The sequence below is a fragment of the Molothrus aeneus genome, chromosome 14 (genome assembly GCF_037042795.1).
Source record: "Molothrus aeneus isolate 106 chromosome 14, BPBGC_Maene_1.0, whole genome shotgun sequence".
In the NCBI taxonomy this organism is placed as follows: Eukaryota; Metazoa; Chordata; class Aves; order Passeriformes; family Icteridae; genus Molothrus; species Molothrus aeneus.
This window is the reverse complement of record NC_089659.1, coordinates 538893-747406: the sequence shown is the minus strand read 5'-3', so window position 1 is coordinate 747406 and position 208514 is coordinate 538893. Positions and strand designations below refer to the sequence as shown.

Below are 208514 nucleotides of genomic sequence, written 5' to 3'. Positions count from 1 at the left end.
CCAGCTCTCCCAGCCTGGCTCCAGAGGGGCTCTGGGCCTCAGAGCAGCTCCGTGGCCTCCCCTGGGCTCTCTCCAGGTCCCTCCTGTGCTGGGCCCAGGGCTGGGGCAGCTCTGCAGCCAGGGTCTCACTGAGGGGCAGAGGGGCTGAATCCCCCCCTGCCCATGCTCTGGGGCTAAAGCCACGTTGGCCGGGCCCTGCTGAGCTTTTCACCCACCCACAGCCCCAAATCTGTCAGCAGAGCCATGGAAATGCTCCCTCCTGCTTTAGGGGGCACAGACGGAGCTGTGGGACCCCCGAGCACAGCCCCCCCCCCCACCCCCCCCTTCCCGCGGGCCCCTGCCGGGAACCTGCGCTGAGAGCCGAGAAAAGCCGCAAGTCCCTTCCCGACCTTCCCCTAAAAGCTTTTCTCCGGGATTAAGGCGCGCCCGAGCCTGGAGTCGCCTTCGCGTCTTAAATCAGGCGCCAGGAAAAGCTTCCCAAAGCCAGGAGTGGCTCCATGAGGGGGGGGACAGGGGGGCCCGCCCGCCTCCCCCCGCGGCCCAGTTCGGCCAAACCTGCCCAGAACGGCCGGGGCAGAGCCGGGCACCCGGACGGGACCGACCCGTCCCGGCCACCCCGGCCCCGGGGCTGACACTCGCCTGTGACCCCCGGGGCGGCCGCGGCGCTGCCGGGGGCGAGCAGGAGGGGGAGGAGGAAGGGGACGGGGAACATCTGCGGGGCCGCCGGGCGACAGCTCCGCCACCAGCCTGGGGCAGCTCCTCTGGGCGGGACCGCGTGGGGCCTGCCCTCCGCCCCCTGCTCCTCTCCTCCTCCTGCTCCTCTTCTCTTTCCCTCTCCTCCCCTCCCCTTCCCTCCTCTCCCTCCCTTTCTTTCCTTCCCCTCCTCACCTACTCGTCTCTCTTCTACTCCACCTCTGCTTCTTCTATTTTCCTCCCGCCTTTCTCCTCCTCTCCGTTCCCCTCTCCTTCCCTTCCCCTCCACTCCTTTCCCTCTCCCGCCTCTCCTCTCCTTTGCTCCCCTCTTCCTCTCTTCCTCCTTCCCCTCCGTCCCTCTTCCCTTTACAGGACTTCCAAACCCAACACACAGAACCCCCCAAGGTGCTGCCTCCTCCCGTCCCTCCTCTACCTGCCACGGTGTAAAACCCCCAAATCCCAGCTCGGAGGCACCGGGGGAATGGCCTCACCCTGTTCCCTCTCCTCAGGATCCCACCTCAGCCACAAAACCCGGGGCTTTAACCATTTCCTGGAGCAGCCCTTCCAGCTCCCGGCAGGGCTGTGGGAAGGACGGAACACGGCTGGGGCGCTGCTCCTTCAGGAGATTCAACTCGGAATCTCCAGGCGGGATCGGGACAATGTTTTTCTCCTTCCCCAGGAGGTTGGGCAGCTTGGGAAGTGCGGGGGGCTTTGTCGCAGGGGAAAAAAAAATCCCGTGGGGATGTTCTCCGGGAGGACATCAAGAGGAGGAACGGGGACACAGGTGTGGGCAGGCAAGGCAGGAACCCACGCAGCCATCCCAATCCCACTAGAGGGAGCGAGGAGATCAGCTGTGCCAGGAGCCGCTGGGACCGGGGAGCCCAGCCCAGGGAAGGAGCTGCAGCAGAATTTGCCTCTCATTGCCTGTCATTGTGTCTGTCATTGTCTGTCCTGTCATTGCCTGTCATCCATCGCCGGAGTGCGGGGACGCTCCTGGCCGGGGCGTGGATGTCTCGGGAGCTGCTGTCCTGCCTTGGGATGTTACAGAGGCTGCTGCTCCTCACCCCTCCAGGGAAAGCTCGCATGTCCAGGGTTTTACGGGGCTCCTCCATCCATCCTGTCCCTGCCGAACTCCCACCAGCAGCGCAGGGAGCGCCCCTGGGTCCCCACAGAGCCCTTCTGCTCCTCTTTTCCCTCTCTCCCTATGCCTTGGCTCCCAACCTCCACCAGCCAGAGGCCAGGAAGGGCTGTGAGGATCAGCTTGTGCCCGTCCAAGCCAATGTCCTGTCCCACTTGGGTGACCACCCATCCCTCCATCCCTCCAGCTGGCACGTGTGAGCCTGGAGCAGCTCTGGAGCAGCTCCGATGCCACCAGGCAGGGAATGTCTCCACCTCCTCTGTGATAACAGGGACAAACAAACGCTGGCCCCAGCCCGCGGGCAGGAGACAGCCAGGGAAGGGCTGGGGTGCTCCCAAGGTTGGAGGGAGGAGGTTGGACGCCTGAGCCTCCCGCTGGAAGTGCGGTGTGATGAGGAAGAGGTTTTTCCCAAAAAACAGCACAGGAACTGATGGGTTCTAATCGAAAGACAAACATCTGAGGGCACATTCCAGGGAGGTTACAGCAGCTCCTGAGCCGCACGCAATGACTTCACATCGCAGGGGCTGCCATTTCCTAAGGGAGGACCGTGTGGTCAGCCCTGTTCGGAGTCATCAGCTGCCGAACCAGCGCCGGGCTGGGCTGAAAGGAGCCAGCCCTGGGACCTCCCCGGGAGTAGCATCCTGCACTGACCCAGCTCAGGGGGTCTGCCTTGGCCATCCCAGGAAACATGGAGAACAACTAAAATTGCACGTTCCACCATCCTGCCTGAAGCAAACTGAAGCGAATCCAAGGGACAGGCTGGGAAATCCCAGACACAGCTCCACGTCCATGTCGGCATCTCCTGCCTAGTTTCTCCCATCCCAGACTCACTGAGAGCACCAGGAAACCCCAACAAACCCCTCTCCTGTTCCCCTGCACTTGCTCTGCACCACGGGCCACTGAGGAAACAGATTTCCAGGCTCTGCCTGACCCGGCTCTCCCAGTGCACAGACCAGGAAACATTAGAAGTGAAAAACAACTCCTCAGCCAGGATTGAGGCATGCTTTTCCCCCTGGCCCCCACCCAATTTTCTCTGCACAGCTTCAGTTCTGGTCTGCCCTGACTCACAGACCAACCTTCTCTCTCCAAGAGAGCAGCCCCAGGCTCCAGTGTTCTGATTGCTCCTGGTTTCCCTCTGCCCCTCAGCAGAGCTCAGCCATGCCCCTGTCCCATCCCATGGAGCAGCACAGAGAGCAGTGGTCCCAGGTTCCTTCAGCACAAACATCTGTGTCCCAAATGGCAAATCATAGAATTGTGGAATGGTTTGGTTTGGAAGAGATCTGAAACCCATCCCATTCCACATTCCACCCCCTGCCATGGACAGCGACACCTTCCACTAGACCAGGCTGGCAGCTGTTCCCCAGATGTCCCCTTTGCAGCTCTTCCCCCCTCACCTGGCTCAGCAGGTCCTGAGCCCTTTTCCTGAGAACAACCAGGAGGGTTGAGTTGTCAGGGGATTTTTTTAGACACCATTAGTCACCTCTTTTCCTCCCAGATCAGCCCCCTTCCCAGACTCCATGGAAGACATCTCGCCCGGGGAAAGATCTCCATGCCAGGGCAGGGATGGGGCGCTGGCACTGGGTAGACACTGAGCTGGCAGAGAGGCAGGGAAATCAGTCCCGAGCCTGGCAGATGCTTTGGGGTGGGAGATCCCCTGCTCTGAGTTCCTGGGGCTCAGAAGAGCCCTGGCTTCATGGTGCTTCTGGGGACACTGCAGGGTCAGACATCCTGGGGAGGGGACAGTCCATGGGGCAGCCACCTCCATGATGGTCTGGGGGCTGCTGAGCTGGCTGGGGTCTGGGCTGAGGCCACCCACCCTCCCCAGGGCCCAGCAGGACAGGAGGGAGCGGTTCTGCAGGGATATCAGTGCTCCTGTGCTTTCTCAGGTCTCACTTTCATTTCACAGGTAACAGCACCTGGAGCCACAGACTCACCTGAGCACGGAGCCGCCACGGCAGCACCAGGGAACAGCAGCTTGTCCCATCTTTCTGCTTTCCAACCTGCTCCACGTTTCTATTGTGGAGCAATGGGAATGTGACCCAGCAGCAGGACAGAGCCTGGGGCTCAGCAGGGATGGGCAGCCCTGTGCCCAGTCCAGGAGGGCAGAGTGGGCACGGCCCCCCCAGGAAGGCCTCCAGGAGATGCTCAGCAGCTCTTGCCCCCCGTCCTACAAACCTGGACCTCTCTGAGCCTTTGCTGGTGGCCAGAGCTGATGTGAGGCTCATCACCAAAACCTGGCTCGGGTCGTGTCATCCAGCCCTAAGACCCTCTGTTCTCAGCCCTGGGGTCTTCTCACCTGGGGTCACCCCAGCAGCTCCCACACTATCCTGTGATGGTGGCATGAAGCATATTCATAAATCATGGAATGGCTTGGGTGGGAAGGGACTCTAAAGCTCACCCAGTGCCACCCCTGCCATGGCAGGGACACCTCCCACTGTCCCAGGCTGCTCCAAGCCCCAACGTCCAACCTGGCCTTGGGCACTGCCAGGGATCCAGGGGCAGCCACAGCTGCTCTGGGCACCTGTGCCAGGCCTGCCCCCCTCCCAGAGGAGAATATGTTCCCAATATCCCATCCATCCCTGCCCTCTGGCAGAGTGAAGCCATTCCCTGTGTCCTGTCTCTGTGTACCCGTGAAGGGGCTCTCTGGGGACACGCACCGTCCCCGCGGCCCCGCTGCCTCTCGAGCCGCAGCGCTGCGGCCACCACGGCCCCCGCTGTCCCCTCGGTGGCCACGGGAGACCCCTCCCCTTCTGCCACAGGCCCCGCCCCCCGCCCCGCCCCCCGCCCCGCCCCGCCGTCCGTCCGTCCGTCCCGCCGCGCTCGAGCCCGGGGCAGCGGGACCGGGACCGGGCCGGGCCATGGCCCCGCACCCGCCCGGCGCCGGGCAGTACCTGCGCTCCGACAGCGGCGGCTCCGACACGCCCATGCTGGCCGAGGGTGCCGCTGCCGGGCCCGCTCCCGGCCACTGTCCCGGTGCCGGTCCGGATGGCGGCCCCGGTGCGGCGCGGGGGCAGCGGCGGCGGCGGTGCGGGCCGCTGTGGGGCAGCGTGGCCGTCATGGCTATCCTGGCGCTGCAGATCGCCTCCACCACCGGCCTCTTCGTCTACTTCACCATGGCCATCTCCAAGGTGAGCTTTGTCCCGGGACCGGAGCGGGGCTGCGGCCCCGGGAGTCCCGGCGGCTGCGGGAGGGCTCTGCCCGCTCCCGGACCTCTCCTCTGCCCGCCGCTGGTCCAGGTGCGGGCTGCGGGGTGGGCACTGCCCCAGCGCCCCAGGGAACCGCGGGTCCAGATGTGGATTGGGGGGGTGGGCACTGCCCCAGCTCCCCAGGGAGCCGCGGGTCCAGATGTGGATTGGGGGTGGACGTTGCCCGAGCTCCGCCCGGAGCTGCAGATCCAGCTGTGCAGGCGTGGGCGGAGGGGTGGACACTGTCGCCGATGCAGATGTGGAGAGACGGCGCCTTTGTCCTGGGCCCTGCCTGGAGCTGAGGCTTGCACTGCGAGAGGGGGGCTCTGCCCTGCGATCCCATCGCAGTCTCCAGCCGCAGATGGGGGTGCGGGGGGACTCCCCTGGGCTTCAGGCCCCACTGACCCCTCGTTCTGGCTTCATCTCTCCCTCCCCCCATTCCCATCTCCTCTATACTCCAGGACCCCCAAATCCTCCTCACCCCCTTTGTGAGATGCTGGGACCCCCATTCCAGCAGCTCTTTGCTTGCTCCAGTGCAACCCCACCAGCTGTGCTGGGATCCCGCCATTCCCTACTCCCACGGGGTCAGTCGGGCAAAACCACTCCCAAACTTGGCCGTGACGGTCTGATCCTTTCAACAGCCTCGCCAGCCCCTCCCTTCAGCTGCTGATTCCGACCCACAACAACCCTTCAGCAGAGGGAGGGAAACGCCAGTCAGGAGATCCATGAGTAGAGGGAAATTCGGGGCTGGCAGCAGCTCCGTGGAAGCCGCCCTCATCCCTGAGGGTGCGGCAAGAAAAAAAAAAGGGTCCTGCAGTGCCAGACATTCCACAAAACACACCAGAGACAGGGAAGAAGGATAAGCTCTGCCACGGATGCAGGGCGAATAAACAGCCTGTCTGGATCCAGCGGAGCATCCTTCGGAGTGGGCTCCAGCCCTCCTTCGGGCTTTGTCTCCATCCCTGGGTCACATGAGGTCCCGCTGTGAGGGATTTACATGAAAGGCGGGGAGAGGAGGGGAATGGGGAGACACAGCCCCAAGGAAGAGGCGGAGGGAGGAGAAAACCGCTGAAGTGGAACAATTTGGGCTAATTTCAGCGGCCGGTCACTGGATCTGTGCTGGCAGTAGGGAGTCAGTCCTGGAGCCCCTTCAGGCCCTGGAAGGGGCTCTGAGCTCTCCCTGGAGCCTTCTCCAGGTGAACACCCCCAGCTCTCCCAGCCTGGCTCCAGGGCAGAGGGGCTCCCGCCCTCGGAACAGCTCCGTGGTTTTCTCTGGAGCCGCTCCAGCAGCTTCCCGTGCCGGGCTGGTCCCGGTGCCGCGGGCGGGCACACGCCGCAGCCAGCCCGGGGGAGCTGCGGGGGCGGCCCTGCCCGGACACGCACCCGCCGCGGGCACCCCAAGGGAACAGCCCCATCCCGGGGGAATGCGCTGCCACCTGGGCGGGCAGCTGTGTGCAGGAACAGCCTGCGAGCCCTCCCGCAGCCCTCCCGCGGGGAATGGCCCGGGGCAGGGCCGGCCGGGGGACCAGGAGGGCAGAGATGAACCCAGATCTGACCTCACAGCGCTGTGCTGTGGATACAGAGGCTGAACTGATCCCAATATCCTGGTTGTTCTCTGAGCGCCCGGGTGCTGGAGGAGCCGGGCTGAAGGAAGCTGCCCCCTGCTCACACCCCAGCAGGATCCCAGCTGCTCCCTCGCTCTGTCCCAGTTTGCCATCACGCTCTCTTTCCGTCCCAGCTGAAGTCCCAGGCTCCGGGCAGCGCAGAGGAGCTGCGGTGTCTGCAGGTGCTCAATCAGCAGCCCGAGGGCTCCAGCCTGGAGAAGCTGAGCAGCAGCCAGGGCTGCCTCAAGCTGGCCAGCACCATCAAAGCATATGTGGCCACGGTGAGCCTGGGACCAGGGGCGGATGGGAGAGCTCCTGGTTGTCCCTGTGCCTCAGTTTCTCCATCTACCTCACCAGAGCAGTGGGAGGGGGGAATAGCCAGGATGGTTCAAGGTGGGAGTGGGACTCAAGCCCTTCATGGGGAGGAGATGGCAGGGCCCAAAGACAGCGTGACAGGGAAGGTGATGGAGGCTTGGAGTAGGAGCTCAGGCATGGGGAACCCCCGTGTCACCTTTAACCAGGGAACTTTCTCTTCCCTGTGGCACAGGTGACCGAGAACATCATCCGCAGGAGCGCTGTGAAGGGTGAGTCCCTCCTGGGCCAGAGCCTGATCCTTGGGAGCTGTGATCCATGGAAACTGTGACCCAGGGAGCTGTGACCCAGGGGAGCTGTGATCTATGGGAGCTGGGATCCCAGGAGGCCAGCAGGGGGTGGCAGGGGCAGCCACTCCTGGGGCAAACTGGTGCTGTAAGCTGGGGCAGGAGAGGGGAGAGCCAGGATTGTCACTTGCCATGACAGGCACACGTTCCAGGAACGGGCTGGGGGATAGCCATGTTCATTTGTCCAGAGGCTGGGGAAGCAGGGCCGTGGCACTCACAGATGTGTTGGTTGATGATTGACAAGACTTTTCCATCCCTCAATAACCTTTTGCTCTGGTGGGTCACTGGGGCATTCCCTGCCCTGCTGGCATGGGTCCGGGTGGCCCCACACTTCTTACAGAATCTGTCCCTTTCCTGCAGAGGCCTGGCGGAACTACTTCAACACCTCGGAGGGGCAACTTCCTCCCAAAACAGCTGGGAAACCCTCAGCACATCTCACCCTCCGCCCACAGAGCCTGGCTCAGGATGGTGAGTTGGGGAACCCCTCTGGGCACTGCTGGGTCTCCAAGATGGGAACGGGAGAGATCAAAGGGCAGGGGACCAGAACAGTTTGACGGCTGATGGGGAGAGGTGTCTCCTGTTCACTGCAAGACCACCAAGCTCCAGCCCTCCAAAGCTGGATAAGGGGGAAGGAGTCAGAGCCACCCCCTCCCCTCGTGTGACCGTGTCAGGTCGCTCCCTTCAGCGACTCTCCCTTCCTGCAGGACGCTCCCAGCGCTCCGGGAATCTCTCCCAGTCCTGTCGCCACGCCATCACGCACTGGGGGCACGGCAGCCTGGTGTCCCACGTGCAGAACATGACGTACCGGGCGGGGCGGCTGCGCGTGGAGCAGCCGGGCAAGTACTACGTGTACGCGCAGATCTACTTCCGCTACCGCGGCGCCGGCCGCGACTCAGGCCCGCAGCTGGTGCAGTGCATCCAGTGGCAGCCGGCCCACAGCCCGCCCGTGCTGCTGCTCAAGGGCGTGGGCACCAAGTGCTGGGCGCCCGAGGCTGACTACGGGCTCCACGCGCTCTACCAGGGGGGACTCTTCGAGCTCAAGGCCGGTGACGAGCTCTTCGTCTCCGTCTCCTCCCTGGCCATCGACTCCAGTGACGCAGCTGCCAGTTACTTTGGGGCCTTCCGGCTCGACCTGTGACACCCCCTCCTCTCCCACCTGCCCCTGGACAGCGGCCAATGGCCCGGGTGGCCTAGGGTTCTTATGGCTGATTTGTCCCTTGTGGTGAGGGATGAGCCAAGAAGGACACAGGGGTGGCTGCCTGCAGGGCCCTGCTGTGCTCGGTGCCACCCTCCAGCCGTCAACCAGGAAGGGTCTCCAAGGGCCTACAGGGGACATGCACAAGGAGGGACATCCTAGCCCTGGTGGCACAGCACCTACCAACAGCTCCCTGCAGCAGGAAAGGCACCAGGGCCACATCTGCCACTGCAAGACAAAGTGTCCCCATGGCAGGGTGACACCCATGAGTCTGATGCTACCTTGGGCAGGGGTGTGGGTGCCAGGACCTCGGGCTGGAAGCACCCCGGGACACAGGGCTGGCACCCCTGGGGCACACCTTGTGGGGATGGGGCAGGTCCAGTATCGGCCTCTGAAAGGGAACGAAGGAGTTTCAGTTTGGGAGAGGAAAGCCTGGGGCGACAGCAGCGATGGCTGCAGGGAGGGCAAAGGGCAGGACCGTGACACCGCAGCAGTCGCCAGCCCTGGCACCACACCTGGCACGTGGCACTGGCGCACGTGGTGACCAAGCCAGGCTGCACAGGACCAGGAGCTCAGCACAGCTGCTGACCAAGCACCTCTTCCCGTGTGGATTTTGTCCTCTCCAGCCCTCATGGACAGCACAGTCCCCACTTCCTCACACCTCCAGCCCTGGCAATCCCTGCAGGATTCCAGCTCTGGGTGAGCCCAGTGGTCACAGCAAGACCTTGGAGGGACCAAACCAGCCCTGGGGTGATGGACACCAGCCCAGAGGCCAAAGGTGGGTTCAGACAGGGCAGAGCAGGGCCCAGCTGGCTCAGCCCATGGACACTGAGTGGGCACAGCCCCCTTCTCCAGCTCCCCCTGTACTCTCTGTATCCTACTAAGACTGGGGGGATTTTACACAGTGGCAGTGTGGGCTGCCACAGGCATGGGGCTCCCAGGGACGACAGAATAAAGCCTTGTACTCCAGCACAGGTCTGACCCCTTTGCACCCAGGACACAGCCCGGACAGGGTGAACCCAGAGCCAGGTTGGAGCAGGGCTGGGGCACTGCCAGAGCTCCAAACAGAGCCCAGCAGAGTCTCCTGCTCATCCTGCACCCACAGCACCTCCAGGGGCTCTGCAGCTGACAGCCCCCATGGACATCCGAGGCAGTCCCAAGGGGATGTGTTCTTGCTTCTCAATCCAGAGCCTTCATTCCCACTGGACTCAGCTCCTACAGAGATCCCATGAAATCTGAGCCCATCCCAGCTCCTCCCCTGCACCCATCAGCTCCCAGGGGGTCCCAGTGCTCCTCCTCTTTGAGTCTGGGATTGCCGAGTCCAGCCCAGGATGCAGCCAGGCCCCGGGGTTACCGATGGGCTGTTCCTGGGCTGTTCCTGGGCAGCTCCTGCTGTCCCTCCTGCAGCTTCCCAGGCCTGACTCCCAGCCCTCCACATCGTTGGCCGGGGCTGGGGGCTGAGCCAGGCAGTTCCCACATGCCCCCACCCCCAGCTGCTGGACATTCCCACTCTCCAGCCCCCATCTCCTGCAGGCTCCTGCCCCAGGGGGGTTGATACAACCCCCACAGCACGGTGCCACCCTGGCACCTGCACACAAGCACCTGGACCGGCCCCAGTGCAAGGGAAGGTTCCCCAGCTCATCCAGAACCGCCAAAAGCTCATCCAAAGCCAGAGAGCACCAAGAGCAGCCTCCAAAGGGGTGACAGGGCTGATCCCCTCTTGGCAGAGCCCCATTTTCCCAGTCCCCTTGGAGGGATGGAGGGAGCTGAGCTGAGCCTTGGCTCTGCAGCACTTGGCCCTGGAGCACACTGAGCTCTTGCCCAAAGCAAAAAAAGCACTCCAAACCCCTCCATTCTAAAACCATCCCCTCGCCTCCAGCTCTCATCCCCCCTCCTGCTGTCCCAGCCACCTCGGTGACCCACAGCAGGGCTCTTGACATCCTGAGGTCTCAAACACCCCCGGGAGCACCGAGCTTATCCTGCCTCTGGCAGCAGCCATGGGAGAGCAGAGCTGAAGCAGGGAGCAGGGGCTACAGGAAATGCAGCAGGTGGTTCCAAGATTTCCTTTGAAAGGGAGTTTAACACAGCCCAAGGGAGCCAGCAGAGGCCGTGTTTGCCGTGGAGGAAGAAGGGAAAGCAGTGAGTGGGGAGAGCTGGGCTTGGTGCCAGCGGGCAATGGCCCACCCTGCTTTCCTGGAAAGGAGAGGGCTCGTGGGTGGGTGGATGAGAGAAGGAGAACTCCAGCAGCATCAGGGCAAAGAGCAGCCTCAGCCTGTCTGGGGAGAGCCCTGCTGGAATTCCTCACTGTGAGGAACTGGCACAGGTTACCCCCAGAGCCTCAGCCCCTGTGGCCCCTCTGCCTCCCCCACTGCCCTCCCTGTCCTGGTGCTTCCAGCAGAAGGACTGGACACCCCCAGCCTGGCCAGGGCCAGGCTCCCACCTGGACAAGGGGATCGGCCACCAGCAGGAGAACCCAGCAGCATGAAAACCTGGCCTCCACAAAAACTGCCTGAGGCACCTGTGCCAACAGTACCTGTCCCAGGACGTGCTCCAGCACAGAAAGAACAAAGTGTGGAAAGACCTGGATGAGGACACACCACTGTTCTCTAAGGAAACAAAATCTGCTGTGCAAATGGAGTAAAGTACTGAAGATTTCTCATACAACTTTTCTGTTATTGTTAAAATTGTTTATTAGAAATTACAACTCACTATTTTAACGTGTGTATTGCTGACAAGTTCACTGTAACTCCTGCTCAAAAGCGAAGTCAATGGTCCCTAAACCAACTCTGCAGCCTCCTCTGCCAGCACCTCCCTCAGGCTGGGGAGAGCCACAAGAATAAACAACTCCCCATTATCCCTTCTGACCCCGTCCCCCAAAACCGAGCGCTCCAGCTCCCCAGGCAGCAGCACATCCCTGCAGTGTCAGAGCCTCAGAGCCTCCTGGCCCTTCCTTAACACCTCAAGCTGAAGGAGGACAGGGTCAGAAGGATAGTGGGGAGAAATTCCCTGTGAGAGAGGTGAGGCCCTGGCACAGGGTGCCCAGAGCAGCTGTGGCTGCCCCTGGATCCCTGGCAGTGCCCAAGGCCAGGCTGGATGGGGCTGGGCAGCCCAAGGCCCCATCCCAGTGCCCAAGGCCAGGCTGGAGCAGCCTGGGATAGTGGAAAGGTGTCTCTGCTATGGCAGGGGATGAAGCCAGACGAGCTTCATGGCTCTTCCAACCCAAACCATTCCAGAATTCTGCGATTCCCTCCTGCTCTAACCCAGCCTAGGAGGTGGGGGGTGATCACAGCACTGATAAAATCTGCACACTGACCTGATTTCCCATGGCCTCGCCCTGTGGATTCAATCCAGACACAAAGTGCTTCCTGCAGTTGCTGCCAAAGGACCCTCTTATCTCCACTGCCGAGGAGCTGCTTTTACCTCGGCCCAGGGCGTTCATAGCCCTGAGCTGTCGTCTCTAAATAAATCCTGGGCCAAAGGCTCTTTTTTTCCTTCTTTGTTGTTATAAACCAGCTCATTGCTATTTCCAAGTCTCCATCCCTGCCCAGACACGATCTCGTTTTACTTTCAAGTCCCCAGCCTGGCTCGAGTTCACAGAAGGGAGAGGAAATCCACGCCAAAATCCACGTCACCCCAGCAGGAAATCATTCCTTGGGACACTGTAAATAAAGCACACAAAGAGAGGCAGCAGTGGGATGTGGTGCGAGCCCAGCATCGCCCCTCGCTCTGCCCCAGGGCACCTCACCAGCCACCGCTCCCCCGAGGGGAGTTCAGCCTGAAAGAAGAGGGAAACAAAACAGAAGCCTCTTTGCTACAGCACGAAGGATTCATGGAGCTCCTTAAGCCCTCAGGAAAGCATTGATGCTGGGGCGCTGTGAGCGAGCAGGGGAGGCAGGAGGCTCAGCGCATCCCTTGAGGAATCCCAGACGCTTTGGGTCGGAAGGACCTTGAAGGGCCATTTAGTGCAGTCCCATCCCAGCTGTGCTGCTGCCAGCCCCTTTCCCGCGGCCCCACTGAGACCCCAGAGGAAAGAAGGGGATTTCTCTCCTTTCCAGGAGCAGTTGTTGTTCCCGGTGCAGCCCGTGGCTCCCAGCAGCAGCGGGGCCGTTCCCCGCTTCCCTCTCGCTCTCAGCAGCCCCGGCCCCGGCTCTGCCCGCGGCGGAGGGAGCTCAGCACAAGGGAAGGAAGCGCTGAGCCAGCTCCAGCCGGGTGCGGGCCTCCCGCACCACTCACCGTGCTTTCTCCTTTTATTCCCCCATGAAACAAGCTGGAGACATCGGGAAGGAATAATTCCGCATTTAAAGAAAATTCCTCATTTTGTGTCCTGTTCAAATCCCTGCACTATTCCACAGAACCAAGAAACCAGACTGCTTTGGGTTGGGACTTAAAAGATCAGCTCAGTGGGATGCTCAGAGTCGGCTCCCTGCAGTCCCATCCTGCCCTTCCAGCATCTGACAGCCAAGTGCATCCAGCCTTTGTCCCAGAGAGGTCACCAAAGTCACGGGCCATAAATGGGATATTGCAAACCCTTCCCCTCCCCCCTCCTTCCAAGTCACTTATCCAGTGGATGCAGTGGATGGACCTCTCCTGCTGTCCTGAATCCCCGTCTGTCTGTCTGCCGAAGGGAACCACAGGGCTCCTCCTGGAGTGAAGCAATGGAAGAGCAAGAACTGGACTGGGCAAAGCCTCTCTCAAGAGCTGCAAGTTTGGCACCGTGAGGATTCCAGATCCTGCTGGCACCCAAAGGGAGCCTCCCTAAAGCCCGGCCCTACTGGGCTTTCCCTGCCCTTCCCACTCCCACCCTCCCAGACTGAACTTTCTCCAGACAGCATCCCCAGGAAACATCTCCCACTGAAAAAACCATCCATGGGACAGACACAGCAGCAGCTGAGGAGAGCCAGGAGCTGCTGGGTAGGTGTTCCCTGCCCCAGGCTCCCATCCCCATTTGGCAGAGCAGCTGCAATTCCCTCTGACAGCTGCTCCCTGCCCTCCTTCCCCAGGAGCAGCTGGAATGAGCCACCAGCCAGCTGGGATGGTCCATCTGGGATAACCCTGCACATGGGTTTCCCTTTTGGCACCTTACCTTTGCACTGGCTGCTGCAGCCTTCCCACAAGGAGAGGAATCCACTCATGGATCATGGATCTAATTGAAGCAGGACCACATTTCCCAAAGCTGGGACCCTCCTGAGGATAGTAAGGTGAGGAGAAAATAGAAAAGCTTTGTGTTTCTGGTATCCCAGGTGTGCCACAGGAAGAGAAGTACACAGGACAGGCATTCCCAGAAAGGAGCTCCCAGGGGATTGGGAGAAGGCAGCTTCTTCCCTGAACTCAGCCCCCACCCCCAGGAGCATCCACCTGCCCTCCAAACAGAAAAAAAAGGGCATTTAAAGGCAAAACTGCTGCTGGCACGGGCTGAGGCAAAACATGAAGAATTTCCACCATCTCTGGCTGCACAAAACCAACACAGACCAATCCAGGCATTTATTTCCCAAGCAGAAGGAACTGGATCCATCAGTGACATCTCTGAAGCAGCTTTGAGCTCTACAAGGATTGAGACATCAGGTGGAAGCAGCAGAGCAGGGACTGGCTGCTGGATGGCTTTGGAAGATCAAGAATCTGGCTTTTGTTCCTTGGAAAGACAAGGAATTTGTTTGTATCAGAGAGATTTTGAGAGGGACCCAGCCAAGTCAAGCCAGAAGTCCCCACTGCCCACAAACATGGAACTGAGGCCAGGATGAAGAGCATCAGTCTCCCAAGGCATCCAGAAGCCTCCCAAATTCCAGTAAATGGGCACAGTTTTATTAACAGGAGAATCATTTGGTCAGCACTGGGACAGGGACTGAGCACAGGAGGCTGTGGTGGAAAGGGTTTCTTGCATAGTTGTTGGCCAAAGGAGACCTGGGAATTCCCTGCTGGGAATCCTGGAATCCTCCAGCTGAGATCCAGGGACAGGAGCAGGGAACAGCATCTGTGCCCCAGGCACTGGGCTCTCCAGCGGGACAGGGTGAGGAGGAGGCCACCTGTGCCACATCCAACACCACCGGGGTTTGGGGAAGGGCAGGAATTCAGGACTCAGCCTCTGGGATTTCAGTGCTCAAGGGAAATCAAAGAGAAGGAATCCTTGGGAATGGATCAGAGAAAGGCAGCAGGATAGGAAGACACCTGTGAACTCTTCCTATCTCCTCCTTGGGGTTCTTCTGACAAGGCAGTGGCAGAGTAATTAATATATTCAGTAATTAATCAAAACCAGCATCTTCCCAATCAGAAACTGGGCCCCATTTTAAGGAGATCTGATGGGGGGTAGGGGGTTGGTTTGCTGGGGCTTTTTCCTTCTTTCAGCCAAGCAGCCTTTATTTTTCTCTCCCCTATTTTGGCTTCCCAAGGTTGTGATTTTTCCCAAGGGGACAACTGGGAATACACCACCCTGAGCCCAGCCCTGTCCCTTTGCCACCACCTGAATACTGTGTGCAAAACCATCCTGCTCCTTCCACACCTCTGGAAGTGCACAAACACCTTGGCTTTTCCTCCCCACATTCATAACAGCAGTTCCAACAAAAGAAGTGGAGGAAATACAATTCTCTAACATTTTGCTTTTACTCCTTCATGGAACCTTTCCGACGCAACTTCACAAAAGCAATGTAAATAAAGTCTCTTTTTTCCTCTTCTAAAAAGAAGATCATGTTCCACAGATTCCATAGTGCAATTTGTTATCTGGTAGAAAAAAATATCTTCTTCAGCTCCATGGAGGAAAATGCTGGAAACAGTTCCATGGTCTCAATAAAAATAGGAAAGTCTACCCAGGATGGGCTAGAAAGTTCCAGGTATGTGGGACACACAATCCCTACAGTCTGCCTCTAGTTGAAGAGGATGGAATCGGGGTCCTGGTTGGCCATCTGTGCAATGTGCTTTAGTACATCCTTTTTGGTAATGATCCCCAGCAGCTTCCTGGAAAATGAAAAAACGCTTTTAATGCACCCACACTGCCAGAAGGGGCCCTGGCAGGGCCACTTGAGCCCCTTGCAGGTGCTGAAGAGTCTTTTGGGATTCAAAGTGACACCCCACAGAAAGTACTGCACCCTCTGAGGGTGGTAAAACACTGACACAGGCTCCCAGAGCAGCTGTGGCTGCCCCATCCCTGGAAGTGTCCTGGGCCAGGTTGGACAGGGCTTGGAGCTGGGCTGTCACAAGTGCCTTTGCCAGGCAAGCCCTGCTCCAGGATCCAGCCCCAGCTGGATCCCAGTCCCCTTTGTCCTGGAGCAGAGGGGGTTCTGGCCCCAGGCCCCAGGGCTCCTACCCGTTGTGAGTGACCAGGCACTGGCGCAATCCCAGCTTGCGGAAAATGTCCACCACGATCTCCATGGGCGTCTCGTCTGTCACCGTGAAGGGACTGAGGTCCAGGATGCTCCTGAGCTTCAGCACAGATGGGGAGCTCGGAGGCAGGGGGGGACAGTAGTCAGTGAAACAAATAATTGAGGTGCTCACGATCCCATCCTGCTTCTTCCGGGCATTTTCTGCAAAGAGAAATATTTGAATCAGTATCAGCACTCTTTTCCTTTTCCACACAGAAGAGCATTCCCATTCCTCAGCTCACATTTAATGGCCTTAGAAGTCCTTTCCTTCCCTTTGCCAGAGCTGTTCCCACCCAAGGACGGTGTGATGGGTTTCCAGCCTTTCTTCTAAGCGAACCATGAATCATTAAGGTTGGATAAGATCCTTAAGACCATCAAGGTTAACTTATGGTCACCATGGTCACCATTAACCCATGTCCTCAAGTGCCACACATTTTTTTGAACACTTCCAGGGATGGTGACTCCAGGGCAGCCTGTCAGGACTGGACAACCCTTTCCATGAAAATATGTTCCCCAATATCCAACCTAAACCTCACCTGGGCACAACTTCAGGTCTTGTCCTGTCACTAATTACCTGGGAGAACCTCCAAGATCTCCAAATTTCCACTGCAGGATCAGCACATCAGCTTTGCCCAAAGCCAAGGCCGTTGCATCTCATTGTACTCTGGCCAGGTAAATACAAGTTCTGGAGACCTTTTAACTTCCCAGTTTTTAGAGGAGGTAAATAAAATGCTTTGTACTTTTATGAGTCACTGATTTGGGTCCCATGCAGAGCAGTTAAAGGATTATTTTTAAGCACTCAACAACTGGCACAGGCTCTATGGACGTCATGAGGGTCAGGAATGGAAAACAAGTACTGGCCATCCCTCAGACCTTCACAGCAGTGCACATACAGGTACTGTGGGTACCTGCCACACTGCAATCTGACATCAGCCTTCCAAGGCTTCCTGGGAAGGGCCAGGTCCGGCAGCCCACACAGCAGGCTGGATATTCAGAATACTTCAGAATATTTGGAATATTTGATCATGAAAACCCAAATCCCATCCTGTGCATCACTGTGCACAGCTTGGGGACAGGACCACTCTTAATGAATCCCTAGAGATTCCAAGGAACCCAAGTGCAGAAACTCATGGTGGTACTACAGAAGGCAGGCAATGCACGTAATATCCTGATGCACTTGTTCCCCTATTTTATTCCATATTGTCCCAGGCAAGCAGTGACAGGGTAAGAGGACACAGCCTCAGGCTGTGCCAGGGGAGGTTCAGGTTGGACATTAGCAGGAATTTCTTCCCAAGAAAGCTTGCTAACATTGGAAGAGGCTGTCCAGGGAGCTTGAGTCCCTATCCCTGGAGGTGTCTAGGGAAGACCTGGATGTGGCACTCTGTGCTGTGGGCTGGTGACAAGGTGCGGATCGGACACAAGTTGGACTCAATGAACCTGGAGGGCTTTTCCAACCTAAATGATGCTGTGACCCTATGACAAGCCATCCTGTCCTTCACATCCAAGGCAAGCAGAGCCCACCCACAATGCTCAGGGATGCACCAGCTGGCCCAGTCACCAACACCAGGAGTGTGTGACCTCTCCAGGTCAGTGACAGTGGCATTAATGACAGCACCTTCACCCGGGCAGTGTCACCCCTCACCGATGGAAATGATGAGATCTCTCCTGAGGACAAACCCCACCAGGCGCTGGGATGCCCGGGACACCACCACGGGGTAGCCGCTGTAGGTGGTGCTGGTGACGATGGTCTCCACGTCCTCCACGGTCATGGTGTCCTGCGTGATGACTGTCAGGGGAGGGTCGCTCTTGCGCGGCCGCATCACGTCCATGGCCCGTGTCTTGTGCGAGAACTCCTCCTTGGCCTCCAGGAAGGGGTACCCGTTGAGGCGGATGTGGGCATCGTAGATCCCCTCGCGGCCGATGGCGTCGGCCACCCACTTGCTGGTCATGGCTGCTGCCATCAGGGGCACGATGTACTCCAGCCCCCCGGTGAGCTCGAACATGATGACCACCAGCGACACGGTCATCCGGGTCACCCCCCCTGCCAACACAGCACGGCTCAGGTCACCCTGGCATTGTGTCACACCAGCCCCCACCTCTAGAGAAGGGTGGTGCCAGCACAGCTGGACTGTCCCGTTCAGCAGCACCAAACACAATCAGAACAGCACCAAAGCCTCTGTCCTGCCACAGCACCAGGCCCTGGCACGGAGCTCAGGGTCTCTGCGGGGTTTTATCTTGGCATGGTTTAATTACACTTTTGAGATTCAAGTCCCAAAACTACTCCCAAATATTTTACAGGAGTTTTGTTCCAATATCCATTCATCCTTCAGTGCTGCCCAGCAGAAAACAGAACCATTAATGAAGTCAAAGTGTATTTATCTTCCATCACTTTCATGCAAACAATCCCACAAGGGTCTGGGTTTGAAGGAACCGTGAAGTCCGTCTCATTCCAACCCCTGTCACAGGCAAGGATACCTCCCACTAGATGGGGTTGCTCAAACAAAGTGTATCCCCTCTAAAAAGGCCAAGATGGGGTTTGGTGGCATGTTTTTAGAGGAGAGTTTCTCCTGATAAAGTAGTCCATTAGGACTCCTGTACTATTCCATGGATGAGGGGACTGGGAATTGTGAAACTGAAGTTCAGTCACATGCACCCAGTCTCTCCAAGTCAGCCAAGAGGAAGAAGTGTTACTGAAAAACAGAGCACTTAAAAGCAGAATTGCATCATGAGATTTAAGGCCAGAACAGGAAGTAAAATGAATTAAAACCCCACAGGAAAATTCAAGTCCCTGGGCAGCCTCAACTGTTCTGGCTCCCACTCAGGAGCTCCCCACTGCAGCTGCTGTGCCCAGCACCGGGCTGGAGATGGCAAAAGAACACCACCAGGGTGAGGAACACATGGCACACTCTATTACAGAGTTTCCTGGGGTTCCTGAGGTGACACCAGCTCTGATGGTCAGTCACAACCACAGCTCTTCAGCCACAGAATCACTACAGGGTGGAAGGAGATTGTGTTTAAGGTCCCTCCCAGCCCAAACCATTCTGCGGTTCAATGATTAAGGCAGGGATAACCTCTAAGATCAGGGAGTCCAACCATTCACCCACCACAGCACCTCTTCACACAGCCCACCAAGGCCCAGCCCCAGCTTACCCAGACAGGCGGCGGCGCCCACCATGGCGTAGAGGCCAGGGGTGATGCAGTCAGCCCCCGGGCTGCACCAGCCGCTGAAGATGGCCCAGTCATGGTGGTAGAAGGCCAGCTGCTCCACAGCAACCCCCAGCAGCCGGCCCGCGATGGCCCCCACGGCCATGCTGGGGATGAAGAGCCCTGAGGGCACCTGTGGGAACACGGGGCAGTGAGCAGCAGAGCCCAGGGACTGCACAGAAGAGTGGTGGAACCTCAAACCAGAGTGAGGCAGAGGCTTTGCTGGAGCTGAGCTGGAAGGGACATTTGAGAAGTCATCTAGTCCAATCCCCCTGCAATGAGCAGGGACATAAAAACTGTCCATCAGCTCACACCTGGGAACTGCACCTGCAGCTCCAGAGGCTGCACCAAACAACTTCCAAGCCCTCTGAGCAAGGAACAGCTCCAATTATGCATTAACAAATTAAGACACTGATTGCTTTGCAATTAGCTCTTTCATCTAAATCACATATTTATCAAAAAAGCTTGAGGCAGGACAATTTAGGAGCATTCTGTGTCTGGAAAATGGGATATGGAGCCCTGAGGCACCAGTTTTGTGACTGCATTTGGTGCCCACAGTCAGGCTGGAAGGCTTCTACTGCCCTCAGGGTCCAAGCAGCAGGACAAACAACTGCAGTCTGTCCCCTTCTGACAGAGCTTGGGGGAATACATGTCTGGTTAGAGAGGAAATAAAATTTTAAGGGTCCTGAAGAGCATGGGAAGAACATGAGCTCCTTTACAAGAAACCCTCACCTTCATGCCAAAGGTGAAGATTGTGATGAAGACCTTCATGATGAGGGCCAGTGCCAGCTGCCACATGGCTGTGTACACGCCAGGGCCAGCGGCGCGGTCAGGCAGATCATCCCCCTTGGTGCTGTTGAAATCGTTCACGTACTCGCAGAGCTTGGACGAGTCCAAAATCCCACAGTCATTGAAGAGCTCCGAGATCAGCTCGCTGGTGCTCATCCTGGTGTATTCGTTGGGGAAGGCCAGGATGGCTGTGATGGCCGTCACCACGATCACCTCCAGAACCGGGTACTTGCCCAGACGCGTCGTCTTGCGCCGCCTGCACCAGGCAATGTTGCTGCGGATGAAGAAAGCTCCCCAGAGCCCACCAAATATTCCCAGCAGGATGAAGGGCACCAGCTCCAGCAGATGCCATGGCATGTGGAACTCCACGTAGAAGAGCACGAGGCGGCTGTTGCCAAAGGGGTTGATGGAGCGCAGGGTGAAGGCAGCAACCAGTGCAGCGAAGAAGGAACGCCAGAGGGTCTTCAGAGGGAAGTAGTAACTCACCTGAAGAGGAAAATGAAGCACATTTGGTCACTTGAACACTTAGCATGATGCCACTGCAGGGAGTAAAGCCAGGACAGAGATCCATGAGCACTGGCTCATCCCCTGCTCTCCAGCCAAGCACCCCAGGCTTGCTCTGGAGCTTCAGTTCAGTTCAATGAGGACTTCAGTGAGTGGGATGGACCCTGGCTTGCAGCACGTGCATGTGTCCTCTGTGATCCCTGGAGCAACTCACTTGCATAATAAAACCTGTCACACATCAGCCATGAGCTGAATTGAGAGAATTCTGTGGCTCTGCAAGGTCCAAAGTACCAAAGAGCAGTGCTTGCTATCACTGTCACCAACTATTGCTCAGCTGAGCAAATCCATCCCTGCCTTCCTCTGAAATCCATTCTGGTACTCTCCTGAGCTAAACAGCAATGGTCCTTTCACATCCAGATCAACAGATTAAGGATTAGGTGGTCCTTGGGAAGAAAAGAGGATTGATAAACCAGAGAAGTTTGTTCGCAAGTGTAGGTATAGAAGAAGGGGTTACAAGTGACCTTGCCCCTGATAAATCACAGTTGTACTAATTACCAAAGAAGAACAACAGCCTTGCCCTTAATGGGTTGCAGCTGTGACTAATAAAGATAAGTGTGATAAAAGGGGTGGGTTGGCCAGTCAGGGAGAGCCTGGAGGAAGAGGACCTTGAGGGAGAAGACCTTGCAGAGGTAGAGGAGCCCTGAGGAAGAAGGAACAGGGAAGAGAACTGCTGCAAAAGATCTGCTGTGAGATCAGTCTGGGTCTGATAGACGTAGAGCCTGCTGTTGGAGCATGCAGTGATAGCAGAGCTAGGTAAAAGCCTGTGGTCAGAGGCAGCAAGGAAATAGCCAGCAGTCAGAGTCTGTGAGAGAAGCCAACAGCAGGAGTTTGCTGTAGTCACTCAGGACGGCTGAGCTGTAAATAATAATAAACTGGAACCCTTTTCACGTTGTTAAATGAGAGTCTGTGTCTTGGCTCATTTCTATCCCTAACAAAAGGTCTGCTGCAACACCCAGGTACCCTGGGACACAGCTGTCAGGAGAGTGGACAAGGGAAAATGGCCTCAGGCTGTGCCAGGGGAGGGTCAGGTGTTGGACACCAAGAGGAATTTCTCCACAGGCTGTGTTTCTAACCCACAGCATTCCAAGGTTACCTCCTCCAGGCTGAAGAGCACTCCTCCAATGGGAGCTCCAAAAGCCACAGACACACCGGCGGCAGCAGCTGCTGACAGCACCTGAGGGACAGACAGAGGCACTCAGACTCCTCAGCCCTCCCAACCACCCCCCTTTTTCTGATTTGTCTTCATTTAAATTTGTACAGTGTTTATCTACAGCACAATCAGCTAGGTCTAACCTGCTTTAAGGTAGCAGGGAAAAGGTGGAGTGAGCCAATTCCTTAAGAAGGAGCTCCAAAAAAGTCAGTTATCATGACAGGACCATTTAACCCACAACAGAACCACTTACCCTCAGCCCCAGAGCCCCAAGCCCAGCTGACCTCCCCAGGCTGGTGTCCCCACGCACCTCCCTGCGCTTGGCCTCGTTCTTGCGGTACTTGGTGAAGAGGTGGCACAGGATGTTCCCACAGCAGCAGGCCACGTGGACCAGGGGCCCCTCCTTGCCCAGGCTCAGCCCCGAGGACACGGCCAGCACTAGGGTGATGGTTTTGATGACCAGCGTCCACTTGCCCAGGTAGCCTCTAATGATGAAACCACTTAAGATAGTTTTGATCTGGAAGTCAAGCACACAAAGCTCTACAGGCTTTCATTCAAGCCCTGGTCAGAGCTCCTGCTTTACTGGACATTCCCAATCCTTTCCTACAGCTTACAAGCGTTCCCCTGAGCTATCAAAAGTGAGAGTCCATAAAAATATCTCTCAATGCAAAGGCAGGAGCAGCCATCTGAGTCCTTCCCTGAGGGCCACTATCCCTGCTGGAGGAACACCTGAGCAGTACCTCCTGCAGCAATGCCAGAACATCTGATTTTCCAAGGGACTGCACGGAGACTTTAGTATTAGACATGTTTCAAACAGCTTGGAAAAACACCTACATATGAAGCCATCACCTAAAGTGGAATCTATTATTCCATAACATGCATGTGTAAACTTTGGGTGGTGGATCCCTACCCCACCTGAAAAACAACCCACTCTCATTCTCACTCACCTCTGGGATCCCTGAGCCACAGGCATAGGGAGCAAAGCCCTTCACCAGGAGCACAGCAAGGAGGGAGAACATCAAGGCCCAGATAACATACATTAAGTAGTTGAGGATATATGCAAAGGCCCCCTGAAATACAGAGGAAATTGCCAAAATCAGATGGTTTCAACTGAAACCACATCAGACCTGGGCACTGAAGTGAGCACAGGTAATCAGCAGGACAGCATACAGAGTAATCAGCTAAAAATTGTGGGACCTGCCCTAAGTCTGAGGTTTCAAGGCCAGGTTCCATTTTCTGGGTTACCAACCATGGCATTCTCCCAGAACGTTCATGGGCAAAATACCCTCTAACAGCACATCCTGGACACAGCAGTGGCACACTGCACCTGTAAATGTGGCAGTGTTTTGCCTCCCCACATCCCCTCCAAGGACAACACCCACATAACCTGTTTATTCACACCCCTTTAGGGCCCCAACAATAAACCACTGAACCACCCAGAGCTTGGACTCCTGGCATCCACATCACCCCAGGGATGCTATACAGGCTGTGCAAACAGGCAATTCAGCACCAAAAGCAGTTCCAGGCACCCATCACCTCTCCATGGCCAAGGATCAGCTGGGACCAGCTCTTCCACTCAGGACACTTGTCCCTGTCGGTGAAGGTGGTGTTGGATTTCCAGCAGCAGTGCTCATGGTTGAACCAGAACCCTGCCAAACACACTCCTTCCTTCAGATCTGTCATCCAGTGGGCAGAGATGTCGATCAGACCTGCCAAGGAACCTGGTTTAAAGGGAAAAAAACCAAAATAATTTAATGAGCAGACTCAAACACCTGAAGGTCACAGTCTGCCCCACCAATTTTGGACTCACCTCCCAACACATAGAGCAGTGTGGTATTTCTGGCTACAACTCACTTTCATTCTATGCAGAGCTAAATGATAGGATTTGCCTAGTTTTGAATAATTTCAATATATTGAAAAGAGCAAGTCAGGAAACAGAGCGTGGCTGATGATGTTTCAAAGGATGACTTTGTGTGTCCAAATCCTGCCCTGCTTCACCAGCAATTAATTCTTCTCAATAACTGTTTGTTAAATACAGCACAGCAGCAGTGGGAGGGCAGAGAGGGATGTCCCACATTCCTGGGGACTCAGACAAAATGTGTCACCAGGATCCAGGAGCTGTACCAACAACAGCAACACTGTGACAGGAATAAATCTGAATTTGGAGAAAACATTTCCAACCCTAATTTAAAAAAAGAAAAATAAAGGAGGGGAAAGTTACAACTGTGCCAAGTAAAACAAGGCAAGCAGAGCCAGCACAGAAGAGAAGTCAGGTTTTAAGAGGAATCTTCAAGTCACTTTTGTTAATAACTCCTCCAATCTCAGAACCCCCACACCAAGGCAGAGGCCAGGGACCTCTGATCCACAGAAACAAGTGGCAGCCCAAGCTCCAGAGGCTGCAATAAACATGCAGCAAATCCCCCAGTTAATGACCAACTGGCCAGCAGCCTTTCTGGGTAAACATTAACACAAGATTTCACTCCATCCCTCGTGACAGATGCTTGCTGCTTCCTATGGGGAAGATTTGTATCCAAGTGATTTATTCCTGCTGCCCTGGGCCAAAGTTTGGATCTAAGTAATATAAGAGGTCTCAGACAGCTGAATTCTGAAAGACACCTGATTTCCAAGCAACACCTCTCCCTTTTTATATCTAAGTATAGACAGAAAAAAACCAAAAAATAAGAAACTTGCTGGCAGCCCCTGGAATTAACCTCTTCAGTACCCATGAGGAGCATTCAGCACAGACATTCCCAGTGTTTCAATCAGCTCTACTTTAATGAACGTTTTTTATTCATTTCAGAGTTCTATGCCAGCAGCAGACCCAGAGCAGTGTCCAGGACATCTCTCAGCCTCAGTTTTGTATTTTGGTTTTGCACAAATATAGGGTCAAAGCACTTAAAAATTAATTCCCTGTGAATTTACAAGGCAGCAGCAGAGTCCTTGGTGTCAGCACAAGCCCTTACTCCAAAATGCTGCTGCTCCAAGGATCTGCCAGGCCTTGGGGAGGAATGGATCCTGATGCTGCAATGCAGGAATTAGTTTTACCTGGAGTTTTGCTCTCACCTGCCAACAAACCAATAAGGAGCATCAACAGCCAGCCAGAGAAGGCATCGCTCACACTGTGCAGCAGGGCCCAGGTGGACTCTTTGCTTCTGTTGGTGATCTGGGATAGGGTTTGCAGAAAGAAACAAAAACCTGTGAGGACTCTGACCCACTGTGGTGTAAATGCTCTAAAACTACTTGGTGACACTGTGACTCTGCTTTGAGGAGGGAAAGAAAAAGCACCTGACAGTGGCTGCTCCTACAGCTGCTGCAGCTCTGGGTGTGGGCAGGAGAATGGATCAAGGATGATGGAATCCCAGAACGGGTTGGGTCGAAAGGGACCTTAAAGATCAGCCAGTACCACCCCCTGTCATGGGCAGGGACACCTTCCACTATCCCAATCTCCATCCAACCTGGCCTGGAACACGTGCAAGGATGGGGCAGCCACAGCTTCTGTGGGCACCTGTGCCGGAGTCCGAATGATACGGACAGAGATTGGGGTTGCAGATTTAATGCCAGCAGAGAGGAATGGTCCAGCTGGGAACCAGGCACTGGTGGCACTGGGAAGTGGGACTCAGCCCTGTCCCAGATGCCCAGGATGGCTGAGGCCTGTCAGTCTCACTGCTCCTGACAGGCAGACAAAGGGTGACAGAACAGCCATTGTGTGCCCAGCTGCCTCTCCCAAGGGAAACGTTCCAGCTCACCACTGTTATTCCCCGTGACAAAGCAAGGCAGGAGCAGGCTGGGGACATGGGTGTTTCAGCTAAAGCCCCCCTTGCACTCTGAGCAGATTCCTTTGATTGCAGAGTGCTGTAGTCCTGGGAAGGAATTCTGGAAGAATTGAACTCAGTCTTCTCAAAAAAAAATATTCCCATAAAAAGAGCACCATTCACCAGTGCAAATGTGAGAGCAGAAAACCAGACTGGTTCTGTTCTCCATTTGGAATAAATCAAAGCCTTCAGAAGAGAAGCAGCAACCAAAAAACCGCAACATGTTGGATTTAGTGCTCCTTTTCCTCAAACTGAACTCTCAGCTCCCATCCTAAGGGCAATCCCTCCATCCCAGGGGTCTCCAAGAAGAGCCTCCCTACCCCAGCAAGAGTCACACATGAATTGTCCTGCACTCAGAGCCAGCGAGGAGGAGGAGTTTTTACCTCCCTGTGCCTGTCTCGATCCCTGGACTTCTCTCGCACCCAGTCTATGGTGTTAAAATCCTCGTAGGTGCCCACGCCAGGAAGAGGCTCCTCCAGGAAATCCATCATGGCACTCGTGCCGTTCATCCCTCCTCCATTATACGAGGAGAAGCCTGGTGGGGGAGGAAGGGGGAAAATTGAGCATTTCGTAGTTTTTCCTCTTTTTATAAAAAACCATAAGTCATTTAGGAGGAAAACCACAGATTTCAATGGAAATAAAGAGCTACTGAGGTGTTTCCTGAGCTGAATATCACAGGCAAATGTTCCCAGATGACCTGTGCCAGGGACACCCTCCCCAGCTTCAACAGATCACCTGGAGATGGGGTTGCTCTTGGAAATGACTGTTCAGAGCAAAGTAAATCACCACCAGCATCTAGATGGTGCCTTTTCCCCAAATCCAGGACTTGCCATGAAGATATTTTGCCATTTGAGGCAAGCAGATGGGAGAGGGCGAGGACAAAAGGAATATTTAGGACTTCCAACAGAGTTGAAGGGTATCCCAGGTAGATCTGGCAAGGATGAGAGCAGGATGGGCAGGAAGGCATGATGGGAGCAGGGAAACAGGGAAAGCAAAGCATCCAATGGGGCCTGGAAAGCAGAAAGTGGTACCAAATCGGGGCTTGGGAAAACACCAAACTGGAACTTGCAGCTTCCCTCAGGTGAGAACTCAGCCAAACAACTGGGCCTCCTGTCTAACCTGTTCCAACCCATGGAAAACAATGCTTAGGTTGGGTGTACATTCCCCAAATTCTGGTTCTGGAAGACGCTGAGTGTTTGCAGTCATTCAGAGGGGAAAACAGAAGAGCAAAAACCAAAATCCAGTCAAAACTGGAAGGTGGGGGGAAGAGGAGGGTTAAAACTCCCAGACAGAAGGATAATGGTTGATACTTGAGCATATTTAGCTTGCAGATATCACAGGGGCAAAGGTGTCTCCAGATGGGAAAAATAAGGAATTCAAAGAGCTGCCCTCTGCCCCATCATTTGAAGCAGGGAGGGAAAAGAGCTGTGAAGTCTTCCCAAGCCCATCTCCCAGATTGCCACAGCTGCAGGAAAACAAGATGAGTCATGTACAGAACTGACAACCACCACAAAATAACCCACTTAAAACAGCTCCTTGCTTCACCTGGGACAAAAACAAAAAGATGGAGTTCTGCAGAGCTCTTCCAAATGCTGAGTGCACAGGCTGTGAGACCCAACTGCACTGGGAGGGAAATGAGGCACATTTTCTGTGAGGAATCCCTGGTTTTAACAGCATTTTTAGACCAGAAGCTTGGAAATGCAAAATTAGTATCAAGGCTTCCAGAGATTTCCCCACTGAAACATCCCTGCAGGAAACCCCAGATGCTGCTCTCTAAATCTGATGGATCAGAACCTCCTGGAATAAACCATCCTGACAACAACATGAGCAAGGGAAGAACATGGAACACTGAAGTGCCTGGAACTCCTCCTGCCACCTGTCTGGTGCTGCTCCAAGGACATGAGAGCTACCTGGCACAGGTATCCAGAGAACAAGCAGAGGCCCCATCCTGGTCACCTGAACAAGTCCCAGCTGCAGCCCAGAGCAGGAGCTGGGTTTGTTCCCACAGGAATGACCCCTCTCCCAGAAGCATCCCAATCATCCCTGACTCTGTGCTGCAGACAGCAGGCTCTCTCTGTCTCTGGCTATTCCCTTTTTTTTTTTTTTTTGCCTATCTACCAAATCTTTTCTAAAGATAAAAAATACAGCTGTCCTAAAGAAAAGTATTCATGAAGGAGAGCTAACCAAGCTAATAGAACACCCTGAGAAGCATTTTCCACAAGAAGATGAGATCAGGCACATTCCATGCTCACTCTCCTGGAATGACTGCCCAGACCAGTGACTTTGAACTGTCCTGGGAACACTCTCCCAGCTCAAAGCTTGCCCTGGAGCACCAGGAACCAGAACCCAAGGCACAAAGCAAGCATAGAGCTGCAATGACAGAGGGGCTGCAAGTCCTGGTACCCCCAGCAAGACTCTGATGGCACCTGCAGGAGCCCTCAGGCACAGCCCCTGTGATCCCATCCCATCCACAGCCCCACTGAGCCCATGGGCAGGTGGGATGGGCTGATCCCACTCCAGACCAAGCAGGTGCAGGTTGGAGCCTGATCCTGCTCTCCAGGATCCCTGTTCAGCCCAGCCTGCCCTCCTACAGCACCAGGATTTTTATTGCCAAAGGAGAATCCCGAGGTCTCCAGCCACAGACAATTGTTCATTTGACAGATGATACTGAGAAAACATCTTTATATTTTTTCAGGGGTAATCTAGAACTACGAAATGGCTGACAGCCATAAATATTTATAAAGATCTTATTTCCTGCCTCAGCTTGCTGCAAATCAAGGATCCTAGGATTCCCAGATAGGAATAAAGGAGGAAAATGAGCTCCGTGATGCCCAAAACACATCCACGACGATTGCACAGATCTCCCTGTTTGTAACATCCACATCTCCAAATCAGAGACAGTGAGTGAAAAGTGACCCTGTCACAGCTCATTTCAAACAGATTTCTCAGTGTTCTGATCACTCCCCAGAAGGGGTTAATTAATGCTCACTTCAGACCCTGCCGAGCTTAGGAAAACCAGGCTGCACTTGGTGAAGTTCCAGGCTGTGCCATGTGCCACCCCACAAAGCCACAGCATTTGCTGACTGTCCTGCCAGTGACAAGGAGACAGCCACGGCACCTGGAGAGCTCTGTGGCTGCTTCCCTGCTCCAGGAAATCCCAGAAATGCGGGGGGTTCACAGGGACAGTGAACAAACAACCATTACACAGCAGAAATCCCACAGCCCACCCAGCCTGCTCCACCACCCTCATCTGGCTCTGCTGCCCCACGGCGTGCACGGACACAGGGACACATTCCCCTTGGCTCACATCTCCTTTTCCTCCCTGCAAGGGTCTCCTCACCCCGGCTCAGCCACTGCCCATCCCGCAGGAGCAGCTCCGGGGGTCTGTCCGTGCCGTGGCCGAGCGCAGGGGGGCATTCCCGGGGCTTACAGCGGCACTCCGTGCATCCTCCTCCTCCTCCTCCTCCTCCTCCGGGCGATCCCGCAGCGCTGCTGGGCCCTCCCCGCCCCTGGCGTCACCGGCACCGTCACCAGGGCCAGCCCCTGCAACTGCCGGGGACACTGTCACCAGGGCCAGCCCTTGTAACTGCCGGGGACACTGTCACCAGGGCCAGCCCCTGCACCCCACCAGGGGACACTGTCACCAGGGCCAGGCCCTGCACCCCACCGGGGGACACTGTCACCAGGGCCAGGCCCTGTAACCCACCAGGGGACACTGTCACCAGGGCCAGCCCCTGCACCCCACCAGGGGACACTGTCACCAGGGCCAGGCCCTGTAACCCACCAGAGGGACACTGTCACCAGGGCCAGCCCCTGCACCCCACCGGGGGACACTGTCACCAGGGCCAGCCCCTGCACCCCACCGGGGGACACTGTCACCAGGGCCAGCCCCTGCAACTGCCGGGGACACTGTCACCAGCGCCAGCCCCTGCACCCCACCAGGGGACACTGTCACCAGGGCCAGCCCCTGTAACTGCCGGGGACACTGTCACCAGGGCCAGCCCCTGTAACCCAGCAGGGGACACTGTCACCAGGGCCAGCCCCTGCACCCCACCAGGGGACACTGTCACCAGCGCCAGCCCCTGTAACCCAGCAGGGGACACTGTCACCAGGGCCAGCCCCTGCACCCCACCAGGGGACACTGTCACCAGGGCCAGCCCCTGTAACCCAGCAGGGGACACTGTCACCAGGGCCAGCCCCTGTAACCCAGCAGGGGACACTGTCACCAGCGCCAGCCCCTGCACCCCACCAGGGGACACTGTCACCAGGGCCAGCCCCTGCACCCCACCGGGGGACACTGTCACCAGGGCCAGCCCCTGCACCCCACCAGGGGACACCGTCACCAGGGCCTGCCTCTGCACCCCACCGGGGGACACTGTCACCAGGGCCAGCCCTTGTAACCAACAAGGGGACATCTCTGGACCCACTCCCGCAGCTCCAGCTCCTCCCTGTGCTGGGCCCCAGGGCTGGGGCAGCTCTGCAGGTGGGGTCTCACCTGAGCAGGGCAGAATCCCCCCCTCCCCTGCTGCCCACACTGCATGATCAGCCCAGGGCACAGGGAGTTTCCAGCATCATGGCCAGGGCAGTTGAGCTTCTGATCCACCAAGAGCCCCAAGTCCTTCTCCTCAGAGCTGCTCTCCATCCACTCTCCCCCCCAGGCTGGATTTGCTCCTGCCATTACCCCAACCCAAGTGCCACTTTTGCTTCACCCAACAGCCCAGCCCCAAGGATCCACCAAACCCAAACCTTAACCATGGAGGGACACCCAGGCACAAGCACTCTGCTCACCACCTCCCACATGGAACACTTCCTGCTCTGCAGCCCATTCCCAAAGCTCTGCCCCAAGTCACGATGCAGCTCAGGAAAGCACATTTATCAACAGTCTCCTGACAGTGGTGGGTCAGTCACAAACCCCTTTCTTTTCCCACCCAGCTGACATTTTCCTTACTTAGTAACTCCCAGGAACGCTCTTTGCTCCCTGCCTTTCAGTAGGCAGGCACTGAATTTTCCTTTTGTCCTCTGGGCACAGTCAGACTTCAAAAGCTCTCCCAACACACAGCCGCCTTTATCTCACCTTTATTCAGTGCACACAGAGCTCAAAGGGGCTGGTGATTAAGTTCCTCGGACTCCAATTTGCTGGTGATAACTTGTCATTCAAGCATTGTCTGGGAGGCTGAAACTCTGCACACTCCCCACACTGACTTTGGTCTCCCTGATAAAAGCTCCCGGGTTCTGTGTGAGGTCAAGGAGGAAGGCGGGTGAAGAAAGCAGGGGAGATGAGCCAGCTCAAAGCTCCCACTTCAATTTTAATTTAATTTTTAATCTGAGATGCAAAATAACTCACTGCTAAATCCTGTTTGTGCTTATAAGCACCAGGGAATCACTGAGGGTAAACTGGGCACTCAGACCTCTGATTATGGAGTCACAGACAGCTTTGAGTTGGAAGGGACTTAAAGCTCATCTCATTCCACCTCTGCCAGGGGAAGAGACACCTTCCACTGTCCCAGGCTGCTCCAAACCCCAGTGTCCAACCTGGCCTTGGATACTGCCAGGGATCCAGGGGCAGCCACAGCTGCTCTGGGTACCCTGTGCCAGGGCCTGCCCACCCCTACAGGGAAGAATTTCTTCTTAAATCTAACCCCAATCTTCCCTCTCTCAGTTCAAACCAATCCCTGTCACTACCTGCCTCAATTCTTGCCTTTAAAACTCAAGGAGAAAAAACCTTTTAAAATGCCACAGAGAAAAGGAGACCTTCCACCACTGGAACACTTTAGAGTCTTCCTCTGAATGGAGGGGAGAACTTTGGTCACCCTCTCCCAGCTGGGCCCCCACAGCTTCAGGTTTCACACTGGCACCCCAACATCTGCCAGCAAACATCTGAAGTCAGCAGGGGAAGTTCACAGGGAGAACTGAAACTGGCATTTGGGCAAGAAGCTCTTCCCCCTTTAAAGTTTCCTCTTTTACTTCAGTGTCACCCTCCCCTGAGGACCTGAGTACTTGTCAACAGAGAGAGCCAGGGGAAGCACTCCTTAGAGTTCAGCATATCCATGTGGATTCACCCCTTCTCCATGAATTTCACTGCTCTGACTCCAGGAGGAGGAGCAGATCCTCTGGCCAGACAAGGGGTGGCAGGGGAAGCACCAAATCCTCTGTGCTGCCATGCAGAGAGATTCTCTCCACGACAGAAAACCTCCAAAATTACAGATAAGCAAGAAAGGAAGGGAGGGGACAGTCTGTGCTCATATCACAACCCTCAATGCTGCAATTTCATGGCACTCACATCCCTCCCTCCTGCCACTGCCAGCTCTTCTCCACAGAAGCTACTTTGGGAAACTCCAGGAAGGATTCTCCTGAAGCCAGAGGATATGCTCCATGTCACGGCCCAGGAGCCACACAGATCCAGCATGGAATCCTGCAAACTCTTCACCCTGGTGCCAGGAAACACCAGACCCATCCTGGGCAGAGGCCAGTGGCACCCCCACAGCAAATATTCCCATTAAATCCTATCCAAAGCCATCAGGAAAAACAGAAAGGGGAGAGCTCGTGGGTGTTACCTCCCATCTCCCTGTCGAGTGGCGGGTCATCGTCGGCCATGGAGAAATCCATGGATGCTCCAGCTATTTCCAGCATATCCTCATCGCTGGTGGCACTCTGGAAGCTCCCCCGACGAAAGCCCTTCTGATCCATGGCCAGAGCTTCCAGACCTGCCAGCAAAGGGAAGCTTTTTAGAGCACAAGCAGGAAAACTCATTTTCACACCCAACTGGACTGACACTTGACCCTGGAGACCCAGAGGCTGCACTGCTCTTCCCATGGGAAGGCTGGATGCAGTGATGTCACCTGAAGTTCAGGCTGGAATTCCAGTGTTAGCCAGGGCAAGAGCCACTCCACATATTATTATTATTTAATTTTTATTAAATAATCTCCACACATGCTCTCAACAGGTTTGCAATGATTTTTTTATTGGACCCCACCAATCTCAAGGAGCTGCCCATGCCACACCATGACAAGAGATCCATTGTCTCTCCTCCTCTTTTCCAGGACAGCAGAGGAACTACAAAAGCACAAGCTCTGAAAACATAATAATAAACTAAATAGGGGGGGGAAAGTCAGATGTGAGCCACAAAAACAGCTCTTGCCACATGGAAATGGGAATCTTCACATTTCCGAGAAGACAGAACCACAGAATGGTCTCAGTTGGAAAGGACCTCCAAGACCATGGAGTCCAAACTGCCAAATCCCTGCCTTGTCCCCATCCCAGAGTACTGAGTGCCACCTCCAGGCCTTCCTTGGACACCTCCAGGGATGGGGACTCCAAACTTCCTTGGGCAGCCCCTTCCAATGTTAGCAAGCTTTCCTGTGAAGAAATTCCTCCTGGTGTCCAATCTGAACCTCCCCTGGCACAGCTTGAGGCCGCCCTGGTCCTACTGACCACACTGTTATTGATCCAGGCCAGGTTGCCTGCCTGGACTCACTGCTGGCCACATGCACTTTGCTCTTGCAAACACTGATTTTCTTCCAGAGAATTAAGAGACAAACCAATCACATAGCTCAGACCTGTTCCAGGAAGGGAAACACCAGCCAGCACTTCCCAACAGGCTGAATTACACACTCTGCAGAAAACACTTCCTATTACACAGAAGAAGCCATCACAGTACACTGCACAGGGTGCTCTCTGCTGAGCCTTACACTGTGGAACACCATGTTTCTTAACTTTTACACCATGTTTTCTCACTAAACTGCCACAGAAGAGCCTGGCAAGGGGGGAGACAAGGAGAGCTGGGTGCTTGGGAAGGTACACGAGCAGCTGCACACCTTGAGAGCACACAGACAGTGTGGCCCAGAGAGCCAAGGGCAGGAGAAACCCAGGAATTCAAACTTATTTACCAGTGATAACAATTAAATGGCACTCAAGTGTTGTGATGCTCTTACAGTAAACTGCTTCCAGGGAGCACAGAAGGTCCAGCTCCCTGCCTGGGAGGCAGGAATGGCCCAGTCAGCCTGGCAGAGAATTAAGGGAACTGTGCTCGTGTGTCTCAGTGCTCATTGCAGCATAACATGGTTTTACAGATATTTTCCAATAAGATTCAGTGGGTAAAAATATGTGGGAAATGGGGCTAAAATATCTCTGTATTTGTACAATCCCAGAATGGCTGGGGTGGGAGGGATCTTGAAGTCCATCTCATTCTACCCCTTGCCATGGGCAGGGACACCTCCCATGTCCCAGGCTGCTCCAAGCCCCATCCAACCCGGCCTTGGACACTTGCAGGGATCCAGGAGCAGCCACAGCTGCTCTGGGCACCCTGTAACAGGACCTCTCCACCCTCACAGGGAAGAATTTCTCCCTAATTCCATCTAAAGCTCTCTGGTTTGCACAGAAAGCAGCAGTTCCTGCAGCACAGGCAGAGCAACAGCATCTCCTGCTTCCCTCAATCCCTCCCTGAGCTGGTTCTCATTGACAGCTTTAAAACCCAAAAGCACAGCAGCAAACACGGCACCTTCCAACCACAGCAGAGCCCAGAGAATGCTTGGCAGCACAAGAAGGACACACAGGAGGATAATTCCATGCTCACTTCTCCTGTCAGATCGAGACAAGAGGTTTAAGACACTTTTTCTTACCAAAACACTCCCTCTACAGATACTTTCCCAGGCACAAGGAATAAAATTAAATAAAAAATAGACCATTTTCATGCTTATCTGGTTGTTCATTTACCCCAGTTCTCCATCGGGCAACAGCTGCCTCTTTGCAAAGGCCCTGGTGCTGCCAGAACCCCCGGAGCACTCATACATACCCCAGGACTGCCAGTGTCCCCAACGCCCATGGGACACCATCCTCCTCCAGCTGCTGCCATCCACCTCCTCTGCCCTTCTACTCCGTCCTGGTGCTCCCCATGGCAGTCAGAGAAAGGGAAGCAGCAAAGCAGAACCCGGCAGGGTCCCCAGGCTGCCGCCTGGAAGTGACTCAGTGACAGCGCTGGCAGCAGGAAGCCGGAGCCTCGCTGCCATTTCCAATCCAAAACCCAAGCATTCCAAGGTTTTCTCCTAGCTCCAGGCTGGGTGCCACCCAGATGGGCTCCCTCAGTCTCGCTGTACCACCCATCCCAGTGGCACCATGGCAGCAGGGGATGGGACCGGCACTCCAGAGCTCCGGCACCCCACGCTCACAGCAGCCCTTCCAGCACACAGGCTTGAGGGTTTCCCAGTCACAGCATGGAAAAAGCTCCCACAGCATTTTTTCCTCCTTGTCAGAGGAGAGGCTCGATCCCAGCTCCAACAGCACCAAATGGAAATCACACCAGGAGCACCCTGCCAGGAGCAGGCAGCAGTCCCAAGCAGCCGCCTCAGGAGCCAATCCTGCTGTGGGAAGGAGTCAGGTTACCACCTAGTGGCTGTTTCCACTGGGAAACCAAAACCTGCATCACGAGACTGGGGCTTCTTTAAAGATCAGCAAATCTAAGCTGAGCTTTGACAATTCAGGGCTTTCCTTCCTTGCCAGCCCCAGGTGGTTCTCAGGCACATCCCTTCCCCCAAGTACCAGACCACTGGTGTATAAACTAGGAAAAAACTGCAGAATAAGCCAATTTTAACTGAATATAAAAAGAAAGGAGAAAAAAAATGTAGCATTTGGCTGTTGGGTCAACACTCCTGGTGCCTGGCTGGGAGCCAGCAGAGCCAGGCTTTCATAGTCCTAGAATGGCTTGGGTGGGAAGGGACCTTAAAGCTCATCCCACTTCTACCATGGGCAGGGTCACCTTCCACTATTCCAGGTTGCTCCAAGCTCCATCCAGCCTGGCCTTGGACACTTCCAGGGACAGGGAGTCCACAACGTCTCTGGGCAACATCATCACTCTACAGGCTTCCACCAACACTAAAAAATCCCCACATTTCCCATCCTAAACAGAGGAAGGGAGTCCATGAGGGTGAAACTCCACCTATGTGTGAACTGAGAGAGCTGGTTTGGATTTTTCTGTATTCCAGCCCTCGAGACATGGAACCCTCTGCAGGAGGAGCTGAACTGAGAAGCCTGGTGCACAGGTTGTGCTGCCAAATCAATACCCCAGGGAGGGGCCAGCCCTGTGTCCCCATGCTGTGACAAAAGAGCTGATGATTTGCCTCAGGCACTTCCCAAGACAATGTTATTTTTCCAAGCCATATTCTCCTCCAATTCCCTGTGCTGTATGAAGTGACCACAAACAGTCTCAGATTTGGTTGAGAGGAAACTACACCAAATTTCCAAGGGCCTGGAGTGACAGGACAAGGGGGAATGGTTTCACCCCTGCAGAGGACAAGGTTAGATACTGGGAAGGAATTCCTCCCTGTAGCAGTGGGGAGACCCTGGCACAAGCTGCCCAGAGAAGCTGTGGCAGCCCCATCCCTGGAATATTCAAGGCCAGGTTGAACAGGGCTTGGAGCACACTGGGTTTGAGGAAGGTGTCCCTGTCCATGGCAATAGATGGTCTTCAAGGTCTCTTGCAGCCCAACCCATTCCAGGATTCTGACAGCTCCATTCCCAGGGTGGCCACAGAGGACGCCGGTGCTGCCCCAGCCTCGCGCCAGGGCAGGAGCAGGATCCTGGAGAAGCTGTCCCTGCTGTCCCACGGGCACAGAGCTGACCTCTCCAGGCAGCCTCTTGCCCTCGGAGGCTGCTCCAGCACAGGCAAACACATCCTGGGAATGCTGCCTGTGTTGGCCAGGGCTGTCCAGCCACGCCAGCCCGAACAATAGGTTTGAGAGAAACTGGGAATTCTACCAACACAGGCTGAACACAAAGACTTGCATTGTTTTAGGGCTTGTTTGGGGCTCCTTTGCTGTTCTCTGACGCACACCCTCACAGGCCCTGGGAGCCAATACTGCAGGCTCTGCTCTGACATCCCTCCAGCAAGGTTACCGGGCTGTCATACATCACCAGTCACAGCAGACAGCAGCACGTGAATCCTGTGGCAGTCTGGGTTTCCCAGGCACCCGGGCTCACAGGGTGTTGTGGGATTCACTGCCATCCCGGGATGCACAGACACACAGAGCCCTCGTCCTTCCATCCGCACCAGGACCACCTCTTCTGGAACAATCCACCATTCCATAGAGCTCTGCCCCTCAGCCCAGGACACTGGAATACTCAAACAGAGGCAAACAGCAACACACTCATCCCAAAACCACTCCAGCAACTGCTCCAGCAGCAGGTACAGACCAAGGTGAGTGCACAGATGTGACCGAAGACACTGCCAGCCCTGTTCAGAACCAGCACCAGTCCTCCAAAAGCCAAAATAAACACTGTTAACACTAATCCAGCTGAGCTGGGAGCACTGGTACATCACAACTCAGAATCAGGAACACATTTTGACTACTTATTCACAGTTATCTGCCCCATCCATTAGTTTCACTACAAAACATCTTTTTTTTCCTCCTAAACTTTCCATCTTTACCATTTTAGCTCTCACTTAAAAAGCCACAATCTCTGCTCAGCCACCTCTTCCCAGGAGTTTCCTCACAACTATTGCCAGCTTCCTTTCCTTTTTGCTTAACATTTTGACTAAAAGCAGCTCAACATGAAAATGCCCAAGACCAAATTTACAGGTAGCTTGTGACCAGTTGAAGGGAGGTTGCTACTGGACTCTAAACTGCATTTTCCAGACTAAATCCAGTCGTTTACAGCAGTTTCCATACTCAAACACAATAACAGCTTCTTTGCCATTCCTAGCCTCTGGGAATCCAGGATGGTGTTACAGCTCCATGTGGGAGGATCACCCTGTTTGCCCAGCAGTGTGGGAATTTATAAAATTAAAGGGTTTTGGGACAGCTGCAAAAGGCAGGCCTCAAAGACAGCAGAATTGTGATTAGGGCTAAGCTGTAGCCATGAGATAGGTCAGCAGAAAAATTATGTAAGAAGTAGAAAAGTAAGGACAAATAGAACAATGGTCTGTGTATTAACGTTTGTCTAGAATAATTGTTTAAGTGGCAGAAAAGTATATTTAGCAAGATATTAGGAAGTTTTAAGTTTAATAATGGAGCTGTGTGTATTGTATTTTAAGGCTTACAAACAGATATTGTATTTGAAATAAGCAAGCATTGTTTTAATTAAAAGTACATGTGCTTATAGTGATTGGATAGAACTACTGTCAATATGTTTTTGTTTTGTGTGATTGGTCAAAAAACTTTTAAAGTAAGTTGTAACATTAAGTTACAACAACAAAGTTGCTGTAAACAAAGTTGTTTACAGCAGTTTCCATACTCAAACACAGTAACAGCTTCTCTGCCATTCCTAGGCTCTTTGGGAATCCAGGACATTGTCACAGCTCCGTGTGGGAGTATCACCCTGTGATAAGGCTGGTAAGGGATGAGGAGCAGGTGCCCATGGGCAGCCTGGCCCAGCACACCCTGCCCACGGCCCAGCACCGCTCACACAGCTCCAAGCGTGCCCGCACAGACCCAGAGGGGAGCAGCCCGAGCTAACGGGGCTGGTTTGCACCAGGCGGCAGCTGGGACAGGGTCCCGAGGCTACAGCCCCACAGATTCATCCCAATGCACAGCAGAGGGTGAAAACAGCCCCAGCACATCTGCCACAAAAGCAACCGGAAAATGGCCTGGGTGCAAATGAGATGTTAATAGCTAGAACCATGGAATTCCAGAATGATTGGGGTGGGAAGTGACCTGAAAGTTCATCTCCTGCCATGGGCAGGGACACCTTCCACTATCCCAGGTTGCTCCAAGCTCTGTCCAACCTGGCCTTGGACACTTCCAGGGATGGGGCAGCCACAGCTTCTCTGCAACAAATAAGAGAATACTTCCCAAATAAGTAAGTTACTGGTTTGTGCATTTGTTCTGTAGTGTTTTGTAAGCTCATTTCCACTTTCCAGTTATAAATGCCTCTGCGGAACTCACACACTCTCCATTCACCACCACAGAGGATCCACACCTTTGGATCACATGCCTTACACTTATCCCATTCTTCCCATATCTGCTATGTTTAGTTATTCTCCTGGAATTCAAAAGGAAAAAGGATCTGCTGTTAGAGATCTAACAGAGAAAGCTGATGCCCAAAACTGTGCCAGACAGAAAAAAGCCAAATAAAATACCTGATAAAATACCATCTCACCTCAAAAATCACCTCTTTTTTCCAATTTTTCTTTCTCCTTTAATTGTTTTAAGGACTACCATGGCTACAAAAGCAAGACTTCAACAGATATTTTCAATGATATTTTATAGTCCAGTTTAGTGTCACACTTGCATCGAGTCCCAGCCAGAAATCTGTCATTCCATGCTTTGTGAACCCACAGCTGGATCTCTTCCAGCAGAACACCTTCCCCTTTTGGTGTTCTTTTCAGGAGACACTTCTCAGCACACCCCAAAATCCAAACAGCACCACATGGAACCAGGTCCAGACTCATTCTGATGAGAACTAAGCTCTGCCTCTTGCTCAGCAAGGTGGAAAACCCCCACCATACTGAAATATGGGCTGCAACAGGTTTAAGAGGGGATTTTCAGGTGCACAGAGAACACAAAACACCCAGCTTGCACAAAATCCTAGGAGAGAACAGGCTGGGAAAGCCTCCCTGAGGTGAGGGAAAGGGTAAGGGAACGAGAGCCAGAGCCCAGGCTGGGGCTGCTGAGCCCCTGGGGAGCCACGTGGCTGACGTGGAGCTGCTGCCAGCTGCAGTGGGAATTACTCGGTGAGAGCTGAGCACACCAGGTACATTTCCAAGCCCTCCCTCTCCACAAAATCCATCCCAGATGCTCAGCACACAACATGGAGATGATTTTATACATTTTTATCAAACCACAGGATCTCATTCCACTCACAGGCACCTCCCTGACCTGAACTACAAACTCTCCTTCCTTGCCAATGGTTAAGAAATGAACAGAAGTTCCTGAAGAAAGAAGGAATAAAGGCAGCCCTTTGGAAGTGCTGGAACACAGCCCAGCAGCTCTGACCCCCACTGCACTGAGGCAGAACAGGCTGGCACAATAGCACAGAGCCAGCGTAGCACTGGAGCCACTCTCCAGACTCATTGAATTTCCAGGGATGGTTCCAACCTCTTCCCAAAGCAGGACACACATTCCAACCCCACCTTCCACCCAGCAACAGCACAAACTGGGACATTTTGGGCCCAAGTATTCTGGAGGAAAAGCCATGAAGAGGAAAAGGGACTATTAAGAAGAAAGTCAGGGATATGATGGAAATATCCCACCCCAAAACGCCACCAGTTGCTCTGTCAGACCAAAGTGCTCAGCTAGGCTTGCTCCTCTCCCCAAACTCCAGGGACAACCACAGCATCCTTGTTCCAACCAAAACACGTATCCATCCACAGAGAGCAAGGAATGGTGGCCTAAACTGCCAGAGGGCAGGGGGGATATGTGGGATACAGGGGAGAAATTCTTCCCTGGGAGGGTGGGCAGGCCCTGGCACAGGTGCCCAGAGCAGCTGTGGCTGCCCCTGGATCCCTGGCAGTGCCCAAGACCAGGCTGGACACTGGGGCTGGGAGCACCCTGGAGTCCCTGTCCCTGGCAGGGGGTGGGACTGGATGGACTTTAAGATCCCTTCCAACCCAAAGCATTCTATGACCTATAAAACCAGGGCTCACAGTCCCTCACAAACACCTGTTGTGAGGCTGTGCTGCAGCACCAGGAAGGGGTTGTTATCCCAGAGGAAACAATTAAAGGGCTGATGCACAGAACCATTCCCACCCATGCCGTCACCTCTGCACTCACACCCAAATCCAAGCTGCTGGACAAACCTGCTGGATGAGTCCGTGACCAGACCATGGCACGGTCAGTCAGTGCCAGCCCTCACCTGTCTGGGCAGCCTGGGGCTGCAGACATCCCAGGCAACTCCCAGAACACCCAGGGGACGAGGGGTACTGTGTGGATGAACTCTGTGTAAACATACTCCAGGTGAGAAATTTGGGGGCCAACTTGCCTTCCTTTACTAGCAGCCACATCCAGCTGGAGACACAGCTGGTGCCACCTTGCACAACAAGGAGGGAAGAAGAAAATGAGGGACTGTGACAAAGGGAAAGAAATTATCTGGAATTTTGGGGGGGGGGGGGGGTGAAGGTACATGCAAGGTACAGGAGCACAAATCTCAAAAGATATTTTGGTGCAGCCAAGTGTGAGGTCACACCCCCCAGCCCATTCCCTACCCCGTGCACAGGGTGGGGGCCATTCCCAAAGGGGCAGCTCAGCACAGCCAGAAGATGATTTGGCTGCTGCATCCCAAAGAAGTAAAAACAATGATCTATTCTACACAAGCAGCACTCATGCCACCCGTGAAAGCAATCCTGGTTTTGAGTCCTTGTGGGAATAAAGGGAGTCAGAAGAGCAGTAGTGTCCGCCAGCCATGTCCCCACAGTCTCCCAGGTGCTCCCAGTCCTGTCCCGTGGACTCCTGAGCCTGGAACAGAACCACCAACACCTGGAAAATTCCAAAGTGTGCATTCCACAAACACCTGCTCTGAACAGATGTAGTAAGTTGAATCATTCATTTCATTCTGGCTGCAAAAACCTGAGGAACACGATCCAAAATTAAGGAAGGCTGTAAAGCCTGGACAAGGCAAAGCTCACAGCACTCAGAGGCTGGGAACACAGAGTATCACAGGATTCCCAAACAGGATTGCCCGTCCCTCTCTACTCCTGGAGATTTCATCAGAGGTGAGCTCTCCATGAGCACCCAAACAGACCTAGAGGGACACCAGCTCCACCCCGTGCACTGCAGCAGGGACAGACAGGAGGGAATCCCATCCCTGTGCTGCCCCATCCCATTCTCTCCCCCCAGCACCGGCATTCCCCACAGAGCGGTCGGCAACCATTCCAGAGGGTCATTTATCCATCCAACAAGCTGTGTCGGTACCTTCTGCCAAGGATCAGCTGATCCTGCCGCCACTCTGGCACCTCCTGGAGCTGCTGGATGAGAAAGAGAGCTTCAGGCAAGGAAGCTCAGCCAGGACACAGGGCCCTCCCCAGGCTGAGCCTGCACTTGGCACAGGGGGGCTGCTGGCACCTCACACAGGGGACTCACGGAGTCACAGAAGGGCTTGGGATGGGAGGGACCTCCCAGCCCATCTCCCACCCCCTGCCATGGGCAGGGACACCTCCCAGTGTCCCAGGCTGCTCCAAGCCCCAGTGTCCAGCCTGGCCTTGGGCACTGCCAGGGATCCAGGGGCAGCCACAGCTGCTCTGGGCACCCTGTGCCAGGGTCTGCCCACCCTGCCAGGGAACAATTCCTCCCCAGTACCCCAGCCCGCCAACACTGCCCTCCGGCAGTGGGAAGTCACTGACTCCTGCCAGCTACGGGCACGTCCCTGGTCGACGCGGGGATCCGCAAGCCCCGGGTTCCGTCACGGCCCCGAGCTTCCACCACCGCCTCTGGCAAAGCTCCCAGTGCGGCGGCCGCGTTCCTCCCCACCGGGGCCCAGGACACGGCCGCACACACCGGAAGGGAAGAGGACGCGCTGTCGCCCTGCCCGGGCCCTGTTCCCGTACCTCGGCCTGGCCCGTCCCGGGCCCGGCGCCCGCGGCCCCTCCGGCGGCTCGTCCGGCGGGGCGGGCGGAAGGGGCGGGTCCAATTGTAGGCGTGGTCTGGCGAGACCACGCCTCCGCGGGCGCATTCGAAGCACGGGCCGACCGCGCCGGCGCCATCTTGGGTGAGGGCACCGCGCTCTTAAAGCGGCAGCGTCTCCTTCTGCACGGCGGGGACAGCGGGACGGCTTCTGCCCTGCCCCGCCCCGCCCCGCCCCGCCCTGCCCTACCCCGCCCCGCCCCGCCCCTGTCCCTGTCCCTGTCCCTGTCCCTGTCCCTGTCCCTGTCCTTGTCCCTGTCCCTGCCCCGCCCCTGCCCTCCCATCGCTCGCACCCAACCTCGGACCCCCGTCACTGTTCAGCCCCACCCTCGGTCCCCCAGCAGAGACTGCCCATCACTGACCCCCCCATTGCTGCTGACCCTCCATCACTGACCCTCCATCACTGACCCTCCATCACTGACCCAACACTGACCCTTCATCACTGACCCATCATTGACCTCCATCACTGACCCATCACTGACCTCCATCACTGATCCCCCCATCTTTGACCGTCCCTGGCCTCTCCAGAAGAGACCCCCACCAGTGATGCCCCCTCCTTGTCCCCCTACGGAGCCCGCCCTGTGTCCCAGTGTCCCAGCGGCACCCCCGTGTCCCCGTGCCGGGGTCACCAGAGGGCGGCAGAGGCCCGGGCAGGAGCCTCCCGGAGCTCCGTTACCCCGCGGCTGCCTCAAAAGCCGCTGGTTTCTCCTCCGGGTCTGGAAACGTGGCCGGTTCCTGCTGGGAGACTACCCAGAGGAGCACGAAGCCCTGGAGTGATCACAGATCCATGGAATTTTGGGGGTTGGAAAAACTCTCCAAGATCCCAGGACTGCCGAGGCCATCACTAGCCCATGTCCCACGTGCCACATCGCAAGGGCTGTTTAACCCCTCCGGGGATGGGCACTCCACCACTGCCCTGGGCACCACTGCCAGGGCTGGGCAGCCCTTCCCATGAAGGAATTTTCTCAATATCCAACCTAAACCTCCCTTGGCACAATTTGAGGCGTTTCCTTTTGTCCTGCCAGTTGTTACCTGGGAGAAGCAATCCCCACCTGGCTCCACCCTCCCCCCAGAGAAAGGTCTCTCCTGAGCCTCCTTTTCTGCGGGCTGAGCCCCCCCAGCTCCCTCAGCCGGCGCTGAGCTGCTCCAGGGGGGAGGAACACAGACCCCATCCCCATTTCCTGCCCATTGTTTTCTATGCTCAGGAGCACCGCCAGAAGGAAGAACAAATCCCCCTGGCTGGATGGAGCCCAGCCCCATCCCAGCAAGGCAGGGACAGCCCCAGGCTGGTCCCAGCCTGCCGGGAAGGCACTCTGTTGAGGGAAACAGGAAGCCCTGAAATAGCAGAAGCTGGAAACACGTGGCCAGGGGGAGCTGGCCAGTGTCCCCCCAGCTCCCTGCACAGGCCCTTGGTATCATTCCAGGATGAACCCACTGCCCTCTGCCTGTACTGCTATGGCAGATCCTCATCTCCCACCCACCTGATGCCAGCAGAACCCAGCCCAAAGCACTGGGTGCTCCAGGAGCCATCCCTGAATGCTCTGGGCCATCCTGGATCCAGCACCCCACTTGAAGAGGGCATCCAGGGGAGAGGTGCTGCTTTCCCTGCTGCTTCCCTGGCTGGGACAAACCAGGGCAATCCCCAGGGAGGACAAAACCAGCTCCTGGTGCAGCCCCTACTGCAAGCGCCAGGCCAGAGCTGCTGTCCCAGAGGGATCGGAGGGGTCTGAGCTGACACACCAAGAGCAGGCAGGGAGGAGGGAAGGAGGGATGATCCAGAGCATGCACAGCTGCAGGGATGAGCAGCAGGATGCTTCATCCCCCTGGCCTCTGCACAGTGGGGCTGCCAGCAATGCCCACCTAGCACCGGCCATCCAGGGCTGACAGCTGGAACGCAGCTGGAGCCAGCAGACAGCCAGGTATAATGGCTTCAAACCATTATACCTGGCAGAGGGCAGACAGAATATTGGCAAGAAATCCTTCCCTGTGAGGGTGGGGAGGCCCTGGCACAGGGTGCCCAGAGCAGCTGTGGCTGCCCCTGGATCCCCTGGCAGTGTCCAAGGCCAGGCTGGACATTGGGATTTGGAGAAACATGGGACAAGGGGTGAAGGTGGGAAGGTGTCCCTTCCCAGGGCAGGGGGTAGAACTGGATCTTTAAGTTCTTTCCCAACCCAAACTAGTCTTGGATTCTATGAACATATCCCAAAGAAAGTAAATATCACGGCCAAATGAGAAAAGAGCTGAACTTCACAATCTGAAATATTCAGCTTTACAATTTAAACATTCCCCACAGCGGTTGGACAGGCAGGACACGAGAGGGACAGGTGGGACACAGCAGTGAAGGAGCCTGGCTGGGCACTGTGCTCCCAAAACAAGAAGAATTGCATGGGAACAAGCAGATATTCCAGGTCCAAAGATCGCTGCTGGAGCAAGCTGCTGGCCTCTGGGCACAGAAACCGGGGATTATGGTGAGGAAGGTATTTGCAGGCTCAGCCCCTGCCTGAATGGAGGCTTGGAGCCAGGGAACGGTGGGTGACACGGAGCTGGATTCTCCTGGTGCTGGATTAGCCGGTTCAGTTCTGAGGTTAACGCCGCTAAACCAGCAGGGAGCCCGGCCCGGTGCAGGCCCGACCCCGCTATTCCTGAGCTCACCCCAAGCCAGCTCAGGCTCGCACCCGTCACACCCAGGGCTCTGTCTGGGATGGGAACGATGCTGGTGGCCTTAGGGCAGCTCCTGGCGGAGCAGAGGGTGGCAGGAGGAAGCTCAGGGACAGGATGACTTCTCCTTGCCCCATGCCGTGCCCCAGCCGTGCTCCAGCAGAGCAAAGCTCCAGCAGCCACCGGCTCATCCCTGCCCCTCCCGGGGGACAGGCCGGCCAGGGGAGCAGAACAATCCCGGGAAGTGACCGGACGGGGGGGACACGAGGGGACAGGATACCGTGCTGGCCACTGCCACCGGCATTGTCTCTTTGGATAGCTGCGGGATGAGGTCAGAGGCTGAGCAGGGAACAGGGCCGGAGGAAACAACACCAACCCCTGCTGACAGCGCCCGCACGCTCTGAAGCTCACCAGGCACTGCAGGGAGGCTCTCTCCTTCCATCCCTGGGGGCTGGGGTCCCTGGGAGGGGGAACTCTCCTGTCCCCTGGGCAGCTGGAGGTCACATGGAGGCTCCCCAGGGACACCAGGAGTCGATGAAGTCCCAGCACTGCAGAGGATCCTCCCAGCCCTGAGGTGCAGCAGCAACCCCTGGCAAACCCAAAAGGGCCCAAATTCTCCCTCTCCTGCAAATGGGGAAAAATCCCTCCATGCTCCAAAGGCTGGAGCCCCTCTGCTCTGGAGCCAGGCTGGGAGAGATGGGACTGCTCACTTGGAGAAAAGGAAGTTCCAGGGAGAGCTCAGAGCCCCTTTTGGAGCCCAAAGGGGCTCCAAGAGAGCCGGGGAGGGACTGGGGACAAGAATAAAGAGGGAGAGGACAATAGGGAATGGCTTCCCTCTGCCAGAGGGCAGGGATGGATGGGAAATTGGGGAAGAATTGTTCCCTGGCAGGGTGGGCAGGCCCTGGCACAGATGCCCAGAGCAGCTGTGGCTGCCCCTGGATCCCTGGCAGTGCCCAAGGCCAGGTTGGACATTGGGGCTTGGAGCAGCCTGGGACAGTGGAAGGTGTCCCTGCCATGGCAGGGGGTGGAACAAGACAGGCTTTAAATTCCCTTTTAATCACTACCGTTCTGGGACTCCAGAAAAATATGTGAGGGGGCTTTACAGGACAGAAAGCCTGCAACATCCCTGGGGTTAGCCTGTCTCCCAAAATAGTTACAGCCTCTTCCACTGTCACAGCCAGACCGTCTGAGCAGCTGGGGACTTCCCCTTCCCAGAGAGCTGAGGTTCCTCTACAAATTGCAGAGTGGCAGCAACTTCTTTAGGGGAACTCTGCCGACTCTTTCTGTCCCCTCAGTGGCTGGGGAGATCCTTCCAGGTGGGAGCAGCTTCACTGAGGAACGTCACACCTGGCCAGGGTGAGGAGCTTCTCCAGCTCCATCAGCCCCCTGGTCTGTGCATGGCGGTCCTGCCTTGAGGGACGCATCCCTCCATCCCTTTTTCCTGGGGGTTTGAGAGTGGGGGAAAGCAGGGGGATACAGGCAGCACCTGCCCTGAGGTGGTCCTTTCAGTGGTGCCCTCCATGCAGTACAGGAAGGAGGTGACTGGCTGCCAGCCAGGGCCACCTCCACAAAGCTGTCACCTCCATGTCCCAGCAGGTCCATCTGGGTCCCCAGGAAGGCAGGAGATCTGCTCCAAGCCAGAGCTGCATCCCCCAGCCCAGAAAAGGGGCTCATTGGGGACCGTGGGAGAAAGAGTGTGGGACACACACCTGCCTGCTCTGCCGGCAAACACCCCCGTGGGCTGCAGGGAGTCACAGGGAGCCGGGCTTGGGGGTGCCAGGCTTGGGGGAGCCGGGCCTGTGGGAGCCGAGCTTGGGGGAGCCGGGCCTGTGGGAGCCGGGCTTGGGGGAGCCGGGCCTGTGGGAGCCGAGCTTGGGGGTGCCAGGCTTGGGGGAGCCGGGCCTGTGGGAGCCGAGCTTGGGGGAGCCAGGCCTGTGGGAGCCGGGCTTGGGGGAGCTGGGCTTGGGGGAGCTGGGCTTGGGGGAGCTGGGTTTGTGGGAGCCGAGCTTGGGGGAGCTGGGCTTGGGGGAGCTGGGCTTGGGGGAGCTGGGTTTGTGGGAGCCGGGCTTGGGGGAGCTGGGCTTGGGGGAGCTGGGTTTGTGAGAGCCGGGCTTGGGGGAGCTGGGCTTGGGGGAGCTGGGTTTGTGAGAGCCGGGCTTGGGGGAGCTGGGCTTGGGGGAGCCGGGTTTGTGGGAGCCGAGCTTGGGGGAGCTGGGCTTGGGGGAGCCAGGCCTGTGGGAGCCGGGCTTGGGGGAGCCGGGTTTGTGGGAGCCGAGCTTGGGGGAGCTGGGCTTGGGGGAGCCGGGTTTGTGGGAGCCGAGCTTGGGGGAGCCGGGCCTGTGGGAGCAGCTGCGGGCCCGTGCAGCCGCCTCACTGGGGTTACCACTTCCCGCTGCTGCTGCTTCTGAGCAAACCCCCGGGGGCCCTTGGGTTCTGCAGCAGGGAGCAGTGACAGCCTCGCTGGTGGCTCTGTGCAGCAGCACAGCCCCACTCCAGCCTGGCCAAGGCTGCCTTGGATGCTTTTCCTGCTGTGGGGAGCAGGACCCTGGGGAGGAACTGCCTGTATTGCAGGACGTGCGTGTTCGCTCTGATTGATTTTGCAGCACCTCCAGGGCAGGTGCAGGGCCACAGAGCCTCCAGCCCAGGAACCCTCTGACCCACACACATTCCTACACACCAGACCCTCCCTCATGGACCCCCCAGCCCCTCAGGCTTGTATCCCCATGAGTGTGGGAGCAAGGTCAGGGTTCCTGCTGGGCTGCACAACAGCCCTTGGACAACTGCTCCTCCATGGGTTGGTGGATGTCACAACCTCCATCTCAGAGCCACTCTGGTGTGTCCCCAAGCTCTTGCTGGGGTTCCCAGGAAAGAAAATCCACCCCTTGTCCCTGCAGAAGAGCTCCTGTGCCCAAAGGGGGTTCTGTACATTGCTTCAGCAAGGTTCAGAAGCCACAGAATCATGGGATCATTTAAGTGGGAAAAGCCTTCCAAGACCATCGAGTCCACCTGTTCCCCCAGCACAGCAAAAGCCACCATTAATTAATCCATGTCCCCAAATGCCACATCCACATGTTTTTTGAATATTTCCAGGGGTGGGGGTTCCACCACTGCCCTGGGCAGCCCAGCACAGAGGTTTAGGATGATCTGCTGTCAGCACAGGCTGGGCAGGACAGGGCTGGCATTAGGGTCTCTGTCACCCCACGCACAGAACTGGCACTGTGGAGTGCCCAGTGTCACCCCCTGGGCCCCCAGCCCCCACCTGAGCAGATGCGGAGGTCTGTGTCACTGGGGCAGGAGAGGCTCCTGTGCTGATGGGACAGTTCAGCCATGGGACAGAGGCAGCTCCCACCTACACATCCCGAACCCAAGGGGCTGGACGAGCCCGCGGTGACACCCCAACCTGCTCCTGGCAACTCCCACAACAAACAAACCCCCAGAGCGTCACCAGCGCTGTGCTGTGGCTGCGGGGGTTATCGACCTCAGCAGATTTGGGGCTGGAAAATATTTATTTCTGTAGCTTGGCAACATTTGTCACTGCTGTGGGGGTGGAAGGGGGCGAATGGGACCTGGGGATAGTGACAGCCCGAGCATTGATGTCATCATTGCTGACCATCAGGACCGTGCTGGCTGGGAGGGGTTAAAGCCCCTTCCTGCACAGGCTGGGGAGGAGCTGGTGCAGCCCGGGGGCAGAACAGGACCAAGGCGGGAACAGACTCCAGAGTCAGAGCAAGACAGCGAGGGCAAAATGCCGACTGCAGTGACTCAGAGGGGAAAAACGCCCTCAGTGACACAGGGGTTGCTGCCATCAGCACAGTGGGACAGTCCTCACACCACCCTGGCTCCAGTGATGGGGGCTGTGTGTCCCCACAGAAGGTCACAGGCTGAGTGTCACAGGCATCTCTGGGTGTCACCACCTTGGCACACACTCACTCCCATCCCCTGGCTGCCCCTTGGGGTCCATTTGGGACAGACATCAGTGGTCACATTACACAACAGCCCAGAGCGTCCCCTTGCTGGCCCTGCCCAGGGGCTGCCACCCTCCTGCTGGAGCAGCACTACCAGGCTGGGATCCGTGTGTGCTCAGAGTCTCCTCAGCAGCACTGAGTGCTGGGGCTGGCAGAGGGGGTGTCTGACATCCTCCTGCTCAGCACCCACGCACCAGGGATGAGGGCACAAACTGAAACTGCCCATTTCCTGCTCAGACAAGCTGCAGCAGAGCCACATGTGACCCTGCTCCACATGAGAAAGGGGGACCAGCCACAGGTTCCTCTTCTGTCATCCTGGTGGCACCTCTCAGGATGGAAAACTCCAGGGGGAAAGACTGGAGGGGAATCTCAGGGGGACCCATCATCCCATCCACGGCCAAACCTCACTCAAAGCTCAGCTTGGCACAGGGCTGCAAACCCACATCCCTGGGCCTTGTTCCTGGGCTGCTGACAGGGGCAAGATCCAGGGGAAGTGGCACCAGAGCCCCTCCCTTTGGAAGCAGGAGCCCCAGAGCAGGGCCCTCCATGCCAGAGGATGACAGGCAGTGTCCATCTCCCTGGGCAGGGGAGGAAGGCACAGACTCTGTGCCCTCTGCCACCCCACACTGTCCGAGTGCCATGGGCAAGCAGGACAAGGGATTCCTGATATTCCTCTTTAGCCAGGCATGTGCTGCTGAACTTGCTTCCCTGAGGTTTCCCCCTTCTCCAATGCCAGTCCCACCAGCTGGCAGCCCCAGGCATCCCTGCTCCCACCCCTGCCAATGGGAAAAAGATGGACACAGACAGGCAGAGGTTTAAAATCCTGATCACAGAACCATATGTACAGCACAAAACATATTTTTTACAGTATTTACAGCAGCAGCTGAGGCAAAGGCACTTGGGGGGCAGAGAGGGGCCCAATTTGGGGTTCCCCATGCAAAGCAAAGGTCAGCAGTGACAGATGCCACCAAGGAACCAGGCTTCCCAGCCTGGAGGGGACACTGAGGTCACACTGATGTCCTGCAAGCTGATCTTCCCCAAAATTAGTCTGGGGGTTTCAGCAGCAGCCCAGCTCCCCCCCAGAGCCCTTGGAGCCACCAGACCCCACGCAGGGCAGGGCCAGGTCCCACCCAGGGCTGTCCTCTGGCAGGGCCTTGTCACCATCGTCCTGCGGCCGGATCTGTCCCCACTGCCCGTCCCTGTCCCCAGAGCCATCCCCACCCCAGCCAGGGGTGCAGAGGCAGCATCAGGGAGACTCAGGGCTGGGGCTGCTCCTCTCCAGACTCCACAGCACAGCTCACATCTCTGCAGGATGACACAGAATATGGTAACAGTCTGCAGGGTTAGAGAAGAAATCTGGGGCAGGGGGTCAGCTCTGGTCCCCTCCCTCCCTCCCAGCATGGCTGGGGCCTGCAAAGAAACACTTCCCACCAGCCACCTCATTTTGCACACCAGGGATGAGAACAGATAGCAGAACTGTGTGCTGTTGTCTGTGTGGGAGGAAATGTTTTTTAACCAGGTTCTCTCTGCCTCCAGCGTGTCACGCTGTGGGAGGAAATGGCCTCTGCCTTGGTTTCCCCAGCACAGCAGCCATTGGGGAGCAGCCAAACTCTCCAGAGCTGCCAGAGATGCCCAGCACAGCATCACCCCCTCTCACAGGGACACTCCCAGGCTCTTACCAGGAGGGAAACATCTGGAGAAGGAGAGCATGATCAACAGGCTCCCTGCCACCACACAGACCCACTCTCCTCCCTCCTGATGGGGTAGGTTAGGGTACACCACAAGGGAAGATCCCTTCTTTCCTCCTGCTCACCTTCCCCCTCAGGTAAAGAGCAGCCTCTGAGCAGCAGCTGGAGGGAGGCTGCAGGCAGAGGAGCACAGGCCCTCTGTGCATCTTCCCAAAGACATCAGCAGCTCTGCAAACTGTGCTGTTGGGCTTCACTGCCAGGACTAACCCAACCTTCATGTCCCCAGTCCCCTCCCCCAGGCACCAGCACTGCACCTCATCTGAGGAAACTGAGGCGCTGGCCAGGCTGTACCGAGTCAGGGGCAGGGGAGGAGCCCCAGCCCAGGTGTCCCATCCCGTGGGAAGTGCCGGGACCAAGGCTGGGCATGTACCTTCCAAGGCTTTATCCAGGTCTGCAATGAACTCCTCCAGCTCCTGCGTGTCTCCAAGCTTTGCTAGTGGGGAAAAACACGGTCAGGTCTCCCCATTCCCCTCTCACTGGGGAGAGGAGAGACCCCAACCTCTTGTTCCTAGCACAGCTGCTCCAGCTGTGTTTGTCCCAGCCAGTCCAGCCTCAACTGGGAAAATCCCAATCCAACTTCTGCCCCTTCCAGGCTCCTGCCAGGACACAAGGGCTCATTCCCACTCTGTAGGGCCCCATTGGCACCCCCCTATCCAGGGCTGGCAGTCATTGCCAAGCCCAGCTGAGCACAGAGAAGCCCTGCAAACCCCTTTGGGTGGGGCCAGGCTCACCTTTAGTGGGATAAGTGTCAGCTGGGCTGTTGAGGTGCTCCTCACTGGAGTTGAGGCTGCTTCCTGGGGACGTGCTGGCACCTGCAGAGACAGAGCATCAGTCCCTGGCCTGGGCACAGGCACCTGATGAACATTTTGCAGGAACACGGCCCGATCATGCCCATGGCACAGGGTGGCACACTCTTGGAGACCCCATCTGCTCCTCCCCTGCTTCTAGGAATGCTTGGAAAAATGGAACTGAGTTTCTTTTTCAGGTCAAAGACCACCAGAGGTTGCCTGGGCACAGTTACAAGGACGGGGTTATTACAGAGAACTAGGTTATCCCCAGCCCCTCAGGGTCCTGCAGCAGCCTGCCTGGCATAAGGAGCCCTGGCAGATGTTGACAGGTCCTGGGCCAGTATCCAGCGGCCATCCCCCCATTGCTCATCCAGCCCACCAGGGCTGAGTCAGGCAGCATCAGCAGGAAGATGTGCTCCATGGAGGAACCACAGAGCTCCCACCCTGGCAGACGCCATCCTCCCCAAGGCTCCTCACCCCCAGCCCAGACTCACTCTCCAGCTCATCGATGCCACTGTCATACACACTCTGTCCCGCTTTCCTCTTCAGCTCCTCCAGGTGCTGCTGGTACTGACTTGCAGGGCCCCGGTCAAAGTCCTCCATGACCTCGTCAAACTCCCTCAGCAGCTCACTGAGCTCCTCAGCCATCGCTGGGGGCAACATGGGGGTGTTGGGGTACCCACCTGGCAGGCAGGGCCAGCAAGAGCCTCTCGGGAGCAGCCCAGGCTGGGGACGGGGCAGAGCCAGGCTCCAGGTCCTGCGGCCAGTGCAGGCAGTGCCAGCACTGCTCCGAGCACACCCAGCTCCTCGGACAGCTCAGCCTTCCCTCCAGCTCATCCCACAGCTGGGCTGCGGGCAGCCCAGTAAGAGCTGGTCCTACGCAGGCTTGACAGAATCCCAGAAGGGTTTCAGCAGGAAGGGAGTACAAAGCCCATCCCATCCCATCCCAGCCCTGCCATGGGCAGGGACACCTTCCACTGTCCCAGGGTGCCCCAAGCCCCGATGTCCAGCCTGGCCTTGGGCACTGCCAGGGATCCAGGGGCGGGCACAGCTGCTCCGGCCAGGCTGGGGCACACGGAGGAGCGCACAATCCCCGGCCGGGGCAGTCCGGGACCCCGGCTCCATCCCGCTCCCGGGGGTGCCCGGAGGCTGCGGGGGGACACAGGAGCGGAGCCCCTCGCGGGTTCCGAGGGGGCGGCATCCCCCGGTTCGGTTCGGCACTCACCGGCTGCTCGGCTCCCTGCGCTCCGGTCCCAGCGGCAGCAGCGCCTCCCGCTCCGCTCCCGCCGCGCTTTTGGCCCCGCACCGGGGGCTGGGCGGGGGCTCCGGGAGGCTCCGCCCCCAAACGGCAGCGCGGGACGGGGGGAGTCCCGGGGTTACCCCCCCAAACACCCCGAACACCCCCGATCAAAAACCCCTGAACAAACACCTCCGAACGCCCCCGCCCGGTCTCGCTCCCTCAACACGGGGGTCGGGCTCAACTCCCGGGGAACAAGGGACAGACGGCCTCAAGCTGTGCCAGGGAGGGTCAGGTTGGATATTAGGGGAAATTCCTTCATGGACGGGGCTGTCCGGCCTGGCACAGCTGCCCGGGGCAATGGTGGAGTGCCCGTCCCTGGAGGGATTTCAAAGCCGCGTGGATGTGGCACTTGGGGACATGGGTCGGGGTGGCCTTGGCAGTGCTGGGGGATGGTTGGACTTGGTGCTCTTGCAGGGCTTTTCCAACCTCAGCGGTTCCACAGTTCTCTCCCACAGGTTTCCCAGAGAGCTGTGAAGCCCAGAGCTCTGTGTCTGGGCCCTGCCATGGATCCTGGTCAGCAGCGTGAGGGAGACACAGGGATTTAAAAAAGAGGAGCTCAGGCTCTGCTTTCCTTGCTGTTGACTCTAAAGCCACCCATGGATCCGAGCAGCCGGTCCCACTCCTGCAGATTCTCCCTGTTGTACCCTCATACAAGCCCTAGGCCTGGCTCTGCCCCACCAGTCTGAGGGACTCAAGGGGCCTTTGGTGGGGCTGGAACTAAAAACCAGCCAGAACCTCCCAACAGCAGCAACTGCCCCCAAAAACAGCAACTTCTGCCTAAACAGCAATGACACCCCCAAACAGTGATCAGCCCCAAAACAGTGACCAGCTCCTGAGAGCCACCACCCCCCAAAGCAGACTCCCCCAAACATTCACCACTGCCCCAAAAGCAACCACCCCCCCTCAAGAAGAGACCCCCAACAGCAGCAGCCCCTCCTGTGCCAGCACTGGGGATCAGGAAGGATCAAGGCAGAACCTTCCTTGTCATTTCTGAGGTGACCCCCAAGGCTTGCAGCGGCAAAGAGCCCCTGAGAACAGAACCTGGAGCAAAAGCCAGCCAGCCCCTCCAGAGCAGGTCCAGAGCAACACCAAGGCTCCATGATGAGATGTGCAGCTGGCTGGGGAGGGGGTTTATTTCATTTCGTGAGGCTGGAATGGAGCAGCTCCGGGCCAGCCCCGGGCGTTCCGGCAGAGTCTCGGTGCAGCCGCACGGGGGCCGGGCCAGGCCGGTGCCGGGCTGCCCTCAAGCGGAGTTTGCAGCAATATCGCATCAACGCTGCCAGGAATAAACACCCTACGGCGACTTGGATGGCTCTGCAGCAGCCAGAGAAAGCTGGTGCTTCCCCCCATTGAGCTCCCCGTGTCCCCCTGCCCCCGTTATGGTGCTGGGAAAGTGAAATCCAGCAGGACTTTTCCTGCAAAGAGCTGCATCCTGTGTCAGCATCCCTGTTCCATCCTAGAATCATAGAATCACAGAATGGCTTGGGTGGGAAGGGACCTTAAAGTCCATCCCTCTCCACCCCCTGCCATGGGCAAGGACACCTTTCACTATCCCAGGCTGCTCCAAGCCACATCCAACCTGGCCTTGGGCACTTCCAGGGATCCAGGGGCAGCCACAGCTGCTCTGGGCACCCTGTGCCAGTGTTTTACCACCCTAGGAAGGAATTTGAAAGGCTGGGGGCTGCTCTTGCAGCAGGTACAATCCCACCCAGAGCAGTGGCTGGATACAATGTTGATTTCACAGCTGACATTCAAGCGTTCCTGGAACCTTCCACAGCCTCATGGTGTCCCAAATTTATCTGCTCCTCCAGACACAACAGCTCTGCTGCTCTCTGGAGCTTATCAGCTCCCAGGGGGTCTCACCAGCTATCTCACAGCACAGGCTCCTCTGGGAAATGCTTCCCCACCCATCCCAACTGTTCTGATCTGCAGGGAAGGGACCTTTGCAAAATAAGAGCCCAGCCCTGAGCAGGGCACCTGAGAAGGTCTGGGTGTCTTCAGACCATGACTGGGTGCAGGCTGTGATGGAATATGGAATACTGTTTACAGAAGTACTGTTTTGTCCCCAGAAGTGCCCTGCTGTGGCTGCCCCATCCCTGGAAAAGTTCAAGGCCAGAAGGCCAGGCTGGATGGGGCTTGGAGCAGCCTGGTGCAGTGGAAGGTGTCCCTGCCTGAACCAGAGCCTCACCACCCTCACAGGGAAGAATTTCTCTGAATATCCCAGGAATATCCCAATTTCTCTCTCTGGCAGTGGGAAGCCATTCCCCTTGTCCTGTCCCTCCAGGCCCTTACAAAAACATTTGGATACATGGATAAAGTCCCTCTGAGCCATCTCCTCTCCAGGCTGAGCAGTCCCAGCTTCCTCAGCCTGTCGTCCCAAGAGTGCCCACAGGTGTAGGGATGACAATCCATTCCTGAGGTGCTGTGAGGAGGAGGTGGCAGGGGAGGGCTGTGCTGAGGATGTGGCAGTGGTTGGTCCCACAGGGAGGTGCCAGCCTGGCAGGTGACCCCCGAGTACAGCTCTGCCCCCAGGGCACAGGCACAGGGGCTGCCCCCAAAGTGAGGCAAGGGCTGGGTTTTGTGGGAAAAGCTGCCTGGTTTTGTCCAGAGAGCCTGGGCAGGGCTAGATGCCAACATGCAGGTTTAGGAAGGAGACGCTGCTGTAGAGCTCCGAGCAGACCGAGCCTCGCTCCAGGCTGCGTGTCCAGCCGGACAGCGCGGACAGAGCCAGCTCCTCCCTGGGATCCTCACGCTCTGGGCTCCTAAGGAAGCAAAAAAGAGAGAGATGCTGTTAGCAAATGCTTCTACTGCCTACTGCACTCCCAAATGGACTCAAGCAGTGATCCCAAAGACTGCCATCTCCAGACAGTCCCAAAAGGAATGTGAACACAAACCAGAAGCTGTAGCATGGATCACAGAATCCCAGGTTTGGGTTGGAAGGAACTTTGAAGAGCATCTAGTCCATGGGCACAGATACCTTCCACTAGATGGGGTTGCTCCAAGCCCCATCCAAATTGGTATGGAAGTGGCCTGTGGTCCAGGAAAACCCTTCCCACAGCACAATTCATGTTTACTGAAGAGTCACCAGGTCTACTGAAGGCTCTTGAGCATCCTCTGCTTCCCAGGATCCCCTGTTTTCAACCATTCCCTACTTCCAACCCCAGGGAGCAAACCCCCTCCTTCATTATGTGCCATGGTGGACCCAGCTCATGGGATGAGAGGTCCTTTCAGCCACCACCTTTAACCTTAGGGAAGGGCACGAGCTCTAGTTCTGAGCCTCAGTGGGAATGTCCCAACTTGTACCCAAAATGTGGATGTATGGACAGAGCTGGTAGCCCCACACAGACACCCGGGGCAGGCAAAGACTGCAGTGAAACATGGACACCAAGGACAGAGGAGGTTTGGAGAAGGCTGGTGGTGGAGCAGGAATCAGCGTGTGACACTGAGAGGCAGGAGCAGGGGAAGGGCTGGGCAGGAGCTGTGTGGACACCAGAGAGAGAGCTCTGGAGAGAGCTGGTACAGGATGAGGAGCAAACAGGGAGAGCAGGGAGCTCTGAGGCATGGGAAGGATGGAGTGTGAAGAGCTTTAGCTGAGGAGCTGTGACCAGGGCGCTGTAGGAAGGAGCAGTCTGGAGGACAGCCACTTGTCCCTGTGCCCTGAGGAGCCCTCGGGCACTTACGGCACGTCAGGGAACTTCCTGCGCAGCAGGTACTCGATGACATCGGGGTCTGTCTGGAACAGCCTCCTCAGCACGTCACACTGCATCTCTGGGGACACCTGGGGAGACACGGCCACACCACTCGTGGGGCCGCTCTCGGCAGGAAGCTGAGCAGAGGCAGCCAAGGAAGGACCCCAGGACGTGGTCACAGACCCAGCACATTGGTGTCACACCAAACACACCTCCCAGGGGCTGCAGGATCTCAGCTCCTGCTTTCCCTCCACTATCCCCAGTCCTCTGACTCCCTGCAGGCCACAAAAATTGCTATAAGGCTTTTTGGGGACCTGAAATGTCCCATTCAAATAGACCTGAGGGGATTCTTACTGCTGCCTGCGAGTGCCCTGTGGGATGGTGGAGAGAGGATGGAGCCAGAGCCTTCCCAGAGGATGGGCACAGACCAAGGGGTGCATCTCTGACAGGGACAAAATCCTTCCCCTGCTGCTCTTGGAAGAGTTGAGAGGGAAGGAGGGGCTGGAGGGGCTGCCCTGAGGAGCCCCACGTACCATGAACAGGGAGTGATGGTGCTCAATCAGCCTCTGGAGCACCAGGATTATGGCAGCACTGTCCTCAAAGTTCAGGGCACCAGCATCTTTCTCTCCAGGCTTCTCCTTCTGCAGGATGTTGGGACCAAAGACTGTAGCCAGGTTTGACACTGTCATTTTATTCCCAGGGATCTACAAGGAAGAACCAAAGAAACCTGTGGACTGTGGATGTAGTGGCATGGGATGTCCCAGGATGTCCTCACCCACCCCAGGGCAGGAACACAAGGGCGAGGTGAGGGTGAGATGTTGGTCTGGGTCCAGTTTGGTCCTCTCTGAGCTGGTGGCAGGGCCAGCACAAAGGGCTTGAGGTTCTGGAGCACACACTCATCCCATCCCCACTTTTTCCAACCACAATGATCCCAGGATTCCATGAAGGATTTGTTTTCTCCCCCAAGCTTGCAGCAGCCCCACTCAGTTGCAGCCACAGCAGCCCGAGCACCTTTCCAGGGCAGCCCCTCGGGAGCAGCAGCCTCACCTGACGGCCCTCGGGGTCCCAGGAGCTCTCGGCGTGCCGGGCCACCTCGGCCAGGAAGCGCAGGAGGCGCAGCAGGGTGTCACTGTGGCACGGGGGCAGCAGGAACAGCAGCAGCTGCAGCGTGTCCAGCTGGGCCTGCCCCTCCAGCGCTGGGGAGAGCAGTGTTAGTGAGGGTCCCAGCCCACCAGGCACTTCCAGCCCTCCTCCACATGCTTGGGAATGAGCTCTGGTGGGAGCCAGGCTGCTGTCCCACCCTTCCTCCCATGGGATGGAGAACCCAGCAAGAGCTGTGGTGTTGTTGGATATTGCACAGCCACGCAGCCAAAGAATGTCACGGACCAGAGGGATGTTTAGAGTCCAATTCAAAAGAAATCAAACAAAAGCCCCACCAAATCCACCGATTACAGTAACTGCATGTGGCAGTGCCAGGGAGCACAACACCCATCCCAGAAGCTTTGGAAAAGAAGGGTGGTGAGGAAGGATCCATTCCTGGCAGTGTCCAAAGTCAGGCTGGACAGGACTTGGAGCAACCTGACCAAGTGAGAGGTGCCCCCAACACAAATCCTCCTGCGGCTGTGCAGGCTCTGCCCCACAGGTACTCACTGGCTGTGCTGAGGAAGGCTCCATAGAGCTCTCTGGGAATCAGGGAATCAGGCATATCCCGGAGAAACTCTTTGAGCAGGGCAGCCACATCATGAACACTTTGATGCTCATCCAAGAAAACATCCAGCCCTCGGTCAAACTCCTCCCTCAGCTTGGAGATGGAAGAAATGGGAAGGATGAAAATCACAGTCAGTTCTAGTCTGTTTCAGACCTCTCCACACCAATGTCAGCTCTATCCATCCCCATCCACACGAGCCTCTATCCCCGACAAGGCACAGCCAGAGGATGCAGTGAATGCCTCCCTTTACCTGCTGGACTCTTTTCTTGGAGCTTCCAACACGGAAGATGCCAACAGTTTGGAGCCCTGGGGGACAGAGAGGTTAGTGCTGTGCATTCCCACTGCTCCCTGCCACCCTGGCTGCTCCTGGGAGCACCTCAGCACCGTGGTAGGGCTTCTCTTACATGGCTTTCCCTTCTCCAGGCAGTGAGGAAAAGGAAAGGCTGTGGAGCCATGAGATTTCCTTGGGTTGGCTGTGGGAAGGGAGGAGATCCCGTCCCTACAGTCACTGTAAGCAAGGGCTAGATGTGCAGCAGAGGTTGAGGCACCAGGAGATGGTCACTGACACACACAGTGACATTCCCTCCTCTGTAACATTCCCCTCTGGTGCTGCATCCAACCCAGAGGACTCTCCACAGGAGGCTTTTTGGAAGATGCCCTGCCCCAGGACTCACAGAAGCATTCAGGTTGGGAATGACCTCCAAGACCATCGAGTCCAACCTTCAGGTGAATCCCATGGTGCCCATTAAACCTGGCCTTCCTCCCACCTTGGGGTGGTCAGGCCAGGATGTCCTGGTGGCCACACACAGGGTTTTTCCAGCCCTTACCGTGTGTCTCAAGGTGAGTGCAGCACCTGTCCACAATCCGTGGCACCTGCCAGGTGATGGGGTTCAGGCTCAGCTGCTTCTTCTTGCCACGGCTCCTGCGAGGGTCCAGCTCATGGGGGTGTGAGAGCTGCAGGGCCTCCAGCAGCTCAGAGGCATTGTCACTCAGGTCCGTGATGGAATCCACAGACATGGCCCCCTGTGATGGAGCAGAGGGCATTTGGAGGTGGCAGGAATGACCTCACAGATCTGTCACTGCCGTGACCTCACGGGTTTCTGGGAAAGGGCAGCATCCAGTGCCACCCCTGCCATGGGCAGGGACACCTTCCACTGTCCCAGGCTGCTCCAAGCCCCAGTGTCCACCCTGATCTTGGACACTGCCAGGGATCCAGGGGCACCCACAGCTTCTCTGGGTACCCTGTGCCAGGGCCTCCCCATCCTTATGGGGAAGAATTCCTTCCCAATATCCCATCCATCCCTGCCCTCTGGACCCTTAAATGTCCCCCTGGTAACCTCATCTCCATAAGAGCTTTGCTAGTGAGGGTCCTCCCACTCCTCACAGTCCATCTCTGAGGGCGCTGGGGACATCACCATTTCCCTGAGGACAGACTGGGACCGGCCCAGCCTGGGACACAACCCACTCAGTCAGTAAGAAAAAATCCTGGAAAATCCCATTTATTGCCAAATTCAGATGCCCCCATCCCACAGCACCACCACAGCCCATTTTGGGGACCATACCCTCCGCTGGCTCCAGGAGCTCTTGTCCACAAGCACTGGGGAAAGAGGCTCCTCTGGGCAGCCCCCGTCGGGTGCCCGGATGCAGCTGGTGCCCATTCCCAGCCTCCTGTGCCTCTGGGCCCGGAACCTCGTCACCGTGGCCTCCACCTCCAGGCAGAGCCGCCGGCTCCTGCCCACGGCCTCCTGCAGCTGCCGGCAGGCGCGGTCATTGGCGATGACCTGGGCGAGCGGCACCCCGAAGGTGTGGGGAGAGCAGTCTGGGGGAACACGGCAGGGAGGGAATTGCAGTGAGGGAGCTGCAGGGATGAACCCCCGTGTCCTGCCCCCAGGAGCGCCTGGAGCGCGCGGTGCTGTCCCAGGGAGCCAGGCAATCCCCAAGGGAGCTGCTCCTCCTGGAGAGTCTGAAAGGTGTGGTGGGACCCTGGGTGCCAAAGAGCCAAGGGGGGGGGGGGGCACCCCATGGGAAATGGGGGGCTGGGGGGACAGGGAGGAGACACAGGGGCCTGCTCTGTGGGCTTGTTGGAGCCCGTCCCAGTTTTTCCAGGAGTTTCCTTCCTTTGACTGGCTACAGCCCCATGAAGATGCCATGGCATCTATGAAGCAACAACTTCATAAATCACCAAAAGATCCTTTCCAAATTCTAACTGTGAGAAATGGACTTGTAGAGAGTTCTCAGGGCCTAACAGAAGGCCCACACAGTGTACATCCGTATGCAGACTTTGAGACAAGAAATGCTAACTTAGAAATACCATAGAATAAGACAGATATTGTTGAGAGAAAAATGGAGCTAGAAAAAAATGTCAAAAGATGACCTTACAAATAAGACTAGATACTTTAGAGAAATAAAACTATGAAAAATGCATTATATCAGGACCCACGAGGGGTAGTTTTAGATGATTGGCTTTAAGACATCTACAGCATGGCGTGGCAAAAAGCTGATAGGCCAAGAAAGACTCATAGTGTATTGTAATTAGGAAATAGTTGGTTTCTGATTGTGATGGCATGAATTATAACATCTGTGCTGTCTCACCCTTCTCATGAGACTGAAAATGGAAAAAAATATTTTAAAATGCCTCTCAGCTGCCCCATCTCGAGATCAAGAAGAGAGTATTGTCCAACAAACTGGTGGCCTGTGTGGGGAGCAGATAACTAAACTGTCTGACCTGCCAGAAAGCCCCGAGGTCATTTTTGTGAAGTGTTGCTGAGACAAGCATGAATCCTGGGATCATAACTCTTGCAAGAAGAGAGAAGTTGGATTTCTGCCCTCGTCGCTGGCTCGATCAGGACAGAGATCCAACAAGGACTTGCCTGTTGCTCAACATCAGGTAAGACTCAGGGAACATGTTAGGACACAAGATGTCCAATTTGCCTGGAGATATTTATTAAACCTTAAAGATCTGGTCAAATCTAATTCCTGTAACGTTTCAAAATCTGAGTTAAAGGACTTACTATTATGCATTCAGAAGCGGTTTCCAGCTGCGGATGAAGCTTCTATGTTATCACTCCCTCTCTGGGAACTTTTGGGATTGAAACTATACAATGCTTTTACTACAGACAGAGATCAAACAGCTACTAGGTTGCTACCAGCATGTTGTACAATGATTGATATGTTTAAGCATTGTACTAAGTAAAATACGAGGCATTAATTTCAGTAGTTTCCTTGAATGGGTTTTGTACTGGTGTGGGGAAGCTCATTCCCACCTGGCTCTGCTCTAGGATTCTGTGTACCCCAGGGTTGTCACTGAGGTCCTTCAGAGGATGCTAAGATAGAACTGGAGGTAACAAGAGTGGGGCAAAATGGGCAGATAGACGCATTTATAGGTGTTCACCTTGAAAATGCATTTCACATTGCACACATTCCACACACCTTTCCGTCCTTCCAGGCTCCATCAAGCTCGTGCCATTCCAAGAACAGCAGAACAACTGTGATGAAGCATCCTACTGGATTCAGGCACCTCCCACCCCACCAAAAATCACCCATTCCCCCTGAGAGCAGGGATTCTAAAGCCCAGGTAAAAGTGAGGCTGCTCACCTTTTCTCTCCTTCGAGAAGCTCTCCAGCTTCTGCCGGATGGATTTAATGCCTTTGGAGCCATCTAGGAGGAGAAGAAAAGGGGAAGGTTCAGCACCAGCATCTTGGGGCTCAGCATAGGCTCCCTGTCCCTCTGCAGCCTCCAGCCAGGGGACACTGCAGCCATGACCCTGAGAAGATCCGGGAGTGTCCTGGGACACACAGTGGGCAGCAGCTGCCCAGGGACCAGCCCTGGAGATGGACATCACTGCTTGGAGAACATTCCCAGAGATGGGCACCATCCTCTGTGGGTGAAGGGATGGAGGGACCCCATGGCTCTAGACGAGCAGTGACACCCAGAAAGGCTTTTGGGAACGTTTTACAGAGCACAGACATAAAAAGTTGTACAAAACACCACTACAAATCCCATCCTGCTCTGTAGGAATCCCACCTCACACATCCAGCAGCAGTGAACTAAGAATTCACTCACTGCCCACCCTAAATCCTTCCAGGACACATCACCCTATTCTGGCTCATACTCTTCATTCCTGAAGAATTCTCTTCCTAGGAACAGCTTATATCTACTTGTTTGGGTTATTTTGTAGGACTTAGAGGAAAGCTCTGACAGCTGGAATGAGGAACATGAGTAGAAGCCAGCATAAATTATCCAGCAGCACACTGACCAACCAGGAAGGAAATACTGGGGTCTGGGGCTTTTTTTGGCACTGCACTGGTCCCTAGAGGAGCTGCTGCTGCAGGGTGTCACTGCAAGAGGGATTACAACAGTCCAAAATAAAACAAAATAGAAAAGGAATCAGGATGTTTGTGGTCAAAGTCCTCCAGGGCTGCAGCCCTGGAGCAACTGGGAGTTCTGGGAAGGAGAGGGGAGCTGTGCTGGATGCTGGATCTTCATGATGCCATTTCATGGCATGAAATCTTTGGGATATTAAGGTGGGAAGCCAGACTTGGGTGCCACCTCAAGCAGTTGGTGCTCAGTGTGAGGGAAATGCCCCATCCCTGGGAGAGGATCCCAGAGACCTGGAGCCTCCATCCTGCCCTGGAGTGCCAGGACTGAAAGGAGGGCTGGAGACCCCCAGGCTCCCTCTGCACCCCCAGCCCCAGACCTGGTGAGCTGGTAGCATCCCCTGCCCTGCTGGGATGCCAAAATATGGCCCAGGGCACAGGAGGCACATCAAGTGGATAAGAAGTGGATTTGGGAAGGAGTCTGGGAACCACAGCTCTCTGGATTTGCTGGTGGGGGACACAGTCAACCCCGGGAACCCTGACAGGGCCTCTGTGCTCAGTTCCTGTGGAGCTCCTAAATTTATTCACCCTTTTATGTGCCAGTGAATTATCCACTCTCCCATAAGCCCCTTTCCAGCATCAGGACTTAGTGCTGGCCATGGATCCAAACAGCAAATCCCATCCCACCCCAAGGGCACTCAGACAATCCCAGTGGAGACCTCGCCAAGTTGTCACATCTGGTTTGAGTTTGGGGGTTGGAGGGTCACATTCTCACACTGCTGCGGACACATAAACCCCTCCACAGGCTGATCAGGCCTTCAGGGCTCAGAATAAAGCAGGAATGAGAAATAGAATGGACCAAAATATGTCACAAATGTCTCTCCATAACCATCATCCTGGGTTGTGGTGCGGGGGTGAGCAGCATGAATGGCTCAGCCTCAGCCCCCCTTGGCAGGAGCCTCCTGTCCTGTCCTCTCCCATCCTGTCCCTCCTCTCCCCTCCTCTCCCCCTGTACCTCTGTCCAGACTGAGATGCCCCACAGGCAGCCTCTCCTGCAGCTGGAACAGCGCCAGCTCCTGCAGACTGGCCCTCTCCAGCTCGGACAGGCTCTGCAGGGCCACGGGCTGCATCCCAGGGCTGGGGCCTGGCACAGGGGGCGAGCCAAAGGTCCTCTGGAAAACACACCTGTGTGAAAGGAACACATGGCAGCAACACCTGCTTTAGGAGAGAAACTGCTGGGAGCACCCCAGGGAGTCTTTGCAGGAGACATTTGTCCCTCTGCCACCTCTCCAAAGAGCCAGTGGGGTTGCAGAGCCCCAGCCACATCATCTCACTTCAACCTTCCAAGCAAAGGCCTTGGAGGCATCAGGAGAAGATATTTAGATTTGATATTGGGAAGGAATTATTCCCTGTGAGGGAGGACCTGGCACAGGGTGCCCAGAAGAGCTGTGGTTGCTCTGTCCTTGGAAGTGTCCATGGCCAGGTTGGACAGGGCTTGGAGCAGCCTGCACTGGTGGAAAAGGTCTCTGCATGGAAGGAGATAAGCTTTAAGATCTCTCCCAAATTCTATCATTTATCTCTTTTAAATCACAAACAACTGCACATGACCAGAGGTGCCGAAGCCCTTTACCTCAGGCACAGGCTGGACCACAGACCATGGACACACCCTGGGCACCCCATCTCCTCTCCCAGAGCTTTGGGGAGCCCTCCCTGTTGTGTGCAGGCTCTGGGAGAGCCCACACAGGGACCTGGCTCCTCACCCCACACTGACCTGGCTGCCTCCAGCGGTGCCACCTCCTCCTGGTGCCACCTGTGCCACCACCCCAGCACCACCCAGCATGGTCCAAAGAGCAACAGCAGCCCCAGAGAGAAGAGAGGACTCAGGTCAGAGTACAGGCTCTGAAAAGAACCTCCCCAAAGAGGCCTAAGGCAAGAATGAAAAATAAATGCCTGGAAGTCTCAAGGGATGAAGTGAGACCCCCAGGAACGGGACAGGGCTCATGCGTCAGTCTCTGCCCCCCCTCTAGCCCCTGAGACTGGTTCCTTCTGGCCAGGTTTGAAATCTCAGTTTCTAAAGGTTAGAAATTAGAAATTCAGAAATTAGAATTTAGAAAATTACATAAATTAAAGAAGAAAACAAATATAAAGGAGTTGTTCAGAGTTCCCTGTAAGTGGACACTGAAAAGGGAATTCACCTACATCATAGAATCCCACACTGGTTTGGATTGGAAGAGACCTCAAAAACCATCTCATTCCACCCCTGCCATGGCAGGGACACCTTCCACTGTCCCAGGCCGCTCCAAGCCCCATCCAACCTGGCCTTGGGCACTTCCAGGGATCCAGGGGCAGCCACAGCTGCTCCGGGCACCCTGTGCCAGGGCCTGCCCACCCTAGGATGGAATTCCTTCCCAATATCCCATCTATCCCTGCCCTCTATCAAATTAAAGAGGCACAATGCAGGGATTTTTATAACTTCCATGCTGCTCCCATGGGATGGCATAGGGCAGGAAACTCCTTGGCTGTTACAGATGAGAGCATCTCCATATGCCAGGGACAGCTCCATGCCTCTGCTGCATCCGGAGGTCCCAGCAGGGCAGGAGCAGCTCTGCTGTGCATGGATGGACGGATGGATGGATGGACATACCCCCAGAGAGACACACTATAGGGAGTTACCTTTGTGCAGGTGAAGCCCCACACTCCAGCAGAGCTCACGGCCACATCCCCAGCCTGAGCAGAGTCCTGGGGGATGCAGCTGCCATGGGGTGAGGAAGAGGAGGAATCCCAGTCAGAGAGGGAGCAGCAGAGGGAAGGCAGGAAGGAGAAGGCAGGAAGGAGAAGGCTGGACAAGCTGCTGCTTATCTGCCCAACCACAGGCGCCACTTGCGGAGCCCTGTGACGTGCCACCACCACTGGTACTGCCAAAACTCATCCTCCAGCAGTTAACCCCAAACACCTGTCCTGCTTGCCAGCCCAGGTGTGGATTTATGTCCCTGGGAAGAGCTGAGATGGGGACCAGCACCTCCAAGCCAGAGGCACAAGAGCAGCGTGGGTGTCCCTGCAGGGGACAGGGATCAGTGATCCCTGTGAATCCCATGGGACAGGAGAGCTCACTCATCCTGGACAGGCACCAGGCTCCCCATAAGAAATGCTGGCCCACAGTGGGGGCAAAGGCAGAGCCCCACAAAAACCCTCCTTTGGAGGGGATGCCAGAGCAGGAATCTCACTAACTCAAAAACAGGACTGGTGCTTATTTCAGGAAATCTCATGGGGAAAGCTCAGTGCAGCTGCCCCCTCCATTCCCAAGGAGCAGCGGCTGCTCCCCCAGTCTCAGCTGCAGTTTCTCTCTTCCCAGCTGGAACAAAGGGCCCACGTTTACCTTGTCTGTGTCCTCTTGCAGCAGCACCAGCAGCTCCTGGATGTCCCAGCTCCTCCTTTGGGACAATGGCTTTCACAGCAGCATCTCCTCAAAGGCTCCAGGGGCCCTTCCAGCCCACAGACGGGAGGAGAAGTGGGGAAGTGATGGAAAGGAGCTGCCACAGCCAAGGGGAGGAGAGAGGGGATGAGAATGTGAATTTTCTGCCAAAGAAATGAGAGCCAGAAACAACGTGTGGAGAGAGAGCAGGGCTGGATGGAAGGAATTGCTCTTCCCACGCTGGACACAGAGCCTTGGCAGGGATTGCTCATTGCTCAATCCCCTCCATCCTCAGCTTTTCCTGCTCCCATCCATGGGCAACCAGGACACCCCCAAAGCATCAGCTGTGCTGCCTGGTAAAACCTAAACTGGGAACGTGTGGCCTGGGCTGGTTGGGGAGGGCCAGTGGATGATTCCCACCTCAGCACTCCATGCAGACCTTCCTGGTGCTCCACCATGGCATCTTCCCCGTGACAGTGTCTGGCAGGGTCTGGCACAGGCTGGGCACATGGATGCTCTCCACATCCAGGGTCCCTGCAGAGCTCTGCTGTTGAGGAGCTCACAGACCTCATGGGGTGGGATCTACAGCTCAGGTTGTTCCCAGAGGGTTACAGACCTTGGAGAGCCTCCCAAACCTCTACCAACACCCAAAATCAGCACTTCCTTGCCAATGAACACACTCCTTGCCTTGATCCCTTTGGGGGCCACAGCCGGGCTCCTGTCCCATGATCATGGAATGGTTTGGGTTGGAACAACAAAGAAAGCAGCAGGCCCAAGATTTGCCCATAAAAAATGTTTATTCCTTAAAAATACAGCATTCATCTGCAGGGACACAACTAGTCAGAGCATTTTTTAAAAGGGTTTTTATCTGCTCCCAGTGTGGCAAGCGCTCAGTGTTGGGAGCAAGGAGAGCAACAGCCTACGTGGGAACAGCCTGGTCCCAAGGGAAGATCTCAGTCACCCATCCCTGGGTGTCACATCAGCAGCCCATCTGCAGGATAGATTTCTCCTGGGAGAAACCTCAGCCCCTCTGGAAAGGCCCTGGGACAGGGGAAGCAGCAGGACCCTGGGGTGCTCTAGCCCTGAATCACTTCCACAGCACCAGCCATTGCCCCACAGGTCCTGGCTCCTCTCCCTTCTGCTGCCCCATGGAACAACCTGCCCGGTCTCTCCAACAGCCCCAGCCCCCTCAGACCCCCAGGAGGTGGCTCTGGCTGCCCACGGTGCCCTGGCCCCATATCCCAGCTCCCACCCTGCAGCCAACAGAGGCTGGGACCCAGCCAGTCCTTGTGCTGCGGGAGCTGCCACACTGGGGAGCCCAGCCCCGTCCCCACCGACCCCACCACCCCTTCCCTGCCTCCGGGTGCTCCAGCCACGGCTGCTCTCAGGGCTCTGCAACTGTCCTGACTCCTCAAGTTTCTTCCTTGATTTTCCCAAGGAGAGCTCTCACTGAGTACACACCACCCTGCTCTCTCTCCACCTGGCTGACCCCAAGGGACAGGTGGCACAGGTGCCACATTCCCACCTAGCACAGCAGGGGTGTCTGCTCTGTGACCACCCTGGCTCGCCCAGTGCCTGGGGAGAACTGGTGCCAGGCTCTGCCAGTGGGAACAACAACAAGGAGGATGATTCACTGGGGCTGGAGGATGAAGGTGCAGGAAGAAATGCAAGGGATCTGGAGAGACCTCAGAGCCTTGGGGTGAGTGGGAAAGGGAGCAGGAGCACAGGAAGTGCTCTCCTCTGTCCTTCCTACTGCAGGGAATGGTGAGGGGACAAACAGAGCCAGCAGGTCAATAGCTGGCTCCAAGCCTGGCTTCACCAGCGGAATTTTGGGGTTTTGGATGAGGAATTGGTCCACACACCATCAGGTCTCTGTGCCAGGTACACAGAACACACCAGAAATGTCCCTGTACTCACCTGGGCACTACCTTGGCCATGGCACAGGGTGGAGAAGCACCCAGCAGGATGACACCAGGGTTGGGGATGTGTCACACATTTGGGAAATACCTGAGAACAGGAACGTATGAACTGGGGCTTCTCCCCCAAGTTAGGTGGGATTAATAGCCCAAGTGAAGGGCACCGACACCTGGGGCATGGGGAACAAAGAGGAGGGGCTGGAACTGTGCCAGCTGCCGTGCTGGGAGCACATTGGGATGTCTAGAACAGGAACACTGCACGGGGTGACTGAGAGCTCTGCAGGTGACGCCAGGCTGGGAACGTGAGGCTGCTGTGGGCAGGAGGATCCAGAGGGCTCCAGGCAGGCTGAGCTGTGCTACCCTGCACCTCTGCACAGCTGGGCAAGAGCATGGCATGCACTAGGAACATGAAGAACAGGGCTGGGAAGGATCAGGAGCAGAGGAGTCTGTGCTGCTTGAGCTTGGTCTCCAAAGCAAAGTAGGTGAAGGAACTGAGTCGTAAAAATCACCAAAAGTCAGGCTGATGTCGCTCTTCTCCACCCACATCCCCAGAAAATTAAACACCCTTCCCATGTAGAAGATTCTGTACACTGACCCAAAGCATGAGTGGCACTGCCAGAATCCCCCTCAGCCCCAACACCTCAGCTTAACTGCTAACAAAGAGAACAGCAAAAGAAGAAACAATTCCTTGGCTCAGAGGCCCTTGACACATCTAAATCTTCTCTTTAAACATACCTTGGCTTTTACTAATAGAAATATCTAAAAAATGCCTTTTTTTCCCCTTTTGGTGATCTAGAAACCAGAAGATGCCCCTTTGTTGTTGCTTCAGGACAGTCTGTGGCTGTTCCTAGCAGAAGGAAGGTTGAGGAGGAGGAATTTGGGCACACAAGCACATACAACATTGGCAGAACACACAGTCAACACGCTGTGCTTCAAAGGGTCAGGCAGGAGCTTTTTTCCCCAAATATATTGAACAGCACTTGCCCAATAACAAATAACTGATCAAAGCAGCTACAGAACTTGGAAGTTCTTCATGTGCTGCTCTGGACTTGGTTTCACTTTTACACTTTGTACCCCGAGGCCATGGTGTGAGGGAATCATCAGGAACAGAGGAAGGAGCATCCCAGGTTTTCTCAGCATCCATATCCCACTGTTTCCAGCGTTAAGTCAAAGCTCAAGTCATTTTCAACCCATCAAAGCCACAAAACTTCCACCTCTTCTCCAGGCTGGCCCCAACCCCGCTCAGCTCCTGCCGGAACGTGTTCTGCAGTCGTGTCATGAGCACTTCCACCTCTGCCGTGCAGATCTGGGGGAACACAAGGAAAACAGCACTGAAAGGGAAGGATGGAAGCCCTGATGGCTGCTGATAATTCAGACTCAAACAGTTACATGGCTCGTCCAGGCTCTCCCTGAACTCCTGGGGATAATGCTGGGACACCAGGAGCTGTGACAAGAGCTAAGACTGGGGTTGCACCACTGCACAGAAGGAACCTGAGGTGCGCCAAAGGTCGTGCCAAGCCATGCTCAGGGCTACAGGCAAGAGCCCTTCTGAAGGGCTCTTCCATGGCTCCAAACCACCTTAGATCTTAATTTTTGTGCTCTCTGCTGATGATCTTAGTGAGAATGATGGACAGGGAACAGTGGAAAGATATTCCCCTTCCTTTCCTGTTGGCAGCTTCAAGAAATCAGGTCGTACTTCCAAGTACTCCCCCTCCTCTGCCTCACCTCAGGCCCAAAGATCTACTCAGGGTTAAAAATAACATCCCAAACTAATCTGAACTCCTGCAAGAGTCAAGGAGGAGACAGAAGAGCTCAGAAGGAACACAAAGGACAATGGAAATAGCCCTAAGTGTGAGCGAACATGAGGAGACTGATGCCACAGCACAGGTTAAATAAAGGGTGGGCTCTCCACAGGGGTTCTCCCAAGCAGAAGTTCCCAGAAGCCCTTCTCTGCACTGTGGATACCAAAGAGGAAGTCCAGAAAGCAGCTGAGTGCTATGATGGCAGTTTTATAGGAGTTCCAAACCAAAATAAAGGCAGCTGGTGGCCCCACAGACAAATTCCAAGCTAGAATGAGGAGATAAAATTATTAACTCTGTCTTTATAAGGCTGGCGTGAGCAAGCCCAGGGAGCCATGTTTTCTTAGGAAAGGGTAAACTAAACACTCATTTATATACACAAGCAGCTGGATAAGTTCCAATCCAAAGACAGAATTCCCATGACTGTGAGGCCTCCTGTCCCTGGGGCTCTTTAAGGAAGACAGCTGGAGACCAGGATAGAGGACAATGAGATGTAATTCCTTCCTAAAAGAATAAGATGTAATTCCTTCCAGAAGTCTTTGCACAGTTGCTCCCATTTACTCCAAAAAGGAGCACAAAGCCAGCAGGACATGGGACTGCTTGGGGGTGTAGTTAGTGGTGAACCCCAAAACTGGGCTGCTTTGGGCAACCTGGAATAGTGCAAGTGTCCCTGCCAGGGCATGGAACTGGATGGGCTTTGAGGTCCCTCCCAACACAAACCATCCTATCATCCTGAAATTCATGCCATCCCCCATTCTCTTCCAGCAGATTTCTGCAGGGAGTAGAGCTCAGGCCTCGCTGTCCAGCCCAGGCTGTCCCACACCCACCTTGCTGTCCAGGCGCTGCAGGTAGGAGCAGATGTATTCAATGCTGGCTCCAAAAGGATGCACGTGGAGAAATGTTGAAATTATCCCTGGGGATAATAGGAACACCACAAAGGTCATTGTCACGAGACAAAAGCCAGCTGGGACCACCAGCCCTGTGCCCCGGCAGGCAGCCAGGGGTCACGAGGCCACACCCTGACCCCAGCAAAGCTCAAGGTTTTCCTCAGTTCCAGGACTCCCACCTCCCTTGGGATAAGCAAAAGAGCCAGAGGTGGGCAGGAGGAGTGCAAGGTCACCTTGAAGCAGGTCCCTCTAGCTCAGGTCTCTGGAATCACCACCGAGGAGCCAGCAGAACTCACCAACTAAGAGAACTTCTCGTTCAGATTTCACAGGGCTGTTGCTCAAGGTCTTCTCCACTGGACATTCTTTCTCCTGGCTGCAGGCACAAACTCTGGACGTGCTGCTCTCCTGCAAAAGCCACAGGACACGTTCCAGACAACCTGGCACACCAGGGACTGGCTTGGGCAGGCTCCACAGAGCATGCAGGGGTGTTTTCCTGGTTTTCTGAGTCACTGCATCCATCACTGCTGTATCTGAAGTTTATTTTCAAAAATGCTCCCAGCAAAGCACAGCTATGTCCATGGTGCTGGGTGTCATCCATCAAGTGAGATGAAAAAGTCACAAAGTTCAGCAGATGCCACCACACACCCTGCACCAGCCCTGCTCCCTGCCATGACATCTGCTCCACAAGGGCCTTGCTTTAAACAACAAAATACAAACCAGACCATGGCCTTGCCATGACTGATTAAGCTGCAGAGGTTTATTTTCCAAATGCCCACACTGACACAAATGGGATTAATCAAGTGCCATGGGGCTGCACAGGGCTTAGGATCAGACTGTCCCTGACTTGAGTTTGTGGTACTGAATTAAAAGAGAATTGGGCATAATTTATTATCCCTGACATAAACACAACAATGCAAAGATGGTGGCTGCACTAAAAGCAGAACTTGCTTTTATTCCCTAGTTTTATGTGGAATTCCAGTGGCCTGAGAGCTGTGGACAGCTATAATTGGGAAGAGCTTCCAGTCACCAGTGAGATGGGCTGGAGGGAGGCCAGTGACCAAGATAGAACTGAACAGTCCCCTGGGTTTGCTCAAATTCTTACACCAGTGCAGTTCTCAGCTCACAGGGCTGAGGCTCTGCCCAAATGGCCTGAGCTTCCACATTTGCTTCTAGAGGAGAAAGAGCAGCTCTGCCCCTGTGGAAGCTGATCCAGGGACTGCAGCCCAGCAGCTACACTGCAAACCCACAGCCTGCCTGCTCCTGAAGATCACAGAATCATGGGATGGCTTGGGCTGGGAGGGACCTTAAAGCCCACCCTGTTCCACCCCCAGGGACACCTTCCACTATCCCAGAGCAGCAGCTCTTGGACTTACATTCCCTTGGCAGTCAGCTGCATCTCCCTCCTTGTCCTCCTCATCTGCCATGCTCTGCTATATATGGACAAAGAAAGGAAAGATTACTGATGATAATCTGTTATTTTTGTTTTGAAGATCCTGCTCTGATTATTACTGGAATACACAAAACCATTTTTAGTTAGCGGAAAGGCATTATCTTCCCTAGCTCCTGGCACAAAAAAGTGGGACTACAGATGGAAAATGAGATAAACCCAATATCTGGCTCTGTGGGCCAAGGGGGAAGTGCTGCCTCATGCTTCTTTTGTAATTGTATCTGTGCTATAGAGGAAAGAACCCAGCAAGCGTAGAGTCAAATCCACAATCAAATCAGAGGCGATCAAACCTGAGAAGCAGCACTATGGATTTCTGTTTGGAATACTGCATGGATTTTTGTTTGGAATAAACCCAGCAAGAATAAAAATATTAAAACATTCACAAAAATTTCCAGTTCCATAGTGCTTTATGGAGTGCAGATCAAAACATGCTCCTAAACCACAGTAGTAAATATCAGTGTCTGATAACTGAGACCTTTTTCCTTGTCTTTTAAAAGCTCACACTGCAGAAAACCCCGTTCCAGCTGTGATACCACTGTACACTGGTCAGAGACAGTCCTATTTTATTTATACAGTTGCTGAGATTGTCTCACAGGTACATGAAGCAAGGTCCATTCCTGCAGGTCCATTCCTGACAGACATCCTGCAATTTGACAAGTAATTTTTCCTCACTTTCTAAGGACAACTGCTCGAAACCAGGGCTGGGCATTCTCACCAGGAGTGCAGGACAGATGTCCTTCACCACAAAGGTGAGGACTGCACAAGGAGGACCTGCATGGCACATACCTGCTCCTTCAGGTTTTCTAGTAATGTTTCTATTTTAAGTTTGTCTTCTTTCACTTTTTCCAACTCAGCTTCTCTCTTTTTGTACTCCTCTTGGACTTTCAAAAGATGCTGGAAGAGAAATGATAAACTCTTAACCTGCCTTCCACCTTCTCAACCTGCCTTCCACCAATTATTGTTCAAAGACCATAAAATTTAGAAGGGCTTTTCCATGAAGACCAGACAGATCACATCCAGAACCACGACAAAATGAAATATAAAAGAGGGATCCACCTTAGAAACACCTTTGCCTATTAGCATAGAAAAAAACACAGTTGTATAAACATGGGGCAGTAATTCCATCCCCAATGGATGGGATTTCCCATTTCTTAACTCAGCTGGTTATGGACAGACTTGGTACTTTGGAAATCACAGTAAAGAGCACACAAGGAATCCTTCAACTATGGATTGCTTCCATGGGACTTATCAGCTCACACACAATCCCTGGTATCAGTATTTTCTTTGGTGTTTTTTTTTAGCAACACTGGACACAACAAAGTTGCTCCCCCTGCCAGACTGGATCCTGCTAAAATCCTGCTAAAATGTTTTTCCAAGTGTTTCTGCCACCCATCCCAGCCTCTTTCCCCTGCAGCACAGCCCCAGCTATGAAAAATTCCAGGCCCACCTTCTGCATGCCCTGCAGAGCCTGCTGGAGGAGCTTCATCTGCTGCTCCTTGGTGGTGTCCTCATCCCTGGAGGCCTTGCCCTGCTCCTGCTTGAGCAGCTCCACCTCGTTGCGATAGGCGTCCAGCTGCCAGCGCAGGCTGTCGTTCTCCTCCTTCAGCGCCTCCACCTGCGACACCAGCGCTGGGGACAGCACAGCAATGAAACCAAGGAACCCCTGGCTGCCCTCCCCACCCTGCACACGGGCTCAGCAGCTCGGGTTACAAATCCTGAGCACACAAAGGAATGGCTCCAGCTGTTTGGGATATCACAGGGCTGGAGCCCCTCTGCTCTGCAGCCAGGCTAGGAGAGCTGGAGCTGTCCAGCCTGGAGAAGAGAACGACCCAGGGAGACCTCAGAGCCCCTTCCAGGGCCTAAAGGGGCTCAAGAGAGCTGGAGAGGGACTTTGGACAAAGGATGGAGTGACAGGACAAGGGGAATGGCTTCCCACTGCCAGAAAGAAACCACTGAAGAGAAGCACATTATGAGCTCTAAAAAGGGATTTTACCTGACTCTTCTGTTTCTTTCATCTCTGATGGATCTTCTATTTCTTCATCTGACATTTCCATCTCCTCCTCTCTCCGAATGCCCATCAGCTCATCATTGTGGATGTTACGGATCTCCTGGGGTTCAGAAGGAGAGAAGGTTTCAATACAGATTTCAAGGAACAGGTTGGCTGAATGAAAAGTTCCTGATATCTAGGTCTGCAAAAAACAACTCCAGGACATGACTTAAAAACTGGCACAGATTATTAGATCAAGGGCAATATCCAGCACAAGTCACTCTGTCAGAGCTACTGGGATTACGGACCCTTCCATCTCCCTTCTGCTCTTGTGATGAGGCAGCTCAGCCTTGCTGTGCAAACCTGAGGAACTGGAGTCAGCCCTAATTCTCTGGAGCCAAAAGTCCCAACCTGAGCTGGGACAGAGCAAACCAAGCTACAACTGCACCTTTGCATGTACAGGGACCTCCTCAAGGTGACCCCAAAAGGCTGAGAGATCCTTTAGCCATCATCTGATATCTACAATGAAGTAAGAGACATTTTAAATTACACCTAAAAATGTACCATATACTAGCAGCATTTTTATAAATATATAAGTATCTGCCAAAATCTGTATTAAGAAGCTGCATCTTGTGGCTTCCACCTTCCTTTAAGAGCAGTCCCTAAGCTGGGGGAGAGCAGAAGACTGAGCCTGGCAGCTGAAGTGCTCCTGAAAGAGGCTTCACCAGTGGTCTCACAGCCTCTTCCCATTGGGAGAACTTACCTTGGAACAAAAGACAGCTCCAACTGGAGAGAGAGCTCCCACCCCAGCCACAGCCAGTGATCAGAAGGCAGGGAAGAATGGGAGCACTGGGCTCAGAGTGAATGTGAATCAGCACTTGGCTTCTCAGGTGCAAAAGAAACCTTGGCTCCTCTTTTAGCTGCTACAAAGGTTTGACTCACTGGGATCTGGAAAGTCCCATAGGTACAGTCTCACGGGAGATCACACCTGGAAACTTCCCAGGACAACATGGGCATTTAGTGCTCAAGCATGGTGCAGGATTAACCACCTGCTTGATACCACCAGGGCCCTGGATGGGCCTGATCCAGAATCTTTCCAGGCTGCAGCTTTGCAGGAAGGTGGCCTGGACACCCCAGTCCACAAGGATCACTGGCCTGGACACCCCAGTCCATAGGGATCACAGGCCAGGATACCTCCAGCCCACGGGGATCCCAGGCCTGCACATCCCTGGCCTGTGGTGATCATGGATCAGCAGCCTCTCAGCTTTGCTGAGATTCGCTCTGGATATTAAATAATCTTAAAGGTGAAAGACACCTCCTGGCTTTGCTGAGATAGACTTGCTTTCCAAGTTTGTGGTAAGGAACTCAATATCCCAGACAAATCCAGAACCACAGGAAGATTTACACTGGGGTAAGCAATGACAGCCAAAGGGAACAGGACAGGGTGGAGGAGTGGGATAAAACCTCATGAGACTCAACAAGGCCAAGTGCAAGGCCCTGCACCCCCAAGGTGGCAGCTGGCAGCATGGATCTCATCAGAGCCCCCAGGACAAACATCTCCCCACCCAACATCTTCCAATGGACACCCTTTCTTTACCTTAGCTTCCTTATTTCTGACATTCTGCCTGACTCTCTTATCTGATTTTATAAAATCTTACTAGACTAAGAACTATTCTTCCTCCTGCAGGAAGAGCAGTGGGAGTGACAAGCATTCTTCCATCAGTTCCTTTCTGATCACCATTTTTAAACCACACATTTCATCGTGTCACTTCACGGGATAAATACACAAACATGAGAACATCCTCCCTCAAGCTTTCCAGGCTTTTCATCTGCAATTATTTACACCTCAAGGTGGAAATATCACATAAAATGTGATAAAAGATTCTGACAAAACTTAAGAGTTGCTGGTTTTTTTAATCTCTCTAGAAATCCTTCTTGCTTTAATATTAAAACAAGCAGAAAAAACAACATTTATCATCAGTATTATGACTATTATTTTGCACAACTTCCATCAGCAAACAGGTCTCGATGTATTGCTACTGGTGACACAAATACCAAGAGAAAATTTATTACCTGTACCACAAGAGCCTCCTGAGTGATTCCCACCTCACACTGTGAAGGAAGGTGTTGTTATCCATGCGAGCATCGCGCAAACTGAACATCAACATCCTGACAAGCAAGAGACCGTGCTGGAGGATCTAACACAAGAAAAGATTACCAACCTCTGCTTGTTTGCACCACACGCTGATGTTCTTACGCTGAGCTTTCGTGAAATGGTCCCAAGCCTTTTGTTTGGAGGCAGAATGGTACACGGCCACTATCTGCTCGACTGGAGTGGCAAATCAGCAGCAAATCGGGCCCGAATAGCATCCAGAGAGGGCGAACAAGAGGAGTAAAGGAGTAAAAAAGTGGAATCAGGCAGGTGGTTTGGCTCCCCTTTTCTCATAACACTGCACTGTGTTGATGCTACACTCATCAGGGAGGGGGCTCAGTGTCTGGAAAGAGCCTTGTGGGCTTCACCAGGCCAGTGCCAAACGCTCACAGAGCAACGACCAACTGGGGCATGGGCTCTGCTCTCAGCTGGGAAAAAGGCAGGACATGTGGAAAAAAAAGGCAGCACAGGTGCTGAAAAATATCCAAATATGCTGTGTGAGGCTGGCTGGGAGTGTAAGTTCAGAGGGGTAGGACTCACCTCTGAAATGGGGTGATGAGCTACAACCATGAGATGGCCTTTGGACAGTGCCACAGCCTGTGTGAGCTACAGGAACACGACCAGGACCAAAGCAAAGGCACCAGCCATCAAGTGTTCTGGGATTTATTCCTCCTGCTTCTCTAGAAAATTTAGAGGATTTGGAATACACAAAGTGTTTCTCCTTGGCTGAGAGCTCACCCACAGCACAGAGCATATCCACTTGATTTTTTCTATGTTTGTGATGCAGTACCCATAATTCTCACAAAATAAACACATCTCCCTGCTCGTTAGAGTAACCTAAGAGTGGCTATCAGTCTTGGTTTTAGAGAGTGGAGATACACAGTAGTCTCTATTACTACTTACTCTGCAGTGCTCATTGTAAGTCCCTCTGGACCGTGTGCCCGTAGTTTTTACCATTAACAGAATTTGAAGGAAAATAATAATTTTAAAAAAACAAGTAACAGCTAAAATTACTAGATACAAAACCAAAAGTTAAGAATGCTCAAAAGCTAGGCAAGGGGCTCAAAGAAAATTAGTACAATTGTGGAGAAGGTACTTGTAATGAAGTAAAAATATTCAGATTTACTAAAGCAAGGATGTGTAAGAGGCAATGAATGGTCTGAGAAACGATTACAAATCACATCCTGGAATTAATACAGTCCATGCCTCTTCTTGATTTCCTGGTCTTATAAAGTACTGGGATTTGAAAGACCCAGGGTCTGCAACAGGGTGTTGGAAGCACTCTGCTGGTCCTACCTTTTGCGAACAAATCCTGCACACTTCGCTGAGGCACCAGATTCCCAGGAACTTACCTTGTTTGTGCACAGGAGGGGTTGAAAGGATGACAGAACTAATAACAAGACGATAATTAAGAGGAAACAAATTCAGAATTCATTCTCTCCTTCCCCCAGATGTGGACTCTTACTCCAGTAAAAAGTACCACAAGGGATTTTTCCCAGGTTAGTGCCATGTGATTCCAAATCAGCTGGAGCTGCACTGAAGCGATTGCCACTTCTTTTCCCAAAGCCCTTTTACTGGGGCCTCTCCAGACTCTGGAAATTAAGAGTCTTCCCTACACCACACAACCAACATCCAGCTTGGAGACACTACTCACACTGCACCAGGATCCCTGAAAGAGCCAGTTTGAACTTCTCTTTAGCTTCTTCCATCTCCTTCTCGTGAGCCGCCTTCTCATTGACCAGCCTGCGTATGTGGCTGTTGGCTGACTGGATCATGGAGTAGAAGTTGTTGGCAGTTCTCCTGTTCACTTCCCCGCGTTCTATCCAGGTCAGCAAGGTCTGGATGGCTTCCGAGAACTTGGTGTCATCTGCAGGAAGAAAGGACAACTTTACACCACAGCTCTGGGGTGGCCTGGGCAGCTGTCAGGTCCTTTCCTCAGAGCTGAACTGCTCCTTCAAAGGTCAGCATCCTTCAGGTGACTCATCACAACTCCTGGAAGCAGGGAAGGATCTAAACATGTGGCTGTACAAAGGAAGGCAAGTCCAGCACCAAGCTGATGAGCAAATCACCTGCTGAGGTGCAGCAAGAGGAGGAACAAGCACTAGAAACTTACTGGAAAACGTCACATCTACTGAGATGGAACCTTTTGTAAAAGGAGATGACCTCCAGCTCCAAAATCATCAGATCACACATGAATTTCAGGCTTCCAAGAAGGTCTTACATTAGTCCTTCCAACCAAAATTATGTGGAAGAAACTTGTACTGAACAGTTCTGATTTGCACAAGTTTCCTGCACTCAACAGGTTCGTTCAGCCTTGGGAAAATAAGATTTAAGAGAGACCTCATCACTGTGTCCTGGGGAGGGCTATGAAAATGGAAACTCCTCTTTTACAAGAGGGTTCACGTGGAAAGGATGAGGGGGAACGGGTACTCCTGGAGACAACTTTTCGGTACAGCAGCATTGTGGAAGTGCTGGACTCCCCAGTAGCCAGAGGCTTTCAAGACTGGGCTGGGCAGAGTGTTGGGCCATCTGGTCTAGACCATGCTTCTGCCAAGAAAGGTCAGGCCAGGTGAGCCTTCAGGTCCCCTCCATCCTGAGATTCCATAAATATGATTCAAGCACAGGGGTGTTCCAGATTGTAAGGCAAGATGTATTCTATTACCATCTGTATGGCAGCTGTCTTTTGTCAAGTGGGCAGTTTGCCTTATCTCTCCCTTTGAGTGACCACAATCACTCCTCCCCCGGGAGGGGACATCTGCTGATAACAGACTATTGAATGTCAGAGCATAGCTGATAAGAACTATAACACCCCATTGTGAGGTGCTCCGCCCAGAGGGAGGAGCCAAGCATTGCTACCCAGATATAATCCAGAGGTTTTGAGACACCAGCACAGCTTTCTCCACTGGATTCCCCAGAGGAACGGCAGCTGCCTCTTCTTCCACTGGATCTTCAGAGGCAGAATCCATCCTTCTCTACAGGACCCCCTGCTCCAACAGAACCACCCCGACACTGCAGGAGGGCTGCAGCCACATTTCCAATTGGACTGCTGCCAACACCCTGACCCACAGGGTGTCAGGTTCTGTTCTGACTCTGTCAGTGTTGTTCTAGTGTACTGCATTGTTTATTTTATCCTTTTATTTTTCTTCCCTATTAAAGAACTGTTATTTCCTGCTCCCATATTTTTTGCCTGAGAGCCCCTTAATTTAAAATTTATAGCAGTTCAGAGGGGTGGGGAGGGTTTACATTCTCCTTTTCAGGGGAGGCTCCTGCCTTCCTTAGCAGACTCCTGTCTTTCCAAACCAAGCCAAGGGGGTTTTTGACAAAAGAAGGAAGATGGCAGCAGAGCTGCTGTGTGCTTACCCCTGGAGAAGACAGAGCTCTGCCCATCCAGCCCCTCTCACCTTTAAGCTTCTCGGCCACCACGCTGCACTCATGGTCGGAGTAGTGGACGACGGGGGGCGGGGAGGGTGGGCGGAAGCGCTCCTCGGCCAGGCGGCGCCGGTGCCGCTCCTCGCGCGCCAGCATGCGCTGCTTGCACTCCCACTCGTACAGGTCATCCCGCGCCTGCGCAAAGTCCACGTGCAGCCGCCCCGTGTCCTTCTTGTCCGTGCTGGAGCCCAGCCGGATGCGGTAGCCTGGCAGGAGGGAGGCTGGTCAGTAGGACAGGGGACTTACCTGAGGCTCCCATGGCTAAAGGAGACCAGAGGGTTTGGCTAACAGGGGAAAAAAACCCCACTAAGACAAGCCAACCAGCCAAATAAAACCCCACTAGGACAAGCCAACCAGCCAAATACAACCCCACTAGGACAAGCCAACCAGCCAAGTAAGTCCAGCCCACCAGTCAGCAAATTAGAAGCAAACGTCCATTTTTTTAGGCACTATATACAGAATTAGCTGAATACTTATCTATGTAAGATGAAAATAGACTCTGCACCTCAGCCCAGTGTTTTGTAAACATTTTCAGGTGACAAAGTATCACTGCCTTTCCTCTCAAGAGCTGTTTTCGTATATTTAAGCAGAAATGCAATAGCAGCAGAAGGCAAACTGACACAGCATCAGAGAAAACTGCCCCAATTCTATTGTTCTGCCTATAACACACCACCACAGTTCTGTCCCAAAATTTTAAGCTTCCCTCTGAGCCAAACACACCCACCAGACAGGTAAAGTGCCTTGTCCACCATGAACTCCTCAGCAAAGCGGATGTGGCAGAAGTTCTTCTTGCTCTTGCGGATAGCTATGACCTCCCCACACTGCTCAAACACCTCCATGATGATCTGCTCTGTCCCGTTTTCTGGCAGGCCTCCAACAAACACTGTCTTGCACCCTGGGGGTCTCTCTCTAGTGGCTGGAGGGGGAAGATCTGAAGAGAGAAAGCAGAGCAGGTCAGGTTTTGGGTTGCCAGAACACGCTCCTTCCACCTGCTCGTCTCTCCTGAGAGATGACCACACCTTCCTGGCTTCCTCCCAAAACACACCTGGCTATGCCACACTCAGATTTACAGAGTGGATCCATAGCACTGCTGAGCTGCTGGATAAAAATAAGCACATTCACCAGCATGTTTGCAAAAAGAAGATCTTGGGAGTCTAGAGCCCTCCAAACACTCTCCTGAGTGCAGGAGGTTCACTAAACTGCTGTCAAAGAACACAAGCAGCACCAGGAGCTCCCAACTTCATCATGGAAGGTGGTACAAAATCAGCTTAAAAAACTGTCCTAATGTAAATAACACATAAAAAACATTCTCAGGGGATTTTGTGCTGCAACTGCACACACTCCAGACTTATGTGCTTGAGCTACACCTCACACTGCACACGAGAATCAAATCATGAGGACTTCAAACACTCAGTGACTGGAATGGCTTTTTCCCCAGACTTTATCAATCTAGCAGCTGAAAAAGCTATTTCTGAAAATGGCAAACAGTGACAAGACCAGGCTTTTCCTGTTGCTCTGTCACCCTCTTGCCAGCAGTGAGTCCCAGGAATGGCCCTTTTCTCACACACACCTGGGTTTATATAAACAAAGGGATACCCTATAGAGACAAAGCACAAGCAGACAGTTACGTGGGTTAGGTGGGAAGAGAGTGCAGCTCTTGCAGTGGATGATCTCCTTCACAGCCGGCATGTCCGGAGGGATGGGAGGTGGGACAATCCCCAGGCCTGGCATCATGGGGTTGATTGGAGGGATTCCAGTCATCATTCCAAGAGCAGGATCAAAATCTAAATGGGGGAGAGAATAAGGGAGTCAAGCGTGGGGGGTAGAGTCATACAGTGACTGTGAGCTCTGACAGCAAACGGGGAACACTCCCACGCATGCTGGTGAAAATCAGCAGCATGCCAACATCAAACTTTAGATCTATGCCCTTAAAATAATCTTTTAAAACTATTTCATTGCTCCTTGCCACAGTCAAGTAACTTTTCTCCGTTAAAATAAATTATTTCCTTCTCTCCTCTGTAGACACTGGCTCCCATCTAATGTCCAACCCTTCCCAGAGGTTTGTCCACAAAAAGACACCTGTGACATATGGAAACAGTTGAAAACCTGACCCAGTTTGGTTGTATGAAGTAGTTCAGCAGCACAGGCAGTTGTGACAAAGGCTTAAGGACATTAGGAAGAATTTGTACATGGAAAAGGTTGCCAGGCATTGGAAGGAGTGGAGTCCCCATCCCTGGAGGTATCCATGATGCGGCACTCAGTGCTCTGAGCTGTTGACAAGGTGGGGATCAGTGACAGGTTGGACTCGATGTGGAGGTCTTTTCCAATCTAAATGGTGCTGGGATTTAGGGCATCATCTCACCAAGCAGACAAGTGCAGCAATTGCAGCAGCTAAGAACCTGCCATTTCCTCAGTACTTTGAAACAGTCACAGCAAAAACACAGATCTGAGGCCAATCCTCTGCCACCAACCGGCTTTTTTTGGAGGAAGGGACAAGAAACATTCCTGTTCCAACTGTAAAACATGGATGTAGGAGAACATGGGAATTATATCCTTATCCATAGGATAGGCCTGTGTTGATTTTTCCTTCATGGAAGAATGTCAGCAGGAGAATGACACGGAAACAGCATCTCCACAGCAAAGCCAAATGTGAAACAAGGCCTTGGGGACAGGAGAGAACTCTATTACTGTGGAGAGAGTTGGGGCTGTTCAAACTGGAGGAGAAAAGGTTGTGCTGTCTGCCAACATAGACATTCCCTCCCCAGGTGAGCAGACAGGTCTTATGGCAGGGAAAACATCCTTCTTAGTGCAGCAAAGCACTGGAACAGTCAGTTCCATTCAGGACTTTGATGTCCAGCATCCTGCACTGCTGGGAAATCAGGCACAGCTCAGCTCTGTTCCTGTAGGAGCTCTTTCATCCAGTACAAGATGACTCAGCCATGCACATGTATTTCACACTACAAGGTGGTCATTTCTGGAGCAGAATTCTCCATTAATTTCTGCCATATCCATTTTGCTACCCTGTTGCTTTCCTCTTTATCTTCCTCACCAAGCACTGCAGCTCCATTTAGAGTAACATGCTCCTGGATATCACTGGTTTCCTGACCTCTGTGTGGCATCCTCCTCCTCCTGCACCACTGCAGGATACCTAAGGGTACCCCACAAAATTATTATTTGCATTAAAATACATGTATTCTCATCTCTTCTCAATTCAGGTCTCTAAACAGATCACTTGCAGCATGAATGCATTTCAAACACAGCGCAGTGTGTACATGGTGGGTGTCTACCCAGCCACAGTGCAACAGGCTGTTCCCAAAGAGCAGTGAAGGCTCAGCTCACCAGGCAGGAGGGGCTGTCCTGTCATGCCCATGGGAGCCATGCCCAGGTTGTTCATGGCGGTGGCCCAGGCAGTCGGGTCGGACATTGGCAATCCCATCAGAATGGAGTCCAGGCTCAGATTTCTGCCACCATCTGTTGAGAGGAACATAAAAGTGATTAAGGGCTTAGAGCAGATCTCAGCTCTGCCCAGTGAGGCTCTGCAGTGTCAGCACCCAAGACCAGAGCTAAACCCACTCTCAGGGAAGAGACAGTAGAAAAAAAAACACCAGTGCTGTGCTTCTGGAGCAGCTGGGACTTGGAAAACACCTTAAAGCACCTCAGTTATGGTTCACCCACTGCAATTAAGAGCTCTAAGGGACCTTGAAGGAGCACTGATTAAAGGTAAGGAGACACTGATTCCTCACAAGAGATTTAGGAACAAAGGACACAACCAGCAGGTATAAACTGTCAGATTGCACTGAACTGAAGGGAGCTGTCCCAGCAGGATCCTCCCACTGCCATTGAAGTGCTCTGTCAGCTCATCAAAACCATCCTTGAACTGTGCTGTAAAGTCCCTGATTCTCCTTCAAGGATTTTTAACTCTCCAGGGAAACAGCTGCATTTCACCCTCTCTTTCTGCAGCTGAGGGCTTTGCACATCACCTTCCTTCTGCCACAGGTGCAGCCTCATCCTTCCCTTCTGCACCTGGAACCTCCCTAGGGAAGTTCCCACCTCATTCCCACAGACTGCTCTGTCCATGCTGTAACATCCCACCTCCATAGCACAAGCACATTTCCCCAATCACACTGGTGGGATTGCAATTTTCAGCCACAATATAATCTGCAAAGGCATTATTCTGTGTTCCCTTTTTTCCCAATGCTCTGTGAGAAATCCTGAAGCTGGCATCTAGGAAGTTTTCCTTGCAAGACTCCTTGATCTGACATTACAATATCATACAGTTCTTTTAACACTTTGTTTTTATGACATTATCTTAAATGTGAATGTCTCTAGTCATTCAGCCTGAGGTGTCTTATCCTGTTTTAATTAAGGTCATGATTTTAATCTTGAGATTCTGTTCAATTAGGAAAATACATCTATTTGGACAAGTATAGAGAATCACAGAAGGGTCTGGGTTGGAAGAGACATGAAAAACCATCCCATTCCAACCCTTGCCATGGGCAGGGACACCTTCCACTGTCCCAGGCTGCTCCAAGCCTCACCCAACCTGGCCTTGGACAATGCCAGGGATGGAGCTGCCACAGCTGCCCTGTGCCAGGGCCTCCCCACCCTCACAAAGAACAATTCCCTCCCAATATCCCATCCATCCCTGCCCCCTGGCAGTGGGAGGCCATTCCCCACTCTTCTATCACTACATACTCCTTGGGAAGACCCCACAGTCTAAGCCTGGCTCAGGCACAGCGGTGGGGCTGCAGCAGCACACAGCTCCCCCTGCCCACCCTGCACAGCCACAGCCCTGGATCCAGGCCACTCTTCACAGAACCCTTGAGTCCTGCCAGCAATGGAGCTGGGAGCAGCAGTGGAGCTGGTATTGGCTCACCTGGGGGAATGCTGCTCCTCTTCCTCTTTCCCGGGCCACTTCCATCCTCGGCTGGGCTGTCCGACAGCCGCGGGCCAGCGGCGCTGCCCAGCCCCAGGGACTCGCTGCTGGCAGGGTCAAAGGACAGCTGGTTTAAACCTGAAAGAGAAAAACACACTTAGGGACTTGACTTAAACTGGTTTGTGATGCTTTTGGATCACTGTAGTGAGAGAAATGCCCAGTTCTGGGCACAAGCAGCACATCCCTCTGTCCTTTGCCTTGAAGGAATCCTGACTCCTGGCCCCAGCTCTGCCTGATCTGAATGTTACACAATAAAATATTACTCACCAGCACCAATTCTACCACCCACACAAATCAAAATGCCTGACAGTGTAAGCCAGGGGTGCATCTTCCCTGGGCTGATCAGCATTTCAAGCCTGGAAACTCAAAGGACAGAATTTTTCCCTATTTCTTCAGTCCAGAAACACACTGTTAAGAGTTATTTCAGTTTCACCAGTTGAGAATTCACCTGGAGTGATTTACTACCAAAAAACAAGGCACAACTGAGAACATCTTCAAAATGAGATGCTGTTGGAATTTTTGTCCAAGGAGTCTGCCACACAGCTGCTCTTGGTCACTGACATGGAAGGGGCTCTGGGATGCACATCCCAAAAAGGAGAGAGCTCCAGATCACCCACCCCAGCTGCACCCTCCTGTCAGGAAGCTGTGGAGAGCAAGGTCTCCCACGAGCCTCCTTTTCTCTAGGCTGAAGAGATGGGTCCAGTGCCCTGAATTGACCATTGAGTTCCTCACTCCACCTTCTGTCACAGTCAGCACTTGCAGGAATGCAAGGCCGAAGGAGCATTGAAATATCAAGTTTGATTTATCTTTGTCTCAGCAAATTCACCCTGAACAACCAATACAGTGGAAAAAAAGAAAAAAACAAATATTTTCTGTGGACCCATATAAAGTGATAAAAACAACCACATTTCTAAGGTGCTCTGTGTTCCCAGGGGAATCAGCAGAATTGAGAGCAGCAACAATGACAATTCCCATCCCAGGGTACTGATGGGCCGAGGCATTTGTACCAAACCTTCCTCCACTCCCTCTGCAGCGTTGTGATTTCTGTTCCAGAGGATTCCAAGAACTTAATAAACATGGCTGCTGGGTCTGGCTGTAAATAGCCAAGTGGGTACAGGGAGCCTGGCAGGCTCCTCTCCGAGCCACTGAAAGCTGAGAACGCAAGAAGCAGCCAAAAAAACAAGGACTATTCAGCTGGCAACAACAATAGTCACGCCCGGCCATGCAGGATGCCTACAATGCTGTGTTAAATATTCCAAAGTCAAAATATCATGGAGGTCACGAGGGCTCAGGAAAACAAATCTGAATGCAGCAGGTTAAAAATAGAGAGGTCGTGCACAGAGAAGACAGCAGGAGAAAAGAAAAGGAGCAGTTCTATGCTCACATTGGTATTATCCATGCAATAGAAAAGGCAAAATTGAACAAGAGTTTCCTTGCATTTGGCAATAGGAAAGGATGGAGAGAAGCAGTGGGACAGCCAGACACTGGTGTCACCAGCATGGACAGACACCCTGCTCTGGCTGCAGACAACACTGTGGAGACACCTGGCCCTGACCAGCACCTGAATGGACACTGCTCCAGCCACTGCTTTCCAACCCACTGGGGAGCACAGGCAGCCACTCACTCCAAGGATTTCCAGCTCCAGTTTGAGTGAGAATCTCAAATGTCCCAGCATGTCCCCAGGGCCAGTCGACAGTCAGAAGCAAAGCAGATCAGCTGGAAGGCTCTGGGTGGAGGCACCCGTGTGACCTGGAACAGGAGCCTTGTCCTCAGGGCTCACCAAAACAGGACCAGCTACCATCCACCAGAACCTAACAACAAACATCGAGCAGAAAACGCCTTGGGAAAGCTTTGCTCTCACTTCACCAGGATGGAGAAAAAGCAAATGTCCCAGTAAAGGGCAGTATGGAAAGTGGGTGATGGAAGCCGTAAGCAAGGGGCCTTGCTTGCTGCTCTCTAGCAGTAGTTTCCTCCAAAAATTATAACAAGCCAGAGAGAAGATTCCCAACACACTCTGGAGTAAGAAACCCCTCATTATGTTAGATTTGCCACCCTACACAGGATAAATGCTGTGGATAGCAGCCAACTTTCAGACCCACCTGCCTCTCTCCTACCATCTCAGCGAGCAGCCAAAGCTCAGCCACATCCCACTGGGTATAGAGGACAGGCTCAGAAGAAAGCTGAAGCTGCAGGAAATCCTCTCTTCTGGGCTCTGAGCAGGTTAAAAGCTGACAGACTCAGCCAGTACAGCCAGGAGACACAAACAGGAACATCCCTCTGTCCTTTGTTCCAACCAGAACGAGGTGTCCTTGGCCATTCCATGCTGCTCTGCTCAGGAGGGAAGGCACTAGCACAGGAGCAAACCACAGGGGTTTGCTCAGTATTCCTGTAGTAAGCCAGCCTGGAAAGGCCAAAATAAGATTTCTGCATTTGCTGGGAAATGCTACACAGAAGGTAAGGGGGGAGGAGAAAATCTGGGTTTCCAGCAAGTGTCAGAACTGGTGTCAGCACTTCTAGAGCCATATGTGGCACAGGTGTCAGTGTGCCCTTCATCTCCCTGTTCCTATCTCCAGGGATTTTCAGAAGAGTCCATTTAAAAATTGAGTGAGACATGAGGTACTGCCATAATGCAGTGACTAAACATTTAAAAATAAAAACTAGAAGATTCCTCAGCAGAAAAATGGATCAGGGAAAGAAGGGGGGGATGCTGAAAGAAAGCAGAAGGCGACTCTGAGCAAGGCCTCTCCCACAGCACAGCGGGTCCTTGTGGGTGGTTTTCCCCTCTGGAAACAGGTGCTGAGCTGTGCCTGATGGGAAGAGTCCACAGCTTCCCACTGGCCTAAGCAGCACTGACAATGCATAGCCCACTGTCCCACTGGGCTGGGATCAATCCAGGTCTGTGCTGGGGCTAAATACGGCTGCAGCTTCCACAGCACAGCTTCAGAAAGGGGCTGGGGAGAGAGGAAAGATCTCAATGTTCCAGGCATAAATCAAGGGAAGTATCCATCCTCACTGGGTCCCATGCCAGACCCGGGACAGGACTCGGTTTTCCAATCCTAACAGAGCTGGGCCATTTGCTTTAATGACCAGGGGGAAAATAAACCCCAAAAAGTCCCTGAGGCAAACTAAAAAGGCTGTTTTAAGATCACTACCATTACCAACAGAAAACACTGGAAATCACAACCAAAACACAGGATTGTGCAGCTCCTGTGAAACACTCCTGGGACCACTTACAAACAATACAGCAGCCACAGGGCTGCCACCTCAGGATTTGGGCAAATGTTCCCTGCTGGGTTCAGGAACATTCAGTTAAGTGGTGGCATGAGCTCTGCCACAAGCCTGGCACTGCTCTGGAGCAACAAGCTCCAACTGCAGCCTCACTCTGCCCAGGCACTGGAACAGCTTTCCTGCCATTCAACCAGTTAATGAACAGCAGAAACATAAACCTCTGCCCCAAAACTCAAATGACAACTATTACCAGGTATTCTGACACTGTCACACACCTAAAAGCCTTTCAATTCAACTCAAAAAGCCTGTGCAGGCTGTTGCTTGTATGGTCGTATTTTGGGATGTCCTGGAACCCTATCTGCTACACTGGGTCACACTTGGGGGTGCCCCAGGTCCCTCTCAACTCCTCAGGTGACATTTTGGGGTCCCCTGGGCTCCTCTGAACACATATTAGGCTTGTCTTACTGAGCATCAGGGGAACTTCAGAAATGGGCTGACACAGGGTTTACTATAAATACGGATTTACTTTATGCCACCATTGGCAAATTTAGGGAATAAGCACTGCTCAATCTGAGCAGGGTGCCTGTGTTTTTGGAATAAACTGGATTCTGGGATACACTGTGCCATTGATTACACAGTTCTCATTTTAAGCTCTCAAGAAATAAACTTGAGAGGACACCAAAGTACATCTGCAGCAATCGATTAGAACACAAGAGAAAAGAGACCAGCAGGGAAGGCAGAAGAGAGGGATACCAAAGCTTTGAAGTTACATTTTGATCCCAATAATTTCCTTTTGGAAACTAATTTCCAGGTTCAAAAACTACTGCTGGGCTCGTGCATGTTCCTCTACCGTACTCCTGGCTCAATTATCACTGGTAGAGCCTCCCAAACATCAGTCTGAGCCAGGAGCTGGCCAGGCACACTGATGAGAGCAGCACAATTTTGACAGTGACTTCTGTCAACTCCAGATAATCCTGCAGGGCAGCAGGAGCCATGCAGGGAATCCCAGAACCCCCCCCCATGTTACCTGCAAACTGCACGAGGAACATGGCAAGATGCTCATCGTAAGGCAGGAATTCAGACAGTTCTCCCACTGCTCCCAGCTTGGCTTTGTGTTTGAAAATCCAAGTGCCAGGCTGAGCTCCCTCACTCAGCTCCCAGCACAACAGAAAAGCTGGGACCCAGTGACAGCAGAACTGCCCTGGGGCAGGCAGAAGAGCCCAGGCGTGAGAGCCCAAGCTGGCCCGGGGCTGGCACCCAGCAGCTCCACGTGTCACCATCCATCTCCTGGACTGACACCCAGAGGCAGATTCCAGCATGCAGGGGATGGAGGCGGATGAGCAGGTGGGGAGGCAATTAACAGCCAGAGCATCTGAATTTGCCAGGGATTTCATCCATCACTGCTCTAAGCACTGGCACGCAGCTCAATAAACCCTGTTTGCATGCCTGAGATTAGTGGCCTTTGCACTGAAAGATTAATTCCTGGTAATCCTTGATGGTAAGAGGCACACTGCTCGCTTTCCTTGATTCTGGAAGCTGGTATTTGAAAGAAATATATTAATTTCAGGCAGCTAATTATTATAGCAGGGCTCTGTAAAACCAAGAGACACAAAGAGCCCCTTCCATCTTTGTGCCTGAGAATGCAGCAGTCAGCAACCCCAGTCAGGGAAACCAACCTGCAGAGTTTTCACAAAAATACAGCCACAGCAGCAAAACCAGAGGAATTTGACCAAGTCCTGTACGAGCTGTGCTCTACACTCAATGTTGTAACCCAAAACAAAGGAAAAAACTCCTTACCAGCATGTGTGTACATGTATGTGTATCACCAGCAGCAACCTAACACAGCCCTCGGTGCTTCCCAACAGTGAAACCTGTCATGCCCACGCCAAATTATTAAATACTCCATGAAATGTTTTCAGGATGCTCACAAGGCTCTGCCAAACCAGCCTCCCTCTGCACACACATCTAGGAATTCTAACCCTGGCATTTCCAGGGGGTGAGCTGCCCGTGATCCAGAGGATGCAGAGCAGGCAGCTACAGGCAGCTCAGTCCCATCCCCTTCTGTCCTTCCAGACTCCCTCAGCACTCCTGGAGAGAACATCCAGCAAGTGCCACCTCTGAACAATGCTCAACAGCTCCTGTTTTCAAAAATATCTTTTGGAAAAGCTAGGAGAAGAAAGCTGATGGGCAAAAGGATGCAGGACTAACTACACAGAGGTACTGGGAAAGAAAAAAAGGGGGAAGGAGAAAAAAAAAAGAGGAAAAAAAAAAGGGAAGACACAAAAAAAACCTCCAGTAAAGTCAGCAGTCAGGATCATCAGAAAACCCCACTGCAAAAGCTTGGACTAATGGGAAGAGAGCCTCGTGGAAAGCCAGCATCAGCGTGAGGAACTGCTGGCTGAGAGTGGAGCAGCTGGATGGAATGGACATGCTGGAACTGAAATAATGTCAGCAGAAAAGTTGGGGATTAAGGGAGAAATCTCACACCATCTTTGGAAGGTATACAGAATACCTCAGTAGCAACACCTGATCTTTGCAATGACTTGGTGATTGAACCTCATCCCTGCTACAAGCTCCAAACATATGACCTTCAACACAGAAACCTGACCTCACCCCAGCTCCCACACAGCTTTCAACAACTCAGCTCAAGGGCCTTTTTAATTAGATCCTCAAAATTCCTCAAATAAGCCTTGAAGAAACAGAGAACCCAACCCCTTGGCTTCCCCCACAGGGAGGAGTATGGCTGGAGTAAGAAGGAACACAAGTTGGGGGGATAAACTCCTACCCTGGCTCACCTCTATGCTTTCCCACAGTCTCACAGCTCTGCTGCAACTTTCTGCAGAAAAATATGGAAAAATACAATGGCTAATTAATGTAGCTACAGGGGAGGTAGGGACAGTGCAGACTAATGAGGAGCTTACCCAAGGATTAATGTTTGTGTAACAAACACGTGGCACTAAAGAACAAAAACATCTCCACGCAGCATGACATTGATGGACGTTACTGGTACCAGCACATAGCACCAAAATATGAGGAAAATAAGAGAGTAAGAAGCACATAAACCAAAGAAGCTCAATATAAATGCTCAAGGAATCAAATAGATGCATGCATGTGCATACAAGAGTTACAGTCCAGGGCTGTGGGAGAGCTGCAGACCACGGCAGCTGTGGGCACCAGCACGAGCATCCCCAAAGCTCCCTGTGCTGCCCACGGACCGTCTGCTGTGGCACCAGCAGAGGATGGGGGCGAGAGAGCAGAGCCAGGTGCATCCCACCTCGGGGGAAGCTGCTGCCACCTTCACCCCTCCACCCCTTTTGTAAACTGCTCATTCTTGGAACACCAGAGTAGTTTCTTTATATGCAGCCAATTTCTCCTTGTGCCGATTTCACAGGATCACTGGGATTGAAAGACCTTCAAGGTCACCCAGACCCACCAGCACCACCACAATAACCCCTAAAACACACCCCCAAATGCCTCAACACTTTCAGAGATGGTGCCGCCGCGCTGAGCAATTTATTCCAAGGCCTGACCGCTCTGGTAGGGAAACGATTGTTACTAATTCCTAACCTGAACCTACCTTGGCACACCTTGAGGCCTCTTTCCTCTCACCTTGAGCAAACACGACATAGCACAAGGTCCCGACCCCCCCGGCTGCTCCTCCTGTCAGGGCCTTGTGCAGAGCCAGAAGTTCCCCCCTGAGGTCGCTCCTTTTCTCCAGGCTGAGCCCCTTTCCCAGCTGCTCCGGGTGCTCCAGACTTTTCCGTAACAATCTCCATCTTTTCTGATGTAATTTTAATGTCCTTTTGGAAGTGATTTTAACTACCGCTGAACCCAAATGGTGGCACAGACATTTCCCACGTGGAATAAACTTTCCCACCTAGCCTCCCCACCACCCAGACGGACCCGGAGCCCTGCAGGTGTCCCCGCCAGTCTTCCCGAAGTCGCGACGGCTCCCACGAGGCCATTCAGGCCCTCCACAAAACTCCCCGGCTGGCTCGGCCGGGCCGGAGGTGCGGAGGAGGCCGCTCCTGCCCAGCGAGCCCCGCAGCCGGTCGGGCAGCGGCCCGGAGGGCAGCGGAGAGCAGGGCGGCCCCTCCGCACGCCCGAGCAGAGGAGCGCTCCGGCCCCGGCTGCTCCCGCTGCGGGCCAGCCCCAGCCGCAGCTCGGCCCCAGCCGCAGCTCGGCCTCTCCCGCCGGGGCGGGGCGGGGCGGGGCGGGGCAGGGTGGGGCGGGGCCGCCCCCGCTCTCCGCACTCAGGGTCCCGGGTCCGCGCCCCCCGCTCCCCGCACTCACCGCCCGGCCCAGCCCGGCCCGGTCGCTCCCACACGCGCCGCCGCTTCCGCCGCACGCCCCGCCCCGCGCGCCCCCGCTGCGCGCGCCCATTAGCGGGGCGGGCGCTGCGCGCGCACCGTGACGGGCACGTGACGGCGCCCGGCGGGGCGGGACCGCGCGGGGCGAGACCGGCCCCACCCCTCGGACCGGGACCATCCCACCGGGACCGGGACCATCCCACCGGGACAGGTCACACCCCTCCGGGACCAGGACCATCCCACCAGAACAGGCCACAACCCCCCGGGAGCGGCCACACCCCTCCGGGACCGGCCCCACCCCCCGGGACCGCGACCAATCCCACCGGGATCGTCCCGCCAGGATCGGGACCATCCTACCGAGGCCGGCCACACCCCCCGTGACCGGCCACACCGACCGTGACCATCGCACCGGGACCGGGAACATCCCAGCGGGAACATCCCAGCAGTAAACACCTCACCGGGAGAGAGCCGGCCCCGCAGCCGCGACTCCGCTGCTGTCGCCCTCCTTTCCGCCGCCCCGGTTCTGTGCTCGCCCCCCGCGCCGCTGCTGCTTCCTGGCCCCGGGCAGAGCGGCCCCCGGCTGTCCCCGGTACCGCCTCGAGCCCCCGGTAGCGGAGCAGAGACCAGCCGGGCACAAGGGCGTTTATTCAGCGCAGGGCAGCAGTGGGGCTGGCGCCCCCCATCCTTGCCGGTGCCGGTGTGGAGCAGGATGGCTCCGTCCCCCTCCCGCCATGGCCGCCCTGTGCCCCCCTGTCCAGCCGCTCCCGCGCCGTGCTCGGTGCCGCGGTCACCGCAGGCTGGAGCGGGACAGCAGCAGGGGCTCTCTGGGATGAGGGATGGGAGCAGACCTGGCCTCACAGGGAACGGCTGCCCCTCCATGTTTCCCAGTGGGATCTGGAGATGTATCCAGGGATGGAGCCCCAGCTGTGCCAGCCTGTGAGCCCCCTCCAGCCAAGGCTTGCAGAGGGAGGAAAGGGGTCAGTGCCACAGTGAGATGCCCAGAAAGGGACGCTCCACTGCAGGGGGAGTTCTGCCTCCAGCTGCACCTTGTCCCCCACCTGCACAGTGTCACCGAATCTCAGAATGGTTTGAATTAGAACTTAAAGCCCATCCCATTCCAACCCTCTGTCATGGGCACCTTCCACTATCCCAAGCTGCTCCAAGTCCCAACCTGGCCTTGGACACTTCCAGGGATCCAGGGGCAGCCACAGCTGCTCTGGGCACCTTGTGCCAGGGCCTGCCCACCCTCACAGGCCTCACAGGGAACAATTCCTGCCCAATATGCCATCCAACCCTGCCCTCTGGCAGCAGGAAGCTATTCCCCCTTGTCCCATCACTTCAGATTCTTGTTCAAGGTCCACATTCTCCATCTCTCTTGTAGGCTGCCTTCTAGTGTCCCCTGGAGGTGCGTCTGGAGGTGTCCCCTCTCCCATCCAAGGCACTGCAGTCTGTTCGTGGCACTGAGTCCCACTTGGAACGAGCTCCTGCCCAGCCTGGGCTCCTATCCTCATGCCGATTCAGACCTGCAGCCTGGCCATTCAGTGATGGACTCACGCAGCAGAGCTGGCAGTCAGGAAGCTCAGAAAGCAGCACAAGGCCCATGTCCAAAGTGTCCCTGTTCCCACTGGAACCTGCTGCAGGAAGATGTTGGAGGGAAGCAGAGGCTCAGCGACGATGAGGATGATCAAAGGCACAGCCGGCAGAGCTCAGGCATCACCAAGAACAGGCAGCAAATCCCCGGTGCAGGGAGATGATGGGCTGAGCCCAGAGCTGTGTCAGGCTGGATCCACCTACCAGATCCCTACAGCAGCCGCCAGAGCCAGCCTGCTCTGGGCAGCCCTCCACCAGGGTCAGTCCCTCCAACACAGCCAGGAACGGTGTCTGCCATGTGGCACCTGGTCCCAGGCCTTTCCCTGGCCAAGGGGGATGCCACAGAGGGCCTCTTGTTTGGAATCTTTTAAAGACGCTTTCATTTTTGCCTCTTTCTCTAGGATGGGGAAGACCTTAGCTTCATGGCAAGTTCTGGATGCAAGTGGATACAGCCATGAGCCGTGTCTGCTAGTGGGGCAAGGACAGAGGTGGGAGCAGCTGCTGTTTTGTACAGAGTACCCTCATTTTCAGCGTAGTGTACTTTTTTAGCAAATAAGCCTCTTCTAAGGGAAGTTTTCTTGCCATGTGGATGAAATGAAATTATTTTATGAGAAGCAATTAAGTACAACTTTAGCCTCTGGCAGGGGCAGCCATCTGGCCACTAGGGCAGAAGGGGGGGCTCCCATGGGCAAGAGTGGGTGTGCAGGGATCCTTCCAGTCCCAAATGCTGGGCGGACACTGCAGCTCTTCTTCGTGGGAATCTCTGAGGCAGCCAATCCTCCCTCTCCTTGTTAGCCAGTTACTCATTGACTCACTTTACAGCTTGGGTAAACAGCAACAGCAGTGCCCAGGTTGTCCCCCTGCCCTGGGTTACACCACCTCCCCACACAGGCATGGTCACTGCCAAGCCTCTCTGTCCCCATGCCCAAACTCATCCCCCCATCTCTGCTCCCTGTGGGCACAGCCCAAAGCAGGAATGGCCCTGTGTAGAATTGAGAGGTGGGTTTGGGAAGGGCGGAGGAGCACCTGTGCTCCAGGAGAGCTCAGGGCAGCCTGCCCAGTCTTTGGTGCCAGGGCCAAGGGCATAGAGCCGTCCCTGTGCCCACACCTGCCTCAGGAATGGGGGGTTTGTTGCCCATGGAGCCAGTGCCCCTGACAGAGGGGGGGGCAGAGGGTGCACACCTGGCAGGGGAAGATGGGTAGCGATGGGCAAAGGGTCTTTGCCTGCAGAGCGAGTGGGAGAGCTTGGTCCAGCAGACACGGGGCTGCTCCAGCAGAGGCTCTCCAGGGAGAGAGACCTGCAACCTGGGCTGCCTGGGGCTGGGGTGAACTGGCTGTGCTGGGGGCTGTGGGCAGGCTGGAATCCGGCCATGATGGTGCCTGGAAATTAACATCCAGACTGGTCCCACCCATCTGCGATCTCCTTCACAGCTGGCAGGCCCCGAGTTTATGGTCACAATGCAGGAGGGGAGCTGGCAAGCCAGAGACAGCCACTCCTTACCAAGTCAGTCCTGGAGCTCCAGGCAGGACACGGCAGGAGGAGCCTTGGTGTCTCTGCCCGGGAAACAGCGGCCATTGCCCAGGTGGAGCAGGACCTTCCTCTTCACACCTGCAGCCAGTTGGGAGAGCTGGAGCTGCACATCCCTCTGCCAGTAGGAATAGAGCAGTGGGTTCAGGAGGGAGTTGCCCAGCCCCAGCAGCCAGAGGAAGTTCTCAATGACTTTGTAGGGGAAGCACTCAGGGCAGGCCATTTGCACGATGCTGGCGATGAAGAAGGGCAGCCAGGAGAGGGTGAAGCACCCGACGAGCACAGCCACTGTGCGCATGGCCTTCATGTCACTGGTGGCACGGGGTGGGGGACAGCCGCCACCCAGCCCCGCCTGCTCCACCTCCTGGATATGCTGCACGTGCACCGAGGCGATTTTCAGCATGTCACAGTAGAGGTAGAGGAAGAGGAAGAGTGCAGGGAAGAAGCCGAGGCAGAACATGGTGAGCATGTAGGAAGGCTGGAAGATGTTGAAGAAGGAGCATTTCCAATGGTTGGAGATCCTCTGGAAGTGCGGGATGAAGACTGGGAGGAAGCCAACGATGGCAGCAAAGAGCCACAGCCCCACCAAGCACAGCCCGACCCGCGGGCCTGTCACCAGCTGGAAATAGTGGAAAGGCTTCCGGATGGCCAGGTGCCTGTCACATGCAACCAGGATCAGGGACAGGATGGAGGCAGCACAGGAAGAGGTCACAAAAGCCATTCTCAGGATGCAAAACTTCTGGGAAGCATGAAAGGGCTGGGAAAGCTCATCCACGGCCAGGCCCATGACTGTAAAGCCAACCATGGCATCTGCCAAGGCAAGATTGAGGACGAAACAGAGCCGCTTGGAGCCACTCTTCTGGATGTGGCAGAGCAGGACAATGGCCACCAGCATGTTGGCAGCGATGATGAGCGAGGCCAGCACAGCGAGGATGGCTCCCAGGGCCCAGCTGGCCGTGGCTGCCTCACGTGAGACACACCACAGAGATGGTGCATCCCCAACATGATTCTCAGCCATCACTCACCTGGGGCCTCTCAGCAGGTGCAACTTGGCAGCAGGCACAGCCCCTCACTCTCCAGGGAGCAGCAGGAGCCTGGGGAGCAGGGGTGTCTCTGGGGGAAGCAGAGCTCTGCCAGCAGCTGCCCGCAGAAGGAACTGCTGGACTCACTGCTGTGCCTGCGGAGGTCCCTCCCCTCCAGCCACGTTTCCAGACAACCCTGGAGCAGGGGGTGAGCAGGGAGCACCTGGGCAGGAAGCTGCCACGGTGGCACACAGGGCGGTGGCTGCCCCCCCAGGCACCAGGGGCTGGAGCAGAGCAGTGCCTGCTCAGACACAGAGGCTGGGAATGGGGACAAGCACAGAGTTCCCAAAGTCTAGGACAGCTTGTGGGGCTCCTGGGGGTCACTGCCACACCCAGGACAGCTTCTTGCTGCTGGGACCAAGGGAACACTACTGACATCCTGCTGGAACAGCAGCACTGAAGGTGACCTGGTTACAATGAGGAAAAGCACTGACAAGGGACCTGTGCTCAAACAGATGGAGAAACATCTGCCAGCCTGGGACAGCAGCATTCACAGCTGGGAACCTGCAGTGCCCCTGGCAAGCACAACAGGAAGCCCAGGGTATCCTTGGAGAGGCTGGAACCAAAGAATTGTTGGAACCTGCAGGGCAAAAAACCACCACAACCCACAGAGGGGCCTCGGATCCAGGCAGACATGGACCTCTGAGAGCTGGTGTCTTCTGCCCACTCATGGATCCATGCAGAAGTAACTGGCTGCTGCCCCAAAGAGCCTCTCTCTGTCTTGGAGCTCCCCCTGCACACCCCTTCAGATCCCCAGGCACAGCAGGCTGGCTCCAGGCTCCATGACACAGGTCATATCTGAAGGGAGACCTTGTCCATCATTCACTGACCTCACTCCTGCAGGAGTTTGATGAACTTATGAACTTTGCTGTGATACTTCCAGTGAAATCTATGTAAGTGCTACTAACAGTAAAAAATAATGATTCTATGTACACACTCACTCACTTTGCTAGTCATGAGTGTATTTACCTAATAGTAACTTGTAACGAAGAAATTTATGAAAGCAAAGCCTCTGCAATCTTGTGCTACAGAATCCCACAACACCCCTTACCCCTGACGGGGGGGGGGGGGGGGCACTGACCTTCACAGGGTCTGACAGTGACGGCTCCAGCCCCTACACAAAGTGTCACAAGCCTCTTTTGCCTCACGAGCTGGAAAGATCCAAGCTGCCAGGAAATGGGCAGGACTGAGCATGTGTCTGTCAGACAGTGAGTGACTGGGGACAAGGCAGCTGGGGCGGGAGGGGCAGGGCCGGAGGGCAGGAGCTCAGCAATGGGGGCCCTCCAAAACACCCGGGCTCTGCGCTGCGGGCGGCCACGGGAAGGGTTGTGGTAGCCTTACACATCCTCTGCTTCTGTTTGCTCAGGGAGACATTCGGGGAGCCTTTGTCCTGATGTTGGACAGAGTCCAAACCCTCGGAATGAGATCAAGGACAAGGGAGAAGTGGCAGGACAGTGAAGAGCAAGTACAGGCTGGAGCCAGTGCCCCCCCCTCCTGCTTTACTAATTAAAAGCCATTTTTAGCTTTCATGTATCAGGAGGACGTGTATTTCTACCTTAAACACCTGGGGAGGGCTGACTGGTTCCCATGGAGCCTTCCATGTTGGAGTTCCACCCCCAGCCCTTCCTGTGTGTGCAGGAGCAGGTTCCCACACAGTGCCTGGCACAGCCGGCTGAGCTGGGCCCTGCACGAAGAGCCCTGCTCAAGGCAGGATTTCAGCCCAAGCACTCAGTGGAGTCACCTTCCCTTCCCCTGCAGCTTCTACAGGCAGCTCTGACTTTGTAACACCAATTCCCTCCCATTTTTCCCAGCGGGATTTGGCTGAGCATTCCTTGTATGACTTCCACACACACTCAGCTCACAGCAGGCTCAGCCAGGACATGCTGCTGTGTCACCAGGGACCTTCATCCAAACCAAAGCCACCCCACAAAGAGGAAAAGGAGCAGGAACATAAAAAAAACATTTGCTTCCATAGTCATAAACATGAAAAAATAACCAAAAATCAGAAGAGGATGACCAAAATATTCTCCTCAGCACCAGAACCACTATTTTCAAGTGCTGAGCTCACCTTTAAAGCACAGTACCTGTCTGTACAAATGATTTAAGCAAAAATAGTGTAATAATAAGCAGGAATTTAAGAGACTGTAGTTTGGCAAAATTGAGCTGAGAGGGCAACAGGGTCATTTTCTGATACTAATAAACTTGGGTTTAGAAACATCTCTACTGAAATTAATCCTACAGACTGTTTTTACATAAATACATGGAGAATGAAGGGGTCTATAGCATGGTGAAAACCACACTTCTGTGCTCTACAAGGGCAGACACCCCTGCAAGTGAATGAGCACAGACCCAAACTCAAGCCATCCAGTCAATAAATAATTTAATGAAGTTACAAGTTCTGCAAGAAACATGATGACAATGGCACCTTCACAGGCCCTGCCCCACGGGCACGGGAGGAGACCCACACCTGCCAGCCACGAGCCACAGTGCCCCAAAGGCCACTGGAACACACAGATCTTCACAGAAGATATTCCTGCAGGCCCAGGCACACAACACCTCCGGGTGGGAAACACGTGGCTCCCACCTGTGCCAGGCAGCTCATGCTCCAGGGACCATGCATGTGGGGAGAGCCCAGCCCACAGGGACCAAACACCACGACATGGGGACAGTGGGATGAAGAGGAAGGCGGCAGCACAGCTCTGCTGCCAGCCCTGAGGATGACTCTGGAGAGATGAAGGCAGCTCTCAGAAGGGGAGGCGCTTCAACTGCTCGTATGTGATAAAAAACTGAAGGGAGTGTCAAGGAATTGGGACAGATGTGAGGCAGCTGCCTGGCAGGGTGGGTAGAGCATTCAGCTGGGCTGGACACCCATCCAGGGAGCTCCTTAAACCCACCCATGGAGCTCCCTGCCCAGGCAGCACAACCTGACCTGCCCAGGCAGAACAGAGCTGGGGCACAGGCACTGCCAAGAGTGGGGAGAATGGACCCAGAGCAAACCCAGCCTTGCCAAGACCACTGGGAGAGGGAAGTGGCTCCAAGCCCAGACTGAGAGCTCTTTACAGTGAACTCCCCACCCAGTTTCAGCAGGCAGAATGCTCTGGCTCAGCACACAGCAGCGCTGGTCCTGCACGGAGTCAGCACCTGCCTCAGCAGCAGAATGTTCCCCACGATTCCCTACAAAACAGGAGCTCATCCAGGAACCTCCTGCAGCCCAGGCCATGCAAGGTCTCAGCCAAGCCCTCAGAGGCTCTACAGGGACCATCGGCAGTGCTCATTAGGGTCCCCAGTGCACCCCATTGGGGTGTCAGCTCTGCCCTGCCCTTCCCAGCGGGGTTCTCCCCTTGTCCCACCCCACCACCTCCCAGCAGCACAGGGAAGGATACGATGATGTTCCAGGGACCCAGACGAAGCCAGTTGGGCCAGAAGCCTTTGTAGAGTGCAAAGAAGCCCTCACTCTTCCATGTCTGGGAGGAGAGAAAAATCGATGAGGAAACACACCAGGCCCATGCCCTGCCCACCTCCCTCCCCAGTGCCACGTGTGCCCCACTGGCCCTGCCCAGCTGCTGCAGGGAGCACAGGCCCCTGTGCAAGTGTGTGAAGCAGTCTCTGAACAGTCTCTGAACCCAGCTAACTGCCTCATGGCCTGAATTTTGTTCCAGGAGGCTGGGAGGATGCTCAGGCTGACAGTAGCCTCAGGGAAGTGACTCAGGGCCCTCTCCCACCTCACTGATGACAAACTGTGTCACTGCAGGATCTCACTGCTCCCATCAGAGCGGTGCTGAGACCTGGCCAGCCTCCCAGGACAGGGATGTGCCCACCTGTCCCCTCACCTTGACAAGGCCATCCAGGGTGCCCTTGTAGAGCTCGGTGCTGCCCACGATGGCGCGCTGGTTCATCATCCGCGTCCGCACCACGTCCACGGGGTTGGAGGCGATGGCTCCCGCCAGCCCGCACGTGAAGCTGGAACTGCACACACCAAATCAGGGCAGGAACAGCCCTGGACACAGCCACTCCCACTCACACAGACACAAAATACCTCCCACTGGACATTAGCAAAGGCATTTAGCAGTGGACATGAGGTGCACTACTTGCTCCTACCTTGGAAAGGGGCAGTGGCAGGGCTGCCACAGGACCCTGTGGAGCTCAGGGGAAGGAAATGCTCAGCTAAGCCAGACCCTCACCTGAGCCCACAGGTGGTTCCACAGGGCACTGGCAGCCCTGCAAGGGTCCCAGGTGCTGCCCAGGTGACACAGACCTGAAGGCACCCCCTGGGAGTGCACATCCTTCCCACCAGAACAAACATTTCTTTGGGAAGGAGAGAGGAAGAGCAACGACACCAGAAAGGACCACAGAACTGCCAGTCTCCCCTTCCACAGAGGGCCTAGTGCTCCTCACCCTCACCCCAGCTGGCAAAGACAATGGAAGCACTGCAGCATCTGCAACATGGAGGTGAAAAAGGATTCCAGTGTTCTGTGCCAGCCCTGCCCAGAGCAGCTGACAGCAGCACTGACTGCTCTGGGTCCTGCCAACTTTGTGCTTGCTCCTCTCTCAAGGCTCTTCCAGCAGGGGCTGCAAGATCACAGGGTCTGGACAAGTGAGGACTAGGGACTGGAGCAGCTTCTGAGGGACTGTTACAGGTAGCTACACACATGGATCTCCTGCCTGGCTCATACCAGGGCACAGATGTGGGGCAACATTTCTGTCATTAGCCAGCAGAAACCAAGCTGGCATTTCATGTCATCAAAGGATTTCTGCCAGGTCCTTCCCCAAGGAGGTCTCTGGGATGTGGGGATGGATTAGTGGTGGCCTTAGCAGTGCTGGGGAAACGATTGGACTCAATGGTCTTGGAGGTCTTATCCAATCTTAATGATTTCATACCTGCTGCTAACTCTGAGCTGTTCCAGCTGACAGAGCAGATCCTTTAGAAGCACTAAGCCTGCTCCAGATCCTCTGGAAGCACTAACCCTGCTCCCTGCAGATCCAGACCACTCGCTCCATGAATGGTCTCCCCCCATCCCTCACACAGCCCCCCAAGCCTGCAGCAGGTACTCACACAAAGTGGGCAAAGATGGTGTCCCCCATGAGGCCTGACAGGATCAGATGCTTCTTGGTGATGTCGTAGACTGGCAGCTCCACCCCCACCACGATGGCCGCTCGCTGGGCCGTGGGGACAACACCCTGTGCAGCACAGACACTGTCACCAACTACAGCCACATCCCCCAGCTCCTTCTCCTGACAGCCTTCCCTGTACCTCCCCTGCAAGTACACCACCTGCTTCCCAGCTTTGCTTCCAAGCCAAGGAGGATAACTCCACCCTGGCAGCGTTATTCCAGCTGGATTAACTCCACACTGCTTCCCTGCTCCCAGCACCAGCCCATGGGAACTAGGCTGTCACCCCCTCACCTTCTGCACAATTTCAACACCAGAAAAGATTCTGTCCCACATGAGCAGCAGTTTAAGGGGCCGGGAGGGGCTCCAGGTGTTCCTTGCTACAGAACAGCAGGAGAGCACCTGCTTCCCTAAGATTTTTCTTAGTTCTGCTCCTGCTGGGGGATTCTAGGAGTTGGTGCTCACTCTCCAGAGGCCTCGGGTGCCTTCCTGCTGGTAGATGTCAATGAAGCTGCCAATCATCCCGCCCTGGAACAAGCTGCCCTGAGCCTGCATTCGGATCTGAAAGAAAGGGAAGAGTCAGCAGGCAGACGTCTACACCTGTCCTGACACCAGCACTTGGCCACAGGGCAAGGACACCAGGGACAGCAGCTCCATGGAACTCCTGGGAGAAGGAAGAGAGCAGCTCAGAGCACACACTGTTCTCCACGTTCCTCTCCCTGCAAACCACACCGACAAGGATGGCAGCAGGCAGGGGCAGGGTGGGGGCACAGGAACATGAGGAACAAGGCCTTCCCCCTGAAAGCAGTCCCAGAAGGGGGATCTATAGGGATAAGAGTGGAGAAGTTCTCCAGGCTCTCTCTGCCCAGAGAAGGGCTACCCTGAGCCCAGGGCACCAGGCAGTCCCCACTGGGCTCTGCTCACTCCATGTAACAGGCAGGCCCTTGGGGCAGTGCCAGCACCATGATCCAGGGGACAGGAGCAGCTGGCTCACCTGGCCCAGGTCAGATAACACAGCTCCCACCCCTCACCAGTACAAATGTCATATTGCCCAGAGAAGCTGTGGCTGCTCCATCCCTGGAAGTGTTCCAGGCCAAGTTGGACAGGGTTTGGAGCAACCTGCTCTAGTGTGAGGTGTCCCTGCCCGTGGCAGGAGGTGGAAGAAGATTTTTCATGTCCATCCCAACCCAAACAGTTCCAGGATTCCGTGATCTTTAAGATCTGTGTTTTTAAACATCTATTAATGACCCTGGGCTTTGGTCCCCATTCATTAAAAAAACCCAAACAAGCAGAACTGGTGGCTCAGGGAGCACTGAGCTGCTCCTCCCACGGGTCACACAGCCAGCCAGAAGCAGCCCTTACCTTCAGCACATCTGTGGGATTGGCCAGTGCAGAAGAGATGACCCCCGAGACCACCCCACAGATCACATTGATGAGCAATGTTTCATCTGCAACCAAGGAAAGAAGGTCAGACCTTCACAGGAGGGGGCACAGTAGTCTGGGTAGAGCAGCTCAGTTCTCAAATCAGACAGTGAAGCTGCAGGAGCAGGGCCTGGGCAGGTGCCACAGCCCATGACAGGTCTGTCCCCACACCTGTCAGGGACAGAAGGTGGCAGCTGAAACACTCAGCAATGCACTCTCAGAGGGTCTGACTGATGAGAAGGAAAATCCTTGGACATGTGAAAATTGTGAACAATTATTTGAGATTTCTCATTGCAGGGATGAGCCAGGACAGAGGCAGACAGAGAGGGACAACCCAGTGTTTCCCCAGGCCCCCTGGATTTGCCTACACGCAGTCACTTGGAGCCAGCTGAGAATCAAGAGCAGGCAGGGAGTTAGATGTGATTAGTGCCAGGGAATAACCCCAGATTCCAGGCCCAGTGTTAGGATGATGGTTACATTGGGAAAACACACAGGCCTTTGCTGGTACTGACCACGACACTTCCCAGAGGACACCAGGCCACTGGCTGCCCCAGGCCTGTAGGGAGACAAACATTCAGGCACGGAGCTCACAGCTGAAAAGGCTGGAACAGCAAGGGGGAGTGTGGGGACTGTGTACACAGCCAGAACCAGGCAGGGAGAGGCCTTACTAAAGCAGGACAGCAGCCCTAAAAGGACCTCTAGAGTCACAGAATCTCCTGAGATGGAAAGGTTCCACAAGGATCATCCAGTCCAACTCCTGACCTGGCACAGACACCTCAACAATCCCACCCTGTGCCCGGGAGTGCTGTCCAAATGCTCCTGGAGCTCTCAAAACCTTGGGGCAGTGCCCCAGCACTCTCTTGGGAAAAAACCTTCTCCTGATACCAACCTAAAGCTCCCCTGAGACAGCTTGGTATCGTTAGTGTGCTGTATTTCCCCCGCCCATCCCACTTTCCCAGGCTGGAACGGTGTTACACCATTCCCTCATATCACAGCAGGGATGGAAATCTCACCTGCAGATCTCGGTGCTCCCTCAGGGAACATCCACCAGACTCTTGCTGCTCCACTCCCCAGGCAGGAGCTGCAGAGGGCACAGGTCAAGGGCACTGGTGGAACCTCACCTTTACAGTCAGGGCCAAAGCCAGAGAGCTGGACTGCACAATTCCTATCCAGAATGTGCCTGGCTGTGCCCCGGGAGGCTCAGGCTGGACATCAGGAGGAATCTCTTCATGGAAAGGGTGGTCAGGCATTGGCAGGGGCTGCCCAGGGAGGTCTAAAGTGGAGGTATGGACACCTCTGGAGGTGTCCAAGGAAGGACTGGATGTGGCACTCAGCACTCTTGGCTAGGGACAAGGTGGGGATCAGACACAGGCTGGATGTCTTTTCCAACCTAAAGGATTCTGTGTTTCTCCTATGATTCCATGAAAGGAAGGAACCTGGCTGGAAGGAGATGTTTGGGTAGGAGCCACAGGCAGTGCAGAGCACAGTGAGGTTCCCATCAGGATTGAATCCAATCCTTGCTCTCACTGACAAACAAAACCACAGCACCCAGTAATGGAGCTCCATTCCTGTGGGAATCTTGGGATGGAAAGGACAGAGCAAGGAATGAGCAAAACACACAGCCCAGAGTGTGAGGCAGGGGAGCTGGGAGGTGCCCAGAGTGTGAGGCAGGGGAGCTGGGAGGTGCCCAGAGTGCGAGGCAGGGGAGCTGGGAGGTGCCCAGAGTGCGAGGCAGGGGAGCTGGGAGGTGCTCGTGTTGCCCTTCCCCAATACCAACCTTCCATGCGATCCACGAAGAGCCGCTTCAGGCTCTGGTAGATGCCAATCTTGATGGTGCCATAGGATGCCTGTCTCAGCAGTGCCGGGGCGATCCTGAGGGGGAACGGACCCTGAGAATCCCTGCAGGCCAGCTCGGGCCACTCCCCACCCGCCCTCAAACTGCTGGGGCCAAGCACAACCCCGCTGGGACTCCGAAGAATGCAGCTCTGCCCGGGTTATCCGGGATTGCCCCACGCACCCCAGTGCCAGGGGATGGCACCCACGCGGCCCTAGCCTTGCTCCCCGCCTCAGGAACACCGGGGGACTCCGCTCAGGGAGACAAGGCAGGGAGGGATCCAGGGGGTCACAGCAGCGTACAGGAAATGGGGGACCGGGATGGGCAGGGAGCAAGGGAGCAGAGGGATGCCGTGACAGAAGGTGGAAGAGGGGACCCGGGCTGGGGAGGGGGTGCCGGGAAAGAGGCAGGACAGGACAGGGCCAGGGCGGGCAGAGGGGAATAACCCGGGATGGGTGGGGGAGACTCGGGGAAGGCAGGGGGAGATGCCGGGGGGTGGGAGAGGTCCCGGGGTGGGCGGAGGGAGATGCCGGGACGGAGGGGGAACCTGGGACGGGCTGGTGGGGGTGAACATGACAGACGGGGTGATGCTGCGGCCGAAGAGGGAGGCCAGCACAGGCGGTGGGGGCTCCTGAGCCAGAGGAGAAGGACCCGAGGCAGGCGCCGGGGACGCCCGGGTGGGTGCAAGGAGGCGCCGGGCCGGGTGGAGAACCCGTGGCAGATGGGTGGGTGTCCCGGTACGGATGGATGGGGCCCCGGGGGAAGCGGCACCCGCTGCCGATGGGCCCCGGCCCCGAGGGGCCCGGCCCCGGTGCTCACCCCGAGTACAGGGCCCGTCCGCCCTCCTCGCGGCAGATGCGGAAGAGCGCGTGGAACATGCCCCGGTACCGCACCTCGCGGAACCGCGCGTCGGTGCTCTGACCCTGCACCTGCAGCCGCGTCTTGGTGAGGTCCACGGGGAACGTGCCTGCGGGGATAGCGGGGACACCGGCCTCAGCGCCCGCCCGTACGTTGCCGGTCCCGCCCGTCCCGGTCCCGCCCCGCCCCTGCGCCTCACCGAACTCGGCCACGATGGAGGCGAGCCCGCCATACACGAAGGGTTTCCAGTTGAGCGCGGACATCGCATGGCGGGCGGACACCGCCGCACGCGCCGCCGCCACTGGGCCGGGACCGGAACCGGAACCGCGACCGGAACCGGGCTCTGCACCGCCGCGCCGCGCCTGCCCCCTGCCGGCACCGCGCCGGGACGGTGGGAGCCGCAGGGGCTTCCCGCACTCCAACCCCGCCGCAGCCCCCGCGGCTGCCTCGGAGCGGGCCCGGCTGCCCCGGGGAGGAAATTCCCCCTTGCGCCCAGAAGCGGCACGGACCCGGACTGGAGGGATCACTCGTTATAGGAACCAAGTCCAGTTAAAGCCCCTCCCTTCTCCGCCCTGCGAATCCCACACTCCGTCGCTCCCGGTTTTCCAGCCAAATAAGCCTAAAATCAGCGTAAGAAAAACAAATGACACCTCCTCCCTGACCCACAGACAGGAACAGTGCTCCTGGGACCAGCTTCTCCCTATCAGGAACTTTTATTAAGAAACCTTTAAACAAATCCATAATAAATCACCCCAACCACAGCGGTGCAGCCCTATGGATTCATCACGGAATCCAGAAGATGCTGGGTGGGCACAGGGCCCAAACTTGGCCCACGAGGCCAGATGGAACACCCGGCAGCCTGTGCCCCCAGTGCAAGAGGGGGACACCGCCCCAAGTAATTTAGGGAAGGGGAGCATCCTGCTGCTCCCAGCCTTTACTGCTTGACACCCTCCCCAGTCGAAGAACAGGGCCCTGTCCCAGCCAGCAGCACAGGCAGCGTGGAGAGCCCTGGGCCAGGGTGGAAGGAGAGGCAAGGGGGAAGCTCCCAGGTGAAAGGTCCAGCCATGGCATCCCAGGAGGTTGGAGCAGGCTTGGGCAGGCTCAGAGCCTCCCTCACCCCAAATGCTCACCCAGAGCTCAGCAGCGACCGGAGTCTCTGCCAGAGCCCCGCTCCCTGTGCCTGGAATGGGGCTCCCGAGATCTGCCTCCCCTGGGGGACGCGTCCTGCCGGCTGCTGTGCCCGTCGCCCCTCCTGCCAGCCTCCTCCCTCTTCTCCCGCTCCTCCCAGGAGCCGCTCTGGCCCCTCTGCTCGCGGTAGTTCTTGTCCCCCCTGCTGTCCGAGTGCCGCTGGTGCCGCCGCTGCTCCTCATCCCGCTGCGTCCTGCTCCCGGCGTTCCTGCCGGCACTCCCGCCAGCATAGCGCTCGTACCCCGGGTCCTCCTTCTCCTTCTTGATCTTGATCCTGGGATGGGGCTCCTCCATGCTCACCCGCTTCCCAGCTTGTGGGCTCGACTTTGACCGTTCTGCTCTGCTCCGCTGCTTCTCTGGAATTAGGGTTCACATTTCGGGATGGACCAAACTCCAGGAGCAGCTTGCTCCCCATGGCTCCCCTGGCACCATCCCAGCTCAGCTTCAGTTACAAGTTCTCCCCCTCCACCCAATTTCCCAGGGAAGATCCCAGTTCACTTCCAATCACAACTTTTTCTCCTCCAGCTGCAGCCACCCCACTTCTCTCTTTAACACTCACATCTTGTTCTTCCCAACAACTCTGGGCATTTCCACACCACTTGGAATGCTGAGAATTTCCAACTTCCCTTTCATTCCCCTTCCTCAGTAATAATGTGATCCACTTTGTGGAAATTACCTCTCCAGGCCTGAGGACTCTTCCCTCGTGGCTCTCCTTCTCCCTCATTTTTGAGCATCTCCTCAGCACTCTGTAGCAACATCTTATTCCCACTCTCATTTTGTGCCCATTTTTGTTTCTCCAACCTTCTCTCCACATAGACTCCAGCCCCCAAACCCTACCATGGGCACGCCCACCCGGGATCCAGCCTGCCAGGAACACTCCTTACCTTTCTGCTTTTTCACGAGCACATCCTCATCCTCAGACGGGGAGTCGGACGAGGTGTGGGGTGGTGTTTTGACCCCGCAGCCCTTGGCATGGAGGGCTCTAGTCACGTCATCCCAGTCCTCAGACTCCTTGGGGGGCCGGTAGTTGGCCACGTGGTCCACGCGGATGGTCCGTCCCTTGATCTGCGGGGCCGGGCTGTCACCGCCGGCTCCCGGCCCCCAGGACCGCTGCCGACGGGAGGGAGCACTCGGGGAGCCACGGCAGAGCCTGAGCTCCACTCACCTTAATCCCATTGAAGTTATCCACAGCCAGGATGGTGCTTCTCTGGTCCTCATAGCACAGGAAGCAGAAACCCTTGGACTTCCCGGTCTTCTTGTCCCGCACGAGGTTGATGTTGACGACCTCGCCGTACCTGTGACACACACACCGTCAGCACCGCGGCAGCGCCCGCGGCGCCGGGGCCGGGGCTGCGGCACTTACTGCGAGAACACGCAGATGACATCACCCTCGGTCAGCGCGTAGTGCAGCCCGCCTGCGGGGAGAGGGAAGGGAAGGAACGGGTCAACAGCACCGGCACCAGCACCGGCCCCCACCCCTAGCCCGGTCCGTACCCACAAAGATCCAAGCGCTGTCCTTGTACTCCGCGTGCCACGACACCGCCTCCTGCACTCCCAGCTCCGCCTCCCGCGCGTTCAGCTCATTGATCAGCTTCACCTTCGTCAGGGGGCTGCGGGCGAGGCACCATCAGCCCCGGCAACGGCGGGACAGGGCCGAACCCGGCCTGCGCCCCCACACCCCCACACCTACTTCATGGCGGCGGCAACGCGCACTGCGCCTGCGCGCGGCACTGCCCCGCCCCGAGCCGAGGCGAATGTAGCCGATAGCAGCCGAGTCGACCGATTCTAGCCGAATGGGACCGAGTCGAGCCGATTGTAATCGAATCAGGGCAATAATTACCGAGATAGCCCGAGCACGGCCGAACAGGACCGACTGCAGCCGAATCGGGCCGACTGCAGCCGAACGCTGCACGCCGAACCGGACCGATTGTAGCCGAGCCGAGCCGATCACAGACGATTACGGCCGACTGGGCTGAGGCGCAAATCAAGAGTCGGAGCACAGGGGGCTCAGAGCCTTTATTGGGGTCCGGGCGGGTCCCGCTCAGCACGGGCAGGAGCCCTTCCCGCTGGCCTCGTCCAGCCGCCGGGGGTGTGGCTGGGGCTGCGCCGGCCAGCCCTCCGCGTCTCGGCAGGGCAGCGAGCGCTGCGCCTTCAGCCGGCACACCAGGCACATGAAAATCGCGTCCACGTTCTGGCTTTCCTGTGGGTCCTTGGCCGAGGTCTCAAACAAAAGCATGTTGTGAGCGTCGGCGAACTTGAGGGCCAGGCTGGATGGCACCTGGATCAGGTCCTTCAAGTCACACTTGTTCCCCACGAGCACCCTGGGGACGAGCGGGGGCACCGCGTGCCCGTTGCACTCCTCGATCCACGTCTTGAGGTTGGTGAAGGAGCTCATCTTGGTCACGTCGTACACAAAGACCACGGCGTGCACGTTGCGGTAGTAGTGCTCCACCATGCTCTTCCGAAACCTCTCCTGGCCAGCTGTGTCCCACACTTGCACCTGGGAAGTGAAGCAGACAAGAAAAGATGCTACAGGAGTGTGGAGCATGGCCCTGGCAAGGCCATGGGGAAGGGGTTGCAGGAGGTCTTCCTGCTGTCTGGGTTTCAGAGAGTCCCAGCATGGTTTGGACTGGAAGGCAACTTAAAGATCATACAGTCTAACCCCCTGCCCTGGGCAGGGACACCTCCCACTGTCCCAGGTTGCTCCAAGCCCTGTCCAGCCTGGCCTTGGACACTTCCAGGGATCCAGGGGCAGCCACATCTGCTCTGGGCACCCTGTGCCAGGGCCTCCCTATCCTCACAGCCAAAAATTTCTTCCCAATATCCAATCTAAACCTGCCCCCCTTCAGTTTAAGGCCATTGTCCTGTCCCTTCATTGCTTGTCCCAAGTCCCTCTCTGGCTCTCTTGGAGCCCTTTCAGGCACTGGAAGGGGGTCTAACATCTCCCCCAAGGCTTCTCTTCTCCAGGCTGAAAAAGCCCTGCTCTTCCAGCCTGAATTCAGAGGGGCTGCAGCCCTCAGAGCATCTTTGCAGCCTCCTCTGGACTCATTCCAACAGATCCATGTCTATTTGTGCACCAAAGCCTACGCCATGAATGAGAACGCTGATGATTTCACAGAGGAAAAGAGAAAATGAGGAGGGAGAGCCACCCTTTGTGTAGGAGCAGAGTGGGAGGGCCAGGAGCTCTGTGGGGATGGGTGAGGAGCCAACAGAGCTCATGGGGGAGGATTAAAAAACAAAACATCACAGATGACATTGTAGAGGGTCTCTGCTATAGACCACCTGGCCAGGCAGAGCAAGCAGATGAGGTGCTCTGTGAACAGTGAGCAGCAGCCTTGTGTTTGCAGCCCCTGGTTCTCACAGAGAACTTCAGCCACCCCAACATCTCAGGGAAGAACAGCACAGCAGGGCACAGGCAATCCAGAACATTCCAGAACACCATCAATGTCACTTCCTGACCCATGTGACAGAGACGGCAGGAGGCCTCTGGGCTGGATGAGCAGGCAATGAGGTGGATTGGGAACTGGCTGAATGTCTGGGCCTAGCCGGTGCTGGTCAGGGACACCAAGTCTGGTTGAACACGGGTAACCAGCAGCATGCTCCAGGGGTCAGTCTGGGTTCTCCTGGAAATGTTTTGTAGCCCGGAAGTGGCAATTTCCAAGTTAATCCAAATTGCCCTGTACCCATGGAGACAGTACCTGCCTCGGAGTCTTTCCAATTGAAAAACGCTGAAGAGCAGAGCTGCTGCTCAGTCCTTTCAGGGCCAGTCTCTCCCAGGCAGAGCAAGAGAAGGAGGGTCTTTGTCCCACCTCTCACCTCCTCTCTAGGATACATATCCCTGGAAAAGGTCGGTTTGCTGCACTACCTCCCACTCCTTCCCACTGGAGCTAAAATAATATCCAAAGGTAGAAAACCTGGCAACATTTTCCAGATAGTGGCAGCAAACAGGCTCCATGCCAGCCTGCACCACAGCTCACACCGACACAGCTCCCTGGGGCTGGACAGAGCCGGGGAGGGTAGGGAGGATGAGCACCTCTAAAGAACAGAGGGGAAAACATTCATGGACAGCCTAGAAGCACAGCTAAAGCTCTCATCCACCAACACAAGGTCTGGTTTCATTGTGAGTTCAACTTCTCATCAGCCATCTGTCAGTACAGCAGCGATGTTTGTTCTTCCAGCACCAGCCTCAGGGGCTGTGGGTGCTGATCCCCACAGCTGTGCAGGCTAAGCTCCACCACAAACTCTGCTCCCAGGTGGTTCCTACCAGTGCCAGATTTGTTCTGACACACCAGGTAGAGCTCTTCAGGTCTGGGCTGATCATTCTTTACAGGTGTCACACCAGCCTTCATAAGAAAATTCATCTGGCTGCAATCACAGCTCCAGGTGCAGCTGGGAGCAGGTTCCTGCACTGCTGGTGCCACAGCGGCTGAGCCCGCTGCCACTGGCCCGTGTGAGCTCTCAGCCTTCCAGTGTGGCTGCGGCCAGCCCACCACCCTCTGCCCCTCCAGACCCCCTGGCTGTGGCACAGAGCCTTGTCCCCCATCCCACCGCAGCTCTACCCTTCTGCTTGTCCAGTGTCCGGAGCTGGAGCCACCCCAACGCTGCGAGGATCCAGCTGTGCCCATCGCAAGGGTGGCGGTGACTCACCCGGAGCCATCACTTCTGATCTCTGCATGCTCAAGCCAACCCCAGAAATAGTGACAAGGCAGCAGGGACTGGTCCAGGGCCATCTCTGCAACACAGGGACGAGAATTCTTCCCTGGCCCTGTTCCCTCCCTCCAAGTGGGATGAAAGGAAAAGCCCCCAGGAGGGGTTTGGCAAGAGGCAGGGACGGGGACCGGCTGCCATCGCTGCTGGGGCTGCTGCCGGCCAGATCGGGGCCGGTGCAGGGCCCACCGGGGACAGAGTGGGGCTCACGGAGGATAGAGCGGGGCCCACTGGTACCGGTGTGGGACCCACCGCGGGCTTAGCGGGTCCCTCCGGGGCTGGTGTGAGCCAGCCCGGAGCCGGTGCGGGGCCCACCTTGATGCGCTCCCCCTCGATCTCCACCGTCTTCTCGCGGAAGTCCACGCCGATGGTGGCCTCGGTCTTGCCGGGGAAGGTGCCCCCGCAGAAGCGGAAGGTCAGGCACGTCTTGCCCACGTTGGAGTCTCCGATCACGATGATTTTGAAGATGCGGGTCTGCACGTAGGGCTCCAGCGCGGGGTCGGGGCCCGGCGGTCGCCCTCCGCCGCCGCCCGCCGCCATCCCTCCCTCACCGCTGCGGCCTCACCGGCTCATAGGGGCGCGTCGCCCCGCGGACCGGCTACGGCACTGCACGGCACCGGGTCCGCCCCGCGGACCGGCACCGGCACAGCTCCGGATAGCGGCACCGGCACCGCTCGTCTCCGCCCCACACCCCGGCTCCGGCACAGCTCGTCCCCGCCCCGCGGACCGGCACCGGCACAACACGGCTCCACCCCACGCACCGGCACCGGCGCAGCCCCGCGTAGCGGCACCGGCACAGCCCCGCCCCACACACGGGCTACGGCACTGCACGGTCCCGCCCCGCGTACCGGCACCGGTACAATCCCACGTACCGGGACCGGCACCACACGGTCCCGCCCCACGCACCGGCTCCGGCACGGCCCGTCCCCGCCCCGCGTAGCGGCACCGGCACCGCGCGGCTCCGCCCTACGTTCCCGGCTCCGGCAGCGGCACTGGCCCGGCTCAGAGCTCCGGCCCCAGGCCAGCCCTGCGCCACGGACCGGGCACTGAAAGCCTTCAGCCCGGGCCGGCGCGAGCGTTCCCAGAGGAGCGGCGGGGACCGGCAGGGCTGCGGGCAGCGGGCCTGGCCCCTCCCGGAGGGAGCGAGAGACCGAGGGGCACAGGGAGGCGGTACCAGACAGCGGGAACACCAACATCCGCACGGTCCCAGTGCCAAGACGTGGCAGTGGGATCACAACCGCCGGTGCCAGAATGATGTCCAGCTGGGCAGCCACAGCCCCCGTGTGCCAGCATCAGAGACCAGGAAGGGGATGTGTCCCTCCTGCCCCAAGAAACAGGGCAGTGGGGAGTCAGCACCCACGGCACAAGGGCACGGGGCTGCAGCAGGAAGCACGCACACAAGGATTGCAGAAGTGAGGGGAGCAGGTGACAATCTGCAGGAGGAGAGGAGAGCCATGGCAGGAGGGGATGAGGGGACTCAGGTCAGCTGGACTGGGACAGCATCAGGCAATGGCACAGCAACAGTGGCATGGGGACCGATGAGAACATGGGGCACAGCTCCTGCTCACACAACCCAGGTGATCCCAAAGAACCCAAAGACCCCCAAAATGGGCCCCTGGAAGATGACTCCTCCAGTGCTAGCACTGATGGGACCTGCAGGAGCCAGAGGCTGGGAAGGATTTACCAGAGACTCCCAGTGGTCACCACCACCCCAGAGTGTCAGTGCTCATCTGCTTCCAGCAGCATGGACATAAAACAGGGTGCACTAGCCTTGCAGCAACTGGAAAAGCCTCAGAAAGCTGAGTCTGATGAAACACATGCCCCCCTTTCCCATTCTGGTCATGTCTGCAGGTCCTGCACTGCTGAATGAGACACACTGTCTGACCATGGTACCGTCCTGCCCTAGGAATGAAGAGCAGCCACACAGGATTGTCTCCATTAAGGCTCACTCAGACTAGTTTTGGCCCACAGAGGGAGCTCAGTTGAGAGACCCAACGGGCACCAGGGCCCCCCAGAACCATTTCTGACCACCCCCAGCTACTTCTGACCTGGCCAAAAGCCTGTGGACCAAAAGTGAGATGAGGACATTGCAGAGTGACTCTTCTTCCACCTCCCTGTGCAAGGACACAACACCAAGGAGGCCCAGGACCAAGCCCATCTCTCCTCAGGGCTTGCTTGATCCTCCCTGCTCAGGCCAGTTTCCCACCCCTCCACACCACCACCAGGAATAGGAGGAAAGTGCTTTTAACAATTTTTTCCAGGAATTCCTGGAAGTTTTTATTCACAGAAGCTGTTTGTCAGGGACTTGAGCTTCTTGCTTTCTCTTCTTCATAGTTTCCAACTTGCCCAGCCTGTGGAACAAGATGCCAGTGTCAGGTCCGAGCTGCCTCCCCTCAAAGGGACATGGCTTTCCATCATAGCGTGCCAGGAATGTCAGACCAGAGAGGTGTCTCTCTCCTGGCCCAACAGCCAGCCGGGACAGCAGCTTGTCTGCCATGTGTGGGACCACGGGCTGCAGGAGCGTCCCATACACGCGCAGGCACTCCAGCGTGACGTGCAGGATGGTGTCCAGCCAGAGCTGCTCCACAGCATCCCTTCGGTCAAGTTTCCAAGGCCTGTGCCTCTGGAAGAAGCCGTTAGTCTGCCTCACACACTGGGCAATGCATTCCAAAGCCTTGTAGATCTGGAAGCCTTCAAAATAACTGTCCACCTGTACAGGCAGTGAGGCCACTGCTGCCACAAGCTTGTAGTCCTCAGCACACGCCCTGCCTGTGTCTCTTGCCTCTCTGGAATCCAGGACCTTTGGGAAACAGGGCTCTGAGAAGCAGGGGTAGGTGTTGCTGGGGTTAATGCTGGGGGCTGTTGAGCGATTGAGCAGCCCCCCAAGCGCATCTGCCAGCTCTGAATTCACCAACTTCACCACCTTCTCATCATAGTAGTCACAATCCCTCTCTGGGACGCCCTGCCGCAGCAGGAAGTACCGAAACCCGTCCACGCCGTATTGCCCCATGCACACGCTGGGGTCCACCACGTTGCCCAGGCTCTTGGACATCTTCTGGCCCCGCACAGTCCAGTGGGAGTGCACCAGGATGCGCTCAGGGGGCTCCAGCCCTGCCGCCAGCAGCAGCGCCGGCCAGTACAGTGCATGGAACTTGAGGATGTCCTTGCCCACGACGTGGTGCACGGCCGGCCACCACGCGCCGTGGCTCTCAGGGTACCCCACCACGCTCAGGTAGTTCACCAGGGCATCCACCCAGACGTAGATGGTCTGTGTGGGGTCACTGGGCACGGGGATGCCCCACTGCAGCCGGTTTCGCTCACGGGACACCGACAAGTCTGGCAGGTCCTCATCCAGCCAACGGAGCACGCACTGGTAGAAAGGGTCAGGAAAAATGGCACGTGGGTTGTCCCGGAGCCAGTTCTGCAAGGGATCCCGAAATGCTGAGAGCCTGAACATGTAATTCTCCTCCTTGGTCCAGTGCACCTGGGACAGCAGGAGAGGAAAGGATTATGGCCCCAAGAACAGGCTGACAATTTGCACACACCATTCTCAGCATGGAGGCTATCACACACTGCCTGTGTCTGGGTGTTCTCCCATGCCATGGGAAGCTGTCAGCACCTTTCCGTGACTGGTAGCAACCTTCTTACCCAAGATACCGCCTCCTTGGGATCCCCAGGAACACACCTGAGGACTCAGGCACCTAGGATGGTTCAGTATCCTGCTTCTAAAAACACTTGTAACCCTGGGAAGGATTACCTGCCAGGCTGATGGGACATCAGAAAGGAGTGAGGGAGATGAGAATACACCTTCTTAACAACATAGTTTTGCAATAATACTGGAAAATCATGAAAAGACAAAATGACACTGTAAGTCCTGCCCTACTGCCACTCCTGGTGCCTGCCTTTGTTCTCCTGGGGCCATACTCTCTTTTTCCTCAATTTATGCTTTAATGCATCTAAGTCACTAACTTTGTTTGCTTACAGCACTGACAGCACTTCTCCCCCACAGTTAAATCCATTAAATGACACATTTAGCTAAACCAGTGAAAACGTGGTGGGTGGATGTGGTACGAGTGAGCTGTGTAAGGCACTCAGGGATCCGTGGCTGGGTCAGCAATCTTGCAGTGTACAAGGAAGACCTAAAGAGCATAATCAAAGACAAGCTGTACGTCCTCAGCCCCAGCCTCCACCAGATGCCAGAACCCACTCACTCACCAGAAGTCTGGGGTTTGTGGCATGTGCAAACTCCCCCTTTTCCTTCACAAAATTCCCAAGGAACAAACTGCCCAACCGCCTCTTTCAGGTTGGAAATAAACCCTCCCATCCTTGCTCACCACACTGCAAAAACTTCTCTGCTCCATGAACAATCCTATTTCCTTGGACAGTTCAACACACAGGTGAGGCCAGGAACTGTTCTCAGGGTATTCTTAACTTTGAAGTCTGCTAACTGTTTTAAGTCTAAAGAATGATTACTTTGCCTGTAAACTTATATTTTCCCCAATTATATCTTAGGTGCTTTCTCAAGAATTACTATTTGCCAATATAGCCTTTTCTGTGTGGACCAATGCTCCCACATCCCAGCCTCATACAAATAACACAGGAGCATAACCTGTGCTGAGCTCTGAGCAGGATTATCTGTAGTTGCTGGATTAAATCATGTAACCCCACACCTTCTAAGAAAACAGTGGGAGAGAGATGCTTGGGAAGATACCACACTCCTGGGCACATTCTGGCTGACCACAGGCAGGTGATGTTACAGTGCTTTAGGCAGGGCCAAAACCCGTTTAAGAGATGGGTAAGTGTCCAGAGGTCAAACTGTACTGTCTCACAAAACAGGTCTGAAGTTGGAACCCCTCAGTGAAATATACCCTTATCCTTCTGTTCAGCTTCTGTCATCACTCCTGTAGAACACCATTCCCAGGTCAACAGCCTGTGGACTCAGAAGGGGCTGAATCCTTTCCGCTGCACGTAGCTGCAATGTGCACCTGCCAGGCAGGGTCTGGCAGCTCTCTGACACTCCACTGAAATACAGGTGAGTCTCAGCGAACACGAATTAATAAAAGGCTATGGGAAGCATTAAACACTCCAAATCTGGCCGGAGCAGAGCGGCAGGTGAGCGCGCAGTGCTCCTGCAGCCCATTACCTCGTGGCCGGTCTCCAAGGACACCTTGCAGGGGCGGCCCTGGGCGTCCGTGCCCTCGGCCAGCTGGCTCTCGGGCAGGAAGCTCTCCTCGGGCGTGCAGTACCAGCCCTCGTAGGAGCCCTTGTAGAGCACCCCTCCATCGCGGAGGGCACCCCAGAAGTGCCTCACGGCTCGCTGGTGCCGGGGCTCGCTGGTGCGCGTGAAGTCGGTGTAGGCGACGCCGGCCTGGGTCAGGGCCTGGCGGAAGAGCCCCGAGACCCGCTCGCAGAGCTCCGCGGGCGACGTCCCCGCCGCGGCCGCGGCCTGCTGGATCTTCAGCCCGTGCTCGTCGGTCCCTGAAACGGAGAGAGGCCGCGGGGCCGTGGGGAGAGGCCGGAGCCCGCAGCCCCGCGGGGACACAGGGGCCCGGGGACACGGGGAAGGGGGTCAGCCCCGGCAGAAGGGGTCATCCCCGGGGAAGGGGGCTCGGACCGGGGGTCTCGCTGACCCGTGCAGAGCCGGGCCGGGCCGGCGGCGCGCAGGCGGCGGTGGCGGAGCAGCGCGTCGGCCAGCAGCGCCGAGTACAGGTGCCCGATGTGCGGCGGCCCGTTCGCGTAGAAGATGGGGGTGGAGAGCAGCAGGCGGCGGCCGGGCCCGGTGGCGGCGGCGCGGCGGAGCTGGCGCGGGAGGCGGTGGGGCGGCCGCCACATGTCGGCAGCGGCACCATCGATGCGGCGGCGCGGAGCAGCCGCCCGGAAGCGGCGGGAGGCGCGTGCGCGGCGGGGCCGGGCCGGGCCGGCGGGGCCGCGACCGAGGGACCGGCGACCGGCGACATGTTCCGCTGCCGCGCGGGCCTGGCGCGCGCCCTGCGCCCCCCGCCGCGGGGACGCGCCCACGCGGGTCAGTGCCGGGACCGGGGCCGGGGGGCACCGGGCGCCATTCTCGCCGCTGCGGCACGGGCCCGGGGCCGATGGCGGCCGGGAGCGCGGTTTGCGGTGGGCACCGGGCCGGGCGGTCATCCCGCGGGATCGGTGCGGGCACGGCCGTGCCCGGGGCGCTGCGGGAGGGGCCGCAAGCGGCGGAGGTGCGGATGCTTCGGGAACGTGTTTGGGACAGCGTGAGTGACCCGGAGCTGATTGGGACCTTGGTCTCTTTTCGGGTGCTGCCGCCTTTGCTGCGGTGTTGGTCACAAATGAGTGCCTTCAGGCAGGGGTGAGGCGGGTTTTGCTCTCACCGGGCGGGAGCAGGTGGAGGCGGGGATTGAGAGAGCCCGAACCTCTCCCGGGAGCATCGGCCGTGCTGGGAGCGGCGCTCGGAGCCGTCCCCGCCATCGCTCCATTCAGGCGTGACCTGGGCCGGCCGCTGCCTGTGATTTGGTGATGGAGAAATAAAACGCGGTGCAGCGGCTCAGCCACGGGCGCTCCTCGTCCGGCTTGCGCGGCGAGAGGTGCCTGCACCTGGATCTGCTCATTTCCACCGGGGATGCCCTTTTTGCCAGCAAATCCCCGTTCCTTGCTGGAGGTTTATCCCGGCGGAATGAGCTGTGTGAGCAGAGGGAGTTTGGTGCTGGTGTCACCATCCCTGCTGCCCTGGCCTGGCTTCTGCTTTTGCTGGAGCCAGGCGCATCCTCGGGCAGAAGAGGCCTGGAGAAGGTGTTGGAACCACCAAGACACATCTCCGTGATCGGCCAGCCCAGAGAGACTGGAGGCTCCAGCTGCAGGCAGCTGCCTAGAGATGCTCCTGCCATCAGTTAGTTCAGTTACCCCTTGATCTTACAGATAATTTGGTCTCCACAGCTGCCCAGAGCACACTGTCGTGGCGCAGGATAATGCCCTGCAGTCGCTCAGATGTGGGGCTGGGTTTTCCAAACAAGGAATTTGTTTGGGTTCGGAACTGACTTAGTCTCTAAATTTCCAGACTTACCTTTGTATTGACAGTGTTTTTGTGTTGTTTCTCCAATAAATTGTGTTCCTTAGGCACGTTGTTGCAGCGCTGGAATGTGCCCCCAGACCTGCAGCTGAGCAGACAAGTGGCTAGCACAGGCGTGCCTGGGCAAAAGGGCAGTAATTCGGTTTTTGTCCTTATTATGGGCTTGTCCGCCTTAGGAACAGGTGCCTATGTAAGTAGAAAGGTGGTCCCTGGGAAGAAGCTGCAGTCCATCTCTCCTGTCGAGCATTTGCTGTATTCCAGCTCTCTTAACTCAGCTTTTGATTTCTGTAGCTTTATCTCTGTTTTCTCCTTCAGAAAACTTAAAGGGGGAGCTAAATGGAAAGTAACTTCTTATGGTTACTTGTGGTTTAACTGTAATTTCAGTTACCTTTTAAGTTTTTTTACCTTAAAGGCACTCCTGGGTTTTTTTGTTATTACCAGACACAGCTCTGTCTGTTGTCTTGTATGAGACAAACAATTCCTTGCCAAATCTCAGTTCAGAACATTTGTTTAACTTGTGTAAGTTTACCAAACCAGCCCCCAGCTGGGGAGTATTTATGTTCTACTTAAAAAGGATAAAGATTTGCAGCCTCACTGAAAGAGTAAATGACACTCCCAGAGAGCTGAAGAGTTTCAGCATTGCCTGGGAGTGGATGGATCCCAAGTTTACACCACACAAATCTTTGTTTCCAAGCTCTTTCTCTAGGAGGATCATATTCACTAAAAGTTCCAAATTCAATTTTTCTCCAAAGGAAGCTCCTGGAAAGTGGAAAAAAAATTCAAAACAGTGCATGGAAGAAAAATATTTTATTATTTCCTTTAAATATAATAAATATAATTCTTTCCTGTGCCCTGCTGCCTTTTTTTTTTTTTTTTGCAGACAAGGTAGCTGCAATTACAAAGTGCCCTCTGCTTTTCCCAAGACCTGTTTAATCAAGAATCCTTCCTAATACTCAGCTCTTTCCCTCTTCTCTTCCATTGCCTGTCTTCCCCTGCAGTTTTGCAATGCCATCAGCTAAGATGCCCTTCTAGATCTCTGACGTCTTCAGGTGTTCCTGGCAAAGCTGGCAGCAACCTCTTGTTATACTTAATAGTGGGAGGAACAGTCACTGGGACAGGAGTTTATGTAAGATGCTTCACTAAAGGTGTTTGTGGGGTGGGAGGGTGGAGGGTGGGCACCTGTCTGTACCTCCCACCCTGTAGCCCTTCACTTCCAGCCCTCTGTGTGCTCCCTGGCCTCAGGTACTTCATTTTCAAGGGACATTGCCAAATAATTTAAGGTTACAAATTGAATATTCTCAGATGGTGCAGTTCTTAGTGGAGAAACCTGCCTTAGAATTAACCTTTCCACATTAAGTAAATCTAAACTCAAACTGGCTGTCTTTGTTTGTGACTGTGTAAGGGCACAAATTATTAATTAGTGCACTTCTCATTATATCAGTAATGTTGGCATGCAGAAACGGAAATAGTACCTGAATATAAGTGTGCTAAAGGGAAGGAAAGAAAACTTGTCCAACTTGGTGATTTCCTCATGGAAGAGCCCTGAAACGTCACCCCATGTCCTGGCAAAGTATATTTCTGCTTCTAACTAGAAAGAACTTGACATTGTCCCATTGGAAATATTTATCCTCAAGGGCTGATCTGATGTTCTGCCTGTACATAATAGTGTTTTTCCCTAAAGGATTGGATTTAATTTGCTGTATGCTGCCCTTTGGACTCGCTTAAAACCTTCCTGATTCTGCTTGTAAAAGCAGAGGTGGTTTGTAAACCTTGGCTTTTCTGTCTTTGAGCAAAAGGCTTTAAAATACCTTTATCTTCATTCTTCTAAACACTGACAAGTTCTTGTTTTCTAATATTTCCAGCACTTCTCCAGTTCCCTGGACAGGCCTTTGTCCTGTGCTCTTTTTTGTGCCTGGCATTAAATTCCTCCATTCTTGTTTAAAAGAATTTGCTATAAAACACCAACTTGTGAGGATTGGCAAATGCAATTTGATGTCATGCACATGATAGAGATTATTATGTGCAAAGGTTTTGCCTCAAAGAAAGGTTTGCTTCCCTTTAATTTTTTTACCCTTGGGGAAAAATACTGGACTCTGACCTGCTCCCAGCACTCCCATTGTCTTCAGCTCCTGTTCAGGAGAACCCAGTTTTTCTTGTAAGTTAACGTGACATAAGAGATGTTCCCTCCTTGTCTGTACCAGTAAATTGTACATGCGGGCTCTGCTTATGCTGTATCCCGAGTTTCACAGTCAAATACACAGGTCAGGATTTAGCTGGAAGAGATTCCACATCCAAGGGCCAGTGCCTGGAATAGCCCCAGTCCCGTGGCTCAAGGCCCTGCTAATGTCAGGGCTGTCCTGCCACCACCATGCCTAGACAAAACCAGTCAGGTTGTTGGCTCTGCCCAGCTGCTCTAGGCTTTGGAAGGTGGGAGATGCTTTTTCTTTGGATTTGTCTTCCCTTTCTGTAGTCTTGTGTTGTGTCATGGCCCAGCTTGCATGTCATCTTGGGGTGGTTTGGCTGCATTTCCTTCACTGGAGCGGTTCCCCTTAGAACAAGTGTGCAGCCAAACACCTGCAGGAAAGTTCATTGCTTCTGGGAAGCAACCAGACATCCAGGGCTCACCACACTTGGTAGAGCAAGTCATTTTCTGAGCACGTTCTCAATGGGCACCTTGTCCAGGGAGGTGTATTTTGCCCCACATGTTGTCACTGGCTTTTCCAGCATATGGGGTGGACAAAAGCCTTTCAGGGGCAGCAGCAGGATGGTGCCTTGGTGTTGTAAGGTGTACTAGGTCAATGTCTCCTGTGTGTCTGCAGGCGTACAAAGCAATACAGGAGAGCAAAGAGCGATACGCCAGCCGGCTCGCGACAGCAGCCAGGCAATCCCAAGACCAGGAGTCCTCTGCCTCAGGTGGGTACCCTGCCAGGTCAGGGGATGGCTCTGTTCTTCATGAGCTTGAGGCCTCCAAAACAAACAGAACAGAGCCTCTCTGGAATCACAGATGTGCCTTTGTAGGATTGCACCACTCAGTGTGTGCCATTGTTTCAAATTCCCATTCAAGGCCAGGTTGGACAGAGCTTGGAAGGAACCTGGTCAAGTGGAAGGTGTCCCTGCCCATGGCAGGGAGGTGGAACTGGATGAGCTTTAATGTCTCTCCCAGCCCAACCCATTCTGGGATTCTGTTGTTCTATGACTTCCCAGCACAGAAGACAGTGCTGGCTCCATGACCCAGAAGAGGCTGTTTTACAGACCATCCTGAGGATGAAGTAGGATGTCTCTTGGGGCTGATTTCTGTCATTTACTCCTTCTGTGGTAAAAAGAGAAAAAAGTGTGCCCTGCTTCTGGCTTTTACCTTTGCATAGTCTGGCAAGGACACTGATTCCATAGGGCCTCCTTCCCTGGCTGGTGGAGAGCCTGTTCATCCTGGAGTGAGCCCTGAACTGCAGCTCTCAAACTACAGCCTGTGCTTCACTGATGTAAGCCATGTCTTTCTTCCCTTTCAGGTGCAGGTGCTGCTCCTCAGGGCACAGCAGGTGAGTTCTGGTGCCAGTGTTTAACTGCCTGGTTTGTCCCTGCCCACGGATTAACCGCATGTTTCTCAGCAACTGGACTTGCCTGTGAGAGGAGGTGCCTTCTGCACTCAACTCAAAAGTTGTCTCCTCGAACAAAATTACCAAAAAATGTGCCTTGGCCTTTTGGGGAACTTCCCTTTCTTATAAACTACTCACTGGTTGGCCAGTGCAGACTTTTGGGCTTGCTTAGAAAAACCAGTTTGCTGAAATCTGAGTGATTCCTGCAGGGAGCAGCTTTGGGGAAGGCAGCAGCAGGGTTTTTGGGGAGGGTACTGGGGCAGAAGGAGGACAATTTCCAAAGGAAGTCTGGATGTGGAAGGCCTCTGGTGACATACTCTGTGCCCTGGGGCTGGGCCGTGTGCCTGTATTTGCAGTAAGTTGTCCCATCTGTCACCCGCAGCTCCGGGCACTCCTCCCAAGGTCCCATCCCACGTCCCTTTCCTGCTCATTGGTGGAGGAACTGCTGCTTTCGCTGCCGCCAGATCCATCCGGGCCCGCGACCCCGGCGCGCGGGTAAGAGCTGTCCTGCTCCGTCCTGTCCTGCTCTGTGTGCACTCCCATTTGCCTGCTCCCACTCTAGCTGATGTGTTTCCTGGCCAATTAAAGGTGCTGATTGTGTCTGAAGATCCTGCCCTGCCCTACATGCGTCCACCCCTTTCCAAAGAACTGTGGTTTTCCGATGATCCCAACGTGACAGAGACCTTGCGATTCAAGCAGTGGAACGGCAAGGAGAGGAGGTACATGGCACTGCAGGTGACAGGGCACAGGAAGTGATTAGTGACAAGGTGACAATGACCAAACTGTCCTTGGGAGAGAACCACCAGCCAGTGGAGCACTGAGGGCAGGGAAGGGTGTGTTGGTGCTAGCAGGGGTTCAGGAATTCTGCTTCCCACCAGAGCTCGCTCCGTACTCGATGCCTCTTGAACTTTGCTGTGATTCCCCTTAGATATGTCCCTCTATGGGCAGGAGTCCTGGGAAGTAAGTTAATAAAGGTGAAGCTCCACAGGTTAGAACAGAGGTCCAGGGACACAGGATCACACTTGATTTTTGTGACTTCTGTGATAAAGCCTTACTTGGTGGTTGGACTTTATGATCTTTTCCAACCTGACCAATTCTATGATTCCGTGATCCAAACCCTAGAACTTCAACAGTGTGAAGACCCTAATTCTTAAAAATAGATAAATAATTGTGGAGCTTGTTAAGGATGCACAGAGCTGTCTTTATCTCGTCGGAGTTGCTGAACGGCTGGATTTCTGGTATGCCAGAGCAAGGGGAACCTGTTTGGTAATGGAACTTTTCTCAGTATCTATTTCCAGCCGCCGTCTTTCTACGTGCCTGTCGAGGACCTGCCTTCTGTGGAAAATGGTGGGGTGGCAGTTCTGCCTGGCAAGAAGGTGGGTACAGCACTGGCTGTTGTTCCCACAGCTCTTCTTGAACAGAACCTGCACTCTAAGCTGGTACTGAACCACTGGAGTTGGAGGAGGAGTTGGCTGGGAAGGGGAATTTGGATAAATTTGGGGAAAATGTGATTGAGCAGAGATTATACTAATCTGAATTGAAGTTTGAAAGTGGGAGAAGCCAAGAGGAATAGCAGTGAGCTGAGGGAAGATGATGAGGAAGAGAGAAGGATACGTTTGGAGTCTGGGTATGGTACAACAATATGTAGACCTTAGAGATAGGGTGTGACAAGTGGGAACTGGGCTGTATGGGCTAGAAAGGTGAGGTGAGGAGAGCACAGAGATCAAGGTAGTGGGTGACAAGGTGAGCAGGAGCACTGTGCTGAAGCAGCAGGAAGGTGGAGAAATTTATGGTGAACCTTCTAAAATATTTATATCCTCGGTTGTTTGTATGTTGCTATGATAAATGTCAGTGATTCCTCTTCTGCTGAGATGTGCTGTGTCTGAGCCCATTTCACATTCAGACCTTGGGAAGATCAACCTGAGTTACAGGGACTCCCAAAGAAGTTGTCTCAATTCCCACTTCCAGTCCTCTCACTTCCCCACTCCTACCCCTACCCTAAACCTAAAGGTAGAACAATGTTAATTCCAAGTTTGTAACTCTGCTCAGTAGTCCATGAAGCGAAGAGCTCGAGCTCAGCTGGGTTCATCTTGCAGGTTGTGCACATGGATGTCAGAGGGAACACAGTGAAGCTTAATGATGGGACCCAGATATCCTACGACAAATGTCTCATTGCCACTGGTAAGTGCTGTGGTTTTTTCTCTTGTTCCTGGTCTTGTGCCAGGATTTTTATTTCAGTGACATTTAGCTAGAGTTAAATTCTCTAGAGTACCTCCCCTGTGGAGTCAAGCTGGGAGAGCTGGGGGAGTCCAGCCTGGAAAAGAGAAGGCTTTTGGGAGATCGTTGAGCTTAAAGGGGCTCCGAGAGATCTGGAGAGAGGATTTGGACAAGGGTCTGGAGTGACAGGACAATGGGGAATGCCAGAGGGCAGGGTTAGGTGGGATACTGGGAAGGAATTCTTCCTGGGTACAGGTTGCCCAGAAAAAATGTGGCTGCCCCTGGGAAGTGCCCAAGGCCAGGCTGGATGGGGCTTGGAGCAGCCTGGGATAGTGGAAGGTGTCCCTGCCTATGGCAAGGGGTGGAACGGGATCAGCTCTAAGGTTCCTTCCAACCCAAACCATTCCATGATTCTTTGGTTCTCTTTGAGAAGAAGTCTCTGCAGTGTCAAACATGATGTGGAGCAGTCACACAAAGGACACTTGTGCAGACAACCATGCTGCGTTTTTCACCTGCCTTGCATCGTCAGATTTTCTGGGACTTTCAGGCAGCAACAGGGATACTGAGATATTCCCATACTGGAACAGTTTGGGAAGCACAACTGAGATCCAAGACAGCTTTGCACTGTCTGGATATCCAGTGCTATGGCTGTGGTGTCACTAGTCTCCTCTCCTTGTTGTGCACAGGGGGATCCCCAAGGAACCTGCCTGCAATCGAAAGAGCAGGAAAAGATGTGCAGAAAAGGCTGACCCTGTTCCGAAAGGTAACCTCCAGGTGCTGCCATCCCCAGTGAGGCTGAATAAATCAGAGCCATTTGCCACTCTTTTCAGTTTTTAAACTCTTCTGCTTTGGGTCGGGATGGTCCTGTTTTGGCTCAGATGCTTCCCTCAGATGATGCCCTGGACTCCATTGCCTGCTTATTCTTTTTCCCAGGCAGGAAACCATGGTAGAGTCTACTCAACCACTCACCTGCTTGCCTCAGCCTGAGAGCTGTAACAGTATGTGGGATTATGGGGTTTAGGTGTTTTTTTAAATTTTACCTCCTGTGTGACTTTGCTGCACCTTCCAAAGTGAATAAAAGCCATTGAATATGACCAATGTTGCCATTCCTGTTAGGATTGGAAATGGGGGTAAATGTTCTTTCAGATCGAGGACTTCCAAAGGCTGGAGAAGATTTCCAGGGAAGTCAAGTCCATCACAATTATTGGTGGTGGTTTCCTCGGCAGTGAGCTGGCCTGCGCTCTGGGAAGGAGAGGTGAGCGTGTCCCCACCTGTGACAGGCACTGAGTGGCAGCAGCCTCACATTAGAAACTTCTTTTCAGTCCAACTGCTCAGTTTTTGCACAGACTCTTAAAGGAAACAACACACGAGTGTTTTGTTGCCTGTGTGGCCAAGGTTTTCCCAGTCTCACCCACTGACAATAGAGGTGAGAGCTCTGCAGGCCAGTGTGAGCTGCAGAGTCATTCCACCCTCTGAAAAGTTATATTTGTTCTCTGGGCTCACTGCCACCCTCAAACTATGATTTTGGGGTTAGAACTGGATGATCTTTAAGGTCCCTTTCAACCCAAAGCAGTCCATAATTCTGTGATTTCAAAGAGGTGGTGAGCAGGTGGATTCTGTCTGTGTGTGCGTAGGACCTTTATGGTAATTTTTAAAAGTTTTTGTCAAAATACCAAGCGTTTTCCCTAAAAGTCTGTTATCTAGACTTTGCAGGTATATATGAAACAGTAGTCAGTCACTTTGTGACTCCTTGGGAGTCAGAACTCCCAGATTTGGAAACTTCTGTCAAGTTCCTTGTGTAAAGTAAAGTGTATGTGTTCCAACATCTGCTGCTGCTCTTCATCTTGCTGCTCCTTCCAGCACGAACCCGAGGCCTGGAGGTGATCCAGCTGTTTCCAGAGAATGGCAACATGGGCAAAGTCCTGCCCGAATACCTGAGTAACTGGACCACGGAGAAAGTCAGAAGAGGTGAAGCTGCTTAGCGGGTTTGGGCTGGTGGCTGCCAGGCAGCTGCTCCTGGGGACATTCAGCTCCTTTCTGTCCCTGGAGCCTTGGGAGGGCTGGGCCCTGCAAAGTGGCCTGGGTGCAGCACAGGGGAAGTTGCAGTTCAGGCAGCTTGGGCAGCACAAAGCTGCCCTGAATCCTGGGCTTCTTGACAGTTCCTCTGGGGAAGCTGAGTAAGCAGGCTGGCTGATATCAGTGGGGTTTTCCCTCCCTGTGGCTGTTTCCCTGGAATGATCTCTGTGTCTATGCACACACTTGGGTCTGGTCAGGTGTTTAGCTGATAAAGTCAGTAAGATCCAAGACACCTTTTTCCATTTGCTGCATTAAGTGCAAAATAATCCTGTGCATTGGGAAGTGGAGAGGGAGAGAGGGAGAAGGAATGTCATTGAGGTGTGGATTGCAGGGCCTGATAACCCGCAGGTCTGAGTTACTTTCTTTTTTGGAAGCTGTGTTGTTGGATCCGTGGGTCTGGCTGTGGCACAGCAATAGGTAATTGAGTGTCCTTAGTTCCTGAACACTTGTTTTAGGGAATTCTTTTGGATGTGGCCTTGTCATCACATGAGATGTACTTTGGATTTGTCTTTTAAGTAGCTTTCAGACTTTTTATCTGGGTGTCTCCTCGTGCTTCCCCCGGAGCTGCACTAGCACATGCAGCAAAGCTCGAGTGGGCTCTGTCTTGGTTCATCACCTGGCATCTGTCTGCACCAACTATCTGCTGCAGGTGGGATCTGCCCAGCCCTGAGCAGGCAGTGAGGTGTCCTGTGCTCGTTTCCAGAGGGGGTCAATGTCCTGCCTAATGCCGTGGTCAAATCCGTCTCTGTCTCCGGCAACCGGCTGCTGATTAAACTGAAGGACGGCCGGAAGGTAAATGGGAAAGCAGGGAGAGGGTCACGTTTGGAGGAGCACACAGGGAATTAACATCCTAATTATGCATTCCCAAACAGGTGGAGACAGATCACATCGTGGCGGCAGTGGGGCTGGAGCCCAATGTGGAACTGGCCAAGTCAGCAGGGCTGGAGGTGGACTCAGACTTTGGGGGGTTCCGGGTGAATGCAGAGCTGCAGGCACGCTCCAACATCTGGGTGGTGAGTGTGGGCACAGCCTCCCACAACATCTGGGTGCTGAGTGTGGGCACAGCTTCCCAGTGCTGCTGCTGCTGTAGTGGGACACACGGAGTGACAGGAGGAGGTGAAGGGGGTGAACAGGAGCGAGTGAGGAGAGCAGTTGTAGCGCAGGCCCAGAGCCTGGTCAGGCACTGCAGCCACCTCGTTGCCGTGGTAACCACAGCAAGTTTGGAATATTTATGCTGTGTAAGAGGAGTTGGGGTAACCTAAAGATAGCCTGGATCACTTGCTTGCATAAGAGTCCCTTGGTGGGCGTTGATACTTTGATTCCTCTGGAAAACGTACCTCATGCTGTATTATTTTTCCAAAGATCGGGGGAAAATGCTGAGAAACTGGGAGTTGTATAGTCCAGGGAGTGGGATGAGGTAGTGGTGGTGTTTGGGGTTTGTCAGAAAAACTCAGTTCTTTGTTCCATTTGTTCTCTTCCTGATGTTTTTTGTTTGGGCACTGGTGGAAGCTTTCCCTGTCATGGTGCTCACGGGATGGTTCTCTCCAAGGCAGGGGATGCTGCCTGCTTTTATGACATCAAACTGGGCCGCAGGCGTGTGGAGCACCATGATCATGCTGTGGTGAGCGGGAGACTGGCTGGAGAAAACATGACAGGAGCTGCAAAGCCCTACTGGCACCAGTCCATGTTCTGGTAACAGTCCTTTCCTCTTTGGGGGTTCCTTGTGTGGCCACGTTGCAGGAGCTTGGACAAGATACACCTTGAGAAGTGTCTGTTTCCCAAGGAGAGTGAAACCACCTCAGCAAACACCTGGTACAGCTTCATGTTCCTAAAGCTCAGGGTGGGGGAGGTCTTTGAGCATTTCTGCTCTGCCCTCATCTCCCTCAAGTGCTTTCCCTTCCTGCAGATCCCAGTTTCTCCCAGAACGAGTCCCATTCCGCAGAGCAAGGAGCAATACAGAACAGCCCTTTCCTCAGAGCAGACTGATGTACAGGTTGAATTTAGCAGCAACTTTTCTGTTATGATTATCTGAAGTTCCCCAGCCCAGTCTGTGGGTCTTAGTGTTGCACTTTGCTGAACTGATATTTTAGTGGCAAAGCATTGCTGCATCCAGGTGTACCTGAAAAGTTGTTTTCCAGAGAGAGGTATCAGGAAAATGGGCAACTTGGCTTTATTTTCCTGATCACATTGTAATCACATTTTAAAATGTGATAAAAGTTCTTTCTAAAACAAAATGAATGAGAACAGGAAAATGAAACAAAAAAAAGCCCCCCAAAAAATTAAAATCCAAAAGGCTGTTAGTTCAGACCAATTAAAAATCCCAAATCCCGTTTATTGACAAGATTTCAAATACGGGTAAAAGAGTTTTAGTTTTTTCAGAGAAATCCCCATAGAAACAGTTATTTATGACTTGCTGTCACTTACCTGAACTCTTGGTCTGTCCTGCCTGGATCCAGGGCCCAGAGCATTTCTCACTTCACTTTTAAACAAGAAACATAGAGCCACAGAATCCTTGAGGTTGGGAAAAACTTCAGAGGTCATCAAGTGCAGCTAAGGACAGAGACAGCCATTTCCCAGGGGTGCTTTCCCCTGGGATGCTCTCAGCCATGACCAGATGCAGGTGAAGGAGGGCTGTGAGTTGCAGCCCTGTGTTTATTGGCAGGTGTCACACTATGCCAGCCCTTGAAGAGTGACACTTCCATCCCCCGTGCTGAAAAGCTGGGAAATGACAGGAATTCCTCATGCATTTTGTCAGCATGCTCAGGATCCTGATCCTCTTGGAGAGAAGGTTGTGTGGAGACCTCACAGCATCTTCCAGTGTCTGAAGGAGCTGCAGGAAAGCTGGAGAGCGACTGGAGTCCCTCCTCCAGGACAAGGGGGAGAGGCTCTGAACTCACAGAGGGGAAATTTAGGTTCAATATACAGAAGAAATCCTTCCCTCTGAGGGTGATGAGGCCCTGGCACAGGGTGCCCAGGGAAGCTGTGGCTGCCACTGGATCCCTGGAAGTGGACAGGGCTTGGAGCAATCTGGGATAATGGAAGGTGTCCCTGCCCATGGCAGAAGAGTGGAATGAAATGGGTTTTGAGGTCCCTTCCAACCCAAATCATTCCATGATCCCTCCTGAGCTCCAGATGATCACAGCTGCCATGTTACTGGTGTTCCTTGCAGTCACCCCAGTCTGTGCCGGAGGATTCTGGCCAGGGAGGTCATGTTGTACATAGATTCATGGTTTGTGATGCACCTGTTTCCTCAGCATCCTGGGAAACACTTCAGGCACCTGCTGCTTACTAGTCCCAAACCACAGCTGCTTTATCTCCTATCAGCACCCCAGTTCAGATCCGGGTGTGCTGTTCAAGAAGGTGTTAAGGCAAGGTTTCTTCCCTTTAGTATTTTCTAAATGCTCTCAAAAATATTCACTCCATGCCTGTCCATGCTGCCAAGCCTGGTGTGGATAACAGGGCTGCCAGAAGCTGGGAAGCCTCCAGCTGCCTCCCAGGGAGCAGGCCTGAAGGATTTCAAAGTTTTGGCCAGTGAGCTCGTTTTTCTCATGGCCATGGGCTTGTCATGTCTTGACTCCTTGTTCCACCTGTGTGTGCAGAGGAGAATCCGTGTCTCAGTCAGTGTGTCAGTGTCCAGCATTGCCCACAGAACGCTGGAGTAAGGAGTGGAGCACAGATGGATGGAACTGCCTTGGATTTGTCTCTGCTACTGCTACAAATTACTTCATTCCCACTTCATTCCTAGGAGTGATCTGGGCCCCAACGTGGGGTACGAAGCCATTGGCCTTGTGGACAGCAGTTTGCCCACAGTGGGAGTGTTTGCCAAGGCGACAGCGAAGGACACGCCAAAAAGCGCGACAGAACAGTCAGGTAGGGACTGGGGAGCTCCTGCACGTGCTGGTGTGGGGACCGCAGAGTCACCCCGACCTCTGAGAGCATGAGGAAACAGCAATCTGCTGTCTCATTTCTCCACCAAGCTTTAAAGGCTGGCTTTTATATTAAAATGTGATTAAAGCATTCCTCCAAGAAGGTATCAGGGAACATGTGTACTGCCAGGCAGACTTTCTCAGGGAAGTCTGATCTCCTTCTTGGCAATAAAATGATCATTTTGAGACAACAGAGACTCTGGATCCAAGCATGTTTATTTTGTATCTGCTGCCTAGAGGAAGCAGACTGTGCTCTCCTTTCCATTTGGGGGTAGAAGTTGGGGATTGTTGGTGTTATGCTCCATGCTGGGATAGTTTCGTCCTTGTGTTTATGAAACTTAACTTTTGGGGAACACAACTCAAAGGGAAACACCTCAGCCTCCTGCAGAACATGCTCTTGAGTCTGCTCCCATCATCACATGTCCTGCACTGGGTGTGTGACTCCTCCTATTTCTGCCTTAGGGACTGGAATTCGATCTGAGAGTGAAACAGAAGCAGAAGCCTCAGAAGTTGAGATCTCTCAAAGCTCTTCACCAATGCCTCAAGTCCCAAAGCAAGGAGAAGATTACGGCAAAGGTGTCATTTTCTACCTCAGGGATAAGGTCGTGGTGGGAATTGTGTTGTGGAACATCTTCAACAGGATGCCCATTGCTCGGAAGGTCAGTGCAGCGAGGATGATGGACAGGGGGGTTTGTTAGAGCGAGGCTTTTCTTGTGGAAAAATCAATCTGTCAATTCAAAGTGAGGATAAATAAAGGCAGAAGCTCTGTCTGGTGCAACATCCAATGGGAACACTGTTCTGGGTGAATTAGGGGAACTGTCCCTGTGGCTTTTTTGGATGTTTGCAATTTTTTTACACAAATAACTCGAATCGGGTGTGTGCTCCAAGCCTTGCCTTGGCATGGCTGAAATTCCAGGTCTGTAGTACAGGCTGGAGTCACAGTGATGGCACAAGAGTGAAGTGTCCCATTTTTGTGCTGCTTTGTCCCATCTCCAAGCATCTGAAAAAGTCTCTAATGTCACCATCCCAGAAACAGCCACCATGGCAGGGCTGGAGCAGCCCTGAGCAGGGGCTTGGTGTGTCCCCACCCCTGTGGCCTGGCCCAGACCTCTCAGCTCAGCTAAGCCAGACCTGGGTCAGGTTTTAACACCTCTGAAGAATTTTGGTTGTTTGAACCATGGGAGTGATCCCACACTGCCCTCGAGTGATCTGTCCCAAGACAAACTATTCATGGTGGAAGTCTGTTGATATCTAATCTGAAGATGCAATTGAAACATGTTGCTTCTGCCATCCCCTTGAGAGATCCTGCCTTCCTTCTTTCCTGCCTTCTTCCTTTCCTTCCTCCCTCCCTCCCCTTCCCTCCCTCCCTTAGCAGTTCTAAATCCATAGTGTCTTCATCTTGTCTAAAAGTTGCAGGTTCAAGCCAGGTATCCTGGCTCCAAGTCAGGGCCAGGCTCACCTTTGCAGAGCTGAGTATCTTTTTAAAACACTTGTTCCCCCTGGCTGTAAAGAGAAACCCAGACACAGGGACAGGAGGATGGTTTTCCTGCTGTTCCTGTAGGCAGGTGATGGTACATTTAAGACTCCCATGTGAATTTGGGTGTAGAATGTGCTGTTGTGTTGTGGCTGTCTCAGTCTGGTGCTTCAGAGAGGATCCAAGGAGTTCCTGCCATTGGCTGTGACAGTCCTGCAGCACTGGCTCTCTACAGGATTCGCAGGATTTAATTTGTTCTCCTCCTTCCAGATCATCAAAGATGGGGAGGAGCATGAGGACCTCAACGAAGTAGCAAAGCTCTTCAACATCCACGAAGACTGAACTCCACAGCAGGAACACCTGGAGGGAGTGGGCTGCTGGCTGTGTGCACCCCTGCACCTTGGGCAGCTTCCTGGGAGTACTTGGGAATATTCCACTCACCCAAACCCAGTGTTTGCACCAATAAAGTCAGATTGTTCTAGTCACCTGCTCCTTCCTGCACCACTGCCTGGCTGGTGAGGAAAGGGGAACATGCTGCCCCACTGGGGTCAGTTTTCCCTTGTGTGAGCCTTGGAGAAGCCTGCAGAACTCCCTCTTTCCTTGCAGGAATTCCCACTGGGGAGCAAGCAGGCCTGCAGGCTCTCTGCCTGTACTCCAGACTGTCGAAACAGACTCAACTTGGGAAAATCAATTACCAATTAAAATCAGAGCAGGATGATGAGAAGTAAAACAAATCTTAAAAACACTTTCCTCCCTCCCTTTCCTTGCTGGGCTCTCCATCCTCCCTCCCATTGTCACAAGGAGAACAGGGAATGAGGGCCATGGTCCGTTCATCACATGTTGTTTTTCTGTCCCTGCTCAGGGAGAGGGATTGTAGTCCTTCCCCTGCTCCAGTGTGGGGTCCCTCCCACAGGAGCCAGTGCTCCATGAAGTTTTCCAGTGTGAGTCCTTCCCATAGGCTGCAGTTAAATCTTTTATCCCCGAGGTGTCACCACCATCTCTGCTGGGCTCAGCCTTGGCCAGCAGTGGGTGCATCCTGGAGTCAATGGTGTTGGCTGTGTCAGACACGGGGAAAGTTGCGGCAATTTCTCACAGAAGCCGGCCCAGTAGCCCCCTTGCTGCCAAAACCTGGCCATGCAAACCCAACACACCTGACAACTGCATTGGGTGATGCAGGGCCTCATGGTGCCCTTGGGCCATTGTGACACAGCAGGGCCACATCCTCCCCATGGGGTGTTTAAGGAGCCCCTCTGGGGTACCAACTCAAGCAGAACACCTTGCTGAGGAAGTAGCAGCTTCCTAGGACACCTGTGGAAAAGGAGGCATGGAGGAGCAGAACCCCAGTCCCCAGAGCCCCAAAGAGAGGCACCAGCTGAGAGACGGAGGGAGAAGCCAACAGGAGGATGGCACCAGGTGTATCAGCACCCTCCCCAGGAAGCTGCCTCCATCCCACACCTCCTCCCGTCCACAGCTGCAGCAGCCCCGGGGCAGCCAGGGCCGGTCCCTGCACTGGCTGACATTGCCCCGCAGCTCCCAGGGCAGCCAGGGTCGGTCCCTGCACTGGCTGACATTGCCCCACAGCTCCCAGGGCACCCAGGGCCGGTCCCTAACCCGGCTGACATCGCCCCGCAGCTCCCAGGGCACCCAGGCCCGGTCCCGGCCCCGGCTGACATCGCCCTGCAGCTCCCAGGGCAGCCAGGCCCGGTCCCGGCCCCGGCTGACATCGCCCTGCAGCTCCCAGGGCAGCCAGGCCTGGTCTGTGTCCCGGCTGACATCGTCCCTCAGCACCCTGAGCTCGGCGGGTACCGAGAGCCGCCTCAGCCCGGACGCGGGGGGCCCGGAACAAGGCCCGCAGGGGTGCAAGTGCCGCCCTGGTGGCTCCTTGCAGCCGTCCATCCAGGCCAGCAGAGCCACAGCCCGTGGCCAGCTCCGACTCGTGAGGAGCCGCTGGGCCCGCAGCGGCCTGGTGGGGCCAGAAGCGGTGAGGGCCAAGCACAGAGGGCCGGACGAGGCTTTCCTTGCCCACAGCGCTGCAGGCCCAGCAGCTCCGGTGCTTCTGTCCCAGCAGCTGCTGCTGGGGGAAGCCCGGTGGCCTCTACAAATCCCCAACTCTCCTTCCAGGCCTCCACGAGGAAACCAATTCCTGTCCCATGGAGAAAGGCCTCTCACCGTGTGGATCAAGAAGCCCAGACTGAGACCTGGGCACAAGAGGTGGATTCAGCTGTTCAATATGCTGAGCAGGAGACACAGACAGATACTGTGGCAGAAGAGGAGACAAATTCAGCTGCTCCCCTCATGGTTGACCAGGAGACAGAAACTGAGGCTCCGATACAAAAGAAGAGTTCAGCTTCTTCTCAAATCACTGATGAGTGGACACAGACCAAGGCCCACAGCTCTGCCCCTTCCACAGGCACTGTGGCCCTGGCTCACCAGCAGCCGCCCTCCCTGTCCTGCAGGGCATTCTGGCGCTCCTGCACGACGGGACAGCCTCATGCTGCCAGCGCCCTGCAGGATCTCAAGGACAGCCACTGCTCCAGGCAGCCACTACAGCCTGAGCGCAGCACACCAGAGAAGTGGGGATGGACAGCACTGCCGCCCTACTCTTGGCCATGGCTCATTGAGATGAACCGGTTTTAATAAATATTTCATTTCTCTAATTGTGCCCACCTTTGCCTAGTCTATCAGGAGAAAGTCCACGGCAGGTGAGGCCTGTGCAGAGCAGGAAGCCCCTGAGCTCCTCCAGCCAAGCAGAGCCTGTGCCCTTGGCCTCCACCAGGCTTCAGGTGCTCCAGCTCCTGTGGTTGAGATCCCCGGGGTTGGTGCTGGTGGCCAGCCTCCAACTGAACCCTGTCAACTCCCTCCCACCCATCTGCTTCGAAATGAACATTTCAGATCATTCATTTGGTGAGTTTTCCCTGTGGCTGCACCACCTTAGGTTCACGAGAAACCTCCCCACTGTGGGAGCACCTCTCCCCTCTCTTTTTAAGACCTGCCTTGACTGCTCCTGTACCACTTTGGGGAGTTCCTCTTGGTGGTGTGTGGGCAAAGCTTTCCTCCTAGTCCCGTCATCATGGCATTTCTGCTGTCCTTCCTAAAGAAACAACAAAACTACAGCACTGCCCTGAGCACCCTCTGCTCCCACAGAGGTGAGAAAGCCAGCCAGGGACCAGTTGCCCTATGAACAGGCTGGGGGTGCTGGGACCAGACAGGGCTACCCCGACATCTGTGTTTGGGGATTGCTGGGCTTGGCTTCAGAGTTCCCAGCACCAGGGTCAGGCAGGAAGCTGGGAGGAGCAGTGGAGTCTCCCTGGTTTTCCAGCTGTGCAGACACATGGGCCCTGCAGGTCCCACAGGCCACTTCCCCTCTCCCTTCCCTGAGCCACAGACTCAGGCTGACATGCACAGAAATCTGCCTGGACACGAAAAAAAAGGCAGGAGCCAGGGAGCCTGATGCAGGTTTTTTCTGTACATCAGTGTTTTTGACACCACAGCCTGTTGCTGCATATAATAAAACAGAAATCAGAAAGAGCAACCAGAATACACACCCAAAGGCAAAAAAACCCTTGGCTTAAAGAAGGTGCTGCCGGGCCCTCGGAGGGAAGGCTGGCAGCGGGGCTCCAAGGGGGAAAACGCCTGCCCTGGCTGGGAAGAAACACAACACAAAGAAAAAACGAACCAACAAAAAAACTCACCCAAGGCTCCCGCTGCGTAGCGGGGAGAGCCAGAAATCCCCCGATTGTCCCGACCTCAGTCCTGTTAGCACCTGTACAATAAAACTGTACCGGCCCCGAGGCAGAGCAGCCCGCCTGCACCCGCTGCTGCACAGAAAGCCGCTCCCGGGACACCGGCGGGGCGAGGGCCAAGGGGGCGGCTCCTGCCGAGGGTACAGAGCCTGGGGCGGGGCACAAGCTGCCGAAGCGGGGGACGCGCTGGGGGCCGCGGGCTGCGCCTGCCCGGGCGGCACCGCCGGGGACAGGGAGCTGCAGCACGAATGAGATGGAGGAGGAGGCACGGGAGAGGATGGAGCAGTGGGGCTGGCTCCCGGCTGGGGCTGAGCGCTGGCAGCAGGAGCCAGTTACAAGGGCAAGGAAAGGGGCTGTGCCCTGGCTTGTTGCCAGGGAGAGACGGGAGCCCCTGGGCCTGGCTGGCCTCGGGGCACAGTGGAGAAGGGCGGGGGACGGCCTCATCCCACAGCCCGGAGCTCACCATCACAGTGATACAGACTCAGCAAAAACAAAGAAAACATTACAAATTAAATACTAATTAAATAAATACTATGGAAGACATTGGGAGGGGGAGGGCAAACGGAGAGGCGCAATTCCGTAGGGTTCGGTGGGGAGGGGCGGCGGCTCGCACCCCTTGCTGAGCCCCCTGCAGGGGGTTCCATCAGCCACCGGAGCTGGATGAGGCGGCGGCGGCGGCGGCAGCGACCGCCACTGCTCGTGGGCGGGGGACCTCGGGAATGCCTTGGAGGCGAGGGTCCTCCCTCCCCAGCTGGCGGAGACCCTGAGGAGAGGAGGAGCGGCTGCTCTAAGACTCGGGTCCCTGCTGCTGGCGCTGAGAGAGCTGCTTCCCCTTGGTCCTTATTATTGCCTCGTGATGCCGGGAGTGGCCTGTCCCCGTCAGCTGCTCCACGCCTGGTACTCCACCACCGAGCCCAGCAGCTGCAGCAGCTCGGGCTCGTAGTGCACCAGCTCCACAGTCTCTGCCGCGCCCGGCGCCAGCTCGGGGCTTGCTGGCACCTCCTCCTGCGCCAGCACCTGGCTGAGGGACACCTGGCGCTGGAACTCTGCCCGGGGCAGCGTGGCCACCTCGAAGTGCGGGAAGCGGGCCTGGAATATGCGGGAGGACAGCTTCAGCCGCTTGAGCACATCAGAGAACAGGAACCAGTTGCAGGGCCTGCGAGGACGGCAAGAGCACGGTCGGTTATAGGGGTGGAGGGGGCTGCAGGCACGGTGCCCTCCCCCCACCTCCTGCCATGCTGGCCCTCCCCTCTGGCCCTGGCACTGTTCTCCATGTGCTGCTTCCCCTCAGGAGCCCAAGGACTGGGGTTTAATCATGGCCTCACAGGTCACAGCTTTTTAAAACACTCACAGCCAGGCAGGGACAGTGATGTGAAAAATCCTGCCTTCAACAAGGTCCTGGCAGCTTCCCTGCTAGGAATAGGCCACATGGTCAGGAAATGGAGCTTCTGGTGTGGTTTATTGCTGGAGGGCATGCTGCATGTGTCCCTCTGCATGGACAAACACTGGCAGGCACAGAAATTTGTTGCAGAGAAGAGTGGTGCTTTGGTTGCTGCCTCTTCCAAGTCACCCTTCTGCCCCAGCAACAGCCACTGTGTCACAGGGGGTGCAGGTGGGAATGGTGTTCCAGTGCTGGGACTGATTTAGCCGTGATGGAAAGGAAACAATCTCAGAGCCATAAGTGTGAGCTGCTGCTGAAGGAACACGGGGCTAGAACTAGCAGGATCACAAGGATGAGAGAGGGGAGCTTCCTGACAGGCACAGCACAGGGACACTCAGGGCAGCAGTATGTGCCTGGCCGTGGAGGGTGGGGGGAACCCTGATGAGCCTTCCCTACTCCCTGAGAACATTCCAGGCTGTGCCAAGCCAGGCACTGCTTCCCCAACTTCCCCAGTGCCACAGCCACAACCTCCCTCTGCTGTCCAGAGCAGCTGTGGCTGCCCCATCCCTAGAAGTGTCCAAGGCCAGCTTGGATGTGGCTTGGAGCACCCTGGTCTGATGGCAGGTGTCCCTGCCCATGGCAGGGGGGTGGAATGGGATGAGCTGTAAGGCCCTTCCCAACCCAAACCATTCTGGGATTCTGTGATGATTCTATGAAAAAAACACCTGAGATATATAAGCAGCTATTAATCCCACTGGAAACCAAGGTGCTGCTGCCCGTGCCGGGGCTGCAGCCTTGCATGGTCCTGCTCAGGGCTCAGGGAAAGGCACTCACCCCCGGGACACGGACACTTGGAGGTTGTAGCTGGGAAGTAGCGGCTTGTCTGAGAACTCAAACATGAAGTTATCTGCTTCTTGCTCCTCTTCCTCCTGGTCTGAGCTCCCTGGAGGGTTGAGCAGCAGGTCACAGCCGATGCTGTCCTTCCCCTCTGCAACAGGACAGAGGTTGGCACTGCTCAGTCATACACCAGCCCGTGCTGGTACTCCCTGACCACTGCCACAACCCCATGGGCACCTTCCCACAACATTCCTGCAGCCATGTGAGAACTGCACCCCTCCTGCTCCCCTCCAGGCCCTCGTCCCAGAGGAACATGGAGCAAGTGCTGGCTGCTCTGCATAGAGAGATTGCTCAGTGGCGAGGTGAGGTGGGGAGAACATCCCGAGTCGTGGCAGGAAGCTCAGGTGTGCTCTGGTCCCACAGGTGGGACAGTGCACAGTCTGCACCATCAGCCACCCCACTGGTAGAACCCAGACTCTCTCCAAAATGACCTTGGCCCCTCTCCCATGCCAGGACAGATATCCTCAGCCTGGAAGAGCCTGGAAGAGCAAGGAGGGAGGTGGATGTAGAGAGGCTTCGCCTGCACAGGCCCTACCAAGGAAGGCACAGTGAGCACTCTGCTCCTCAAGAGCTTCTCCACCCAAATCCCACCCTCAGAACCTCTGGCAGGTGATCCAGGGCAGCCAGCACCCATCTCAGTGAGGACAGCAAGGCTGTGCCACCAGAGACAAATCCAACCAAGCAACAAGCATGAGGGAAAATTTAAGGTGGATATACAGAAGTTCTTCCCTGTAAGAGTGCTGAGGCCCTGGCACAGGTTGCCCAGAGCAGCTGTGGCTGCCCCTGGATCCCTGGAAGTGTCCAAGGCCAGGTTGGATGGGGCTTGGAGCAACCTGGGACAGTGGAAGGTGTCCCTGTTCATGGTAGAGGAGTGGAATAAGATGGTCTTTAAGGTTCTTCCAACTCAAACCAGTGCATGATTCTACGACTTAGAGAATTTGCCTGGGTGTTCCAGGAGGCGTCTGAGCTCCAGCAGGATCTGTGTCCAGAGGGGATGGAGAACAGCAGGCTGGATCCAAAACCATTTAAAAACAGGTAATTTTCCTGTTTACCAATCTGAAAAGCTCCTGTTGAAGAGAAGCTTGCTGCCTGGATTTTATTATGAAGAAGTGTGAATAGTCTTAAGTTTGAAGAGTGGTGTTGTCCCACTGAGATAATACAGGAAAACTCCAAAAACTTCCAGATAAGAGAGTTTAGATTCTACAGAGAGCAGCGAGACCCAATATGTCCCTAAGCAAATAAACCAATCATGCAAAAGTTCAACCCCACGCACAAGAGAAAAGGCTGAAAAGAAGAAAATCTTCTGGTGTGCCGCACGAGGAAGCTTCATACACCCAGCTGCTCACCCAGCACGAGTAGGATTCCAACTGAGGAAAACAGCAGATGACAGGGGACACTGGCTTAGGCAGGGTCTTAGGGGAAAAACAGTTATTTCCTAGTGCTGCCAAGGGAAAAAAAATCCCTAAGAAACAGGGTGCTGAAATCATCCAAACTTACTGTAGAATAGGACAAAAATAAGTGATGTGATTATTGATCCAATGTTGCTGCTGGCAAAGCTCAGATACCATCACTGAAAAACCTCAGATATCCTGAACAACTCAGAAAAAAATAATTAAATGCATTTAATGTGGCAAAAATAGGGCTCACTGTCTGTCCTGAAAGCTCACTCCTGTCCGTCTGCCCGTGCAAAAGCTGGGACAAGGACAGGAACATTCTGTACCACTGAGGGAGACAATCAGGCACAACAATGCCTGTCCCAGGTGGAGACAAACCCTGGACTGGGACTTTGTGTCTGGAGCTCCAGCAGCACCAAGCGCAGGACACTGATGACTTTTCCACACCTCAGAGATCCCACACCCTGGCTTCCTTCATTATCCTTCTGCCCCCAGAGAGTTGCAGACCTCAAGGAAAATGTGGACAGCATTCCTGCCTCGGAATAGGAACAGCTCAAGCAGGGCTTGGGATTTCTCCTGTATCCTGAGGGACATACAGTGCTTCAGCTGGTGGAGCTGATGGAAAGGGAGATTTCAAAGGACTGATCCACAGGAGGAGGAGAGTTGTTTGCTGCCTGTGATGATTGAGAGCAGGTCCCTTATTCCAGAGCAGAACCAGGTACTTCCCTGCCCTGGGCTGTACCTGTTCCAGGTGACCCGAGGTGACTGCTGAGGTACCTGAGCCAGAAAGGGACATTGCAGGACACACAGTAAACAGGCTGGAAAGAAACCAGCCCATGTCTCAGGCTTGGGCATCCCGGTTTTTCTGTGGCTCTGGCAGTGTCCAGCAGCAGTGCCTGGCACAGCACAGGTGATGAGGGGCTGGCACCTCAGCTGCTGTTGCTGTAAACTGATCCCAGGAGGATGGGGAGGAGGGTCCCTTCCTGTGCCTGCTGGAAACAGACCTGGCAGGGTAAGGGATCACTTCCCAGCTGTGTTAGCTCCTGCCTTGCCAGACAGCCTCCCAAAGGCAACACTGGGAATGCCCCATGGATGGAGCAGCAGGAAATCAGTGATGAATCAAAAGGGGTAGTATCTTTAAAAATATTGCAAAGAACAGCTATTTTTCTTTGTAAAGGCTTGTGAGAGCTTTGAGAGTGAGAAATTCTGAGGAAGGAGGCTGAGGTTTGAACTGTTCCCTTGGCAGGGCTGAGGTGCAGCAGCCTACAAACAGTGCTCTCAGGAGTGAAGAATTTCTCCTGTTCTGGAATGGAAAGACATCAGGGTCCTCCAAAGACAAGTCCTCTTCCAAGAGCACCCTCCTGAATGTATCAGATTTGTTTTTGTTTCTAGAAGGATGTTGGAAGTTACGGAGGTGAACAACTACAATCAACAAGCAGTCTCTCAGCCTGAAGCGCAAATGCTTCAAGTCCTTACGGAGGGCTTGGAAGCACTGAACTTTGAAGAGGCTGGAGGGACTCCAGTGTGCCACAGGCCCATGTCAGATCCAGAACACCTTCCATTGTAACCACGGTTTTGAAGTGACAGTAAAGGCAGCAGTCAGCCCTTCACTGGGAAAAATGCCTGGTGTTGTAAGAATAGGACCTCCCCTGGATGAACATCTCCCCTCCAAAGCAGGGGAGAGGGATGGGCAGTTCTGCGAACCTGGAAGTTCAAGACTTCTACACCTTGAAGGAATGAGTATGTCCTTCACCTTCCTTGGTGACCGGTTAGCAGAGGAGCAACAAGAACTGCTACAAGAATGACATGCTTGGTATCGACAACCAGAGACCCTCAGGAACCAGCAGCAGCACCTGCAGCAAAGTCTCGCACTTGAAGGGATGCACATATTCAGCTTCCCAAAGAAGTCCCTCCCAGGAGCAACTCCCAGCATGTATCACCACAGCAAGGTCTCTACCCAAAGCATGAGTAGAGATAGATGTGGCCAAACCCGAGGTAATGATGTGTTTTCCACAGCCTCACCTCCTGCTCTGCTGCCACTGACCCAGCCTGCACTGCACTCACCGAGGACGGAGCTGCTGTAGAAATCCCAGGCTGTCCGAGGGTCTCCGTCACTGCGGCCCTGCAGATCTGACAGGTAATCTAGAGAGAGAAAATCCAGACAGTTAATGGCTTGAAGCATCATCCTGGTGTGCACATCCACAGATCCAGGTGGAGCTGCTTCACCCCTGCTGCTTTTCCCACTTGGGCATTACGGCAAAAGCTGAACCACAGCTGCAGGAAGGGTGTTGCTGCTCAGGAGTGGGCATCACCCCAGGCCCCCAACCAGGAAATGGGAGCTGAAAACGGAAAACAGCAGACAGTGTGAAGTGGCTTGGAAAGGAGGACTTGTAGAACAGTCCTGAGCTCCAAATCACCATCCCCAAAACCTGTGTGAGTAGTTGACCCTAGAGGTGCTCACACAGCAGTGGGAAAAGAGAGTTTTGTCAACACTGGGGATTTTCTGTCTTGTCACTGTCTGGGAGCCACCTCTGGCTGTCCCTTCCTTGCTGCTGTGGAGAAGCCACAACACTCGTCTTGTGTGTACACAAATGGCACTGAACGCGACCATAGGGATCCAAACCAGCCCCTTCTGTCAGCAGCAGTATTTGGGCAGGGCTCTTTTGCCATTAAAGGCAGCATTATTTGGCAACAAAAATCTGTTCCCTTAGGTTAAGCAGTAGAACCAGGGACTGTGGAACAGCATCTCCAAGCAGAGGACTGTCTTCAGTCATGTGACCACAGCACAGCCATCTCCTTGCACACTGAAAACTGACTTTTATCTTATACAGGAAACACATACAATTCTATAATTAATGTTTGGGTGGTAAAAACATGCTTCTGTGACAGGACAGAGCTAAAGACTAAGTCATTTTCTGCTCAGGCTCTTTCACACCCCGATTTGGCCCTGTATGCTGCCAGAGGGGAAGGTCTGGAGCACTGTGACCCCAGGCCTGGTACCTACCACAGAGGAAGCTCTTCATCACATCGCTGGTGGCCAACTTCACTGCTGTCTGCCCAGAGTATGTGGCCAGAGTGGGATCAGCACCATATGAAAGGAGAAGCCACATGGTTTCCAGGTTGTCGTTTGCTACTGCGTCATGGATAGGCCTGCAAGGGCAGAAAGGGACCGGGATTTCGTAAGGAAATGCTCTGGTTTGGTTAAGATCAATTTAGTGATGACCAGCCTGAAGAACCCTCTGTGCTCCCTGCCCCACCCTGCGCTGGCTCACCTGGTTCCATCCTGGGCACTGCAGTTGACGTTGGCGCCATGCTGGAGCAGGATGTGCAGGATGTCAATCCAGCCACGCGCACAGGCCTCGTGCAGGGCCGTGTAGCCCGCGTTGTCATGGTGGTTCACGTCACTGCTCTTCTTCTGCAGGCAGTACAGCACCACGTCCTGCACAGCAAGAGCACGGCTGTGAAAACCAGCCCAGGCAGGGCAGTGGGAGCACAGGCAGGAGGGCACAGGACTCACCTTGTAGCCCAGGCGTGCTGCTCGCTGCAGGAGCGTCTCCCCTGCGTTCTTGTTCACAATCAGCCGCCGAGCTCCCGGGGGAACATTCTGGGCTGGGGGCAGCTCAGGGGAACTCCCTGGGCTGGCCCGATGGGACTTACAAAGTGTCCACAAGTCCTGGGGCTTCTTCGGAGAGCACATTTTGGGCTGGTTGCAGCAGCCTTTCCCCTGGGAAAGAAAGGAATACAACTCCTTGGCACATGTGGCCATGACTCATGGGAGTCCCCTTCTCCCCTCACATGTTCCCCTCATCTGTTCAAGCCATACCTTCCCCTCGTCACAGATCCCTGCCAGGTGTTTGGTTTTACATTTGCGTTTTCCTGATGGTTTCTCTAGCTCTTCTTGGACAGGAGAGGTGTCGGAGTGCTCCAGGAAAAAGCCATTCCGAAAGTCCGTGTGTCCTTGAGGTTTCCGGGGTGATGGGGATAGCCTGCTCCTCAGCTGCAGCTCTGTGCCTTTGCCCTTCCCGGACTCCTTCTGCTTCCGGTGCCTGCAATCTAAAGGAGAAATGTGAATGAGTGTGGAGCTTCTGTAGGTACGACACTGAAGGTCACCCAGACCTCTGGCACCAGGCAAGACAAACTGCCCATCTCTGAGAGCTGCACAGAAATCAGAGAAGTTGTGGCTGCACCATCCCTGGAAGTGTCCAAGGCCAGGCTGGACATGGCTTGGAGCACTCTGGGATAGTGGAAGGTGTCCCTGCCCATGGTAGGGGTGGAACTGGATGAGCTTTAAGGTCTCTTCCAACCCAAACCTTTCTGGGGTTCCATGATTTTAAATCCAGCCCCAGGGCAGGGACACTGCAAGAAGGAGAAGCAGAGGCAACACAGATTCTCCCATCTGGGATGAACTCAGCATGTACATGAGACACCCAAGGAAAGATGGGAGCAGGATTCATTGGGATATGTCTTAGAGGGGCAGGACAAGCAGGAGCTGTCTGTGAACACTCAGTGCTTGCTGCCTAAACATAACAGGCCTGCTTTGCCCTCTCACATCTTCCCCTGAAGTTAAGGAGCACATTTAAGTTTTCATTAACATGCATCCAGTTAAGAAGCACCAGGATTTCTCAAGGGAAATCCAGCCTTGTGCTCCCTGAATGTAGGAATCCTGCTCACCCAATCCTGCAGCACGAGACTTACAGGCAGTCCATGAAACGAGTAAGAGATCAGTTAAAAAGAGATGGAGGAAAGGACTTTGTACTGCATGGAGAGAACTTCAGGACTCTACTGCCACTGGAGGTGGCTCAAGGCCACAACTTCTGAATCCAAACTACAGCAGGCCCAGCCTCTGGAGGAAGCTGGACAGACAGACAGAGACTCATAACATGTGTGGTAAAGCCACTGGCAAACCCTCCTGAATGCGCTGGCAAACCCTCCTGAATGCCACTGCAAAGCTCCTTCGAGGGTCCCGTTCTGAAGAGGAGGCATCCCGAGAGTGCCTGAGTTGCCAAGACACTAGGAAGCCAACTCGAAACTTTGTTCCTGGTCTGACGGAGGCTCCCAGACACCACAGGATAGTGTAACGCTGTGCTGGAGCAGATACCAGCTGCTGGGAGGACAGCAGCCACCTCTGCTCCCCACAGCATCTCAGCAGCACCTGAGGAGTGCCAGTCTGAGCTCCAATGTGGCAGAAGGCAGCAGGGCCATGGCCACTTCATGCCCTCCAAGAGCACAGCCCAAGCATGCAGAAGGCTGGCACAAGTGCTGCCCATGACAGCTTTCCCCCCCTGTCACCTGTGTGATTCTGCACTACGAGCCACAGCCAAGCAGCAGCACACACCGAGCACAGCTGGACAGGTCCTACAGCCTCGACTGTCCCTGCACAGGGAGAGGGGACTGCAGAGACTGCTGCCCTCAGAGATGTGCTCATCATGGATTTAGGTTTCACGGAGGGTCTGGCAGTGGCAGGGGAAGGTGCAGGAGCAGTGGCAGAGCAGAGGTGAGCACAGGCAGGCACAGCGTGTTCCTCCTCCCACCTACAAACCACAGAGGGGGATCCCCTATCACTGTACCCTTGCTAATCCTCTCGCCCTTGTGCTCCCTGGTGCAAGTCTGCAAGTGACCCTCATAAAGCAAGACAAAGCCAAAAGAAGCCTAGTTGGATCAGGATGGCTCCACATCCCCCTGTGTTAGCACAGATAGCTGAGCATGGCTCCCAGGGACCCTGCTTGTCCAGAAATCCACTGTGCTACCTCATCCCATTCTCATTTTCCCATGCCCTCTGTCTCAAGCCAAGGGTAAGATCAGTGTCTAATTAGCCACATCAATTGCTGTTTACTGCTTTGGAATTTACTGTAAGTGTTTTTGAAAGACAAGTTGGTCAATTGAAGCAGCCCATGCTACAGCCACCAGGTCATTAAAAGTGAGAGAGTTTCATCATTACAAAAAAAATAATGAAAACCAAATCCCCCAAAAATTCCACACATAACAAAACAAAAATTTCCTCCTCTGGTCCCCAGTTTAGTACCTGAACCCCCTTCCCAGGTTGTACCTGCTTTGGATTTCCGCCTCCGGTGGGGATATCCCACTTGCTCCTCCTCCCGCTCAGTCAGGTATTCCCCTGTCTGGTATTTCCGACTTTTCTGCCGTCTCCTTTTCTTCCTTTTGATGTGGCCATCCTCCTCCTCCTCCTCCTCCTCCTCATTGGGCTCCCACACCTGCCTGGGTGATTCTGCTCTCCAGGGCAGCTCCCGGGTCCTCCTTGTGTGACAGCTGCTCCTCTCAGACACAGACCTGTCCCTGTCCCTGTCCCTGCGGCTGTGGCAGCGCGATGTCCTGTGGGATTTGCGCAGCTTGCGATGTTTCAAGGATGTCTCCTCCTCCTCCTCTTCCTCCTCCTCCTCCTCTTCTTCTTCCTGATCCTCCTCCAGCAATGGCAAAATCTCCGGACCACTCACATCACACTCTCCCGTCACACCAGCAGAAGAACCAGCAATGCTTCCTGCAAAAAAGTGGGATTTCTAGCTGACAAAAAAGACAAGAGGATCCACAAGACAAAGCCTCAAAGCAGGACAAAATGCACGGACAAGGCAACGTGAAAAGGGAATGCTCCCAGTCCAAGCAGGACTGTCACTGGGAACCTGGGCACCAACTCACCTGACTGACTGCGCGTCCGGCTGCTCAGCACCACCGGAATGAAATCCCGGAAGTTGTTCTTGGGCTTCTTCTCCAAGTAACCTGTGAGGAAAACCAAACCATGAGAAAACACATCACAGACCTGTCATGTGGGAAGGGCAGTGCAGTGTCACCATAGCAGAGGCTGCTGTGATGGCCCAAGGCCTTAAATCAACAGAGGTTGGTTTAGACTGGACATAGGGAAGTTTTTGAAAATGAGGGTCCTAAAACACTAGCGCAGGTTCTTCAGAGAGGTGGGGGATGTGCCATCCCTGGAAACATCTAAGGCCAGGCTTGGCCAAGAGCAACTTGATCTAGTGGAAGGTGCCCCTGCCCATGGCAGCAGGGTGGAAAACGATGAGCTTTAAGGTTCCTCCCTACCTCCTCCATTCTGGGAGTCTGATCATGCTGCAGCTCTATTTTGGATCCCAACCCAGCTCCAGAGCCCATTTGGCTTCAGGAGAACAGCAGTTTGGCCGCTAGGGCAGCCTGATGCCACAGGAACCCACTGCCATTCCCAAGAGTACCTTCCTCGTGGCTGTCTCCACGGTGAGCCGGAGATAGGCACTCTGTCTTCGCTGGCCTCCTACGCTTGCGCTTTACCCCAAGGCTGTTGTGATCCATGATGGAACCCGGGCCGCCTCGTCCTTCCCGGCCTGCCTGCTTGCCAAGCTCATGTGGATTGTCGTGGTGTTTTTGCCACTGTGAAAGGAGGACATGGGCTGAAGCTGGAGCTTCCCACTGGCTGAACTGAAGCAGCACAAAAAGGACAGAAGTCTATCTCCACTGATTACGCTGGCGCCCTCCAGCTTTTTTGACAATCCAGATACATTTCTGCCCTGGACAACCTGCAGCACACATACTTCCCCCACAGCCAGGCAATGCCCAGGAGCACAGGTAGAAAGCCCTGTGCCCTCAACTGTCCCCCCATGAGAGCTCCCTCCTCCCCCCCAGCCCCACCTTTGCATTGACCCAGCAGTCCCAGCCCATCCTATGCACCTTCCGGCCATGCACGCTCCGGCTTCCCGACTTGCTTGGGGACTCCTCACTGTCCTGGCCTTGGCACTTCAGTCTCTTGTGGCTCTGCCTGGTGTCCCCATCGTTCTGCCGTTTGGCCTTGCAGCGTGTGCCGCCCTCCTGCTTGATTTGCCCCGTTCCTTTGAGCTTGGCCTCAGTGAAGGCCTGGGGAGCCGCCCCAGCATGCAGGCAGGTCACCGAGGGAAAGGACACATCACACTCCACTCGTTCCTTCTTGACCCTGCACAGATCCACCTGCTGCACACACGGGAGGGGCTCCGTGGCCGGTGGCTCCCGGGAGCCCTTGCAGCCCAGTTCCTTGCGCTGGCCATCTGTGGGCACCTCTGGCACCATCCGCAGGCCCTGCTGCCCAGCCGCTGGCAGGTCATGTGACAAATACGCCGCTAACACTTGGTTTTTGGGTTTTGCATCTGACTGTTTGAGGCTACAGCTCCCCTGGGGAGCCTCAGTCTGTGCATTGCTCTCCTGACTGCAGTCAGACTCTGGCTGAGTGCACTCCTGACTCTTTGGAGTGTTGTCCAGCTTCCCCTTCCCCCCTTTCCCATCCAAAGCACTTGTATGGAAAGCTGGACCTGCCTCCAGTGGTGCTGGGTTGTTCAGCTCCTCGCAGGGCTTGGGCAAGGCCCGGCAGCTCTTGCTCTTGGCTGCAGCATCTTGTTCACCCTCTGGTAGGCTCTGGGCGGCTGCACTGGGCTCGGCGGGCTGCACGCTCGGGAATGCCGGCAGCTTGCCTGCCCCGGCTGTCTTGCAGGGGCTGCTCTGGTTCAGGGGCAGCTGTCCTGCTGTGGAGATGCCGATGGAAAGCAGTGGGCTTTGATGGTACGGAGACCAGCCCAGAGGCAGAAGTTGAGGATTGGAAGGTTTTCCATTGACGGGGCATCGTGGGTACACACTTCCCTGGACAGGATTCCAGGGGGCAATGTCCTTGGACTGACACAAAGGAACTCCTGGAGCAGCTCTACCATGAAGAAGTTTCCTGGCAGGATCCTGCTGTCCTTCCGTGCCAACCTGGTTGGCTTTCTTCCCACAGGGAACGCTGGCACTGCGGGGCTCGCCCTGGTCAATGATGGAGATGGGCTCCTGCTTGGGCAGGTGGCGTGGGTCCCTGCTGAGGCTCACGCCAACATCCTTGCTGAGCAGCAGCGAGGCCGGCACCGGGTTGGCGACACCAACATAAGTGCCGGGAATGGTGCTGATGAGCGTGGTGTTCTTCACCCAGGAGCCCTGCTCGCCGTTGCGCAGGAACTCAGGAAAGATGACCAAGGGTGGGGTGGTGCCGAGGCATGAGGTGACGCTGCTGCCCGTGGCCTGTGCTGCACGCTGGGACTTGGAGAGGACAGTGGTGAGCAGCGCTTTGCTGCTGGTGTGCACGGGGGTGAGGATGGGCATGGGAGGGGTCTTGCGCTGGCTGGGTGGAGGCAGTTTCTGGCGGTTGGACTTGGAGGAGAGATCAAGAGGCATCTCACTGCATTCCGGGGATGAGACCATCTCACGCTCTAGCTGGGGAGGGGATTTTAGAGGAGACAGGGAAGTGGCAGTCCCGGGTGCATGTGGCTCAGGAGCTGCCGGGGCTCTGGCCTGCACAGCTGTGCCAGAGGAGGGAGCAGCACTCCCCCCTGTTGCTGGTGCCGGTGCTGCCGGCAGAGCCTGGCTGGAGGGCAGGGCTAGGCCGGTGCTAGACAGGGGAGCACTCTCAGCAGTAGCCTGGACACTACTTCCACCCGAAGGTGGGGGGCAGCTGAGCTGATTCACCTCCACAGACACCACTTTGGCATCTGAAGCCAAGGGCCTGGTGACAGAGAAGGTGTAGGGGTAGGAACGCAGCTCTGGGGAAGCAATAATACCCGGTAGGCAACGCTCGTGCAGGTAGGAAGGCAGGACGGGGAAGGTGAGTGTGGAGGAGACCCCCAGAGTGGCTGGGAGTGTGGCCACGCTGAGCGGCTGCCCACAGCTGGGAGGGGGGATGTACACCAGTGACTGGCTCGGGCTCAGCACAGCCCCAGCCTGGAAGGACAGGGGCAGTTTTTGCATAGCAGGGGCCTGAGAGGGGGGAAAGCAAACCCTGTTCAATGTGAAGGTGGCGGGACTGGAGGCAGAGGTGTTGCAGCTGGAGACAACCACAGACAATGTCCCTTCTGCCAGCACGCCTGGCCCTTGTGCCACAGTGCTCGGGGGGGTTTTCTCGTTCCCAGCAGGTTCACTCTCTGGAGCCACAGAGCAGGCTGGGGCAGCATCAGCCTGCTTGTCGCTGGGAGGATCTGCTGGTGTCCAGGCAGCATCAGCACCACTGCTCTCCTGCTCCACAGCTCTGGGGGTCGCTGGCTCCTGCCTTCTGCCATCCCCCTGACCTGCCAGAGGGCCCAGGGTGTCGTCTGTCACAGTCTTTCCCACACACTCCAGGTTTGGGTTGGGATCGGGTGGCTGCTCCTCCAGTTTGGGTCCAAGCTTTTCCTCCACCTTGCCATGAGCATCCAGCCCCTGGGCACTGCTGCCACCACCGCTGACTGCTGTGAGCTCCACCTGCAGCAGGAAGGGAGAAAGTGCTCCTGGGAGCTGTGCAAGTGGCACCCAGGGAAGCAGGAAGGATCTGCCCACCCTGGACCCAGAGGCAAAAGCAGCAAACAGCTTTGACCAAAGGAGAGAACGGCTTTGCCTCACCGCATGTCTCTCAAAAAGGAGTCGATGAATCCATTAGGGAAAATGCTCCTGCTTGGCCTATTCCATCAGGGAATGGCCTTCTTGGACTCAGCTGTGCAGGCAAAGAACTCACCTCGGAAAGACTGCTGCTGACACAAAACTCTTGAGACCCCAAGTGCTGGGAGCTGCTCGTTTTTGACTCCTCATCAGAAATGGGGGCTCTCCTAAGTGAAGAAGAAGACACAGCATTACAAAACCCCAAAATACCCTCCCAGAATCCCACCCCTCCCTGTGCCCGTGTGGGACAGTGGAGCAGCTGCACACCTTCCTTACCCATGGCGACCCAACCTCATCATGGGCCAGCCCAGCCTTCCCCATTGTCACAGCCTGGTGCCACACACCTGTTCCTGTCCCCTTCATTTCCCATTCTGCCCCATCACACCTTTCCATCCTCCCTTGAGTCTCATCCGGCTTGTCTTTTCCCCAACAGGCACCTCCTCATTCCCATTCCTTCTATTTCCTCCCTGTCCTAGGACCCTCTGCCCAGCCTAGCTGCCAGTGGGGTTCTCCCTCTGGTCCCAAAGCTCTCTGGGCTCAAGAGGCCTGGAGAGGACCAGGGAGTGTACATGGCCATCCCGATGTGCCATGTCTTGCTGGCCACTGTGTCTGAACCTTTCATCTCTGGAATGTGATTCCTCAGTGGAAAGTCTGGACAGGACAAGGACTGTGACCTCTTTGGGACACTCCTTTCCCGATGGTATTCATCGGACAGCCCTTCCCCACTGTTAGTGCTGCTAACAAGCTGCTAGTGCAAGCACAAAACAGATCAAGTTTGGATTCTGTCGATGACATAATTTCAGATGGATTTGCTTCCTATGTCCTGGGTTTTCACAACAGTCACAGACACAGAGCTGTGGGCACACGATTTGTCTTTGGACTCAGTACCCCCAGTGCTGGGGCCCAGTTACATACCCTTAGCATCAGGACCTCATTCTGGGCTGCCTCAGCCCTAGGACTCCATTCCATACCCCCAGTGCCAGGAACATTCTCTGTACCCCTTGCAGCAGGACCCTGCTCTGTTCCCCCAGTGCCAGGAACCTGCTCCGTATGCTCAGCCCCAGGACGCTGCTCTGTACCCCTACTGCTGGGGACCCTGCCTGGGGCTGTTCCGTGCCATCCCCACCGACCTTCCGGTCAGTGACAGCCCGCTCGGTCCCTCCAGGGGCTCCCCGGCCCGGCCGTCAGAGGCCGCGGGCGGGGATGGCGGCCGGGGCCAAGCCGCCTCAGCCGGCGGCGGAGCTGAACGGGACGAGAGGCCGGAGGGTCTCGGGGCTGCCGGGGCCGGAGCGGGCGGGGGTCCCGGGCTCGCCGCGGTCGCCGCGGGGCCGGAGCGGGGCCGGGGCCGAGCGCGAGGGGGAGCCCGAGCGCAGCCACCCGCCCGCCCGCGGCCCCGCGGGGCCCGCCCGGGCACGGCGCTCCCGGCGCTTCCCGGTCCGAAGCTCACCCGCCGCTACCCGCAGAGTCGATGGGACCCCCCTGCCCAGCTCCCCTCGGCTGCCCCGGAGCAGTCCTGAGGGCGGTGCATGGTCTCCGCTCGACCCTGCCGGGGCTCCTCCCGGGGCAGTGCCCGATGCCGCCCACACAGACGGGGCCCAAGGAATGAGATGAGGATCGGGGACAAGAGAGCGCCCGGGCGCAGTCCCCCGGCCTGCCCAGTCATCTCAAAATTTGACGCCTATTGTAAGCTCGGAGCAGCTCCGAGAGACTCGGCGGGTATCGCCATCAGAGCCCTTATCTGCGCGACACAGAGCACCCAGCGGTGCTGCGGGCGGCAGATCGGCTCTGCCCGAGCCAGACCCGGGGTTCGTCCCTGCCCACGGCTGATGCACCGGCCTCGAGGGACGCCCACCAAAACCCTCGGCACCCGCGGCCTGCAATGACAGCCACACGCTGCCTCTGTGCACATAAAACTTCCCTGGCTTTGGCAAATGCATGGAACAGACACGATGGCCTTGAGGAAGCCACAAACTAGTCGGTTCTGAGAATAAGACCCCGAGCCATGGGAATCAACAGGCGATGCAAAGCGACAGAGCTTGGCTTGATCAATCCTACCTCCCAGACACTAACGCTCCCTAATCTCCTCTTTGGTGGCAAGTCACGACCCTCCCATCTGATCATCTGGTTGGCACAAACCCTCCTGGGTCACCAAAAGCTTTTAGTTCAAGCTCTTTCCCTTCCTTGGCCATTGAGAGCACAGGTCTAGTGAAGCCAATAGCACATGCAGACAACTTGGTCTTGTCAGCACCAAAGCTCTGGAGGTAACGTAACCACACATGGGCAAGAGATCCTCTGCCGAGACCTCCAGCACGCTCACTCCTTGCTGGAGCAGAGGATGTGGAGACCCTCCTGGAATGCCAACATATCCAATACATTCAACTCCTCCCTGTGGCTCATTTGCACTTTGGGCCATTTTAGATCCCAGTAAAAAGAGGTTGAGTCAGCACCAGCTCCCTTCCCACAGCCTCTTCAGATCCCTAAGTGGCTTCCTCGTGCCTCCTTTCCCCTGCCCGCCACCCACGCACCTCACCTCTCCTCGTTGAGGCCACACATGCGAATCCGCTCTGTGCTGGTCCAGTTGTGCACCCCGCTGTAGAGAGGTGCTGTAGAGATCATGACAGCTGCTCCTCACCCTCCAGGATCTGCTGGGGCTCTAGGGACCACTCTGCCTGCAAAAGGAAAACAGAAGGTTGGGAACTCTCCTAGGCTGATTGATTCAACTGTCCTTTGAGAAAACTCATCCCCAGCTTTGCTGCCAGGCAGATGGGGAACAACGCCCTGGGATGCCACAGGACTGGAAGAGGGCTAGGAGGAATTAGCAGTGCCTTTGGACAGAATCCACCGTCCACTCATCCTCTCATTAAACAGTGTTATTGCCACTGGCTACCACAAGAATTTCACACAAGTGTCTTCACACACTCACAATCCTTTGAAACATTTCCCCCACTTTTCTTCTCCCTCCAGAGGAACCTCCAGCACCAGGAGACGCCAAGCAGAGCTGTACAAGGTGATGGCCCTTTACAGCACTGAAACTTCAAGGCTGCACGGGACTCTCCTAAAGCAGCCCATGGCAGGTCCTAGGGGCAAAGTCTCAAACAAGGAGGGTCTCTCCACAACTGAGGGCTCCTGGAGGGAGCATACGGTTGCCAGTGGTGCTACCAAGGGTTTATCCCCTCCTTCTGTGAGAAGGGTGCTGGTTTTCTTTGGAGTTATGAGTGGAAAACCTGAGGGAATCCAGAGATTCAGGAGCATCCATGAGGCACTGTCAGCTGGGTGGAGCTTTTCAGGGGAGAGCGTTGCAGCCAATCATGCAGCACTGGGTGTTGGAGCATTGAGAAGCTCTGCTGCTTCAGGGAAAAGGCAGAGGAAGAGAGGATCTCCTGTGCTAACAAGTGGACTCGGCCAAACCAAGCAGGACTGACTGCAAAAGGGAGAGAGATGCTGTCAAGGAGGTTCAGGGAATTACAAAACCCTGAAGGTAAAGCAGGCACAGAGCCACAGCAACGCTCTCAGTGCAGCGGTGGGAGTGGGAATTAGCTGTAATCAGCACGTGATCCCCAATCTCTGCCGGTTGTCTTTTGCCTGACAAACTCCTGGCGACACCAGCTCTGCACGGGGCGAGCAGCAGTTTGTGCCATGAAAGGAGCCCCACAGGGACCTGCCGGCCAGCAGCTCAAGGGCCGAGCCGCAGGGCTGAGCGGCTCCCCGGAGCGCAGCTGCTGCCGGGTGTCCTCGCTGCAGCCTGAACGTGCCGGTGGGGATCCTCCGAGGAGGAAAAAGGGGCCAGGCACACGGCAGAAATGGGGACAAGGCAGCTGGTGTGCCAAAGAGAAACCGACGAACCCATCTGCACGTACGAGGGCACAAGTGCACAAACAGTGTACGGAAATCAGAGGTCAGGGGAAGAGGGGAAACCTGCTAAAAACACACACTGTGAGACGGGAGAAATCCTCCCGATGGGGGAGACGGGCAGACGCCAAGGCAGAGAGCAGGGTCATACCCAAAGAGACCGAGGTGGCTTGGAGCAGGAAGGGGAGGAGTCTTTCGATGCTTGGAGAGAAATGCAACATAAAGGAAATAGGGGAACAAACAATCTGCGGGGATTTCACCATCTTAGGCTAAACTGAAAGGAGGGGAGGAGGAACGTTCTGCCCCCAAGCACAGCAGCAGGACAGATGTTCCAGGAGGAATCAAAAGGGACCTTCTCTGCAACGGGAGAAGGGGATGCGTGCAGCTGCACGACGTGGAGCTGGGGACAAGCAGAGATCAGGCGTGACCCCGGAATAGGTCTGGCAAGGGAGGAGTGATAACGGGGTGCCATGAGGAGCTGGAAGAAACAGTACATTTGGAGTCCTCAAGTAAGAGCTGGTCAAAAGGGCCAGAACGACGGCCACAGGAGGGGAGCTGGGAGGACACAGTGACAGAGATCAACACTGTTTCGTGGATTCTTGGCCTCTAACCTCTACAGACGATGTGGGACACATGCCAAAGACAGGCATTTCACAGGCAATGAAGAACAGAAAAGAAAAATAATCCAGAGATGAACTCAGAGAAGGAATAAAACAGGGACCAAGCACCAGACATGGGTTCAAACACAAACCAGTGGAGCAACAGCATTCTTAAAAAGGCAGACCAGGAAGTTTATTGGGAAATGCAGGGATAAGCAGCCTCCCGATGCAACACTGAACCACAGAGAGCAACTGCAGCCTCCCTGGGTCAGAGCACTCTTAGCCGAGTCGGCACAAGGAAAGCGAGCAGATCTCCCATCTCCACTGGTGCAGTTGGAAGCAACATTAAAGGGATGTAATTAAACTCATAGGAAACCCTTGGAGAACACAACTAGGGCATGGCTTCACATGCCTGTCTTCAAGCAGAAGAAGCTGTTGAGAAACTGCTGAAGCCCTTCTCTCCCCTCACCCCTTCAGTCATGTCACTGAAGCCCTGCAGTATCCCTGTAAACCTGACCAGGGAGTTGATCTCTGTTTTAAAACACTTTTTTCTTTCTTTTTTTTTTTTTTTCCTGGCTGGACTGGTTTTAACCCATACCGGCTCCTAGATCAGCTTCACCAAGACAGAGAGAGGGCAGAGCCTGGCACAGACTCTACTTAATCCACAACATCTGCCAAAGGAAGTGTATACGAAACCACAGTCTTATTTTGATTTAGCTAAATAGGTGCTCAGCCAATTCTAATTAATGCCAAAGAAAACGAGTTTAGAATGAAGTAAGAACATCGAGGCATTCTGTGTGGGGAAGCTCATACGGTATTAAAGCTCCTTCACCTCCCGAAACAAAGCATGCCCTAAGAACTGCCAGCAAGGAAGGTGCTGAACACTCTTGCCTCCAATGGCAAACCCTCTGAGAGGTTTGCAATGAAACTACTATGGCAAATTAAAAGAAAAGGGGATTTTCTTCATTAAGGCAATACATCTCATCATTTCGCAAAAGGAAACGATGCTACTCTGCAAACCCGCCTCTTCCAGGCTCCGGGAAAAGCAAAGCAGATGTTTTCCTTGCAGTGAAAGTGTGCTGTTACTCAGGTTAGTGATGACTTGGCTACCCATGGAAGCTCCCTTGGATTAAGTCAAGAAATTACTCTTCTGAAATATTACAGTACAGTGATGGAAACAAGTTTCCAGAGATTAAGTTCTTCAGGAATGGACATTTTTTAACCATTATCTATTGACAAGTCCTCCTTGCAATGAAAACCCAACAGCGCCAAGACAACCATCATTTCAGGGCAGGCTGAGCAAAAGTTCCAGGACAGGCTCCCCCAGCATTCACCTACCAGCTCCCACTGCTGACAAGAATTAAGCCCATGCCATCTCCACGCTGACCTGTTAAACCCTGTCTGTTCCCTGGCTCTTGGGGATCCCAACTTCAGCTGCCTGAAGTGAGGCTGCCTAATTGTTTCCCACAGCCCCTCAAAGTCACACCTCCCACCCCGGCATTAATGCAGCAAAGGGGTTGCAAAGTAGATTCTGAAGCCATCCCACTGCAAGCCACCCTCTTCTCCCAGTGACAGCAATCCCTTGGCCCAATCAGGTTCCCAGCCTCAGTTTCTCAAGAGCTTGCATTGGCAAACACACAAAGCAACTTCTCAGGCTGGCACCAACCTGCCAGTCACAGATAGCCAAGGGTTTGCTTCTCACTGGGGAGTTTGGTGCTGTTGGTGTTTGCCCTCACAGATGTCACAACTATGTTGCCACCTGGTCTAACTCACTTTGATCAGATTACCCAGAGCCATGACCTCCGCCAGCATCCACCTTATGGCACCTGTAGTGGAGCCAGGCCTACCAGTGTGGGAAGGGGTCTCTTCCCTGCTCCTCCCAGAGACAGCCTGTGCCGATCACTTCTCCATAGTGCAAACACATCCCTCTGTAGGACCATGCTGCCTTGATCTCCCACAAAAGGTTTTCCATGTATTTTCCTGCTCTGTGCATTTCCAAGTACTAAAACCACTTGGATTTCAAGGCACTTACCCTTCCTCTCTGCCATGCCAGCCCCAGCACATGAGCTACACACCAAGAGATGGACAGTGTCCCACTGCACCCTGCCTAGGCAGGTGGGAGCTGACAGGTACTGAAACACCAGCAGCCCCTCCCAGCACAAGGATTCCCTCTGCCTGCTCTGGGCAGGCACATCATCCCCAACACAGGTGGGAGAGCACCAAGCAAAGACCCAACAGGCAGCAACGTGCTCCACTGCTGGCAACAGGAACTCAGACAATGGCACGAGTTCACCCAGGGAGAACATCAGCTTTGCCTTTCCCCCTGCCTGAGTGGCAGCCACAGCATGAGCTGACTCCAGAAATCCCAGCACAGGTCACTTGGTGCAGCTCAGCTGCTCCAGAGCCTTTCTGGACACAGTAAATGCTGCCCAGTCTGTAGTGCCTCTGTCCATGCTGGCATTGAGTGGGCCAGTAGCACAGAGGAAGGAAAAGGACTTCCCAGCCCTAGGGTGTGGAACAGAGAAAGGCTACCACATCCCTCGGCAGCAGGAGATGGGGAGGATGCTCTGGTTGCCCTCCCACAGCACCATGTGGCTCCCCTGGCCAGGGGACACTGCGGAAGGCTGGGAGCAATGCACTTTGACCCTGGAAACACACCCGCGGGAGATACCTTTGAAACATTCATTCCCAGAGCAGCAAAACCTGTAAGGAAGGGGGTTTTATCCCCTGGATGGCTACAAAATATAAAATTAGGTCAGCTGTGGGAAACTCGGGTGGGATTCAGTGCTCAGAGCACAGCTGGCCACTTTGGCAGGAGCGGGAGCAGCAGAATGAGGTGCAATGCGCCCTGCAGCTCTCCCCGGGGGTCAGGTGGGCCAGAAGGGAACTGTCTGCACAGACAGGCAGGTCTCCTTCCCTTGCCATAGTTTGTTCACTTTGGCAATTCTTTGTTGCCATTAGTAATGCAGGCAAGGAATTCTATGTGTTTTGCTATGGGATGGTCGGGTGTCCATCAGAGGTGCAGAGGGCCGAAGCAAGCACTCATGCCCCCGGCACCTTGGCTCTGAGCACCACTTTGGAAAAGCCGGTGGAGTAAACTGATGGCAAAAAATTAACAATGAAATCAAAAATTAAATCAAAAAACCTATGACGGCCCTATCACAGGACTCGCAGTGGGCACGATATGCAATGAGGGAAAAATTTAAACAAGAACACTAAAAAAAAAGGGAACAGACTATCTTACATTATATTATCACGCATGCAGAGGTCAGAAACTGTTGGAGAATGGATCAGGAATGACAGGAGTGGCACAAAATCCAGCAAGGAAGGGCCAGGCCACCTCTGGGGCTCTCTGGGGAGAACGGTGCCCAGCGAGGGCAGCCCCGAGCCGGGTTTGGTCCCCGCTGCCTGCACAGCCGCCCCGGCCGCTGCAGAGCTGAGCCAGGCTTTGCCTACACGCATTTGCTTAAGCTGATTTAAAGACACAGTAACACCACACGTAATTATAGATCCCCGGCACGATGAATTGGAAATAAAAAAGAAAAAATCCATCCCTATTTCAGAAAAAAATAAAAGTTTGCTGCACACTGGGCAGTGCTGCGATAATTGGTCCCAGCTGCTGGACAACTGGTGTCACCAAACCCTGGCTTGTCTGCAACAACCAGGCTGCCCCCACCAAAGCCCACAAATTTTTAAGGATTGAAAAAGAGCTATTAAGGGATGATAATATTAAAAAATGTCCCTGACAAGGTGCACATCATCCAAAACCCCAAAAGCAGAGCACAGACTCCCATACCTATGAGACAGACTAGTGCTCCAGAGCCCAGAGGTCCCAAGGGCAGCTCTGAAGGCCAAACCCCGCTGGAGCCTGGGCTCTGACACCCGGAATGCGTCTCCAGACCCAGGTGACAGCAATGCAGTCGGTGTCCTCGACTGGCGCCACGGAGCCTCCAGCCAGTGCTGGCACTGGGACCACCCAAACCCAAAGGGTGGCCAGGGCAATGGAAGCACAGCAGAAAGGGAAGGGAAGGGAAGGAAGACAAGAGAAGACAGGGAAGGGAAGGCTGCTACAGACAGGGCCAAAAAGATGCAGAAGAGCTGCAAAGGGCACGGGATGCACTGGCCCTGCCCTAGCACTCATCCCCAGACTCCAGGGGATGAGGGTGCCAGAGAGCGGATGCTCTGTGACAGGAGAAACTCACTTCGTCTCTATTTTAGCCTGATGGACCTTCTCCCGGCGCTGCTCTGAACCGGTCTCACCCAGGCTGGGATGAGGGGGCCGATGCCGCTCGCCGAGGAGCCAGGATCCCTCCCGGTACCGGCACGCTGCCGCGGGAGGGCTGGCTTCCTCCCCGGTGAGGGCGGCAGGAAGCGCCGCCTCCCTCGCCCGGTCCTGCCGCTGCCCGGCCATCACCGTGGGCACGGGCGGGGGACCGGCCGCCCCCGCCGCCCCGCCCCGGGCGTCGGGGGGCGTCGGCACGGAGCGGCACCGCCCCGGCCCCGGCCGCAGCCCGCCCCGGGTCCGGGTCCGCGCGGGTTCCCCAGCGAGCCCCCCGCCCGAGGCGCGGCACGTCCCGCTCCCGAGCCCCGCGAGGCCACGGCACGGCCCACGGCCCCGCGCCGCCGCCGGGGCCCCGCGGGGCGGGCAGCCCCCCCTGCCCGGGACACGGCGGCCTCGCGGCCGCTCCAGGGGCTTCGCCCCGCACCCCGCAGCCTTGCCGGGGGCTAGGCCCCGCCGTGCTGCCCCGCGCCCGCTCCCGCGGCCCCCGGCTCAACAGTTGCCCCCGGGGCCGCTCCCCGGCGGAGCGTCCCGCAGCCCCGGCAGGCGCGGCCGGGCCCCCGCGCTGCCGCACCGGGGCAGCCCCGGACATGGAGGTGGCGGCGGCCGCGCTGCCCCCGGGGAGGGCTCTTCCGCCACCGCCCGGCACCCGGCCGGCCGGCACCCGCAGCCGAACCGGCCCCGGGCGCAGCGGCGGCCGGGGCGGGCTCGGGCCACGCCGCCAAACTCCACGAGCGCCCGGCGCCGCCGTCCCACCGCCGCCCCGGGAGCGCCGCGCTGCGCGGCCGCCCCGCCCCGCCGCGGGACCCCCCGCACCGCCCCGGCAGCGGCAGGTGCCGCCGGTGCCGGAGCCGGAGCAGCCGTGCCGGGCAGGGCAGCGGCTCCGCCGCGCCGTCGCGGGGCGGGGAGCGGAGCCGCCGCCGCCGCCCGCTGCCCCCCGCCCGGCGCTGTCAGTGCCCGCCGCGCCCCCGCCGCTGTCCCGCCGCAGGACGTCGCCGGTCCCCCCAGCCCGTATACCCCCCCCGCGCCGCCCCACCGCCGCCCCTGGGGGTGTCCCGGGACCGTTTCCATGGAGATCCCGTCCGGACGGCCGGAGGGGGGGTCGGGCCACCCGCTCCCCTCCGCTTGCCCCCGTGTGCCGTGGGTGCGGGGCGGCGCGGGCCCGGGGTGCCCGGGCAGCGGGGGCCGGGGTCCAGCGCGGGGCGGCGCGGGGCGGTGGGTACGCACCTGCTTCCCGAGGCGGGCGGGCGGCGGGAGGCGGCGGGCCGGGGCGGGCCCCTGCCCCAGGCGGCGGGTCGGACCCCGGGCGCTGCGAGCGGCGGTTCGGCGGCAGCGGCGGCGGCGGAGGAGACACTGGCAGCGGCAGCCGGAGTGTGAGGGCGAGAGCGAGCCGCGGCCGCGCGGGCTGCCGGGAGCCGTAGTCCGTCCGCCGGGGCCGGGAGCCGCCGAGCCGCCCCGCGGACTGCGGGTCCCGGCGTGCCGCGCGCCCCGGCCCGCGCGGGGGGGCCGGTCCGGAGAGGGAACGGGCGGGCGCGGGGAGGGAACGAGGGAGGGAGCGCGGGGAGGGAGGGAGGGGGCTCCGCGCCCGGCGCGGCCCCGGGAGGGGCGGGGGTCGGGAGGCCGCCGCGCCCGGGGTTCGGCACGGCACGGAGCGGAGTGGCTCGGCACGGGGGGAGCCCAACGCACACACGCCCCGCACACACACACGCCCGCCCGACCCCGCGCCGGGGCGCCGGGGCACCGGCTCCCGCACCGGGGAGCGACGCTCGCTCCGCACCGGGGGGAGGAGAAGGATGGAGGAGGAGGCGGCAGCGGGGGCGGGCGCTCGCTCCACGCCCGGGCAGCGCCGGGCGCCCGACAGCGGGCAGAGCCGGACGGGCAGCGCACGGCGAGCGCGGCGCACGCAGCCCCGTTGCCCGCAGTCCCGATGTCCCCAGCCCTAGAATCCTCAGTCCCGGTCCCCGACGCCCCGCTGCCCCCCGCCCCGTTGCCCTCCGCCCGGTACCCCCCGCCCGGTGCCCACCGCCGGGCGCGGCCGTGGGAGGGTGGGTGTCCCCGGGCGCAGCGGGGCCGGCCGGTTGAGAGAACGCGGACCCGCCTGTCCAGCCCAGGTGGGCGTGTGGCCCCCACCCTGGCGACGCTGCCGCTGGGTGACCCCCCCGGGCCCGCTGCCCCCTCCGGCTCGATACCCCGCGGGGCGCGCAGCGCTGCGGGGCGGGGGTCGAGGAGCCTCCCCCGCGCCATGCGGGACATCGAGCGGCACGGCACGGTGCGGCGGCCGCAAGTTTGTCACCGGTCCCCGCCCGCGGCACTGGGGCCCGCAGGCCCGGAGGCCGCCGCACCCCCCGTGGTGCCCGGCCAGGCCCGCTCCGCACCGTCCCGCACCGCCCCGGTGCTGACAGCCTCGCCCGGCCCGGGGCCGCACCGCCCCCGGCACCCGCACGGGCCTCGGAGACCGGCGGCCTCGCAGCGCCCTGGCGCGGCCCCGCCGTGCGGGCACCGGCTGCCCGGCCCGGCCCGGCCCTGCCCGGCCACGCCGCCCCGGGCTGTGTCGGGCCCCGCGCAGCACCGCCCCGTGCCCGCTCCTCTCCCGCGGCCCCTCGCCCTGGCCCCGCCGCGCCCCTCCGCCCGGCCCCCGCGTACCGGCAGCTGGGGGGGCCGCGGGGGTCCCTGCTCCGGCACGACCCGGAGGGGAGGGCGGGACCCGCCCCCCCCGGCCCGCGGCGCGGGGGCTGCATGGGGACGGGCAGGAGCGGCTGGTCCCGGGGCACGGGGAGCGATGCCGCCACAGTGTCCCCCGTCCCCGTGCGGTGGCACCGCGCTCCGGCATGGAGCGGCCCCGGGGGCGGGCAGGGGCAGGGGCTCCCCGGGGCCGGGCCCCGCAGGGCTGCGGAGTGGGCTCGGAACGGGGCGGTGCTGCGGTGACCGCGGCCGCGATCCTGCGTGAGCGCCGGGGTGGGGGCCGGAGGATGTCACCGTCCCGCGCCCGTGGCGTGCTGCTCGGACCCCTGTGGGCTCCGTTGCTGATTTCCATGGGCTCCGTGCTGCCCTCACCCCTGCAGGACCCGTTTGCTCCGCCGGTTTGGTCCATCCGATGGCGAAGTCTCTTAGTTCAGCGTTGCCACGGCCGGGGCCTCCAGGAGGTGGGCATGGGCTCCAGGGTGTGGCCACCCCAGATGGCACATCTGGGTTGGCAGCCACACCCTGGTGTCACCTGCCGGGAGAGTCCTCTGCAGCCTCAGCCCCAAACCTTTTCAGTGCCTAAGGAGAGGAAAAAACATCTTACACAGAGATTGAGCTCTATTTTTTGCAGAAAAGGCCACAGCAGCCTGGGGCAGGAGACGGCCTGTCCCCCTTTTGGGGCTGTGCGGGCTTGGAGAGCAGTTTGAGGTAGGGGTCTGTGGGCAGAAGAGTGCTGAGCTTGTGGGGCATGAGATTCGGGGAGTGTAGACAGTGCTGAGAGGGGTGGCAGGGTGAAACACGGGGCTGCCAGAACCGTGGGAAGGCAGAGAGCCAGGGCTTCACGGAGGAAGGCCATGAGGGAGGAAGCTCTTCCTGCAGAAGGGAATTACTCCACTTCTCCACATTATGTTGAACCTTTTCCCACTGTTGCCTACAGCTAGACTGTGGGTAAAAGAGGTGCTCCAAGAGGCATTTCAGGCTGGGTGATGGTCAGAAAGAAGGGCACAGCCTGAGACAGGCACATGACCCCAGGTTCATAAAGACCTGCCTTATTTGCATCCTGATGCAATTAAAAACAGACAGTTTGAGTAACAGCCTCATCCTGCAGCTGCCTAACCCCATCCCTGCAGGAGTCGCACACCAAGTTGCATGGTGCTGACTGGGAGAGCTCTGCATCCCACCATCACATTCTCCAGTATGCCACTGCTCCTGCCCCATTTAATTAGAACCTTTAAAATCTTCAGGATGGGATAATTTGCACCAAAGGACTTTAAAAGGTGGTGGTGAAAAATTCTGTGGCTCTCATGTTCCAGGGAAATGGAAAAGTCTGGGGAATGAGGGGCATTCTCCATCAGGGAGTGGAGCTAATCAGGCACCAGTCATGGACTAACTTGAAGAAATGCCAATGGGAATGATCTGTCACAGCGAAAATAAGATAAAGAGCCCTCACTGGTAATTCCTCAAGGGAATCAAGCCAGGCCTCGTGCTGCAGGGGGAGCTGGGGGCTCCTTTATCTCCCCTCCATCCTGGGGACATCCTCCAGGACCCCCCAGCTGTGGGCAGCCCCAGCTGCTGCCTCACCCCAGCATTTCCTCCACAGGACCTTGCTGGGCAGCAGGACTTCTGCCGAGCTCCACAGGTCCGAGGGCACCTGTGAGCCCTGAGTGCTCAGGGCAGCCCCTGACATGTGTGTGTCCCCTGCCTGCTCTGGTACCCTGGGCCACCAGGGCCAGAGCGCTCAGCTCTGACCTGGCCTGCAGTACTGTTGCTGCTGCTTTTGTCATTACTGCTCCATCTTGTGTCCTTTTTTTATTTATTTCTCCTCTACCTGCTGTTTTTGGGACAGAATCCACATCATTGCCCCCTCCCTGACCAGAAACCAGAACATGTTGGCTAACACAACCAGCTGGGCATGGCACACTCTGGTCCTGCCAGGCTGCTGTGGGGGGACCCTGACCCTACTGGGAGTCACATTAATGCCAGCCATGGTACTAATGAGCAGCCAGGCTGGCAGGCATCTCTGGATGAGCTGGGATCATGGAGCCTTCTCCTCTAGCAGGGTGGTGGCAGCTGGTGGCAGCAAAGGTGGCTTGTAGTTCCTGGCACCAGAAGAAGAGGAATGAGGTGATGCCTCATGTGCTCCATGTCACTTCCATGTCCAGGGCTTGTTCTTCCCTGGATACTTCAGCTTCACCTGGGAAGGTGGGGCCGTGACTGCAGAGCCAGGGGATGGATGTCCCGTTGGGAGGAACAGCATGTCCATTTCTATGGGGTCTGGAGATTTCTCATTGAGTTTCTTGGGACTTTTCTGAAGAAGGAACCTCCGTGCTGCTCCCTCTGAGGTGGGCAGAGCTCACCTGGGTTTGGCTGGTGCAGTGACAATGTCGCGAGGTGTCACCTCTACCTGCAGCCCTCATCCTCCCACATTCCATCGGTTGTCCCCCTCCAACAACAAACACTGGTAGCACTGGTGGCAGTGCAGATAGAAGGTGACGGTATCAGAGTGGCTGCCTTGTCCTTCCTGCTGGCAGTCGGGGACAGGGAATGGTGGGCAGGGAGGCCAAGTGCTGTGGGGCACACGACAGGCCAGGCTGCTGCCTGCTTCCTGATGTGCAGCCCCTCTTCCCCCTGCTCCCCAGGGGACACGGCGCTCAGGAGGGACATGGGACAGAGTCCCACCTCCTGCGTGAGAAACTGGATCTGTTATGAGCTCAGAGGCTGACATTTTGAATCCAGCTGCTGGGGACAAAACAAGGCTGCTCCTGCCTCGGGAAGGGAATTTCATGGATTGAGATTTTGGGTGGCTTCCTCTTGGACCATCCAAGGGAGTTTGGGATTGGCCTCTTCCTCCTTACCCACTCCAGGCCTCTGCGCTGGCTGAAGTATGTATTGCCCATGGTGAGCAGCACAGACAGGAGTCAGCAGGCACACGCTGTCTCTGCTGCCCTCCTCCTCCTCCTCCTCCACATCCCAGAAGAAGCACTGGGCTGGGAGAGCACCACTGACGGGTGAGAATGTGGGATCACCAGGATAAGGCAGGGAGGAACCATGTTGTGCCTGGGAGCCAAGGGAATAGCTGGCAGCCAGGGCAAGGCCAAAGTGATGGAGGGGAGGAGAATAGAGTGGGTGAGCAGAGGTTGGGGTGACAGGGGAGCCCCAGAAATCAGGTGAGGAGCCCTGCAGAGCTGGCAGGGGTGAGAGGGGTGACCGCACAGAGCCCTGGCCCCACTCCAGCCCTTTTCAATACAGCACGAGGCTCTGGTGAGTAGCTGGCTGTGGGCAGAACAGGGCCTGCCCCTGCTCCCAGGCTGCCATTCCAGATTCCAGCTCCTTTAGTGTCTGTCCCTCAGCCCTGAGCTTCTCAGGTCCGGCCTCGGTAGCCACCGGGGGGGCTCCTAATTATAACAGCAGACAAAGACCTGGGCTCTGACCACAGTGCTGCATCTGACAGCCTGTGCCTGGGGATGCTGGAAGTGCGGCTGGCAGTCCTAGCAGTAGCCAGGCTGTGTGGGGGCTTGAGGCCCCCCAGGAGTTGGAGGCTGGAATGGCTAGCAGTGCCCAGCCTCAGGCATCATCCCCAGGCTCCTGGCTGCTGCTGCTCTGCCAGCTGAGAAGCCCCCATGGAGGCTCCAGATGGCCTTGGCTTGGGCAGGACAAGGGTGGCCAAGGAAGGTCCAGTTGGGAGCAGAGGTAGAGCAGGAGCATGGAGGGGGCTGAGGCAAGGAAGGACACAGGGGCTGAACCAGCCCCACATCTCCCATGGGCACCTAGTGGGCAGGAGTGTGTCCCAGCATGTCCCAGCGTGTGCCCCAGGGGCATTCCTGTGCTTCTCCCCCGTCTCTGCAGCAGGAGCTTGGGGTTTGCCAGAGCTCTGCCGTGTGCAGAATGGAAGGTGCCACCTCTGCGGCAGCTGTGCTCAAACGAAGCTGCTATTATAACACTGGCCAGGGCACACGTACACACAGCTGCCTGCCAGGAGGACATCTGCCTCTGCTCACCCTTCCACTTGGCCTCAGTCCTGCCCTTTGAGGCCCTTCATGTTCCCCCTGGGAAGTTTTTGGTGCACTGGCTGTGCTGGAACTCAGCCAGGTGTCCCCCAGCTCTGGGATGCTGCTGGTTTGTGGCTGGGAACCTCATCCCTTGGTGAAGGAGTGCAGCACGGTGCCTGCTTCCCACCTGGTGCCACTGATATCCCACCCTGACAAGTCGTTGTGGGAGCTGCAGGGTGGCAGCTGGGACAAAGTCATCAGGGGACATGGGGATTTCCCCTTTTCATCTACCCAGCTACGCAGCTGGGTACAGGCAGGGACCTGCCATCTCTTGGAGATCCTGACAGAATGTGACAATGCAGCCGAAGTGAGTGGGTTCCCACTCTGGAGGGTGACAAGACTGGCAACAGCTCCCCCAGGATGTTCACAGCTGCAGGTATTGGTGTCCCAGCGCTGTCACGGAACTGGTGTGAGGAGCGGTGGATAACACCACAGGCACCCCCAAGCCGCAGAGGGCCCCGGCTGCCCGCATCCCCGGGAATGGCCCCGCTGCGGGGCGAGGGTCCCGACTACAGCATCTCGGCAGAATCTCCGGCTCAGGTTGTGCCGTGCTGGATACGGCATCTCCATGGAAACCCCCGGCTCGGGCGGTGCGGGCTTGGGAGATGCCATCTCCACGGAAACCGCTGCGGCGCCCGGATGCGGCCGGGATGCGCCGGGCACCGGGTACCGCGGCGGGAGGAACGGGGCGTTAGCGCGCCCCTGGTGCGGGGCGATGGAGGCTGAGAGACTCGGGGAGCAGGGACCACCCCTCTCCCCAGCACGGGACGTGTTGGGGAGAGCATTTCTGAGCCTGACGTTCCAACCCCAGTCTTGCCTCCCCTGTCCTGTTTGTCCCGCACTGTGCCAGGCTGAGCCTCTCGCCTCCGTCCGGTCGGGAGGCGGTGCTCAGACCCTCTCGCACCCCGAGGAGTGGAGCTCGGGCCCATTCTGGGGAGGACCGTTTCCAGCCCCTGGGGACTGGAGGTGTTCAGGGACATGGACATTCCCTGATCCCAATGGGCAAAGGTACAGGACCCCAGGGATCCAGGGGTGCTCCATGACGGCCTCAGTGCTCGCATGCACATCCTGAGCTTGGGAAGCCAGAGGGACAAGATTTCAGCTGCAGAAACAGCCCAGACGAAATATTTTACAGGTTATTTATAGCCTGCATTTAAAAAAGATAACAAAAAAGAAACAAAAACCCCCAACCCCCCAAAAAAACAGCGACCAAAAGCCTTTTTGTTTGTTGATTTTAAATCTGCCTTTTACTCCACCCCGCTCCCACTGGCCTCCCGGGACGCCGGGTGCAGGAGCCCGGCTGCACCGGCAGCTCCCCGGCGCTGGAGCGGCCCTTGCTCTCGGGTGGGTCCCTGCCCCGAGGGACCTGGCGGTGGCGGTGCTCGTCCCCAGCCCCACGGCAGCGCCGCCGGCCCTGCCCCGCTGCCTGCCGCCGTGTGCCAGCCAGGCCGGGCGGCCCCGGGCCCGGATTAGCCCCCGCTCCCTGCTGGCACCGGGAGCGGCTCGGCCGCCCTTGCCGCGGCTCGCTGCTCCGTAAGCCCGGCTTTGACGTAGCCCGGAAAGTAGGCCAGTAAGAGCAACCGCAGCCGCTCGCGGCTCTCGGGGGACGCGGCGCTCGGGCTGCCGAGGGAGGGCTGCGTGTTCGCACCGCGGCTCCGGGGCTCCCGTGGCCCACGCGGTGGCCGGCGACAACAGGGCTTTGTCCAGGTTCTCCTCGACTCGCACCCTGTCTGGCAGCCTGCGGCCGGCCCTGCTGTCACAGGGAGAACGACGATCAGGCTGGGGAAGTCCCCGCAGGGAGCCACCCCAGCCCGCAGCCGTGCCAGGTTCCCCAGCCCGTTCCTGTCCCCTTGCAAAGGGCTCTTGCCCCCTTCCCTGCCGACCTGGGAGGCTGCAAGTGGGCATCCCTGGCATCCCCCTTTCCTGCGGCAGACTTGGAATGCGTTATTAATTGAAAAACCCCAAGCTGCTGTACCCAGTAAAATCATTTCTGCAAAGAAGTCAGAGGGCCAAGTGTTGCCTCGATGTGAGGGCTCCAGAGAAGCCTGTGCTGTAGCAGGAGCCTGGAGGGATGGGGATGACAGCACCAGTGGTCACCCCCCACCAGGGTCCCTCCTATGCAACCCAGCAGCTCATGCTAATGCTGTCCCCGTTTATTTTTGAAGCATCTCTGGATACTGGAAGCCCCAGCTCAAGCCAGTCCAGTCCGCTGCTGCCGTTCCTCACAGGATGAGGCAGCTCCAGATGTGTAGCTACAGCTGTTCCCTCCCACGCTGAGCATCACCCCCACTCAGGCTGCCAGACCCACCAGCCCTGTGTGACGCAGGGATCCATTCAGGGATCCGCACCTCAGCAGGTCTTGTTGCTGCTCCAGGTGATCCAATTTGTGACAACTGCAGCCCTGCTTGCTCCAGGTCTGAGCTGGTGTTACACCTGCCGGCCTTGGTCCTCTGCAGGATCTGCCCCTGACCACTGCCCTGGTGCCACCATCTCCCCGGCCCTGGAGGGAGCATCGCATCGGATCTGGGGAGGTCCCAGCTCAGGCTGGAGCAGGGCTAGATCTGGCGGGGCAGTGCTCCCCTCTTCAGGGACACAGGTGACACCACGCACAGCAGCAGCAGCATCCTTTGCCGTGGGGTGGGCCCAATCCGGGGCTGAAGGCACGTGGGAGGTTCCCCCTCCCTGCAGAGAGGACAGCACCCCGCAGGTCCTGCTGAGCCCGAACCAGCTCTGCTGTAACAGGCCCCCCGGACCGTTCCCAGCCCGCGTACCCTGAGCATCCCGGGGCTGGAGCCGAGGAGGTGGGCTGGGTGCTGGAACAGCCCATCTTGTCTAGCCAAACACTGTCCGGGCTGGGGAGGAGGAAGGCAGAGCCATTGGCCAGGGCAGGCGAGGGAGGGCCCCTGCAAGAGGGACAGGGATAGCGGTGCCGCGATCTCCTGGCCTCAGTGGCCGGGGACTGGGGGCGGCTCTGGGGGACTGCAGGCAGGTGGAAGCGCTGGCAGGGGACGCTGCCTCCCCCTCTTCAGGACGCTTCACCTTTTATTAAAACAAACACGACCCCCTCCGCCCTTCACGACATCTCCGAGGCAAAGGTTTCCCATGGCAGAGGGACGCAGGCTCTGCTGGGGCCACCAGCCTCGCGAGGGGCTCTCGGTGTCACGGCACGAAAATGCTCTCCGCTTCCTTTCCTTTTTGTTTTTTCCCCCCCAAGCAACACAACCGTGGCCCCATCACGGGCCAGCGCCCTGACTCCCCGGCCCCGGGTGCTGCAGGGGCCAGAGGCACTCGGGATGGGTCCCCGGCAAAGCTGTGACACATGTCCCACGCCAGCTCCCAGTCCCCTCCCAGCCTAGGAAGGGCCCTGCGGGAGTCTCGGATACCCGCAGCCAGCACGGAGTACCCCGTTTCCTCCTCTGACCCAGCTGCAGAGAAGGGTGGCCCTGGGGACAGGCCGTGCCCAGGGCGGGCTGCAGTGCCAAGGTGGGAGGAGGCGTCCTTGACACAAGGGACGGTTCCTGGGATCAGCAGCAGCTCCAGCTCCTGCGCTGGGGCTGGGAAGTTTTTCTCCAACTGGTGCTGAGCACAGGCCACGTTGTAAGTTGGGGGAGAGGCCTAGAGGGGTCCCTGCCCAGTCCGTAAGGCTCTGGCACATCCCTCCACTTGTGCTGAATGCACCAACCACCCCCTGAGAGGCACCTCACTGTCCCACTCTGAGGGGCTGGAGATGGGCAGCCGGAGTGGAGGCTGCCCGTGGACAGAGCCAGCTCCCAGCACGTGCAGAGCAGCAGAAGCACCTGATAGAGCCATTGCCAGGTGATCAGGTTTACTAGGGCTGAGCAGGTACTTTGGGAGTGCAGGTGGGATCTGAGAAACACTCCCGAGGCCAGGCTCAGCATGACAAGGTGGGGAGAAAGCCCCTTTGGCCAAGATTTAAAGATCTATATAGGTACAAAAATGGGGATATAAAAGACAAAGGACAGGATGCTGGCAGCTATTCCAATCCCTCACCATGCTCCTAGACATGCCCCACTATGAGCTCCTGACCAAACTCCCACCCTCAACTCAGCCAAAGCACCTGACCCTGCATGGACCCCAAGGAGAGGATGAAGGGCCCAACCTAGCCCTGGACACTGCCAAGGCAGCCATGCAGACAGCACAGGAAGGGCAGCCCTGGGTTTTATTGCAGAGAAAGAGGTAGAAGGAACTGGACAGAACCAGGAGCTGCTGCTGCTGGTTCCTCCACTCGCTCCAGTTTGAGCCTCCAGGCTGCAGACACAGAGCTACTGCGCTCTGCAGCGCCGGGGCTGTGCCTTCGCCCCAGGAACAGCCTTCCCCCTGGACACAGCCTTCTGCCCAGGCACAGCCTTCCCCCTGGACACAGCCTTCTTCCCGGGCCCAGCCTTCCCCCTGGACACAGCCTTCTTCCCGGGCCCAGCCTTCCTGCTGGGCATGGCCTCCCCCTCAAGCCTGGCCTCGCTGCCAGGGGCCGTATCGGGGATGTCCTCGGCCGAGATGGGCTGGATGATGTGGCCGGTGCGGGTGATGACTCGAGGGGCTGTCAGCTTCTGGAAGGCACGCTGAGTGTTCCACGTGGGGCCCACGGGCGTCCGCATGCTCTGCTCAAACTGCTGGTGCCGCTCAAAGGGGAAGGGCAGCTCGCTGACCTGTGGGGACACCACAGGGGTAATGGCCCTGAGCCACCCAGCCCAGCTTTTCCAGCCCATGCTGCTCCCAATGCTCACTGCTTCCCATTTGTCCAGGACCCACTCACACTCTGCTTCCCTTTCCGCTGCCAGCAGAGCCCAAGAGGGCTGGAACAACCACCACCACCAAGGGAGCAGCCCTGTACATCCCTCCTCCTTCAGTTCTGAGCTGTTTAAGCTGGAAGCTAAGCTTTGGGCAGGGATTTCAGGCAGGGATTGTGGATGTTTTGGGAAGGGATCACAGGAATGCCCCAGGCTTGCCCAGGTGCTGGAGCTCTTATGGAGACCAGGTGTGCCCCACCTGATGCGCTGCCGCGTGGATGTTGCGCTTCTCACTCATGATGACGTGGGGCAAGTGCTGGTCCTTCCGCCGAGGCGCCGGTGGTGGCTTGATCAGGAACCTGTGGGCAAGTCAGGGGTCAGGGCTGGCACGGGGCTGGGCGCAACCCTGAGCTCTCCCCCACTCACCTCTTGACCTTCTTAGCGCTGGGTTTCAGGCCCGTGCCGCCCCACTCGCCCCAGCCTGGCAGCACCAGGTTCACCGGCTGCGGCTTCCCTGCCTCCTCTGCCTTGCGCTTCTCCCGGCGGAAATCGGCGACCACATCATCCCCAGCAAAGGCCTCCGTGATCATCCCGCGCTGCTCGATGCCACCCTCCTGCACGAGGACAAGACTGAGTGGGTTTAATGGTTACTGGGGGAATTCGGAGAGACTGGGACAAACTGGAAGGCAAGGGTTTGTGGGTACTGGGGAGAGTGGGAAGGGGGTGAAAGTTACTGGGCATTACTGGAGGGGGTTTGGGGTGTACTGTAAGGGGGTTTAGAAGTACTGGGAGTTACTAGTTTGGGGCTTCTAATTACTGGGAGGAGGTTTAGAGTAACTGGCTTGGGGTTACTGGGAGTTACTGAAAGGAGGTTTGGGGTTACTGGAAGGGAGTTTAGAGTTACCAGGAGACGGTTTGGGGTTATTGGGACTTAAAGGTTTGGGCATTACTGGATGGGTGTTTTGGGTGCTGAGGAGCATGGGGGAGGCACGTCCCACTCACCTCCTCCTCCAGGACTACAGGCAGGCTGGGGCAGTCCATCTCCTGGGGCTTCCCATCCAGCACAGCCTCCAAGCTGATCATCTTCCTCTTGGCTGGTGCTTTCTTGGTATGTCTGTCCCCAGCTCTGCCTTCCTCCTGCTGCTGTGCTTGCTTCCCTGCTCTCAGGACTACCAGCTTCTCCTGCTCTTCCACAAGCTCGTCCTTAGCCAGATTCTCCACATCCTCCATGGTCCACACGCGGCGCAGCTGCTCCGAGAGCAGGAGCTGTTCCTGGGCCTGAGGGGGAGGCTCTAGCCCTGTGCTCACCAACTCCTCAGCACAGACTGGGGGGACTGGGCTGTCCCCCAGCTCCTCAGCACAGACTGGGGGGACTGGGCTGTCCCTGGGCTGCTCAGCACCAATCTCAGTCTCATCAGCACCTACATGTTGAGGGTAGAAATGGTCACTCCACAGGGCAGAGAGTAAGGACAGCTGTGTGAAATCAGCCAAAAACTGTCCCCAGATCCCCCTCCCTTTGTCCAGCCCCCAGCACTCCCAGCCCACCCAGCTCTGGGCCTTGAGCTCCTCACCATGGTCTCTGCCCTGCCCCTCGGGGCTCCCTGTCCGCTCCCGTCGTTTCTGCTCGAAGTCTTGCAGCAGAGCTTCTTCTTCTGACAGCTCCTCTTCCTCCTCCTCCATCTTGTCCTTGTTCTCCACAGCACCAGGCACTATGTCATCTCTTGGACCCTCCTGTGCCTCAGGCTCTGGGGCCAGGCCACTGGGCCCGCCCAGCATCCAGGGATTAGCCCCACTAGGCATGGGCAAGGCCGTGGTGTCCTCCTCAGGCACCTCACACAGCTCCTCCTCAGGGGGCTCCACCCGCACCTTCTGCATCAGCTCCTTGTTCCTGGCCAGCTGATCCTGCATGGCCTTGCGGGCCTGGGAGGCACCGAGAGGCTCTAACATAGGACAGAGAAAACATTCCCAACCTTCCCTGCCCACCCCAGCCTACCCCCCTTCCCTAAGCAATGCCGAACACCCTGTCATGGCATTCCAATATATAAATGGGATTATAAGAGATAGAGAGACTTTAAACCGTGGCTTGGAGGGACAGAATAAGGGGGAATGGCTGCACACTGACACAAGGCAGGGATAGACAGGATATTGGGAAGAAATTCTTTCCTGTGAGGGTGGCGAAGCCCAGGTAGAGATTGCCCAGAGAAGCTGTGGCTGCCCCATCCCCAGAAATGTTCAAGGGCAGGCTGGCCAGGGCTTGGAGCAACTTGGTCTAGCGGAAAGTGTCCCTACTCATGCAAGGGGGTGGAACTGGATGGGCTTTAAGGTCCTTTCTCACCAAACCATTCTGTGGCTCCATCTTACCTCAAGGTCATACTTAGCCATAATGGCCCTGGATTTGGCCCATTTTCCCTTGTTCTGGTGCTTAAGGCTCATCCGCTCCTGGGGGAAGAGAAGCATCACACAGAGCTCCTCAAGGAGCAGGGCCCTCCCGAGGGGTGAGGCAGAGGTGCCAATGCAGCACCTGCATCCTGAGCTGCTCCAGCTCCTCCAGCCGTGCCAAGGCGGCTGCAGGGTCCGATTTGTGCAGCTGCTCGAACTCTTTCAGGGCCTGGCGCCTCCGGCTCTTCTTGAGCACACGGTGGTACCTGCGGCACAGGGGCAGCTCAGGAGCCGGGCAGGCCCTGGGTGAGGCAGGGACGCCCTGCCCTCCCAGCGTGCCCAGCCCAGCTCAGGCACAGCCTCACTTCTTGCTCTTGATCCGCTTTGCTCGCCGAGCCTTGGCCTCATAGTAGGACTGAACTGCCCGGGCCTTCTGCAGCTCTGCCCGCCGGCGCCGGGCCTGCCAGGGGGAAAGGGGTGAGGGATGGGGAGCACGGGGTGAGGCATGGGGCAAAGGAAGAGTTCCCCATAGCCATGCCCCAACGGGGTGAAGCCTCACCTCCTCCAAGCTCATGGCCTGCACTGAGGCCATCTCCTCAGGTGTCAACAGCGGGTCTGTGACAGGCTGCTGTGTCTTGTGGAGCAATCCAAAGATCTCCTGCTCCAGTGGAGTTCGAGCCTGTTGGGACAGTAGACATGGCAAGAGGATGAGGAGAACTGCAAGGGCCAGTGCTCCCCTGGATGTCCCCATCCATTCTCACTGTGGAAGGCCCAGAGAAGTGTCCCCCTGCCTTGGGGGACTGAGTGGTCACAGCCCCACTCGCAGGTCCCACACCACAGCCCTTGGGCACTCTCCCAGTCACATGGCCAGATGAGAGCAGGTAGAATTCCTCTCACATTAGAAAAATGGTCTCCTAACAGCCAGGCAGCAGTGATCAGGGGGCACCACACGAGAAGCATGGAGCAGGAGTTCCAGGCCACACAATGCCATTGTCCCTCCAAAAACAGAAAGAGACTTTTGGGCAGATCAGTGTGAGTGACAGGTTTGTTGGGAGTTCAGCAGGGGCTGCCCCTCCCTCACCTGGGCATCTGACAACTCCCAGGGATAGCAGTGGATTCCTGCCAGCAGCACAACCCAACAGGAACTTGCATTCAAACCCAAACATAGCCCTCTTTTGTAAGGAGTGTTTCCAGGCTTGCAGGATTTGGCAAACCAATCCCTCTGTCTCAGCACTTGTGGCCAAGGCATACTTCCATGTGCCTGGCCCTGAGAGGCTACAAGGAGGAGAAGGGACAGAGCAGGCTCCAAACCCTCTCACTTGGCTTGTCCCAGATGGCATTTGCACACCTGTGAGACGAACACAGACTGCCCTTCTAACCTTCCCAAGCTGGCGGGCACCTGCTCAGTGTCACCGCTGGGCTGAGCCTGCCATTACTGCCCCCAGCACAGCCAGGGGACATCGACCTGCCCCAGCTGCTCCTGGAGCCACCCTGGCTGCTCCCCCAGAGCCACCCAGCCTGTAACCCGCAGTGGGCACCTTCCACGCCGAGGTGACTCTCTCCAGAGGGGTGACGGTGGCGATGTCCTGCCGCAGAGGGAACACCAGCTGCTCCGCGCGCCGGTTCTGCAGCACCACCTGCTGCCACTTCCCCACGTCCTTCGAGGTGGTCACATAGGCGGCCTCCCTCACCACCTGGGGGGAACAGGATGGGCAGAGAAAGGTGATGCCGGCATCAGGGAGGAGCACGGGAGTCCTGGGGGCTCAGCTTGGACCCCCTTGGCTCCCTGCACTCACCCTCTTGGCCTCCTCTTTGCTCAGTGGCAGCTCGACTGCCGCCTTCCGCTTCACTCTGGCCAGCTCCTTCCTCACACTGCCCAGCGTGGATTTGGGATGAATGGGCTGCAGCAGCTCTGACAGGACCAGCTTTTCCCCAGCGCCTACGCACAGGTGTGGCACTGCCAGGTGAGGGAGCTGTCCCAGCCCTCAGAGTGGCTCTCGGTGGGCAACGCCATCCCAGATCCCCGAGCTCTGCCCAGCTCCCTGCCTCACCTTTGCAGGTGACATTGAACTCAGACACCTGCCCGCTCGCCTCCGAGCGCTCTGCCAGCTTCCGCCTGCAAGAGAGAGACAGAAAACAACCCCAAAGGTTCCTCGTATTCCCCGGGTGCTCTGGAGCGTTTGAGGCCGGTGCCGAGGGCAGGAGCGGGGAACCGCCCCCCCTGCCCCCCCTTCCTGTGCAGCCTCTCGCGATGCGGCTGCTGCAGGAGCCCCCGGGCCTAAACGCGGGACGCCCGTAGCCCCAACTCACCGCTTCCGTCCGGACAAGGCGCTGATGGCCTCCAGGAGCTGCCGGTGCCGCCGCTCGCCATCCTCCTGCTACACAGCACATGCGGTCACAGACCCAACCTGGCAGAGCGCGGGGATGGCCCCAGCGCCCACTCCCACGTGCTCCTCGGGGCCCCCACGGCACCGCCCGGCCGGGCCCCGGGCCCGACATCCTCGGCCCGATATCCCCGGCCAGGCCACGCCGTCCTCCGCTGCGCCCATCCCGGCCAGAAGAGCGCCCGGAGCCCCGCAAAGTGCGGCGGAGGCCGCCCGGAGAGCCCGTCGCACTCTTTCCGGCCCCGCTCACCCCCTCCTCGCTCTCGCTGCCACTCCCCGCCGCCGCAGCTGCCGAGTCCTCCTCCGCCATGGCCCCGCACGCCGGTACTGCCGCAAAGCGCCACCGAGTGTCGCGCCGAGCCCTCGCGCCCTGCCGCAAAGCGCGCCCCTATGACGTCCAGGTTGCCATGGCAGCGGGTCCGGCGGGCGGGGTGGGAAAACCGGAGGGGACCGAGGGGGGCCCGGGAGGGAGCGGGGCACGGACAGCACCGTCCCGGCCTCGGGCGGCGCCTCCGGGACGGCTCTGGCGCTCCCGGGACGCCCCCGGTTCGCCGGGCAGCGGTAGCCGGCGGTGCCACTGCGGGCCAGAGCAGGTCTGAGGGTCTTCGCTCCGTCTGTGACCCTCGTCGGTCCCGCCGGTCCCAGGGATTGCAGGATTCGCTGTTTCCCCCTGGGACGCGCCAGTGGGCTCGGGGACGTAGCTGCCGCACCTACGCTTCCTCCCGCCCGGCCGGACCCGGCTCCTGGGAGCATTTTTGGGGTTGATGGGATCCAAAGGTTGGTTGGAGCAAATACATTGAGTTTTCAGCCACAAAGCGGTGTCAGTGTTTGTCACTGCGCCCGCAGCATCCGTCCTCCTCGTCCTCTTCGTCATTCTTCTCCTCCGTCCCGAGCTGGGCGCACAGGGCGGACAGGGCGCTCGGGGCAGGAGGGAGAGGGATAACGAGCTGTTCCCGTCTGCTCCAGTCTCCATAGCAACAACCGCGGGAAAAGTTCTGTATTTCCCCTCGGGTTTAACGCTCCGGGCCCTGCCTTTGCTGGCAGCCACGTGCCCAGCGGGAGCGCTGTGTGTGGGATTCCAGAGAGGGCTGCCGGGGGTGGGATGCCAGGGGCGGGACGCCCCGAGGTGGGATTCCGGGGATCGATGGGATGCCGGTGGCAGGATGCCGGCGATGGGATCCTGGGAGGCTCCCCGAACCTAACCCCACGGTCTGGGCGTGCAAAACCGTGGGAAAACTACTGTGCGAAATGTGGGAATGTGCGGATGGGGTGGGAGGGGCGGGGAACCCACGGCGGGAGCATCCCGTGCGCTCCTCGCGGCGCTGGGGCTGGGAAGCCCGGTGCTTGTGGGCATCCCGTGAGAGAAAACGAAAAAGAGGAACGGAGGGCGGTGCCGGTCGTGCCCCGCCGGGGGCTGCACCAGGAGGTCTGGCGGGAGACGCTGGGAGGGCCGGGGCAAGCCGAACCAAACCGGAGCGGCGGCCGCCCCCCCGCCACCGCCCGCCCCGCCCCCCCCGCCCGCCCCGCCCCCCCGCCCCGCCCCCCGCCCGCCCCGCCCCGCCCCGCCCCGCCCCCAACCCCCCAACCCCCCAACCCCGACCCGGCTCCGCCCCGCCCTCACCCTGCCCTCCCTTGTCCGCAAGGGCGGGGCCAACCACGCGGAGTGGCAGCGCATACGGCCAATGGGCCGGCGAGAAGCGGCGGGGAGGGACGAGTCCCTGCAAAGTGACAGCGCTGGTGACCAATGGAGTGGCGAGAAGCGGCGCAGTGGGAGGATCTGCCTCGGACTGACAGCGCACGCGCCCAATGGAAAGGCGGGAAGCGGCAGGGCGGGGCGGAGGGCGCGGCGGGACCAATGGCCGCGGCGGCCCCACCCCGTTCGGGCGCGAGGCGTGGCGGCCCCTCCCGGCGCGGTGGGAGCGACCGGCGCGGCCCGAGCGGCACCGGCATCTGGTGAGCGGCGGCGCGGGCCCCTCCCGTCCTCTTCCCTCCCTTGCCGTCTTCTCCCGTCTCCTCTCTAACCCTTCCCTTCCGCTCTCTCCCCGCCGGCTCCCGGCACGCTCGCAGAGCCGGGGCTGCCTTGCCCTGTGCGGCCCGGCCCTGCCGCGTCCCCTCCCGCTGCGGAGCCGCCCAGCCGAGGGTCTTCCTGCCGCGCCCCGCTCCCCCTCCCTGGTGGATTCCCACGGCAACGCCCCTCCCGGGCGCGGGATTTCCATGGCGACGGCGGCCGCCCCCCCCCGTGCCGGTGCCGCCGCCGCCCTGGTGCTGACCGAGCGCTCTCCCCGTTCCCTCTCCCGCAGCCGCCGGCCCGGCCCAGCCCAGCTCGGCCCCGCGGGGCCCCGATGATGCTGGGCGCGCGGGCGGCGGAGGAGCAGCAGCAGCGCCCGAACGTGCGGCGGCCGCTGCCGCCCCAGTGACGGCCCCGCCATGTCGGTGATGGTGGCGAGGAAGAAGGTGGTTCGGAAATGGGAGAAGCTGCCGGGCAGGAACACCTTCTGCTGCGACGGCCGTATCATGATGGCCCGGCAGAAGGGCATCTTCTACCTGACACTCTTCCTCATCCTCGGCACCTGCGCCCTCTTCTTCGCCTTCGAGTGAGTTCCCCGGGGACCCCACGGGACGGGCATGGGGATGGGCCCGTGTGCCCGGGGCCTCGGGAGAGGGAGGGGAGCCTGGCACAGCGCAGCCTGGCACGAAGTGTGGCTGTCCCTGTCCAGATCTGCTTCCTCACCCTCAGCTGACTGACCCCGGAGGTTTTGAGGGTAATGGGCCCTGCCGGAGCCCTGCCGGGGGGTGACACTGGCCCTGCTTCCCCGTGGGTCACCTTCTGTCTGGGACTTGGCAGTCCCTTGTCCCGAGTGTTCCTGGCTCCAGGATAGTCGGAGTGCAAGGGTACTACTGCTGCTGCAGCCCTGGGGCACAGCCTGTGTCCCCACCCACAGAGGGATGTGCAGCCCCCGCATCAGCCCCACCAGGGGGGCGACCCCAGCTGGAGGATTAATAAGGAATGAGCTTGGGGGTCCTGCCAGACTGACCTACCCCTAGCCCCAGGCTGCACTGCAGCTGGAGCCATGCTGGTGTTTCGGAAGGATCCGACCACCCCTTACATCACCTTGGCAGCCTAAAGACCTTCAGCCAAAACCTTTGATCCTGATAAAAAAGAGGCATCTGCCCCCTCCCCTCAGCTCTCCCTGGGAGCTGGGCTGGGGAGTTGGACTGGCCTTAGACTTATCCTAAAATCAAAAAATAACAAGCAAAAAGGGAAAAGCATATGTTTGTCTGGGCTGATGCTGTGGGAAGGGGCAGGATACCTCTGTTGTGTAGCTAGAGGATGAACCTGGATCAGCTAAACAACTGAAAAACTTCCCTTCTTTGGTCTCCTTGGGCATGTTTGTATTTTTGGGCAGCAGAAGGGCTGAATCAGGGTCGGATGATAGAAAAGGTCACAAAGCCAAGAAGAACGAGTGGAAGGACCTGCTTGCTGGCTAAGCCCTGGCTATTCCTGCAGTTCCAAAAAGCCCTTGGCCCAGATGCTGTCCTCTTCAGCATCGTTCCTAAGCCAGGGAACTTGTTTCCACATTCCCTGGCCCAGCATGTCTCTCCCTAGTTTCCTGCCCAAATTATCCCTGGCTCAGTCTGAGGTACCAACTGACCCCACTCTTGGTTTGATGTTTGGGGTTTTTTCCATCTGAAAAATGGAAGGGCTGAGCCTTCCTGCCTTACAGGAAGAACTAATAAGTGTTGCTGCTCCAGAAACGCTTATTGCTGCACCAGAAACACTGATTTGAGGTTTAATTGCTCTGGCTCCCTGTGGATCCTGTCCATAGCAGGAGAGTGAACCACATCCCGCTCTGCCGTGGCTGCGCTAAGGCAGAGTGAGCCGAGGCTGTTTTCCAGACCTAGGCTGTGGTTAGTCAGGAACGTGACTGAAAATTCCTTGAGAAGCCCCTTTCCATGCTCTGGCAGGCAGAGGCCTGTGGAGGAGTCGCTTGCACCAAGACATCCAGGCCGTGCCTAGACCCGGAGGGTGGGCTCTGTGGGGGGAATGCTGCTGGGAACAGGATCACTTCTGAATTTTGGTTAAATCATCCAAGGGAGATGAGGAAAAGTTTGGGAAAATCCAAATACCCGTTTGGTTCTTCCAGTGCAGAACACCTCAGTGTTTTTTTGTTTGGAAGAGAGTGGGTTGTTTTGAACTTGTTTGGGGGATTTTTGAATTTGAGATAGGGATGAAATGTTGCCTTCCCAGCTGGAAGCACTCCCCAACGTCTCTGTTGCACTGATCAGGCTGAGATAAGCAGCTTGGCTGCTCAGGAGCCTTGCCTGCCCTGCATGTGTAGGGAGCTCTGGGTGAGGATCTCAGCCTCCATCTTTCACCGTGTTGTCCGTTTGTCTCGGCGTTTGGCAGATTCTTTAGTGTTTGCATGGAAATTCCTGGTTTCCCCCTTAAAGTTGGTGTCTGGATTTGGAGCGCGGCAGCCGGCGGTGGGCGGAGGAGCCTTTCCCTGGCTGCCCCTCACTGCAGGCTGCCTGTGCCGTGCTGCCTGCTCCATTCAGCTGAATCACTTGCGCAGTCACACCTTGTCTGAGCACGGCTCCGGGGTGCCTGGAGCCAGGATCTGTCTGGCTGCTCGCCCTGCGCCGGGCTGGGCTCGATCCCGGCGCTCCGGGCTGCGCTGGCTCCGGTTACAGCTGAGGCCGGTGGGGACCGGCACCCACGGCGGCAGAAAAGCCGCAGCCCTTCCTTCCCAGCCCTGGAGCCATGGTCGCACTCGCGGGGCTGCTGCTGGTGCTGTTTTTTCCTCCCGAGTTTCTCCAGTGCTGCCAGCTGCTCCGCGGTGTCCACAGGCGAGCGGGCTGAGCGCCTCAGCCTGTGGGTGGGAATTCTGTGTGTTCATCCCCAAACCGCAGCGCTGTGTTCTGGGACTGGGGAAGTCTCTCCAGCCAGGAGCAAACAGGAGCCAGAGGCTGGCAGAACTCAGTGCTATACCTGAGATCCGACTCCTCCCTCGTAGATAAGGCAGAGGGACGGAGCTGTGCTGGCTCTCGGGAAGGGCTCTGCAGCCACCACTGGAGTCCTTTGCCCAAGGGCACCTCTCAGCACTACGGGAGCAGCTCCCGCGGCCTGGGGCTGCTCCAGCAGAGTCTGAGACCCGTGCTTAACTGGGTCTGCTCCATAACACGTCCCATAAAATACAGTTTCACATCCTCTTGGCATTATTTCAGACTCCTAATGGTACGTCAGCCCTGTGGTTGGGCACTTAGCTGCTGTCTGCTTGAGGTGTTCCAGCATGAGGAGACCAGATAAAGCATTTGTAAAAAATGCCTTTAGGAGCTGGGATGATGGGATGCAGTGCTTGCTCTCAGGCTGGAAGTTCCCTTTGCAGTTCCTATCTCTCCTGGAGTTCCACGCTCAGCTGAAGGGAATGAGATTTCTTTTGTCTCTGGCTTTTCAGCACAAAACTTGACATCTGTAGATGTTAGAGGCATGATAGCACCAGCAACATTGGCTCCTCATGGGAAGGGGCTGCTCTTGGATTTTCCAGTGCCCAGGCATATTTGCCACTTTCTTTTTCCTACTTTTTTAGCTTTGTAGAGATGAAAATGTCTTTGTTTTCTGATGAGTTGAAAACACCTACATTGCCCTTTGTGTGACTTTATTTTTCAGTTTTGATTTCCAAAGCCCAGAGACCCAAGACTCAGAGAGGGGCCTCTGAGCTGCTGTTACCTCTGGTTAAATCTGTGTCAAGCATGGTCAAAACTTACATGTGAGTTAATTCATGCTTTTTAATCACTGTAATTTCTCTCAATAGAAGTGAACTTTTTGGTGTCCAGAGTTCAGCTTGTTTTGTTTGTGTTTCTGGGGGAAGTGGCCACTCCTGGGGTTTGGATTGACCTTTTTTTCATATGTGGGCTCCTTCTCAGGAGATGACTTTGCCCTCTCTGCAGCCTCCACATCCTCTGTGGCACCCCAGTTCCTGTGTGGATCTTGGGGTGATTTATCTGTGCAGAGATTTGAGATTTTAGCTGGGAAAGGAGCAGTGACATTGGCATAACATACCTGTCTCCTGCCTCAGTTGTGTCAGAAACACATGCTGTGTGCTGACAGTTGATGTGTCACTGCAGGCAGGTAGGGAGAGGTTCCCGGGAGAGCTCCAGCCCTGACTGGTGCTGCTGGAAAGGGCCTGGACACAGTCGTGTGGTGTGGTGTGGCCGGGCTTTGGAGCAGCTGCTTCCACGCTTACTGCAAACACAGTAGCTGCTAGACACCATCCCTTCCCTGGTGTGAGCACCCAGCACAGCCAGGCTGAAGTGAGGGTCAGGCACTGGGGAAAGATACAGCTCTGCTGGCACCAGAACAGGCACACAGTGTGGCTGTGCTGTAGCTGAGGAAGGTTAAACAGGTGATTTGCAGGTGAGATGTGGGTAAGTGATACTGTGGAGCTTGTGCTGAGCCCTGGTGGGGCTTGCCTGGGGCATGTCCTGCCCTGTGGCCATGGCTGTGCAGTCCCTGTGGCTTTTCCCTTCCTCCAGAGCTTTGCTCAGCGTGCAGAATAACCAGCCAAGCACCATAACTCATGGCACCTCCCAGCTGCTTCTCCCCCTGCTCCCCATTCCAATGATCCCTTTGTTCAGCTTTCCTGCCTCAGCCCACCCCACTGTGATGATGAGTTGTGATAGTGCTGTTATTGTCTGCTTTTTGGTGACAAAATGCTCCAGAGCACAGAAATGGTGCTGGGAATGGGGGAGCAGCATCTTCACAGGCCAACAGAGCATCTCTGTTGGCTCTGAGCTCTCCCAAACAAAAGGTCTTTAAATGCCTGTTCCTGAGCAGTGAAATCATCTTAGAGACAAGGCGTAGGCTGAAGATACCCCAGTGCTAGTGAGTACCTGAGTACCAAGTCAGGACCTTGGGTGGCTGCTTTCCCTGCCATGGACAAGTTCCCTGGAAGTCACATGAAGAGTGAGGCCCCATCAGCACGGAAAGTGGGGGCTCCACACTGGGCTCCATGCTAGGCCTGGCAATGCAGTTTCACCGTGGTGGGAGCTCCTCTGGCTCTCACCTCTGCCCTCGCCTGCAAGGGGCCACAGACACCAGCCCAGCTAAGGGGAGCTAAGCTAAGCCTGTGTGGAAGCAGGAGAGCTGTGGCTCAGCTTTAACACAGCTCATGGATCCATATTTAAACCCACAACAGGTTCATGTTGTCACAGCAGTTCCAAAAGCTGGACAAGGGTCAGGCTGCAGCCTTTTGGGGCAGGCAGTGTCCAGCTCTTAAAGGAATAATCACAGAATCGTTTAGGGTGGAAAAGACCCCCCAAGACCATCAAGTCCTGTCACTGGTAACCACATTGTCAACCAGACCAGAACACTGAGTGCCACATCCAATTGTTCCTTGGACACCTCCAGAGATGGGTGGTTCACCACCTCCCTTGGCAGCCCCTTCCAATGCCTGACAGCCCTTTCTATGGAGAACCTTCTCCTGATGTCCAACCTGAACCTCCCCTGGCACAGCTTGAGGCTGTGTCCTCTTGTCCTGTCACTGATTGCCTGGGAGAAGAGGCTGACCTGCACCTAAATCCATGTTCCATCTTCCTAACCCCATACTTCTACCCCAAATGGGCTCCAAGGCTTTTGTTTACTTGCTGACTGACTTGCAGCTGTCCCTGGACTTTGCCCTTGCAGAGGGAATGCAAAGTTATCTTAGGCTGCCTGAAGATGATAAGCTCGGCACTCCAGTTCTTCGTCTGTGGCCAGGGCTGGGCACAGGGACATTGTTTTGGGGAACAGCAGAGTGTGCAGTGTCTGAAGTGAAGGATGTTGGTTTAAGGCCCAGGCCCTTTGTGTTGCTGTGGGCTTCTGGTGTTGCAGCTGTGACTGAAGTGTGCTGTAACTTCAGTGTGCAGGCCTTCTGTCCCTGCCACACGTGGGGGACAGCGCTGGAGTCAGGCAATGGCCCAGGAAATGTTTCTGCAGTGGGCCTGCGGAGCCTGGTGCTGCCAGCTGGAGCTGGAAACTGCATTGTGTTTGGGGAATCTGTGGTGGGAATGCTGTCCAGAATTAAATAGTGCTGTGGAGGTAATGGAAATGGCCTTGCTTGGGATGGCAGCCCCCCAAGGAGGATAATCCCTGGCCCCTCACCGCAGTAGCCTGATGCTTGCATGGAAAGTAACAGTGGAACAGTAGGAGTCTGGGTTGGATCCATCCCTCACCAGCAGGAATAAAGGGTGGATTCTAGAAAGCCAAGTGCCTGAAAGCCTGGGTGCCCAGCTGCATCAGGAGGCTGGAGGAGGGATACGTGCGAGGAGTGGTGAGATATGACACAAGTGGTGGGATTTAGGTGAGGTTTCCCTTAAACCATAGCAAAGCTCCATAGGAACTTCACCCCAACATCAGTAGGGTTTTCTGAAGGAATCAGGGTAAAATATGGATTTTTTCAGCCCAGTATGTCTCTAAAATGTGACTTCTGCCCAGGCCTCCCACATGGCTAGGGCTGCAGCACCTCTGGGGACATGGCTGTGAGTGTCCAGGAGCAGCACGGCCATGGTGAGATGAGTCCCGTGCTCCCTTTGCATTCTCTATCAGCAGGATCAGCACCATAAACTCCTCATTGGGCCTTGTTGTATTTATGGAGGATACAAACCTTGTTCCCCTTTGAGCTGGGGGAGTGTTGAAGCAGGAGCCTTTCTGCTTTATTTGGAGTGTTCTAGTCTGTTGTCTCAGGAAAGCCAAAGGAAGCCAGATGTCTTCTTGCATGGGAATGTTGCACTTTCACAGGAATCCATTCCTAAGAAGTACAGGATCCACTTAATCCCAATAATTTCTGTGATATGGGAAGCTCCTGCTCTTTAGGGGTTAGCTAGAGATTCCCACTATCCCCACAGGCTTCTATTCCTTCTTCCAGCTTTCCAGGTATGGGGTCCCTGACCAGGCCTTGGGTGCTTCTCCCAGTGGTCTGGCCCATTCCTTGGCAGCAGGAATGTAATGGACAAGGTCTCTCCCGCTGCCTGGTTGTGTTTCTGGCATTGCTTAAAATGGGAGCTGAAAACAGAACAAATGCTGGGAAATATCTGTGCCTAGCTGGTGGAAAACGTGGAGATGCTGTGATGGTGCCTGGTTGTTGGAGCTGCCCCAGGAGTGTTCCCCTGTGGTGATGGGATCAGAAGGATGTTCTGAACAGCTTCTCTGCTCCAGATCTGAGCAGTGCTGCGGAGTGCCCGGGCTCTGACGCTGTGCCAGGAGATGAGACTCTGACTCATTGTCTCCTGCCCCGTGTCCGCAGGTGCCGGTACCTGGCGGTCCAGCTCTCCCCGGCCATCCCCGTGTTTGCAGCAGTTCTCTTCCTGTTCGCCATGGCCACGCTGCTGCGGACGAGCTTCAGCGACCCTGGCGTGATCCCGAGGGCCCTGCCTGATGAGGCAGCCTTCATTGAGATGGAGATTGGTGAGTGAGTGTGGAGTGGCCAAGCTGGTGAGGGATGGAAAAGCCTCCCTATTTATGGCATATTTCTAGGTTACAGTCCCTGCAAGAGCTTATCTTCCTGGCTGGACCTCCAAAAGTGAGGATTGCCCCAATCTGCTGGCTCACCGTACTTGGTCAAGTTTCAAGAAGGCAGCATGTTGTACCTGCGTCCCTCTCTGGGAGCCATTTCACCTGCTGCTTCCTCTCCCATAGCCGTGTACATACAAACTCAGTTTGCTTTTGAGAAGGGGTGCAGAAAGCTTGGAGCGGTCCCCTTGATCCTTCAGGGAGAGAGGAGGTTTGGTGGATGCAGGTGATAACACCCAGCCCACTCTCAACATGTCCATGAAAGCTCTGGCATCCCTTTTCCTGCCTCCAAGCTGCCAGGTTGGCTCTGGCCTGCGTGAGCAGAGCTGCAGCCTCCAGCTCCAGAGCCAGCGGGCTCCGATCCCGCTGGGAGGAAAGGCAGGGAAGCGAGTTGTTGTTTGAGGCCTGTCATGTTGTAGCAGCAGTTCCGACCTGTGCCCGGTTCTCTCTGGCAGAGGCCACCAACGGGACCGTGCCGCAGGGTCAGCGCCCGCCCCCGCGCATCAAGAACTTCCAGATCAACAATCAGATTGTGAAGCTCAAGTACTGCTACACGTGTAAGATCTTCCGGCCGCCCCGCGCCTCGCACTGCAGCATCTGCGACAACTGCGTGGGTGAGTGGTGCTGGGCCTGGCCTGGCCCTGCTCCTCACGGAGAGCCTTGGCACAGGGACAGACCCGTGCCCAGGCTCCTGCTGGGTGGCTCTGGGCTGCTGCAGTGTCCAGGCTGCCTCGTCTTGTGCTCGAGGAGCTTGAGGTTTGCTCAGAACCTGGAGCCAGGTGCTTCCTCTTTGCCAGGACTTTGGCAATAACTGAGTCCAGCTGCTGTGTGTACATGTGCAGCCCATTTTTGAATCCCACTGGACTCTGGCCTTGCAGGACTGGAGGGTTCCAGTGGAGAGTTGTGTCTCAGGTGACAGCAGATCCTTCATCAGCACAGAGATTGTGCCATTCCCTGGGGTGCCCTGGTTGTTGTCTTCCTTCTGTGTATGTAACTGGCTCATGTTCAGCATCACTGCTCCAGGCAGAAATCCTGTCCTTTTGGACCCCTTTCCTCCTCTTCAGATTCCCAGCCTTTGTGTGTTTATGCAGTTTGTTGAACCTTCTCCTGATTATTCCAGGGTAAGAACATGGGGACTCCCAGGCCTTCATCTAACCCATGTGCTGTGGCTGTTGTACTCCAGGGAGAGAAGACACATGGGGGGGGTCAAGCTCAAATTCTCTCTTAATGTGCAAAATGACTCATTATAAAACAATTTTGGACTTTTTGACCTCCTGAAAGGAGGCCAGGATATGAGGTCCTGACTGAGCAGAGGGTTGAACTTGGCAGTTTTTGTCAGCCTGGGGGATTTTTGAAGTGGAAGCACAGGGGCAAGGATCTAGACGTGGGCAGGCAGTGCTGATTTTCATCTTGGCTTCCCCAGAGCGCTTTGACCATCACTGTCCCTGGGTGGGCAACTGCGTGGGAAAGAGGAACTACCGCTACTTCTACCTCTTCATCCTCTCGCTTTCCCTCCTCACCATCTACATCTTCACCTTCAACATCGTCTACGTAGCACTGAGTGAGTCTGCCCGGAGAGCTGGAGAGCTGGGAGGGAGGGAGTAGGACTACAGGTGGTGGTGTGAAACCAGAGTTAGGGAGTGGGAAAGGGAGCTGGACTCAGTGGGATGTTCCAGGTGAAAAAAATCTCTTTCTGTATTGCAGAATCTCTGAAGATTGGGTTTCTGAACACGTTGAAGGAAACCCCAGGGACATATCCTTCCATGGTCCCAAGTGCTTGACTTCTCCACTCCTCCACTTCTCCATTGGGGGTTAGTGGGAGCTGCATTGTGGAGTGGCTGCTTAGACCACTCTGAGTCTTTCCGAGCGTTTTCCCCTGGATGACAATGTGGGGAGCAGTTTCTTGGCTCTCGGGAACAGAAAACAGTGGCTAGGAGAGGAAGAGAAGCTGATGTTTGTGGGGGCAGTAACAGGTGGGCTGGGCCTGCTCTCAGGCTGTTCCCGTCCTTAACTGTTCTCACTGTACTGGAGGTGCTCATCTGTTTCTTCACGCTGTGGTCGGTGGTGGGGTTAACTGGGTTCCACACCTTCCTGGTGGCACTGAATCAGACAACCAACGAAGACGTAAGTAGAGCCTTCCTCTTCCTCTGAGCTGTCGGTGTTTCTCAGTGTGTCAAGGCTGAGCAGAACACAGGGATCTGGGGGCTGGGGCAGGGTGGCCTTGGAGTAAACCTGAGTTTGTGCCCAACTATTTCAGATTAAGGGGTCCTGGACTGGGAAGAACCGTGTGCAGAATCCCTACAGCCACGGCAACATAGTGAAGAACTGCTGCGAGGTGCTCTGCGGGCCCCTGCCCCCCAGGTGAGCTCTTGAGGGGCCTTGACCTTTGTCTTCCACCAGCACTTCTGCTGGGAAGAGAGGTGGGATTTGGGGAGACATGGGTGTCTGATGGCGTGGTTGTGTTCTTGCAGTGTCCTGGACAGACGGGGCATCCTGCAGCAGGAGGAGAGCACAGCTCAGGAGGGGTCGTGCCCGCAGGGACCCGGCACGCAGGAGCCCCTGGCCACTCAGGGCCCTGGGCAGGCCCAGGAGGGTGGCATGAAGCAGCAGGATGGCAGCATTCTTCCCCCCAGTGCTGTGAGTGATCCCCTTGGGAGCTGGGGGGGCTCTGGGAGAGTGGAAGAAAGCTCAGAGTGTGACTTAGGAAGGACAAAACTACGCGAGGGGTCATGTGAGAGGCTGCTGCTGAAAAGCTTGTTTGCTCTAACCTTGGAAACCAGCGTCTTGGTTTCCTTGGATTTCCTAAAAGGAGATCACAGCTGGCTGCTGTTTTGGAGATCAGTCCTGCCATGAGAGCACTCAGGAGCTGTTGCCCATGGAGCTCGGCAGGGCTGGGGAGGGCTGAGAGGTTGCAGACATCTTGTTCTGGTTCTGCGTGTGAGCTGCAGGGCTGTCCCTGGGATCTCTGTCTGTGGAGAAAGCTGCTGTGGCCCTGAGCAGCCTCCTGTGTTTGAAATTAGTCTGCATTAAGGACACAGTTTGACAGGAGACTTCCAGAGTGCCCTTCCCACCTAAATTATTCCAATAACATGGTGGGAAATGCCTTGGCTTGCTCCTGCTTGGGCATGAGCTGCCCTTCCCTGGTGGACACAGTCCAAGACACCTTCTGCTGGAGCAGTCCAGTGCTCCAGTTCTTCCTGAAGCTGCTATGTTGCCTGTTGGGTGGCCCCTGATTTTAGTTTCTCATTTTCCCAAGCACACCTGAGACTGCTGCTAGTGGAGCTGGAGGTGGAAGCGGAGCGGTGGGGCCTGTGTGCTTGCGCTCTGCACTGGGGGTGTCCCTGCAGGTCACTCTGTCCTCTCTCTCCAGGTCCCTGCCCCATCTGTGAGTGACGCCGAGATGCCAGAGGAGAAGCAGCGAATGCCTGGGGAGCTCCCGGTGCCCCCCCTGGACGCTGGGCGAGAGGAGCACTAGCATCTGCTTGGAAAGGAGAACTTTGTTGTTTTGTCTAATCGAAGCTGGAAGTGGTGGAGGAGAGGAGAAGGGCTGGATGGCAGGCACCTGCTTCCCCATGGCCATTTTGCTTTAGTCATTACTCACCACGGTGCGGGCAGCGCTGGCCTTGCGCGGTGGCACCCCCCGGTCACCGTGGGGCACTGCCAGCACCAGGTCTGCCTAGGGCCAGGCCTCTGGCTCTGTGGGCTGTCCTGGATGCTCCATCCCAGCTCAGGGCTGGGGCTGTCCCCTCTGCCCGGGCCCAGCTCTGACAGGGTGAGGCTGTCAGGGCCAGCCTGCGACCTTCTGCTGAGGAATCCCCAAGGAAAGGGAAAGCAATCGTGGCAGCAATGTCCTCTCTCCCCTCCTCCCTCCTTCCTCTAATCCGTGGCGTTGTTTTGTGGTTGGTGTGGCAAGGCTTGTCAGGAGACGTTTTGGTGCCCCAAGGACCCAAACAAGTGGGAAGGAGTTCTGCTGGCAGCGGTTTTTAGGTAGCTGTCTTCCTGTGCTCCTTTCTGCATGATGTAACAAGGCAGCAGCTATGAGGCGACCCTCCTTCCATCTGCTCTGGTGCTCACATCACCCTGGGCTTTGAGGGAGGGAGAAGGCAGCCAAGGTGGACAGCTGCAGGGAAAGGTTTGCCTGTGTGCCTGTGCCACTGGCTCCTGGCTGGTGCTGGGGCTGCATTTGTTTCTGGGTGTCTGCATTGAGCCCTCCCCAGCTGTGGCACAGCAGCTCTGCAGAACCTCAGCCCCAATCTGTGTTGTGTCATTGCATCCCCATGTCCCCCCTTTGCCTTGCTCTGCTGTTCTCAGCCATCCTAGACTGGCTTTGGGAGCCTTGGATCTTCCTAGGATTGTACCAGCTGCCTAGGGCTAGGCTTGTGTGTCCTCAACAGAGGAGGAGAGGCTGGGGGGATGGCAGGAGAGCTCTGTGCCGTGGCAGGGCTCCCCCACTCCACAGTCCCTGTCCTGCACTGGCAGGACCCTCACACCTCTGGGATCCCCGCAGAGGTCGCTGGTGGAGGAGAGGCCGTTCTGTGCCCTGGCAGCTCCGGGTCCCTTGTCACAGTGCTGGGCACTCACTCATTCAGTTCCTCCCGGCAGGTGTGTGGTGGCTGCTGGGGGGCGTCCTGACAGGCCAGTCCCGTCTGTGTGTCCGTGATGCTCCTGGCTGGCAGCGAGGGGTGTGGTTGAACGTGGCACCGGCACTGCCCCCTCTCCCGCAGTGCGGGGCCCCTTCTCCTGGGTGAGAGGGCAGAGCTGCCACAGCTGCTCTCCGTTGGAATGTGGCTGGAAAAGAGCCCCTGCCGCCCTGCCACGGCCCCCAGCCAGCCCAGCCCCATCCTGTTCCATCCTCCGGGGACAGGGCTCCTGTGCCCCACCCCGTGGGAGTCGTCCCAACGCGCTACTGACCAAAACTCCAATTCAGTGCGGAAAATTGGGTATTTTGGCTTTGCTGCTCCCTGTTCCATGAGGTGTGTGGAGTGCTGCCTGCCGGGACCTGCCTGCATGGGTCAGGGTCTCCAGAAGGAAGGAAGGGGGTTGGGTGAGGGCTGGGTGTTCTTTATTTTTTTCTTCTTATTATTTTTTTTTAATTTTAAAACAATGAAGGAAACTTAATTGGTTTGAAAATGGCTGAGCTGTAGCCCCTGCGTTTCTGTGCTGCCCCAAGCCAGCTGCCTCTTCCCTCTTCCCTGTGCATTTCCAGGACTCTCCATCTCACACTTCCAGGGTGTCTTAGCTATGTTATTTGCATCTTGCTGTCCCCCATGGCAGGTGACGGGGGGGGAGGGGTCTCTGGGTGTCCATGCTGAGAAGTGACAGTGTCCTAGGCAGGCTTCAGTTGCCTGCACACACAGCTTCCATCCCTAGCTCCCTTCCTGAGCCTGCTGGCAAACCTGGGGAAAGCAGCCAATGCCTGTGGTGTCTTGGCAGGGAGTGCAATGCCCCAGCATGCCCAGAGTCCCTGCCTCGGGGCAGTGGTGCCAGGCAGTGCCATGCAAAATGTCTTGGAGCACCTCATGCCCACCCAGCATCTGGCTCTGGTGCAGGGGCCAAGCTGGGCCCTGAGGTGCCACCACTGGGGCTCCCCTGTCCCCCACCAGCAGCCATCCCCTCCAATCCAGCTCCCCTATTAGGGCCAGAGTGGAAAGTGGCGGTGCTGGTGGGCTCAGGGGGATTCTGCCATGGAGAGACCCCCCAGCTGCTCCTCAGGACCCGCCAGCTGCTCCTCAGGACCCGCCAGCTGCTCCTCAGGACCCCCCAGCTCGGCCTCCTCCCGGCTGCCATCCAGGGTCTCTGATCCCTCGAAGCAGCCGGAGTCCCGGGGAATGTCCCCCTTGGGCTCTGAGGGTGATGGCAGGGCCTCAGTGCTGTCACCATCCTCTGGCTCACTGGCTGCTGGGAAAGGGGCCGTGGTGTTAGTGGTGCTGCTGGGGTACCCAGTCAGGGTCCCCGCCCCTCCCCAGGACTCTTACTGTCATAGTCCAGGAGGAGCTCGGCAGCCGTCAGCAGCTTGGCGCGGTGCTGGGGGTCCATGATGTGCAGTTCATTCAGGTGGGTCTCCCGCAGCTCCTTGAAGTCCTCCAGGGTCTGGTACCCATTCAGCAGGAGGGTGGGGGTGTGTTCCTGGGTGGGGGGTGGGGGTAGGGGTGAGCAGGGCATGGGTGGCTCCCCTGGCTCCTCCTGACCCCCAGTGATGGCCTGTAGCTCCCCCCTCAGTGGGTCCACGGTGGGCACTTAGCCCACATTACCAAGAAATGCCCTACATGTCCCCTCTGTGCCCCTGGGTGCTTGGTGGAAGGACCCACAAGGTGGGGGATAGTGAAGGGGAGAGGGCTTGGTCACACTGCTGGTCCCGTGCTGGGTGCTGCTGGGTGCTGGGTCCCTGGACAGCGGGGTGCTGCTGTCCCCCACAGCCCCTGTCCCTCACCTGCAGGTTGATGCGCTCCAGCAGCTCATGGAGGGTCTTGGGCTTGAGGCGCTTGTTCCGGCTGGAGCTCCGGCTCCTGCGGGCAGGGACCGTCTCCTCAGGGATCACATCCACGTAGATGAACTTGAAGGAGCCCACCCTGTTGTGGAGCAGCCCGGTCCAGGTGCCCACAGGTGGCTTCTCAATGATGCCGATGATGTCCCCTTTCTAGGCCAAGGGACATGGGATGGTGAGGGGCACAGGCTTGGGGACAGCCAGGGAACACTCCCAACTCAGGGGGTCCACAGCTGCCCTCCCTCCCTCCCCAGGGCCACAGTGACCATGGCTCACCCGCAGCTTCAGGGAGTCCTTGTCATAGGGGCTGGGGGTGAAGTCGGTGTGGACACGGGCCCGGCCACAGAAGGGGCCAGTGTAGGCTGGGACGGTCTCCTCCAGCTGCTGGCTGTCCCTGGGATCGCCAGGGCTGGGAATGTCGCTGCCTGCCGAGAGGAGGGGGTCAAGCAGGATATGCCCGGCTGGGGATGTGGGACCAGTGTCCCATCGGGGCTGGCCTCACCGCTGGACATCTGGCGTCCGAGGGCTGGGCGCCCATCCTCCTCCTCCTCCAGCTCCAGGTACGACAGGGGCACCTTGTCATGGCTCTGCTCTTCCACGCTGCTGGCTGGGGACAGGGGGCATGGCCTCTCTGCCTCCACCTCTCCCTGCTGGGGGTACCGGGGTCAGGCCGAGGGAGGGGGAGCTGTCCCCCACTCACCTGTCTGTGTCCCCACGCCTCCTGCTCACCTTGCCCTCGGCCAGCGCTCTCACAGCCATCCTCCCCATCTTGCGGTTCATGGTGCGGGAGATGACCGCCCGCCACTTCCTGCCCAGCTTGGTCCCGCTGCTCCGCGCGCCCTCCTCAGCACTGGCACTGCTGGCATCATCCTCAGGGATCTGCCAGAGGGATGGAGAGTGAAGGCAGAGCCCCCCACCCTGGGCAAGCCTCAACAGGGTCACACAGGGACTGTGAGATCCCAAATGCCACCAGTGCTGACGCTCTGGGGCTGCTCCATGACATGTAGGCCACTGGTAAGACCAGGAGTTTCAGGAAACCAGCCCTGAAATGGGCTGTTCCCAGGGGAGCAGGATGTGTCAAGGGTGCTAGGAACTCACATTCTCCTCCAGGCTGAACTCCTCGCTTGACACGGGGGAACTGACCTTGGACTTGTTGAAATCCTTGAAGCTGCTGGAACGCTGTAGGGAAAGCTGAGAGCAGGGGCAGAGGTGTGAGGGGGGAAATGGAAAGGTGTGATATGGGTTTCTTCCTGCATTCCCTGCCCCAGCTCCTCTCTGCTCTTTGAGCTGCTCTGCCAATCCCAGGGTAATGCCAGTGCTGGGAAGAGTTTTTTGCTCTCTTCCAGGAGCTGCCATGTGTCATCAACCCCCCAGAACTGGGATGTGGAGCTCTTGGTGCCTGTGCAGCTGCTTGGCACAGCATTCCCAGGGCAGGGATGCTCTAGTGTGGAGCCTGGCACTGCCATGCCGGGAGCAGCCCAGGGCTGTGCCATGATGCCACCCTGGCACATGGGCCAGGACGTGGAGGCACACAGAGCTCTGCATCTCCTCTCAGCACAGGTGGGCAGGCAGTGAAGGGCAGGTAGCACCAGAGCAGCCCTGCTGCTACCCACAGGGTCAGCTGCAGGACTGAAATCCTGGAGCATTCATCACAAATCCGTGTTTTCCACCTGTGAGTGTCACTCCATAGCCCAGAGAGCACACCCCCAGCATCACCAGCTGGCTTGGTGCTACCTTCTGCTTAAGCCATCAAAGCTCATTTTGGATCTCAGTTCTGGTACACCTCTCTGTCCCTTGCTCCTTTTAGTCTTTGCTGTGCCCCCTGCCTGCCTTTCTCTCCATGGCCTAAGGTGCCTGTCTCACATGGAAGGGTTTCTTTATGCCAGGAACGTCCTTGGTGCCAGCATGGCCACATGGTGCCAGGTGTCCCTCATCTCTGGATGCCAGCACCAGCGTGCTCACACACTGGGGCACAGTGAGCTCAGCTGCCACTGCCAGCACTCTGAGGCCCTCAGAGCACACACCACAGTGCTTGCTCTGCCATCACCACAACCAGGGATTCCTGTTCTCAAGCAGCTCTGCCAGCTCCTGTGGTGGCAGAGGCCTTTCCCAGCCCTGCACAGCCTGGCCCTGTGCTGTTCCCTCTTTATTCTCCTTCTCATTAGCTCCACCGAGCACCCTGAGCACTTGGTTTTGCCATTCCTTGCAGAGGGCTGGCTCACGAAGCCACACCCAGCTGCACACCCACTGTGGCTTCATGCCAGCTCCAGGTGCATCTGTGCAGACTGGATGCTGGCTTTTGCCCTGCTCCCACCCCAGTGCCTGAATCCACCACATCCAGGTCCACTGAACCTCCCAGGGCTTCACTGCTGAGATAAAACAGCTCTGAGACAGAAGTGCCCCGGGGCTGGAGGAGCCATGGAGAGCCTGGCAGTGAGATGTGAGTCAGGGGGGCCGGGCTCTCCCGGAGCAGAGCAGGAGGGGGAAGTGAGAATGGCTGTCACTGGGCAAGGGCAGGGGATGCCCACTGGGACTGGCCCGGCTGGATGGGCCACCCCCGTGCAGGGAGGGGACTTCACCCAGGTTTCCTGGAGGAGCTTGGCAGCACAGAGGAGCTGCCATGGCAGGATTTGTGCCTGTCATGGGCAGGACCCTGCCACCAGGCACTGCCCCTGCTCCCCGTGGTGACTTGCTGATGCTGATGCCAGCCCAGCAAAGCTTGGCAAGAGCTGAAATGCCAGCTGGTGCGAGACCTGGCGGGGGATGAGGAGCCAGTTTTGGCCCCCACTGGTGACTTCAGCCTCCAGACTTCAGCCACAGGGTGGCACACGGCCGTGGCACGCAGGGGGCTCTCGAGAGGCCGTGGCACTGGCAGCTGTGCTCCTGTGGCTCGCACCTCGCAACAGGGCTGCCGGAGGAAGCGGCTGGCGCACGTGACGAAGCTGCGGCCCCGACCGCAGCACCTTGCTGCGCAAGAGCTGCACAGCCGCCACCGCAGCCATGGCCCCCAGGAAATGACAGGCGGCCGCCCACGCCCGGGGAGGCCATGGCGGGGCGGGGGGCACAGCCGCCCCCAGCAGAGCTCTGCGCGTCCCACCGGCACCTGAGCTGGCACCCATGTGGATCCCGGGGGCTGTGCATCCCAGCCACAGGTCCCAACAGGATGGCAGGCAGAGTGGGAGGCAGACAAGGCCAGGACCACGCACTGGCGAGGCCACGGTGGCTGATGGCAGCAGAGACGAACTGATGGCAGGGCAGCTGCCGTGCGATCCCAGCCCCCGGGGCCCTGCCCCAGCCTTCCTGCTCAGCATCCCACGGCAGCCCAGGCTCGGACAGCTCTGGATGCGCCGGGATGTCTGCGGTGCTGAGGGCTCCTGGATTCCGCCAGGACTCACCTTCCTGTGTCCCGGCTCCTTGTCGCCGGCGTTGGAAGGCTTGCGGCGCAGCATGGCCTGGGGCCGGTGGCGAGGGCTCAGCGTCCAGCAGCGGCGAGCGCGGCCCGGCCCGTCCCGTCTCGTCCCGCGGCACCGGCACCGAGCCGGGAGCGCACAGGAAGCCGGCGGTCACATGAGAGGCGCTTGCAGCCGTGCTCGGGGTGGCTGGCGAAGCGCGGGCTGGGGCAGGAGGAAGGAAACCCTCCAGCGAGCTGCTGCCCTGCCCGGGGCCCCTGGGTGGGGACGGTGCCTGCGCCCTGACACTGCTCGGCCGTGCCGCCCCTCGGTGATGCTGCCCGTGCCCTGCCTCCCCTCGGCAGTGCTGCCGCCCCTCGGTGATGTTGCCCTTTGGCCATCTGCACATGGGCATCGTGTGTCCCCGCCATGGAGAAAGTGACAAACCCCAACCCCTCCGTCGTGCCCACCCCCGTGCCTGCTCATCCTGCTGGGACATGGTAGCCAAGCCCTATGCGGTACACTTGGTCTGGGATGTCCCCTGTATCCGCAGGTCCTCCCGGCTCGGCATCACACCCAGGTGGGATGTGCTCATGGTCACCCCGCTGCTAGCACCCGCGGGGACATCCATGGTTGGCTGCCCTGCATCTTCTCACACCAAATCCTCCAGCTTTTGCCCCAGAATTATAATCTGCCCAAATCCATCTCCTCACTGTCGCCGTTGGCTTGGTCGCCTCAGGGCTGGACAAGATGGCACAAGCAGGGTCACAGGGGTGGGCTTGAGGGCGGGACTCCAGCCCTAACTGGCCGGCGAGGCAGCGCGCAGCACATCGGGCACAGCAGGGCCCGCCTTGCTCATGTTTAATCACAGACGAGCAAATAGAATACACCAAAAAAAAGGAAGTGAGGGCGGGGGAAGACCCGGCCGTGGTGGGGGGGTGGGGGAGTAGGGGAGTGGGGCCACGGGTGCGGGATCAGGCGCCCAGCCCGCTGAGCAGCACCGAGAGCAGCGAGGCGAGGGCCAGCAAGCCCGCGGCGGTGCCGGCGGTGCCGGCGCTGCTCACCGGGAAGGGCTCGGTGCTCTCCTGCAGCCAGACATACGCCGCCTCCAGCCGCTGCCGCCGCAGCTCCGGCCCCACGTGTGCCCGGATCCTCTCGTAGTAGGAGTTCAGGTACCGGATCTGCAGCCAGGCACCACGGGGAGCTGTCGGCCTGGGTGTCGCTCCTGCCTTTGGCCTTCCCCGTCCAGCTGCCCCACACTCTGACCACTGACCCCACCTGCAGAGCTCATTGCCCCTCTTCATCCATGCACGCATTCTTGCTCTGTCCTCATTTACCCACTCCAGCCTCATGCCACGGTCCTGGTTTTTCCTGCATCCACCCCCTAAGCCCCTGTGCTGACCTTGCATCCCTGCTCACCCCAAGCACACAGCCGTACCTGCTCTGGGGACAGGAGGCTGAGGTCGATGAGGTTGCGGTCATAGGGCACCAGGGACACCACCTCGAAGGTCAGGAAAGGCTTCTCCCCGCTCTGGTGCTGCCACAGAGAGGTGTCATTGCACGTCCCCTACCCCCTTGGAGGTGCCTCCACCCCTGACTCAATGCAGGCCCATGGTGTGCCACCCCTGTCACCCCCTCCCCATTGCCTTACCTCAGTCTGTGCCTCCACCACGAGGGCGACATCCTCGATGCGGATCCCGAACTCGCCATCCTGGTAATACCCGGGCTCTGAGGGCCGGGAACGTGCCTGGTGAGCTCCCAGCCCCAGCAGCTCCCCCAGCCCACCCCAGCAGGGCTGGATCTGGCCCTGAGTGGGCTGAGAGTTGACAGCCCATCCCTGGTTGGGCTCTGTCCCTGCGGTTGTCCTGGAGAGCTGGCGTGCTGGTCAGGGTGCTGGGACATACCAATGGAGGTGAACATGCCGGCCTCCAGTGGCACGTTGTTGGACTGGAAACCCACGGGCCCTGCAGGGACATGAGGTGGGTTAGAGCTCTGTGAATGGCAGGTGCTGCAGGGACACCCCAGCAAGGGTGAAGGTGCCACACCAGAGAGAACCACGGGGCCAACACAAGGACACCCCAGCAAGGACCACAGAGCCACCAAGGCAAGGACTATGGGGCCACCATGGCAAGGACCACTACAAGGACAAGGATCATCCCAGTAAGGACCTTGGGACCACCTCAGCAAGGATGATGGGGCCACCCTGGCAAAGACCACAAGATGTTGCAAGCGGGGATTTCTCTGCCTGTTATAGAGGCTCTGCTGGGAAGCCCCCAGTGAGCTCCTGTCCTCATCCCTGTCCCCGTAGCTCAGCCCACATGCCCAGCGCCAGTGCTGGTGGCACCTACACTCATGGACTGAGAGGAAGTTGCCAATGCCGTGGCCAGTCCCATGGCCATAGTTGAGTCCAACATCCCAGAGTGCCCGGCGGGCGAAGGACTCCACCGTTCTCCCTGGGGAATGAAGAGGTGAGATGGAGGCCAAGGAGTCTATGGGGCTCCCCTGTGCCATCCTGCACCCTGTGTCAGGGGTTCTGTGCAGGGCCAATGCTGGGTTTGGCACCCACCTGCTGTGTTGGATGGGAAGACGAGGCGGGAGAGGTCAATGTTGCCCATCAGCACACGGGTGTAGGCTTCCTGTAGGGCATGGCAGGGGGTGAGTGTGGGGCTACCCAGACACCCACCCCTGCACATCCAGCCCTGGCCAGGACTGTGATGCTGAGTGCCATAGGGAGTGCTGGGCAGTGTAGGGGTATGCTGGGCATCTCAGGGTTGCCCTGGGCAGTGCAGGGGGATGTTGGCTGACATGGGAGGGGCTGGTACCTTCTGGAGAGGGGTGGGCTCGCCCCAGTGCACTGTGCGAGTGATGTCTGTTGTCCCATCCCTGCAAAGGGGCCTCATGAATGGGGCTGATGCAGCCCCAGCGCTGGCTTTGGGGGCCCCTGGATGTGGGCTGTGGTGGGGGGGGTCTCTGTTCAAGGCTACATACAGATACTGCCCTCCGGTGTCAAAGAGATACATCTCTCTCGCAGACAGTGTCCGGCTGCTCCCGTTGGAGGGGCTGTGAGGGGAGGGGGGTCAGAGCCCTCTCCCAGCTGTCCATTGCCCACTGCCCCCTGCCCAGTGCCCACCGCTGCTCCAGCCCTACCTGTAGTGAGCCAGTGCTGCGTTGAGCCCGCTGGCTGAGATGGACTCGAAGCTGGGCCCACGGCTGTGCTCCTGGGCCCTGGAAGGCAGCAGGGAGGAAGGAGGGTGCTGAGGGTGCCCGGCTGCCCTTCCGTGGGCAGGGCAGGCCCGGGGGGCAGCACTGACCAGCGAAATGCATCGATGCGCTGAGCCCCCGAAAACTCGTCCACCTGCCCCTGCGGGACTGTGTTCTCCAGCCACAGCAGGTACTGGATGACAGCCACTGCATCCCGGACCTGGGGGTGCGCAGTGACAGCGGTGGGGGGCATCAGCACCCTGCTTCCTCCGCTCTCCCCCTGATTCTGTAGGGCACTGTGGGGACGGGGACAGCCCTTACGTGGGCGGCTCGCAGCATCTCCTGCTCATGGGCGTTTTTCACAGCTTTTGCCATCATCACAGGCGAGTAGCTCTCCTCCAGCAGCTTCTCCTGTGAGGGCAGGCAGAAGGTGACATAGCTACCTGTCCCCTCAGGCGCCAAGTGCGGCCACAACGCGGTGACACGGGGCCGTCCCCGAGCCTGCAGGACCCGCATGCCCCATGGCAGGTTCGGTGCCCACCTGGGGGATGATGGCGTAGAGGCCGTAGGTGGTGTACTCGGTGCCCAGCCACACGGTGACGTTGCCCTGGGCGTAGCGGCGCAGGTGGGCGCTCACCTGCCCGTACTCCTGCAGCTCCACGCACAGCGGCCCCGGGCAGCCCGAGCGCAGGGACTGCCGCGCCTGTACCGAGAGCCGGGACTGCTCCACGAACAGGCTGCGGAGGGAGCGGGATTGAGGCGGCACAGACATGGTGGTCACCTGCTGCCTTTGGTCCCTCCAACTCCGGCCACGCCAGCAGAGAGGAGGGACCTGGGCGGCTGTGAGGGGATGCTGGGCTGGGAATGGGAGAAACTCAGGCTGTGAGGAAAGGGAGTGTGCCGTACCCTGGAGTGGGCTGGGAGTGGGGGGGCGGATTGGGAAAGATGTGTGGCTCAGAAGGACAGTCAGTGGGGCTGGGCATGGCAGGATGGAGTCACTCTGGGGATAAGGGGCAACGGGGCTGAGAGGAGGGTCCCATGGGGGCTGGCTCAGAAAAGGAAGGCTGGAAGGGGGGGTGGGTGGTGGGCCCGCTCCAAGCCCTGTGCCCACAGGGATGTGCTGCCCACCTTATGGTTGTGTCGGTCAGGAGGGTGTAGGAGTAGAAGACAGGGTTGTAGGGGATGTCATCTCCGCGGAGGTTGAAGAGCCCTGCCGGGAACGAGAGCTCTGCATCCGCGACTGTCACTGCCCTCCCACCCTCAGACTTTGAGCCCACGGCCCCTGCCATGGCCCCACGGCACCGTGCCTTCTTACAGGCCGTCTCCTCCAGCCCCGACAGCAGCACGGCTGTGGGGCGCCGCACGTGCTGCTCCATCCGCTGCCGGATCCCGGCCACCTTCTCCTGCCAGCTGCTCCCTGCGAGTCGGGCAAGTGGTCGGCTCAGGGCACGGCCCACCGCGGCCCCAGGCTGGGGGTGCTGTGGGTGAGCTGCGGGAGGCTGGGGTCAGACCTGTGAACTCTGCTGGGAGGCTGTAGATCTCGCTGGAGGAGGGAGGGGGTCTCTGGTCACCCCATCCCTGATCAACAAGGTTGGTCTCGAGGGGGAGCAGGGTCCGGCTGGAGCCGTGCAGAGCCCGGCTGTAGCTGTTCCAGGTGTCTGGGGGGTGAACAGCCCGCAGGTTTGGGCTCCTGGTAAATTCATACCCAGGGGCTGCCCTCCCGTGGGCAGGGTGACCCCCAGTGTCAGCCAGCCCTACCGATGGAGAAGAGGAAGGGGTCCAAACTGACGTTCCCCTCCGCAGGAACCACCTTCAGGATCCACATCCCGATGGACTCGATCGAGGCTGCAGGAGAGAACTGGGTGGCATCGCGAATTTCCACTGCATCCCAACCCACGCGGAGCCAAGAGAAGGCTGTGGCAGGGGCTGGGGAGGTCCCTGGGAGCAGGGAGACTCAGAAGGGCCCCATCCTGCCCCCACTGACTTGTCCTCTGCAGCTCCCAGTTGCAGTCCAGCTCCCGCTCTGCCTGGGTCCAGTAGCGGCTGTCAGTCCACAGGGCAGCCTTGTCCCGCGTCACCACAGCGGTGCCTGGGACAGGGGAGGGGGCTCAGGGGTCACCTCTTTCTCTGTCCCTGCAGCCGGCAGGGAACTCCCAGCGGCTCTCAGGGAATGGGACCATGCCGTGAGCACGGATCCCCAGGAATGAGAACCAGCAGGCTGGTGCCAGCCCCCGAGCAGCGACCCGAGGGTTTGGGGGATGCCCTCACCTGCGGAGCCGGTGAAACCAGTGAGCCAGCCCAGCCGGGCGTCCCGCTCGGAGATGTACTCGCTCTGGAGCCGGGATGGAGCCGTGAGAGGTGGCTGTGGGCAGGGAGCGGGTCTCCAGGGGTGCAGGGGACTCCCACCTTACCATGTGGGCATCCGTGGAGGGCACGATGTAGGCGTGGACGCCGTGGGTCCGCAGGATGTCCCGCAGCACGGCCAGACGCGCCGTCGTGTTGGTGGCCGTTGGTGGCAGGTACTGGTGGCACAGGGAGACGTGCTGGGACTGGGGGGGACCCTGTGCCGGGGGTGCCAGGAACAGGGAGGGGGAGCAAGGCGGGGCTCACCGGTGGGTCCGCGGAGCAGTCCCGGATGTCATTCCTGGTGGAAGGAGCCTGTGGCGCCCGCCCTGCAGCACAGCCTGGGGGCACAGCAACACCCGGGAGCCTCAGGCTGCAGCCTGGGGGCTTGCTGGACCTTTGCTCCCGCCCGGAACTGCACCAGGCAGCTGTGACCCTCGTCCCCAGCCCCAAACACCAGCCAGCCAAGCTTGGGGCTTTTTGCAAAACCCAGTGGTTTTAGCTCCAGGAATGGTGGATGAAAAGCAACGTCATCCCCTGGTTCAAGAGGAGGTAAATCTCCCTTTGTTGCCTGTGGGATCATCACAGAGAGCATCTGGTGCCCAGCACAGAGCACAGAGGGGCTGGCAGGAGCCTGCCTGGAGCATCCCAGCACTGGGGCTGCAGAAGGAACTGGCTGATGGTGGGGCCATGTCCAGCTGGACCTGATCTCTGCCCAGGGCTGCTCGACGTGTGGTTCCACTGCCACTCCCTGGGCTCTCCATCACCAGCTGGCACCTGGCCTCTCACTTTGGGCCAAGGGCACACAGCTTGGGTCCGTGGGACAATGCATGATGGGGTCATCCTCAGCATGAGAGGTCTTGGGTACCAGGTGTCTGCACCCTGGGGGGTCTGTTCTTACCTGTCACCTGCCCCGGGCCCATCCCTGAGGCAGCTGGGAAGGGTGAGCCCCGTGATACAGTCTGGCTCCTACCCCGGGGTGGACCCACCTCTGCTTCACCCAGAGCTGTGGCTGGGACATCCCACGTTCCCCACGTCTGGCTCCTGGGGGACCCCAGTTGCGCCGTCCCACCCCAGCGCCCCGCCCACCCTGTGCCATACCGTGGAGCAGGAGCGCCCAGGCTGCGATCCAGAGCGGGGGGGACATGGCTGCCCTGGCCAGGCGCGACGGGGCACCGAGGGGACACTGAGCGTGACAGGTCCCTCCTCCTGTGCCTTTGCCCTGGGGTCAGAGGGATGCGGAATGGGAGGGATGAGGCCGCAGCAGATACAGGGCGTGGGGAGCAGGGTTTGTTGTCCCTTTGAAAAGTGAATTCCGCTGCTAAATAAAAGCAAACAGCAAAATCAGCACAAAGTCCAAAGATCCTGCAGGAGCAGAAGTGGGAGTGTGCCAGCTAAGCCTGGCACCGCCTGATGGCCAGGGAGAGGTCAGGGAAAGGCTTTGGTTCCTGAGGAACCCCCGTGTTTTGGATCTGTGGAGAGCTGACAGGGGATCTCTGGGGTGAGGGCCAGATGCCCCCCAAGCCAATCAGCTCCTGAAGCCATCTGTCCTCCTCCACAGGACATGGAGCCATGCAGGTGGGCACCAGCCCCTGTTCAATGCCCAGGACCAGCAGCTCTGCTGAGGCTGCACAGGGACCTGTGCTCCACATGAGGATTCTGCTGGGATGTGCCCTTTGTCCCTCCAGGCCCATCAGCTCCGCACCTCCGTGCATCTGCCTTGCTAAAACCTCATTATCTTCATGATAAGGAGCCTTGACCCCGAGGCTGTCACTTTGCTTGCACAGGTACTTCCTCCAGCGGCTTTAATGACTGCTTGTGGAGAGAAGGGCTGGGAGAGGGGCAGACCTGCTGCCACGGGCATTGGAGGTGTCCATCCCTGGCACAGACACAGATCTCCAGGGCTGAATGCACATCCCCACCCAGGTCATGGAGTCACAGATTGGTTGGGTCTGGAAAGGACATTAGAGATCCTCTCGTTTTGACCCCCTGCCATGGGCAGGGACAGCTTCCACTATTCCAGGTGGCTCCAAGCCCCTTCCAGCCTGGCCTTGGGCACTGCCAGCGATGGGGCAGCCACAGCTGCTCTGGGGAACCTCTGCCAGGGCCCCCCCCCCACTTCATAGGGAAGATTTTCCTCCCTCTATCTAATCCACACCAACACTCTTTAATTTAAAACTACCCTGCCTTGATCTGCCAAAACAATTGTCCCCACAGATTCATATCCCCACCCTCCCAGAGCACTTCCTACAGGATCATTACTCATCACAGCCCATGAAGATCTTTGGGATGTGACCTCCTCTTCCTGGGCCTGGGGTCCCTGCACCCCAGCTGTCACAGGCTCAGCTCAAGGCTGGACAAAGCTGGATCTGTGTGGGGACCATGAACCCTCCAAGCTGCTGCCTCTTCCCAGTGGCACTTCATGGCCTGTTGGGCACACAGGTGTTAACCCTGCCCTTGCAGTGACTGTCTGGCTGTGTCACTGCTCTGACTGTCCGGCTGTGTCCCCTCAGGGACTGTCCGGCTGTGTCCCCACACTGTACAGTGTGTCCACGCCTGCCTGTCCAGCAGTGTCACCATTCCACCCGCGGTGACACCGCTCCGGCTGTCCAGCTGTGGCACTGAGACCCTGCTCACCACGAGGTGGCACCAGGACTGCGCCGTGGAGCCGCAGACCTCTGTCCCGTGTCCCACTGTCCTGTCCCCTGTCCCACTGTCCTGTTCCTAACTAACCTGCAGCTCCGGCAGCAGCAGCGCCGGGGGAACCCCTGGCCATCCGCTCCCTCCGACTGAGGCCTGAACGCTCATGTCACGAATCTCTCGGGCTGTGTCTGGCATCACCCGCTGGTCCCTGCTCTGCGAGAGGAACCCAGAAAGGGGCAGGGCGGGGTCCCCATCAGGGACAAGACAGGGACAGGTGGGAGAGGGACACCAAAGCTGCTGTCATTGTTACGCAGATTCCCAAGGATGTCTTGGGGACAGTCAGACAGCACTTTGCTGCCATCCTGTTCATTAGTGAGAGGCGTTAATGGGGTTTCGTCCTCTCTGCCTGGTTCCTGCCGGGGCCGGGGATGGGGGTGCACCCATCACCCCACAGCTGCATCCCAGCAGGTCCCCACGGCGAGGCCCCCCCCGCCCCACCTTTATTCCTGCCCTTTGAGCTGCACCCTGCTGTGCCCTCACACCCAGCGCCATTCCCGGTGCCATCACCCGCAATGGCAGCCCCCTCCTGGCCCAGCCCGGGGGTGGCACGGGCCGTCCCCGGGGACCCCAGGGCCGCGTGTCGCTCCGAGCCAGCGTCAACAGGACGAAGCTCCTTGGCCGCCGTGCGTCCGGTGGGGCCCGTCCCTCCCGCGGGAGGTTTCCTCGAAGACGAGCCGGAGGAAGGCTTTGGGGGGACATCCTCCCTTTGTGGGCTATTGTTGGCCTTCCGTCACCTGCAGAGGCCGCGGGTGACTCAGGCCGGGGAGACGCGCCCGGCAAACAGGACGCGGGGCGGGCGTGCGGCCGCAGGAATGCGGAAGCCGGCGGTGGCACCGGGATGCTGCCAGGATCCCTGAGGTGCCCTGGCAGGCAGGGTGTGCCCAGTGATGCCTCCCCAGGGATGGGCTGGGGCGTCCTCCCTGCACCGCAGAGCTCGGCAGCCGGGCTGCGGGGACGAGGCTGCAGCTCCTGCTCCCCCTGAAGAAGCACCGGAGGGGAGTGCTGGCCCCACATAGCGCCAGAAGCGGGGGCCGCAGGAGAACCTGGCTGGGGCGAGAGGCTGCAGCCAACAGGGCTGGAACAGGTTCAGAGGATGTGCCCCTCCTATGGTACCACAGACGTGTGGGGCTGTGACATGATACCCGCACACCAGGTATAGCCCCTCCACACACCCCCCCCTCCTCCTGTAGCCCCTCCCAGAGTGCCCCCTCACAGCCCAATGCAGTCAGCAGCCCCTCCTAGAGCCCCCCGTACACCCACGCCCCACACAACTCCTCCTGCAGTCCCCCCATATGCCTCCCTTTGCCCCCACACCCTGTCTGAGCCCTCCGCTGGCAGGGGTTCTCTCGGGGTGCAGTTGTAGTTGTGATCCACCTTTTTGAGGGTTGATGACACCCACCTTTGTGGAGGCTCACCCTGGCCAGGTGCCCCCAAAGCTACTGCATCACTCCCTCTTCAACTGAGCAGGGAGGGAAAATGCAAGGAAAAGATCGAACTAAGGACTGGTACATCCCCAGATGCAGGCATGGGTAAAATAGACTAAATTTGGGGAAATTAATGGAATTTCACAAAATAATGGAATAATGGATTGGTTTGGGCTGGAAGGGACCTTAAAGCCTATCTTGTTCCAAGCTCCTGCCATGGGCAGGGACACCTTTCACTATCCCAGGTTGCTCCAAGCCCTGTCCAACCTGGCCTTGGACACTTCCAGGAATCCAGGGGCAGCTACAGCTGCTCTGGGCACCCTGTGCCAGGCCCTTACCCTCTCACAGCCAAGAATTTCTTCCTAATATCTGATCTAAATCTCCCCTTTTATATATTTATCACCAATCAAATCAGAGCAGGGTAATGAGAAAAATCCCCAAATCTTAACCCCTTTTCCCACCTCTCCCTTCCTCTGTGCTCAAAGTCATTCCTGATTCCTCTCCCTTCTCCCCTCTGCAATGGTGGCTGTGGGCAGTTCACCAGACCCCTCTGCAGACACTGCCTGCCTGGGGGGGCTGGAGAGGACAGTGGGCAGGCAGGACAGACCCCTGCCTCCTTGGGTGCTGAGGGAACAGGGGCACTGGGAGGGGTTGCATGAGCCAGGAGGGTCCCAGAATCTGAGGATCACGCTGGGAGAGGGGTCTCAGGACTGGGGTGGAAGGGGACATGCTGGATCCAGGCTGTGCAGGGGTCCCAAGCCAAGCTGGCTGCAGTGTTAGGGTCTGGGGGCCATTCTGGGTTTGGGGTTCCAGCACCATCCGGAGTAGGGAGTCCTGCACCAGGCTGGGCACAGAGACCGGGCTGGGCTGGGAGTGGATCCCAGATTCGGGCTGGATGGGGGTCTCCGGACAAACTGGGGTGGTCTCAGAGCACTGGGGACGCCATGAGGGGACCGTGGGCAGGGAATCCCCCGGAGGATGCGCCGGGAGGGGATCAGGCAGCAGAACGGGATCGGGGGAAACCCGCGGAGGTGTCCGGGCTGCGGGGCGGGGCAGGGCGGGGGGCGGACACATCCCCCCCATCCCGGGGGCCAGATGACGGGAGGCGGCGGGGCCGGGCCGGCCTCTCACCGCCTACAAATGCGGCTCCCCCGGCGGCCGCCCCCGCCGCCCCCCGCCATGGCCGCGCCGCGCCGGCTCCTGGCCCCGCTGCTGCTGCTGCTGCTGCTGCTCGGGCTCGTCCTGGCCGCCCCCGGTGAGAGCGGAACACCCGCGGGGACCCCACGCCGGCAGCGGGGGATGAAGGGAGGCAGCGAGGAAAGAGAGGACCGAGGGGACCCCCCCGGGGTGGCCGCGGGTTGGGGGCGTCGGGGGGACCGGCACCCCGCCCGCACCGCCGGGATCCGCTGCCGCTGGGCTGGGGAAAGACAAAGCGCTTTCTTTGGAGCCAAAACCCTCCCGGTCCCCGTGCAGAGCGGGAGCGTCCGGAGCCGCCGTGACAGCCCCGGGCATCGCCGGGTCCCGCAACCGGACCCACGCGGGGCCCCGCCTGCCAACCGAGCCCGCGGGGGTGCCGGGACAGGAGCTGGGACCAAAGCATCCCCGCGAGGCACCCAGGGTAGCGGGACCGGGGAGTGCTTAGGGAGCAAAGCATCCCGGCCAGGGGCTCCAGGGCCCCGACGGAACGGAACCACTGGAGCACCAGCACCAGGCACGACGGGGATACGGGAACCGGCTCAGGGTGAAGGGCTGAGTGTCTCGGTGGCATAGAGAAGGGGGTGGCTGTGGGGAGGGCTGGGGCCGAAAGCAGAGGCTGAGCAGCCCCATGCCCTGCTGCTGGCCATGTTTGGCACAGGTGGCCGGGCCGTGCCGGCACAGGAAGCGCTTGGCACTGATGGCTCTCGTTGGGGACAATCCAGAAAACGGGCCGGCCCAGGGCCAGGCAGCCCCACGGCACTGCTGTCCCTGTCCTGCGTGCGGGGACACGTGGCTAACGCTGTTCCTGATCTCCTCAGGGCCGCTGGGGAAGGCGCCGGACGGGAAGGATGCCCAGGACGGCCTCACCCGGAGGCTGGTGCGGCCGCGGGGTGCACGGCGTGGGCCCGGCCAGCGGCCCGGGGGCTGGCGCAGGTACCGGCGGCCCCGGCCCCGGCTCTCCCACAAGGGCCCCATGCCATTCTGAGCCAGGTGAGCTGCAGAGGGGCACGGGAGATGCAGGGAAACCTGTGATGGTGCCATGAGGGAACTCATATGTACTTGGGCTTGCTCTCGTTGCAGGGCTGCCACCAGCCTTCCACGGACACGGCCTCCATTGCTCGCACCGTGTTCTCGCCTGATCTGCTCATCCTCCGGCCCTGAGCCTGGGGCTCCCCCTGTAAGCCCTCAGCCGGCCCCACCTTCTCCCGGCGGTTGGCCCTGGTGGCCCCGGTGCCATGTCTGGCACTGTGGGTGCATTCTGCCCCTCCTCACTGCCTCGCAGGGCCGGCTGGATCGGGGTTGCCCACAGAGGGGCCAGGGTTGCCACGATGCCCTGTCCCGGTGGGCACGGAACTGGCTCGGGCATTGGCCCGCTGGGACCACAGGCTTTGTGCAAAGCACTTTGTCAGGCAGAGCAGCTTCTCCTCAGGGGTGTGTGATCTCCTTTGGGGTCCTGCCCCAGCCCTGTCACCCCCATGCCAGGGGGAGCACACAGCTTGTCCTGGGTCTATTTATTCCCATGGTGCTCATCCCACACCCTGGGTGAGTTGCCCTCCCTTTCTCGTTGGCAGACTCACCTCGTGATGGAGTGGGGTGCCCACCCAGGACACACTGTGGGGCCCTGGGCCCCTCTGCTTCATGCCATGGGACAGTAGGAATGGGGGGGGTACTGGGGTCTCTGTCAAGCTCTGCCATACACCAAAGGAGGGGCCCTGGCTCTGAGCTGGTCCCTGCTGATTGTCTCTTGTGTCTGTAAAGATTTATTCCATGTAAATACATCTTTATAATAAAGAGTTATGATTATTAACTCAGTAAATGCTGATTTCAAGAAGGGCAGGTAGGGGTTGCTCTCCTGCTGGTGGGGAGGGATCTCAGGTCCCTCTGCTGTCTCCTGGGGCTGTCTATAGGCACTGAGGGTCATGGCTGGGGCCATGGCAGCCCCTTTCCCAGCTCAATGATGGCAGAGAAGGTGCTCAGCAAGGAGTGAAGCCATGTGCTGAGCCTGTGGAATTGGCAAGGAGGGTGGGAAAACACAGGTCAGAGGGGCTGGGAGATGGAGGAGGGGATGCTGGAAGGGCACAGGGATGCTGGTCTTCCTGGGCATCCCTGTCCCTTGTGTTCAGTCACTGCTATCCCTGGCATCCCTGTTTCTGGTGTCTCTGTCCCTGGTATCCCTGACATTCCTCCCCTACGTGTCCCCACCCCATGGGGCTGGGTGTGAGCATGACCCATATGGGGGGCAGGGGGAGTCAAAGCTCAGGGGACTGAGGGTCCCAGAAGGAGCCTGCAGATGGAGAGAAGGAGCTGAGCCCTGCAAAGGGATCGGACCCCATGGGACAGGACACCCCCAGCCGTGGCTGGGACGCTGGCAGAGGGGGTGCCCATGCGGGGCCTCCAAACCCCTGACTGTTTGCAGGGGGCTGCCCACGTCCCGGGCACGGGGCTGCGGGTAGAGGTCGGCAGTGCCGGCGGGGAGGGGGTTAAGGGGCTGAGGAGGAGCGGAAGGGCTGCAGCTGCGGGCTGGGAGCGGGGCTGGGGAAGCGCCGGGACCCAGCTGGCCTCCATTAGCTCATCCGCCGGGACCGGGAGGGATGCGCTGCCCGGCCCCGCGCCAGCCACCGCGCCCGCCGCACGATCCACGAGCCCCGCCAGCCGCGGGGCCCTGCGAGCCACTGCTGCCCCACCGCCAGCTGCCCCGAGAGACCCTGCCACCCCCAGCCGGCTTCACGGCCACCCCACGAGCTACTGCCAGTGCCCCCATGATGGTCTGGGCGGGTGGGCAAGGGTTGCCTGCCCACTGCCCAGTCTTGTCCTGGTCCCCATGCCCAGTTTTCCAGACCCAGCAGCCTCCCAGAGCTGGAGTGGGGCAGGACATGGTGCCCCAGCCACAGCCCCCTCCAGCTACCCTCAGCTCCAGCTCTGGGATGCTGGGGGGTTATTGTTCCTCCATTGCCAGCCTACAGTGCTGCTGCTACTGCTTTGAACTGGGAGGGCTCTCCCCCTGCACTTCATATTGCCCCTCCATGCCCGTGCTCTGCTTCCCCAGCTGCAGCAGCAGGTACCTTGCCCAAGAGATGTGGTGAGGTCCCTGACTGGGCACAGGCAGGACTAGCAGTGGGGGGCCCAGTAGACCCTTGGAGGAACTGCTGTGGCCATGGCAGCAAGGCAGCGATGTCCCACGTCCCCCAGGCATTGCCCAGCCCCAAGTGCTTGGGCTGCAGCCAGGGGTGGCACGGCTGAGCCCTGACCCCAGCCCTCCTGCACCAACCTGAAAGGAGGAGGCCAGGGAGGACCTCCTGGCTGGGCTGTGGCCAGCCTGGAAGGAGGAAAAGGCTTCTGGGCCGGGAGACCTAAGGAATCTCTGGCTCTTCCTGGCCTGGCTGGCTGCCCACAGGCAGGTGGGAGCTGCTGAGCTTGGCCGTGCTCCCTGTGCCTCGTGTGCCATGGCAGTGCCAGAGCTCCTGTACTGCAACAGGAGGTGGGGCAGAGTGGGCAGTGGGCACAGGGGCAGTGCTGGGGACATGGGCAAAGAGGCATGGGGCAGTCCTGTCCCACTTGCTGTGCAAGCAGGGCAAAGATGGGCTCTGCCAGGTCCCAGCTCACTGAGCAAGGAAAGAGGGATGCCAGGGGCACAGGGAGAGCGCTCAGCCGTCGTAGGAGCCCTGCAGTCCTTGGGGACCTCTGGATGTCCCCAGGGGAGACAGGAGAGCTCACTGCCCACCTAGGGCTGGCAAGGGATGTTCAGTGTGGCTGTGGGACAGCACCAGCTCCTCCAGCACCACCACCTGGGTACCACCCGCATCCCTCAGTGCCCATGTTCACGGTGGGCTGATGCATGAGTGAGAGCCCCAGAGCTGCACCCCAACAGCCTCCAGGGTCCCCCACAAGGATCCCTGCAGCCTCATGAGGAGGAGGATGGGCAGGCCCAGGCTGTGTCCCATCCCCAGGGAGCATGAGAGCTTCCCTCTAGCTCCGGCATTTCCGCCGGCAGTGGCAGGAATGTGGTGGCCGCGGGAACAGTGCCGGCACCTAGCACTGGTCACCTCGGTGACAGCACGGGAGCAGCTGCCAGGCACAGCCCTGCTCCCAAGGAGCAGGCAGGAAGCAGATGGAGATGACACCGTCCGCCATTTCCTGCAGCAGGACGTGCGGGCTTTCTCCACCACGCTGCCCTTGCTGGCCCAGCAGGGCCATGGGCACACAGGCATCACTGCTCTGGGCT

The 208514-nt window shown here is 56.9% G+C and overlaps 19 protein-coding genes across 29 annotated transcripts; 6 read left to right on the top strand and 13 right to left on the bottom strand.

The window, feature by feature from the left end:
- The first annotated feature begins 4689 nt into the window (after positions 1-4689).
- LOC136562413 (tumor necrosis factor ligand superfamily member 10-like) lies at positions 4690-11195 on the top strand. Its single transcript, XM_066559223.1, has 5 exons — positions 4690-4959; positions 6755-6901; positions 7168-7204; positions 7640-7747; positions 7984-11195. Exons 1-5 carry the CDS (start codon positions 4690-4692, stop codon positions 8415-8417), a joined length of 996 nt encoding a protein of 331 aa, XP_066415320.1. The 3' UTR covers positions 8418-11195.
- A 2724-nt stretch (positions 11196-13919) lies between these two features.
- On the bottom strand, positions 13920-41884 carry LOC136562411 (H(+)/Cl(-) exchange transporter 5). 6 transcript variants are annotated; one of them, XM_066559217.1, is made up of 14 exons: positions 41814-41884; positions 41182-41234; positions 31897-32046; positions 25726-25877; positions 24594-24693; positions 23067-23251; positions 22478-22600; positions 21841-22047; positions 21474-21554; positions 19760-20302; positions 18974-19160; positions 17466-17864; positions 15769-15985; positions 13920-15419 (listed from the first exon to the last, which is right to left on the bottom strand). In XM_066559217.1, exons 3-14 carry the CDS (start codon positions 32027-32029, stop codon positions 15329-15331), a joined length of 2418 nt encoding a protein of 805 aa, XP_066415314.1. In that variant the 5' UTR covers positions 32030-32046; positions 41182-41234; positions 41814-41884; the 3' UTR covers positions 13920-15328. The 6 variants fall into 6 exon arrangements, with proteins under 6 accessions (XP_066415314.1, XP_066415315.1, XP_066415313.1 ...); XM_066559218.1 differs by lacking the exon at positions 41182-41234 and having other exon boundaries at positions 41814-41875; XM_066559216.1 differs by lacking the exons at positions 41182-41234; positions 41814-41884 and adding an exon at positions 34134-34218.
- A 7438-nt stretch (positions 41885-49322) lies between these two features.
- On the bottom strand, positions 49323-52351 carry LOC136562632 (regulator of cell cycle RGCC-like). Its single transcript, XM_066559576.1, has 5 exons — positions 52274-52351; positions 51543-51698; positions 50992-51072; positions 50631-50693; positions 49323-49817 (listed from the first exon to the last, which is right to left on the bottom strand). The coding sequence occupies exons 2-5, from the start codon at positions 51694-51696 to the stop codon at positions 49810-49812; spliced, it is 306 nt and encodes a 101-aa protein (XP_066415673.1). The 5' UTR covers positions 51697-51698; positions 52274-52351; the 3' UTR covers positions 49323-49809.
- Positions 52352-54181: 1830 nt separating this feature from the next.
- Positions 54182-63901, bottom strand: ARHGAP36 (Rho GTPase activating protein 36). Its single transcript, XM_066559777.1, has 11 exons — positions 63833-63901; positions 63077-63233; positions 61340-61402; positions 59308-59564; positions 58573-58768; positions 57996-58051; positions 57688-57838; positions 57085-57233; positions 56571-56741; positions 56029-56126; positions 54182-55110 (listed from the first exon to the last, which is right to left on the bottom strand). The coding sequence occupies exons 1-11, from the start codon at positions 63899-63901 to the stop codon at positions 54972-54974; spliced, it is 1506 nt and encodes a 501-aa protein (XP_066415874.1). The 3' UTR covers positions 54182-54971.
- Positions 63902-66251: 2350 nt separating this feature from the next.
- ENOX2 (ecto-NOX disulfide-thiol exchanger 2) lies at positions 66252-91657 on the bottom strand. The gene is made up of 15 exons (XM_066559464.1): positions 91548-91657; positions 83967-84104; positions 82430-82561; positions 80719-80874; positions 79815-80021; positions 79063-79296; positions 77316-77528; positions 75732-75838; positions 73516-73630; positions 72970-73151; positions 72309-72416; positions 71449-71505; positions 70372-70480; positions 70016-70101; positions 66252-68695 (listed from the first exon to the last, which is right to left on the bottom strand). The coding sequence occupies exons 3-15, from the start codon at positions 82524-82526 to the stop codon at positions 68564-68566; spliced, it is 1803 nt and encodes a 600-aa protein (XP_066415561.1). The 5' UTR covers positions 82527-82561; positions 83967-84104; positions 91548-91657; the 3' UTR covers positions 66252-68563.
- A 3002-nt stretch (positions 91658-94659) lies between these two features.
- Positions 94660-95700, bottom strand: GPR119 (G protein-coupled receptor 119). Its single transcript, XM_066559775.1, has one exon. It carries the CDS (start codon positions 95698-95700, stop codon positions 94660-94662), a length of 1041 nt encoding a protein of 346 aa, XP_066415872.1.
- A 2427-nt stretch (positions 95701-98127) lies between these two features.
- SLC25A14 (solute carrier family 25 member 14) lies at positions 98128-105320 on the bottom strand. Its single transcript, XM_066559507.1, has 9 exons — positions 105187-105320; positions 104949-105096; positions 104073-104167; positions 102236-102321; positions 101339-101434; positions 100818-100942; positions 99595-99730; positions 99148-99228; positions 98128-98550 (listed from the first exon to the last, which is right to left on the bottom strand). Exons 1-9 carry the CDS (start codon positions 105248-105250, stop codon positions 98509-98511), a joined length of 873 nt encoding a protein of 290 aa, XP_066415604.1. The 5' UTR covers positions 105251-105320; the 3' UTR covers positions 98128-98508.
- Positions 105321-105677: 357 nt separating this feature from the next.
- Positions 105678-107949, bottom strand: RBMX2 (RNA binding motif protein X-linked 2). Its single transcript, XM_066559506.1, has 6 exons — positions 107866-107949; positions 107670-107785; positions 107539-107590; positions 107341-107470; positions 107060-107240; positions 105678-106531 (listed from the first exon to the last, which is right to left on the bottom strand). The coding sequence occupies exons 1-6, from the start codon at positions 107868-107870 to the stop codon at positions 106125-106127; spliced, it is 891 nt and encodes a 296-aa protein (XP_066415603.1). The 5' UTR covers positions 107871-107949; the 3' UTR covers positions 105678-106124.
- A 225-nt stretch (positions 107950-108174) lies between these two features.
- On the bottom strand, positions 108175-111613 carry RAB33A (RAB33A, member RAS oncogene family). The gene is made up of 2 exons (XM_066559441.1): positions 111198-111613; positions 108175-108675 (listed from the first exon to the last, which is right to left on the bottom strand). The coding sequence occupies exons 1-2, from the start codon at positions 111420-111422 to the stop codon at positions 108217-108219; spliced, it is 684 nt and encodes a 227-aa protein (XP_066415538.1). The 5' UTR covers positions 111423-111613; the 3' UTR covers positions 108175-108216.
- A 1511-nt stretch (positions 111614-113124) lies between these two features.
- MARS2 (methionyl-tRNA synthetase 2, mitochondrial) lies at positions 113125-116724 on the bottom strand. The gene is made up of 3 exons (XM_066559276.1): positions 116513-116724; positions 116026-116360; positions 113125-114366 (listed from the first exon to the last, which is right to left on the bottom strand). Exons 1-3 carry the CDS (start codon positions 116712-116714, stop codon positions 113164-113166), a joined length of 1740 nt encoding a protein of 579 aa, XP_066415373.1. The 5' UTR covers positions 116715-116724; the 3' UTR covers positions 113125-113163.
- A 74-nt stretch (positions 116725-116798) lies between these two features.
- Positions 116799-131704, top strand: AIFM1 (apoptosis inducing factor mitochondria associated 1). Of its 2 annotated transcripts, none has more exons than XM_066559275.1 (17): positions 116799-116904; positions 118932-119059; positions 120753-120846; positions 121440-121469; positions 121909-122021; positions 122115-122245; positions 122812-122902; positions 123623-123707; positions 124430-124506; positions 124890-124998; positions 125604-125711; positions 126523-126611; positions 126692-126832; positions 127369-127511; positions 129565-129689; positions 130208-130404; positions 131490-131704. In XM_066559275.1, the coding sequence occupies exons 1-17, from the start codon at positions 116838-116840 to the stop codon at positions 131559-131561; spliced, it is 1800 nt and encodes a 599-aa protein (XP_066415372.1). In that variant the 5' UTR covers positions 116799-116837; the 3' UTR covers positions 131562-131704. The 2 variants fall into 2 exon arrangements, with proteins under 2 accessions (XP_066415372.1, XP_066415371.1); XM_066559274.1 differs by lacking the exon at positions 118932-119059 and adding an exon at positions 117981-118123 and having other exon boundaries at positions 116815-116904.
- Positions 131705-131824: 120 nt separating this feature from the next.
- LOC136562446 (uncharacterized) lies at positions 131825-133876 on the top strand. The gene is made up of 2 exons (XM_066559277.1): positions 131825-133200; positions 133341-133876. Exons 1-2 carry the CDS (start codon positions 132544-132546, stop codon positions 133854-133856), a joined length of 1173 nt encoding a protein of 390 aa, XP_066415374.1. The 5' UTR covers positions 131825-132543; the 3' UTR covers positions 133857-133876.
- A 788-nt stretch (positions 133877-134664) lies between these two features.
- BCORL1 (BCL6 corepressor like 1) lies at positions 134665-159082 on the bottom strand. Its single transcript, XM_066559719.1, has 14 exons — positions 158990-159082; positions 151566-151704; positions 149112-149202; positions 146303-148861; positions 145831-146005; positions 145286-145366; positions 144681-145130; positions 142458-142687; positions 142152-142358; positions 141907-142073; positions 141639-141784; positions 140699-140776; positions 137178-137331; positions 134665-136118 (listed from the first exon to the last, which is right to left on the bottom strand). Exons 2-14 carry the CDS (start codon positions 151649-151651, stop codon positions 135842-135844), a joined length of 4701 nt encoding a protein of 1566 aa, XP_066415816.1. The 5' UTR covers positions 151652-151704; positions 158990-159082; the 3' UTR covers positions 134665-135841.
- Positions 159083-160004: 922 nt separating this feature from the next.
- LOC136562769 (basic proline-rich protein-like) lies at positions 160005-165966 on the top strand. The gene is made up of 3 exons (XM_066559774.1): positions 160005-160401; positions 164885-165033; positions 165886-165966. The coding sequence occupies exons 1-3, from the start codon at positions 160005-160007 to the stop codon at positions 165964-165966; spliced, it is 627 nt and encodes a 208-aa protein (XP_066415871.1).
- A 2688-nt stretch (positions 165967-168654) lies between these two features.
- On the bottom strand, positions 168655-174317 carry UTP14A (UTP14A small subunit processome component). 2 transcript variants are annotated; one of them, XM_066559366.1, is made up of 14 exons: positions 174255-174317; positions 173931-173998; positions 173672-173736; positions 173417-173559; positions 173159-173314; positions 172180-172299; positions 171986-172080; positions 171763-171886; positions 171603-171680; positions 170813-171161; positions 170244-170662; positions 169668-169855; positions 169501-169600; positions 168655-169160 (listed from the first exon to the last, which is right to left on the bottom strand). In XM_066559366.1, exons 1-14 carry the CDS (start codon positions 174312-174314, stop codon positions 168777-168779), a joined length of 2349 nt encoding a protein of 782 aa, XP_066415463.1. In that variant the 5' UTR covers positions 174315-174317; the 3' UTR covers positions 168655-168776. The 2 variants fall into 2 exon arrangements, with proteins under 2 accessions (XP_066415463.1, XP_066415464.1); XM_066559367.1 differs by lacking the exons at positions 173159-173314; positions 173417-173559; positions 173672-173736; positions 173931-173998; positions 174255-174317 and adding an exon at positions 172518-173131.
- A 1607-nt stretch (positions 174318-175924) lies between these two features.
- Positions 175925-188685, top strand: ZDHHC9 (zinc finger DHHC-type palmitoyltransferase 9). Its single transcript, XM_066559550.1, has 10 exons — positions 175925-175957; positions 176305-176598; positions 183286-183446; positions 184007-184165; positions 184975-185112; positions 185256-185304; positions 185573-185675; positions 185809-185912; positions 186023-186188; positions 186922-188685. The coding sequence occupies exons 2-10, from the start codon at positions 176432-176434 to the stop codon at positions 187024-187026; spliced, it is 1152 nt and encodes a 383-aa protein (XP_066415647.1). The 5' UTR covers positions 175925-175957; positions 176305-176431; the 3' UTR covers positions 187027-188685.
- On the bottom strand, positions 188592-193490 carry SASH3 (SAM and SH3 domain containing 3). Of its 4 annotated transcripts, none has more exons than XM_066559545.1 (8): positions 193431-193490; positions 191134-191226; positions 190765-190914; positions 190538-190685; positions 190312-190460; positions 189982-190188; positions 189527-189677; positions 188592-189449 (listed from the first exon to the last, which is right to left on the bottom strand). In XM_066559545.1, the coding sequence occupies exons 1-8, from the start codon at positions 193482-193484 to the stop codon at positions 189220-189222; spliced, it is 1182 nt and encodes a 393-aa protein (XP_066415642.1). In that variant the 5' UTR covers positions 193485-193490; the 3' UTR covers positions 188592-189219. The 4 variants fall into 4 exon arrangements, with proteins under 4 accessions (XP_066415642.1, XP_066415643.1, XP_066415646.1 ...); XM_066559546.1 differs by having other exon boundaries at positions 188592-189446; XM_066559549.1 differs by having other exon boundaries at positions 190538-190682.
- A 908-nt stretch (positions 193491-194398) lies between these two features.
- Positions 194399-200115, bottom strand: XPNPEP2 (X-prolyl aminopeptidase 2). Its single transcript, XM_066559595.1, has 21 exons — positions 200070-200115; positions 199236-199309; positions 199037-199147; positions 198894-198957; positions 198610-198714; positions 198384-198470; positions 198137-198283; positions 197941-198042; positions 197754-197835; positions 197167-197362; positions 196947-197036; positions 196736-196845; positions 196572-196649; positions 196413-196484; positions 196247-196307; positions 195991-196060; positions 195773-195877; positions 195329-195388; positions 195076-195152; positions 194863-194961; positions 194399-194605 (listed from the first exon to the last, which is right to left on the bottom strand). Exons 1-21 carry the CDS (start codon positions 200113-200115, stop codon positions 194399-194401), a joined length of 2043 nt encoding a protein of 680 aa, XP_066415692.1.
- A 4874-nt stretch (positions 200116-204989) lies between these two features.
- APLN (apelin) lies at positions 204990-206091 on the top strand. The gene is made up of 2 exons (XM_066559653.1): positions 204990-205282; positions 205373-206091. The coding sequence occupies exon 1, from the start codon at positions 204990-204992 to the stop codon at positions 205275-205277; it is 288 nt and encodes a 95-aa protein (XP_066415750.1). The 3' UTR covers positions 205278-205282; positions 205373-206091.
- The last annotated feature ends 2423 nt before the right edge of the window (positions 206092-208514 follow it).

Excerpts from the sequence above, each read along its gene's own strand:
- LOC136562413 (XM_066559223.1), top strand. The coding sequence starts at position 4,690 with ATGGCCCCGCACCCGCCCGGCGCCGGGCAGTACCTGCGCTCCGACAGC. Across the intron at positions 7,205-7,639 it reads CCGCAGGAGCGCTGTGAAGG|AGGCCTGGCGGAACTACTTC; the intron begins GTGAGTCCCTCC and ends CCTTTCCTGCAG. Across the intron at positions 7,748-7,983 it reads ACAGAGCCTGGCTCAGGATG|GACGCTCCCAGCGCTCCGGG; the intron begins GTGAGTTGGGGA and ends CCCTTCCTGCAG.
- LOC136562411 (XM_066559216.1), bottom strand. The coding sequence starts at position 34,173 with ATGGTGTCCCATGGGCGTTGGGGACACTGGCAGTCCTGGG. Across the intron at positions 19,161-19,759 it reads TCTTCACCTTTGGCATGAAG|GTGCCCTCAGGGCTCTTCAT; the intron begins GTGAGGGTTTCT and ends GTGTTCCCACAG. Across the intron at positions 15,986-17,465 it reads AGATCTCATCATTTCCATCG|AAAATGCCCGGAAGAAGCAG; the intron begins GTGAGGGGTGAC and ends TTCTCTTTGCAG.
- LOC136562632 (XM_066559576.1), bottom strand. The coding sequence starts at position 51,696 with ATGGCTGAGGAGCTCAGTGAGCTGCTGAGGGAGTTTGACGAGGTCATG. Across the intron at positions 51,073-51,542 it reads TGGCATCGATGAGCTGGAGA|GTGCCAGCACGTCCCCAGGA; the intron begins GTGAGTCTGGGC and ends CTGTCTCTGCAG. Across the intron at positions 50,694-50,991 it reads TGACACTTATCCCACTAAAG|CAAAGCTTGGAGACACGCAG; the intron begins GTGAGCCTGGCC and ends TTTCCCCACTAG.
- ARHGAP36 (XM_066559777.1), bottom strand. The coding sequence starts at position 63,901 with ATGCTGGGTGGTGCTGGGGTGGTGGCACAGGTGGCACCAGGAGGAGGT. Across the intron at positions 59,565-61,339 it reads CTTCTCGAAGGAGAGAAAAG|ACTGCTCTCCCCACACCTTC; the intron begins GTGAGCAGCCTC and ends GTGTTCCCCCAG. Across the intron at positions 55,111-56,028 it reads AGGAAGTTCCCTGACGTGCC|GAGCCCAGAGCGTGAGGATC; the intron begins GTAAGTGCCCGA and ends TTGCTTCCTTAG.
- ENOX2 (XM_066559464.1), bottom strand. The coding sequence starts at position 82,526 with ATGGGATTGCCAATGTCCGACCCGACTGCCTGGGCCACCGCCATGAAC. Across the intron at positions 80,875-82,429 it reads AGGACAGCCCCTCCTGCCTG|ATTTTGATCCTGCTCTTGGA; the intron begins GTGAGCTGAGCC and ends TCCCCCATTTAG. Across the intron at positions 71,506-72,308 it reads TAGAAAACCTGAAGGAGCAG|CAGAGCATGGCAGATGAGGA; the intron begins GTATGTGCCATG and ends GTCCATATATAG.
- GPR119 (XM_066559775.1), bottom strand. The coding sequence starts at position 95,700 with ATGGCTGAGAATCATGTTGGGGATGCACCATCTCTGTGGTGTGTCTCA.
- SLC25A14 (XM_066559507.1), bottom strand. The coding sequence starts at position 105,250 with ATGTCCGCGCTCAACTGGAAACCCTTCGTGTATGGCGGGCTCGCCTCC. Across the intron at positions 104,168-104,948 it reads GGACGGGCCCTGTACTCGGG|GATCGCCCCGGCACTGCTGA; the intron begins GTGAGCACCGGG and ends GTTCCCCCTCAG. Across the intron at positions 100,943-101,338 it reads GCACCCGAGGCCTCTGGAGA|GGTGTTGTCCCCACGGCCCA; the intron begins GTGAGCACCAAC and ends TGTGCTGCACAG.
- RBMX2 (XM_066559506.1), bottom strand. Across the intron at positions 107,241-107,340 it reads ATAACTTCAATGGGATTAAG|ATCAAGGGACGGACCATCCG; the intron begins GTGAGTGGAGCT and ends CCGGCCCCGCAG. Across the intron at positions 106,532-107,059 it reads GCTCGTGAAAAAGCAGAAAG|AGAAGCAGCGGAGCAGAGCA; the intron begins GTAAGGAGTGTT and ends CCCTAATTCCAG.
- RAB33A (XM_066559441.1), bottom strand. The coding sequence starts at position 111,422 with ATGGCGGCGGGCGGCGGCGGAGGGCGACCGCCGGGCCCCGACCCCGCG. Across the intron at positions 108,676-111,197 it reads TCGAGGGGGAGCGCATCAAG|GTGCAAGTGTGGGACACAGC; the intron begins GTGGGCCCCGCA and ends TTCACTTCCCAG.
- MARS2 (XM_066559276.1), bottom strand. The coding sequence starts at position 116,714 with ATGTGGCGGCCGCCCCACCGCCTCCCGCGCCAGCTCCGCCGCGCCGCC. Across the intron at positions 116,361-116,512 it reads CCCGGCCCGGCTCTGCACGG|GGACCGACGAGCACGGGCTG; the intron begins GTCAGCGAGACC and ends TCTCCGTTTCAG. Across the intron at positions 114,367-116,025 it reads CCTTGGAGACCGGCCACGAG|GTGCACTGGACCAAGGAGGA; the intron begins GTAATGGGCTGC and ends CTGCTGTCCCAG.
- AIFM1 (XM_066559274.1), top strand. The coding sequence starts at position 116,838 with ATGTTCCGCTGCCGCGCGGGCCTGGCGCGCGCCCTGCGCCCCCCGCCG. Across the intron at positions 125,712-126,522 it reads CACGGAGAAAGTCAGAAGAG|AGGGGGTCAATGTCCTGCCT; the intron begins GTGAAGCTGCTT and ends GCTCGTTTCCAG. Across the intron at positions 126,833-127,368 it reads CACGCTCCAACATCTGGGTG|GCAGGGGATGCTGCCTGCTT; the intron begins GTGAGTGTGGGC and ends GTTCTCTCCAAG.
- LOC136562446 (XM_066559277.1), top strand. The coding sequence starts at position 132,544 with ATGGAGGAGCAGAACCCCAGTCCCCAGAGCCCCAAAGAGAGGCACCAG. Across the intron at positions 133,201-133,340 it reads GCCTGGTGGGGCCAGAAGCG|GCCTCCACGAGGAAACCAAT; the intron begins GTGAGGGCCAAG and ends CTCTCCTTCCAG.
- BCORL1 (XM_066559719.1), bottom strand. The coding sequence starts at position 151,651 with ATGATCTCTACAGCACCTCTCTACAGCGGGGTGCACAACTGGACCAGC. Across the intron at positions 146,006-146,302 it reads GGAGCGTGCATGGCCGGAAG|TGGCAAAAACACCACGACAA; the intron begins GTGCATAGGATG and ends CTCCTTTCACAG. Across the intron at positions 145,131-145,285 it reads CCGGACGCGCAGTCAGTCAG|GAAGCATTGCTGGTTCTTCT; the intron begins GTGAGTTGGTGC and ends ACTTTTTTGCAG.
- LOC136562769 (XM_066559774.1), top strand. The coding sequence starts at position 160,005 with ATGCGGGACATCGAGCGGCACGGCACGGTGCGGCGGCCGCAAGTTTGT. Across the intron at positions 160,402-164,884 it reads CCCCTCCGCCCGGCCCCCGC|CGCTGTCACGGAACTGGTGT; the intron begins GTACCGGCAGCT and ends TTGGTGTCCCAG. Across the intron at positions 165,034-165,885 it reads CGGCAGAATCTCCGGCTCAG|CCCCACGGCAGCGCCGCCGG; the intron begins GTTGTGCCGTGC and ends GCTCGTCCCCAG.
- UTP14A (XM_066559366.1), bottom strand. The coding sequence starts at position 174,314 with ATGGCGGAGGAGGACTCGGCAGCTGCGGCGGCGGGGAGTGGCAGCGAG. Across the intron at positions 173,315-173,416 it reads GCAAAGAGGAGGCCAAGAGG|GTGGTGAGGGAGGCCGCCTA; the intron begins GTGAGTGCAGGG and ends TGTTCCCCCCAG. Across the intron at positions 172,300-173,158 it reads GAGTCACCTCGGCGTGGAAG|GCTCGAACTCCACTGGAGCA; the intron begins GTGCCCACTGCG and ends CTGTCCCAACAG.
- ZDHHC9 (XM_066559550.1), top strand. The coding sequence starts at position 176,432 with ATGTCGGTGATGGTGGCGAGGAAGAAGGTGGTTCGGAAATGGGAGAAG. Across the intron at positions 185,305-185,572 it reads TTGAAGGAAACCCCAGGGAC|TGTACTGGAGGTGCTCATCT; the intron begins ATATCCTTCCAT and ends AACTGTTCTCAC. Across the intron at positions 185,676-185,808 it reads ATCAGACAACCAACGAAGAC|ATTAAGGGGTCCTGGACTGG; the intron begins GTAAGTAGAGCC and ends CAACTATTTCAG.
- SASH3 (XM_066559544.1), bottom strand. The coding sequence starts at position 191,391 with ATGGCAGCTCCTGGAAGAGAGCAAAAAACTCTTCCCAGCACTGGCATT. Across the intron at positions 190,686-190,764 it reads GAGCGCTGGCCGAGGGCAAG|CAGGGAGAGGTGGAGGCAGA; the intron begins GTGAGCAGGAGG and ends CGGTACCCCCAG. Across the intron at positions 190,461-190,537 it reads CGGACGCCAGATGTCCAGCG|GCAGCGACATTCCCAGCCCT; the intron begins GTGAGGCCAGCC and ends TCCTCTCGGCAG.
- XPNPEP2 (XM_066559595.1), bottom strand. The coding sequence starts at position 200,115 with ATGTCCCCCCCGCTCTGGATCGCAGCCTGGGCGCTCCTGCTCCACG. Across the intron at positions 197,363-197,753 it reads CTGACCGACACAACCATAAG|CCTGTTCGTGGAGCAGTCCC; the intron begins GTGGGCAGCACA and ends CTCCCTCCGCAG. Across the intron at positions 194,962-195,075 it reads TGGTGGAGGCACAGACTGAG|CACCAGAGCGGGGAGAAGCC; the intron begins GTAAGGCAATGG and ends TCTCTGTGGCAG.
- APLN (XM_066559653.1), top strand. The coding sequence starts at position 204,990 with ATGGCTCTCGTTGGGGACAATCCAGAAAACGGGCCGGCCCAGGGCCAG.